The sequence below is a fragment of the Cnephaeus nilssonii genome, assembly GCF_951640355.1.
Source record: "Cnephaeus nilssonii genome assembly, chromosome: 15".
In the NCBI taxonomy this organism is placed as follows: Eukaryota; Metazoa; Chordata; class Mammalia; order Chiroptera; family Vespertilionidae; genus Cnephaeus; species Cnephaeus nilssonii.
This window is the reverse complement of record NC_137086.1, coordinates 36,870,316-37,097,341: the sequence shown is the minus strand read 5'-3', so window position 1 is coordinate 37,097,341 and position 227,026 is coordinate 36,870,316. Positions and strand designations below refer to the sequence as shown.

Here is a 227,026-nt window from a genome sequence, read left to right as displayed (position 1 = left end):
TCCCACTCCACTCTTCCCTCAGGATAGTTCAAGAACCATGTGTGATGCATGGCCTTCTAAAACATAGAATGAGTAAGGGCACCATGGAAATTCATCTTTAAATTTATAAGATAAATAAAATTCTGACACTTTGGCCCCCTCATCTCAATGGATCAGGATCATCTTGTGCTACCCTACTATAGAGACCACTGGCTAAAAGATCTGTGACCCACTCTTGTGTTTATGTTCTAAGTATTAATCACCAAAATAATAGGCTATAATTGAACAGTATTATTTTATCTCCCACTCCCACTTTTGGAATTACTCTTATATAAGTATACTTTAAGGCCATATGCCTTCAAATTTTATCCACACATTCTTACAACAGTTATTTGAATATTCACTATGCACCAAGCCCTATTCTAAACATTGATTGATGTAGCAGGTGGGGGGAAATTCCCTCTCTTCATAGGATTTGTATTCTAGTGGGGAAAATAGAAATGAATAAGAAAAATAAAAGGTAAAGCATGATAGCAGTTTTGAAGGGACAAATAAAGCAGAAAGGGAGATACAAAGTGTGTGGGTTTGTGTGTGTGTGTGTGTGTGTAGAGTGTTTGCAGTATTAAATAGGGGAAGGAAAAGCCCCACTGGAAAGGTGGTACTTGAATAGAGATCTGAAGGAGCTGAAGGATGTGGCTACTTAGGAGCAAAACATTTAGCCAGAAGGAACAATAGAAGCATGCTTGGAATCCTCCTGTATAATAAAAGGGTAATATGCAAATGGACCAAACGCTCAATGCAGGAGCTGCCCCCTGGTGGTCAGTGCGCTCCCACAGGGGCAGCACCGCTCAGCCACAAGCCAGACTGATGGTTGGGGAGCGCAGAGGCCTGCCCTCGTGGAAGTGCTAAGGATGTTGGACTGCGGGCCTAAGCTGTTAGGCAGACATTCCCCAAGGGCTCCTGGACTGTGAAAGGGCCCAGGCCAGGCTGAGGGACACCCTCTCCCGCCCCCCCCCCCGCCCCCGCCCAAGTGCACGAATGTCATGCACCGGGCCTCTAGTATTTCTATAATAGCAAAGAGGCCAGTGTGGTGCTGTCGTATGAAAAGAAGAATAGTAGGTAGAGCTCCAGAGGGTAAGTGGGGCATGGCGATGAAACTAAATCTTGGAGGATCTTCTGAGACTTTTGGCTTTTATTTTGAGTGAGATGGGGCCATAGGATTTTGAACAGGGAAGAGATGTGATCTGACATATTTTTAAAAGATTTAAATAGACTGAAGTGGGAGCAGGGAGACGAGTTTGGAGACCAATGCAATAAATCCTAAAGAGAGATGACGGGACGTGGATCGAAGTGGAGTTAGTTTGCCGAAACCGGTTTGGCTCAGTGGATAGAGCATCGGCCTGCGGACTCAAGGGTCCTGGGTTCGATTCCGATCAAGGGCATGTACCTTGGTTTCGGGCACATCCCCAGTAGGGGGTGTGCAGGAGGCAGCTGATCGATGTCTCTCTCTCATCGATGTTTCTAACTCTCTATCCCTCTCTCTTCCTCTCTGAATAAAATATATTTTTAAAAAAAGTGGAGTTAGTTTGAAGAGTGGTCAGAACCCGGGTATGTTCTGAAGGTGATATGAGCTGACAATATTTGCTGGCAGATCAGATATGGGAGTGAAAGGAGAGTCAAGGGTTTTCTCAGCTCCGCCTAAGCAACTAAAAGGATAAAATTGTCATTTATTGCAGTGGAGAAGATTATGAGCGGAATGGTTTGAGGGGAGGGTACACTGCTTGTGGAATTGTGGAATTGTTAACTTAGCTTGGACGTTAGATTGAGACTGCTTTTAGACAAGATGTTTGCCAAAAGTAAACCTCTGCTTTTTTTTTTTTCTTTTTACTTATTATGACCAATATTCTCCATATATTCTATGCTTGCTTAGAAACAAACAAAAAAATATTCCTCCTGATTAGTGGTATACTTCCTTTCATTGAAATAGAGTTGGGACACCTCTCCAGTTTCTCTCTTTGTTTTGGCAGCCCTCTCAGGAAATGAAGTTCTGTTTTCAACTGCAGTAGTAACTTCCTTTAGCCAACATGTTCTGATACAGTTTTCCTCCCTTCTCACTCACGTACACCTACCTTTTTCTTTAGCTCTTGCATTTATGTTCTTAAAAGTCCTCATTTTTAGTGAATCTTAATATTTTGCTACTTCAAATCTTTATTGGCAGTGGCTGAGTACATGTTGTGTTTTATATTTTTATTTTTTATTTTATTATTTAAATATTTATGGAGTTCTTAAGCCTATTATATAAGCCCAGATTTTAATATTCAGTTTCTCTTAAGGAAATATTCCTGTGTTTGATGTTGTCAGCAGAAAAGGGAGTAAATAAGATAGAAATGAATTTTCCTAAAGTAAAGTATCATGTCCAAACATTCTGTTAGATGATATGATAGGAATGCTGATTCGACTGTAAACCCAGCTATGTATGCTAAAGGATAAACTACAGCATAAGCCCTAACTGGTTTGGCTCAGTGGATAGAGCGTTGGCCTGCAGACTGAAGGGTCCCAGGTTCAAATCTGGTCAAGGGCACATGCCCGGGTTGCAGGCTTGATCCCCAGTGGGGGGCATGCAGGAGGCAGCCGATCAATGATTCTCTCATCATTGATGTTTCTATCTCTCCCTCTCCCTTCCTCTCTGAAATCAATAAAAATACATTTTTTAAAAAAACTACAGCATAAAATAATTCCTCACGGCTAATGTTTGAGTGTTTGCTATGTGTCAGGCACTGTTCTAAAAGCACCATTCTAAGTACAAGGTGGAGCAAAAGTAGGTTTACAGATGTGAGTGTGGGAACATTTATTCTTTTATTATTATTTATTTATCATCGTATTATTTTCCATACAAACAACTGTAAACCTACTTTTGTTCCACCCTGTATATTACGGGTATTATTTAAAACTCAACACTATGAGCTAGGAACTGTTCTCTCCCTTTTACAATAGAAACCAGACACAGCAACGTCTAGTAACTTGCCCAAGGTTCACGTGATTTGTAACTAGAGGAGTCAGTTTGAACCTTTGAAGTCTTGCTCCATATCTGTGTAGGCAGCCACCACATTTTGCTGCTCCTCCCAACCCCCACCCCTCCTTTATTTTTTATTTGATTGAAATTTGAACTCTATCTCTTTATCCCAACTTTTCAAAAATGATTTAAGGTGGCTTATAAACAAAAATTATAATTAAGATGAAACATCAACAGCAAAAATCTTTGAAAGGAAAATAGTTTGGTATTCTAACAAAATAAGATAGGAACAGAGTGGCATGAGTACATAAATAGATTTAATGAGAGCCTGTAAAGTTGCTATAGGTAAGTCACAAATCTAGCATAGAGGTGTTTAGTAGATGATTCAATAAGGGAACATAATCAATTACAAGATCAGTGTAACTGCCTGAGAAAGTAGCAATGGATACACTGCTGCAGCAACTCATAATCAATTCTGGTCCTGCAACCAGAGACATTCACATCCGGGAAGTAGTGCCATTATTTATAAGTGGATTCATGCAGTACTTGTCTTCCTGTAACTGGCTTATTTTTGCTTAGCAAATATCCTCAAGTTTCATCCATATTGTCACATGTTGCAGAATTTCCTTCTTTGAGGTTAAATAGTATTCCAATATATGCATATACTAGAGGCCTGGTGCACGAATTCATGCATGAATTTGTGCACGAATTCGTGCACAGGTGGGGTCCCTCAGGGTGGCCTGCGGGGATTGGGCCCCAGCTCGTGCCCCCAGCCTCACAACCCTGCAGCCCTGCCTGGCACCCCGCCATGGCCTGGTGCTGCCCCCTCACCTGCTCCACCATCCCACCTGCAGGGCAATCGATCGGGGCCAGGCCCCCCGCTGCGGCCACTGGTCGCCGTCTGCGGGGCGATCGGCAGGGTGATCGGGGCCCCCCCTCACACCCACCTTGGCCTGGCACTGCCTGCTCACCTGCTCCACCATCCCGCCATGGTCCTGCTCTCGTCAGGGCCCATCGGGGCGAGCAGCGCTTCCACTGCCGCCCGCTGCCAGCGCAGCGTCACAGACGCCCGCTGTGTCTGCGCCGCCCCCTAGTGGTCAGCGCATGTCATAGAGAGCAATCAAATTCCCAGTCGAACTCCCAGTTGAACAATTTGCATATTAGGCTTTTATTATATAGGATTCTATTTTCTTTTTGCATTCATCTCTTGGACATTTAGGTTGTTTACACATCTTCGCTCTTGTGAATAGTGCTGCAATGAAGATGGGAGTCCAAATATCTCTTTAAGATTCTGTTTTCAATTATGTTGGATAAATAACCAGAAATGGGATTGCTTGGTCATATGGCACTTCTATTTTTAATTTCTTGAGGAGCCTCCATATTGTTTTCTATAGTGGCTACCCCATTTTGCATTCCCACCAACAGTGTGCAAGGGTTCCAATTTCTCTACTTCCTCACTAATACTTCGTTGTCTTTTTATAATAGTCAACTTGACAGGTGTGGAGTGATATCTCATTGTGGTTTCGATTTGCATTTCCCTGATGATTAGTGACTCTGAGTATTTTTTTCCACATATTTATTGGCCATCCGTATGTCTTCTTTAGAGAAATGCCTGTTCAAATCTTTAGCCAATTTTTTCATCAGGTCATTAGGGTTTTTTTTTAAACTGTTGAGTTATAAAGTTTCTTGTGTATTTTGAAAGTTAATCCCTTATCAGATATATGGCTGGCAAATATTTTCTCCCATCACATAAGTTGCCTTTGCAGTGTTTGTTTCCTTTGCTGTACAGAAGTCTTTTAATGTGATGTAGTCGCACTTGTTCATTTTTGTTTTTGTTGCTTGTGCTTTTGGTGTCATATTTGCTGCTTCTCCAGTTTAATGATGGAACACATTGAAGGAATTGCTTCCCAAGTTGATAAAGGACTATCATGGTGCCTGGCACATGGTAGGTACTCAAGAGCTATTAGATAATTATAGAAAACTGTTAGAACTCTGAACCATTTAGATACCAAAACCTTCTCTGAGTAGTAGCATTAACCAAAATAGTCAAAAGAATGGAGGTTACTAAAGCTATTTATGTGATCAGAAAATGTGTTTTCATTGGCTGAAAAGACAAAAATGGGAAAAGGTGGAGGCACTGAAAAAAGTGACAATAACTAGAAGGCTGACCGGGCTATAGGAGAAAACCCATGGGTGGTGCCAGAAAAGAACAAAAGGATTATCCTAAAGAAAGAGAAAAAATATCAATTATAGCCCAAAACATGTCATCCACACAGTCAAGTTTTTTGTTTGTTTGTTTGTGTTTGTTAATCCTCACCCAAGGATATTTTCCTCACCCGAGTGGAAGAGAGAGCGAAATACAGAGAGAAACATCAATGTGAGAGAAACACATCGATTGGTTGCCTCCTGCACACTCCCTGACCAGGGCCAGGGCCAGGGCCAGGGAGGAGCCTGCAACCAAGGTACGTGCCCTTGACCTGAATTGAACTCCGGACCCTTTGGTCCACAGGCTCTATCCACTGAGCCAAACCGGCTTGGGCCATACAGTCAAGTTTTTGAGCTTGTTAATGGTTAGGAAAGGCACAGAAGGCAGCCATGTTTGAAAGGAAAAACTAAGGTCCACCCACCTTATAATTTCCTAAAGTTGTACCATATCATTACCGTATAACTATTAATAAAAATATAGGATAAAAGCTAGAAGGGATCTTAACATAAGTTACAGATGAGAAACCAGGGCTTAAGATGAAGTGGCTACTAACTGATAAATCTGGTACTAGAAGCCCGGTCTCCTGTGTCTATCCTAATACTCTTGATTATCATGAACGTGAGTCACCAAGATTCCATTCAATTCCCATGTTTCGTTTGTTGAAACAGAAGTAAGTACATTGCACTTCAATAGGTTTTGTTTTTAAATTAGAAGTGTCATCAGCTCTTGTCATGTAAACAATGGCTCCCAAATGTAGGGGATGGTTTGCTTCAGAAGTCTTTTCACTAAGCGGCTGCCTAGTTTGGGAAATGAAAGGCAAGAGTAGGAAGAGAGAATCAAGAGTTGTCCAGCAGCCCTGGCCCGTGTGGCTCACTTGGTTGGACATTGTCCCATGCACCGAGAGGTAGCTGGTTTGATTCCCAGTTGGAGCACATGCCTTGGTTTCAGGCTCGATGCCCACAAACAAACAATAAAACCATAAGTTAAAAAAAAAAGAGTTGTCCAGCAGTTTCGCTTAGAGCTCTTCGGTACTCTACGTGAGTCATTCAGCCAAGATGAGTGCTCACTCACTGACAAAGCTCTTATTTCACTTTTCTGTTTACTGTGAAGTTAGCACAGCTGTTTTTGCATACCACTCTCTGCGGGAATGCAACACATTCAGATACTCTACCTTCAGTTGGTTTCCTTGTCAAATGACCTTCAGAAAATGAGTTATTTGAAATACGGTGATTGTAATGCTTCGCTAAAATTATGTTGTCAAGCAACTCAGAATCTTTATTAATCCACAATATGATTGAATAATAATAGTAACCTGAACCCCAAGTGCCCACAAAGTTGTCTAAATCTTGAATTATGATGGGCAGATCCCTAGGTGGAGAGACAGGAGTTGAATTGGGCTAGGCATACAGGGGCAAGAAGAGGAATTTTCTACAGAATGGGTCCAAGAGCTCCCAAGGCAGGGATGGGCCAGGTGGCATTTGAGGAGTAAGGGTAGGAATTCCTCACTGAGGGTCTTAGTAACATGATAGGTGCCCTGAAGTAATTACTTCCGAAGTTGAGGTGGCACAGGGATTGGAGTTGGAGTGCAGGGTTAGAGAACTTATTGTGGCCCCATAGTAATTATCCAAATGTCCAGGTGTGGAAATTATAGGAAGGAATCATATCAAGAGACAAGACAGTTTCTTGGAGATCTCTCTCTCTCTCTCTCTCTCTCTCTCTCTCTCACACACACACACACACACACACACACACCAAACAGCTGCTCCTAATTTTGGAATAAGTATAGCTTTTCAAGATGACTTTTTAAAAAGAAACAGTGTTCATTTGAGTATGTAAATTCTAACAAGTTTGTTAGTGTAATTTCTATATCAGTTACACTGCATGAATGCAAATGTTAATTATATTTTTGATTAGTTTTATTCCAATAACTCAACCATGGCAAGAATCCTTGAATTGGGTGCACCATGCAAAGTTGGTATCTAGTTGCAGAGGTAACACAGCTGTGACGTGATACTTGTGATGTGATGAAATGAAAGCCAGAGGCATTACTCTTGGGATGTGGCCTTTTGCAGAGAAGCAGTAAAAGAACGTTTACAGCTTTGGCATAGGCTATAGGATTCTGAAAGTCTGAGAGTTAACAATCAGGAGTTTGTCTGAAGGTGCTTTATGGTTTCATTATTGCTACTGACTTCAAATATGGCCATATTTATTTACCAAAGTGTTTTAATTCCTCTTTAAATACAAAAGGACCATTGAAAATGTCTGGGTGGAATTTTACAAACAGAAGGAATTCTTCAGACAAGGCTCAAGTCCAAGCCTTAATCCAGTCTGGCCTCTGATACCAGTCCTTAGATGTTCCTTTATCAAAGTAGGTAACAATAAGCACTTATTCACTGTAAATAAACTAGAGGCTAAGTGAGTGAGGGAAGTTAGAAAATAGCAAGATAAGCAATCCTCCTTCAGAAAGGATCCAGTTATACTGAGGCCAGCATCTCCTGTAATTTTGTAGCATACTTTTCTGCCTTGGCTTTATCTGTGGTCATGAATCTCATTACCTGCTATCCTATGGGACCAAGATAATCCAACTCTTTGGCATCAATGAATTAATACTTGTTCTACCTCGTTTTAGTTTCTGAGGACTTTGGTGCTGGTCCTATCTAAAAGCAGATGGTCTCCGACTAATAAAGTTATGGCCTCTTCAGTTGGGGAGCTCAGTAGCCTCTTTGCAATACAGCAAGGCCGGAGAATCTTAATTATAAAATTATCTAAAAACGTCTAAGGACATTTTTAATCATTCAATGACTAATGGAAAAGATATTCCATAGTATTTATAGCTGAAAAGACAGAGTTTGGGAGACAAAGCGTTGAGAGCAGTGACCCAACATGTCAAATTCCCTAACAACAAATTCAGAGGAGCAGTTCCTGTTTACCTGTATTGGAATTTAATTATGTGTTGACATGTGGCACTGGTTTGAACATCTTTTTGATCTGCAAAAATGTTTGATTTAATGGGAATTCAGACAGAAAGTTGATCTTAACCTTTTCATGCATTTCTTCATTATGCTGAATTAAGCCCGCTTACCGATGAAATACACTACAAGATGGGAGAGACATGAATGAAAGGTTTGATGTAACATGTAGTCGGTTAAATTTTTACTCTGAGAATATTACATTAATTTTATGTTGGTCATTATCATTGCTCGTTATAGTTGACACTTTGAGCTACCAATTAACCTGGATTCCCAAATACCCTTGGTCTGATTTGTAAGTACGCCTGTAACCACAGGGCCCAGCATTTGCTAGAGAAGATTTACACACAAGCATGAGGCTCACATCTCATTAAGTATGAACATTTTCAGAAAAAGAAATGGTTTGTGACTTTGTTTCTTTAAAGTTTCTTTTTATGTAGGAAGGTGATAGAAGTCTTTATTTGGGGAAACTAGCTATAATTAAACAAAATGGAATCTTCTGCGGTGACACCACCACCTTCCTGGCTAGTAAGAACACATTGACTTTTCTCTTGCTTCTGTTTGCAGGGTTCATTTCCAGCTAACACAGCGTCTTTGAAATGCCAGCATTTGCTTTTTGTTTTCTGGTGTTTTGTCTAAGCAAACTAAACTTATATGGGTGCCAACAAGGTAATGCTATGTTTTTGTGGAATTTCAGGATATCAATTCTCTAAGTGAAATTGGAGATAGTGGAGTAAGTTTGTTAATCTAAAATTTGATCCCCTTTCTGGACCAATTATTTTCTCATGGAGGAAAACTATTCTATGAGCAGCAAACATGTACTAGGGACTAATATATATTAGAATGAATGGATATGAGAGTATAGTGCAATAGTGCAATGCATCATGATCAATACGACTAGAAAAACAGCTACGAGCAAAATTATTTTGGGGGGTCTTAAGTCAGTAATGTGGTTTGAACCTGTATGATTGGGACTGAAACTACTTATCTGATTTCATTCTGCTTCTTAAAGACCAGGGAGTCTTTGGCAATAGAATAAGGAACCCTCCTTAAAGCGGGAAGGTCTATGTGAGAAAATAAAGTAATTGCAGAGCCCTAGCTGGTTTGGCTCAGTTGCTAGAGCGTCGGACTGTGGACTGAAGGGTCACGGGTTCTATTACAGTCAAGGGCACATGCCTGGGTTACTGGCTCTATCCCCAGTAGGGGGCGTGCAGGAGGCAGCTAATCAATGATTCTCATAATTGATGTTCCTATTTCTCTCTCCCCTCTCCCTTCCTCTCTGAAATCAATAAAAATATATTTAAAATAAAATAAAATACTTGCAGATTCTTTATAAGACCTGAGAAGATAGTAAAAAATAAGAGGATGTCTTGCATATAGTCAGCCTTCAGTTAAATATTCATTGAATATTTGAGCAAAATTGGATTCTTCATCCTTCATGAAGGATGAAGAGCTATTTTAATTTTCTAGCAACCTTGAGATCACAAGATAGGAGAGAGGAACTCTTGAGTGGAGTAGGAAAGTAATGAGTGTCTTTGCTGACAGTTATGATACACCTTTTTCACTCTCTTTGTCCTGTGGGAATCCTGGGGAAACCTCAAAGAAGAAAGCCTGTTGACGACTTAAATTGGACAGTGAGAGCTGATTTTAATTTGATCTTTTCCCCTACATGAGCACCACAGTTTTATAGTACTCTGGTAAACTTAGTGATTTTTAAAAAATTAAATAAAGAGGTCTGGAGAACAGAATTCTTTTTTTCATTCACCATGACAGTGGTTGTTCCACTGACTTATCTCTTTATTATTATTATAATTATTATTATTACCTTAATTTTTTATATGTTTTTATTTTTTTCAGAGAGGAAGGGAGAGGGAAAGAGAGATAGAAACCTCAATGATGAGAGAGAATCACCAATTGTCTGCCTTCTGCATGGGAGCGGGAGAGGGAGGTGGTGAGCCTGCAACCCAGGCATGTGCCCTGATGGGGAATCAAACCGTGACCTCTTAGTTCATAGGTTGACACTCAACCACAAGCCACGCCAGCCTGGCAAAGACAGAGAATCTTTTTTTTTTTTTTTTTTTTTAATCTTCACCCGAGGATATTTTTCCATTGATTTTTAGGAAGAAAAGAGAGAAACATGATGTCAGAGAAACACATTAATTGGTTGCCTCCTGCACACACCCTGGCCAGGGCCTGGGCCAGCCTCCCTGGCCTTGGGGCCTACATTGATTGATTCCAGCTACTGACAGCCACAGTCCCTGCCGCCACGCTCAGTGGTCAAGCACTTGTACTTGATGCAAGGCCAGGCCTCTTCCAGCCCGTGCATCCTGTCAGCCTTCATCATTTTCCCACTGGACCTTCTACAGACCATGCACAGACCTCCAGGGACTGGAGGCACTGTCCCAAGGCCTCTGGTTGCCTAACCATAGCATTTCCCCTTCTCTGTGTTTGCCCCGGTTCCAATGGAAAGCCATACACACTTCTGCTTTAGGACGCACCGTCCCCCACCCCACCACTACCACCACCACTCCAAAGGGGCAACCCTGTGCTTGTACCCTTTGAATCACCCCACTTCCTGCCTGCTGCTTAAACTTTTATCTTCCTTTGCAGTCATGGGAAAACGGTTCTGCCATCATATCCTGTGTTCTTCCTGGCACTAAGATCTGCTCAGGGGCAGTCCTCCAACCTCTGTCTCATTGGTGTATACCACTGGTCGGCAAACTGCGGCTTGCGAGCCTCCGTGGTTTGCCGCTCTGTTGACTAATGAGTTTGCCGACCACTGCTGTAAGGCATTACCCTTACCCAGAAGTTTTGACTTCAGGTTAAAGACATAAATACATTATTAAAATGTTTTTTAAGTGTTTTTCCCTAAGGCAGTGGTCAGCAAACTCATTAGTCAACAGAGCGGCAAACCGCGGCTCTTGAGCGGCATGTGGCTCGCGAGCCGCAGTTTGCCGACCACTGGTGTATACAAATACATTTTTTTCCCTTTGTTTTAACAAAGTCTGGCTTTTTCTAATCAAAAGCACTTGATTTCAAACTCTTGCTATGAATTTTTTAAATCGCATTTTGAAATTCAAAGCCAAATGATGACTAATGTGTTCTTGGCTGTTTTTTTTTTTTCTCTCCCCATGACTCAATGCAGGCCATTGACTCAATGGGTGGGGAGCCAAGGACAAGGGTTTACTGAGAAGGTAAATTGTAGGTTGAATGTCTCACAACTGTTGTTTCCATTACATCAGCATAAGGTTCCCAGGGCAGGCTGAAGGGAAGCCAGTATCAGCATGGTAAGTGTTACTAAGTTTTTATGTGGTGACACAGGTACACCCACTTCATGTGAACATTTCATGGTTCAAAGTGAACATGGTGAAGACTGAACTATGGATTCCACCATTATCCACGCAATTATTCAGATGCAAACTTGAGTCATCCTGGATTCCTCTCTTTTCTTCACACCCCACATTTAACCCAGCTGCTCCTGGGGACCACTAAAGGGAAGGGGAGACAGCTTCTAATTTTTACAAAAGCTTTGCATGGGCCAGCAGCGGCCTCATTGCTAAACCCCTAGGCCAAGCCTCCAGTGTCTGTCACTGGACTTCTGCCCTTCCCTTCTTTCTGGTCTCCCCATTTCTAAGTTTGATCTCCTACAATCTATTCACCACAAAGGAGCCAGACTTGACCTTTTTTGTTTGTTTTTTTTTTTGTTAATCCTCACTGGAGGATACTTTTCCCATTGATTTTTGGAGAGAGTGGAAGGGAGGGAGGAAAGGAGGGAGAAGAAGAGGGAGAGGGAGGAACATCGATGTGAGAAAGGCACATCGATTGGTTGCCTTCTACACGGACCCTGACTAGGGTCAGGGATCGAATCTGCAACCCAGGTATGTGCCCTCCATCTGGAATCGAACCCGTGATTCTTTGGTATGTGGGCCGACACTCTAACCACCTAGCCACATTGGCCAGGGCTGGACCTGTCTTTTTAAAAATATAAAGTAGATCATATACTTCCCAGCTTTCCTGCTTTAAACTCTTCAGTAGCTCCCCATTATTCTTTGACGTGGTTCTGCCTCCTTCTTCAGCCTCTTCTCATCTTCCTTCTAGGCCTTCCCTCTTACTCTGTTCCAGCCACACTGCCCATTTTTTGCCAGGCTCATTTCTACCCCAGGTCCTTTGCACTTACTGTTTCTTTGCTAGTAGAGTCCTTCCCTAGATTGTCATACCGCTGCCTCTTAGCCTTCAGGTCTCAATTCTCATGTCACCAAGGAGCCACATCACACCCCCAAGTATCATCTACCAATTACCTTATTTTATCTTCTTCGTATCACTTTGTTCCTGAAATTGTATTATTTATTTGTTTACATATTTATTACCAATCTCCCCTCACTTGGAATGGAATCGCTTTGGACAGGGACTCAGTTTGCCTTCTTCAACACTTCATTTTTTGCATTAAACAGTGCCTGGCACATAGTAAACACTCAGGAAATATTTGTTGGACTGAAACCAGCTAATTTCCATCAGAGGGGAAAAGGAAGACTTTTTTTTTTTAACTCCACAAGCTCTAGTGGGTGCCTTTTTATTAATTTGCCGTTTAAAATGAACCATTCAATTCTACCAGCTTTTTTGGAAGAGAATTATAAGTTTAATGCGACTTTCTAGTGAGACACTAGAAAGATGTAGGATAGAACTATCATCTACATTTAGGCCACAGAAAAGCAGCTTTTCCGGATAATCAAGTCCGATCAAAGAATAAATTGTTAGTCTTATTTGCCAGGTACAAAATTTGGATGATTGCATGTGTGTTGGTGTGTGCTTACCCTGCTGCAGATCATCTGCTATTTTAGGGTCCCTGATTGCTAAAAGTTGTTTACTTGATTTCTTTCATTTTAAGTGTGGCTGAAGAGGCAGAGCTGATCAGAGGCAAGATGTAAAAAGGGAGGCAATGTTAATGATTTTTCAGGCACACTGTGAAACAATTACCAGCAAGCTTTAGGTGTGTCCTGTACTTTCAAAACTGAAAACTAAGCTCTCCTTGATAGGTGCTAAAAATTTGAATAACTGATTCACTGGAGAGTCCTGAAGAGCTGCACAAACGCTGAAGCAGGGACTTCAAAACTCTGCTGTAGGTGACACGTTTTAGAGCAAAGATGCAGGGAAATGAGGCCTCGTCTTGGTCAGAATAGCTGAGGTCAAGCATTCTTTTCCATTCCTGCTGTCACAGAGTCTGAAATTTCTACCATTAGCGCTGCATTTTTTTTTATCCTGGAGTTCTCTTTTTAAATGCATGCGTTCCTGGACATATATTAGATGAACTCATGAAGATATTGAAAGTAATTAGATCCATGCTCCTTCCAGTGGGAGAGATTACCAGTAAGAGAGCCCTGAAAGAGAGATGCATCGGGGAAGACCAGAAACACCAACTGTAGTTTTTCTGAACCTAGAATGGACCAGTACAGTACCGTAGTTGTTGAATGACTTTGGACAATAATATTGTGGAGCAAATTATTTAAGAGTAAGTTTTGTAATGTGAGTTACTTAATTTGAGAAAATAGATTTTTTTTAACTTCAAGTGTTGCTATGCAATATGAATTTTAATGGATTTTTTTTTTCTACCCGTAGTTAGGGTCCTAACAGGAAACAGATGGCATACTTAAATTAGATTAATTTAAGGAGGGTTTTTTCAAAGAGATTATTTACAAGGGAGTTGGTGGGGTGTAATGGAAACCAAAGGGGTAGTCTAGGAACTAGGGGTTAGAAGCAGCAGCATGGGCTCTGGGGGAGTGATTATGAGGACCTGGAAAGGGGGTATTATTTGGAGCAGACCGCCGTGAGAGGAGCAATGACTGACACAGCCAACCAGAGGCAAGCTCCCTGGGAAAAAGCCAAGGATATGAATGCCTTGACCTCTTCTCTCTTTCTCTGGTCTTCGGCAAGGACTCCCCATTGGCCAAACCCAACTGGAATCGAAAGGGAAAAGGAGTAAATCCATGAAGTTCAGCCCCCTGGCAGAGAGGAATGTGGAAAAGGGTGAAGAGGGGATCTCAGGAGCAAATAGAAGATGTCCAGAAGTGCTGAGGAAGAACTATCCAACATGCCTTCCCCCTCCCACCTCAACTTCTCAGAGAAAAGCCATTTGGGGCTGGAAGAGTAAAAGGATGTGACCTAAAATCAGATTTGAGGTTTTGATTAATATATTGGACTTACCTAATTCCAGCATCAAGACTGTGCTTATAACTGAAATCGATGTCAGAGTGGCTGGAAAATTTAAGGTCCTGTCAGAATTTTCATCCCAGAGTAGAGAAAGATGAACTTGCTCCTCCTCCCCCCCCCCCCCCCCAACACACACACACCCTACTTTATATATATGCAAAGGAACAGTGGGGACAAAAATAAATGAATAATGTTGCATTTGGTTTTTTTAAATGTTTTTAAAATATTTTTTATTGATTTCAGAGAGGAAGAGAGAAGGAGAGAGAAATAGAAACATCAATGATGAGAGAGAATCATTGATCGGCTGCCTCCTGCATGCTCCCCACAGGAGATCCAGCCTGCAACCCAGGCATGTGCCCTGACCAGGAATCAAACCATGACCTCCTGGATAATAGGTCAACACTCAAACACTGAGCCACCTTGGCCAGGCAGTAAGGTGGCGTTTTGATTAGATCAGAGAATTGTACTTCTTCAACATACCACTTACATACTCTTTACCAACTTTCTCCCTTTACAAGTAACAAAACTGAATTCCAGAGAACTTGATTCACATGCCCCATTTCAGCAAGCCATTTCACATCCAAATCCAAACTAGAGGTATGAATTGAGAAATCTGTAGGCTATGCAGCTATGGGCTTACACAAGCAGTTTGCACTGGGGCAAATTTCAAACAAGGTGACAGACATTGATTAGCAGCCACTATCCTTAAGAGGCACAGTAAACAGTGAATGGAGAAGTCTCACTGGCCAAGCCAGGCTTCCTCGGTAGAGTGACTTGCACCCATGCTCTGAGGTGTAGACCTGAGCTTTGTGATTCAAAAACTCAATGTCATTTATCCAGCCAAGAATAACCAGGTCCTGCTGAGTTCATGTATTTGTCAACCTCACAACAGATTTACTTATAAATAAAACTGTCTGTTGAATTACCCTAGAAAATGAACAAACACCATTGTTGTCAAAGAGACAAGCCTGGTGTAAACATTCTATAACTGAATTGTTTGGAGAGAGAATATCGATAAAGAGACAAAATAAAGTAAATGATCATGTGAGGCAGGTGATTAACTCAAGTTTTTGCACTTAAAGTTCAAAATGAAAGAAAAAAAGAAAGATCTAGATTTTATCTTTCTTGAAGTTTTTCAATCCATAAATGAGATGCAATGCCTGCTTCTTAAGATCATGTAAACAGCTGTGTGAGTAGCTCATCCATGTAGCCAGTCCTTCCAGGTCTCTGGGGATATGAGCAAAACATACACCCATGAAAAAACAGAGGGTGGAAATAAAAGAGTGGAGGATACACCTGTAAACAAAACTCTAAAAACCAAGGCCTCAATACAGCTCTCTGTATAAAACTAGAAGTGCAGTGTGAGACCAAGAATGAACATGCTGAGGTATCAGATCAGGGACCCTGGCTTGGTTATTTCCATCAAGCAAAAAGGAGAGTTATTTGAAATATTATCTAATTGTGAAAAGCAGAATAGAGACAAGTAGTTCCAAGACATCTGCAAAAATAATTTAGTTGGCAAAAGTGGATTATTTGGCATCATCAGGCAATAAAATGCATTCACGTGTGTGTGTGTACATATGTACATTTTTTAAAAAGTGAATTGATCTCAGGATTCTGTTTGCTTCAAAATGCCTTCAATCAGAGGAAAGCAAAGCCTGGTTTGATTCCAGGACTCTTCCCTTTTAAGGCTGCCAGGTCTGTCCTCTTGCAGAGGCTGAGCGCAAACAAGGCTGAATATTTCTCTGTGTTTCTGAGAAGGGATTGTCTCACCCGTCCTTGCAGCTGCAAAAACCACCTGTGGAATGAATCTGGTGCCTTTTTTCAGTTCATTTTTCTTATCTCCAACTGCCTGCCTAGACAGATGATTGCTGGGAATTCGCCTGTCTTGTTTTTCATGAGCTTTAAAACTGTAGCCACCTAATTTAAATTACTTTCCAAAGTTAGCGGAAACTGCTTTTAAATGGAAGCCTGAGAGCAGGGACATGAGGGAGTGAGGACTGAATTCTTCATTCTTTGGTGTTACATTATCACTTGATCCTTCTGAGTTGTTATCTTTTGTAATTAAAAATCCCTTTATATGACCATTAAAGTGAATGATTCTATAACCTGTATTCAATCAGGACATTAAGATATTTGGAAACATTTTGGGCTACCATTTTACTTGGCTATTACCATATTTTCCGGCGTATAAGACGACTTTTTAACCCAGGAAAATCTTCTGTACGCCCTGTCATCTTATACGCCGGAAAATACGGTATTTCATAATGGACTCATCTAGAGGTTTAACTAAAAAAAAAACCTAAGTCCTGGCTGGTGTGCTCAGCATCATCCAGTACACCAAAAAGGGGTGGGTTCAATCCCTGGCCAGTAGGAGGCAACTGATCAATGTTTTTCTCTCTCTCTCTTTCTCTCCCTCCCGCCCTCCCTCCCTCCTTCCCTTTCCCTTCCTCTTGCTAGAATAAAAAATAAAAAAATAAACATTTATCAAGATATCCTTTAGTAGCACACCGAATATTATTTATTTTTAATTAAATAAAATTAACTTTAAAATGTACATACACTGAAAAGAATATAACTTTCTAAAAGTATATAAAGACATACTGCTAAAGTAAAACTATCACAAAGTCTTAGAATTTTATAGGGGAAAAGAACCTTACTTAGTACTCTCACTGACCAGCTCTCAACCTTTTTACTTTTTCCTACCTCCATTCCACCACGCACAGTAACATCACTCCTACATAACGAGTCTCACCTGGGAAAGACAAATAGTATAGTTTGAAAAGATACTCCTTTCCTTTCCCAAACCAAGTTTACTGGTTTTTAGAGACCATTTTGTGCTTATTGATGATAAAAGTAATACATGCTTACCTCATTTTATTGCACTTCTCTTTATTATGCTTCACTGATGTTGCATTTTTTTTCACAAATGGAAGGCAAGACCCTCCACCAGCAAAAAGATTATGACCGGTTTTATCTCGATACTCTATTACGGTGGTTTGGAAGTAAACCCACAATATCTCCGATTTTGCCTGTAGAGTTTCTGTTTTATCCACCAGACTGTGCCTCGCTTTGAACTGGGTAACTTAAGAGAGCCGTCTACAGTGCCGTGGACACAAAACAACTGAGGCTCCATCTGCAGAGAACTGGTGAGTACCTGGACATTGTTTAGTGCCCTTTTAACCTTATCATTAAATTCCACATTTTCTCTGCTATTGACTTGAAGTAATTAACATTCAATTTAAAAGGTTTTCTATTGTCTATTAGTATTATAGTATTTGCTATATTACCAAAAGCCTAAAATATGGTAAATAGTTAACAATTTTTACAATGAAGTATCTGGCTTTGCTTTTTAAAATTTTATTACACATGTTCCTGTAGAAAAGTTACAAAACACAGCTGAACAGAAATAGAAAAACAATTTTGTTTTGTAATCTTACCACCAAAGGAAAACAGCATTTTTCCACATGTACTTCTAGTCTTCATTTTCATCTCAAACAATAATATTTTACTTCAAGATTTTCACCCACGTAAACTTGTTTCTAGAAAGGTGAGCTTCTGAGAAACCAACGTCCTTTGTGTAGACAGCAGATTTTGCTTTGCGGGGAAGGAAGTGGCTCACATCCTGGCTAACAGGGGCTCATTGTTACTCTATCAGAATTGGCATAAAGCCTTCTTCAGCGAGAAAGACCATTATGTGACAGAGAACCCAAGATGTGGGCCTGTCTTAGGAGAAAATGGCTTTCAAGCAAGTTTTGCTCACACAGAGTAAATTTTACTCCTAGTGTGCTAGTCATTTTCCATGTCTTCTCTCTAATAATTACAACCCAGAAGAACATGTGTTTGAGTCCCAGCTGAACCTTACAAGCCAGGTAACCATGGATGAATTGCCACAGCTTCCTCGTATGTTAAATTGTGACAATAATAGAACCAGCCTCGCTGGGTCCTTGCAAAGAGTTATTACAACGGTCCTTCGTGCCCAGCCTGCAGGGAGGTTTCAACAAATGCTGGAAGCAGTGTTGTTAAAGGCATAAACTGCCGTGAGGATTATATGGAATACGCCTTTTGAAACTGCTGCCACGCTTAGAATTATTACTACAATACTTGGTATTGCAGGAAGGGTTTGTTCTCACCCACCCACCTTTCCACTTGGCAGGGCTCCCCGGTTTTTTCCTCCAGTTCAAAGCTATTCAGTAGAACTTTCGGTGATCATAGAAATGGGCAATAATCTGTACTCTTCAATATGGTAAACGTTAGCCATATGGAGCCTAAACTGAGGCATTTAACTCTTAGTTTTAGTTTTGTTTCATTTAAGTTAACTTAAATAGTCACAGGCAATCCCTTGATTTCTGTCTGTTCTGGCCACCGTCTCATCACCCCAATTGTCTTTAGGTGCAAAGCAAATCCATCTGTAGGGGCTTCAGTAAATGTCTCCTCGTTCACATTAAGTTTTGAATAACATCGTTTCCCACATAGTGCCTTCTTGATAAATGATAAGATAGAATTCTACCATTAAGAAAGTAGAAACAGCCCTAACCGGTTTGGCTCAGTGGATAGAGCGTCGGCCTGCGGACTCAAGGGTCCTAGGTTTGATTCCGGTCAAGGGCATGTACCTTGGTTGTGGGCACATCCCTCCAGTGGGGGGTGTGCAGGAGGCAGCTGATCGATGTTTCTCTCTCATCGATGTTTCTAACTCTATCCCTCTCCCTTCTTCCTCTCTGTAAAAAATCAATAAAATATATTTAAAGAAAGAAAGTAGAAACAAACTGGGTATATTTCCAGTGTCAAGCTTCTCTGCCAAGATTGGCTTTCCACTAAGCACTTGGCAAACTTGAATGAGAAGAACTTATAACCTTTCAAAACACATTTGGCAGATTAGTGTAAAAGGCTGCTTTACAGATCTGCAATGAAGAGGGGGCACGTCTGCTATCAAACACCCTCCCTCACAATACACAGCAGGGTAATTCTTGCTCTGTTCTGATTCTGTGTTTTGGGGTAAATTCTGCCCCTCCCTGCAGACTCTTGCTCAGAGCCCCTTCTGAGCCTCAAATGGATGCACCTTCACCCACCACACTTGGTGTTGGGTCTGAGCATGCCAGGCTCCCTAAGGGCAGCTCCTGAGGAACTCAGAGCCGGTGGCGATGGGGTTGGGTCCAGGAAGTGAGCCCAGACCCCCTTTTCCAAGGCTCCAGGTCCCTGCTCCTCTTCCCTCTGTTAGTAAGCCACGTCAAAGAAGAGCTATAAAGCCAAAACCAGTTTTGCATTAGGTAAGACTAGTTCTTTCTTCTCTCCTGAGGAAAGGCTGCCACCTGCTGTAATACATTAGCATCGGGCTTTTCCAAGGTCACCGAACAACCACTTCCTCTACACAAAATTAATATATGCACAACCCCACTTACCTTCACCTGTGTGTCAGGAGTGTAAAAAAGGAGGGAAAACCAGGAGGCATTCCCTTTAATTCCTTAATGTAGGGCAAAGAAACAGACTCGTCCATATAAATGGTGCTCAGGAGAAACTGGCATCACTCTAACTCTGAATATAAGAGCATCCTTTCTTCACCACTCAGGAGCACTGTTCATAAAAATCTCTGCTAAGAGGCTTATTATGTCCTCGATCCTTCTAATTCTGTAAATCTTTATCTATTCTTCACAGCCCTGGCAACTCTTTGGTAGGTAAAAGGATGAGAGAAGAATAAAAATTGATATTTTCAGGGCAGCATTTCTGCACCTTGCACTCTGATTTTCTGCAAAAATCCCAAAACTCTCTTCCCTTTTCTTCACTCTCCACCCACACCCTGCTGCCATTTATCACCCACCAGCTGCTGTGGTCTACTCGCACTCACACACACACACACACACACACACACACACACATCTTTTAGTGGGTTTTGATCACTATTATTTTCCTGGCAAAATGTGCTCACCACTCCTATTCCCTTTCCCTAAATTATGCCTTTTTTGTCTGTGAATGTACCAAATTTAAAGAATTGCTTAGGGATTCCAATGTTGAGTAAACTCCAATATAAACAAGCTCACATTTACAACTAAAAATCCAATATCCAAAACATTGGCAATGTGAGGAAAATAGAGAGGGGAACTTATAACTTTTAAGCAAAAATAACTGAAAGAATACCTAGTTTTAGCTTTGTAGAGTTCATGGCTTTGACACGACTAATGCAGATATAAAATGTCTGTATAACAGTTGACAACCTCTTCAGGAAACTGTTATTTTCCTCACTGTAAATCACTGGCAAGCTTTAGATTATACCCCTCCCTCCCCCCCCCCCCCCCCCACACACACACACACACATATCTCCTGCCTGCATTTACTGGCAGGAGGAAAGAAGCAGGCTTTGGAGCCAGGAAAGGACAGAAATGTTTTTGTTCGTGTAAGAGAAGGCCTAAAAAAAGTTGCATCAATAGCCAAAGAATGAATCCTTATAGTATCTGATATTTCTACATATTTGTGTGGGTGTGTGTGTTTTTTTTTAAATAAGTTTTTTAAGACAACATTTTACTTATTGTAATACTAGAGGCCCAGAGCACAACATTCGTGCACTGGAGGCAGGGTCCCTCAGCCTGGCCTGCACCCTCTTGCAGTCCTGGACCCTTCAGGGGATGTCCACCTGCCGGCTTAGGCCTGCTCCCCACTCCCCTAAGCCGGCAGTCGGACATCCCCTGAGGGGTTCTTAGCCCTACCTTGGAGGCAGGAGAGGCTCCTGCCACTGCCGCTGCGCTCGCCAGCCATGAGCCCAGCTTCTGGATGAGCAGTGCTCCCCCTGAGCACACTGACCACCAATGGGTAGCTCCTGCATTGAGCGTCTGCTCCCTGGTGGTCAGTGCACATCATAGCGACCGGTCATTCTGCTGATCGGTCAATTTGCATATTAGCCTTTTATCATATAGGATTATAACAATACTAAATGTTTAAAATTCCACCTCCCTAGCTTTATTTTATTTTATTTTTGCTTCTACAGGTTTTTAAACTGCATTCCTTTTACATACCATTTTGTAATTTATATAGAATTTGTAATGTCTTGAACTATTTCTTTGAATTGCTATATCAAAATTTACATAATTATTCCCCATTATTAAAGATTTAGTTTCCAAATTTTTCATTTTAGTTAATTCTGAAATATTTTTGTAGAAATGTTTTTTCCTTCTTTTAAGTTAATTCACCACTCATTACAGTGAGGGGGCATGTAGTACATGCTCAGCAAATGTTTGTTGTATAACTAAATTATTGATAATAAATTACCAAGAATGAGAACATAAGGGTCAAACATTAAAACAATTCTGGTGTGTACAAACTTCATGTTTCTTTCTTTTCTTTTTCTTTCTTTTTTTTTTTTTTGCAAAGTAGTTTTATGTACTTGAAACACAAATTTAATATCTCTTGATATAGATTGCTACACAGCTTTCAAAAAATTTACTTATTTACAAAGTCATCAATCATCAGATAAGTGTTCAGCATATCATTTCTATCAATACATCTTTGTTTTTTTAATTGATTTCAGAGAGGAAGGGAGAGGGAGAGAGAGAGATAGAAACATCAATGATGAGAGAGAATCATTGATTGGCTGCCTCCTGCACACCCCCCATCCCCCTTGGGAAGCAAGCCTGCAACCAGGCATGTGCACTGATGGAGATCAAACTGTGACCTCCTGGTTCATAGGTCGATGCTCAACCACTGAGCCACGGTGGCTGGGCTATCAATACATCTTTTTAAATATTGTTAATTAATAAGAGGTCAAGGTGTGAGTAATACTGCTGAAATCAAAGGACATAAAGAGTCTGAATCAATAGGGAGAGTGTGGGCCACATTTTTAATTGTTGTTTTTTGTTAATCCTCACCGCAGGATATTTTTCCCATTGATTTTTAGAGAGAGTGGGGGGGAGTGGTGGAAGAGAGAGAGAGAGAGAGAGAGAGAGAGAGAGAGAGAGAAACATTGATGTAACAGAGACACATGGAATGGTTGCCTCCCACACATGCCCCAACTGGGGCTGGGGATCGAATCTGCAACCCAGGTTATGTGCTCTTGACTGGGAATCCAACCCACAACCCTTAGGTCTGCAGGCAGATGCTGTAACCACTGACCCAAACTGGCCAGGGCTTAATTGTTTTTTTAAAGTCTATATTTGAGTATAGTTTAATGTTTCATTTCTTGAAGTCCCCATTCTAACTTGCAAGGCAGAACATGTAATGGGATCAGTTAACCCCTGAGATATGAAGCTCTTAGGCAGGTTGGAGTTATTGACTTTAACACAAAACACTAAAGTGTGATGGAATTTGTTATAGGGCGAAGTATGGGCAAGAAGGACAAGAGGCCCTAGAACTTGGCTACTCAGACTGGAGGCCCCAGACCAGCTGCACCGGGTAGTTAGAAATGCAGATGCTAGAAATGCAGAAGCCCAGATCTACTGAATCCAAATCTGCATTTTACACAAGAGCTCCAGGTGATTCTTATGTACATTAAGTTGGAGAGGCAGTGCTCTTGACAATGAAAATTGCTGCTGCCAGTTGTCCTTGGGCTTTCACAGAGCAGAGACCCACCATGAATATTAAGAGCATACATCTAAAGACAGCAAAGAGCCCTTTGTAATTTTAATTTGGGTGGTTCTTTTGAAAACACCCTTGATAGTGTAACCTGGCTTTTGAAGAAATCAAATATTTTATGGAGAGCTTTAAATATAAGCTTCTTTAGTGTCTCATAGCACTTCAGACTTTTTCAAGTACAGATTTATTTAAATCATCCTAATGGATAATGGATTATCTGATTTCTAAAATCCTCTAGAGGTAATATTTCAACACTCTTTGCTAAAATTCCTGCTGCCACCAATTAAAATAACTTGCTTCTCTATGAGATTTAAGTTCCATGAAAGCAATGAACTTGTTGAACTTGTATCAGAGATTGTCGTACTTAGCTCTTTGATACACTTGCATCAGAATAATCTATCCTGGGTGGCTGTTTGAAAAAGTGCAAAGATTTGGATATTAATTCAGTCCTCTAAATTAGAATATCTGGGTTTGAGGCTTTAAAATCTGCATTTTTAAATAGGCTGACCAGTTGATTCTAACATACAACAGTTTGAGGATCATCGTCTTTCAGGTTTTAGCAGAAAGTAGAACACCTGAGCAATGGTTCTTAACCCTTTGCACTTGCTTGCTTTTTTCTTGATTCCTTTATTCTACTCGGGATTTAATTTTTTAAATACCCCAGATTTTACAAAGCGCAGCAGTAGAATAAAAAACTGGAGTTTCTTTTCATACAAACTTATTTATTTGGATTTTTTTATATTTCAAATTATTGATACATTCAAAGAGTATAAAAAGAGCTGCTACAGATGCTAACCGTGTCGAGTCACACTCGACATCTGAGTGCAAAATGTTAAACTTGGGTGGACAATGGAATTACCTGGAATACTTTAAAGAAATACTGATGGCTGGGTCCCACTCCCAAAGATTTTTATTTAATTGGCCTGGGGTAAATAACCTGGGCATTGAGAACCACTGACCAGGTGCTTTAATAACTATTTTATCTAATTGTACTTGTCCACTTTGTGTGGGAAGAGAGGTGGCCAGAGGTTAGAATATGCGTAGTGTCATAAGCAGTGGCAAAGGGCTGGGCCAACTGGTCAGGGCTTGGAAGAAGAATGAGTGGAAGATCAGGTATGAGGACATCTGGGATGGGACGGTCACATGGCAGTGGGTTATAAAGTAGGTATGAAGATTGCTTGTTCGCATCCACTAGAAAGCATCTACCACAGAAGAGACCTTACAATCAACAGAAAAAATGGTTGTTTTTAGTCATCCTCCACCATCAGATTTGGAGCTAATATAATGGACATTAAATAGAGCAGCCATGGTGGCCGGGTGGAGGCCATGCAATGGCCCAGCGGCATGGGCTCTCTGTGGGGTCAGCTGAAGCAGCTGAAACTACACCACGTTCCACTTCTCCCTTTGTCCAGTCCTGCCCACTCTCTTTCCCTTCTGCACGTATTGATCCCAAGAGCACCTCCTGTGTTGATCCCAAGAGCATCTCCTAATAAAACTCCTGCATGACAATCTTCTCAGAGTCTACTTCCCAAGGAACTCAACTTGCAACAACTGCGGATGCCACGTGTTGATGATGTGGAACAATTGTAATTCTCTTACATTGCTGTGGGAGTGTAACTTGGTACAGACATTTTAGAAAACTGAGAGAATCTACTAAAACTGAACATAATCATACCCTCCCACCCAGTGATGCTACTCTTAGGTATACACACTAGAGAAATATAGACATATGTGCAGCAAAAGACTCGTACAAGAATGATCATAGCAGCACGATTTGCAATGGCTAAACTTTGGAAACACCTCAAATATCCATCAATAGAATGGTTAAAAACCTAAGGAATTTTCATACAATGGACTTCTCTATAGTGATGAGACCAAACTACTGCTTTATATAACACGGATAAATCTCACAAGCATAACGTTAAGTGAAGTAAGCCAACAACAAATAATTTGCTGCCATTTATATATGTAAAATTTGTCATGTAATTCTATGTATATAAAGTTCAAAAGCAGGCAAAACTGATGGAAGTGGATAGTGGTTAACTTTGGGGGTAGGGAAGTGAAGGGGTTTAGCACACAGGGACACTTGGGCACCTTGGCATAGTGACTATTTTAAGCTGAAGGTGTTTGAGGAAACACAGAGCCGGAAGGTCCCTCTGACTTCCCCCTCTCCCACCCACCTTCCTCCTCTGAAACAGTCATTAACACTCCGGTGAGAGGTGCCCTCCCTATACCCAGGGGAAAGGGCCATTCTTATCTAGGAAGATAAAGGGATTCCAAGAAGAATCCTAACACACAGGCCTGGCTAAGTTACTACAGTTACCTCAGGCTCCCCATCCTCTGCTATTCCTCCAGGACTGGCCACTCTTCATCACACGGAGCGTAAAAAATACTCAGGTTTGTTTGGGTCATCACTTCCTTATGAAGGCCGCTATGTCACCTAAAACTTATGTCAAACAGATTTGTATTCTTTTTGCCTTATAATCTGTCTTTGTCAGTTTAACTTTCAGACCCAGCCATGGATCCAAGAGGGCTGAGGAAAATATTTTCCTCCCCTACAGTAGTCCTGAAGAGGACAAAAAGGGGGGGCTTTGGGAGTGTTGGTAATGTTCAATTTCTTGATATGAGCTGTAGTTATAGGAGTGTTTTCCTTTTGTGCAAATTAATTGAGCTGTTAATTTTAATATGTTATGCATCAATAAATAGTCCTGCCCTAGCTGGTTTGGCTCAGCAGATAGAGCATCAGCCTGTGGACCAACGGGTCCACATGGCCGGGTTGTGGGCTTGATCCCTAGTAGGGGGCATGCAGGAGGCAGCCAGTCATTCTCTCTCATCATTGATGTTTCTATCCCTCCCCCTCTCCTTTCCTCTCTGAAATCAATAAAAATATATTTAAAATTTCTTTAAAAAGGAATAATACATTAGCTACATGTGTAAGCAATATAAATCAAAATATCAATGAGATGTCATCTATTTTTCATCTAATAGATTGACAAAGATCAAAAAGTTGGTTAATACCAAGCGTTACTGGCTGTTTGAGGACCCAGTTGTTCCCCTACACTATTGGTGGAAATATAAATTCATATAAAAATTTTGGAAGGGTAATTTGGAAATATCTATCAAAATTCTCCTGAAAGCAAAAACATTTGAGTGGTAAGAGCAGGGATAGAAAGGAGGAAAAGGTATAAAAGACTAGAGTCAAATATAGTCATGCCCATCAAAAGTATAGGGATAAGTTCTGAGAAATGTGTCATCTTTAGACTAACATCACAAAGTGCACTTACACAAACCTAGAAGGTTTGCCTCCTATGCACTTAGCTATATGATGTAGCCTGTTGCTCCCAAGCTACAAACCTGTACAGCACATTACTGTATAAAAACAACATGAGATTAAATCAAGCACAAGAGAAAATGATGCAATTAAGAGACAGTAAACATAAGATATATGAGGCTGCTGATGGTGTAACAAGGCATACTGCTTTATAGTCAAATTTTTTTCTCATAAGTAGAAAGAGCACATTCTAAAAAACAATAAAAAATATAGTATAGTAAATACATAATCCAGTAACGGTTGTTTATTATCATTATCAAGTATTCTGTACTGTCCATAATAGTATGTGCTATACTTTTATATGATTGGCAGTGCAGGTTTGTTTATACCGGCGTCACCACAAAACACATGAGCAATGTGTTGTGCCATGACATTACGACAGCTCTTATGTCACTGGGTGACAGGAATTTTTCAGCTCTATTATAATCCTACTAGAGGCCCGATGCACAAAATTTGTGCAAGGGGCTCACCCTCACAGCCCCGGCTTGCCTCGGCCCTCGCAGCCCAGGCTTCGTCCAGAAGGTTTTCCTGAATGTCATCCGGAAGGTCGTTCAGCCGTCTGGTCTAATTAGCATATTATGCTTTTATTATTATAGATGGGACCACTGAGCACATGCAGCTCCTTGTAGATCGGAATGTTATGTAGTGCATGACTGTAATTACATGGCTGACTAAATGTGGAGAAAAGGAACCAAAATTATTAGAGAACCGAAATGTTGTTATGTAGCATGTGACTGTAATTACATGACTGAAAAAATATTGAGGAAAAAGGTCAAAATTATTAAGACATTAATAGAAATAGGAAGTGAGTGTTTTGTGTGTGTGTGTGTGTGTGTTTGCAAATAATGGGGAGGTAGCTGTGAACAAACCAGCTATCATCATCATCAGAACAGATTTGACATATTGACCACTTTGCTCACCATGCGAATTTGCTTCCACCCTTACTTATTATAATAACTATTATTGTGTTCTTCCAGCAGACTCTTCAGTATATGCTCATGAGTTCTTGGGTTCTAATCACCTGAAATTTGATTTTGTTGAGTTTGTCATTAAATGCTAATGTATATGATTACTCGGTTTAAATATATCTTATTTTAGCCTTTTTCTTCATGTCCTCCTTTGCCATTGTGAACAGTACCCCTTTAAAAATGCTGTGTGAGCCCTGGCTGTTGTGGCTCAGTGGGTAGAGTGTCAGCCTGCGGACTGAAGGGTCCCGGGTTCAATTCCAGTCAGGGGCACATGCCCGGGTTTCGGGCTCCATCCCCAGTGGGGGGCATGCAGGAGGCAGCCAATCCATGATTCTCTCTCATCATGGATGTTTCTCTCTCTCCCTCTCCCTTCCTCTCTGAAATCAATAAAAATATGTTAAATAAATAAATATAAAAATTCTGTGTGAAATCATACTTACTTCTCTGGTATTACCATTAATATTAAACTTTATTTTAAATTCTCTTGTTTCGGTATTGTTTAACCAGATTACAAGGAGGAACAGATCAATTTTCATGTGCCCTCTGTAATTGCAGTTTTCAGTACCTCAATCATGTTCCTCTATAGTCTTTTCTCTTTTGCAGGCTCAATAATCACTTTGAGTCAGTGGCTGCAGTGAAACTTGAGACCTGATCATTGGAGAACCCTGCAATTTAACAGACTACACAGGGCACACACCAGAATCTGCTCCAGCTGCACATTGAGGATTCTGGCCTTTTTTTTTTTTTTAATGCTGTACAGTTCTAGTTAGTTTAGTTGTCTAATTCTTTCCTTGAACAAGTGTGCAAAGTTGGTTTTTAAGGACTATTACAGTTACCGCCAACTCCTAGGCAGCTCACCATAGCACAGTTTGTGGGAAATGACATGTGCTGATTAAATGAAATTTCTGGTTAAGCCATTTTATCTTTCAATCTCTTTGCATGATTCAAATTTTGAGTTGCTTCATTTCTGGAAATGATGTTGTTATTGAGAGGAGAACACATGTGCTAGTTGCTGTTTTGAACACACCCTGATAATATTTTGTTGTTGTCATTTGTTTCTTTCTACTAAAAGCAAATCCTCTCGCTCTCCTTTACAAGAGGGTGTAATTGTGGGGGTGCCAATTAATATCAGTTAACTGGGTTCCGGTTAATTTGAGGTTTTACTGTTAGCAGATCAAATTACCTTAGCTCTGGAAACACCCAGAATAAATTTCTTGTGCTCTTTTTTTTCTTGTCCTTTTAAACTAAAACCTATCATTCACAAAACCATATTCTCAAACTATTTGTGAAACCACCTTGTTAAAAGCTATCAAAAGCCTCCTCCTATCCTTCAGTTTGCCAACTTGATGGCTGGTGGTTCTGAATATTCCTTTTGAGTATCAAGAGAGAACATAGACGATGGGATCTGAGGAGGATAGGGGATGTGAGGTAGACTTAATAATGATTTGCACAGCCCTAAGCCCTAGACAGTGAGGGAAATGAGTGGCATACCCAAAAGGCACCACTACCATCATTAATTCATCCAGCAATTTTTTTTAAGTCTACCATGTGCAAGTCACTGTACTAGGAGCCATGGAGAGGACACGCCATGATGAAGTAGTCTAATATAGAAACAAAAAGTACACTGATATCTTGAACAGGAGCTAGTATGTAAAAAATGTCATGTCCATGTTTCAGGAAATAAATGATATGAAAATTTAGAGGCTGTGGAAGCTGTCACTTCTGGCTACACGAAAAGGGGAAATTTTGTAAAAGAGATAACGTCTGAGCTTATCCTTGAAGAAGTAGGCAGAGTTGGCAGAACCTCGCATAAACCTGAGGCAGGAAAACCCAAGTCTGTTCAGGGACTGTGAGGAAAGGTGCCCGAACTTGAATAATGACAGAAAGGCTTAGTAAAGCAGGTAGGATCCATTTAGGGAAAACTTTTGCAAGCTAGAGTTTGAACCATATTCCAAATAAATAAACATTTTTGACGAATGCAGTGGCCAAGAGCTCAGACTTTGGCGTCAGATAGATTCAAGGTCAAATCCTGATTCCACTTAGTATGTGTGATCCTGAGCAGGTCACTTACTTCTAATCAGCAGATTCATCATCTTTACCTCACAGGGCTGTTACCAGGATTACATGCAATTGAGATATGAAGCACTCAGTCATTCAGAAAACATTTGTTGATCCTCCACCAGGTATGTCCCAGACAATGAGCTTTGTACTGGCGATACAGAGCTTTGTACTGGCGATACAAAGGCTGAAGGAAGGCATGGAGCAATGGGAAAGATAAGTAAACAGAAAATCACAGTACAGTGTGAGCCCAGAGTCAGAGGCGCTGAGGAGCTCAGATCAGGAAGCGGGTGGTAAGGAAAGCTTGCTAGAGGAGGCAGCCCCTGAGCCACCTAAGAGGGGCCTCTACAGGTGGGTAGAAATAGAACTGATTTTCCAAGGTTTGCTTATCTTTATTACTCTTCTTGTTACGTTGTAGTTTTCAAATCCAGAGAAACAGAGATGGTGTGGGGGAGAGTGCCTTGTTTCCCAGCTGATCCCACTTGCAATCACATTAGCAGTGGAAGAAGTAAGCAAGTCAAATCACTAAAACACATGTGGTAAAATGAAAGCCATTAAAGGGAAGTTGACCTAATATGAAGTAGCAAATCTGGGTTTTCATTTGCAGGAGACCGGTTGTGGACATGTCAGCCCACATTTATTTCCTTTTCTGAAATGGAGCCCCACTTTTTTTTTTCTTTTCTTTTTCCTGAGAACCACATCTTTCTTGGCTCTTATTTTTGTGTTCTGGTGACGTTGACTCCTTTGCATTCTGGTTTCAGGGTTGGTTGTGATTTAGTCCTGGTTAATTAGACCCTCACACTGGCCTCAGTGACTGGGATGGGTGCCTCGCCCTACCGGAACCAGAGAGATTCAACCTGGGACGTCTGCTGAGCCTGTAAGTATGCTTTGGTTACTGGTTTGAACACGGGAAGTTGTAGACTAAGAGCTGCTGGGACTAGAAGCCTAAGACCGAAGGCAGCCAGCAAGGAGGAGAGCAGGGATCCTCACAGTAGAATATGAAGTCCATGAGGGCAAGAAGTTTGGCTTTATTTTTTTTATTTTTTATTTTTTTAAAAAATATATTTTATTGATTTTTTACAGAGAGGAAGAGAGAGGGATAGAGAGTTAGAAACATCGATGAGAGAGAAACATTGATCAGCTGCCTCTTGCACACCACCCACTGGGGATGTGCCCGCAACCAAGGTACATGCCCTTGACCGGAATCGAACCTGGGACCCCCGAGTCCAAAGGCCGATGCTCTATCCACTGAACCAAACCGGTCTCGGCTGGCTTTATTTTTTTTAAATCTTTTTTATTGATATATCACTCACATACATAAAAAATGCGCAAAACATATGTTTGAGTAAAAAATTTTTACAAAGTTAATGCACGTACTTAACGGCCATAATTTTGAGTTTTTGAATTTTCTATAAATGGATATATATAGTATACATTTTTGCGTGCCTGGCTTCTGTCCCTCGAATTTATTGTAAAGGTATTTGATGAACATACACATGCATTTCTAATGGATATATTCCTAAAGAGTAGAATTGCTAGGTCATAGAGTGTAAACATGTTCAACTTTAGAAGATATTACCAAATTATGTTCCAAAGTGATCGTACCAATTACTCTTCCACCCTGGATGTATCTGTTGCTCCACATTCTAAGCAACATTTAGTATTTTCTGTTGTACATGAGGCTGAATACCTTTTCATATGGCCATTTGGAGATCCTTTTCTGAGAAGTGCCTATTCAAGTGTCTGGCCCATTTTCCTATTGAATCACCTGTTTTTTCTGTTTTGATTTAATTTAATTTTTTTTATCTCTGGCTACTACACTAATACCATACTATATTACATTTGTAGTTTTATAATGAACTTCGGTAACTGATAGACTACATCCTCCTATCTTTCCTTCTTTCTATGAGTGTTTTGGCTATTCTTGGCCCTTTGCATTTCCATATACAGTTGACCCTTGAACAATGTGGGGGTTAAAGGAGTTGACCCCTGTGCAGTAAAAAAACCCCCACAATCTATAATCTTTGACTCCTCCAAAACTTAACTATCCCCAGTTGTCCCTCAGTATCTGTATGGGATTGATTCCAGGACCGCCCCAAGATACCCAAATCTGAGGATGCTCAAGTTCCCTATAGAAAATGATGTAGGTTGATGCATATAGTCAGTTCTCTGCATCCATGGACTCCCAATCATGGATCAAAAACTGATATTTAGTGAAAAAAAATTGCATGTAAGTGGACCCACACACAGTTCAAACCCGTGGTGTCCAAGGGTCAACTGTACATTTTAGAGTCCAGTTGCTATTTTCCACATATAAATCTGTTGGGATTTTCATTGGGATTGCACTGAACCTATAATTAAATTGAAGAGATTGACATTGAAACTGCTAATCCATATGGAATAATCCTAGTGGAATAATGCACATATTTCCATTAGGTTATCTTTAATTTCTTTCAATAAAATACTATAGTTTTCTGTATAGAGCAGTATTGCATTTTTTATTAGATTTATTCCTCTGCATTTGATATTTTTGTGCAATTGTAAATAGTAACAATTAAAAAATTTTGTTGCTGATATGTAGAAAAGCAATTTAATTTTTATATATTGACCTTATATATTAGTTTGTTATTGCTGTATAACACATTTTCATAAACTTAAAAACCAAAATTATTATCTCAGAGTCCCATGAGTCAGTAGTCTGGATACAAGTTAGCTGGGTCATCTGCTCAGAGTCTCAGGAGGCTGAAATCAAGGTGTCAATCAGGCCTATGATCTCATCTCAGGCAGTGGGTCTTTTTCCAAGCTCACTGATTATTGGTACAATTCAGTTCCTTGCAATTATAGGGCGGAGGTTTCCTTTTCATTCTGGCTGTCATCCAACAGCCACTCTTAGCTACTAAAGGCCACTGCAATTTCCTGTCATGGAGCCCTTTCTGAAACATGGCATTTTGTTTCTTTAAGACCAGCAGGAAGCCTTCCTTTTGCTTCAAATATTCTGAGATCTAATATCTCTGACCTCTAAACTCTCTTTTAAAAGGGCTTACCTAGGCCCGGTGGGAGTGACTCAGTGGTTGCACGTTGACCTATGAACCAGGAGGTCACAGTTCAATTCCCAGTCAGAGCACATGCCTGGGCTTGATCCCCAGTGTGGGGCGTGCAGGAGGCAGCCGATCAGTGACTCTCTCACATCATTGATGTTTCTATCTCTCTCTCCCTCTTCCTTCCTCTCTGAAATTAATAAAAATATTTTAAAAATAAAATAAAAAAATAAAAAGGGCTCACCTGATTAGGTAGGGCCATTAGGATGATCTTCCTTTTGATTAACTCAGGTAGATCATCCTAGTGGCCCTGTTTACATCGGCAAATTTCCTTCACCTTCGCCATACACCATAACCTAATCATGTGAGTGAAATCTCATATTCACAAGTCCCTTAAGGGGAGAGAGGACTACATAGGGCATGTGCACCAGGGGACTGGAATTTTGGGAGGCAACTTAAAATTCAGAATTCTACCCACCACACCTTGTATCCAGCAACCTTACTGGTTGATTTCAGTCCACTAACTCATTCTCCACAGAATAGTTTTAAAAACGTCTTATGTTATCTACTTGCCCAAAGCCCTATCATAGCTTGTAATAAAGTTCAAACTCCAACGTGACCTATAACTCCCTGACTTTGGCCTATTCTGTTTCATTTCATGCCTGTCACATTGGCCTTTCCTCTCCTTCCTCTGCTCAGCTACAACCTTCAGGCCTCATTACTTCTTTCTGCTGGCTGTTTCCACTACCTGGGACTCTTCACTGCCACTATTTCCCTTCTGTGGCTAGCTCCTATTCATTTTTTTGTGTGTAAATGCTGCTTTCCTGGGGAAGAATTCTTTGTTCACCCTCATTAAATTACACTCATATTTTTTTTCTTCTTTTTTCTCAATTCCTCCACAAACCACCCCCCGCCCCACACACACAGCTGTCAGCCTGCTCTCTGTCTATGGGTCTGCCTCTAAACCTGTATAATTTTGTTAACCAGAGTCACCCCAATAAATTCAATAAAAAAGGAAAAAATAAAATTAAATTACACTCATTTTAACAAGTTCTCATAGCTTTTTTTTAACCTTTCCATGACATGTATCCAATACGTTGTTGAACAGTTCCTATAATTTGTTTAATATCTCTCTCTTCTGTATTCCTCCACTCCACCCCAGATTGTGAGTGCTATGAGAGCATGAACTAAATCAGCATCCTGGACCCAGAAACATCTTTGATAAATATTCATTGATGTCTGGATGTCTATTTGAGAATAAGTGCAGGGAGTTAGGGGCTATTGGTGTAGGAACATTTTTTCCTACCTCTTCATTATAATAAGAGATTTAGAATCAGAATATATATTCCACCATTGAGAGGAATCATGAGTTTGACAAAAATTAACCTCATTTGAGGGCAAATAGTAAGTAACTGAGGGAGCCGCTAAAATACTAGAGCAAAATGCAAGCAGCTAGGCCAGGCAGTAAAGAATCAGAGAGAAGAGCAATTTCCCTCTAGCTACCATTAACCAGAGAGATATGCTGACCACCTGCAATCGGAGCAGAGCATGCATCAGTGAGCCAGTTTAATCATTGTTATGCCCAGAGTTCAGGGTCCCCAATAATCAACCACCAGGGAGCCTTTTCTCCGATGCAAAAGCAAAGAGTCTTTATTCAAACCCGGGTTTGGCTCCCAGCCTCCTCCTGACGCAGCAGTGGGGCAAGAGAGAGATTCCCGGAGGAGGGGTAGTTTATAAAGGGTTGGTCATTTGGGTGGGCTTAGGGAAGTGACGTGGGTTACAGAGATTGCTTAATTTGGACTGAGTCTACTTCTCTACACTCCTATTGGCAGGTTTATGCAACTGTTACATTCTCGCGGTTTTCTAAGAAAAAGGAGTCATATACATAGTTACACAGGATGGAGGGTACAGTACATTTTGTGCTGGCCTGCTCTGCCCTTTCATTCCCCCCTTGTCTTGGGACACCCGGCTCAATCATGAGACGGTTTGCATTTTTATTTTGTCTCTTATTTCTAGCTAAGGTCTCTAGTACTACAGTCCGCAAAAGTACTGTCCACAGTGAATTCCAGTTCCTCTCCTGCAGGTATCGAGTCTCCTCCTGGCCTGCATGGAGCCCAGGCTAGGGATCTCACGGGTGGTTGCCAGGATCCAGGCCGTTTCCTGGTGCAGGAGCTGGGAGTGGTGTAGCCAGGTCTGGACGCCATCTATTTTAATGGCCGTGGGTGTGCTTAGGATAACAGTGTAGTGTCCCTTTCAGGTTGGGGTGAGTCCTTGGGCAGTGAACTTCTTTACCCACACCGAGTCCCTGGGCTGGAAGGGATGTACAGGGTCCGCGGTGGGCACTGGCAGAGCATCTCGAACAAGCTTATGGGTGGCTCTCTGGGTATACTGCAGAGCCTGTAAGGACTTGAGTAAGGGAATGGTTATGAATTCCAGCTTTCAGTTTCTCCCTGACCCTGGGAAGGATGGGGGAAGGTCTACTATACATGATTACAAACGAAGGGGGAACCCCTTCTGGTAGGGGGTACACCTGGCCCATAAGAGGGTGAAGGGCAGAAGGTTGGTCCAGTTTTCACCGGTTTCTAGGATAAATTTAGTTAAATTCTTTTTCTGAGTCTTGCTCATGCCTGTCCTAAGGCTTGAGCTATATTTTGAGATATCTTGGCTACAAAGGCGGGGCTGTTATCTGATCCTATGACTATTGGCAGCCTGAATCTAGGTATAATCTCCTAACAATTATAGAGGTAGTTTCTGTCCTAGTGGGGTATGCTTCAATCCAACCCGAGAAGGTGTCTATGAGAACTAGCAGGTACTTGTACTCTGATGCTGGTGGCTTAAATTCTGTGAAATCTACCTCCCAATGCTCTCCTGGGGAATTTTTCGTGGGTCCCGAAATCTCAGGGGGACCCTCTTACCTTGCTTAGCATTTACCTGTGCACAGACATTACTTCTAGTGATTATGCCTTTAATTACCTTATCTAAGCTTGGTAGTACCTGCCTCGCAGAAGTTCAGAAGTCTTGGTGATGCCAAGTGGGTAGCCTGGTGTAACTGGGTAACTAACGTCCGACCTAGAGCCTCTGGGACCAACAGTCTGTCATCTGGTAGGATCCACCAACCATCTGGTCCTTTGATGGCTTGCTTCTGTTCTGCCAATTCCTCCTCTTGTTTGGTGTAAGAGGGGGTCTGCGTAGGTCCAGGTACGGCAGGGTTACTAAAACTTGTAAAGGCCCCATTGGTTTTTGGGCGGCTTCCTTGGCAGTTTGGTTTGCGGCTCTATTTCCTCTGGCTTCAATTGTCTCTCCTTTCTGATGTCCTTTGCAGTGCACTATTGCAACTGCCCTTGGGAGCCAGATAACCTCTAATAAGGCTAAAATTTCTTTTTTATTTTTAATGTTCTTTCCCGCTGCAGTTGGTAACTCTCTTTCTCTGTGGATGGCACTGTGTCCCCATCGGAGGGCCTGGATTAAGACCAAAAGCTCGACTTTTTGTGCTATGGTTCCCCTGTTTAAGGACTGCACCCAAATGGTGCGGTCCAGGGTGACTACCGCTGCTCTGCATATCGGATGCCATCCTGAACATAACTGCTCCCAACCGTGAACAGTACCTTGTCTGGTGATGATAGCGGAACATCTGTCAGGTCTGGGCGAGCTGTTCGTACTGCGTCTGTTACTCCTGTGTAGTCATGAATGGATTCTTTTGGATTATTATCTGGAAGCAGGCTGGCAGGGTTGATGGCCAGTGTCTTATGGAACCGGACACAGGGCTGGTCTAGGAGAAGAGCTTGGCACTGGGTGATCCCGGTGTTTGACATCTATCTCTTTGGAGCACCTCGAAGGAGGGCCTCTACACCATGGGGTGTTGTCAGGGCTAGTTCCTGGCCCAGAGTCTATTTATCTGCCTCCTTCACCAGCAATGCTGTGGTGGCCACTGCCCGGAGGCACGCTGGCCACCCTGCTACCACGGGGTCTAGCCTCTTAGACAGATAAGCAACAGGTCTCTTCCAGGGACCTAGAGTCTGAATGAGAACCCCTTTGGCAATGCCTCTTACCTCACTCACGTGGAGGTGGAAGGGCTTCGTGACGTCTGGTAAGGCTAGGGCAGGTGCTGAGATGAGAGCCTTCTTTAGCTCCTCAAAGGTCCATTGTTCTACTTCGGTCTAGTTCAGCAGCTGTATTCCCCCAGTACTTGAGTCTAGAGGTTTAGCAATCTCTATGAGCCCCGGTATCCACAGGTTGTAGTATCCAACTGCCTCTAAGAATTCCCGCTCCGTCCCCCTCAAAGGATATGGTGGCAGTCCAAATAGTTTCTGTAGGAGGTCACATCTACACAGGGGGTACGGGCATTCTGGCATGACCAGAAATGAATGCGTTACCGTGTCCTTCCGAGGTCTACAGTCCTTTTTGATGTCTAAGGAAAACAGGCAATTTGTCCGGTGGCTCCCTGGACTGATGTCTTCTTAGAGGTCACGGGTCCCATCGGCTCTGTCAAGACTGAATAGGTTGCCCCAGTGTCCACCAGGAAACTAACAGGTTTGCTTCCCACTTGTAAGGTTACCCTGGGCTCCTGGGGGCTCAATGGAAAGGAGCCCCGGTCCTGTCAGTTCTCTTCCTCTAAGTTAAAGACTCTTGGAGTCTGAGTCTCCCCTTTTGCTTCTCTAGCTAACCTGCCAGGACATTTTTTCTTGCAGTGCCCCCGCTTCCTACAGTAGGCATACTAATTCCTTTCTATTTGCTGCTGGCTTTTTTTTCCTTCTAATATTTCTCTGTTCCCCTTCTTACTATATATATAAACCTTTATAAATTTTATAATTTTAAATTAGCCTTTAAACCTTCTTTTATGTCCTTCAAAAATGTATAACTATGTCTTAAATTTTTTATTATTTTAAAATATTTAGAGAAAGGCAGAGGGAGGAGGGAGCAGGCCCATCACCCTGTTCTCAGGCCTCCAGCCGCTTGAAATCTAAAAATGCTATATTTTTCTTACAGATAAGGATCTCAGATTCTGATAAGCCTGAAAAGGGGAATTACTAGCTGTGCCTTCTTTAAGCCCCCTAACAGAACATGCCTTTAAGTCCCCTAACAGAACACGGTGAAAAGTGTCCAAGGAGTCGTCAGGGGTTCTTGGGTCTCATTGGGGTGCAGGGGGTCACAAGGGAATTTCCCTTTTTCATCGCTGCCTCCAGCAGCTACTCAAAACAACCCCTGGAGGGGATGGACACCGGGTGGGCAGAGGCAGGGAGCGCGGCGAGGGTCCCAGGTGGTGAAGGAAGGCTCCCACCGGGGCGTTTTCATCTGGCAGTCCACTCTCTGTTCCCACTGGGAAAAGCGCTTGTCTCCTGTCAATGAAGGTGGCATGGGGGGGGGGGGGGTGGGGGGCAGTGACCCTTACACTGCAATCAGACTCCCTGACCTTTCTGAAAAGCCCCTCTGTTTGAGTGTGTTTCTATTAAAATTACTGATTTTAAAACTATAACTTAAGAGTTGATATAAACACACAAGGACCACTTGGCCTACAAAATATTTTCCTTTTCTTCCTAAAGATTTTACAATGTGCTGTAATCATTAATCACATTAAAGTTAAATGGCCAATTGAGACAAATACTTCTGAGACCGTTTCTCTACCACTGATTAAGACTGGGTGGCAGCAGGTATCAGAAATAAGATTCATTTAGTTTTTGAGCTTGCTGGGCAGACTTGGTGACTTTGCCAGTTCAAGCTTTCTTCTTATAAATAGTTAACTTTAAAATTTGGTTTTTGCTTTTAATTTCTTGGACTACAATTGTTATAATGTTATATCTTTAAATTAATAAATATAGATAGAAATTTTGTTAGGCGGGCTGATTCCCCCTCTGACAGAGAGCAAACACCCCTGGGAAAAAAGAAATCCCAGTGGCCACTCGGGGGGGGTTGCTACCCATCAGAGCACTCAGCCTTAAACAAATTAAATGTTGTTTTTTTTTTTCACAGATTTCTATATATGAACAAATAATTATAACTAGGCAGACAACAAAATATCAAATAAATATCTGTCTTTATATCATTTCAGTAAATAAGTATTCTTACATTCTTGGGATCTAAGCAGATAACAGGAATACTGCCTCTAAGTCCCCTGATGGTGGCCTCCCTTTCCTACCGTCGCTTTTCTGGCTTCTGCCATAGGCCAGTGGGCGGGACCAGTGTGTTGAAGGAAAAGTCATCCTGCAGTCCGGCTCGGGGAGGGACAGGTTACACATAGAGCGTTATTTCAGGAGAGGCAAAACCTTGATAAAAGCTCAGTAATCCAATCACACAGTTAAAGGTTAAACAGGAAGGGAAGAACCACTCAATGTCCTCTGAGAGGATTTTAACAAACTGACAAAACCTTGACAAATCAAAACTCAATAAATAATATATACATATAGGGCCCAATTATGACAGAAAATATAAGACAAAAAGACAAAACAAACAATCCTGATACTAATATGACAAAACACAAAACAAACACCTGTTGAGAGGGAGAGCCTCCAGCCCCTTCTGGGGGGTCCCTCTCTCCTCTTGCAGGAGGAGATTTTTTGTGAGCTGAAAGCCTGGATGGCCTCCTGAAAGAAAATATTTTTAATCCAGTTACAGATGCTATTAGAATCAGAATGAGGGAGGAAGGGAAAGATCAGGTTGTGTCCTCTATGAGGATCCTAATAACTGAAAACAGTAAGTTAAACAAACGGTTAACGGGGTCTATAAAGAGTTAATAGTAACTTTAGCCTTAGTTTTACGTTGGACTATGATGTCACAGGCAGGGACAGGACCTTGAAAATCTCTTCGCCCTGTGGAGCTGTTAGCTGGGAGTCTCCCAGCACCAAAAGAGATAAGGAAGCTGTAAATAAAAGTTCTTTTGTTCTTTGAAATGTTATAAATGGATACTTTTAAATCAACCTTAGGACTTTAAAATTCAATTTAATACAGTAAATTCACAAATCAGAGCAAACTGAAACCTTCATTTATACAAACAGAGGAATTTTTGTCATCTAAGTGGGCTGATTCCCTCTCTGACGGAGAACAAAGGACTTTGAGAAAAAGATGTCTCAGCAGCTGCTAAAGACCTTTGTATTCCGCCATAGCAGGTCCGCCCTATTTTTAAATAAATTAAACAGCAGAAAGAGATAACAAATATTTTCACATTTATATTTATATACCAAATAGTCTGAGTTTTTGACTCCTATTAGATATTTACCAGAGTTTAAACAGTCACCTTATTAATTTGCCTGAGGAAGCTCTATGGCCTCCGGGTGGGGGGGAATTAAGCTCCCCTTTTCACTCACTTGGAGTGGACTGAGTCTATCCCATAACGTCCGTCCAGTAATTCCACAGAAGTCCACAGAAAGACACAGAAAACAAACAGACAAAGACACCCGGGAACAGATGGACGATGGCCCTGCGCCAACCAGCGGGAGCGACCCGCTTCGTCCCAGAGTTTTGAGGGGAAGCCACTCCCCTCCAGACGGGGGTTTTTACACCCCTCCAGATGGAGAACCAGAGCGTCCTCTGACCCTCCGACCCAGGTCCACCTGTGCGTCCACTTAGACCGTTTTGGGCACTTCAGACTTGGCTTCAGAAGCGAGCTCGCACAGAACAGACAATACAGACACTTACCGCGGTCAGTCAGCAGTCAGACTCTTCGGATCGGGTCCCTCGTGGGTATTGGGGAACCCCGGGCGAGCCCCCAAATGTTATGCCCAGAGTTCAGGGTCCCCAATAATCAACCACCAGGGAGCCTTTTCTCCGATGCAAAAGCAAAGAGTCTTTATTCAAACCCGGGTTTGGCTCCCAGCCTCCTCCTGACGCAGCAGTGGGGCAAGAGAGAGATTCCCGGAGGAGGGGTAGTTTATAAAGGGTTGGTCATTTGGGTGGGCTTAGGGAAGTGACGTGGGTTACAGAGATTGCTTAATTTGGACTGAGTCTACTTCTCTACACTCCTATTGGCAGGTTTATGCAACTGTTACATTCTCGCGGTTTTCTAAGAAAAAGGAGTCATATACATAGTTACACAGGATGGAGGGTACAGTACATTTTGTGCTGGCCTGCTCTGCCCTTTCAATCATCAAGACAAAGCCATTTATACAAGCTTTTTGTTTGCACACTTATTTGATATACGCTTGTTGTAGCCATCTGTGTGTGGGGGGGGGCAACTCTCAGGAGTTTGACTTTCAATTTGTAATAGACAAAAAAATATTTATATTTTGTAAATGTGTCATGTATGCTCACTTTTCCATTTCTTTTGCTGTGCATACTGAACTGCAAAGTAAAGATAAACTTAGAAGAATGGAAATAGGCTTTTGTGTATTTATGAAGGAGGAATACATTAAAATAAACCATACATTTTCTTTTGAAGAGTAGCATTGTTTTATATTTTTTACAAATTCCTTTAATAACTCCTTCCTTCCCTTCCCTCCCTCCTTCCCTCCCTCACTCCCTCCCTTCCTTTCTCCTCACCCAAGGATATTTTTCAATTGATTGTTACAGAGAGTGGAAGACAGAGGGAAAGACAGAGAAATATCGATGTGGGAGAAACACATTGATTGGTTGCCTCATGCACACCCCCAACCAGGGCTTGGCCCGGCCCGGGCCCTGGAGGAGCCTGCAACTGAGGTACATGCCCTTGATCTGGGACCCTTTAGTCTGCAGGTGGACACTCAATCCACTGAACCAAACTGGCTAGGGCTAAAGCATACATTTTTCTAAAAGACTGCCTTGCAGCCAAATATGGGAACTGTCTCTTGAGTTTGTAAACTACTAAAGAGTCCTTAAAATAATAAATTAATCTACATAGATTATTTCCAAAATTATTAAATACTTATTACCAAGCAAAATCTTCCCTACAATATTATTTTCTTATAAGTAATGAGAACCTTCATATTCCATACTTTAGAGAAAGCCTTACCTTTTCTTTGGAGGAGAGGGGGAATCTGATATATTTTTAAATTCAAATAACAAGTAATTCCACTTAACATAATTCTTTACTTTTTTGTTGCTGTAGCATTCCCACAGGCTAGTGTGGGGACAAAGAGCATGGGACTGGAAGAACTTAAACATGGTCTCTGATTGGAAATAGGTTGTCACCACTAAAAGGTTGTCTGTCTCAGCCTTTTGATCTCCATTTCCTTGAGGCCTGTTCCGTTTTAAAAGTCTTTGATTTCTACAGTGTTTTTGTTCTTTTGAGTTTATTATTTTTATTTGATGTAGATCCTTAAAAGGTAGTAAATAAAATGATGGAAGGGAAAAAATGCTGTCCTAAATTTAAAGTTAGATTTTTGGAAATAGGACTACTAGATTGAAATCAGATTCTGATTGAGAACTTGTTTTCATTGATGCTCAGGAATTTGTAGATGTAAAGAAAATAAGGGGAGAAAACACATAAATTTCACTTCCTGGTGAAATGGGAACCAAAATGACCAGACAGTGGCATGTGAATTAAATGGCCTTTCAAATGCATTTTGGTATTCAAGGAAAGTCCATTCTATAATTGCAATCCATTGTTATATTAATCCTTTACTTTGGATTATGTTTTGAAATTGTCCTGGTTTCATGATACTTAGTGTTTTGTTTTCTTTTGGCCTCTGTTTATTTTGCTTGTAAAATATTTCCTCACTGTTTGATTTTTTTTCTATTTAAACATATTACATAGTGGTAGAAGAATTTGTTTTCCTGCTGCTTAGGGGGTTCTTTCTGAGTGATGGCTGATTTTGAGTCATGTACCCAGTTGGTGTTGAAGTGGCTCTGAGGAAATCCCTTGAGAGGCCAGCTACGATTTCTGTTTCTCTGGAAATGTATGGTTTCTAAATTGCCCATAATTTTAAATAAGATTTCTCCTTTTCCTAGAAAAATTTTAAATGAAAAATTTCCTTAATAAATGTGTAATATTTTGTCCTTATAGTTCTACTTCATTATAGAATTGTATGTTTTAAAAATAATTTCATATAGTTATTACTTAAAATACTTCAATTGTAAAATAAGCCAAGAATATCATCTTTATCACAAATCTAATAAATTAGTAGTAGCTTACAAAAATCTTGAGCCCTATAACATATCAATGACAAGTTCTTTTCAAGACATTAGACTACCTGGATACTCATGGTGCTTAGTGTTTAGAAGAAAGTGCTTTGTGTTTATAAGCAGTAGTTTGTCTTTATCTTTCAGTCAATATTTTAACAAGTATTTATTGAGCTCTCAACATGCACCAGGCATTGTTCCAGGGATTGGGGAGGGGGTAAAGTGGTAAACAAAAGATACAATTTTCTGCTCTCATGGACTTGCATTCTTGTGGGAGAAAGATAGATAATAACTAAGTAAAACATATGGGGGTTAGATGATAATAAAGGCTAAGGAGAAAAGAAAAGTGGAAAGCAGATAGGGCATGTTACCATGAGAAACATGGATGTCATGGAATGTCTCACTGAGAAGGTCAAATCTGAATATGACCTGAAGGAGGTGAGGGAGTTAGTCATTTGGATATCTGGGGGGGAAGGCATTCCAGGCAGAAGGAAGAGTAAGTACAAATGCTGTGATGCAGGGGCGTGACTGGCATGTCCCAGGAACAGTGAGGAGCCCAATATAATTAAAGCTGAGTGAGAAATGGGGGAATAGGAGAATATAAAGTTAGAGAGGTAAGACTGGAATGAGATCACATAGGGCCTCGCAAGGACTTTATCTTTCACTATGAATGAGGCAAAGCCACTGGAGAGTGAGTTTTAAGTAGAGAAATTACATGATTTGACTTAAATTTTAGCAGGTTCAAGCTGACTATTGTGTTGAGAGTAGACTGGTGGGAACAAAGGCTAGGAGACTTTAGCAATAATTCAGGCAAGTACTACACAACTCCAAGAGTCATCAATCACCCTGCAGTTTCTGTGAATGGTGCTTTCCGTAATGAGCAGTGGATAGCCCAATAGATGTAGTTAGGGGCCCTTCCTGAAAAGAAGGGTTGGACCAGGGTAGATACAATGTGAATGGTGAGAAGTGTTTAGTCTAGACATATCTGAAGGTAGAACTACTAGGATTTGCTGACACAATAGTTTTGGGATATGAAAGAGTCATTATGATATCAAGGTCATCTATTAAGTTTATGAATTATTAATATTCATTGTCCCAGCTACCATTTACTAAGGGGAATAATTCATATTTATTTTTTAATCCAACAAGCATTTATTCAAAACCTACTATGTAGTATATTGTTCTATATTATGTAGGGATATTTTAAAAAGTACAATAGCAGCAACAACAGAAAACCCTTTCCTGGAAATACTTACAACTTAGTTTGTTAGACAAAGCCTCCATAGATAAGAATGAAACAGTAAAAGAACCAAATGCTGTGTAAAGCAATATAAGAAAAAATATGATAATTGAACTAATAAAATAGCAGGGAAATGGACCAATGAAATTAATTTCACATTAGTCAGGATATGCTCATATATCTGACTGTTGTACTCCTCTAATCTATTCAACAACTTATTCACTATTTTCTAATACTAACATGCCTCATATATTTCCTATTTAAAATGCTGGACTAGATATGCTCTATGGTTGACTTCTGCTCCAGGAGGAACTATATAAAGGCTTCATGTCTGAGGTAGAAATTACCTGTTTCATGTGCTCTTCCTTGCTGATGTCTTAGGTGCATTCCTCACAGTTTGGTTGAAAATACACAATATTACCTTGTCCCCTAGTTCCTATTTGTTCATTTTCTGACTTGTGACTTTTCATACCTTCTGACCACTTATAATACTGCGGCCCTTTGGCTTATGAAGACTTTTGAGATCTTGTGGCTTCTCATGCCTCATTTCATCCACCTCATTCATAGTCATGTCTTGCCACTTCCTGTTCTGTGGTTTTCATTAGCACTGCCTTCTTAATAATAATGAGATAGTGAAGATTATAATAATGAGTTTGATATCTAACACTTTTTTGAGTACTAACTATGAGCTAGGCACTAAGCTATGCTATTTAAGTACACTTTAAATGTTATCTTCACAACACCTCTATGAAGTGGGTACTATCTTTATCCCCACAGAGAACTGAACTGTAGAGATCTTAACATGAGATTACCCAGCTAAAAAGTGGCAGACCTAGAATGCAAACCCCGAACCCATGAATAGTATGTCCTTTTGTATCATATGCATAAGCATGATTGGGGGTGGGGGGACTCAATCCAACAAAGTTCTCTAAACTCTGAAAGCCTCTATGTGCAATAATTATGTTTCTAATGTTATGGATTTGTTATTTGTTAATTTTGCCTAGTTTGAATTGGAGATATCATTTGCAGTACAGTCCTATTTTTAAAGGTATTGATACTAGAGTTGGTTTTGCATGGCCCTAGACACAGGTATACACACACAATATTCTCTCTCTCTCTCTCTCTCTCTCTCTCTCTCTCTCTCTCTCTCTCTCTCTCTCTCTCTCTCTCTCTCTCCAGACTAGAGAAGTAGCAGTTGAAGGTAGAAATGCCAATGGGGACTTCTATCAGACCAAGATCAAAATTAAAAAGAGAGGAGAGAGAAGGAAGAAAACTAACAAGTGTTTATTGAGCTTTTCTTGTTATCAGTTACTGTATTCATTTAATCCCAACAACTCTATTATTACCCTCATTTTACATGTGAGAAAAATAAAGTGGGAAGAGATTATTACTTTTTTTATAAAAATATTTTTTATTGATTTCAGAGAGGAAGGGAGAGAGATAGAGAGATAGAAACATCAATGATGAGAGAGAATCATTGATTGGCTGCCTCCTGCATGCCCCCTACTGGGGGGGATCAAGCTTACAACACACAACACGGGCATGTGCCCTTGGCCAGAATTGAACCTAGGACCCTTTAGTCCACAGGCCGATGCTCTATCCACTGAGTCAAACTGGCTAGGGTGAGATTATTACTCTTATTTGGCAGATGAAGAAACAAAGGATTAGAAAATGAGATCAAAATCACATTGCTAAAGTGTCATAGCTGAATTAAAATAAAACCAGGGTTGCCCTGACCAGTGTGGCTCAGTTGGTTGAGCGTCCACCTGTACACTGAAGGGTCCCTGGTTTGATTCCCTAGTTCTATGTTTCTCTCTCTCTCTCTTTCTCTCTCTCAAATCAATTTAAAAAATATATTAAAAAGACAACAACCTAGGGTTAGTTAAATTCCAAAGCCTGTGGAATCAATTACTGTAGGTGATAGAGAGACTCTAGAGTAGCCCCCAAGATTCTCATCTTCTGGTGTCCACAACTTTGTGCAATTCCCCTCTCCTTGAGTGTGAGCAAACCCTGTGACTTGCTTCTAAACCAGAGAACATGGCAAGAATGATAGAATATCACTCTAATTTGCTAGCTGACTCACTGTAGAGAGTTTAGAAACACTCCTTATTAGTTTGATGAAGTAAGCAGCCATTTTGAGAAAACCTACATAGTAAGCAACTACAGGTGTCTCCTAGGAGCTGGGAGCACCCTCCAGCCAACAAGAAGCCAGGTGTCAGTCCTACAACCAGAAGGAAAGGATTTCTGCCAGCAACCTGAGTAGTCCTGGAGACAGATTCTTCCTTAGTGTCCAGAGAGAACACAGCTTGATGGATGCTTTGCTTGCAGACCCTGAGCAGAACGACCAAGCTAAGCTGTGCCTGGACTCCTGACTCACAGAAACTGTAACACAATACAAATGTGCTATTTTAAACTGCTAAGTTTGTGGTGATTTGTACATAGCAATAGAAAACTAATGCACTATACTACCTTGGTTTTCCCTATGTTTAGAGCACAGTAAATTCTTAGCAAATGGTTGTTATTATTATGATAAATCAAAATGGAAATTTAGAGTAACAGAGTCAAAGAGAAATGGACAGAAAAATTTAAGAGTTAAATTGTTTCCAAAGTAATCAAGCAACTAATTTAGAAGACACAATCAGATGATGATATATGAAAAACTTGTATATTACCTACTCCCAACAACTATTGAGTATATTATTATCACATGAAATATTATGCTAAATATATGTTAATAATATGGTAACTAAATATTTTCTTCTTTTTAGGGTAATGGTTTCTATCAGTTTTTCTTAATTTTCTGTTATCTGTGCTTTCTGGAAATGAATACTAATAATATATCTACACATATTTGTGATTTGACTTTTCTTTCTAATACTGAAATGATTCAAGGGATAATAAATGAACATATTAATTAATTTGAAATCGATCTGTTTAAATTAAATTACTTGTCCGTTAACAGTTTTTTGTTTTGTTTTTGATACACCTGATCATCAGCATTTACTTCGCTGTTTAGATTCATGATAATGATTTGTTCTTTGGAAAAGTAAAAATTAATATCATGCTGGATTCCTGAGAGAACTAAGCACAATACCGAATGTGCATTTTCTTCCTATGGTATGTTATCTACAGCTGGATAATGAGTAAAGCAAACCAGTCTGTCTTGCTCTAGTGTTTATGAGATACCTCACGGCTATTATTTAAAGCACATGCCCACTAGAGCAACCTGGATTCTTTTTTGGAACAAGGTGGGGTATAAATGCAAATAGTTTTTGAAGGAGACTTGACTTGGGGTGGTGAATACACAATATAATACACAAATGATGTAATATAGAATTGTACACCTGAAACCTATATAATTTTTAAAATACATATGTTTTTTATTGATTTCAGAGAGCAAGGGAGAGGGAGAGAGAGAGAGACAGAGAAACATCAATGATGAGAATCATTGATCAGCTACTTCCTGCCCTCCCTCTACTGGGCATCATATGTCCTGCCTGGGAATCAAACCATGATCTCCTGGTTCATGGGTCAAACTACCAGGTTTTAAGGCAGCATTTGAATGGTTGTTGATTTTGTGATGCAGATTCAAAATATAGGAACTTGCTAAATCCATTTCTTAGTATAATCTATGAACTAATTCTAGACTTAAGGTGAAATTATTTTCCTCTTTGGCCTTAGATGTAATTTGATGAATCTTTCCTTAATATTTTCATAATATAAACTCATCTGTTTTTTTTAAATGAGATCAGAGACTTAGATAGATTTATTATTTTATAGTTAAATTTATTTCATATTGGGAATTGATATCCTCACTCTCCTTGTTACAAAATTGTGGAGAGGCCCTGGCCAGGTAGCTTAGTTGATTTGAGCGATCTCCCGATAGCCAATGTTTCGGGTTTGATACTGGTTAGGGCACATATAAGAACCAACCAATGAGTGCATAGATAAGTGGAACAACCAATGGATGTTTCTTTCTCTCCTTCTTCCTCTCCCTCCCTCCCTTCCTCTCTCTCTAAAATCAACACATAAAAATTGTGAATTGAATTTAGAAAAAAAAATAATGTAAGGATTACCTTTCAACGAATTTTGTTTCTTCCTTCTCTTATGTCCTTCCCTTCCCCCCAACTTTAGCTCTTTTGTGGGTAACATATTTCACAGTTATGTTTGCAGTTTTCAAAGTGACTTCTTAGAAGTGAAATTTGTATGAACTTTTTTTTTTCAATTACCAACTGTAAGAGTTACATTTTCACTTTTGATTTGTAAAAACATACTGTCTTATAAAGGCATGAAACTTTAATATTTTTAGACAAAGAAATAGTTTCAAAATGGAGAGAAATCTTCCTAAAATTAAGTACTCAAATGAATGAGGGCCTTTTTTTTTTCTCTTTTTAAAAATATTCGAAGACATTCCCTTTCTTGCCGATTGGCTTTTATTAGATTGTGTCTAGCTGGTGTGGCTCAGTGGTTGAGTGTGGACCTTTGAATCAGGAGATCATGGTTCAATTCCAGGGAACACGCTTGGGGTTGCAGGCTCCATCCTCAGTGTGTGCATGTGTGTGTGTGTGTGGGGTGGGGGGGGAGGAGTGGGTGTGCAGGAGGCAGCCAATCAGTGATTTTCTCACATCCTTGATGTTTCTCTCTCCCCCCCGCACCCCCTCCCATCCTTTCTGAAATCAATAAAAATATATATTTTTTAAAAAATTGAGCCCTGGCTGGTTTTGCTCAGTGGATAGAGCATTGGCCTTCGGACTGAAGGGTCCTGGTTGGACTCTGGTCAAGGGGACGTGCCCAGGTTGTGGGCTGATTCCCAGTGTGGGGCAAGCAGGAGGCAGCCCATCAATGATTCTCTCTCATCATTGTTGTTTCTCTCTCTCTATCCCTCTCCCTTCCGCTCTGAAATCAATACAAATATATATTTTTAAAAAGACTGAAAGCCCTCTGAAACCAAGCTGAATTGGATTACTGTTAAAAATCACCATGAGGAGGTATGAGTGTCTCCGCCAAATAGCGGGAATAACTGATTTCAGTGCCAGAGAAGTGTGACAGGCGACTGGGAGGGAGGCCTGAACTAGAGGGAAAGGAAGACTCCGTGGGGGAGCCCCCCTCACCCCCCACCCCAGGCAGTTTTCAGGGTCCAGTGGGTGGTTGGGGAGGGCGTGACCTTTAACCTTTCCAAGGATATTTATTAGGGAAACTCTGAACAGCGTTCACGTTGAGGGGGTGAGAGGTGGAATATTGTGGAAATATCTATACTTTACTGGGTCCCGGGTGATCTCGGGACTTTTGGAGTCGGTGGGTGTGGGGAGCGGGCGAGGGCTCAGCCCCAGGGAGGCCGGCGGCCCCCGGGTGCTCCTGAGAACAGCTCCGGGTGGGGAGGGTGGTGGGGAAACGAAGAGTTCAGCGCGGGTTTCTGTCCTCGCGTGCAGGACTATGCGAGGAGGCGCAGGGGAGCCGCGCGGGGGACTTCCCGTCCCGGGGGACTTCCCGCCCCGGGGGCCCCGGGGGCCCCGGGCCGCGTCAGCGCCGGCGCCTCTCGGGAGGCGGCGAGCGCTCCCCCCGGCCGGGCCGCGGCCCTCCCGCCCCGGCGGCGCCGCGCGGTGGATTGTGGGCTGGGGGCTGCGGCGGCCTCCGGCGCGGTCTCCCCCGACCTAGCCGGGCCGAGCGGGTCGGCGGGGAGCGGGGCAGCCGAGAGCCGGGAGCAGACGCGCTGAGGGTGGTGGTCGCGGCGAGGCGCGGCGGCGGCTCCTGTGGCGGCCGGGGATGTGGGAGAGGCGGTGGCAGCAGCGGCGGAGGCGGCGCTGCGGACCCGGGGGAAACTGCTGGCTGACAGGACACCCGGGAGAGACGTGAGGGAGCCGCCGCGGCCGCCTCTCACCCCCGAGCGGAGTAGGGCTCAGGAGGGCGGCCCTGTGCTCCCCTGGCTGACGGGCCAGCCGGCGCGGGGCAGCGGCGGGAAGCCGGGCTCGGGCCCGGCGGGGCTCCGGGCGGCGGCGGCGGCGGCGGCCGCGGAGCAGCAGTCTCGGCGCGACGAGGGCTGGAGGCGGCGGCGATGCACTAGGCCGCGCTCGGGGCGGCTGCCCGGGACCGCAGGTAGGTGTCGGCCGGCCCCGCTCGGCCCCTGCGCTCGCGGCCCACCCTCCACCCGACCTCCTCCGTGGCGAGGGGGACCCTGACCCCACCCCCTCTGTCTCCTCCCCGGCTCCCAGCCGACCGAGTTTCGGTCTGGACTTGACCGGCGCCGAAGCTCCCTTCTCCGTCCGGGATCCGGCCGGCAGCCGGGCTCACCTCCAACCCCAGCGGCGGCCTCCGGCGCCGTCCTCGCCCCTCGGGGATCCGGGCTCTGGAACTTCCACCACCTCCTGAGAAGCTGCCCCCAAACTTTCTTTGCACAGCCGGGCCCATGGCCCCCTCTTGATGCTACTGAAATAATTTAAATTAAAAAAAAAAATCGTTTTTCTTCCCGGAGAAGGCTAACCCGAAGGATAACTCAGTGTGTTGCAGTCTGACAATTTTAGCTCGCAGTATTTTGTTCAATAATTAATGTTCTTCAGTTCTGCTGCTTTCCCTTCGCTGCTTTGATGCAAGGCAGGCCTTCCCCGCCGCTGACGAGGGAACATTTGCCCATGATAACTGACCATTTGGCCTGTCCATGTGCCGAGTTCAGGATGGTATATTTAGAGTTTTGGCCCAGTTTTTAAAAACTCCCCTTTAACCAGCTTTATTTATTATTATTATTATTATTATTATTTAATTGAGGCTTTCCTTACTTTCGAAGAGTTAAAATGTTTGGAGTGTTTTTTGTTTGTTTTTTTAATTGGCTCTATTTCTGATTTGTCAAACCCCAGGGCAATCTTCATAGTAAATGTTGACTACAAGGCAAGTGATGATATGATGGTAGACTGAGAAGTGTGTTACTGTGAAAACTGAAGATTTTGATGGACATTCAGGTTGACTTTATGGAGAGTTCTAATTGGAAAAGTACTTGAGAGCCTTGATCATTTATTTCTAAGCATTTATGATAGAACAGAAAGAATAATGGGATTTGTGTGTTTGACTGTATTCATATTGTAGTTCGAGTCCCGATTTTGTACCGGTAGGTATTACTTGATGGTTCATTGTGATCATCATTGTTCATAATAGGTTTGGGTAAAAAAATATCAATATGTGCAAATTTGGGGTAGTTGATAGTTGTGGTTTTGGAGATTAGATGTTTGCAATTTAATGTGATGTGGCTATTTTTAAATTATGCTCTGGAAACTTCAGAATTATTACCTTACCAGGACAGACTTTATAGTCTGAGGATCACTTTTAAAAGAAATGAAATATATTTGAATGGTTTTCTTTATAGAATGTATCACAACAAAACTATAAAGACTGTTCATGTTCCCTTGTTGTTGACCATGTTAATATATTTTGTATTGTTACTTTAGCATTTAGCTTTCTGAAATGTTTTTTATTGCTTTCAAATCATCCAAAGTTTACTAGGAAAAGATGATTAATTTGCATATATTGATTTTCTAGAAAAGTTAAAATTTATTTCTGAATAGGTATTACATTTTTAATTTCAGAATTAAAATAAAATCTTATAACTCATCAAACAGCCAATTTTGCAGAATTTGTCCTTAATCACATTTTTTCTATCAATAAAAATTGACAAACTAATTTTTCCTGCTTTTAGCTTTTTACAAAGTTGTACAACTATCACCGTAATCAATTCTAGAACATTTTATCACCCCAAAAAAGAAAACTCATCATTAGCAGTTACTCCCCATTCTCCTCACCCCACCCCAGACCTAAGCAACTACTGATCTACTTTTCATCTCAATATTTGCCTCTGTGGTTCATTCATACTAGTATAAATGGTATCAGTCCATAGCTTGAGAAGTTTTTGTTTTAAAATTCACATGTTTAAAATATTTGAGTCAGAATAAGCAACTGGTCACTGGTATTAAGCGATGCTTTAAACAACTGACATACTTTTTGGTTATATTCAGCATAGATTAATATACGTATGGAGGTAGTCTGTCAGCTGGGAGTCAATAAGTAAAAGCTGAGAGAATATTTTTGTCAATAAGTAAAACCTGAGAGTATTAGGATATTAAGGTAGGAAAAATACCTTAAAGGTCATCAGTTTATTTCCTGCTTGCTTCACAAACAGATGGCAAGAAATCTGAAGAGTGGAAGCTTGAATCTCTCGGATGCATGGTTCAAGAACCACAATGTGGTCATGAAGGGCAAGAAATAGGGATTTGTAAGTTAGAATTGTTTAGGTTCTCTTGTATATGTATGCATTCATGCATGCATGTATGTACTGTATTTGACATTTTACTACCAGAGGAGGGAGAGAACTGGACATTTTACTAGCAGAGGGAGGACTAATGTATACACATAGATGAAATCCATGTAACACAATTCTCTAAAAATGCTTTACTCTAAAGAGGCAGGCATATATATTATTTAAGTATCTTCTTGAACTATTATCATCTTATTTTTAAAAATCCAAATTTAAAAACAAAATTATAATTAACAGGGCCGGTTGGAGACCTCCTTTTTCAAAGACCCTAGGGCCCTAACATCTAAATCTGGTTCTCGAGCAGGAGTGATTTTGCCTCCAAGGGACATTTGGCAGTATCTGGAAACATTTTTTATTATCACAACTGAAGGTGGGGTGCTGTTGGCATCCAGCCAAGAAATGTTGATTAGCATCCTACATTGAACAGGACATATCTTACCTTACCCACACAACAAAGAATTATCTGACCCAAAATGTCAGTAGTATTGTTCTAAACTATGGTTTGCATGATTCTGGTAAGGGCCTGAGCTGGCGGTAAAATACTCTGTGGACACTGGTGGATCAGATTAACCTTTCAGGTTCTCTAGCAACTTTCTTTGTAGGGGGAGGCAGTTGAGAGAAAAGTAAAAGGAAATCTATGACTCCACACAGATATTCTTTTTTAAAAAAATTAAATCTTTATTATTGAAAGTATTACATATGTCCCCCATTTTCCTCCATTGACCCCTTCTAGCCCACCCCATCTCCTGCCCCGTATTGTCTGTTATGCATATATGCATACAAGTTCTTTGGTTGATCTCTTCCCACCCACCTCCCCCACCCACCTGATCTCACCCACCCACCTCCACCTTCCCTCTGAGATTCCACAGTCTATTCCATGCTTCTACTATTATGTCTCTGGATCTATTTTGCTTATTAGATTCCACATATAAGTGAGATCATGTGATATTTGTCTTTCAATGAAGGTATTCTTTAGTCTGTTTTGTTGTCTTCAAACCTGAAGAAAAATTTTTTTTATTTATTTATTGAATTTATTGGGGTGACATTGGTTAATAAAATTATATAGGTTTCTGGTGTACAATTCTATAATACATCACCTATATATTATACTGTGTATTCACCACCCCAAGTCAAGTCTCCTTCCATCACCATTTATCCCCGCTATACCCTCTTCTACCTCCTCTGTGAAGAAAAAAAAAATTTCCCCAGAAATGGCAGCCTTATTTTACTGTAAATTTGAACTATTATGTTTTGAATTGTTGGTTACTGGAGCATAAGTTTTTTTGAAATTGGAAATAAACATAGTATAGTAGTAGTTTGTTTATCTAGAAGTGATTTTTTTTCATGGTAGCATCAACTGCCAAAGAAAAGAGAAGTAGGCTGTTTTAAAATTAATGTCCAAAATGTTTCAAAGCTTATACATAAATCCCATCTTTTTTTCTTATAGGCCTCAGTTTTGGCTCTTTAATATGTTTTTAACAGCTCAATTTGGCGGTGAAAGAAGAAAAGATTGACAGTTGGGATCACTTTTGCTATGTATCTGCTTTATGATCTTAGGTGAATTATTCAATCTTTCTGAGCCTCCATTTTCTCATCTATAAAATAGGAATAATGATAATTCCTGCATTATAAGGTTATTGTGAGAATTGAATGAGGTAATGAGTGTTAAAGTGCTATGTCAACCATAAAACACCTGTGTGTAAGAGTTAGCTACTATCCCTGAAACTATTGTTATATCAATTATACCTCAATTTAAAAAAGTTAGTTACTTGTTTCAGAAGAATCAAAATAGAAAGGGATAGAGAAGGTGCCAAAGGCAGGAATAATATAGATGGTAAGGCAGAGAACAGTGACTGCTAACAGCCTTTCTAGGGAGAAGAGAGAATTTCTAAAAATATATTGATAACAAACTAGCAAAAGAACTAGTATTATTACCATAATTAGAAGCTCTTGCCCTAACCCAGTGGTTGGCAAACTCATTAGTCAACACAGCCAAATATCAACAGTACAACGATTGAAATTTCTTTTGAGAGCCAAATTTTTTAAACTTAAACTTCTTCTAACGTCACTTCAAAATAGACTCGCCCAGGCTGTGGTATTTTGTGGAAGAGCCACACTCAAGGGGCCAAAAAGCTGCATGTGGCTCTCGAGCCACAGTTTGCTGACCATGGCCCTAACCGGTTTGGCTCAGTGGATAGAGTGTTGGCCTGAGGATTGAAGGGTCCCAGGTTTGATTCCAGTCAAGGGCATGTACCTTGGTTGCCGGCACATCCCCAGTAGTGGGTGTGCAGGAGGCAGCTGTTCCATGTCTCTCTCTCATCGATGTTTCTAACTCTCTATCCCTCTCCTTTCCTCTCTGTATAAAAATCAATAAAATATGTATTAAAAAAAAAAGAAGCTCTTTAATATAGGGACAAACTGATTTCCTTTAGTAGTACCTGAGAGTATTACTGTTATAAAACAGTATAAAACTGATTATTATAATGGTGAAATTAAGTTATCAAGAAAAGGTTACCTTGTTTTCAAAATATGCTATTTGAAAATATATAATTTCAGAATTAAATTTTGCAGAAGTTACTTATTTGTACAAAAATATTTTAGCATTTTTTTGAGAGTAAGCTACAGTTATCTGGATTAATTCCCTTGTTGGGAATAATTATTTCTGTCTTCATTTGCTATTCATGCCTTCCTTTAGATCTGAAGGGTTTTTTTATTTTCTACCACTGATAAGTGCTCTTCAAATGTGAAGATTTGCCTGAACAAACAAGGGTTTTAAACCTACCCACTATTTGTAAAATCTATCTTTCTAGATTTGTTTCCTTTTCTGTTATTTTTCAACATCATTTTACACAAAAAGAAATGCTTTTATTTTTAGACATGTCCAGTGGTCCATAGTTTGTTCTGTAGCATTTAAAATTGAATTAACTAAAATACATGAAATGAATGGGGGGAAATCTAATCTCCTACAGTTGTGTTACCTGGTCAACTCTACTTCACAGTCAAAAGTAAGACTGCAGGTAAGCAGAGCTGGAACTTTTCAGTGAGATTTTTCTGGGGTAGCGTGAGGGTAGAATAGTTTGAGACAGTATTCAGAATAAATCAAGTGGTGAACTTAAAATATGGTGTACTTGCCCTGGCCAATGTGGCTCAGTTAGTTGGAGTGTCTTCTGTCCTTTGTACTGGAAGGTCTTGGGTTTGATTCCTGGTCAGCTCACATACCTGGGTTGCCCGTTTGATCCCCGTTGGGGCACCTGCTGCAGACAATCAAACCATGGTGTGTGTTTTTTCTCTATCTCTCTGTTTCTTCCCCCCTTCCTCCCTCTTCCTCTCCCCCTCTTTCCTCTTCTCTTCCTCCCTCTCTAAAATAAATAAAAATAAATTTTTAAAAATATGGCGGACTTAAAAAATTGGATTATAGAAAGTAGGGGGAATTTCTCAGGGGGAAAAATGCCACTAATTTGGAGAATTTTATGTTCAAATAGTTGGCTTTTTGACTGAAAGGAAGTTCAGCGAGTGGGTGTTTGTGTATGAATATTGTAGTGATGCATCATATTTTATGAGTTTTTTCCTGTGGAGTATATAAAGTAAAATTTAGAAATCAAAATAATTATGTCAAGAAAGTTCATGCCCTGGTGTGTGTGTGTATGTGTGTGTTTTCAAGTTGGCTAACCTGAAGGGTAGATTGGGCTCAGTTTGTGAAGATTTTAGACTTGATATATACCACTATCAAAAGAATACTTAAAGAGAGTGATCTAATCAGATCTGAATTTTAGAAAGATGATTCTAAAGTTGAGATTAGGAACAAAGAAAGACTTTTGGTAGGAGACTCTCACAATAGTCTAATCCACAAATAAAATTGTGAACTAGAGCAGTGGCAGTTGGAATGGAGAGCAAGTCATGAATTTGTAATGAATTTTGGAAGTAGAATCCAAGGACAGTCCAAGTTGGTACAGAAATTGAAGAATGTAAAGTGGTTAGAGTCAAGAAGCTCTACAGTTTCCAGCTTGGTAAAGTACATAATTGGTGTTGCCATTAACTAGCTAGAGAAGGAATAAATTATTGGCAGGTGGAGGAGAGGAGTAACGATGATAGACGAGTTTAAATTTTGGATGTATTGAATTTTAGGTATCTATGGGACTTGTAAGGGCAGATGCCCAGTAGCAGTTATAAATTTGGGTGTGAGATACTGAAAAGAGGTTAGAACTGCAGAAAGATCTGGAATCTATCTAGTTTTCTCCATCTTTTCTACCATTATCTGAGATTAGGCTACACTCATCTCTCAACTAGATTATTGCATGTTTACTATCTGGTCTCTTCTAGTCTTAGACTTCTCTAATACTAGTACATACATTCTCTGTGCTATAATCAGTGATCTTTCTAAAGGGCAACTAAATTATTTCTGTGACTTTTATTCTCAAGATGAAATCCATATTCCTTATTATTTTAAACAAATTTATAAATTCATTTATTTTCTCAACTTATCTCTCCAGTTTAAAGACTCTCCGTAACTCCCTCCTTCCCCCAAATATATAACTTTCTCAGAAATATTGACTTACTTGTAGTTTCTGGCAATAGGCTCTCTCTTCCCTCTAAGCCTTTGCACATAGTTTCCTATTCCTGGAATGTTTTCCTTGTCACGCTCTTCCTCCCTTCCATTTGTCTGTCACATTTCTACTTATCTTCAGTTCTTAGTAAACTTTCATTGGTTTATTATTAAAAAAATTTTAAACCCACAGAAAGGTCAAAAGGATAGTAGAGTGAAGACCTCCACACACACATTTTCCTTTTGTCAAATCTGAAAACAGGATGTAGATATCATGATGCTTCACCCCTAAATACGTAAGTATGCATCTTCCTATTACTGGGACATTGTCTTACACAACCACAATACCATATGACATCTGAAAATAACAACAGTTGCTCAACAACATTATTCAACATAGAGTCCATACTTAAAATTTTCTCATTTGTCTCAAAATTCTTTATAGCTTCTCCCCCACTCCCCCAATACATGATTCACACATTTGGTTTTTATGTCTCTTTAGTCTCCCTCAATCTGGACTAGTCCTACTGCCTCCCTCTTTTCCTTGTGTTCTCTTTTGAAAATAAAGGCATTTGTCCTCAAGTATATTCCATATTCTGAATTAGTCTTTTTCTTCATGATTAGATATTTCTGGCAAGAATACCACAAAGCCCTGGCTGGTGTGGCTCAGTGGTTGAGCGTCAACCTGTGAACTAGGAGGTCATGAGTTTGATTCCCGGTCAGGGCACATGCCTGGGTTATGGGCTCGATCCCCAGTGTGCGGCATGCAGGAGGCAGCCGATCAATGATTCTCTCTCATCATTGATGCTTCCATCTCTCTCTCCCTCTCCCTTCCTCTCTGAAATCAATTAAAAAACCATTTTTTTTTTTAAAAAAAAGAATACCACAAAGATCATATGTATACCTACCATTTTATCACTTCCAAGAAGCACATAACATAAGGCTATCCCCTGTTGGTGATTCCAGCTTGATCAATGGGTAAAGGTGGGAACTGAGATCTCTTGACTGTTTAATTAAATAATTCATAGGATGATACTTGGTGGACATGTAAATATCCTGTTCCTAACAACCCTTTAAACCAGTGGATTTAGCATCCATTAATGATCCTTGTTTGAATCATTCATTGTATTGGATGATTAAAAATGTAACTTTCTAATTCTTTAATTCCATCTACATTTATTATTTTCATTGACTTTTGAAGGCAGTGAGATCAGGTTAAATGAAGACTGAATATAAGCAATTGAATTTAAAAATCAGGCCATTCTTTACCTTTTCCAGAGCCAAGTGAGTGCTGGAAATGGAAGACATTGCTAAGAAGGTAGACTAAAGAGACTAGAAGTTTATCAATGAAGAGGAGGTAAGAAGTAGTTTCAGGAGATAGAGTTGAGAGAAAGAACTTTAATTTAGTTCTTGAACTTTTTTGATGGGCCAATGAGATTAAATTAGTGTGAGGGAATAAGTAATAGAATAAATTCTCATGTGAATTGGGAAGAAGTGAGATTAAGAACAGCTGGTTGGGGGATTAACACTGGAAAAGAGTAGACATCTGTACTATACCTCAGAAAGTTAGGAGTTGTGTATAGGTGAGAATTAGATATGTTTGGATATGAATGGAAGAAGTTGGATTTAAGGACTTTTTTAGGGGAGGGTATGAAGTAAAAAGTTTACTTTTTAAGCATGGGATTGATGAAGGAAAGCTAGGGGACATGAGAGTGCTGAAAGTTTATTATAAACTAGAGGCCCGGTGCATGAAAATTCATGCATTGGAAGGGGGTCCCTCAGCCCGGCCTGCCCCCTCTCACAGTCTGGAGCCCTCAGGGGTGAGAGGCGACCTGGTGATCAGGGGAAGGCGACACCCCCATCACACCTCTGCTGCTGCCACTGCCAGCAGCACAGCCTCAGCCAGCCCTGGTTACCTGAGCCTCCGGCAGCCCTGGGTGGCTGGGCAGCCGCCATCCGAGGCTTGCCTGCGCCTTGGGCTGGCCCTGGGCGGCTGGGGGGCTGAGGGGACTGGGGGACTCCGGAGGCAGACGCGTGGCAAGGCCAGGCCCGCCCCCAGGCAGGGCTGAGGAGCCTGGGCGCCACCATCTTGTGGCTGTGGGCGCCGCCATCTTTGAGGGTGTGGCGGTCAGCATATTCCCTCCTTATTGGCTGTGGGTGCTGCCATCTTTGTGAGGGCGTGACGGTCAATTAGCATGTTCCCTCTTGATTAGATAGGATACTCTGGGAACAAGAAGGGTTTCACAATAAATAAGTGAAAGGATTGCTGAGCAGGGCTTCATCTGAGATTGGAACTAACAAAATTATAATTTTCATGTTTTACATAGTTTTTCTCTGGCAGTGTTCTACAGCCAGGAACAAAGCAAAGAGATTATATTGAAGATGGATGAGGGGAGGAGATAATTGAAGATACAAGGGAGACTATCTCTATATATAAAAGGCTAATATGCTAAGTGTCTGACTGTCCAACCAGTTGCTATGATGTGCACTGACCACTAGAAGGCAGATGCTCAATGCAGGAGCTGCCGTGACACGCACTGGCCATTTACAGAGAAATGGCACCACGGACCTGGTGCCCACAAAGCAACACTCGGCTTCCCCCAAGTGAGACACAGGCCCCGCCACCACCCTGGAGTGATACCTCACCAAATCACAGCTAACGCTGCTAAGACCCCATGGCACAAAATACGGCCCACAGCCCAGCCCAGCCCAGCCCAGAAACAGTGGCTGTGGGCGCCGGGTAATGATGTCACGTAGCAAAACCTGGCTTCCTCTCCCTAGTGACTAGCCTCCTTGGAGTTTCTCCAGCCCAGAAACACGACTTGCTTTATAGCCAGGTGGAAACATTTTACACATTAACCAAATGTCTGTGAAGTGTTTTCCCATGCCTCATCTCATTTGATCTTCATAGAATTCCTGGAGTAGATAGGAGACTTGGTGAAATCCTATTTTCTTTTCATTAGCCGGAAAATGGAGATTTAGAAACTTGACCTGACTGAAAAGAAGTAAGAAATGGTGAACCTTGAAAATGACTTCAGGTTTTCTCACTGCACAGAATATAGTCACACACTGCTGTAGTTAAATATTTTACCCTTTGTTCTCCCTGTGTGATCTACAAAAATAATCTGCTTCATGTTGATATTTACTGCTGTGTTGCTGACAGTTACCTGAAAGAGAAGTTGGGGTACTTCACTGGGCTGGAAAAAGTTTAGCTAAATCAGAAAGCAGGTCTATTAAGCAAGTTTATTCTATATATATATAAAAAACTAAGTTGACTTGCACATGCACGATACATATAAAGCTCTCGCTGGTGCCAATCACACGCATGTGTTTCGATTTGTCATTGTCGATTGTGAATTTGGTTGACACTTGTATTATAGAGAAAGGGCGAATAGCGATATTAAAATACTTCTTCTAATTAATTTCCTTTCAATGTGCACGAATTCGTGCACCAGGCCACTAGTTGGGATATAATTGACCATGGGATCTAAGCTAAGTAGGGAAGCTAGTAAGGCTGAACTGGGCTAAGAGATCCAAATAATGTGGAGGAGTGTAGAGGTAATGTCAAGCAGTGATTACTCAAAATACTAATTTATTGTTGATTTGGGGTTATAGTAGTAATGAACTTTATAGTTACTTAACTTTAAATGTTAAGCTAACATTTAATATTTTCGTTTCCAAACCACTTGCTGACCCACTGAAGATGAGTTTCTAGCTTTTTGCTTTATTTTTTTCTAAAAGGAAATTCCTTGGCCCAACTGGCATGGCTCAGTGGTTGAGCATCGACCTTTGATCCAGGAGATCACAGTTCAATTTACAGGGCACATACCCAGGTTGCAGGCTCGATCCCCAGAAGAGGGCGTGCAGGAGGCAGCCATCAATGATTCCCTCTCATCATTGATGTTTCTATCTCTCTCTCCCTCTCCCTTCCTCTCTGAAATGAATAAAAATATATTTTGAAAAATCCCTTGAAAGCATTTGTTACTTAACATTCATAGAGCACTTGTTTAGAATATTTGAAGATCCTGCCCTTTAGGGACTTAGATATAAAATATAAGATAGACTGTTAACACTAGATTATTTCTACTCTGGAAAGAAGCAGGGCAGGGATAACCCAAAACAATAGATAATCCACCTCTCATTTTTGTTCCTTTGAATATATTAATATGTATATAATTTCTTGTAGTAACCTATTTCATGGTAGGATAGGTTATAGATATTGAAAAAAAATTTTTTCTTTTATTGATTTCAGAGAGGAAGGGACATGGAGAGAAAGAAACATCAGTGATGAGAGAGAATCATTGATGGTCTGCCTCCTGCACGCCCCATACTGGGGATCGAGCCTGTATCCCAGGCATGTGTCCTGACCAGAAATTGAACCATGATCTCCTGGTTCATGGGTTGATGCTCAACCACTGAACAACATTGGCCAGGAAGATTATACAGATTTTATTTTAAATTTACTCTTTTTGTAGGCATTTTAATATGTCTAATGGTTTACATATTTAAGACATATGTATTTTCCAATAACTTAGAATGAGTGATTTTAGGATTTATTTGCTAATCTTTGATGGAGACACCAAAAACAGAATACCAGTGTTCTAATCTGATTCACTTTGACAAAAATGTCATGAGTAATATAGTCATCAATGACACAAAGGAGTAAAATAAAGCATCCAAGTTTATATTTGGTTTTCATTGAATTTTTTTCATGCTAGTGACAGATTTTTATCACAGTACAGTTTTATCAATCCTAGGCCTGTGGACTCTTAATTTCAGTGGCTGCTGTATTTTGTTATTTTAGTATATTAAGTTTGATAAGTGCCTGGGGAAAAAAGACATTGCTTTTATTTTAATAGTATCTATTTTGTATTTCAAATGTATACATATTTATTGTTTTTGAGGATATTTTTGAAAATTTATTCCTGATAAGGATGTCACACATGAAATGTCACTTATTTATAGCCATTTAAAATGTTTAAATGTAATATTACAAAGTTATACTTTTTATCCTTCTAGCCAAGATTACCTCTTATTATTTTAATCTTGTCACTAAATTAAACGTAAACATGGAACTTCAGGAAATATGTAGTCAGAATTAACTGCAAAGCACAGGTTATCATAAGTGTCAAGTGAGAGTATAAAGAAAAAGTAGATTAGTACAACTTTGTTCTTATTTTCTGGGTTTCTTTAGTTTCTTCCATACTTTTAATTACTAAGATGAGTAGACAGCTACTTATTTATAACAGCTTTAATTTGCTAGTATTTTTGAAAGCCCAGATATTTATGTTTAAATTTTAGCTTCATTATTTGAGATTGTCAACAATAATGTATATGATACATAATTTTAAAAAATGTAAATACTTTTAAAAATAGTGATTAAACTAGATTTTGTCAGGTGACAAATCTTATAACTAACAGTATATGAGTTTATTGTTGTGGTATGCTGTGAAAGAAGCTTAATTATACTACTTTTCAGAAATTGACTCTTAAAATTTCAAAAGTATTGTGGGAATGACTTTTTAAAATATGAGACATTTGAGATATTTTAAATTTCTGTGATTAAAAAAACAACCTCTACTGATTTCTGTTAAGTCAGTCTTTGGTAGGACATTACAGTATGGTTCTTTTTTTTCTTCTTGAATATATCAATACTTCTAAATTTGGGGAAATCAAGTTTGCCATTTTTTGTTTGCTTTTAAGAAAAGTAGCATTGAGTATTGAATTTTTCTTTTTTACTAAATTTAAATTCATTGTATAAAAAATGCTACCTCCATCCAGCTCCAGTGTAAAAATATTTCCCACTTTATCCATATTTTCTCAAATTACAAATAGATGTTATAAAAGTTTATTAGTAAGTTACTTATTTATAATTTGGAACACATTTCCTGTTGAAAGGGTTAAAATGATGGCCCCTAGTAGCATATTTATTCCACATTGCAACTCAAGATTTATCCCTTTGCTAAGAAAATATATTAAATTATACTGATAAAAATGTATAGCGTTTCTTGAAGAATGTTTTCCTAGCAGTCCCAGTTTTATAAAATTCTTTGTAACGAAAAAAATAAAGTCTTAAAAAATTGGTATCACAATCAGATGTTAATTATCGCTACCTTTATTTTTAACATAAGATGGACATAAATGATAATTATTACTGTAAATAATTATTATTGGATCAATAATTGATCTGATAAGCAGAAAAAGAAGAAAGAACTGAAATGTATGGGAGGCAGTAGTGAAATAACTGTTTTTTGTTTTGTTTTGTTTTGAGAGGCAGTGTAATGTAGAGACAGAGGCATGAAATTAAAATTAGAATATCCGGTCCTTGACGGTTTGGCTTAGTGGATGGAGCGACTGAAGGGTCTCAGGTTTGATTCTGGTCAAGGGCACGTACTTCGGTTGCAGGTAGGTTCCCTGGCCCTGGTCTGGGTGTGTGCAGAAGGCAACCAATCTATGTGTCTCTCTCACATTGATGTTTTTCTCTGTCTCCCCCTCTCCCTCCACTCTCTAAAAATCAATGGAAAAATATCCTCAGGTGAGGATTAACCAAAATATTAAAAAAAAAAATCAGGAGATCTGAATGCAAATACCATCTTCACAGTTAACTAGTTAAATGATCTTTTTAAAAATATATTTTTATGATTTCAGAGAAGAAGGGAGAGGGAGAGAGAGAAACATCAATGATGAGAGGGAATCATTGATCAGTTGCCTCCTACATACCGCCTCCTGGGGATCGAGCCTGAAACCTAGGTATGTGCCCTGACAGGGAATTGAATTGTGATCTCCCAATTCATAGGTTGATGCTCAACCACTGGGCTACACTAGCTGGGCTTAAAGGTTCTTGAAACCGATTACTCTTGAACCTGTATATTTATCCACACAATGAGGATCATGGATTCATTCATTCACTATTCATTTAGAAATGTGTTTCTTGCTATGTTGTTAGGAAGACCAACAAAATAATTTGAATGAAATCAAGCCGTTATGAACTGTATAGTATTTAGTCAAATTAGTGATGATATATAGGTAATTCTTCTTACTGTCTTAACATTGGTTACTTCTCTCCTGCCGCCTTCTTTAATTTATAATATATTTTCAATGCACTCTTTGATCTTAGGACAGCACAGAAACTTTAGAACTAGTAGTGGGAGTGAGGCAGTCCAGGTTTGTTCAAATTCCAGCTGATTCCCCCCACTCCCTTAAGGGCAATTAGGCAGGGGAGTAAGGTTGGAAGGCAACTTTTCTGGATTAGCTTGTTCATTTTCTCTCTGTTGCCTTGACAAAGTCCTGTCTTTCTTGAGGTGGGGCATAGTCTAAAGTGCCTCATAGTTGCTGGGTGTGATTAGTCTCTTTCTCTCTGCCTCCATCCCTCCCCCCAGTCCTACCCCATTCCCATGTGTATCTAACTTTTCCTCTTCCTCATCTTTCTCCACCTCTTTTCTTTGTTCCTTTTTAATCTCATACTTTGGTTGGTTTCTTGCTGTTTGCCTACAAATATGCTCAGGTTTCCCATGGCCTAAAATATTCTTGCTCAACTGTTAGTCTCTTTTCTTTCACCATCAAAGAGATGTTGATCTTGTTGCCTTTATTACTTCATCTCTTACTTAACCTCTTGTGGTATGGCTTCTGTCCCAACCACTGTCCTAAATTTGTTCTAATCCACTATCCTTTTTGAAGTTAGTAATTTCCTTGATCTTGCTCTCTCTGCAGCATGTTGACACTACTGTTCACCCTTTTCTCCAGACACTTTTTCTTTGGCTCTTGTAAGGATTTCTGATAGCTTTCTTCCTTTCCTCTTATGTGTATTTTTGCCCACCCCCTGCTCTCAGCTCTCATTAGCCAAACTTTCTGCCTTTGTAATATTACTTTCCTGTGACTAGAATTATTTACTCTATGTCATTTAATAGAAGCAGGGTTCTGTTCACGACAAGAAATATTTTTTTCCCTAAAGCAATATAGTTGTTTTATAGCAATAATATGCTTTTGAAATAGTCGATTCTCCATTATTGAAGGCTTCAGGTGGAGGCAGAGAGACCCCTTGTAAAAAGGATTCATATATTAGGTAGAAAGTTGAGTCATCCAACTCAGAGATTGTAATTTTTATCTCATCCACTCCACTCCCAAGGATTCAACTTTGGCCTTTATTTAAATGTCTTCCAAAGCATTACTTCCAGCCTTTCTGCCTCCTCATCCCTCTTTTCTCCCATAAGCACAGTTTGTGTTATCAAAACAGCTTCTGTTCTAGGCCACCATGCTTTCTAGTTTTATCATCATTTTCCAGGACTTTTTTTCTTTCCTTTAACTAGCATGGATTTGAGGACCACTAGTCTATGCTTGGTTACTTTTCTGATATTAAATTATATCTGCCCATATTCATTTGCTCTCTCTTTTCCCTTTTTACCCCCAAACTAGGGTCACTCAAGCAAAGGACACCAAAGGGAAGGCTCAGGATCCTAAAGTTGAAATTGTTTTAAAACTTCAAAAAAAGTCTTTATTGTTGAGAGTATTACAGATGTCCCCCTCCCCCCCCCACCCTCATTGTCCCCCTCCACCTGGTTCCTGCCCCTGTGCCAGGGCTTCACCACCCTGTTGTCTGTGTCCATAGGTGATGCATATCCTATATAATAAAGAGCTAATATGCTAATGGTCGTGACACTCTCATGCCGTAATGACCGTTCAGCAGGAGGCTGCATGCGCGATAGGGCAGAGCCGCTGCGTTGCTCCTGAGACAGGGCAGAAGTGGGGAGGCGCCCGGAGGAGGTGGGACCATCCTGTGGCAGGGAAGGTGGGGTGAGAGCCCATAGCGCCCCTCTCACCAGTCCTTCGCCACCCACCACTCACACTCAGCGCGCCCGCTGCCCACCTGCCAGGGGAAAGAGTGCAGTGTGCGTGCCACCAGGAAGCGGCGCTCAAAACTCTGCAGCAGGTGGGAGGTTTCCATGCTCTCCTCCAGCACCATGATGGGGCGGAGCTACCACATTGCTCCAGAGATGGGGCAGAAGCGGGAGGTGCCTGGAGGAAGCGGGACCAGCCCGAGGTGACCCGCGGGACCGAGGGCAGGGCTTGAAGCGGCCAGAGAAGGCTGCAGGGGTCAGGGCAGGGCCAGGCGCACTTGAGCTCTGGGTGGAGAGATTAGGGTGTCAAGGCAGGGCAGCGGGTGGGTGGGCAGGGCGTGTGTGGGTGGGCGGAGCCGCACAATTTCGTGTGCCGGGTCACTAGTATGTATATAAGATCTTAGGTTAACCTCTTCCCACCCCTACCTCCCCCTTTCCCTCTGAGATTTGCCAGACCGTTCCATGTTTCCATGCCTCTGATTCTGTTTTATTTACCAGTTTACTACTATTTTGTTCATTTTCTTGTTCATTTATTTTGATTTTTAGATTCAATTGTTGCTAGATATATATTTATTGCCATTTTATTGTTCATATTTTTTGTCCTTTTTTTCTTCCTCTTCCTCTTCTTAAAGAATACCCTTTGATATTTTATATAATTCTGGTTTAATGGTGATGAACTCCTTTAGCTTTTTCTTGTTTGTAAAGCTCTTTATCTGACCTTCAATTCTAAATGATAGCTTTGCTGGGTAATCTTGGTGTAGGTCCTCGCTGTTCATCACTTTAAATATTTCTTGCCACTCCCTTCTGGCCTGCAAAGTTTCTGTTGAGAAATTAGCTGACAAGTCATTTGGGTGCTTTCTTTTAGGTAACTAACTGCTTTTCTCTTGCTTTTAAGGTTCTCTCTTTGTCTTTAACTTTTGGCATTTCTTTTTTTATTGTTTAAAGTTTTACATATGTCTCCTTTTTCCCCGATTGACACCCCTCCCCCAACCTTTGGCATTTTAATTATGATGTGTCTTGGTGTAGACCTCTTTGGGTTCCTCTTGTTTAGGACTCTGCACTTTTTGGACTTGTAAGTCTATTTCTTTCACCAGGTAGGGGAAGTTTTCTGCCATTATTTCTTCAAATACGTTTTTAGTATCTTGTTCTCTGTTCTCCTTCTGGCACCCTCATAATGTGAATGTTGGTACACTTGAAGTTGTCTTACATTATCTTCATATTTTTGGATTCTTTTTTCTTTTTGTTCTCTTCTGATTGGGTGTTTTTTGTTTCCTCATATTTCAAATCATTGATTTGATTCTTGGAATCCTCTACTGTTGAATCCTTGTATATTATTCTTCATTTCAGTTAGTGTATGCTTAATTTCTGACTGGTTCTTTTTCATGTCTTTGACATTCTCACTAAGATCTTTGAAAGTCTCACTAAGTCCCTTGAAGCTCTTATGAAGACCTTCAGTAACCTTATAACTGTGGTTTTGAACTTTGTATCCAATAGTTTACTTGCCTCTATTTCTTTCATTTGTGACATGTTTCTTTTTCTCCACATGTGACTGCTTCCCTGTGTTTGTTTCTGTGTATTAGGTAGAGCTGCTATGTCTCCTGGAATTAGTAGAGTGGCCTTGTGTAGTAGGTGTCCTCCAGGGCCCAGTGGCTCAGCCTCCCTAGTCATCTGAGCTGGGCACTCTTTGTGGGCTGTGTGCACAGTCTTATAGTTGAGCCTTGATTGCTGTTGGCTCACTGGGATGAATTGACCTCTAGGCCAATTGGCTCTGAGGACCAGCTGTGACTACAGTGGGAGAGCTGCTATGCAGGAGACACCCCTATGGAGCAGGACTTGCTTCAGTAGGGCTTTGGTGTTTACCGAGTCTGCCCTTGAGTATGTTGCTTGTGGATGTGAAGAGTTGTAATCTGGTATGGTCTGAAGCTGTCCACTGGGTGCACTGGCTCTAGGGCCTCCAGAGAGGTGCAAAGCCAGCCACTGCCTGGAGCCACCCAGCAGGAGCTACAGAGAGATCTGCAGATGGCTGCTATTTGTATTGGGTGTGGAAGTGCCCAGGCAAGGGCTCTGAAGCAAGGCAGGCTGGTACTAGTGCCAGGTCTTGAACCGTTTATTGATAGGTTTGGGGCACACTAACACCAGCTTCAGCTTGTGTGAGAGATTTTAGCAAAGTCTGAAGCCTGAGCAAGGACAGGCCATTAATATGGAAAAGCTGCTGCAAAGAGCTTGGGTGGGACTACAAATTGGATGGGATGGGGTCTCAGGAAATCACCAGGGTGGAGCAAACCGTGTGAGCCAGGCTGATGGAGACTCAGATATGGCTGCCAGTTAGGTCTGCAACAGGGGAGGTCCCAGCACCGAAACAATGACCCCTGTGAGCACCCCCGTCTTGGACAAAGCTGCCCCCGAGTTCGTGCCCTGATGCCAGACAATCCAGTTTCTCCTTGTATGTGTCTGGGTCCCCCAAAGCTGCCTGGCACTGGAGCTCAGAGGGATCAAGGCCGAGTAATTTCATGTGCTATCTATTAAGGGGAACTACTAGGTCTACAGCAGCCTGCATGTCACTCAGCCACAATTCCTGCTGGTTTTCACAGCCTGAAGTTATGGGGACTTCTCTTCTCCATAACTGGGGGTCTGGTGTGGGGCTGGACCCCCTGCTTCTTATAGGAGGCCTTGGAGATATCTCTCTTGATTAAAAAAATGCCACATGTGGGTGTCGGACCAACCCACTCTGAGCCACCTCCCTCCTACCAGTTTCAGTGTGCTTTCTTATTCTCTAGTTGTAAGACTTCCATTCAGCCAGCTTTCAGGTGGTTCTGAATGATAGTTGTTCTGTATTTTAGTTGTAATTTTGATGTGGTTGTGGGAGGCAGCAAATACCGGTGTTTACCTATACCACCATCTTTGTTCTCCTTTTTAAAAATTTTGTATGGCATAGTCCTAATGTTAATGCTTAAGATGTTTAATAAGATGTTTAATTATAAGAAACTATAGGCCTGGTGCATGAAATTCGTGCACGAGGGTGTGTGTCCCTCAGTCCAGCCTGCACCCTCTCCAATCTGGGACCCCTCGAGGGATGTCGAGGGATGTCCTGGGATCGGGCCTAAACGGGCAGTTGGACATCCCTCTCACAATCCAGGACTGTTGGCTCCCAATCGCTCACCTGCCTGCCTGCCTGATTGCCCCTAACTGCTTCTGCCTGCCAGCCTGATCACCTCCTAAGCACTCCCCTGCCAGCCTGATCAATGCCTAACTGCTCCCCTGCCGGCCCGATCACCCCTAACTGCCCTCCCCTGCTGGCCTGGTCACCCCTAACTGCCCTCCCCGGCTGGCCTGGTCACCCCTAACTGCCCTCCCCGGCTGGCCTGGCCACCCCTAACTGCCCTCTCTTACAGGCCTGGTTGCCCCCAACTACCTTCCCCTGCTGGCCCGGTCACCCCTAACTTCCCTCCCTTGCCAGCCTGGTCGCCCCTAACTGCCTTCCCTTGCTGGCCTGGTCGCCCCCAACTGCCCTCCCCTGCAGGCCTGGTCGCCCCCAACTACCCTCCCTGCTGGCCCAGTCACCCCTAACTTCCCTCCCTTGCCAGCCTGGTCGCCCCTAAATGCCCTCCCCTGCTGGCCTGGTCGCCCCTAACTGCTCTCCCTGCTGGCCTGGTTCTTCCCAACTGCCCTCCCCTGCAGGCCTGGTCCCCCCCAACTGCCCTCCCCTGCAGGCCTGGGTCCCCCGCAACTGTCCTCCCCTGCAGGCCTGGTTCCCCCCCACCCCCAACTGCCCTCTGTGCAGGCCTGGCCCCCCCAACTGCCCTCCTCTGCCAGCCTGGTCACCCCTAACTGCCCTCCCCTGCCGGCCATCTTGTGGCAGCCATATTCTGTCCACATGGGGGTGGCCATCTTGTGTGTTGGAGTAATGGTCAATTTGCATATTGCTCTTTTATTAGATAGGATTATAGTAATTGCAATGATTTATTGAATGTCTACTGTGTGCCAAGTATTGTGTCATGAACTTACATAGGTTATGTAAGTTATATTTGATTTAAATCTTAAAACATTCTTATGAGGAAGATACTATTGCTGTCTCATTTTACAAATGAGGAAAATGAGATTTAGGAGGATAAGAAAGTTGTCAAAGGTCACACAACTAGGTCACAGAGATCTAACTCATTTTATGGCCAGTTTACTTAAGTGGTATATTATACTGGATTACATGAAAGGTCTAAAATAAGATTTTAGGAAGGCAGGTAATATTATACAAACAAGATGATGTTGTTTTTTAAATCTTCCTAGGTCTGTGGTCGACAAACTTCGGCTCGCAAGCCACATGCGGCTCTTTGGCCCCTTGAGTGTGGCTCTTCCACAAAATAGCATGGCCTGGGCGAGTCTATTTTGAAGAAGTGGAGTTAGAAGAAGTTTAAGTTTAAAAAATTTGGCTCTCAAAAGAAATTTCAGTTGCTGTACTGTTGATACTTGGCTCTGTTGACTAATGAGTTTGCCGACCACTGTCCTAGGTGATTCTGTCTGCAGCCACAATTGAGAAGGTTAAGCTACTGTCTTTAGAAGGTTAAGGTCATCTTTATCTTTCTCTGATTTTTTTTTAATCTATTTCTTTATTGATTTAAGAGAAGAAGGGAGAAGGAGAGAGAGATAGAAACATCAATGATGAGAGAGAATCATTGATCGGCTGCCTCCTGCACGCCCCCCACTGGGGATCGAGCCCACAACCCAGGCATGTGCCCTTGGCTGGAATCGAACCTGGGACCCTTCAGTCAGCAGGCTGACGATGCTCTATCCACTGAGCCAAGTCGGCTAGAGTCTTCTCTGATTTTTATTAAATGTGTCTTCTTTTTATTGATTTTAGAGAGAGGGAAGGAGAGGATGAGAGAGTTAGAAACATTGATGAGAGAGAAACATTGATTGGCTATCCCTTGCACACTCCCCACTGGGAACGTACCCTGCAACCCGAGCATGTACCTCAACCTGAATCAAACCAGCGACCTTCCAGTGCACAGGTTGACGCCTAACTGCCACCAAGCTACACTGGCCTGGCAAGATAATGTATTTTTGACTTGAGTTTTTAGACTGTTTTGAATGTACATGAACCTATATGAGACATTGTTAGTGGCTTGTGTGTTTTTACCTCTTTTTCCACAATAGTTATTCATTTGTTCATTTATTCATTGAACATTCATGCATTTTATTGATTGTGAATTCCGTGCTGGGTGTGGTATATAGGAAGGTGAATTAAACAAATGTAAGTTTACTTTATGGTGGGGAGATAGGAAATAAGTAGATAAATAGTTACAATTTGATAAAGTACTATAAAGATCACAAACTATAATGCTAATGGGAAAGAATAACAGGGAATATGTATTGCATGAGGGAAAGAAAAAGAGGACATCTGCTTAAATATGGTGGTCAGGAAAGGCCAGTAAGCAAATGTAAACACTGTTAAAATTCTGTTGTGTACCTTTTCATACATTATATGTAACTATATAAAGTTTTTATATTAAAATGAGATTGTACTATATATTTTGTTTTATATCTCATAATTGAATCTCTTGAAATTGTAGGTTTTTTGTTTCTTTTTAATTCTCATCTGAGGATATTTTTGCCATTGATTTTTAGAGAGAGTAGAAGGGAGGGGCAAGGAGAGAGAGAGAGAAAGAGAGAGAGTAACATCGATTGGTTGATTCCGCATGCACCCTGACTGGGGCAGGGGATTGAACCTGCAACCTGGATACTTGCCCTTGACTGGGAATCGAACCTGCAGCCCTTTGGTGCAAGTGCCGATGCTGCAACCACTGAGCCATGCTGGCCAAGGCAATAGGTATTTTTTTTTATTTCATCATCTTTTGTTTCACTCCAGCTTCTGCAGTCTGGCTTTCACCTCCACTATTGGATATGACATTGCTTTATGATGTAACTGGTCATTTCTTAATTGCCAAGTCTAAAGGAGGTTTTTTTTCTTATTATTTTATTTGCAAACTCTGAGCTGGTATTTCTCTCCTGGTTTTTCTCCCACTTTCTAGGATGTTCCTTCTTGTCTTTATCAGTCTTTCATTATATCTTTCTTTTCTATTTTCAGAAATGGAATTGTCTTAGGTTCTGTACTTGGCCTCCTTACTAATATTCTTCTAGAGCAGTGATGGCGAACCTCTGACACGCGTGTCAGCACTAAATATTTAGTTTTTGGTTTATTAAATACAATTATATTTAACAATTATATATTTATGTTATTTAAACTATAAATATAGTGAAATAATGTTTTTTCCTCAAAGTGACACACTACCCGAGTTATGCTCAGTTTTTTGGCGAAGTTTGACACACCAAGCGCAAAAGGTTGCCCATCACTGTTCTAGAGTGATGCATTTAACACCAATGTTTTAAAGTTCTCTAATGACTCACCACAGTCTTGTGGATTGAGTCCAAACTCCTTTGTAAGGTTCCACCGAGCCTAAGAAATATTCTTTTTTGTTTTTATCTACAGAAAAAAGAAATGGACGTTTACTGATATTTATTATAAGGATTGATACCAGCACCTTCAGTCAGTCCATATGCTATTTATCAGATGATCACATTTATATATCTATCTGTCTATATAAAAGCCCAAGCGACCGTCTAACCATCTGACCGGTAGCTATGACGCACAATGATCACCAGGGGGCAGACGCTCAATGCAGGAGCTGCTGAGCTGCAGTGACTTGCCAGCTGTGGTCTCGGGTGACACACCTGGAACTCGAGAGGAGGGAGCCTGATTTTGGGGTGTGTCACCCGAGAGCCGCCTTCTCTCAATTTGGGAACCCTCGGGGGATGGTGGAGAGCTGGTTTTAGCCTGATCCCCGCAGGCCAGGTTGAGGGACCCCACTGGTGCACAAACCTGTGCACCAGGCCTCTATTTTAAATAGGTGATCAAGTACAAGGGAATAATAGTGGTATCTTTCAGTTAGGTCATCCTTGTGATGTAATATAGTTTTCATGAGTGGTTAATTGGGTTTACACATTATGTTATCTAGTTTTAACTAAACCAACTTTCTCAAAATGTCCAATTAACTTAAAATGACTCTTGTAGGGAAATCACATTTTTGATGAAAGGTAATACTAATAATGGATCCACAAGTTAACAATAAAGTACAGAGCTGGGTTCTCCTCTTACCTAGTGCAAGCTCTTCCATAGCCATGCATAAAAGTATTCAAAAGAGTTTTCAAATTTAAGAATTTTTGTGGATTTTTTAACACCCCCCCAAAAAAAAGCATTCCAAATTTACTAATCTTTTCAGAGATGACATGTGACTGACAATAATATTTAACTAAACATTTAGTTGCACATACACACACACTCACACTCTTAATCTGTTCCTGAAAGGTGTCTTTCTTTTTAAATAATGAGTGAGAAAATAGGTTATTTTCTAGAAACACTCAAGCTATGATAAATGTATTTTGAAAATGGATGTTTGAAACCTTTCATCAATATGTGATTTTGTTAAATGGTGAACTCTTTAAAAACCAAGAATGGACTTTTCTAACTTGTTTTAAAAATCTCGAAATAGAGAGTTCAGAGAGTATAATTATTGCTGGTGGGTGAAACTCTCCTGCCATTTGGGGGAGTGAGATTCTTGGGGTGCTGCTGAAAGAAGCATTTTCAGAATCCCCCATAGGCGGATGGAATGTGGAAGAAGGCTTTACTTGCATGGAGTTACATTTCTGGGATTCCGAAGTTCCCTGCCCCTTAAGCCAGTCCTGGAAAAGGGGCACCTGGGAGTTTAGTAGAGTCAGAAAGAAGGCCAGTATCCAGAGCTTCCGTTCCATGTTGTAGTCGGGTGTGGTTTGGCGTTCAGTCAGATTAAAGTCCATTAGTCCATGTGTGGAGCCCAGTATGGCCGTGTGCCATTTGGGTAGAGGGAAGAGGAGTGCCCTGCAGCAGGAGTCCCTAGAGGGTTGGCAGGTGAGAGCTAAGAGAGAGTCACATAGCTATCAATTAAAAACAGTAAAAAGTTAATTTTGCCATTAATTATTTTTAAAAGTCTTTCCTCTTTATCTCACCTTCTAAAAATTTATATATATTTTTATTGATTTCAGAGAGAGGAAGGGATAGGGGGAGAGAGAGAGAGAGAGAGAAACATCAATGATAAGAGAGAATCTTTGATTGGCTGCCTCCACTGGGGACCGAGCCCAAAACCCATGTGCCCTGACTAGGAATCCAGCCATGACTTCCTGGTTCATAGGTCATCGCTCAACCACTGAGCCACGCTAGTCAGGCGAGAGAGGGGCTTTTTTGTCTGGAAGTTTATATGTTTAGATTTCTCATGCTTGCCGTGGCCATGCCCATCCTGGCCAATTACCTGTTTCTAGGTGTGATTGATGGGCAAGTATTTTTCCACGTCACTCAGACCTTATTGGGCATGTTTCTGAATTACCTTTCTCCAATCCTTTCCTTTATCAATGAGCGGGAAACAGATTTGGACAGTGTTAAATGTAGTTCTGTGGCAAAACTATAAATGGCACGTCTAAATTTAGTCTTCCCTTTCATTCCATTTTTGTTAAATAATAACCAGGTTATTACAGTGTTATCATAATCAGTGATGCAGTAATGTTATTTCTTCCATTTGGTGCCACATACATTTATGAGATATTGTGTGTGCTTTTTCTATAATAGGCTTTAAAGTCAGGTATAAAAATAAATTTAGAGACAAGCCTTTGAAACACCATTTTATAAGGTGTTAAATCAAGATTTTTAAGATTTTTAATAATAATGAGGCATAGTCACATAGCTATCAATTAAAAACAGTAAAAAGTTAATTTTGCCATTAATTATTTTTAAAAGTCTTTCCTCTTTATCTCACCTTATAAAAATTTATTTTGCATAGTTTTATATTACACTTATTAATACAGTATAATAATACAGTATAATACAGTATACAGTGGTACCCTATGTAATTTGTAAATAATACTTGCTTAAAATTTTTTAACTGATGGGATACAGGATCAAAAAAGTTTGTAGCCTAGCCCATATGGCTTAAGAATATGTGTTAAACATTTTTATGTCATTAAATATTCTGCAGTCCTGTTAAAAATTTTAAAAATTGTGCTAAAATGCTTATAACACAAAATTGACTGTCTTAATCATTTTAAGTGTTCAGTTCAGTAGTATTAATTTTATTCACATTGTTGTGCATCCAATATCCAGAAGTTTTTCATCTTGCAAAACTGAAACACTATACCCATTAAACAACTTATTTTTTCCTTCCCCTAGTCCCTGACTATTACCATTCTACTTTCTGTGTCTATGAATTTGACTATAAGCATACCTCATTTTATTACCCTTTAACTTTATTGTGCTTCACAGATGTTGTGTTTTTTTATAAATCGAAGGCAAGACCTTCCACCAGCAAAAGGATTTTGACTTACTTTATTGTGATATTCGCTTTACTGCAGTGGTCCGGAACTGAACCCATAATATCTCAGAGGTATGCCTGTATTTAATAAAATACCTCATGTAAGTACAATCATACTGTATTTACCTTTTTGTGATTGGCTTTTTCACTTATGATAATGTCCTCAACATTCTTCCATATTGTAGCATATATCAGAGTTTCATTCCTTCCTAAGGATGAATAATAATATTCCATTGGGTATGTAGGTATCACATTTGTTTATATATTCAACTGTTAATGGATAATTAAAGTTGTTTCCTCCTCTTGGATGTTATGAATAATGTTGCTATGACATAGGGTAAAAATATCTCCTCAAGACCTTGCTTTCAGTTCTTCTTTGTGTATACCCAGAAGTGGAATTGCTGTATCATATGGCAATTCTATTTTTACTTTTTTGAGGAACCACCTCAAAATGGTTCCATAATGGTTGTATCATTTTACATTCCCACTAACAGTGCATAAGGGTTCTAGTTTCTCTACATCCTTGCCAAGCCTTGTTATTTTCTGATTTTAAAAAAATATATTTTATTGATTTTTTACAGAGAGGAAGGGAGAGGGATAGAGAGTTAGAAACATAGATGAGAGAGAAACATCGAACAGCTGCCTCCTGCACACTCCCTACTGGGTATGTGCCTGCAACCAAGGTACATGCCCTTGACTAGAATCGAACATGGGACCCTTGAGTCCGCAGGCCTATGCTCTATCCACTGAGCCAAACCAGTTAGGGCTGATTTTTTTTTTTTTTTTAATAGAAGCCATACTGATGGGTGTGAGGTCTGCAGTTCTATTTTTAATGGCAGCACAATCTTTTGTTTGGTTGTACTTTAGCTTATTTAACTAATTCCTTATTTAAGGCTGTGGTTCTTTTAACTTCTTTACTCTTAAAAATAATGCTGGGATTATAATTTATTTAAAAAAATATTTTTATTGATTTCAGAGAGGAAGGGAGAGGGAGAGAGAGATAGAAACATCAATGATGAGAGATAATCATTGATTAGCTGCCTCCTGCAAGTCCCCTACTGGGGATCAAGCAATCCAGGCATGTACTCCAACCAACCACTGAGCTACACTGGCTGGGCTGGGATTATTTTATTAATGTTTTGGAGTGTGTGTATATTCGTTTTCTTAGAAGATATAATCTAGAAATGAAATTTAAAGTGATTTTTGAAGGGATTAGAGAGGTAGAAAGATGGTGTGAATATTCCAGGAAAGTCACACCTTAAAAAAAGACAAGGAGGCCTCAATAGCATGATGGATTAGAGGGACAATTAGACCACTCTGTCTAGAATTAACATACTTAACTTGTGGGTAATAGGAAATAATGCTAGAAAGGATGACAAGCATCAGATTGTGGAAAGCCTTGAGTACCAGTCTGGAAGGTAATGGATAATATTAAAAATTTTTGAGCGGAAGTACAACAGAATGAAAACTTTCTAGATTAAATCCTAGAGCAGTGATGGCGAACCTATGACACACGTGTCAGCATTGACACACGTAGCCATTTCTGATGACACGCGACCGCCTGCGGAGGATGAAACATTTGCGACTAGAGTCTAGAGTCTTGGAGTTAGACTCTAACTCCAAGACTCTAGTCGCAAATGTTTCATCCTCCCCTATTAGACACTCTGTGCTGGAGGTCTGTAGGCCAAAACAACAGAAGTCCGGCACAGAGCGTCTAGTTCTGGGACTTCCGGTTAAGCCTAATCTTTGTCCTCACTTCCGCCGCCAGAGCAGGGAGCAGCGGAACGCAGCGGGGGACGCATCTCTGGGGGCCCTGCCATTACCAGTAACCAAATAACAGTTAACCGCAGCAACCATTATCTACTGTTCTGGGGTGTCATGGATTTCTAATCCATCATTACTGAGATAAGTGAAGGGGAGGCTGGGAGAGGCGAGGGTTTGTGGCGTGCTATGGGTGCCGTTTCCCACCATTAGAAATAGCGGCATAAGGAACACCATCTTGCTCCATAGTGCAGACTCCATTTCACCACTATTACTGTTGTGCATCCTTATTAACCCCTATTTCTGCTTATTAACCCTGCCCTTTCCTAAAAGACAGTTATATGCACCATTTTGTGGTTAGTTAGGCTAGTTAACCCCTAATTGCCTGCAGACCTAACAAGCTATCTATAATTCTGTCTTCTGTTACTGCCCCCCTGATGGAGAACCCAAAAAATAAAAAACTAAGGTTAAGTAAAGGAAGTGGTAGTAGCAGTGGCCGACCCTTTCAAGAGACATGGACCAAGATGTATGGCTTTATAGAAAAAAATGGCAGATCATTTTGCGTTCTATGTACTGAAACAGTAGTAAGCAGAACGTGGAATATAAATAGACATTTTGAAACTAATCATTCCCAGCTCTTGGAAAAAAGTGAGGATGAAAGGAAGGAATACATTTCCAGGCAGCTACACCTTTACAAGAGCCAATCTAATTCCATCCTTAAATTTATGAAAGGCTCTACAAATTTAACATCTGCAAATTTGAGCATTGCTCACTCTATAGCTCAGCATGGAAAAGCGCTCAGTGAGGGAGAATTGATTAAAGAAACTCTCCTAAGATGTGCACCAGTTCTATTTCACGATATGCAGAATAAAGATGCAATTATTAAGAGAATATCTGAGTTACCACTCAGTAGAAATATCATAAAAGACCGAATAATGAGACTGAACACAAACGTACAACATCAATTAAAGAAAGACATAAGGAAGTGTAAATATTTTTCGATCTCTCTTGATGAAACTACTGATGTCACATCACATGCTCAGTTGGCCATTATTGGTCGATATTCTGATGGTCTCACAATGAGAGAAGAGTTGATAAAGTTATTATCAGTGTCAACAAGTAAATCAGGAAGCGAAATATGTAAGGTTGTTATACAAACATTTCGTGACCTAAGCATTGATATCTCTAAAGTTGTGTCAGTGACTACAGATGGGGTACCAAATATGGTGGGGGAAAAAGTCGGATTTGTCAAATTGTTTAGAGAAGCTATTGGACATCCGATTGTGCCTTTTCATTGTATTATCCATCAGGAGGCTTTATGTGCCAAGGCAGGATTCACCGACTTAAATGACTTAATGTCAGTTGTTACCTCTGGCACCCAGAACCCGGGCTTCCCTCTGGCACCCAAAACTTGGGCTACCCTCGAAGCCCTGGCTTCATCTGGAAGGTTGTCCGGGAGGAAGTCTGGTCTAATTAGCATATTATGCTTTTGTTATTATAGATTGCTTTACTTGGAGGGAGATTTATCCACCAAAATGAGCTCTAGAAGGAATATTTTTCAAGGTGTGGTCCTACATTTTAACAGGCAACCCAGATGAGTGTTATGCATTGTATTATTTGAGAGGATCTCTTTTGAAGTGTGACACTTCAGTAAAGAGACATTGGCTCATTAAAATTATGCCTCTGGCATGACCACATTCAGTATTTCTTTTTTATTATTAAAAATTGAGCACCCAATATCTCTTTATCAATCTATATAGGCTCATAATGTTTCCACATCTTGAAAGTCTCCATACTCACAGAGCATTGAATGACTTTGATAAGTAAATTTAAAGGATCATGCTGGAAAGCTAATTTAGTGATAGGAATGTGTAGTAGATAGATAATATCCTAGATTAGGACAAAAGATGGCACATTAGCCTTACATGGTGGTGGCTGAAGGCACAAAAACAAACATTGCAGCCAAGAAAGAGTGCTAAGTTTGTCTTCTGTCCTAATTGTTTGGCTATTGCTGAACTAAGCAAGCTCCCTTACACTGTTCCTTTTCCTTGATACCTTCTCCCAATTATTAGAATCACCCATTCAACCAAGTTGCCCAAACTGGGAAACACGGGCTAATACCATTTGCTTTGTTTGTTTTCATCCCTGTGTAATCAGCAAAATAGTTCCATCAGGTTTCCTCATAAATATGCCTCTGATCCACTGCCTCTGTCTAATCCTAGTTCCCAACATCAGTCTCTCTTTTTCTTAGGCCCCAAAACACTGCAGCTGTCTAAATTAATCCTTCTCACAGCCACCAGAATGGTTCACTTAAAATGAAAGCAAGACCAGGATGCTCCCATGCTTGACATTCTTCACTTTTCCTCCTTCTGTGGAATAAAATCTAAGCCCCCTGCTATGGTATATAAGACCCTCAGTGGTCTGTCCTCTGCCTACTTCTCAGGCCGCCGTGGACAGACCCAGGCCTGACTTCCACAGCACTGGCCACTGCGGACGCAGGCCTGACTGTCGCCACGGACGGCTGAGACCCGGACCTGACTTCCGCAGTGCCGGCCAGGACCCTAGCCTCGTGTTTGGTCAAGCCTTTGGTCGTTTTGGACGTGACGGACCCTGGCTCTTTATTTATATATATATATATATATACACACACACACACACACACACACACACACACATACATATACATACATATATATACATATATATATATATATATATAATATAGATTACAATGTAAAAAGACAGTTTGATAGCTATATTTCAGTATAATTGTCCATTGTAATTTTATATATTAATTATAAATATTATTCTGGGGAGGGGTCTGTAGACTTCACCAGATTGCCATAGGAATCCCCAGGACCAAAAAGCATAACACCTGGTCTAGAGGCTTAATTAGATTAGGTTAAATATTTTGGTGCAAATGTCTCATAGATGATGTTTATTTTATATTGTCTTTTCATAAGTCACATAATATCGAATTGTCTTTCTATTTTTAGTAATACTAAGTTTGATGACTTAGTTAAGGTGGAGATCTTTCCATTTTAAAGATACATTTTCCCCTTTGCATTGCTAAGTAATCTATAGGGTGATACTTTGACATCAGGTGAATTTTGTTTCTGAAAAACCTTTCACCTAATGGCTTTAGCATACATTGATGATTTTTGCCTGAATTGGATTTTACATTGGGGGTTACAAAACAATGGCTTTCTAATTCAGTCATTCTTTTACATTTATTACTAGCTTTCTGTGCAAAAGAGTTTTTCTTTTCCCACCTCAACCGATCCCTTCCCACCCCCTTTCCTTATCTCTTCCCTCTACTCAGGTATCCCTCTGTATTCATTAATTTTTATTTATTCAATGTTATATTCAATTGGCCCTTCCTTTCTTCCTTCATAAGACTCACTTATGTAGGCAACGCCCTAATTTTACATAATCCCTTTAAAGCTAGAGATTGTCCTTCTTTTCATAAGAATTAGGAGAGGTGTAAGAAAAAAAATAGAAAATCTGCAAATGTTTCCTAATTCAGAATCTTTAATGAGTAAATAAAGTGATTCCCCTCCTCCTCCCACATACAGAAATAACTTATAGGAGTCTAGAAATGTTTTTCTACAAGTTCCTATCTCCCCAAGTATTTCTAGCTTTCTAATATGGCACTTAGGATTTCTTTTTTGCTGTAAAAACAACATGAAGGTAAGAAAAATAAATTGAAATTGTCATGTACTATTGTTGGAATCAATATTTAATTTATCTGACATCAAGCAATGGGTGTTCAGTTTAAACACATTTTCTATATATTTGCAGCTTACCACTTAAAGTGTCAAAATGTGTTTATTTTAGCCATTTTATTTGATGAAATTAATAAAAAGTTGTCTTTACCAAATGCTTAATATACAGTATTTTATTTCATACAATGTTTCCTATCCTTTAGATATTTCTTTTCTCCTAAATATGCAAATGCTTTTATACAGAAATAACCATACACTTAATGTGTATGGATATAACTGCAGCAAGCCAATGATGCCTTTCAAACCAAGGCCCTAATTAATTTTCCCAGATATTTTCATGACAGTATTCTTTTGTCCCATGGAACTCACCAGACTGCCCAAGAAGTCCACAGGACAAAAAAGCTTATTGCTCCTTATTGCTTAGAGAACCAACTATATAGGCTGTGGGTGGGGGGCGGGGTGTGTGTGTGTAAATATGCTTTATTTGCCGTTACTTCCCAATGTAAACATTTCACTCTAGCCAAGTCAGTTTCCACACAATCTTATGATTATACCATGTCCCTTAACCTTTATTCATGCTGTTATTTGCTTTCTGTTCAGGGACCATGAGGAAGTTACTTATCTTTCTGTATCTTCTTACTATCTTATTTCTGATGGTCTCAGTGAATGGTGTAATTGGAAATGTCTCCTTTGCATTAGAAGGAGTGAGACAGATATGCAAGGAAGTCTGGGAAATGTAATTGTTAGTTTTCCACCAAACTGGAGGGGAATTAGAATGGATGAACTTTTTGTCACTGATCCTGGCCTATGTCTCTGCTCTTTTTTCTTCTTCTTATTTTTCTATTCACCAGATTTCCTAAATTGGATTTTTTTAAAACTTGTTAAAACACAGATATCTTTGTAAACAATTAGTCTTATCTCCAATGTGAGGGAACTTCGACTAGGTGATCTTTGAGTCTTGTGTTTATATCCACTTATTTATTCCTTCATTAAAAATATTTATTGAATGCCTGCTGTTTGATAGGTATGTTCAGCAATATAAAATTATCCATTCTCTAATAATAGAATATCACATGTTTATCCAAGTTATGTACTACTTCATTTGTAATGTCTTACCTGACACTGTAGCCTATATTATGTTGCCCACAAATTCTTTCAGCACTTACTAAAAAATGTAGACACAGGTTAACTGGTGTTTTGCTTACTTTATTTATTTTTCCTTTTCTTTTTTTTTTTAAATAAATCTTTATTGTTCAGATTATTACAATTGTTTCTCTTTTTTCTCCCCATAGCTCCCTTCCACCTGGTTCCCACCCCCCCCTTGCCCTTACCTCCCCCGCCCCCACTGTCCTCATCCATAGGTGTACGATTTTTGTCCAGTCTCTTCCCACACCCCTTTCCCACAAGGAATGTCAGTCCACTCCCTTTCTATGCCCCTGATTCTATAATACTCACCAGTTTATTCTGTTTATCAGACTTTTTTATTCACTTGATTTTTAGATTCACTTGTTGATAGATATGTATTTGTTGTTCATAATTTTTATCTTTACCTTTTTCTTCTTCTTCCTCTTCTTAAAGAATACCTTTCAGCATTTCATATAATACTGGTTTGGCGGTGATGAACTCCTTTAGCTTTTTCTTATCTGTGAAGCTCTTTACCTGCCCTTCAATTCTGAATGATAGCTTTGCTGGGTAGAGTAATCTTGGTTGTAGGTTCTTGCTATTCATCACTTTGAATATTTCTTGCCACTCGTGTCTGGCCTGCATAGTTTCTGTTGAGAAATCAGCTGACAATCATATGGGTGCTCCCTTGTAGGTAACTAACTGTTTTTCTCTTGCTGCTTTTAATATTCTCTCTTTGTCTTTTGCTCGTGGCATTTTAATTATGATGTGTCTTGGTGTGGTCCTCTTTGGATTCCTTTTGTTTGGGGTTCTGTGCGCTTCCTGGACTCGTAAGTCTATTTCTTTCACCAGGTGGGAGAAGTTTTTGGTCATTATTTCTTCAAATAGGTTTTCAGTATCTTGCTCTCTCTCTTCTTCTGGCATCCCCATAATTCTGATGTTGGTACGCTTGAAGTTGTCCCAGAGGCTCCTTACACTATCTTCATATTTTTGGATTCTTTTTTCTTTTCTGGTTGTGTGTGTTTTGCTTCTTTGTATTTCAAATCTTTGACTTGATTCTTGCGATCCTCTAGTCTGCTGTTGGATCTCTGTATATTATTTTTTATTTCAGTCAGTGTATGCTTAATTTCTAGTTGGTCCTTTTTCATATCCTCGAGGGTCTTGCTAAATTTATCGGCCTTTTCTAGAAAATTCTTGAAAAACCTTATAACCGTGGTTTTGAACTCTATATCCAGTCGTTTGCTTTCCTCCATTTCTTTCATTTGCGACCTGTTTCTTTGTCTCTGCATTTTGGCTGCTTCCCTGAGTTGATAGAGTGGTTTTGTGTGCTACGTGTCCTATATGGCCCAGTGGCTCAGCCTCCCCAGTTACCTGAGGTGGACACTCTTGGTGCACCCCTTTGTGGGCTTTGTGCACAGTCTTTTTGTAGTTAAGCCTTGATTGTTGTTGGTATCACTGGGAGGAATTGACCTCCAGGCCAATTGGCTGTGAGGATCAGCTGTGTCTACACTGGGAGAACTTCTGTGCTGGAGACAACCTTATGAGACAAGACTTGCAAAAGCCTCTGTGCTCAGCTTGGATGGGGCGGAGTCTCAGGGCGGAGCAGACAGCAATGGCTTCCCGTCAGCCCTGCCCTAAGAGGCCCTTGGGTCTCATTGTCCCGCGGTAATCGCTGCAAGCACCTCTGAGAGAAAGCAGCCCTCAAGTTTCGCCCACTGCCAGACAGTCCAATTTCTCCCTGGATGAGTCTGGGTCCCCAGAGTCTCACCCGGAACTGGAGTTCAGAGCAGTCGGGAGCTTTTGTCTCCCTCCCGATTGAGAAAGCCAGCTGCGTACTCAGTTGCCAGCCCTCTCCGCGCGCACACCTCCATACCTCTGCCTTCCGCAGTTCCTCTGAGTCTCAGTGTGCTTTTCTCTTTCCTGACAGTCCAGTTTCTCCCCGTATGAGTCTGGGTCCCCAGAGTCTCACCCGGAACTGGAGTTCAGAGCAGTCGGGAGCTTTTGTCTTCCTCCCGATTGAGAAAGTCAGCCGCATACTCAGTTGCCAGACCTCTCCGCGCGTGTGCCTCTGTACCTCTGCCTTCCGCAGCTCCTCTGAGTCTAAGTGCGCTTTTCTCTTTCCTTCTAGTTGTAGACTTTCCACTCAACCAGCCTTCCTGTGGTTCTGGATGATGTCCGTTTTGTTTTTTAGTTGTAGTTTTGAAATTGTTGTGCGAGGCAACAGTTTAGGTACTTACCTATGCCGCCATCTTGGTTTCTCTGCTTAATTTAATTGCAATCACCTTGAAGAGTGATACTTTTATAGTCATTTAATATAGTGACAGCCACATAGTAATAGTAAATATAATGATACTAACATTTATGAACACAAAGTTTGAGACATGATTTTAAATGGTTTATTTTACATGTATCCATTTCTTTGTTACAAAGTGTTTATGAGATGGGACCTCTTTTCATCCCCATTTTTACAGTTAAGGTAAAGCTCACAAAGGTTAAGTAAATTTCCTCAAGGTTATACTACCGGTACATGAAGCAGTAAGTTCAGAAACCCATGCACTTATCCGTTTTGCTATAATGTATAATTACTATATACTTGTTGAATGAATGGAATGTTTTTTAATTTATACTGGTTGCAGGTTTGATATTTATTTGCACTTTGGATTAAAGTCTAAGGATAGGTCATTTTGGGGAAGAATACTTTTTAAACAAAGACAAATAACTTTCTTTGCAAACTAAATAAATATTGAGTGACTCACAATAAAGAGTATTCAAATTGTGTACTTATACTTGGGGATTTTGAATATTGTATCTGTTTTTGAAAGAAAGTTTGTGACATGTATAATACTTATACAGGGTGAAGCAAAAGTAGGTTTACAGTTTTTAGTATGAAAAAAGACATGCAGGTTATGATTATTACAGTCACTTTATTAACTGTATTTTGTGTACTCAGAACTATAAACCTACTTTTGCCCCACCCTGTAGATGTGCCGCAGTCTTTCCCACAACTAGGGTTCAAGAATCTGGAGAAGGGGCTGCGATGTAAATGAATAAAGAGACTAGACAAGGAATGTAAATTTGGGAGGCATGGGGGAGCCAGGGGAGGCTCCACTTTCTAGTGAAGTGGGCTTTCCGAATCTCCGGACCCACGGCTTTTTATTAACACACTAGAAGCCCGGTGCACGAAATTCGTGAATGGCGGGGGGTTGTCCCTCAGCCCAGCCTGTACCCTCTCCAATCTGGGACATCCCTCTCAAAATCCAGGACTGCTGGCTCCCAACTGCTTGCCTGCCTGCCTTCCTGATTGCCCCTAACCGCTTCTGCCTGCCAGCCTGATCACCCCCTAACCACTCCGCTGCCAGCCTGGTTGATGCTTAACTGCTCCCCTGTTTGTCCCCAACTTCCCTCCTCTGCCAGCCTGTTTGCCCCCAACTTCCCTCCTCTGCCAGCCTGGTCACCCCTAACTGCCCTCTCCTGCAGGGTTGATCACCTCCAACTGCCCTCCCTTGCAAGCCTGGTCCCTCTCAACTGCCCTCCCTTGCAGGCCAGGTGCCTCCCAACTGTCCTCCCCTGCTGGCCATCTTGTAGTGGCCATCTTGTGTCCACATGGGGGCAGGATCTTTGACCACATGGGGGCAGCTATATTGTGTGTTGCAGTGATGATCAATCTGTATATTACTCTTTTATTAGATAGGATAGAGGCCTGGTACAGGGGTGGGGGCTAGCTGGTTTGCCCTGAAGGGTATCCCGGATCAGGGTGGGGTTCCCTTAGGGCGTGGAGCGGCCTGAGTGAGGGGCCTGTGGTGGTTTGCAGGCCGGCCACGCCCCATGGCAACCCAAGGGGAGGCCCTGGTATCTGGAATTTATTTTCCTTCTACAATTGAAACTTTGTAGCCTGGAGCGGAGCCAAGCCTACTGCTCCCTCCTGGGCGGCAGCCATCTCTGTGGCAGTTAATTCACCTTCTACAATTGAAACTTTGTAGCCTTAAGCAGGTGAGCCTGGCCAGGGTGTGCAGAAAGCTTTGCTTCCCCTGTTGCCGCCAGCAACCCTGGCCTACTCTCTCAAGCTCCATTCTGCCGCCATTTGTTTGAATTTGTTTACCTTCTATAATTGAAACTTTGTAGCTTGAGTGGAGGCTTAGGCCTGCAACGGCTATGGAAAGCTTGGCTTGCTCTGTTACCTGGGAAACCTTGCTCACTGTGGCTGTAGCCATCTTGGATTGGGGTTAATTTGCATACTCACCCTGATTGGCTGGTGGGTGTGGCTTGGCTGGTGGGCGTGGCTTATGTAGTGGAGTGATGGTTAATTTGCATATTACCATTTTATTAGAGAGGATTTTTCCCTTTAGCAAAGCAGATATACTCATCAAAGGTAAGGTTTGGTAAACAGGAAAAGATGATCAGATTAGGGCAGTGGTCAGCAAAACTGTGGCTTGCGAGCCACATGCGGCTCTTTGGCCCCTTGAGTGTGGCTCTTCCACAAAATACCACATGCGGGCGCACACGTACAGTGCAATCGAAACTTCGTGGCCCATGCGCAGAAGTCGGTTTTCGGCTCTCAAAAGAAATTTCAGTCTTTGTACTGTTGATATTTGGCTCTGTTGACTAATGAGTTTGCCCACCACTGGGTTAGGGGAAATGCCTACAGCTATTCAGCAGCACATAATAATATGCAGATTATCAGCCCTGCTGAAGCCCCAAGGTCCATCGCTGTCTGATGAACTTCTTGCATAATTATGACCTGCTGGAATTTGCTTCCAGCAAGATGAATTTTGATTTGTGTTAAGTGTCTTGATTATTGTTTCTTATTCATTTTCAGCTGAGTGGTGATTTTATGCAATGGCTTCAAGCCACAGTTCTTCACCAGTGCCTCAAGGAAGCAGCAGTGATGTTTTCATTAAAAAAGAGGTAGATCCGACAAAACACATTCGACCTGTGCAGTCACTGCCAGATGTGTGTCCCAAGGAACCCACAGGTAATGCTTTTTTTTTTGAGGATTTATATTAACTGTAAAGGAGTAGACATTTCGTATAGTTATCTAAAAGAGTAAATTTTATGATGTTAAAACTAAAGAGATATAAATAATTTGGATGTAAGTAGATTAGGAGATTAGAATATAGTTCTTTTCATGCATTTCCATAAAAGAAGTACTTACATAAACTATTAAAAATATTTTGAAATGTATAGTTCGAAAAGTTCTTTAGTTAAACATAATACAGTCAATCCTCATTATTTGTGGTTTCCATATTTGCAAATTTGCCTACACCTTAACCTTTTGCACTCAGATGTCGAGTGTGACTCGACACGGTTAGCATCGGTAGCAAAGGGTTAGCGAGTGCAAAGGGTTAAAAATTATTTGTAACCCCAAAATCTATATTTGTGGCACTTTTGTGGTCATTTGCAAACATGCAGAGAGGAGTGAAAAATTTAAATTATCCAATGTATATATTCCACCTGAGGTTGAACAGGCAACACTCTGCCTTATTGTTTCAGCTATCATGGTGTAAACAAGTGTTCTTTTTGTGGTCTATTTAGTGCTACTTTTTTTTGCATTTTTGTGTATCTTGTTGGTGATTTTGCTTTTTAAAATATTCTCAAACATAGTGCTGAGGTGTTTTCTAGTATTCCTAAGTATAAGAAAGCTGTAATGTGCCTTATGAGGAAAATATGCATGTCATATAAGCTTCATTCAGGTATGAGTTATAGTTCAGTGTTAATTACGGACAATATTTGTTATATATTAAATATATAGTAAGTATATATAACTGTATATTAAATATATAGTACATAATGTGCTTTTAAATAGACACATGCATGTGATTCTGTATTGATCAGTTGATGAAAATGTTGTGACCATAAAGACTTGCAGGAATCTAACTTGTATTTTCACTAGGGTCAGTGTTTCAGTATTTGCTAATTAAGTGTTCAGTGACTTTCTAGAACAGAACTACTGTGAATAACAAAAATCAACTATATATTTTTTTCCTCTATGGTTAATGCCACAGCAGTATTTATGTTATCTAATTATAAGCAAAAATAAAAAATAAAAAAAATGGAACTAGTACTGTCTGCCATAGTACAATAGAAAAAAGCTCTACTTATGGAAAAAAATTGGAATATTAAAGGATAGAAGATATTCAATTGAAGGTAGAAAAGTTTCTATGTTGAAAAAAGATAAATTGTACAGCAAGGAAAGGAATTAATGAAAGACTTTCTTTACCATTTACCCTACCCTGTGACTACAGCTCTCAAATTTTGCATCTTTGATCTTATACAGGTTTTTTTCTTCCTTCAGCAATTGATGCTGAAAGCTCAAGTTTATTTCATCTGATTGATTTTTATTAAAACACTAGAGGCCTGGTGCACGAAATTCATGCAATCGCGGTCCCTCAGCCCGGACTGTGCCCTCTCGCAGTCTGGGAGCCCTCGGGAGATGTCCGACTGCTGCTCCCCATGGGCCTAAGCTGTCAGTTGGACATTCTTAGTGTTGCCAGGGAGGTGGGAGAAGCTCCTGCCCCTGCCGCTGCGCTTGTCAGCCGTGAGCCCAGCCCAGGGCTTCTGGCTGAGTGGCGCTCCCCCTATGGGAGCGCACTGACCACCAGGGGGCAGCTCCTGTGTTGAGTGTCTGTCCCCTGGTGGTCAGTGCGCATCATAGCGATTGTTCGTTCTGTTGTTTGGTCTTTTTGCATATTAGCCTTTTATTATATAGGATTTGCCATAGAAGAGAGAGTGTAGTTGCTTTGTATAATGTAGAATCTAAACATTTTTATTTTTTTAGGGTATACCTTCAAACATAGAACTTTACAGAGTTTTCTTGTTTATTTTTTGCAGGTGATTCACACAGTTTATGTGTTGCCCCATCTCTAGTTACAGATCAACACAAATGGACTGTATATCATTCCAAAGTAAATCTCCCAGCAGCATTAAATGATCCTAGATTAGCAAAAAGAGAATCTGACTTCTTCACAAAAACATGGGGATTGGACTTTGTGGACACTGAAGTCATACCTTCATTCTACCTCCCACAGATCAGCAAGGAACATTTTACAGTATATCAACAGGAAATCTCTCAGGTAACATCTAATCTTGAAGTTAGTTATAGTCAGGTCAAAAGTAATTTATAATGGATTTTTACCAGTAGTCTTTGAGGAATCTATGTTATTTTTTGTTCATATACATTCTGTACTGGGTTGTATTTAATTCTTTGCATAGATTTATGTAAATATATTTTTCTTACTCTAGTGATTTTTCAGAATGACATAATCCTGTTAATGCTAAGATTCAATATGAAACCTGCCCTACCTACCAAGGAAAAAATGGTTTTTATTAGACCTGTAAAGCCCAGACTATTTGTGAGGTTTAAGAAATGGACTAATAGGGATTCTCATTCATTGTGGGTAGGGATGCAAAATGCACAGCCTCTTTGGAAGACAGTTCAGAACTACTATCAGAATTCTGAACACTCTTGGCCCAGTGTTTTTTTCTTACCACACTCCACTTTCCCATGTGTCCTATTTATGGTACCTCTGAAAAGATAACAGTGTTGTTAGTGGTTATCTAATCTGAAATTAGAATGGAATTATTTTTCTTTACTCAGAGAGAAGGTGTCAGTAATTGTCTATCTTAGGTATATCAGTTTTCAAATTTTCTTCCTTGCTTTTAAAAATTATTTTCTTAATTGATTTCTGTCATATAAGTAAGGATTTTTCATTTGCTTTCCCACTTCATTCCAAATTTGTGGAGATTTTCCTAATTATGTGAAATGGGATGAGTATAAGTAAATAGGTATTCATACATCTCAGTGATATTTAGTTTATTAAGCATACTTACTATTTGTATTTAAGTTCAAATGCTAGTGATTTAAAAATCATAGAACTAATTTTATATCTTCTGTTGTGAAACATTTTAATGCTTTGAATATTTGTATTGCCACACAGCATCGATTACATTATTTAATTGTCCTTTTATTAGAGAGAGAAGATTCACGAAAGATGCAAGAACATTTGTCCTCCTAAAGATACCTTTGACAGGACTCTCTTACATAGTCATGGTATGAATATATGCTATTTGTAGATAATACGTAGATGAATATGTGAAATTTGTATAAGAGAATAATATTAATGAACAAAATCTTAACTTGGGGACCTTTTTGACTGTCATAATTTTTCTTTCTAGTAAAATTTTTATAGCTTACTGTTAAAATCTTGTCTAAAAGCTTTAAGAGAAAATTCTTGGGTCTGGTGATAGTGTTGTCTTCAATTCAACAAATACTTATGTAATATCTGTGTGCTTGATACTTTGCTTGTTGCTTAAAAAAATAGATGAATTAGAAATGGTCCCTGTCCTCAAGAAGCTGATGGTCTCCTGAGTAAGGTTAAATAAATAAACCAAAAAATTGCAGCACTGTATATCAAGTAATAAGTTCAGCATGACAAGATTGTATACAGCTCCTAACTTAGCTTAGAAGATTTCCTAGAGTTGATGATGATTGCCTGTGTTTTAAACTAGCTATTGAGAAATATTTATCTGTGAAAGGCATTCCAGGAAGAAGGAATAGTTTGTATAAAGCCATAGAGTCAAGAAATAAATTAGCATGTCCAAGGGCCTGCAAGAGTTCAGTATGTTGGCTCTACTGGGAGCAAGAAAAGAAGCTGAAGAAATAGGTGGGAGTCAGTCAGATCTAGAGCCTTGTGTTCCATGCTAAGGAATATTTCTTAAAGCAGTATAGAGCTACAAAATCTTTTAACCAGATGAAATCAGATTTATGGTTATACATTTCACTGTGTGGATAATAAGTTTTTGGATGATATAACTGGAGTCAAGGAGACAGTTGGAAGCTATTGCAATAATACAAGTGAGAAATCATGTGGCCCCAATTCACAGTTATAATGAAGATGGAGAGGATATTAGGCCTTTGAGCGATTGAGGCATAGGTTTCGGTGGTCAGTTAGTTGTTGATAATGGGACAAGTTGATTCAAGGATGACTCCCCAGTTTCTTGCTTGGGCAGCTGGCTAGGTGAGGTGCAATTCAGTGAGATAGCCAATATAAGAGGAGAAATTCTGGAGGAGATAGAGGCTGGTTTAATTGCAGTTTTGCAAACATGTTTGGTATGTAACTGGGAGCTCAGGAAAGAGATCTGGGCTGGAGATGTAGGTATAGTAGACATTATCATAGACAGTATGCTAGGCATTATCATGGTAGTTGAATCCAAGGGCATGGATGGGATAACCCAGGAAGGATGTGAATAGTGGGAAGAAAATAACTGATAATAGGACACTAGGAAGCTGTCATATTTAAGGGGCAGATAGAAAATTAGGCACTTGTGAAGGAGACTATAAAGAAGTAGAGAGATGAGAGAGTCAACCAAGAGAGAGGTCCACCTTTGATAATTTCAAAGAAGTGAGAATAATTAGTCTACATTGTCACAGCACTTCAGTTTGCATACTGAGAAGTCTTCATGGATTAAGCAATTTAGGAGATCTTAGGGAGAGCATTTAAACTGGAGCTGTGGTTACAGAAACCTCAACACTATATATTAAAGTGTGAGTACAAGAGAAAGAAATAGAGAGTGTGTGTGTAACTTGAAGATTTGAGATACAGGATATTGAATACAGAGGGAATAGAGTGGAAAAATATTTTTGCATGGCCAGGACTAGATGAGGCAAGAGAGGCATTTGCATAACCCTGAAAGTGAGTGCTTTTTAAAATTTTGCACCCAAGGTTCCCTTGCCTCAATCTAGTCTGGGCCCTATGTTTTGTCTTTTTCTTTCTCTCCTCTCCCTTCCTCTCCCCCTCTTCCTCCTTTCCCTTCCCTTCTCCTCCCCTCTCTCTCTTTCTTTTTTTTAATGAAACACGTTTATATGCAGAGAGGAAAATGCTCTTAGAAGGAGAAAGAGGTTGAAGATATGGAGAGAGGCAGTTGTAATTGAAGTAAGCTCACAGAAGAGGCGGGAGGGAATGGGTTACTTTCGGAAAGGAGGGTATCTTGCCTGAGGTCTTACTGGTGAGATGAAGGTAAAGTAGGTTCAATTACAGATAATTTTTATTTCATTTTATCAATTTTAGAGAGAGCAGAAAGGAGAGAGATAGAAACATCCATGAGAGAGACACATCAATTGGCTGCCTCCTACATGCCCTCCACTGGGGATCAAGCCTGCCACCTGCAACCTGGGAATGTGCTCTGACTGGAATCCAACCAGGGACCTCTTGGTTCATGGGTCAACGCTCAACTACTGAGCCACACCAGATGGGCACAGATAAATTTGTAGATGATACAAACTAAAATGTATAAGAAGAAAATTAATATATTTAAAAATATCTGATCAGAAGAAATTCTGGAAGGGATGGTGGATATTTTGAAGAATTAAAAAACAATATTCCTATTTTAGAATTTAATTTTTTCTTAAAACTACATAGCATGCCAAACTTAATCTCACCAAAACTTGGTAAGATTAACTTTCTGTGTAGCTAATCATTACAGACTAATTCATTGTAGACTAATCATTCTTACTTAAAATTTATTAAGTTGTTTTATTGCTAGTATACAATTGATTAAAATTATTTGCATATATGCCGTATTCAGTGCCTTGTATACTATTAGGGATGCAGGAGGTGCTTAATAGATATTTGTTGAACAAAGAAACTTAAGTGGTTATTTGGCTGTGACCTAGTATAGTATTGAATCTTGTCAAAGTATATTTTATGGAAATAAAATGAAAACAAGTTTAAAAAATCAAGTTCTCCTTTCCCCCTCCCCCTTTTTTTAATAGATAAATCCAGGACAGATCTGGAGCAAGTACCTAAGGTAACAAAGTTTAAAAATGAGAAGACTGCTTTTTAATATTTGATCTTTAATTTTGCCTTTAAGAAGCTTTCATTTAGCTGTTTTCTGACACTTAGATCACTTTGCCTCTTCTGTAACTTTGTTACATTACTTTCTTCTCTCTTTTTCATCATCAATCTCTTCATCATCAAAACTTACAAATATGTTTAAGTCTCTCCATTCTCAAAGAAGAATTTTGTTGATCTTACTCTCCCTTCAAATTATTAAAAGACCTTTCCTTTAGCAGAAAACATTTGTAGAAATGTGTAATAAATGAGTTTTGTTGTTTTTTTTCTGGGAAAAGAATCCATTGCATTCATCAGATTCTCAAAGGAGTCTGTGGTAATTGCTCTTTAGGGTGAGAAGAGATAGACAGACAAAAACAAAAAGGAGAGGGCAGTCATTTTTAAAATTTTTTGATTCCTATAAAATAAATTTCAAACCCTGTAATTTAAGGTCTTTAATTATTCATTTCCATTCGTAGTTACACTCTTAACTTTTGCCTCCTAATCTTTACACATCTTTTACTTCAGTCAGACTCTTTTGTTGACTCCATTCTTAAACTGCTCCTGAACTCAGACAGAAACTTTCCATCATCTCCCTATATCTAATCCTTTACATTCTTTTGCTTAACTGGCAACTTTATATGAATACATTTCTCCCCAACTGAAGATAATTTGCCCCTTTGCTGAATTTGCATAGCATTTTATCTAGATCCCAGCCTTCCCTTTCAAGGCATTTGTCATTCTTCCTCTTATAAGATACTTATGTATATATTTTATCATATGCCTTGGACTAAAGATCGTTGAGATTAGTACCTCTGTAATAATTTATTTTTGTTTTCTCTTAGTGCCTAGTATAAGAGTTAAACAACCAGTAAATACTTATTGAATGAATCAATGCTTTCAATAATACTAAAGCAGTGACTAGAAAATATACTCCATGTCCCTAGATTTTCCCTATCACATTCATAACAATTTTTGCATAAAGATAAAATGAATCAGTAAATAGAATAAAATATAGAAATTAATGAAGTAATTAACTGATTAAAGCATGTTTTTTGCCTTATGGGGATACAAAGAATAATAATTATAAATCCAATCTTAGAGGAACATATTGCAGGAGGGGATATAAAAATTATTTACTATATATATACATATGTGTGTGTGTGTATATATATATATATATATATATATATATATATATATATAGTAAATAATTTTTGGTGAAGTAGAGATAAATAAGTGTACATGGTATATTTGTGTTCAGAGATGGGGTGATTAATCTCTGTGTCATACACAGGAACATGTTTGCCCCTTTGATTGGATTGAATTCTCTAGGAAGATAGGCAAGAGCATTCTAGGCCAAAAATACATGTATACTTAAGCATAAGAGGATATGGAAGATAGTTGAATACTGCTCAAATTTAACTTGTAAATAGTGGCAAGGTAAAAAGAGGTAAGTGGGTCCAAAAGCTGAAGGACTCAATGCCATTCTAAAAAGCTTGGGTCTGTGGGTCATGGGACTCTATTAAGAGATTTAAACAGAGAAGTTAATTCAGTTATACTTACATTTTAAAGGGATATCTAACAGCAATATAGTGGATAGATCATGGAAGGACATCATTAAGTGTCCATTTACTGTAATCCAGAGATAATGAAGAGCTGCATTGATGAAATGCTGTGGAGATAGAGGAATGAAGGGATTCAAGCAATATTTAGGAAATATAATGAATACTACTTAGTACTCAGATGGATGTGATATGTAAGAGAAAAGGAGTTGGCTTTTCATAAAATTGAATTTGTTATGATTTTAAATTTTAGTGTATGTCTAATCTGAAAAACAATTTTGAAAGAAATTTTAGGAGAAAGAAATATAAGCATAGAGAAATTGATATCTGGCATTTAAAACACACACACACTACCTCCCTTTGGTATGTGCCCAGTGGGAGTACATTAGTGCATTTGATGAAGTTGTAATGGAATGATCATCTCCATTTGCCGGGGCTGACCAGCAGCCCCTGAACGACGGTTGAACAGATTACTCAGACACAGTTTGACAGTGAAAGAGAGGGCTAAGGGGCCCCTGGCTTTAGTGGCCAGGGCAGCCTCTATTGCCTGCCTCGTTAGGCCTTTATTGGAATTTTTATCTTTAGATGCAATTAGTAGGATGAATAATCTTGTGAGGACACACGTTTACATTGTACTCTAGGCAAGGGCATCCAGGGATTAAGCATAAGGATTCCAGTAAACACCCCAGGGGTCTGCATATGCACAGACTTGCTTGGAAAGGTCAAGGAATAATTAGGGGCGCCATCTTCGACACTCCCCTAAGTCTCCCCTAAGTCGAATTCTGATAAACAGGGCAGGCGGCCTAACACACATCCATTGGTTAAGGCAAAAAAACATTTTCTATCTTTCATGAGCATGTTTACCTAGATAAGACTTTACTTATACATTTTTCTATAGATTTTATGTAAATAACATGTTATCACTTGCTTTTGCTGTTTATGCTTGAGATCCAAATTAATTATTGTTTAATGCTCTATGATTTTAGAAGAGATAACGAATGTAAAGAAAATGTTTTTCTAATCGAGAGAAATGAATTTTTTTGATAGATTTTTATGAAACCAGATTTTGCCTTGGACGATTCTTTAACTTTTAATTCAGTTTTACCATGGTCTCATTTTAATACTGCTGGTGGAAAAGGAAATCGTGATGCAGCTTCCTCAAAGTTGCTACAAGAAAAGGTATTTTCTTTTTTACTTTTTCCACGTAGAAAATTTTATTCTAATTAAGTGGTGCTACTTGGCATGGGTTCAGATTTAGTTACTTAGTAAGCATTATTTCTTTTAATTTCATTTTGTTGTTATTGATAATTATAAGCCTTCGGATATTTACTGAAAAAGTAATAGTATTTTGATTCAATTGAATATATGTTGTGCTGGTGAAAAAAAAGCTTATTGTTTGAGTGCTTATTATTTGAAACAGCAGTTGATAGAATTTCAGTCGAAAGGATATATAGATAACACACGTAATTATAATTGCTTTACACTTATCCCAAGCAATATATTGCCAATTTTTGTATTCTGTATGATTTAAAACACAAAAAATAAGCTTTTCCTGAGGCACTATTTGTCCTCATTTACACAGTATGGGTTATTATTATTATTTTAAATATGTTTTTATTGATTTTAGAGAGAGGGGAAGGGAGACATAGAGAGATAGAAACATCGATGAGAGAGAAATATCAATCGGCTGCCAACTTTACACCCCCTACTGGGGATGGAGCCCGAAACCCAGGCATGTTCTCAGACCAGAAATCAAACCCGTGACCTCTTGGTTCATGTTCTGCACTCATCCGCTGAGCCACCCTGCTGGGGAGTAAGGATTATTATTTTAAAGCAAAACCATCATATCAATATTCATAAATGTTTTTAGCTTTACAAAGCCTAGTCTTTTGCATATTATTACTCAGCAGTTTTTAATTTTTTTACAGTGTTCTATATTTCAGAAGCCAACATCTTGAACATCATTTTAAATGTAGAACTTAAAAAACATCTTAACTCACATATCAAAAATGTAAAGACCTTTGATATCTGTGTTGTTTGTTTGTCTTTGCACTCAGTTTAGAGCTTTCCTAAAACTGACTGTGGTTCTTAAACTGAAAAGAAAGCATTTTGTTATAGTCTAGTGACATCTCTTGGCAGTATGAAAGCTTCTCCAGGAAGATGTTTCAATAAATGAGGTTCAGTCCTCAGTAACTGAAGAAAGGTCTAACTTGGGGAGGATAAGAGAAGAAATGTAGGAAAAGAATCATGACTATTCCTTTCCTTACAGTTTTATTGGGATGATCACTTAGTAAATTACATAATGACTAATCACTGGGGTATACACCTGCAACTAATAAAATGTATGCCAACTGTAATTGAAAAATAAAAATAATTTAAAAATGAAAAAATATTTAACTTTTTGCTTTGGCAATATTTTCACTTACAAAGATTTTCCTTTCACTTACAAAGATTTTCCTTGAATAAGAACAGATTCATAAATCTGATGGGTTTGTGGGCATAGGCTCACTCCAGACCACTTTTTTACATTCCAAGTATGTATCCTGATAAAATAAAACCTTAAAAGAAAATAACAACAAAAGCTAATAAAAACCTCGTTGATTATATAAATATTTTTAGGAATACTTTAAAAATTGTTCTCTTTAAAGAATTTTAATAAGAAATGAATTATGAAACTATGCCTTTTGAAAAGAGTAGGTCAATGGAATATTGATAAGTTGTTGAAATCTTTGAAATTCAAATGAAACAATTTTCTCATGCTAAATGCTTAAAGTGACTAAAGTAATGGATTTTTTTTTTTTTGCTAAGTTGCAAAATCAGGTTTGTTACATTTATATTCTGACTCCTTTTTATTCTGCTCTGTTCTTAGAAAATTAATGGAAGACAGAATTCTAAGAGAGCAGTTGCAAACTCACTTTATGATTGACATCAGCTGTTTTATCTTGCTAGCTTTAAAGAGAGGGTATGCTACAACCAGGGTCAGAGAAGTTTGCTGGCTTGCAATGAGATAAGGCGTTTGCAGTAGAATGTAAATTATTGCACTGCTTCCTACATTAAGCAAGCTTTTTTTTTCTTTTTTTTTTTTTTTTAAATAATGCAATGGGCTTAGTGATATAGTTGATTTACTTTCTAGTGAAGTTCATTGTTTTGTCACGGACTTGCTAAACAGTTCACAGACTGGCAGCAGCATACAAACTGCCTTTTGCATAACACTGTCCTAAAGGAGTTGCCCATGCTCCATTTACTGTTCTGAAAATTGAGTCCATTTTAGCTTGCAATGTACCTTTGTCTCCAATATTGGTTTTTAGGTAAATAAGTGAACCAGCTGTATTGAAGATGAAAAGAATAATAACTGAAGGGCATAAATGCAAGAAACTTCAACTGTGGGATAATTTCTTGTTTGTAACCTATTTTATCTATACCAGGTGTACTGGTTAATAATGTGGATTTTTTCAATAAATGGAGTTACACATATGTTGATATATATATATATATGCGATTTGATATGTATGCTGTTTTGTTGTATTGACAGCAGGCTTCAAAACTTCATATGTCAAATTTGCTGTAGGTGTTAACATCATAGATATTTTTACACTTAAAAATGTCAAATTTCGTGCCAAAAAAGACATTTGTGCGAAGTTATAATTCATTACTTTATTTTGAAGAAAAGTGCTGCTGAATACTTTGGGAAGCTTATGGTGAACATGCTCCATCTCAAGATACTTGTGAATGCTGGTTTAAATGCTTTAAAAGTGATGATTTCGATGTGAAAGGCAAAGAATGTCCAGGTCAACCAAAAAAGTTTGAAGACCAACAATTACAAGCATTATTGGATGAAGATGCGTGTCAAACTCAAAAACAACTTGCAGAAAGATTAAATGTTTCTCAGCAAACTATTTCCGATCATTTACAAGCAATGGGAAAGATTTTAAAGGAAAGAAAATGGGTGCCACATCAACTGAATGCAAGACAAATGGAAAGCCGAAAAGTCATCAGTAAAATGTTGCTTCAGCGGCATGAAAGAGAGCCTTTTTGCATCGAATTGTGACTGGCGATGAAAAGTGGATTTATTTTGAGAATCCCAAATGCACAAAATAATGGGTTGATCCAGGTCAATCATCAACATCAACTGCAAGGCCAAATTGCTTTGGAAAGAAGACAATGCTCTGCGTTTGGTGGGATCAGGAAGGTGTGGTATTATGAGCTTCTAAAACCAGGTGAAACCGTGATTACTGATCGCTACCTACAACTAATAATCAATTTGAACCACACTTTGATCGTGAAATGACCAGAATGGGCCAGAAGACATGGCAAAGTAATTTTGCTTCATGATAATGCACCACCACACACTTCAAAACCAGTTAAAGACATGTTAAAAGATCTTGCCTGGGAAGTATTAAGCCACCTGCCGTATTCACCAGACCTTGCTCCTTCAGATTACCAGTTGTTCCTATCGATGGCACAAACACTTTCTGAGCAGCACTTCAAAACATATGAAGAAGTGGAAAATTAGGTCTCTGAATGATTTGCCTCAAAACAAGAAAAGTTCTATTGGAATGGTATCCACAAATTACCTGAAAGATGGGGGAAATGTGTAGCTAGCGATGAACATTACTTTAATAAAGCACTTTTGATGTTTCTTTTGAAATTATTGTGTTTTCTTTGATTACAAAATCCGAATTATTAACCGGTACACCTAATAATAAAATCGGAATATGCTAATTAGACCGGACATCCTTCCAGATGCCCTTCCAGACGAAGCCAGGGCTGCAAGGAAGCCCGGTCCCGGGTGCCAGAGGGAAGCTGGTGCCGGCAGCCGGGGGAAGGAAGGCCTACTCTTGCATGAATTTTGTGCATCGGGCCTCTAGTATTATAATAAATTACTGAAGGAGCCTTACTGAAGATACTGTGATCCTGCATGATATTAAAGATACAGGCTAGGTGACCAAATATCTCCTCCAGTCTAAGAGTCCTAAGTGTTGAAAGTTCATTAACCCTTTAACGCTATGAATTCTCCTGAGATGATCAGAAATAATGCTTAAATTTTTGCTATAGGTTGAAGAACCTACAAGTAAGAAAGTGGGAGAGAAATGGAAAGGCATATGCAGTTAGAAAGGAAGAAAAGACAACTCAAGTTTTAGGAGTCCATATTTGAAATTAGAAAACATTTTTAATTTTTCTAATTTTTTTAGAGTAACATTAATTTCTATATTAATCTAGGAATTCATCTTGGTAGTATTATAAAAATACATATGAATTATTTAAGGTATTTGTTAACCTTTTAAGAAGAAAAGACATTGGAAATAAACTGAGTATTACAAATTGCTAATAATTTTTGAGATGTGAAATAAGCAGCCTTGGAAAAAAAATCCAAATAATTTTAGTACTTTTTATAATTTGTGACTGGACCACCAATCGGTCTTTTATGAGTTCTTTAGTATTTCAAGGCAGCATGGTATATAGTATAAACAACTTTAGCTTTTGAGTCAGACAGACTTGGGTTCAAATTTTAGTTTTGCCACTGACTAACCACATGACTATTCAAGCACTGTAATGCCTCTGAGCCTGTTTCCTCATCTGTAAAATGAAAATAATAATACCTTTATTACAAGACTGTTAAAATTAGAAAACTATGTATATAATATATCAGTGCCTGGTACATAGAAGGAGGAGGTCAATAAATATTAACTATAATCATCTTTTAGTCAGGTAAGTGATTTGTATGTTAATGATGAAAATGATGTCTGGGGTTTAAGGAGCTCATTCTCTCTCAGATCTTAGAACTTGTGAAACTAGATTATAATTTGAGATGACTGTGATGTACTTTTACTTTTTAGAAAGAGGTTAGTGTTTCAAGGGCAGTAAATCACCTTCTTCTACTCTGTTGTCTTACATTTTATTAATCTTTGGGCTATATCTTTACCTCTCTTCCATTTTGTTATGTCTAATACCAAGGATCCCATAAGCAAACAGTTCACCCAAGGGGATTAAAATACATGTAGAAATCTTGTATCATTTTCAGGAAGTATTTGGATAGTCAAGGAAGGTATACTTATAATACTCCATGATTTTTTTCTCCTTCCCTCTCAAGCTGAGCCATTACCTGGATATTGTGGAAGTAAACATTGCTCACCAGATCTCTCTACGTTCGGAAGCATTTTTTCATGCAATGACCTCTCAACACGAATTGCAGGACTACCTCAAGAAAACTTCCCAGGCTGTAAAAATGCTTCGAGATAAAATTGCACAGATTGATAAAGTAATGTGTGAAGGATCACTACACATTTTAAGACTGGCTCTTAGCAGAAATAATTGTGTTAAAGTGTACAATAAACTGAAGTTAATGGCCACTGTACACCAGACTCAACCTACAGTACAGGTGTTGTTATCCGCTTCTGAATTTGTTGGAGCATTGGACTTAATATCAACAACGCAAGAGGTTCTACAGCAGGAACTTCAGGGCATTCACAGCTTCCGGTATGTCAATTAAGTAAACCATTAGAAATAATGTTAGAAAATTTTAAAGTATAAATTTTAGTGTGTAAGGTTAGCTGAAGAAATGTATGTTTAAAGTTACATGGTTATTTTTTCTTCCAGATTGATCTGTTTAGTAATGTTATCATTCTGATATTTTATTCTTAGCTTAAACAAACAAAACTCATAAGGATCAATATTTATAGGGACATTTGGATGAAGAAGCGAAATTACGTTTTCTAGTAGATGAAATAAATGAAAGGCCAATTACAACTTTGAAAATAACGTTTTGGAAATACTGAAATAATTTTTTGTCAATAGTATCAAGGTAGCAGAAGAAATACCAATATATCTAAAATTAAGTTCCTTTTTAAAGCTTTTGACTAGATTTTTAATTTAATAATTAAATTTTATTTCTGATTTTCATTGTTTATCACATTACAAAAAATTCCACATGGTATTGGAAAAGACCCAGTTTTTTCTGTTTTTATTTTGAAACTACCTTTAAGTTTAGGGTTTTAGTTATTTTACGTGAGAACATGGCAAAATGTTTAATTTATAGATAGACCCATTGCAAGCCACAAAATTTTTAATTCAGTTAAGCAGGCTTGCAGTGTCCTTGTGGAAGTTTCTATTTGCTGGGAAACCCATCCAAACCTTACACTTCTGTGTAACCACAAAGAAGTTTTATGGAAGATACTAGAGGCCCGGTGCATGAAAATTCATGCACTGGAGCGGGGGTCCCTCAGCCCGGTCTGCCCTCTCTCACAGTCCAGGAGCCCTCACGGGTGGGAGGTGACCCGGCGATCAGGGGAAGGTGACGCCTCATCACATCTCTTCTATTGCCACTTCCGGCAGCGCAAGCCTCGGCTGGCCCTAGTTACCTGAGCCTCAGGCAGCCCTGGGAGGCTGGGCAGCCAACAGTCGAGGCTTGCCTGCACGTCGGGCCAGCCCTGGGCAGCTGGGCAGCTGCCATCTGAGGCTTGCCTGCGCCTTGGGCCAGCCCTGGGGAGCTGGGGAGCTGAGAGGACTGGAGGACTCCGGAGGAGGCGCGCGGCCCCGGCGTTGCTGAGGGGACTGGGTGCTGCCATCTTGTGGCTGTGGGCGCTGCCATCTTTGAGGGCGTGGCAGTCAATTAGCATATTCCCTCCTTATTGGCTGTTGGTGCTGCCATATTTGAGGGGGGGCAGTCAATTAGCATATTGCCTCCTTATTGGCTGTGGGCTCCACCATCTTTGCGATGGCCTGAGGGTCAATTAGCATATTCCCTCTTTATTAGATAGGATGTGCTCTATAACTTATAAGATACTTAATATATTCTGGAAAACGTAGCTTCAAAGTAAGTTTATTATTGAATTATAAATTCTCCCCCCCCCCATTTTACTTTTCTTTATTGATTAAGGTATTACATATGTGTTCTTATCCCCCATTGTGCGCCCCGCCCCTCCCTCCTGCCCTCACCTCCCCTAATGTCTGTGTCCATTGGTTATGCTTATATGCATGCATACAAGTACTTTGGCTGATCTCTCCCCTTTCCCCCCAGCCTCCCCCCTTCTCTCTGAGGTTTGATGGTCTGATTGATGCTTCTCTGTCTCTGGACCTGTTTCTGTTCATCAGTTTATGTTGTTCATTATATTCCACAAATGAGTGAGATCATGTGATATTTATCTTTCTCTGACTGACTTATTTCGCTTAGCATAATGCTCTCCAGATCCGTCCGTGCTGTTGCAAATGGTAAGAATTCCTTCCTTTTTACAGCAGCGTAGTATTCTATTGTGTAAATGTACCACAGTTTTATAATCCACTCATCTGCTGATGGGCACTTAGGCTATTTCCAAATCTTAGCTATTGTAAATTGTGCTGATATGAACATAGGGGTGCATATATCCTTTCTGATTGGTGTTTCTAGTTTCTTGGTATATATTCCTAGAAATGGGATCACTGGGTAAAATGGGAGTTCCATTTTTAATTTTTTGAGGAAACTCCATGCTGTTCTCCACAGTGGTGCACTGCTGGTGGGAATGCACCAGTCTGCATTCCCACCAGCAGTGCACCAGGGTTCCTTTTTCTCTGCATCCTCGCCAGCACTTGCCATTTGTTGATAGTCATTCTGACAGGTGTGAGATGATACCTCATTGTCGTTTTGATTTGCATTTCTCAGATGATTAGTGACTTTGAGCATGTTTTCATATATCTCTTTGCCTTCTGTATGTCCTCTTTCAAAAAGTATTTATTTAGGTATGTTGCCCATTTTTTGGATTGGATTGTTTACCTTCCTTTTGTTAAGTTGTATGAGTTCCCTGTAAATGTTGCCAATTAAACTCTCATCGGAGATAACATTGGCAAGTATGTCCTCCCATGCAGTGGGCTTTCTTGTTGTTTTGTTGATGGTTTCTTTTGCTGTGCAGAAGCTTTTTATTTTGATGTAGTCCCATTTGTTTATTTTCTCCTTAGTTTCCATTGCCCTAGGACAGTGGTCGGCAAACTCATTAGTCAACAGAGCCAAATATCAACAGTACAACGATTGAAATTTCTTTTGAGAGCCAAATTTTTTTAACTTAAACTTCTTCTAACGCCACTTCTTCAAAATAGACTCACCCAGGCCATGGTATTTTGTGGAAGAGCCACACTCAAGGGGCCAAAGAGCCGCATGTAGCTCACGAGCTGCAGTTTGCCGACCACAGCCCTAGGAGCTGTATCAGTGAAGAAATTCCTTCGGCATATGTCTAAGATTTTGTTGCCTGTGGATTCCTCTAAGATTTTTATGGTATCCCGTCTTACATTTAAGTCCTTTATCCATTTTTAGTTTCTTTTTGTGAATGGTATAAGTTGGTGGTCTAGTTTCATTTTTTTGCGTGTATCTGTACAATTTTCCCAACACCATTTATTGAAGAAACTGTCTTGACTCCATTATATGCTCTTGCCTCTTTTGTCAAATATTAATTGAGCATAGTGGTTTGAGTTGATTTCTAGGTTCTCTATCCTATTCTATTGGTCTATATGTCTGTTCTTGTGCAAAAACATAGGCAGTTTTGAGAACAGTGGCTTTGTAATGTAGCTTGATATCAGGTATTGAGATCCCTCCTATTTTTTTTCTTCTTCCTCAGGATTGCTGTGGCTATTCGGCATCTTTTTTTATTCCAGATGAATTTTTGGAGAGTTTGTTCTAGGTCTGTGAAATATGCCGTTGGTATTTTAACAGGGAGTCCAAAGCAATCTATAGATTGCTTTGGGTAATATGGACATTTTAATGATGTTGATTCTACCAATCCATGAACACGGTATGTTCTTCCATCTGTTTATATCTCACTCTATTTCTTTTTTCAGTGTCCTGTAGTTTTCTGAGTACAAGTCTTTTACGTCCTTAGTTAAGTTTATTCCTAGGTATCTTAATTTTTTTTGGTGCAATGGTAAATGGGATTGTTTTTTAATCTCTCTTTCTGTAACTTCACTATTGGTGTATAAAAATGCCATAGATTTCTGGGCATTAATTTTGTATCCTGCTACATTGCCGAATTCATTTATTAAGTCTAATAATTTTTTGATGGAGTCTTTAGGGTTTTCTGTGTACAGTATCATATCATCTGCGAATAATGACAGTTTTACTTCTTCTTTTCCAATTTGAATACCTTTTATTTCTTCTTCTTGTCTAACCACTATGGCTAGCACTGTGTCAAACAGGAATGATGAAAGTGGGCATCCCTGTCTTGTTCCTGTTCTTAGGTAAAATGGTTTTAGTTTTTGCCCATTGAGTATGATGTTGGCTGTAGGTTTGTCATATAAGGCTTTTATTATGTTGAGGTATGATCCCTCTATTCCCACTTTGCTGAGGTTTTTTATCAAGAAAGGGTGTTGGATTTTGCCAAATGCTTTTTCTGCATCAATTGATTTGACTATGTGAATTTTATCTTTCAATTTGTTTATGTGATGTATTATGTTTATTGATTTGCATATATTGTACCATCCTTGCATTCCTGGGATAAATCCTACTTGGTCATGGTGTATGATCTTTCTGATGTAATGCTGGATCCAATTTGCTAGAATTTTGTTGAGGATTTTGGCATCTATGTTCATGAGGGATATTGGCCTGTAATCCTCTTTTTTTGTGTTGTCTTTATCTGGTTTTGGGATTAGGGTAATGCTAGCTTCATAGAAGGAGCTTGGAAGTGTTCCTTCCTCTTGAATTTTCTGGAAGAGTCTGAAGAGGATAGGTTTTAGTTCTTCTTTGAATGTTTGGTAAAACTCCCCTGTGAAGCAGTTGTGCCCCGGGCTTTTGTTTGCTGGAAAATTTTTGATTACTGCTTCAGTTTCATTGGTAGCTATCGGCCTATTCAGGTTTTCTTCTTTTTATTCTTCCTGATTGAGTTTGGAAGCTTGTATTTTTCTAGGAATATATCCATTTCCTTTAGGTTGTCTAGTTTGTTAGAATAGAGTTGTTCATAGTATTTTTTAAATAATTTTTTGTATTTCTATGGGGTCTGTTGTTATTTTGCCTCTTTCATTTCTGATTTTATTTATTTGGGTCCTGTCTCTTTGCTTCTTGGTGAGCCTGGCTAGAGGTTCATCAATCTTGTTTATCCTTTCAAAGAACCAGCTCTTTGTTTCATTGACCTTTTGCATTTTTTGGGGGTCTCTATGTCATTTATTACTTGTGCTCTTATCTTTATTATCTTCTTCCTTCTGTTCACTCCATGTTTTTCTTGTTGCTCTCTTTCTAATTCTTTAAGTTGTAGAGTTAGATAATTTATTACCATTTTTTCTTGTTTTTTTGAGGTAGGCCTGTAGAGCTATAAACTTCCCTCTCAGGACTGCTTTCACTGTGTCCCATAGATTTTGGATTGTTGTGTTTTCATTGTCATTTGTTTCCAGGATGTTTTTTATTTCTTCTTTGATCTCTCTGGTAACCCAATCATTGTTTAATAGCATGCTATTCAGCTTCCAAGTGTTTGATTTTTTTGGATTGTTTTTATTGTAATTTATTTCTAATATTATGCCATTGTGGTCTGAGAAGATGCTTGAGATGATTTCAATCTTCTTGAATTTAGATAGTGACCCAATATGCCTGTGACCCAATATGGGTCTGTCTTTGAAAATGTCCCATGTGCACTTGAGAAAAACATATATTCCGTGGCTTTGGGGTGAAATGTTCTAAAGATGTCAATTAAGTCCATCTGATCTAGTGAATCATTTAGGATTGCTGTTTCTTTGCTGACTTTTTGTCTAGAGGATTTATCCAGTGATGTCAGTGGGGTATTAAAGTCCCCTACTATAATTGTATTGTTGTCGATCTTTCCCTTGATATCTTCCAGGACTTTTTTTTATGTATTTGGGTGCTCCTGCATTGGGTGCATATATGTTTACCAGGATTATATCCTCTTGTTGTATTGATCCCTTTAGTATTATGAAGTGGCCTTCCTTATCTCTTGTTATGGCCTTCACTTTGAGGTCTATTTTGTCAAATATAAGTATTGCTACCCCAGCTTTTTTTTCATTTCTCTTTGCCTAAAAGATATTTTTTCCATCCCTTCACTTTCAGTCTGTGTGAGTCCCTTGCTCTGAGGTGGGTCTCTTGTAGACAGCATATATATGGGTCATGTTTTTTTTTATCCATTCAGCCACTCGATGTCTTTTGATTGGAGCATTTAGTTCATTTACGTTTAAAGTTATTGATAGGTACTTGTTTGTAGCCATTTTTATTTTTTGTGCCTGTGTTCCTTCTTCCCTTTTTATTTCTTCTTTTTACAGCAGTCCCTTTAGCATTTTTTGCATTGCTGCCTTTTTTGTCTGTGAAGCTCCTTATTTCCCCTTCAATTTTGAATGATAGCCTTGCTGGATAGAGTATTCTTGGATTCAGTCCCTTGCTTTGCATAACTTTTTAAATTTCTTTTCATTCCTTTCTGGCCTGATGTGTTTCTGTTGAGAAATCATTTGATAATCTAATGGGAGATCCCTTGTACGTAATTTTCTGTCTCTCTCTTGTAGCCTTTAAGATTCTCTCTTTGTCCTGAACATTTGCCATCATAATTACGGTTTGGTCTTGGTTTGGGTCTTTTTGGGTTCATATTGTTTGGGACTCTCTGTGCTTGTGTGACTTTTTTCTTCCCCAGATCAGGGAAGTTTTCTGACATTATTTCTTCAAATTGGTTTTCTAACCCTTGTTCCTCTTCTTGTCGTTCTGGCACCTCTATTATTCATATGTTGCTTTGTTTCATGTTGTCCCAAAGCTCCCTTAGGCTCTCCTCCTGTCTTTTAATTTTTTTTCTCCAATTGCAGTTCAAATTTGGGTGTCTTTTGCTGCCCTGTCTTCTAATTTGCTAATTCGATCCTCCGCTTCTTCTAGTCGACTGTTGAAACTTTCCATAGTGTTTTTTATTGTAGCTATATTACTCTTTATTTCTGCTTGATTCTTACATAAGTTGTTGATTTTTTTCATCCATCCTGGTTTATGAACTGTATGACCCTTATTCCGAAATCTTTTTCTGACACATTGCATGCCTTTGTTTCACTTAGCTTTTCTGGTGATCCTTCCTTTTCTTTTTCTTTTTTTTTTTTTGTCTCCCCATTTAGCTCTCACTGAAGGATCTAGGTGTCGAGTTGTGCAGGGGCTGCTCCTCCAGCAGCAGTGGCTACTCGGGCAGTGTCTGCTCCTCAGGCGGTTGTGGCAGCAGCTGCTCCTCAGTTGGCGGTGGCTCCTCGGATGGGCACTGCTCATACGGCTGCTCGCAGCAGTGGTGGCTCCTCCAGCTGGTGGGGGCTACTTGCACGGTTGCTGCTCCTTGGGCAGGCGGCTGCAAGCTGCTCACACAGCTGCTGCTCCTTGGAAGGGGGTGGGCTGCTCATGGTGCTGCTGCCCCTGCAAGGCTGCTGCTCCTTGGATGGGGTCGGGCTGCTCTTGGGGCTGCTGCTCCTTGGACAGGGGCAGGCTGCTTGCCGCAGCGGCTGTTACTTGCGCGGTCACGGTCCCCTGGGCTAAAGCATCGGGCTGGCCGGAGGGGAGGGCACTTCGATACTCACAGGAGCCTATGGTTGGGATAGCTGGAGGCTTGGTGTCTGTGGGACCGCAGCCAAAGCACCAGGTTCCTGGCAGGGGTGGCTCTAAGAGTCCCGGGTGGTGTCTGAGGGCTCTCTCAGGGGAGGTGAGGCTGGGCTCCCAGTCACAGCAGCTCTCCCCTTCAAGATGGCACGGCCTCTGTGGTAGATCCAGCTGCCCCGGGACTGTTTGCAATGGTAGCAGAGGCTGCCTGGCTAGGCAAGCCCAGTCTGCCAGCTCCTGAAGGTCCTGTGGGATCTAACTGTCCCTCGTTCACGTACACACGCACACACCACATGTCCACACAGTCCCCTTTCGCTCCTTCACTCACACTCTCTCCCTTACTGCCGTCCTCCTGGCTGCCATCTTCCTGCCTCTGTAGTTGGGTCTGGAGTGTTATTGACCCGTTCGTGGGTGGCGTCTCCTTTCCGGGTGTCTGGTTATGTGGCTCGCTCTGTTACATTGACCAAACAGGACAAAATGCAACTCAATAAGACCTGACACAAAGCGAACAAAACACAAATGTACTCAAGACACCGATAACCCCAATATAAGTGACCACCAGAGAAAAGATAATTAGGGGAGAGAAAAGAGAGCACAAATGATATTGAGGAGAGAAAAAACGGTAAGAGAGAAAAGAAAAAGAAGAAAAAGGAAAAAAAATATATATATATATGGGGAGAAAACACCACAGAACAAATAGATAAAGCAATAAATGCAAACAACAAACATCCAGAAAAGAGGGTAGGGGCAGAATCTGTAGAAGCTGAGCTTATATACAGAAAGTAAGGTTAAGGAATTGGATGAATATGGAGAGGACCTCGGTTCAGGATAGAGGAGATAGAGGATGAGTGGATAAGAATAAAAAGAAAGAGAAAGAAAAAAATAATAAAAAATTTAAAAAATGGGGTAAAATAATAAAAAGTAAAAATAGAATGATGAAAAAATAATGCAAAAAGAAACAAATGAAAACAAAAGAAAGAAAAAAGTAAAAAAGAGCTAAAATAATAATAAAATAAAAAAAGTGAAGTGTTGTTCTTTTCGGCCTAGTTTTAATGCCCCATGGGGCTGGTTTAAGATCCCACTCTTCTGTACTGTCTGCCACTTCTCAGTTTTCTGTTAGGTAGTCAGCACCGTGTTGAAGTTCCAAGTGGACCACCACTCCTCTGTTTGTGTCTGTCTCCACCACCTTAACTGCCAGCAGGTGGGACCAATCTGCCCACTTAGCCTGTCTGCCTGCTGTCAGTCTTAGTCTCTCAAGCAGCTGTTTCTGACAGGGCTATAGTTAGGGAGGTTGCCATATTGCTTTCTGGGACTGAAAGGCCTCTCCTCAGCCCAGTCCCTGAGAGCTCTCAGGGACTATTCAGATTTTTTTTTTGTATCCTTTGTACCACTCAGGGTGTAGTCTGGGTATGGCTGTATTGGTTGTCTTGGAGACTGCAGGGAGGGGCTATCTCTTCAGGAGAAAATGGCTGCTTAGGTCCAGAGTATTCGGTATGTCCCAATGCCAGACTCCCGGCCACCTCTCCGTGACCTGCTCTTCTCCCCAGACACCACAAGTCGGCGCCTCCACCTGTACCTCAGCCACGGGTGAGTGTTTGTATTTGAAAGGTCCTATGAACTGGGTTTAGCAAAGAAAAGACCAAAAAGAGGGGAAAGAGCTGTGCCGCTGCGAGTTTCTCTCCCCCCAGCACCGCGAGGCTTGGGCAGTTGTTTAGGCTGCCCCCTCCGGGCTCAGCCTCTAGTGGCTGTGGCATTAGGTCTAGAATCCCCTGCTGCCAGCAGCTTGTGGACTTCCTTTCCACAGTCAGATGTTACGACTGTTCCCAAAGGACGCGGCAGCCATGCAGCTTCCTTCTGACCCTCTGGGCTTGGAGGTCACACAACTCTTTCCAGCCCAGATCTCTGATTTTACCGTTCTTCAGGCATCCTCTGCCCTTCCTGGCTGCAAATTATCTCACCAGCTGTGCCCACTTTGCCAATTCCGGGTCGATGGTATTCGATTTAGTTGCTCCTTCTATCTGCTCCAGGGTAAGGCTCGGGACATGTCTGCCTATTCAGCCATTTTGTCTCTCTTCTGAATTATAAATTCTTATTGACTAAAGATATGTAATTAAAACATTTATTTAGGAAGCATTTTTAAAAATTTGGCACATACTGGATTATGTAATGATTGATTGATTTATTCATTAAAGAAATGGTTTTTCATCACCTATTACATGCCAGACACAAGACAGAATACTGGAAATATAGCCATGAACAAAGCTTTCTAGGAGTCTCTAAAATGCACTAGAACTGAGAAGCTTGGTTTTAAATTACCATTGGGTCCTCTGCTTTTACAGGATTTGGCGTTAAAGTGGTAATATCTTCTTACATAATTTTATTCTTTTTAAAATAAAATTTCCAACTAAAACATCCTTCTGTCTGTATTCAAAGAGGGCACTACTAATGTATCTGTTATCAGTGTAGAAATCCAGTTTGATTCCCTCTTCTAAATGTGGACAGTAATTTATACAGTGGGAAATTTTGGCTCATTGAATAATTCATAATTACTAAATGGATCTTTGGTCCATGCCAGTGTTGCTCAGTGGTTGAGAATACACCCTGGAACTGAACATTCTCGGATTTAATTCCCAGTCAAGACCACGTACTTGGGTTGCAGGTTTGATCCCCAGCCTGGATGGGGCACATGCAAGAGACTATCAATTGATGTGTCTCTTCCTTCCACTCTCTCTAAAAATGGAAATTATGTCCTTAAGTGAGGATTAACAAAAAAATAAATAAATAAACTGGATCTTTTGTACATTTGTTGATTTTTGTAATTAAAAAATGTAAATTATTTTAATGGCTAAATTGTTGAAAAATTGGGCAATTTCAGTTATTTGTGTGTGTGTATGTATATATGTGTGTATATATATATTTAATTCTCACTCAAGGATACTTTAGAGAATGGAAGGGTGGGAGGGACGAGAAAAGAGACATCAATGTGAGAGAGACACATCGATTCCAGCAGGTGCCCCTACTGGGGCCAGGGGTGACCCTGCACTCAAGTACATGCCCTTAACCAGGAATTGAACCCATAACCCTTTGATGCCTCGGCTGGCACTCTAACCACTGGGAATCACCGGCCAGGGCAGGACATAAATATTTTTAACCATTACTCATGGAATGAAATTCTGCTATTAGCAGTATTTGGAGTTAAAGTGGTAATATCACTTTAACTATGTAATAATCAGTGTTACAAAATATATCATTTGTGATCTTCATTTTTTTTGGTTTTTCTTTTTTTTTATTTTCATTTGTGATCTTTAGTAATTTTTCTAAAAGTGTTGCTGTAGTTAATGACATTCAGATGCTCGTTAAGCAGATGTAATACAGAAATATCATTATAGGCCTAAGAATATATTTGAACCTTCATATCTTGTAGGTTTTGATATAGAAAAATTTCAGTTACTTTGAAATTTGAGGATGCTGTGTTGTTATTTGCTCTCTTATGTAAAGATTTACTAGGTGTACCAGTTAATGTGGATTTTTTTCAATAGATGGACTTACACATATGTTGATATATATGTGATTTGATTTGTATGATCTTTTGTTGTATTGACAGCAGGCTTCAGGCTTCAAAACTTCATGTTAAATTTGCTGAAGGTGTTAACATCATAGGTATTTTTATGCTTAAAAATGTCAAATTTCATGCCAAAAAAAGAGCATTTGCTGGAAGTTTTAATTCTTTACTTTATTTTGAAGAAAAGTGCTGCTGAATACTTTGGGAAGCTTATGGTGAACATGCTCCATCTCAAGATACTTGTGAATTCTGGTTTAAACGCTTTAAAAGTGATGATTTCGATGTGAAAGGCAAAGAATGTCCAGGTCAACCAAAAAAGTTTGAAGACCAACAATTACAAGCATTATTGGATGAAGATGCGTGTCAGACTCAAAACAACTTGCAGAAAGATTAAATGTTTCTCAGCAAACTATTTCCGATCATTTACAAGCAATGGGAAAGATTTTAAAGGAAAGAAAATGGGTGCCACATCAACTGAATGCAAGACAAATGGAAAGCCGAAAAGTCATCAGTAAAATGTTGCTTCAGCGGCATGAAAGAGAGTCTTTTTTGCATCGAATTGTGACTGGCAATGAAAAGTGGATTTATTTTGAGAATCCCAAATGCACAAAATCATGGTTGATCCAGGTCAATCATCAACATCAACTGCAAGGCCAAATTGCTTTGGAAAGAAGACAATGCTCTGCGTTTGGTGGGATCAGGAAGGTGTGGTATTATGAGCTTCTAAAACCAGGTGAAACCGTGATTACTGATCGCTACCGACAACTAATAATCAATTTGAACCACACTTTGATCGTGAAATGACCAGAATGGGCCAGAAGACATGGCAAAGTAATTTTGCTTTATGATAATGCACCATCACACACTTCAAAACCAGTTAAAGACATGTTAAAAGATCTTGCCTGGGAAGTATTAACCCACCTGCCGTATTCACCAGACCTTGCTCCTTCAGATTACCACTTGTTCCTGTCGATGGCACAAACACTTTCTGAGCAGCACTTCAAAACGTATGAAGAAGTGGAAAATTGGGTCTCTGAATTGTCTGCCTCAAAGCAAGAAAAGTTCTATTGGACGGTATCCACAAATTACCTGAAAGATGGGGTAAATGTGTAGCTAGCAATGGACATTACTTTGAATAAAGCACTTAGGATGTTTCTCTTGAAATTATCGTGTTTTCTTTGATTACAAAATCCGCATTCTTAACTGGTACACCTAGTATGTAGAAATTCTTTTCACCATTGTTTACATTTTTTCTTGCTACTTATTACCACCATTACTCTATTACCACCATAACTATAAAACCTGAAAACACTAAAAAAATTCTTTAGTACTCTGTACCAGATTCGGTGCTAAGTATATATCGCATATATTATTTAATCCCTCCTTCCTCCAAAAAACAACACCTCTATGATATCAGTTATCTTTTCCCAGTTTATTAGATAAAGAAACTGAGGCATAGAAAGTCTTAAAGAACTTGCTCCAAGTCATACAGCAAATTGTAAAATAGTAGAGTTGAGATTCAGCCCAGGTCTCATCAGACCCAAGAGCTATGTATGCTTTTTAATGTATTTGATTGAGAATTTATAGAAACTCAGATCACTCGGCACATCAGTGCTAATTTTATAGTGTGATAGATGTAAAACTGTGGGCAATTGAGTTATAAGTTTGCCAAGCCAGGACCTACCAGGGTAAGTGACTTTAGGATAAAAATTAATGAAACTAGCTTGTTTCCTTGTCATAAGTCTTTTTTTTTTTTTTTTAAGAAATGGTAGGAAACATTCAGTTAATTATATATTCCTGTTTATTGTGCTTTCATTCATCTGAGGCCACCTAGGGAATCCATTTAAGTGATTTTTATTATTGGAAGTATCAAAAGTATGTAACAAAGTCTTTGATCCTAATATAATCTATAATTTAAATCTTCAAAATATTATAGTAAGAAAGCACCCACATTGTATGCTCTGGGGTGAAGCCAAACACCAGACTTTCTGCTATTTGATGAAACTAGTATAACTGTACAGTTTATTGACATATAAGTTTCTCTGATAAAAGCAGCACAGAGGTCCATTGTAGGTCCATACAATTTCTCTAGAAGATTTGAATTAATGTACAAGTTGAGATGTGCCAAAGTAGGAAATATTGGAGTTGTTCCAATTTATTTATGTAAGACCACTAGAAGCCTGATGCACGAAATTCGTGCATGGGTCGGGTCCCTTGGCCTGGCCGGAGATCAGGGCGAATATGTGGGGCTATTGGCAGGGCGATTAGGGGGCCCCCACTGGCACCCGCCTTGGCTGGCCTAGGGCCACTTGCTCACCAGCCCCGCCCCCCGCCACTACCACTGGTTGCCTCCCTCTGCAGGGCGATCGGTGGGATGATTGGGGGGCCCCCACTGGCACCTGCCTTGGCTGGCCTGGGGCCTGCAGGCTGGGGGCAGCTCCTGCGTTGAGCATCTGCCCCCTGATGGTCAGTGCACGTCACAGTCTCAGGTCGTTCTACCAGTCATTGTGCTATTCGGTTGATTGTGTATTAGTCTTTTATTATATAGGACTAGGGGCCCAGTGCATGAATTTGTGGACCTTGAAAGGAACTGTGGGCTGCGAAGCTTCATTTGGCACAGAGGTTGATCTCGGCCCATCCTCCACACCCCCACCCAGCCCCTCCCACCGTGGCCCCCAGTCCCCTGTTTGCTGGTAGCCCCACTCCCACCACCGCCACTCTCACTCGCTGATGGCGCTGGCTCCACTCGCACCCACTGACGGCGTGGAGTGATTGGGGCCAGCACTAGCAGCAGGTGCCAGCGGGGCTGGCGCTGTCAGTGGGTGCGAGCAGCGGCTGCTGCCCTAATTGCCCCTCAGGAGCAGGAGGAGGTGGAGAAGCCCACAGGGGCAATTAGGAACGGCAGCTGCCACTCATACCCACTGATGGCGCCAAGTGATTGGGACCGGTACCGGGCGTAGGTATGAGCGCCGGGCGGGACCACAGCGCGCGGGAGCAAAGAATTTTTAGTAACCACCAGAGGCTCACCCTGCTCACCTGCTTCACCATCCCGCCGTGGCCAACGCCCTCCATGTTCCACACATGCCCCCTGGTGGTCAACACATATAATAGCAATCGGTTCCGGTTGTTCTGCCGTTTGGTCTATTTGCATATTAGCCTTTTATTATATAGGATAAGTACTTTTTCAGAAAGTGATATTTTGGTTATTTATTGTTTCAGTAGATTTATTTCACCACTCTGGATTACTGTATGTGATTATTATGATACACTAGAAGCCCAGTGCATGATTTAATCATGCACCTGGTGCACCAGCGGGCTGGCTGTCCGCCGGTGCACCAGGCCTTCCGAAAGCCGCCTGCGCGGCGGAGGCTTTCGAAAGGCCTTGTGCCAGAGCAGACAGCCAGCCAGCTCCCCCACTTTGGCTTTTGATCGCGGGGGAGCTGGCCGGCTGTCCGCCGGTGCACCAGGCCTTCCGAAAGCCTCCGGCGCGGCGGAGGCTTTCAAAAGGCCTTGTGCCGGAGCAGACAGCCAGCCAGCTCCCCCGCTTTGGCTTTTGATCGCGGGGGAGCTGGCCGGCTGTCCGCCGGTGCACCAGGCCTTCCGAAAGCCTCCGGCGCAGCCATGGCACAGACGCTGAGCTCAGTGGCGCCGCGAGCTCAGCGTCCTGCTGGCCCAATCAGCTACCCCGGCCACCCTGAGTCCCGCCCCTGCGCCTCCTGCTGGCCCAATTGTGGGCGTAGCGGAGTGATGGTAATTTACATATTACCATTTTATTATGTAGGATACTTTCTTAAAAAATGTTTTTATTGATTTTAGAGAGGAAGGGAAAGGGCTAGAGAGATAGAAATATTGATAAGAGAGAGACCTCAGTCAGCTGCCTCCTGTAACCCAGGCATGTTCCCTGACCAGGAATCGAACCAGGGACCTATTGGTTCATGGGTTGATGCTCAACCACTGAGCCACACTGTCTAGGCAAGGATACATGCTATTAAAATGAATTGTTAACAGATTTATTTTAAATATTTTTATAAGGTTAATAATGCAGAGGCCATTATTATGATATCTATTCTCAAAGCAGTCAAGAATATAAAAAACAATTAGAGCAAGGATGAATAGGTGAATCTTGTAGAACATCTTAATCCTGAAAGTTTTGTATAAGGCAGTGATGGCGAACCTATGACACGCGTGTCAGCACTGACACGCGTAGCCATTTCTGATGACACGCGGCCGCTGAGGCGGCCGCATGCTGAGGATGAAACATTTGCGAAATAATGTTTTTTCCTCAAAGTGACACACTACCCGAGTTGCTCAGTTTTGTGGCGAAGTTTGACACACCAAGCTCAAAAGGTTGCCCATCACTGGTATAAGGATTTGTTTAGACAAATCTTTGTGTATATATCATGTACCTGTGATTATGTAGTATTGATGTTAGTATTAAAATTCATATCTGCCTTTTTAAAATTATAGTTATCAGACTTTGAAAGTAGTTAAAGAATGCATAAAAATGAAGCTACTTAGTTAAGACAATATGTGGGGTCAAATAGAACCTCACATATAGGTTATTATGCTGAAATTAGAGTTTTATTTTGATGCCCAAACATCATATTGACTTCTCACCTTAATTCTTTGTTGGAATTTGTTGAAGACTACTTGTTCATACCTGAATGTAACACATACCTGAGTGTAACCTCTAAAGTGTGCCTTAAAAAGAAATCTGATTATCATAAAAAATAACCAAGCAATAGTAAAATTATGGGTAGATTTATATCCTTCTCTGTTAGTACTTTTTAAAACTTACTGAAAACTTAGACATATTAAAAAATAGAAGAAATTATATGACGAGAGTTGTGTGAAGGTAAATTGTGTATCACACATGAGTTACAAACTCATAGCCAACTTTTTTTCTCTATGTCCCTTCCCCTACTCCTGTATTGGAAACAAATTCAAAATACCATTTCCTTTCTTCCATAAATATTTCATGATATATCTTTGAAAGAGAAAGATTTTAAAAAACATAACTCTAATATCATTTATACTTTCAAATATCTAGTGAGTGTTCAGATTTTCCTGTTTGTCTCAAAATTCATTTTTATAGTTTTTCTTGAAAAAAGGATCCACATATTATCTATGCATTGCAGTTGGTTGATATATTTCAAGTGTCTTGATTTATAGTTCTCCATTCTTCTTGTATTCTTACTTTCAAAATATTTATTGAAGAAATTGATTTGTCTTTTAGAGCCTTCTCAGAGTCTGGGTTTTGCCGACTACATCCTCATTTTTAGCATGTTTTTCTTTTGCCTATAATTTTTATAAACTGGTAATTAAATTTAAAGTCTTGACCAGATTTAAGTTTTACTTTTCGTCAAGAGCACCTAATAGGTAGTGGTGTATATGTCAGTCCGGATGCATATATCTGGTTGTCTCTCTTTTTGTGATATTAGCAGCAATTTGATGTTCATTGCCTAGACTTATCTATTATGGGTTCCAAATCATGATATTCTAATTCTATACTTCCTTATTCATTTGCTAACTGGAATATTTCCTTAAATGAGTGTTTCAACCTAACAATTATTTGATAACTCTGAAGGACATTTCTTGTAAGTGTAGGCAGAATAAATTCTAGATTCTTTCCCCTTATTTAGAACTTTTAAAAAATAGTGATTTGAAAATCCAGCATCTTCCAAAGGTGACTGATGAGTTTTTAAAAATATTTTTATAAACACATGAATTTATATATATTTGAAGTGTTTAAGTTCTTTGCTGTTTTTATTTTTATCGATGTTCAAATTGTCCTATCTTTTGTAGGAACCTCCTCCAATTCATTATTGAGACATGATTCCATGAGTAGTCATTGATTGTTTTCTTACTTTGTGTTATGACAAGATACTCCTACATATTTTCTGCCCCAGACTTGTAAGCTGCCATTTTTCTAAAGAGCTCTAGTTTCTCTTAGTAGGAAATGGTATTTTAAAATTATGGTCTAAGTACCAGAGGTAATTTGTAGTGGAAAGAGCTAGAGAATAATTTTCCCTTTATAAAAAAATATGAGTTTATATTGGTAGTTTTAATTAAATTCAGGACTGTAGAGTTTTTACTTCTTCAGTCTTACTCATACATCCTTTTGAACAGGCTGAAAACTGTAGTTCCTAATGATGTCAACATAATTTCTCATTTGTTTTATCCTACAATATAAATAGAATGCTCTCAGAACTAACAATATGATTACTTTTGTAATGTAGGATTTCTTTTTCTTAAGATATATCCTTTGTGGCTGAATGGATAAATTACTATGTTTTTAAGTCAGTTGAAATAATTCTCTTTGGACCTGAGGGATATTGCACAGTAACTCAAACTGATGATGACAGATTGAATTGAGTCAGTCTGTCCTGATAGTCCTTGAGGTATTTATATGTACCCAGAGCAGGAACTGGCACATAGTAGGTGCTTGTATTTGTTGAATAAATGAGTGGCTTGGGAGCTACTGGCATTGATATTCAATCAGGGGTGGATAATGTCCAGCCCATGGGCCATATAAGACCCGCAAAATCATTTGGTATAGCCCTGCAAGGCATTAGAAGTGAGTTAATTAAATGTTTGACCAAATATAGCAGGCCAATTTTTAAGTTGATACTTTGTATGGCCCAAGAACGATATAAATATCCAAATGGCCCTTGGCAGAAAAAAGGTTCCCACCCTGCAGTAAATGGTTAGTAAAGAAAGGACTCAGAATATCTGAATATTTTATCTGTAAAAGTAGACAAAAAAACAGTCATGGAATTTCTAGAACCAGGTTTCCTATAACACATTTAACTGGAAGTTAAAGAGAAAAATAGAATTTGGGAGGTGATGTGGAACTGTTGCAGTTATTTTTATTAAGTTAAAGGACTCCATTTTACTAAAGCATTGCATTATTGCACAAGTACTGTCAGAAAAGTTTTGCCTGCTAGTTCCCTTAATCGTGGAGTGAATTTGGATTTTTAATATGTAACATTTTCTTCTTCCTTTGTAGGCATTTGGGATCACAGCTTTGTGAATTAGAAAAACTGATAGATAAAATGATGATTGCAGAATTTTCTACTTATTGTCACAGTGACTTAAATAGACCACTGGAAGATGACTGTCAAATTTTAGAAGAGGTATGGTTTTTGAGCACTGGAATGAAATTGATGTTATTGCTTGGAGCTAATTCCTAAAATCCTTAGTTTAGAATACATTCTTCTCAGATTATAATGAACAGAATTACATTAAATTTCAGAATTACATTAAATTTATTAGAACTATGAAGTACTTCACTATGTGACTTTAGCAAGTACCATAATTGTTGATTATCCTCTGAAATTAGAGAATAAAATAATTTTATAGCTCTACTAGAAATTGGAGTTAAAATGAGGTCTCTATATAGATTACAAACCAAATTCAAAATGTAGATATGGACAAATTAACGTATATCCATGTATATGCATGTACTGGAGTATGTCTCTTTAAAAATGGATTATTTTTATATGGTAACTCATCAGTCATTCACATTCACTGAGCACTTATTATGAACATGTTTTATGTACATGCATATACAAATATATCATACCCAGGCTTTACTTATCTGGTAACTTCTCAATGCTGATTACTGCCAAGAACTAGTAAAGTTCCAAAAAGCCCTGATAGCAGTCTAAGTAGTTAAGAGATATTTTTACCTGTTAGCAGTTAATTCCCCACAGATAGTCCAGGTCATCATTCCAGTCTTCTAGACCACTAATTAAAAAGCACATGGATCACGGAGTATTATTAGTCATCAGGGTTTAAGAAGGATATTTTCTAGCTACTTGAAACTAGGCTAAAATATATTTTTGTATTGTCTTGCCCTTAAACCAGCTTCATTTGATCCACTCTTATGAAACAGGATTTATCTGTTTTAGAACACTGACTCCAAAAATCTGATGACCAGATTGCAGTAGAAGGGTTTTTTTTTTTTTTTTTTTTCAGGCTTCTAAAAAATACCATATGTAGTATAGATTTCTGAGCATCAAAAAATAAAACCCTTGGTGTTTAATATTTCTATCTCTAAGATTATTTGGTATTTAAAGTGTGAAGTTACACATTCTTCTTTTATTTTGATAGGAAAGACTAGTATCTCTTGTATTTGGACTTCTAAAACAAAGAAAACTTAATTTTTTAGAAATCTATAGTGAAGAAATGATTATTACGGCAAAGAATATCATTAAACAGGTAATTATACATTTTTTATTTGATATATTTTGCTCTAGAATCTTTTGTGAAGTTTGTTTTTACATGATCCTAGAAGTAATAAATATAGTATAATAGTAATATTTTTTCATTTATTTGAAAGTTGAAAATGTAGAAAAGTAGAAGAACATAGCCCTGTCAGCTAAAAGATTATAATTTAAGAATATTTGCAAGTATAAATTGTTACTGATATTTTTAATTATTATTACCATCCTGTATATATTATTTTAATTTGTTCATATATTTCAGTTAGATTTTTAGCAGTTGTATAAAATTTCATCTATATTATGTTAAACTTAACACTTTCTTTATGCTGCATATTTAGGTTGTTTTCAGTTTGGTACTGTTAAGAACATTGTGACAAGTGTCTGTGGTATAAAGTTTTGTTTGTTTGGTTTTACATAAGACTATTTCCTTGTAACTGATTTCTGAAAGTGGGATTATTGGTCAGAAAATGACCAATTTTTAAATTTTTAAAAATTAACAATATATACTGTCACCAGCAGTAGATAAATGTTCATTTCATCTTACACTTGATCTCTAAGAAATCATAATTGTAAACTGAAATCCATGTGTTTTTTAGTCTTTTCTGATCTCTGTTTTGACTTTTTTTACTCAGATAAATCTTATTTACTGAACTTCAGTTTTTCTGAATATGAAGAAAAAAAAACAATTTAAAATGTACTTACTAGGCTTAATTGACCATCATGAAGTTGAATGTACAATACCGAGTTTTTAATGTTTAAATAAAATCAAATAAAAAATTACAGTCACCCCATCTTTTACCTCTTTCAAACACTGGCTGAAACACTATTTTAAAATAGTTAAAACCACTTTAAAAAATTGTTGGCACTATCTGCTAGTGCTAAATATACACTTATGACTCAGCAGTTCTACTCCAAAGTACTTACCTGACAAAAATGCATACATAAGCTCACCGAAGACAGCACAAGAATTTCATTGTAGCACTATTTATATTTAAAAAATGGAAAAAAATTCTGTCATCAGTATATTTATATAATTGAATACTATACACCAATGAGAATGAATAAATTACATAGAACAATGTGGATGAATATCACATATACAATGTGGAGCCAAATAAACTAGACTCCAAGGAATATACACTGTATAATTCCACTTACTTGATTCAAACATCTGTTGTTTTAGGAATCAGGATAGGAGTAACTTTGGGGAGGAAATAGTTACTCGGATGAGAGCAGGAGAATGGCTTACTGATAGTGTTCGTTTCATGATCTGAGTTCTGGTTACACAGGAGTATTCCATTGTGAAAAAATATTGAGCAATAAACATAATTTGTACAATTTTCTGTAAGAATACTATGCTTTTAAATAAGTTTTTAAAACTGCTGTTTTAATTCCCAGACTTCTCTGGAAGTCTAAGCATTTTTTTTTTTTTCAACTTTAAACTGTTGCATGTATTGCAAGAATATGTAACTTCTGCTCTAGCTGGTTTGGCTCAGTGGATAGAGCATTGGCCTGGGGACTGAAGGGTCTCAAGTTCCATTCCAGTCAAGGGCTCATGCCCGGATTGTGGGCTAGATCCCCAGTGGGGGGTGTGCAGGAGGCAGTCAATCAATGATTCTTTCTCATCATTGATGTTTCTATATATATCTCTCTCTCTCTGCCTCCCTTCCTCTCTGAAATCAATAAAAATATATATTTTTTTAAAAAGAAAATGTAACTTCCAAATAAATTTCTTTTGGAATTACATTTTTTAAAACTTAAGTCTAGTTGGTAAACAATATTATATTGGTTCTATTAGTTTCAACATTTTTATATCTTATAATGTGATCACCCCACTAATTATAGTAATCATCTTCCCTGTGCAAACTTATCATAATATTACAGACTGTATTCCTTTTCCCCTTTTTACCCATCTACTCACTTCTGGTAATCATCCCTTTAGTTTCTGTTTCTATAAGTCTGTTTTTGTTTTGTTTGTTCATTTGTTGTTGTTTTTTAGATTCCACACGTAAGTGAAACTATACCGTATTTGTTATTTCTCTAATCACAATACCCTCTAGATCCATCCATGTTCTTGCAAATGGCAATATTTCATTCTTTTTTATTGCCGCATAATATTGCAGTGTGTGTGTGTATATACATAAAATACAATAATACGTGGATGTGTGTGTGTGTGTCACACATCTTTAGCCATTCATCTATTGACATTCTTGATGAACAAAATTGTCAACAGAATACTAGCAAACTGAATTCAACAGTACATTAAAGGATTATACTATATGATCAAATAGGATTTATACCAGGGATACAAGTGTGGTTCAACATCCAAAAAACAATGTGATTCATCACATCAACAAAACCAAGGATAAAAATCCTATGATTATCTCAATAGATGCAGAAAAAGCATTTGACAAAATTCCATATCCATTATGGTAAGTCTCAACAAAGTGGATATAGAAAGATCTTACCTCAACTTGGTAAAGGCTGTATATGACAAGCGCACAGCTAACATCATACCCGATGGTGAAAAGCTAAAAGCTTTTCCTCTAAGATCAGAAACAAGACAAAGATGCCCACGCTCACAACTATTACAACATAGTACTGGAAGCCTTTGCCACAGTAGTCAGACAAGAAAAATAAATAAAAGGCATCCAAATTGGAAAGGAAGAAGTAAAACTGTCACTATTGGCAGATGACATGATACTATATGTAGAAAACCCTAAAGAATTCACCGAAAGATAATAGAATTAATAAAGAAATTCACTAAAATAATGGGATACAAAATCAACATACAGAAATTTGTCATATTTTATTTGTGATTTTAATATGAGGCTTATATCTTGTTCTTAAGTATTATAGTTCTGTGTTCTTTTATGTTTTGAATAGTTTTAAATAGTAGGAGATTTTAATTAATACAGTTTAAGCTACCCTGGAATAATTATTTAATAGGGTAATGGTAATGCTCAAGTTTTTTAAACACCTTGAGGTATGTATAAAAGACACAAGAGGAGTCTGGTAAGATAATTATCAGATTCATTGAGGCCCTTTTACTTTCATTTAATTTTAAGATGTATTTTCAAAGTAACACTTTTTAATTTTTTTTCATTTCTACTCATTGAAGCCCTTTTAAATATACAGTACTTAGAATTCACATTAATCACATTTTTTTCTTAAATTTTGCAGTGTGTGATTAATAAAGTTTCACAAATAGAAGAACTAGACACAGATGCTGTTACGAAGTAAGTATAAATATCAGTCACAGAATTCCTTCTGAATTCTATTAAGGGAAGAGAGCAGTTAATAGAATTCAGAAGGAGAAAGATATGTAGTGGTAGAAAAAATAAAGACATTCAGTAGTTGAAATTATCTTCACTGGAGGGAGGCAGTCATCTGGAGGTAATTCCTCAAGGAGAGGAGATGGAGCTATAGGCACCTTTTCTCCTTCCAATCTTTTTTTTTTTATTATTATTGATTGTTTTGGGGTTTTTTTTAAGAGAGAGAAAGTAAGGGAGAGGGAGAGGGAAAGTGGGGGGGGGGGGAGAGAGAGAGAGAGAGAGAGAGAGAGAAAGAAACATCCATGTGAGAGCAAAACATTGATCAGCTACCTCCTGCACACCCACTACAGGGGATTGAGCCCACAGCCTGGGCTTATGCCCTGACCAGGAATCAAACCTGCAATCTTTTAGTGCTCAGTACTACACCCAGTCAACTGAGTTACACGGGCCAGGCCACTTCCTTCCAATCTTTTGTAAAGGTTCCTCATTGACCAAGCACAGCAGATCATCCTCCCAGGGCAGACAGAGGGTAGAGAGGATACAATGTAGACATGGAAGGGGGGAAATTGCAGATAATCCATTTCAGAGGATATCTGTGTGAAATTTAAATTAGTTGGCCATATAATTAAAACCCAGCTTCTAATTGGCTTTGAAAAGTTGAGTACATGATTTTGAATTGCCCATGTCTATAACTTTATTTTCACCAGTGTAATCCCTATTCTTTTATTTTAAGAATAGTGATAAATATTTTATGACTATGAATTTCTCATTCAAATAGATATGTAAACTGTATTAACTGGCCTAAAAATATGAATAACAATATGGACAAATGTGAAACTCCTCTAGGTCAGACTCACAGAATGAGGATGTGGAGTTTTAATTTACATACTATTACCTAGTGAAAACTCAGTTTCAGAGTTAGTTGAAGCAGCCCTAATACTGCAGGAATCACTAGTGCAGTAGTTAGAAAAATTAAGTTAATGGGACTCTTTTAAAAACCCTATAGACATAGAGAGTCAGTTATTTTTCATTGTTTTCTTCCCTGGGATATTTCCTCATATAGAGAACTTCCTGTATCTCAAGTATAGGAGTATCTTTGGAAAATAAAATCTTAGCTGCAGCAGCATTCATTAAAAATTTACAGTAATGTCATTGTAATACTATAAAATATTTTTATGGAACTATTTTGCATTAACTTTTTATCTTAAAGTTATTGATTGTTGTCAGCTGTACTATTATATATTATACTAATCCTACATAATAAAATGGTAATATGTAAATTACCATCACTCCGCTACGCCCACGATTGGGCCAGCAGGAGGCGCAGGGGGCGGGACTCAGGGTGGCCGGGGTAGCTGATTGGGCCAGAAGGACGCTGAGCTCGCGGCGCCTCTGGCGCAGCGAGCTCAGCGTCTGTACCATGGCTGCCGGAGGCTTTCGGAAGGCCTGGGGCGCCTGCGGACAGCCAGCCGGACAGGTCCCCCGCGATCAAAGGCCAAAGCGGGGGACCTGGCCGCCTGTCTGCTCCGGCGCAAGGCCTTTCGAAAGCCTCCGCAGCGCCGGAGGCTTTCGGAAGGCCTGGGGCGCCTGCGGACAGCCAGCCGGACAGGTCCCCCGCGATCAAAGGCCAAAGCGGGGGACCTGGCCGCCTGTCTGCTCCGCGCAAGGCCTTTCGAAAGCCTCCGCAGCGCCGGAGGCTTTCGGAAGGCCTGGGGCGCCTGCGGACAGCCAGCCGGACAGGTCTCCCGCGATCAAAGGCCAAAGCGGGGGACCTGGCCGCCTGTCTGCTCCGGCGCAAGGCCTTTCGAAAGCCTCCGCAGCGCCGGAGGCTTTCGGAAGGCCTGGGGCGCCTGCGGACAGCCAGCCGGACAGGTCCCCCGCGATCAAAGGCCAAAGCGGGGGACCTGGCCGCCTGTCTGCTCCGGCGCAAGGCCTTTCGAAAGCCTCCGCAGCGCCGGAGGCTTTCGGAAGGCCTGGGGCGCCGGCGGACAGCCAGCCGGACAGGTCCCCCGCGATCAAAGGCCAAAGCGGGGGACCTGGCCGCCTGTCTGCTCCGGCGCAAGGCCTTTCGAAAGCCTCCGCAGCGCCGGAGGCTTTCGGAAGGCCTGGGGCGCCGGCGGACAGCCAGCCGGACAGGTCCCCCGCGATCAAAGGCCAAAGCGGGGGACCTGGCCGCCTGTCTGCTCCGGCGCAAGGCCTTTCGAAAGCCTCCGCAGCGCCGGAGGCTTTCGGAAGGCCTGGGGCGCCTGCGGACAGCCAGCCGGACAGGTCCCCCGCGATCAAAGGCCAAAGCGGGGGACCTGGCCGCCTGTCTGCTCCGGCGCAAGGCCTTTCGAAAGCCTCCGCAGCGCCGGAGGCTTTCGGAAGGCCTGGGGCACCGGCGGACAGCCCGCTGGTGCACCAGGTGCATGATTAAATCATGCACTGGGCCTCTAGTATGATATATAATGATTCATATATATGTATACTGATACCATACTGGCTAATACATAGAACTTTTTATGCACCATGAATTATTCTATGTACTTCTCAGTTAATATTCATAGCAATCATACAAGGTAAGTTCTGTTACTTTCACCCATGTTAAGGTGAGAAAATTAGAGCATGCAGGGGTTAAGTCACTTGTCCAGAGTCATACAGCTAGTAAATGGCAGGGCTGGAACTTGATCCAAGGCATTGTGGGCCCAGAGCTCATGCTCTTAGCCACCATGCCATATATGGAAAAGTACTTTTTAGCTTGTAATTAGAAAAGTAGGTTATTAAGTTATTAAGGGAGATGTTACGTTCCTATTTTTACTTATTTCAGAATATTTCTTCTCCACCTTAAACCAAAATTGGGTTATCTCTCTCTGGCTTTTTACCCAATGGTCACGAATTATGCTCACATGGAATTATTTTGTAAGATTCATAAGTCAGTATACTTAACTAGATTAGTCTTAGAGATATTTAGCCAAGAAGGAGTTGTTTGGTAATTGACTTCAACTCAATTTTTTGATATAAGGTATCTAGATGAAATTACATAATTCTTATGTTACTAGATAGTATTTAGTATACTAGTATAAAAACTATACGAGTATTTAGTATAGTTTCCTTTAATTTGTAGGTTTATTTCATAGAGCATTTGGCCCAAAGACAATCATTATTTTTGTCTTTGTTTTTTAGGCTTGCAGATCAGATGAGAATGTTGAATTTTCCTCAGTGGTTTGATCTACTAAAGGATATTTTCTTTAAGTTTACAGTTTTCCTACAGAGAGTTAAGGTAAGCTTATATGATTATCAGTTTGTCCAAAATATCCCTAAAATTAAGTCAACTTTCTAGATTTATAAATATATAGAGAATCAAACGAGAACAAAACACAATTTGTTTTAGTAATTTTTCTAAGGCCTGTTTTTAAATAAGATTTGAAGTGTTGCAGAATATTTTGGTACCTTTTATAATTTGGATTATTTATTTGATATTAAAAAGAAATAAGCTTGCTTGGCATTAAATTTATACAATAATATTTTCTGATTTCGTGAGGCTTGAATCTCTCTAGATTATCTAGAGGTCCAGTGTTGTATAACATTCAAAAATCTGTCCTAAACCACTTAATTTTTCTAAAAATTTAGTGTTGATGGCATTTTAAAACATATTTCATATTTAAATTGCTTTATTAATGTCCTTCGTTGCAAGTTTTTATTTCATTTTTCAATCTGGGATCCAATTAAGGGTCATGTATTATATTTAATTACTTTGTCTCTTTAGTCAAACCACTTACTTTAGGCCATTAAATATAAGGAAAAGAACACATACCACACAGCGTTTTTGAGAAGAAAAGATGTCACATGCTCTAATACATTTTGTTTGGGATTGTGTTTTAATAAGAGAAAGTTATTAGGAATTACTGAGTATAGTAGGCTATTTATGAAATGAGATATTCTTTTAATTATCATATGTCAGTATTATGTTATATGTACTAGTTAACATTCCTGGCATCTCCTGAGTATCATGTTAAAATGGTCTTGGGGACCTAGGGACTTATCTGTGACATGACTTCCCATTGCTGACATTTGAGTAATGCTAAGTCACATGCATAAGCTCTCCAATCAGAGTGCGAAAAGTTTAATAAAACGTTATTCACTATACCTAATTTAGACTCCTACCAAAATGTTGATCCCACCTATTGACAGAGATAGGAAACCTGTATCTGTGGATTGATCAATAACTAGGTCATGTTTCCACTTTTCCTTATATTCCCACCATGACATGATCACCTCTATTATTGCATGTCTGGATATAGAGAACTTTCACATTGCATAGAATTGGCATTCTCACTAAGATCCTTGAAAATCTCACCAAATCCCTTGATGGTCTCATGAAGATTCTTTTTTGTTTGTTTGTTTGTTTTTAAGTATATTTTATTGATTTTTTACAGAGAGGAAGGGAGATAGAGAGTTAGAAACATCGATGAGAGAGAAACATCGATCAGCTGCCTCCTGCACACCCCCTACTGGGGATGTGCCCGCAACCAAGGTACATGCCCCTGACCGGAATCGAACCTGGGACCCTTGAGCCGTCAGGCCGATGCTCTATCCACTGAGCCAAACCGGTTTCGGCTCATGAAGATTCTTGAGTAACCTTATAACCATGGTTTTGAACTCTATATCCAGTTGTTTGTTTTCTTCCATTTCTTTCATTTGTGACTTGTTTCTTTGTCTCCACATTTTGGCTGGTTCACTGTATTTGTATTGGTAGAGCTGCTATGTCTCCTTGAGTTGGTAGAGTGGCTTTGTGTAGTAGGTGTCCTGCAGGGCCTAGTGGCTTAGCCTCCCCAGTCACCTGAGCTGGGCACTCTATGTCCCCCCCTTTGTGGGCTGTGTGCACAGTCTTGTTGTAGTTGAGGCTTGATTGCTGTTGGTGTCACTGGGAGGAATTGACTTCTAGGCCAATTGGCTGTGAAGACCAGCTGCAACTACAGTGGGAGAACTGCTGTGCTGGAGACACTCCTATAAAGCAGGACTTGTTTCAGTGGGACTTTGGTGCTCACTGAGTCTGCCCCTTGAGTGTGTCCCTTATAGTGTGTAGAGCTGTAATCTGATATGGTCTGATGAGGACCACTGGGTGCACTGACTTTTGATCCAAGGAGGTGCAAAGTCAGCCACTGCCTGGGGCCTCCCAGCAGGAGCTACAGAGAGATCTGCAGATTCCTCCTATTTGTATTGGGCTTGGAAGTGCCCAGGCAAGGCCTAGCTGTAAAGCAAGGCAGGCTGGTACTAGTGCTGGGTCTGATAGATTTGGGGCTCCCTGATCCAGCTACAGCTTGTTTGAGAGATTTTAGCAAAGTCTGAAGCCTGAGCAAGGACAGGCCATTCATATGCAAAAGCTGCTGCAAAGAGCATGGGTGGGGCTGCAGATTGGATGGGGTGGGGTCTCAGGGAATCACCAGGGCGGAGCAAACAGAAATGCCTTCCAATCAGCCCTACAAAAGGGGAGGTCCCAGCATAGGAATAATAACCTCTGTGAACACCTCCATCTAGGAGAAAGCCACTCCCGAGTTCCTGCCTTGATGCCAGATAATCCAGTTCCTACTCATATGTGTCTGGTGCCCCAGGGCCTTGCTTTGGCAGTAGAGCTCAGAGGAAGCGAAACCTTGTAAGTTCAGTTTATGTGCTGGCCCTTTAAGAGGAACACCTGGGTCTCCAGCAGCCTCCATGTCACTCAACCACAATCCCTGCTGGTTTTTGCAGCCCTTAGTTATGGGGACTTCATTTCCCAGCTTTGGGAGCTTGGGTTGGGGGTCGGATGTGGGGATGGGACCCCTTGCTCCTCACGGGGAGCCTCCACAGAGAGCATTTCCCTCCCGATTAAAAAAAACTGCACACATGGGTGTCAGTCTAGCCTGGTCAGTGCCTCTGCCCCTCCTACCAGTCTTAACGTGCTTTCTTCTTCACTTCTCTAGTTGTAGGACTTCTATTCAGCCAGCTTTCAGGTGGTTCTGGATGATGGTTGTTCTGTATTTTAGTTGTAATTTTGATGTGGTTGTTGGAGGCAGCGAGTAAGGTGTTTACCTACACTGCTATCTTGGTTCCCCCTTAAGCATTTTTAATTGTACAGTTTAGTGGCATTCACATTGTTTTGCTACTATCACCACCATCAATCTACAGAACTTTTCATCTAAAAAAACTGAAACTCTGTAGCTATTAAAACAACAACTTGCCTGGTCATTGTGGGTCAGTGGTTGAGTGTCGATCTATGAACCAGGAGGTTATGGTTCTATTCCAGGTTAGGGCACATGCCCAGGATGTGGGCTCCATTCCTGTAGCAGGCATGCAGAAGGCAGCCAATCAATGATTCTCTCTCATCATTGATGTTTCTGTTTCTCTCTGAAATCAATAAAAACATATCCTATATAATAAAAGCATAATATGCTAAGTGTCCGACGGATTGGTCAACTGTTTGGTCAACCGCTTGACCAGTTGCTATGATACGCACTGACCACCAGGGGGCAGATGCTCCAAACAGTAGGTTAACTTACGCCTGGGGTCCCACCGATTGGGACTGGGCGAGAGGGCTGGACATGCCCTGAAGCCCTCCCACAGTCCCTCCCAGGCTGGCCGGCCCCAATCGGGACTGGGTGAGATGGCCCCGATCAGCCCCAATCGCTGACCAAGCCAAGGTACCCCACCCATGCACGAATTCATGCACCGGGCCTCTAGTTAAAAAATAAAATAAAATAAAATAATAAAATAAACAATTACTTCCCTTTTCCTCCTTCCATCTCCTGGCAACCACCACTTACTTTCTGCCTCTCTGAGTTTGACTGCTATCGGTACCTCATATAAGTGTAATTATATATATATTTTTTTGTTGTTAATCCTCACATTAGGATATGTTCCATTGCTTTTTAGAGAGAGCAGAGGGAGGGAGAGAGACAGACATCGATATGAGAGAGACACATCAACTGGTTGCTTCTCATATGTCCCCAACCGGGGGTGGAGAGTGAACCCGCAACCTAGGTATGTGCCCTTGACTGGGAATTGAACCTTCAACCCTTTGGTGCGGGAGCCGACGCTCCAGCCACTGAGCCACATCAGCCAGGGCTAAATATACAGTATTTGTCCTTTTGAAATTGGTTTGTTTCATTTAGCTTAATGTTCTCAAGGTTCATTCATTGTGGCATGTGTCAAAATTTCATTCATTTCTAAGGTTAAATAACATCCCGTTATACTAGTATATATATATTCCACATTTTGTTCATTCCTTCTTCTGTCAGTGGACACTTGAGTTGCTTCCACCTTTTGCTGTTGTGAATAATGCTTCACAATATGAACAAATATCTCATAGCTGCTTTCAGTTCTTTTGGTATATGTTCAGAAGTGGAATTGTTGGATCATATGACAATTCTGTTTCTGATTTTTCGAGGAACTTCATGCTGTTTTTCATAATAGCTGCAGTTTTATATTCCCACCAGTAGTGCATAACAATGTTAATTTCTCCACATTTTTGCCAACATTTGTTGTTTTCTTTTTTTGATAGTAAACATCATAATGGGTATAAGATTGTACTTCATTTTGGTTTGATTTTCATTTTTCTAATGATTAAGTGATATTGACCTTTTTATGTGCTTATTGCCATTTTTAATATCTTTGGAGAAATATCTTCTTTGCTCCTGCTGCTTCTCCTCCTCCACCTCCTCCTCCTCCTACTACTACTCCTTCTTCATCCTCTTCTCCTTCCTCTTCTTCTTCTTCTTCCTCTCTTCCTCCTCCTTATTCTTCTCCTCCTCCTTCCTCTTCTTCTTCTCCTCCTTCTCCTCCTCTTCCTCTTCCTCCTCCTCCTCTTTCCTCCTCCTTCCTCCTTCGTTCTCCTTCTTTTTCCTTCTTCTTCCTTCTTCTTCTTCACCTTTTAACATTTCATGTAATACTGGTTTGGTGGTGATGAACTCCTTTAGGTTTTCCTTGTCTGGGAAGCTCTATATCTGACCTTCAGTTCTAAATGATAGCTTTGCTAAATAGAGTAATCTCTGTTGTAGGTCCTTATTTTTCATCACTTTGAATATTTCTTGCCACTCCCTCTGGCCTACAGAGTTTCTGGTGATTTGATGTGGTCTGAAGCTGTTCATCAGGTGTGGGTCTGACCATTTTTTAATCAGATGTTTCTTTGTTTTCTTTAATTGTAGGAGTTCTTTATATATTCTGGCTATTAACCCTTTATCAGATATATGATTTGCAAATATTTTCTCCCATTGTATGGGTTGCTTTTTCACTGTTTTTTGTGCTCTTTGGTGCACAGAAGTTTTTAATTTTGATACTAGGGGCCCAGTGCATGAAATTTGTGCACTGGGCAGGGGTCCCTCAGCCCAGCCTGCCCCCTCTCACATAGTGGGAGCCCTCAGGGGATGTCCTACTAATGGCTTAGGCCCGCTTCCCATTGGGAGCAGACCTAAGCCGCAGTCTGGCCTCCCTTTTCGGGAGGCGACCGGGCTTATCAGGGGAAAGTGCCAGCCCCATCACCCCACTGCTGCAGCCACTGCCAGTCACCGCAGCCGCCAAGGTATTTTCATCAACATGGACTCCAGTCCCTTCACCATGAAAAAATGACAACTTTCTTTAGGCATTTTCAAGATGTGTCTTTCATAGGATATGACATTTCCTTCTTTATTTTTCTTTTTATCCTCACCTGAGGATGTTTCCATTGATTTTTTCTCCATTTCTCCAATCCCAGGCTCGGCCCTTGCCCAAGCCTAAAGCGCCTGCCCCAGGCTTTAGTCTTGGGAAGTGGGCCCCGCCCCCCAGCCCCTCCGATCGCAGGCTGGGCCACTTCCCAAGCCTAAAGCGTCCGCCCCAAGCTTAAGGCTTGGGAAGGGGGCCCCCCTGCCCCTCCAATGGCCGGCTGGGAGTGACCTGGGTGCCGAGGAGGTTCCTAGGATCCAGGTATGAATGCAAATTAACCGCCATCTTTGTTGGGTTAATTTGCATACTCACTCTGATTGACTGTGGGTGTAGCGGAGGTGCAGTCAGTTTACATGTTTCTCTATTATTAGGTAAGGTATTTCACTTTTTCTTTTGTTGCTTGTGCTTTTGGTGTCATATCCAAGAAATCATCACCAAATTCAATGTTGTGAAGCTTTCCTTCTATGTTTTCTTCTAAAAGTTATTTGTTTTAGGTTATATTTTAGATCTTTTAACTATTTTGAGTTAACTTTTGTATATAGTGTAAGAAAAAGGTCCTACTTTGTTTTTTGGCCGGCGGGTATCCAGTTTTGTAAACACCATCTATTGAAGACTGTCTTCCCCATTGAATGGTCTTGGTAACCTTGTCAAAAATCATTTGATCATATATGGGAGGGTTTATTTCTGGGTTCTTTATGCTATCCCATTGGTCTATATGTTTATATTTATGCCAGTATTACACTTTTTGATAATGGTATCGCTTAATAAATCTTGAAATCATACCTCCAACTTTGTTCTTCTTTACTGTTAATTATATTTTGAATTTTTATTAAAATTCTTGTTTGTTGTCTATACCCCAAAGATTAAGCTGATTTGTATAGCTGGGAAGAGAAAGACTATGTCCACCATCATAGTCTTTTTACTAAAAGAAAAAATTAAGACAGGAAATATGCAAGATGGAAAGATATGAAGAAAAGTAAAATGAGGTTGGGGATATAATCACATCAAAGATTAAGACTATAGTGGTGATTAAAATCATCAGTGGTGGAGTGTGGCAAGGAGCATGCTTGTGATAATAGAGAAGTTACTGATCAACAGAGAAAGAAAAAAAATGTAGTACGCATAAACACTTTGGTAGTGTAGCCCTTAAAGGTACAGAATTTCTGCAGTATACTGTATGGGCTATTGTGTCTTAAGAGTGCTTTTAGTTCCAAATAACAGGAAAATACAAGCCAGAGTGTCTTCAGCCATTAAGGGGACTTACTAGCATACATAACTAAAAAATATCCAGATGTAGGTCAGCCTTTAGGTGTTTGATAGAAAAGTTGATGATGTTATCTAGCCTTGGTTTTGTTTCTCTGCATTTTTCTCAGTTTGATGTCTATGCATCTTTCGCTTTAAGCTCAGGCCATGGTGGTTCCATGTGCTGATTGCATGAGCTTAGACCCTTAATCCTATCTTTGAAGACCTGCAGTTGGAGTCTCTTTCTCTAGAACCATGTAGATCTTGAAAAAGAAATCAGTAGTTTTTAGAAAGGGAGCAACAAATTATGAGAATGCCACCATGAATATTAAAGTAGGCAAGTAGTCCCTTATTTCCTAATAGTTCATAAAGACTTAATTTATATATAATTACTCTTAATTCATCTAGCTTTCAATATTTAGTAAGTACCTCCTATGTGCCCAGCACTATTCTAGGCATTAGAATGAAAATATCTCAGAGTTAACATTCTAGTGAAGACCTAGAATTAAAAAGTTAAATATATAATGATAACTGTTGTATTTTTAAAACTGGGTAATGGGATGGAGTTGCTGGAAGGAGAGTCAGAGAAGGCCTCTTTGAGGAACTAACTTTGTGCAAGAACCTGAGTGATGAGAGGAAACACTTACGCAGAGGTTAAGGTGAAGAGCATTCCAAGCAGAGGAAACAACAAAGGGCCTTGAGATGGGAACAATAGGATTTAGAAGAGTAGAAAGAGAACCAGAATGTCGCAGAGTGGTGAGTGAATGAACACAAGCATGAGATGAGGAGAGAGAAATGGATCTAAGGTTAGGCATGGTAAGGAATATGGCTTTTTTTCTTTTAAGCAAGCACATCAACGAATATGATTCCTTACAGGCAAGTTATGTTTAGTGTAACCTAGCTAAGAGGTTAGAGAAATCTGCAATATATTTAGGGATATTTTAATTTACAAAATCAACTAAACTACAGAAGTTTATTTAAGCTTTAGGGTACCCATTTCTCTTGAGCAGTTCTTTTTCACAAGTCACCTTTACAGTGTTACATACATGACGTTGACTCATTTATAAAATGTTCAAAAGTACATACACAGAATTTACTTTTAGGAACTTTAGGTGCAAGATATTTTAAATCCTTTAAAAATGTATCCTGTTTTCTTATAGGCAACGTTAAATATCATTCACAATGTTGTTCTCTCAGTTCTTGACAAAAACCAAAGAACTAGAGAATTGGAGGAGATTTCACAACAAAAGAATGCTGCAAAGGATAATTCCCTGGACACAGAGGTGGCTTATTTAATCCAGGAAGGCATATTTGTAAGTGATGCATTCAGTGAGAATGAATTAACACCTATAACAATTGACACTACCTCTCAAAGAAATGCATCTCCAAATAGTGAGCCCTGCAGCAGTGATTCGGTATCTGAACCAGAATGCACTACTGATTCTTCATCCAGTAAAGAGCAGACATCCTCATCAGCTACTCCAGGAGGTGTGGACATTATGTGAGTATGGTGACTGCTGCCAACTAAACAAGATTTTGAATCATCTTATTAATGGTTTCAGTAGGTTGATTATTCAGTTTATTGAAAAACCATGTAAACTTTGGTCTTGGAATTTATTTTAACAAAAATCAACTTTATGAAACGTATCATTTTGGAAATGTATGGAAGGTAGTTAGGAGGTGAGCTTTGGAAGTAATCGAGAATTGCAGAATTTTAAGGCTAGAAAGGAATTATTTAAGTAAATGCCTTCATTTCAAAGAGTTTAGATGACTTAAAGTCAGTAGTGACAGAACTTGTCCTGAAACTCAGATCAGTATTACCTATTGTTCTTTTCTATTATGTCACTTTGTATTTTGTATGTAGTGAAAATCTGTTTGATTTACAGTTTTTGATTTTTCAAAGACATGAATTTCCAAGTGGATCATATTGTCTTTTTAAACATTACTTTTTAAAACTTATTATTTTGAAATAATTTCATATTTACAGAAAAGTTGCCAAAATAGTACTAAAAACTCTCATATATCCTTCACTTTGATTTCCCAATTGTTAACAGGTTACCATATTGCCCTGTTTCTCCCACCCTCCCTTTTTCTCTCTCCTCTCTCCCCCTTACCTTCTTTGTCTCTCATGTTAATATTTTTTCTGAATCATTTGACAATAGGTTGCAGACTTGATGTCCCATTATCCCCAAATACTTCAGTGTATATTTCCTAAATACAATAATACTCCCTTAAATAACCACAGTGTACCAATTAAAATCAAGGAAACATTGATACATTATTACCATCTAATCTATAAACTGAAGTAAGAATTTACCAATTGTCCCAATAATCTAGAATATAGAAAGAATGAAAACAAACAAAGCCAATAAAGTCTTTCTGGTCCAAGAATATAGTTTGGATTTAATTATTGTTAAGAATAAGAAGAACTCAGAACTTCTGTTCATTTTCACATAAGTCAGCTTATGGCTCAGGAGCTTATCAAGGTTGCATTTAACAGCATAAAGTCAGCTATATCACCGCCATTCCCCACCAAAAAGAAAACCAAAAAAAACCTCTGAACTACATATTAATAAAAACATTTTTTTTTCTGTTCAGTCTAATAGTTTCACATTTACTGGTTAGGGTACAGTCTAAAACTGCTATTAAAAGAGATGTAAAAACCTCTATAGCTTAAGCCAGTGGTCGGCAAACTGTAGCTCGCAAGCCACATGAGGCTCTTTGGCCCCTTGAGTGTGGCTCTTCCACAAAATACCACGTGCGGGTGCGCACGTACAGTGCGATTGAAACTTTGAGGCCCATGCGCAGAAGTCGGTTTTCGGCTCTCAAAAGAAATTTCAATCGTTATACTGTTGATATTTGGCTCTGTTGACTAATGAGTTTGCCGACCACTGGCTTAAGCAATATAGCATTATGGTCCTCTCATGTAACAGTTCAGAGGTAGGTGGTCCAGAGCTGAATAGGCAGCTCTCCCATCCTAATTGTGTAGCTTCTATCTTTGTCTAAGGAGGTTTTTGTTTTTTTATTCTTTATTGTTTAAAGTATTACATGTCTCCTTTTTCCCCCATTGACCTCTCTCTGGTCATTCCCACCCATCCCCCAGCACACACCCTCACCCCACTACTGTCTATGTCCATGGGTTATGCTTATATGCATGCATACAAGTCCTTTGGTTGATCTCTCACCCCCCAGACTCCCCCACACCCCCGCCTTCCCTCTGAGGTTTGATGGTCTGTTCGATGCTTCTGTGTCTCTGAATCTATTTTAGTTCATCAGTTTATGTTCTTCATTATATTCCACAAATGAGTGAGATCATGTGATATTTATCTTTCTCCGACTGGCTTATTTCACTTAGCATAATGCTCTCCAGGTCCATCCATGCTGCTGCAAATTGGTAAGAATTCCTTCTTTTTACTCTAGTGTAGTATTCCATTGTGTAGATGTACCACAGTTTTTTAATTCACTCAATTGCTAATGGGCACTTAGGCTGTTTCCAAATCTTAGCTATTGTAAATTGTGCTGCTGTGAACATAGGGGTGCATATATCCTTTCTAATTGGTGTTTCTGTTTTCTTGGAATATATTCCTAGAAGTGGAATTACTTGGTCAAATGGGAGTTCCATTTTTAATTTTTTGAGGAAACTCCATACTGTTTTCCACAGTGGCTGCACTAGTCTGCATTCCCACCAGCAGTGCACCAGGGTTCCTTTTTCTCCTCATCCTCTCCAGCACTTGTTTGTTGATTTGTTGATGATAGCCATTCTGACAGGTGTGAGATGGTACCTCATTGTCGTTTTGATTTGCATCTCTCAGATGATTAGTGACTTTGAGCATGTTTTCATATGTCCTCTTTTGAAAAGTGTCTATTCAGGTCTTTTGCCCATTTTTTGGTTGGATTGTTTATCTTCCTTTTGTTAAGTTGTATGAGTTCCCTGTAAATTTTGGAGATTAAACCCTTATCGGTTATAACATTGGCAAATATGTTCTCCCATGCAGTGGGCTTTCTTGTTGTTTTGTTGATGGTTTCTTTTGCTGTGCAGAAGCTTTTTATTTTGATGTAGTCCCATTTGTTTATTTTCTCCTTAGTTTCCATTGTCCTCGGAGCTGTATCGGTAAAGATACTGCTGTGACATGTCTGATATTTTGCTGCCTATGGATTCTTCTAAGATTTTTATGGTTTCCCATCTTACATTCCCATCTTACATATAAAGATATTGCTATGACATGTCATATTTTTCTGCCTATGGATTCTTCTAAGATTTTATGGTTTCCCATCTTACATTTTGAGTTTATTTTTGTGAATGGTATAAGTTGGTGGTCTAGTTTCATTTTTTTGCATGTATCTATCCAATTTTCCCAACACCATTTATTGAAGAGACTGTCTTGACTCCATTGTATGCTCTTGCCTCCTTTGTCAAATATTAATTGAGCATACTGGCTTGGGTTGATTTCTGGGTTCTCTGTTTGGTTCCATTGGTCTATATGTCTGTTTTTGTCCAGTATCGGGCAGTTTGAGAACAATGGCTTTGTAATATACTAGTAGCGTGATATCTGGTATTGTGATCCCTCCAACTTTGTTCTTCTTTCTCATGATTGCTGTGGCTATTCGGGGTCCTTTTTTATTGCAGGTGAATTTTTGGAGAGTTTGTTCTATGTCTATGAAATATGCCGTTGGTATTTTAATGGGGATTGCATTGAATCTATAGATTGCTTTGGGTAGTATGGACATTTTAATGATGTTGATTCTACCAATCCATGGGCACAGTATATTCTTCCATTTGTTTATGTCTTCCTCTATCTCTTTTTTCAACATCCTGTAGTTTTCAGAGTACCGGTCTTTTACGTCCTTAGTTAAGTTTATTCCTAGGTATCTTAATTTTTTTGGTGCAATGGTAAATGGGATTGTTTGTTTTTTTTAATCTCTCTTTCTGTAACTTCACTATTGGTGTATAAAAAAAGCCATAGATTTCTGGGCGTTAATTTTATATCCTGCTACATTGCCAGATTCATGTATTAAATCTAGTATTTTTTTTTGATGGAGTCTTTAGGGTTTTCTACGTATAATATCATGTCACCTGTGAATAATGACAGTTTTACTTCTTCTTTTCCAATTTGGATTCCTTCTATTTCTTCTTCTTGTCTGATCGCTATGGCTAGCACTTCCAGTACTACCAGTATTTGTCCTTTTGTGTCTGGCTTATTTCACATAGCATAATGTCTTCAAGGTTCAACCATGTTGTAGCATGTGTCAGAATTTACTTTTTTCAATGCTGAATACTGTTCTATTGTATGCATAGGCAATGAATGTTTATCCATTCATCTATCAGTGGATTACTGGGTTGCTCCCATCTCTTGGCTATTGTTGTTAGTGCTGTTACTTGAACATGGGTGTGCAAAAACTCATTGAGATACTGCTTTCACTTCTTTTGTATATATACCCAGAAACACTTGTGAAGTTTTCCCCATATTAACATAAAAAAGGATCCAGTTAGTCTTAAAATTAAAGATAATTTGAAAAAGCAAAATTACTAATCCTATCTAATAAAAGAGTAATATGCAGATTGACCATCACTGCAACATACAATATAGCTGCCCCCATGTGGTCAAAGATCCTGCCCCCATGTGGACACAAGATGGCCACCACAAGATGGCCAGCAGGGGAGGGCAGTTGGGAGGCACCAGGCCTGCAAGGGAGGGCAGTTGAGAGGGACCAGGCCTGTAAGGGAGGGCAGTTGGAGGCGATCAACCCTGCAGGGGAGGGCAGTCAGGGATGACCAGGCCAGCAGAGGAGGGAAGTTGGGGGCAAACAGGCTGGCTGGGGAGCAGTTAGGCATCAGTCAGGCTGGTAGCGGAGTGGTTAGGGGGTGATCAGGCTGGCAGGCAGAAGTGGTTAGGGGCAATCAGGAAGGCAGGCAGGTGATCAGTTGGGAGCCAGCAGTCCTGGATTGTGAGAGGGCAGTCGGACATCCCTCAAGGGGTCCCAGATTGGAGAGGGTGCAGGCTGGGCTGAGGCACACGTCCCCCCTCTGTGTACAAATTTCGTGCACCGGGCCTCTAGTAATTAAATAAATGACTTAAAAAACACACAAACATTCGGCTTTGTGAATTGTCATCCTATTTTTTAAAGACTTGAGTTGTTTTTTATTTGCTCTCTTCTTATATCTTTGTGAATTGGTAGCATATTGTCAACAGTTCCAAATTCTTTATCATTCTTTGGTTAGTGACTAATTTTAGAAATCCATCAGAAAATAAAATTTTATTTTAATAATAAATTTGAACTTTGAAATTTAAGCAGTTTGTAGGAGCTGGTATTGAAATAGTACTGGACCATCTATGTAGAAGTAAGTGTTGGAATAGAGGCAGTTCAGCACATTAGAAATAAAATTACACTAATTCTGGATTCTGGTCTCATCCTCTTCATCTTTGTAATTTTGGGTAGGTCACTTTAAACCTTTAGAGATTCAGTGTCCTCATCTATAAAGAAGATATTTACATACCTGCCTCAGAATGTGAGAACCAAACAAATTACTATTTGTGAGAGTACTTTAAGAATATTAACCCCTCTATTATTTTAGAACATTAGTAAATAAATTTAGTGATATTATAATTTTGAAGGATAGCAGTAAATAACTTTCATTAATACCTTACTTAACCCAGTGAGAGTAGTGGTTTTCCTTAAAAATTAATATACATCAAAGCCTCTTTATAATATCTTTGAAAATTATTTTAATTCAACTGAAAGGGAGAAAAAGATGCTAAGGCACTAACTTGGTTTATGTAAACTGAATTGTTGCCATGGAATCAGTGAACTTTACATATACCAGGGGAGAATGTATAAAAATTGAAAGTGATACATTTCCTTCTCAAAACTGGGAAAAAATGCGTAACGTCTTATAAATACTTCTGTTCAATTTTAAGTTCGCTGAGGGCAGTGATCTATTATTTCCCCTCCAGTGCCAAGCATTTAAACACAGTAATTGCTCAGGAGATGTTAGTTCAATTAAACTGAATGTTAACATTCATAATTGTAAGTAAAAAGAGAGCTTGTTTGTCATTAAATAACATTCCTTCCTCTTTTCCTCCTTCCACCGTGTCATCTTAAACACCCATGCACAACCTATTACAGCAACCACTTTATACCTAAGTAGAATTTTTTTTTTTGCTATAATTTTCACAAAATTTCCAACCAGAGTCTGAACTTAACTACTAAAAATATTAGTAGAAAGAGAAAATTATTCTTATAAAAGATTCGGGTAAAATATATTTGTATTGTCTTGACTTGTTTAAGTGATAGATCCTTCACCACACCAAAAAAAAAGTATTTGGCACATCACAGAATTTTTCCTTAAATGATAATTTTATAGTATTTTGTTTTTTATTGATATGTCATCTACGTAGAACAATGTGTTCACAACTTTCCCTGACTTAATCTATTTTTTATCATTTTCAGGGTGAATGAAGACATGAAATTAACTGACTTAGAACTAGGAAAGCTGGCAAATAATATCCAAGAGTTATTGTATAGTGCCTCAGACATATGCCATGATCGAGCTGTCAAATTTCTCATGTCAAGAGCAAAGGTTAGTTGTTTTGATAAAGCTTTAGATATTTTATATATAGTGTAATTATTTTGAAAATCTGGAATCATATCCCTGTTCATGTCCCTATGTTCCCCATAATGCATATGATATTTTTAACACTTAGTAAGATTAATTATTAGGAAGATGTTAAAATAATCCAAATAAGAGAAATAGTAAAACGTATTCAAGTATTCTTTTCAAATAAATGATTTAATAAAAGACTTTGAAATATACCTTAATAATTAATTTGAAATTAATAATGCTGTTTTGTACATGTGAGTGTAATTAGTCAAACAATTTATTATTAAAATTACTTGAACTCCAATATTGTGAAATCCTATATAATAAAAGGCTAATATGCAAATTGCCCCACAACTGGGAGTTCGACCAGGGGCAGGGCCAGCTGGCCAACTACCTGCAGCCCCTCCCCCCAGCCGGCTCCACCCCCAATCGGGGGTGGAATTGGCAAGCCAACCGCCTGCATCCCCTCCCCACGGCCGGCCCAGCCCAATCAGCCTCGATCAGGGAGGGCTGGCCAGACCCTAACCATGCACAAATTTGTGCACCGGGCCTCTAGTTTTTATATAATACTAGAGGCCCAGTGCACGAAATTCGTGCACGGGGGTGTGTGTCCCTCAGCCTAGCCTGCACCCTCTCCAATCTGGGACCCCTCGAGGGATGTCGGACAGCCCGTTTAGGCCCGATCCTCCCGGGATCGGGCCTAAACGGGCAGTCGGACATCCCTCTCACAATCCAGGACTGCTGGCTCCCAACTGCTTGCCTGCCTGCCTTCCTGATTGCCCTAACCGCTTCTGCCTGCAGCCTGATCACCTCCTAACCTCTCCCTTGCCAGCCTGATTGATGCCTAACTGCTCCGCTGCCAGCCTGTTTGCCCCTAACTGCCCTCTCCTGCAGGCCTGGTCACCCCTAACTGCCCTCCCCTGCAGGCCTGTTCCCCCCCCAACTGCTCTCTTCTGCAGGCCTGGGTCCCCCCTAACTGCCCTCCCCTGCAGGCTTGATCGCCCCCAGCTGCCCTCCCTTGCAGGCCTGGTCCCTCCCAACTGCCCTCCCCTGCTGGTCTGATCGCCCACAACTGCCCTCCCTTGCAGGCCTGGTCACTCCCAACTGCCCTCCACTGCTGGCCATTTTGTGGTGGCCATCTTGTGTCCACATGGGGGCAGCCATCTTGTGTGTTGGAGTGACGGTCAATTTGCATATTACTCATTTATTAGGATAGAGGCCTGGTGCACGGGTGGGGGCCGGCTGGTTTGCCCTGAAGGGTGTCCCGGATCCGGGTGGGGGTGGCCTGGGCGAGGGGCCTATGGTGGTTTGCAGGCCAACCACACCCCCTGGCCACCCAAGCGGAGGCCCTGGTATCTGGGATTTATTTATCTTCTATAATTGAAACTTTGTAGCCTTCAGCGGAGGCCAGGGCAGGCGGGAAGCTTGGCTACCTCCATTGCCAGGGGCAACCCAAGCCTCCTGCTCTCTCCAGCTCTGTGGCTGCTGCCATTTTTGTTGGGATTTATTTATCTTCTATAACTGAAACTTTGTAGCCTTGAGCGGAGGACAGGGCCAGCCAGAGCGGGAGGGAAACTTGGCTTCCTCCATTGCCGGGGAAACCCAAGCCTCCTGCTCACTTCGTGGTCGCAGCCATCTTGGTTTGGTTAATTTGCATACTCACTCCTGATTGGCTTGTGGGCGTGGCTTGTGGGCGTAGTGGAGGTATGGTCACTTTGCAATGTTTCTCTTTTATTAGTGTAAATTGTGAATTTATTTGAGCTGCTATATTAAATGGGTTGGGATAAAATTGAGACATCTTAAGCTTTTTACATTCATTTTTGAGACTGAAGTATTAAGAATCATTAAAATAATGATTTCAAAATAATTTTTTTGAATTAATATTTTAAATATAATAAAATAATAACATTTGTCAAACTGAGTGGTTTTGTATCATATCCATATTTGGTGATATACTAACTGTCACGATTTTTGTGTTATCTTTAAAATTTAGGATGGTTTTCTTGAGAAGCTAAATTCCACGGAATTCATAACACTTTCTAGGTTAATGGAAACATTCATTTTAGACACTGAACAGATCTGTGGAAGAAAAAGCATGTCATTACTTGGAGCACTTCAGAGCCAAGCTAATAAATTTGTAAACAGGTTTCATGAAGAGAGAAAAACTAAGCTCAGGTATCATTACTATGTCTATTCTGTCCTTAACTTTTTTCCTTTTCTTTACAAAAACACAATTATATTTAAAAGAAGAAACTTAACTGATTGGCCAACCAAAACTCCTAAGTTTTTCCTTTTTAATTAAAGGCAGATTTGGAATCAAAATCACATTTTTTGGCTTTTCAAAATGAAGTTAGAATGTTTATTCCCATTAAAATATTTATCAGGAAGATACTTAATAGATTGCCTTTTTCCCCCACTGAAAGTGAAGATAATTATGTTTCATCACTCTTCTTGGTTAGTCTAAGACTGTGGTCGGCAAACTGCGCCTCGCGAGCCACATGTGGCTCTTTGCCCCCTTGAGTGTGGCTCTTCCACAAAATACCACGGCCTAGGCGAGTCTATTTTGAAGAAGTGGCGTTAGAAGAAGTTTAAGTTTAAAAAATTTGGCTCTCAAAAGAAATTTCAATCGTTGTACTGTTGATATTTGGCTCTGTTGACTAATGAGTTTGCTGACCACTGGGCTAAGACATATAAAAAGAGAAATATTTTCTGAAAATATTCATACTATTTATGAATGATTTCAGTTTACTAATGTGTTCAGCACTTTTAAGTCTTATGTACTAACAATATAGCTAATAGATATTGCTATTTAAAAACTCGGTGTCTTGTATTGCATGAGCTCTACTTGAATTTAACTTACTTGTAGTTTTTATTATTAAAAGATATAACAAAAGTTTTATGTATTTTCTCAGCTCTTTTCAACCAAGAAAAATGGCATTAAAATGTTAAGGTTTATCTTTCTTTTTACTTTTAAATAGCCTCCTCTTAGACAATGAGCGCTGGAAACAAGCTGATGTTCCTGCAGAATTTCAGGATCTTGTTGATTCTCTATCAGATGGAAAGATTGCTTTACCTGAAAAAAAGTCAGGGGGTATGTGTGTTTTTTCACACACTCTCTTCCAATTTTATATTGTTTGTTCTTTTTGTAGGAATGCTTAATATTTCATTAATTGACAATACATCCTTAAAAGCCTAGAACTAATACTCCCAGCTTAGTTAGTAGTTGACTAGAAAAGTATAAGTGGTAATTTATAATTTAGATATTTATTGATGGGTAATCATATGCCAGACACTGTACCAGGTGCTTTTTCAAACTCCAGTTTTAAAACTCAATCTGTTATGAAGATTCTAGAAGCCCGGTGCATGAAATTCGTGCAGCGGGTGTGTGTGTGGGGGGGTGTCCCTCAGCCCGACCTGAACCCTCTCCAATCTGGGACCCCTTGGGGCAGTCGGACATCCCTCTCACAATCTGGGACTGCTGGCTCCTAACCACTTTGCTGCTTGCCTGCCTGATTGCCCCCTAACCTAAGGTGACCAGATTTTAACATTGGTAAAGCGGGACACCATTGACCGGGGGGCGGGGAGGGGTTCTTGATTAAAAATTTGGTCTATATGGAGCAACAAAAATTTTCATAGAACGCAAAAATAGTATTGTAATATATTTTTTAAAATTTCAACATAAGTACAATTTACAAATATAATAAATAAAAAATTATGTATAGTATTATTTTATTCTTTGGCATATTTCTCATTTGAGTGAATTTTTTTTAGTAGATTGCTGTCGTTGTTTAAAAGGTCATGAATTTGCCGTAATGTAAGTTGTAAGTGTCACTTTCAAGGCCGGCGCTAGACTTTTTGCTGCCACTATAAAATATAAATAATACGAGTACTGTCTGCTAAATTCAAGAAAATTTATGTATTTATGAAATAAATAAATAAATTACTTACCTAAATTATCTGAATAGCTGATTTGTAATGACATCACTTGTTTAACTAGCTTACTAGCACGCAGTACGATGTGTATCGTCTGAGAGACAGTTACAAAATGTTTTCGTCATTGCCAATCCCAAAAAATGCCATTGTTCATTAAGTCCAAACAATGGTGGTCGAATTCTAACAACTGATCAACAATGCGAACTTTGATAAGCAGTTCTTGATAATCAGTTCTCAACAATTATTTGTTATTATTAAAGTTTAACATTATAAAATTAACAAAAATAATATAAAACTCATATCTTGGCTAAATAGCCACATGGCCACCGAAAACCGTATATTCCCTTCCCATTCTCCCGCCGTTCCCTAGCTTGTTGTGCATTCTTTCCAAAAATCGGGACTTTTTAAAAACGCCGCGGGACGCGGGACAAATTGTTAAAAATCGGGACTGTCCCGCCAAAAGCGGGATGTCTGGTCACCTTATCCTAACCACTCCCCTGCCAGCCTGATTGATGCCTAACTGCTCCCCTGCCAGCCTGATTGCCCCCAACTGCCCTCCCCTGCCAGCCCAAATATCTCCAACTGCCCTCCCCTGCCAGCCTGATCTCCCACAACTGCCCTCCCCTGCTGGCTATCTTGTGGTGGCCATCTTTTGACGATGTGAGGGCAGCTATCATATGGTGGCGTCGCATGAGAGCGTGATGTCACCTAGGCTTTTATTATATAGGACTATTGTTACATTGTTTAACAGTGAGGAAATGAGGATGCATGAAGCTTTGAAGGGATAAGAAATTTTGTATAAATGTGATGAGCTGGAATTTGAAACCAGCATCGTATAATTTCATAGTTATGTTCTTTAAAAAAAAATCTTTATTCAGATTATTCCAGTTGGTCCTCCTTTTTTCCCCCCATAGCTCCCCTCCACCAGGTTCCCAGCCCCCCATCCCAACCCGTCCCATGTCCTTACCCCCCCCCCACTGTCCTCATCCATAGGTGTATGATTTTTGTCCAGTCTCTTCCCACACCCCCCATACCCCTTTCCCCCTGAGGATTGTCAGTCCACTCCCTTTCTATGCCCCTGATTCTATTATTTTCATCAGACTATTCTGTTCATCAGATTTTTTATTCACTTGATTTTTAGATTCACTCGTTGATAGCTATGTATTTGTTGTTCATAATTTTTATCTTTACCTTTTTCTTCTTCTTCCTCTTCTTAAAGAATACCTTTCAGCATTTCATATAATACTGGTTTGGCGGTGATGAACTCCTTTAGCTTTTTCTTATCTGTGAAGCTCTTTATCTGCCCTTCAATTCTGAATGATAGCTTTGCTGGGCAGAGTAATCTTGGTTGTAGGTTCTTGCTATTCATCATTTTGAATATTTTTTGCCACTCGTGTCTGGCCTGCATAGTTTCTGTTGAGAAATCAGCTGACAATCGTATGGGTGCTCCCTTGTAGGTAACTAACTGTTTTTCTCCTGCTGCTTTTAATATTCTCTCTTTGTCTTTTGCTCTTGGCATTTTAATTATGATGTATCTTGGTGTGGTCCTCTTTGGATTCCTTTTGTTTGGGGTTCTGTGTGCTTCCTGGACTTGTAAGTCTATTTCTTTCACCAGGTGGGGGAAGTTTTTGGTCATTATTTCTTCAAATAGGTTTTCAGTATCTTGCTCTCTCTCTTCTTCTGGCACCCCCATAATTCTGATGTTGGTACGCTTGAAGTTGTCCCAGAGGCTCCTTACACTATCTTCATATTTTTGGATTCCTTTTTCTTTTCTGGTTGTGTGTGTTTTGCTTCTTTGTATTTCAAATCTTTGACTTGATTCTTGCGATCCTCTAGTCTGCTGTTGGATCTCTGTATATAATTTTTTTATTTCAGTCAGTGTATGCTTAATTTCTAGTTGGTCCTTTTTCATATCCTCGAGGGTCTCGCTAAATTTATCGGCCTTTTCTAGAAAATTCTTGAAAAACCTTATAACCATGGTTTGGAACTCTATATCCAGTCGTTTGCTTTCCTCCATTTCTTTCATTTGTGACCTGTTTCTTTGTCTCTGCATTTTGGCTGCTTCCCTGAGTTGATAGAGTGGCTTTGTGTGCTAGGTGTCCTGTAGGGCCAAGTGGCTCAGCCTCCCCAGTTACCTGAGATGGACACTCTTGGTGCACCCCTTTGTGGGCTTTGTGCACAGTCTTTTTGTAGTTAAGCCTTGATTGTTGTTGGTATCACTGGGAGGAATTGACCTCCAGGCCAATTGGCTGTGAGGATCAGCTGTGTCTGTGCTGGGAGAACTTCTGTGCTGGAGACACCCTTATGAGGCAAGACTTGCTTCAGTGGGGCTTTGGTGCTCACTGAGTCTTCCCCCTGAGTGTGTCCCTTAAGGATCTGAGGAGTTGTAATCTGGATGGTCCTACTCTGACCCCTGGGTACACTGGCTCTTGGATCTCCAAGGAGGTGCTAATTTAGCCTCTGCCTGAGGCCACCCAGCAGGAGCTACAGAGAGATCTGCAGATTCCTCTTATTTGTTTGGGTTTTGGAGGTGCCCAGATAAGGCCAGCTGTGAAGCAGTGCAAGCTGCTGTGGGGCCTTGGGCCTTCTTTTGGATGTTTTGGGTCTCTCTGACTCAGCTCCAGTTTGATAGGTAAGTTTAGATTTCAAAGGACCAGGCCATTCATATGCAAAAGACTCTGCGCACAGCTTGGATGGGGTGGAGTCTCAGGGCAGAGCAAACAGCAATGACTTCCCGTCAGCCCTGCCCTAAGAGGCCCTTGCGTCTCAGGTCCCTTGGTAATCGCTGCAAGCACCTCTGAGAGAAAGCTGCCCTTGAGTTCCACCCGCTGCCAGACAGTCCAATTTCTCTCCGTATGAGTCTGGGTCCTCAGAGTCCCGCCCGAAACTGGAGTTCAGAGCTGTCATGAGCTTGTGTCTCCCTGCGGATTGAAAAAGCCAGCCGTGTACTCAGTTGCCAGCCCTCTTCGCACGCACGCGCGACTCCATACCTCTGCCTTCCGCACCTCCTCTGAGTCTCAGTGTGCTTTTCTCTTTCCTTCTAGTTGTAGAATTTCCACTCAGCCAGTCTTTCTGTGGTTCTGGATGATGTCCATTTTGTCTTTTAGTTGTAGTTTTGAAGTTGTTGTGCAAGGTGGCAAGTTCAGGTGTTTACCTATGCCGCCATCTTGGTTTCTCCCTCATAGTTATGTTCTTAACCACTGTACCATATTATTCAATACAAATATTTATACAGCAGAAGTAAGCTTCTGTGTGTCATATTGAGACAGGGATAGCAGTTATAGTTTTACTTTAAAAGGGTTATGTCTAATGAAAAAATACAGATTAGCAGTCACATTAGACACAGTATATTAATTAGTAAGTAATGTAGTATGATGCGGTAAAATAAAAATGTAAATAATCATAGAAAAAGATAATTATGAAGGAAACTAAGAAGGAAGAGTCAGAGAGGTAGGAAGAAACCCAGAAGAACATAGAATTAAAAAATTAGAGTTTCAAGAAGAGAATTGTCATTGGTATCAAATACTGGTTGGGTTATATATGAAGTGGGTTTTATGTCATGCTAGAGGCCCGGTGCACGAAATTATTAGGAGGGGGCATGTCCCCCAGCCCAGCCTGCACCCTTTCCAATCTGGGACCCCTCGAGGGATGTCCGACTGCCCTCTCACAATCCAGGACTGCTGGCTCCCAACTGCTTGCCTGCCTTCCTTCCTGATTGCCCATAACCGCTTCTGCTTGCCAGCCTGATCACCCCCTAACCACTCCCCTGCCAGCCTGATTGATGCCTAACTGCTCCCCTGCCAGCGTGTTTGCCCCTAACTGCCCTCCCCTTTAGGCCTGGTCACCCCTAACTGCCCTCCCCGGCAGGCCTGGTCATCCCTAACTGCTCTCCCCTGCAGGCCTGATCGCCCACAACTGCCCTCCCTTGCAGGCCTGGTTCCTCCCAACTGCCTTGTCCTGCTGGCCATCTTGTGTCCACATGGGGGCAGGATCTTTGACCACATGGGGGCAGCCATCTTGTGTGTTGGAGTGATGATCAATCTGCATATTACTCTTCTATTAGATAGGATAGATGCCTGGTGCATGGATGGGGGCCAGCTGGTTTGCCCTGAACGGTGTCCCGGATCAGGGTGGGGGTTCCCTTGGCGTGTGGGGTGGCCTGAGTGAAGGACCTGTGTTGGTTTGCAGTCCGGCCACACCCCCTGGCAACCCAAGTGGAGGCCCTGGTATCTGGGATTTATGTATCTTCTACAATTGAAACTTCGTAGCCTGGAGCAGAGCCAAGCCTCCTGCTTGCTCCGTGGTGGCAGCCATTTCTGTTGCGATTTATGTATGTTCTATAATTGAATCTTTGTAGCCTTGAGCGGAGGCCTAGGCCAGCCAGCACTGCAGAAGCTTGGCTTCCTCCATCGCCGGGGGCAACCCTAGCCTTCTGCTCTTCCAGGTCCGTGGCTGCCGCCATTTCTGTTGGAATTTATTTACCTTCTATAATTGAAACCTTGTAGCTTTGACTGGAGGTCTAAGCTGGCAAGGACAGGTGGGAAGCTTGGCTTCCTCCATTGCCAGGGAAACCCAAGCCTCCCTCCTGCTCTCTGTGGCCGCAGCCATCTTGGTTGGGTTTATTTGCATATTTGCTTCTGATTGGCTTGTGGGCGTGGCTTTGGGTGTAGCGGAGGTACGGTCAATTTGCATATTACTCTTTTATTATATAGGATTATCATATGATAATAGTGTAAAGTTATTTACAACTTGTCCTGTAATACCAGATTCAAAAGTATGAAGTCCTTGCATAGTTTTAATGGAGGAGGTAGTTGCATTTTTACATTTTATGCATTTAATGAAAATTTAGTATTTTTACATAGAAATATTTTTAAATTGTATACTTTACATTTGTACAAAATACAATTGCACATAATAGAAAGATGGAGTAAAATATAGTGACCACTAGTTTGACATGTAGGATCATTTGCAGTCTTATTTAGTAGAATGATAGAGTCAGATTGTCATTCAGTGCTAAGTAAGTCAAAAGGTGAGGAAGGGTAGACAAGTGTAGCCTACTTTTTCAACAAGTTTCGCTGTTTACATGATGAAGCAACAGCTAGAGATATAAGATAAATTAGAGATTTTTACCTTAATCCACTCAGGGAGTTGAGAGGAGTTTTAACATAGGAGAAGCATAGTTATATTTTTATGCTTAACAGAGGAAGAAGATCCTACCTAATAATAGACAAATATGCAAACTGACCACACCTTTGCTATGCCCAAGCCACGCCCACCAGCCAAGCCATGCCCACCAGCCAATCAGGATGAGTATGCAAATTACCCCAACAAAGATGGCAGCTAATTTGCATATCAAGACAGCATAGAAAGAAGCCAAGAGCTGCAGAAGGGAGCAAAGCTGCGGAGAAGCAAGCAAGCCGGGGGGAGGAGAAGGGAGGAGCAGAGGCGGGGCCCAGGGAGAAGGGAGAAAAGCAGGTGGGCTGGCAGAGAAGGAGGGCCAGGGGACAAGGGAGGAGCGGAGGCGGGGCCGGGGGAGAAGGGAAAAGCAGGCGGGCTGGCGGAGAAGGCGGGCTGGGGGACAAGGGAGGAGCAGAGGCGGGGCCGGGGGACAAGGGAAATGCAGGCAGGCTGGCAGAGAAGGCGGGCCGGGGGACAAGGGAGGAGTGGAGGCGGGGCTGGGGGAGGAAGGAAAAGCAGGCAGGCTGGCGGAGAAGGCGGGCCGGGGGACAAGGGAGGAGAGCAGGCAGGGTGGGGTAGAGTGCAGCAGGAAACCCTATTGCAGGATTTTTCCTGCAACGGGAACGCTAGTTAATTTATGATAAGAATGACATAGTGATTATGGAGCAATTACCCTGGAATTGAATTGAGAGTTCAGGAGAAAGGCTGTCTCTTCTTCTACCACTGTGGCAAGAGAGGAGGGTTAAAGACAGGTGTAAAATAGATTAATTCATTTAGAGGGAGGACTGAAAAGAAATTGTGATTAGAAATTATATCACACTGAATTTCTTTACTTTGAAGGAATGAGGAAGTAGACATTTAATGTATCAACATAATAATGTCCAAACCTGTACAGAATTATAAGCGCTTATTTGAGCCAAACTGATGGCGTTTGAAAAGCAAGATCTCAAATCCTTCAGTAAATGACAGTTTTGCACTTCTTTTTATACATTTGGAATGAAGGAGGGAATGTAAGGAAGATTACATGAAGGTGGGAGAGAGCAAAGTATAGGATAGTTAAGATTGTGTTCTCTTTGGAGGGTGGTTACACTTCCAAGGAGTCTGAAAAAGGCATTTCAAAGGTGTGTTAACCTAGAACCACAAGAACAATGGACAGATTTTGCTTAAGGCATAGATAACCTTTACTAGGAAAGTTATAGGCCTGAAGCGTGACTACCCACCATGAACTGCCCAGTTTGGATTTTGTTATCAGATCACTCTACGGAGTTACATTCTGTCACTGAACTTGTACATAGCCCCTTTATTATTCACAAATGTCTTAGAGCTTAAAGGGGACTTGAAGCTTAGGCAAGCACGATAATTTGGCTGATTCAGCTAATAATCCAGTCCACCTTTCTTTTCACCTCAACATGATGAATTTTGTTTTATAACAAACTAGAGGCCCGTTGCACAATATTCATGCAAGAACAGGCCTTCTTTCCCTTGGCTTCACTCCCAGCCACCTGGGAGCCGGCAAGTCCCCGCTCCCGGCCCACCTGGGAGCCAGCGAGTCCCTGCTCCCGGCCCACCTGGGAGCCAGCAAGTCCTCGCTTCTGTCCGAAGCACTGCTCCTGTAGCTTCCTCCGCCACTCCCACTCCCCCTCATAGCAGGCGTCCCAACCACTCCGCACCTGCATATGCAAATTAACCTGCCATCTTTGTTGGGTTAATCTGCATACTCACTCTGATTGGCTGTGGTCGTAGCAGAAGTACGGTCAATTCACATGTTTGTGTATTATTAGGTAAGATACTGTATGCTGAAAATAACTTCTGGATTAAAATCTTGAAATTAAATATATATTATTTCCATGGAATATAGGAATTAACTTGCATTTTGTAATAAAGACAACCAGTTGAAATGTTCTGCTTTTCAAACTAACAACATTTATTTTTTGCTTTACTACTTACTGATCATTTATCATGTGCCAGACCTAGAGTATAGACAGTTTGTAATCATTATCTCTATCATTAACAACAGCCCTGAAAGATAATATTGTTATCCATGTTTAATTGATATAGATATTGAAACTCAAATATGTTAATTAATTGACCCAAGGTCATGAGTCCAGTAATTGGCGGTACTGGAACTCAAATCCAAATCTCTTTGATTTCAAACTCAGTATATTATTTACTCTGTGCCAAATTGTTTCCTGAGGAGTAGATATTTATTTTCAGAAATGAGACAGTTTCAGGCCTTATATAGCAACTATCTTATTCCATTTTTTTTCTAGTTTAATTTTTCCTACAATATTTTGTTTTATCTTGTACCTGTGTCTTTCTTGTTTATTTGCTTTACCTCCCTAGTTACAGAAGAAAGAAAACCAGCTGAAGTTCTCATTGTCGAGGGACAACAGTATGCTGTTGTTGGGTGAGTGACACATTTTTCTTTATTAGTTGAGTAAATTATTTTAAACATAGGTCTTCTAGTTCCCACTTGGTGTGAGTTGGAAATTATAAATTAACAATTTAAAACCCTCCAGGGTTTTAAGAGCCCTGGCCAGGTAGCTCAGTTGGTTAATACACCAAGGTTTCGGGTTCAATCCACAGTCCTAGTATATAAAAGAAGCAACCAATGAATGCATAAATAAGTGGAACAACAAATCGTTGTTTCTCTCTCTCTCTCCCACCCTCCCTCTCTTCCTCCTTTCTCTTTCCCTCAAATCAATGAAAGAAAAAACTTCCAAATAATTTAAAGTTCTCTTTTCAACTTCTGATATATCCTGCTAATGAGCTATTGACTTTCTCATCTTTGAAGAATCTTTTGTGACTGTCAATGTAAGAAGTGTCCAGTCCTGTAGAGAATTTTTATGAGTTTATTTGAGCCAAACTGATGACATATGCCAGGAAGCAAAATCTCAAATGCTCTAGAGAATAACAGTTTTGTATCTTCTTTTATGTATTTGAAATTAAGGAGGGAGGGGAAGAAAGATCACATGGAGGTGGGAGAAAGCAAGGTGGGGATGGGATTACAGGACAATTAACAAGATTATGTGCTCTCTTTAGTGTGGTTGGACTTATTTCAAAGGTGTATTAACCTAGATGCACAGAAACAATGGATGGGGCTTGCTCAATGCAAAGATAAATCTTTATTAAAAATTTATAGGACTGGAGCGCGACCACCCACCGTAACCTGTCAGGTTGGGAATTTATGATTAGATCACCCTGTGAGATTACTTTCCAAAGCAGTGGTCAACAACCAATGGTCCGTGAGGTCTGAAAGATTGGCGACCACTGTTCCAAAGAACCCCCGTTTGTTTTGTTTTTAATATATTTTTATTTTTATTTTTTAAATATATTTTATTGATTTTTTTACAGAGAGGAAGGGAGAGGGATAGAAAGCTAGAAACATCGATGAGAGAGAAACATCGACCAGCTGCCTCCTGCACACCCCCTACCGGGGATGTGCCCGCAACCAACGTACATGCCCTTGACCGGAATCGAACCTGGGACCCCTCAGTCCGCAGGCTGACGCTCTATCCACTGAGCCAAACCGGTCTTGGCTTTAATATATTTTTATTGATTTCAGAGAGGAAGGGAGAGGGAGGCAGAGAGATAGAAACATCATGATGAGAATCATTGATCGGCTGCCTCCTGCACACCATCTACTGGGGATTAAGCCTACAACTTGGGCATGTGCCCTTGATTGGAATCGAACCCAGTACCCTTCAGTCTGCAGGCCGATGCTTTATGCACTGAGCCAAACCAGCTATGCCCCTTTTGTTTTTTATCCACATGACTTACCAATAAACATCTTGGGAGTTAAGTTGCTCTTAGAAGCCACAGTTTCTCTTTGATCTCATTAAGAAAATCTGGACTAGGTTCCCGTCATTAATTCAACAGTTATGACTGAGGATCTACTACATAATCAGAAACACTGGGTAATCTTTTTGTCAGTGTTTCTGAATTGGCCAAAAAATGGGATACCTGCATTATAGAATAGAATTAGGATGTCATACAGAGTCTTGTGCCCACAGCACAAAATGTAAGGAGGTATTTATTCTCAATGTCATGCAAGTACTGACCCTGCAATTGCATGGCCATGAAATTGAGTGCCTCCTTAATTTTGCATCCTAGGAATCTCTCTCCACAGCCCAATGAGTTCTTACTATGCTGTGCTTGTAGGTTAAACACTTAATTTAGCAGTTACCAAGATCATTGTTGATTTTTATGTTTTGACTGCCTACTGAATCATCTTTATTTTCTTATAGAACTGTATTATTGTTGATAAGAATTATCCTTGAATATTGCCAGTGTGTGGATAATATCCCATCTGTTACTACTGACATGCTTACTCGTCTGTCAGATTTATTGAAGGTGGGTAAGATTTTACTCTGTTATGGAAACATAGTTGGTAGAAGTAATTCTTTAGGGTGTGACCTATCTTCCAACTCTAAGACATTTCAAGTTTAAGTTATCTTTAACACATTAATTTTATGACATTTTATTGTGAGTAAATCACATGTAACTGGAAGAAGGCCACCTGCTTCTTTCTCACTCTACACTTAGTGATTCCTCATTACACCCATAGAGTTGTTAATGACATTGGAGACAGGAGATGATTTGTTCGTTAGGTGCTGAACATGACTGAGGCCACTTAGGTCAAAAAACCTGGACTGGTTTCAAATGTGCATGGAAGGAATTCACTGAACTTTACAAAATTCATCTCACTAAGGTTAGCGATTTTTCTTAAATCATTCTTTCAGAACCATTGATGTAAAATAAAAATGTAGTGATAATTTTATTCAGCTGTTTCATATTAACAGATATTTTTAACTGCTAACATGAAGAAAAGGTTTCATTTTTTTCAAATGTCTAATCTATCAATTAATTTGGTCCCAAAATAGAGTTATCATATTGTAGTCCAGAAAGATTTTGTTACCCTTTTGAAAATAGGACTATCCAGTAAGAATAACTGAGGAAAATGACTGAATTAGTTCTGTGAATGCAAATTAAAGGATAATTTCTGAACAATTGATTTTTAGAATTTCTTAACTTTTTTTTTTTTTTACCAGACAGTAAATATTATCATTTAGGAACACCCTTACTCCCCCTTTTTTTGTCATTACATAAATAGATCCTACTTGCTCCTACTAGAAAATTCATTTGGTCAATGAATGAGAGGAAAGAGAAATGTATATTTTTAGAACATTGCCAACATATGAAGAATAATTTTTAATAAATTGTTGGACTTTTCTCTCTCCTTCCTTTGTTAGTACTTCAATTCAAGAAGTTGTCAGTTAGTTCTTGGAGCTGGTGCACTGCAAGTTGTTGGACTAAAAACAATAACTACAAAAAATTTGGGTATGTATTCTTGAATTTAATTCACGACTGAGGTGTTATAATTATGCTACTGAACTCATCGTGTTTTTAGTAGATGTTCTTGTGGCTCTGACCAAAGGCTTTAAAAGTAGCAAGGGCTACTTCCCTTTTTCATGTATTACCATAATTGAAAAATTAATTTCTGAGGAATTTTCACTTTAGCAAGTATGTTATTTGGAAGTTGCACCACTGTGGGAAGTGTTAAGATGCTTTATGTATAAAGTACTTTAGGGTGAAAAATATCTGAGTATCAGGAGCGAATCAGTTGTGCCACCAGCTTCCTCATGCCAGTAATACAACTTGAGTCCATTTGGAAAATCAGCATGTTCATTACACTATTCAGTACCAAATATGTTGCTTTCTGCTACAATATTCTTCATTTATGAAATAAATTGGGGTCTGTGTAAAATTCATTGATGTTTTTTACTTAATTTGATATGTACTTAAAGTAAACTAATATCCTTTTTTGTTTCTCCATGATATGTCTACCACTTGGATCTGCAGCTCTTTCTTCACGCTGTTTGCAGTTAATTGTGCACTACATTCCTGTGATCCGGGCTCATTTTGAAGCTCGGCTGCAGCCTAAGCAATACAGCATGCTTAGGCATTTTGATCATATCACTAAGGTACTTTTTCATATATTTTCTATTGGAGTTTCATAAATTTAATTCGTGATTGTTAAGTATTTCTCTAGATGTATCCCAAGGGCTTTGAAATGTACTGTTATTTCTCTTTACAGGATTACCATGACCACATAGCTGAAATATCAGCTAAGCTTGTAGCGATAATGGATAGCTTATTTGACAAGCTGTTATCTAAGGTAATGATTTATATAAATTATTTGGCTTTGCTTAAAGGCATTGTGACTTTTTCATAGTTGTCTTAACAAATCAAATTCTTCAGGATTTAGAAAAAAAACCTCAATAAAATCTTCAGATTTCCCAAATAATTGATATTCATCTTCTAAGGAGTCCAAGAGGAGGGAGGGATGATTTCAAAGATGAAAGAAACCCTGTACAGAGGTAATTTTGTATTAGTTGCATTGACAAATATGTACCTTCTTCAAAAACAGGTTTTAGTCTGAAAGCCTTCCAGGACAAAATTTAGAGAACAAAGATCAAAATAGAGAAGAAAGTAATTTGTGATAAAATGTGTTACTTTAAAAATGTGTAGTCTGAGGCGCTCTATTATTTTCCTCATAGGTAATCAGTTTCAATGTTTGTTTCTTGTTTGCTTCCCATTCCCTATGGGATATTAAAAGAAGCAATATTTTCCAAAGAATTCTCAATTATACTGGGAGGGTATATTCAGAAAAATGTCACTTAATCAGCCCCAGTCACTTTTGCCCTATCTGTCACTCTTTCCTTTCCGAACTAAGTTTTCAAACATGTATCTTGGGAGAAAGCAGAAATTTTGTAACTTGAAAATTTGAAGGTTTACTTATACTTTGGCCCAAGAGCATTGTTTAGAGTAAGCTTATACAGCAAGGCACTTTGATATGCTTTTTCTTCTAAAAACTAAGGACACTTTCTTATATAACCACTTTACTATATCACACCTGACAAAATTAACAATAATTTCTTAATATCCTCTAATACTTATTTCTATTTGAATCTTATCAATTGTACAAAATTTTTTTCACAATAACTTGTTTGAGCAAAGACTTCTACATGTCTACATATTGCATGTAGTTACTATGTCTCTTAAGTCTTTTATAAACTTCCAATGCCCATTTCCCATATTTTATGTCTTTTTTTAATGTCAAAAATGTGCCCAGACTATTCTGATTTAGTGTTTGCTCTACTACCTTCCCCATTGATGACTTCTGTTACCCTGACATGTTGTGTTCTCCCGTTATTAACAAGTGTCTTTTTGCCCCTCCCTGTCATATATACTTTTTATTCCAGGAGTCACCCAGTAGTTTGGCCCTATTTTTAATTTATACCAAAATAACGTTTAGTGGTTAGTTTCGGTTAGCCTCTCACTTTTTAGCTTTTCATTTTCTTATTTGAAAATTTAATTTTGGGCAAAAAGGATAACCAAATGTGGACAAAAGGGGCCACATGCTGACCTGACAAGCTCAGGGAAGGCCTGCATGGCAGTCTTGCAAACTCAGAGACCTAAAGTCACCACAAAGGATGGTCTGAAATTACACTTTAACTAAAAGCAGTTATGGTGGGTAGTTACCTCCTAGGCCGGTATCTTTACTGACAAGGTCAACCTTTACCTTAACTGAGCCTATCTGTCTTTTTGCATCTATGATAACATCCTTGAAATGTCTGGGTAACTTGTAAATTCCTTTTTTCTGGACCCCTTGGGGCACAACCTAATGTGCTGGGCGCCAGGACAGATACCATAAATCCCTTCATTGTTATTGTTATTGTGTTAATTGTTGACTGCTAACTATCCTGCACCCACCTAAGTATGTGTATCATTTTACTTTTTATCCAATCCCAACCCTATCACCAATGGATTTCATGTAACCCACCTACTTGATTGCAATGCATAAAAATAGATGAGAAACCGACATTCTCTGGAGCATTATCACAGTCCGTTGAAATATTGCTTCGTGGCAAATAAACTCACAAAAATTTTTTATGGGTTTGAATGTTTTTACGTTAACCAAAATAATATAATATAAGCTGATTCAAAGAAGCTAAGTAAGTAAGGGCCCATTGCTTGGCTAGAATGAAACATTGACACCTAATTATGCTACTGGCTAGACTAATGTCCTAGCCTTGATTCTTTCATTCATTCATTTATTCAGTTAAATGGTGTTAGGTAACAGGAATACACAAGGGTGAAGAAGCCTTCTATCTTATACTCAAATAATAAATATTTATAATTTTAGATATTAGGTATTTACCTAGTGGGAAAAGTACATCAACAACTATAACAGCAGATAGAAGATGTAAAGTGTCATACATAAAGAATCAATTTAGTGCTATTGGAGCTTTTAATGCTTTGGAGGAAATATATTGCCAGCTAGGGAAGGAAGCCTGGGAAAGCTTTATGGATGAGGCATGCATATAAGGTTTGCTTTTAAAGGTAGATATAATTATGGCAAATGAAGTGAGGTGTGGAGATACTCTGAAGTAACATCATGAAAACACATGTTGGTAAGAAATCATAAGAAGAAAGTTTAATGTCAGGGTTTTAGAGTCAGATAGACCTAAGTTCAAGTTACATGTTTATCACATATTAGCCTTTGAAGAACCTTGGGCAAATTATTAATCTTCTTAAGCCTCAGTTTCTGTCTCTAAATGGGGATTAGGGATAATAGGGTTTCATAAAGTTGTAGTGAGGATTAATGAGATAGTATATGTGAAGCACTTTTATTATGTGTCTGACTATAGCAAGTTTCAGTAAATGTTGACTGCTAATGCTTTAGTTGTTAATAAAGATAAGCAATGCCATTTAGCTAATGTATTAAGGGGGGTGAACAGAGGAATGGGAGATGTATTGGAAAGATAGTAGAGAACTTAATTAATGAAAAGTTAAGCAATTTAAGTCATGCTTATAGAGGTATAGTTTACATTCAGTAAAATTCACTCTAAGTATACATTGAGTGGCCAGATTATTATGATCTCTGAATGCATAATAATCTGGCCACTCAGTGTATTTGTATCTCAAATGGGTACCAAAAGTATTCTAGACTTTTGCTGGAGGTCAACCACCTATTTGCCCTGAGCTTTCTATCAGCCAGTGCAAAGGGGAAAACTGATCAGGTGCACGATTTATAGTATCTTTGATATCAAATAAATGAGGTACTCAAGAGAAGTACACTGAGTGGCCAGATTATTATGCATTCAGAGATCATAATAATCTGGCCACTCAGTGTATAGTTTGATAATTTTAACAAAATGTATACAGTAGTGGAACTGCCACTGTCGAGATATAAAGCAGTTCCATTACTGTTAAACATTCCCTTGGGCACTTTTGTAGTCAGTCCTCTCCCCACATCCCAAAACCTTGACAACCACTTATCTGATTTCCATCTGTATAGTTTTACCTTTTCCAGAATGTCCTATAAATGGAATTACAGAAAATATAGCTTATTGTCCCAGGCTCCTTTCATTTAACATAATGCTTTTGAAATGCATGGATGTTACAGCACATGTTAATAGAGGTTTGTTCCTTTTTATGGTAAAGTAGCATCCATTGTATGGATGTTCCACTATTTGTTTATCCACTCATCAGTTGATAGACCTTTGGCATGTCTCTAGTTTTTGGCCGTTGTGAATAATGCTGCTATAAACATTCATGTGCAAATCTTTGTGTGGGCATGTGTTTTCATTTCTTTTGTATAAATACTTTGCAATAGATTGATGGTTGTATAGAAATGTAAAATGTTATAACTGTAAAAACCTGCCAAATTATTTTCCAAAGTGGCTAATTATACCATTCTGTCTTCCTTCTTGTGATGTATAAGAGTTCCAGGTGCTCTTCATCTTCACCAGCACTTTTTATTGTTTGTCAATTTTTTTAATGTTAGTCCTCTGGTTGGTGTGTGTGGAGCACTATCTCATTGTGGTGTTAATTTACATTCTGACTAATATGTTGAACATCTTTTCATATGTCAGTTTGCCATCCATATCTTTTCTTTTGGTAAAGTGTTCAAATTGTTTGCTTATTTTAAAAAATTGGGACAGGCCCCCTCTGTAGCATGCCCACGCCTTTCTTTCTCAGGCATGCTTTTCTTATTAAGTTCTAAGAGCCCCACGAGACTTGCAAACAGGGGAGTAATGGGCAGCAGCAGCAGTTCCTCCTGAGCTGAACCTGTCTCCAAGGTCCCCTTTCCTCTGACTTGGCAGTGAGCCAATAGCAGCCACACCTGGACTCACTTCTGTCACTGTGACTTTCATTTTTCAGTGAGCCATGGTGGCCCCACTGAGGCTCTCTCATGTTGCTTCTTTTATCCTAAGCCCTTTCTTGTTTCACTGTCCCCAGCTTTAATAAATGTACTCAATAAATAAATAAATAAATAAATAAATAAATAAATAGGTTTTTAAATCTTGTTGAGTTATATGCCCTGGATACAAATCCTTTATTAAATATGTGTTTGTAAGTATTTTCTCCCAGTCCATGACTTAGCTTTTCATTTTCTTAAGTGTCTTACAAAGCAGTTTTTACTTTTGATGAACTTCAGTTTATCATTTTTTCTTTTATTGTTCATGTTTCTTGTGTCCTAAGAAATTTTGTATAACCTAAGTTACTAAGATATTTTCTAGTGTTTTCTTCTAGAAGTTTTATTGTTTTAGGTTTTACATATGTATGTGGTCCATTTCTAGTTGATATTTGTATAAATGGTTGGCCCTTGAACAATGTGGGGATTAGGGACACACACCCGCTGCAGTTAGAAATTCGCAGGTAACTTTAGACTCTGCAAAATCTTAACTACAGTTGGCTCTCTGCATCTGCAGATTTCCAACCCTGTATCAAAAGGCTGACCCTTGAACAAACCAGGATTTTAAAAATCTGTGAATAAGTACACCTTCTCAGTTAACACCTGTGTTGTTTAAGGCAGCGGTCGCCAACCTTTCAGACCTCACGGACCACCAGTGGTCTACAACCGCTGGTTTAAGGGACAACTGTAGTGCCAAGTATAAGTCAAAGTTTTGTTTTTTTTCACATCTAACACCTTTTCTTGAAAAGATTATCTTTTTTATTGAAACCTTTGTTAAAAATCAGTAGACTTACCTTTGTGTCAATTTCCAACATTTTGGACTCTCTTCTGTTCCATTGATCTATATGTCTGTCTGAACATTGATCTATATGTCTGTACGGTAACTTTATTCTGAGTCTTGAAACCAGGTCATGTGAGTCCTTAGAGGTGAAGCCTTCTCTGCTCCAACCCCTCCTCCAGGGGTAGCCAACCTCTGCATTGATTGGTGTAGGATCCTGGGCTTAAGGTGTTTTCCTTCCTTCCCTCTGGAACAGGCATGTTTTGTTTCTAATCCTCACACAGAGACTCCAGGGATGACAGTTTGGTGCCTTTTCTCAGAGACTTGAGTTTTTTGCTTTGTATAAGAAGAGGGTTCAGGGAAGTAGGTGGCATTTGTTACTTTTCCCTAGTGGTACCTCTTCCTGCTTGCATGTATCTCTCTCTGGTCGCCTGTCCTAACCCCAGTGTTGCTGGTAAGCACCTACTGAAGACCCTTGTGCATGAGTGCAGACTCTCCTGTGGTAGGGTCCTCATGTACTCTATGCTAGTCCACATTTGGCCTTTGAGAATTTGTTAAAATGTTTGTTGTTTTCTTATCTGCTTCTATGTTGATTACCTCTTATTCCTATGCTCTGCCCAAAGTGAGACAGTCCCATCTACTTAGAGGGCCTTGTCACTCTTTGGAATTAGTTCCTTGGTTTCCGTGACCTCTGTTCTCTGATGAGTTTAAGAAGTTATTTATAAATTATTCCAGTTTTTTTCTTGTGGTTAGGGTAGTAGCAGCATGCTCTTGCAGCTTTCTAAATTTTAAACAGAAGCAAAACTCCAAAGTTTATAAACTAATGAATCACACAATTGCATTTTAGAAGTATTAATCAGATTGCAGAATGGCTTTGAGGTATGTACTCTATTTGAAATACTTGCACTTAATTTTTTTAAGAAGTTTAAATTTTACTTTTCAATTACAGTTTACATTCAACATTATTTTGTATTAGTTTCAGGTTTACAGTGTAGTGGTTAGACAATCATATACTTGACAAAGTTCTTCCCCCAATATTTCCAGTACCCTCCTGGCATCATTCATAGTTATTACAATATTATTGACTATATTCCTTATGCTGTACTTTATATCCCCGTGACTATTTTGTAACTACCAATTTACTTCTTAATCCCTTCATCTCTTTCACTCTGTCTCCCAGCCTCCCTCCCATCTGGCAACCATCAGCCTGCTCTCTGTTTCACTTTTACTTAATTTTTTTTTCCCTTTGAAGACTCAGCAGTCCTGGTGTGCTACTTAGGAAGCCATCTCTGCGACCATCAAAATGTCCTTTACCCATGTTCCTGTATCATGCAATGTCTGCTTTCTGGAACACCAACTAACTTTTAGACAGTCAGCTCCCCAAAGAGACTTTTCTCTAATTCATCTTTGTATACTCCAGTTAGCAGAGTATCTGACCCTTTCATTCAAGCATACACATACACACACATATGCACACACATACCATACATACACATAAGTGTACTTACACATAAACATGTCTTTCCTTAACCTTAGGGTAAATATCCTATATAATAAAAGCCTAATATGCTAAGTGTCCGGTTGCCTGGTCGGTCGTTCAACCAATCAAAACATAATATGCTAAGGCCACTCAACTACTCGCTATGATGTGCACTGACCACCAGGGGGCCGACGCTCCGACCTGTAGGTTACCTTGCTGCTGGGGTCTGCTGATCAGGACTGAGCGAGACAGGCTGGACATGCCCTGGAGCCCTCCTGAGGTCTCTCCCTGGCTGGCCAACCTTCTCTGTCCCTCCCTGGCCCCAGTCATGCACTGGTGGGGTCCCTTGGCCTGGCCTGCGCCCTCTTGCAATCCGGGACCCCTTGGGGGATGTTGGAGAGCCGGTTTTGGCCTAATCCCACAGGCCAGGCCAAGGGACCCCATTGGTGCACGGATTTGTGCACTGGGCCTGTAGTGATTATTATATTGACCTACCTACGAAAGAAATAGAACATTTTAATTCTACCAGAGTTATATTAATTTCAGATATGATCATGTGGACATATTCTTAAAATCATGTTTTAAAAATAATCTGTTCATTTGAAGGGCCCACTTTAGTGCTTCATCATTATATATTGAGACAGATTAGTAGCTAACATTTTTTGAGTATTACTTTGTATCAAAGCACTGTTTTGTCTTCTTATGGACCATCTTCTAAAATCCTCACAGCAAGCCCTTTGAGATGTAGAGAAATGAGGGAACTTGCCCAATGTCACATAGCTAACAACGGGAAGAACTGGGATTTGGAACCCAAGCAGGCCATCTTAAGGACGGTAGCCTGTGTTTTTAGCCACAAGGTTATGTGTCTTTCTCAAAGTAGATTAGGATATTTAATGAAGAGTTCTTGAGATTTGCAGGAGTAGATCAGGTCACAGTTGAAGTGTGAGCTTAAGCACTATATTAGTTAGATGTGTAGGGGCAGAAAACCTTTGTCTGTGGAGAAATTATTAACATAATTTTCTTTATTTTTCCCTGACAGTATGAGGTGAAAGCTCCTGTCCCTTCTGCCTGTTTCAGGAATATTTGTAAGCAAATGACAAAAATGCATGAAGCTATAATTGACCTCCTTCCAGAAGAGCAAACACAAGTGAGTAGTAATTCCTAAAACTACTTTTTATATAGAATATCCTATATAATAAAAGCCTAATATGCTAAGTGTCTGGTCATCCAGTCATCTGTTCAATCAATCAAAGCGTAATATGCTAATGATATGCTAAGACCCCTCAACTGCTCGCTATGACATGCACTGACCACCAGGGGGCAGACAGTCAACTGGTCGACCAGTCACAATGACATGCACTGACCACCAGGGGGGCAGATGCTCTGACCGGTAAGTTAGCTTGCTGCTGGGGTCTGGCCGATTGGGACTGAGCGAGACAGGCAGGACATGCCCTAGAGCCCTCCCATGGTCCCTCCCTGACCCTGATTGTGCACTGGTGTGGTCCCTCGGCCTGGCCTGTGCCCTCTCGAAATCCAGGACCCCTCAGGGGATGTCGGAGAGCCGGTTTTGGCCCAACTCCACAGGCCAGGCCGAGGGACCCTACTGGTGCACGAATTTGTGCACTGGGCCTCTAGTATAATATAGTATAATATGCATGTAGAATTAGAGTGTTCTACATTCTTTTGGCACAATTAAGCTTAGTTCATATTCTAATATTTTTTTAAGTTGTTATATTGACTTATGGAATATGGATAAAAATTTCTGATTTCAAAGTGCCCCTTACTCTAAGTCAAAGCAGTAATAGCTTTGCTATATGGTTAGCAATTCTAAAAAACACATTTTCTATTTGTCCATTGAGTATTAGAGATCCCAGATTCTGTTTACACCACTCATTTCGTTATTTTCTTAAAAATCAGAATTGTCATTTATCAACAAATATGAATTATATTACTAACCCAAATTGGATAGGGGAGGAATTAGTGATAGAGTTAATAATCAGATGGCACATAAAGTAAATTAGTATGTCTTATTAATATTTATTAAATCAGCATAAATGATCTATAATAGGCACAAACCAGGAAAAAGCAAAATGTGTAGTTTTTAGCACCTTTCACCTATGAAGAATCCACCTACTGTCCCTACTGTCTTCGTCTACAGAAATATCACAGAGTTCTCTCATTTTATTTTTTTAAATAAGAGAAAGTTTATTTAGAAAGTCACAGAGGTAGAAAAAGTGAGGCGTAGAAGAAATTGGCTCAGGAAACAAGTTACAGAGGCAAAAGAAGGGCCCTTGGCGCTTCGGAGAAAGAGAGGCAAGAGAAATGCACCTGTGGGAAGGGGACAGGGAAAGGCACTGCTTGAGAGACAGAGAGAGCGCCACTCTCTTCACTCTTCAGTGACATTCCGACTTCCCATTTCCCTTGGTTCCCTCTCAATACTTCAAAGGTTCCAGTCTTCTTTTTTTTTCTTTCAGTCTTTTTACCCATCTTAGCTTAGCTTATTCCCTCTATACCAGATAGTTGTAGGATGATAGTATTATAATACAATCCTAGTTGTTGTATGACTGGGATATAAACTTAACTTTCACTGGGATTTTTGCTATTTAGACAAGTTTGTTATTTCAATTTGTCTCTAATTGGTTCAATGCATGGAAATGGTATTTGGGAGCAAAGATAGCTTTCTTAGTTACTCTTGCCTACTCTTGCTCCTGCAGTCTCCTTTCCCATGCCACTTCAGGCTTCCATCTTACATTCTGTCACCATTCATGCTTCCCTAACTTTTCATTAATCATACTGACCTCATGATTTGGGGCTGAGGATTGAAGAGGATCCATAAGATATGGAACAACCACTAGGGTCTCTTTTTCTTTCTCATTTCTCCTTAGCCAAGCCATCCTTTCCATTCCACATGTAAGATCCCCTACCTCTGACTTTCTGACCAACTTGATTTGTCATCTGAGTTCTAATTTTAGTGCAAGGCTTAACCAGGTCAGGGAGCTGGGCATACAGGTATCTCATTTGTTTTTATCTACATCATAATTTAAAGGGAACTCTTGTCAAAGCTGAGCAAAAATGATAGATTTTATGTTAGTATTATCACTTGAATATCAGTAATTCCACAAAACATTTTCCATAGATTAATTGTATGTAATTTCAGGTCAGGTATTTCCCAAAGAATTATTGGGCCATTGCATTAAAAAGTGTGCCTGCAGGAGCAATAAAATACTTTCAGGTAATTTTACAAGGTTGGAAGGATAAAGGTGTCCTTGCCTCTACTGTTAAGGCTTTTTTATTTTCTCTGTCGAGTTCATAGTTAATATTTTACAGAATTCTCTATTTCTTTTTATTCTTTTTACCTGTCAGTGATATATGCTATTTAGATATCTCAGAGGACTTCTTCTAAGGGGCTTCTAAAGGCATTATTAATAAGTCATATTACGAAAAGAAATAGTACTGAAAAGGGGAAAAAGAGCTTTTATCCAGCTAAGGGCAAAAACTTATACTGAACTAGCAATAAAATATTTTCAAGGGAGCATTTTAAAGATATATGCCAAAATAAAGGCTAAATTTTTTTTTCTGATTTGATATTGATAACTCCTGATACTTTTGTCTTCTATTTCAGTAGAGCTTTAAGAAACTTAAGTTTTATTTCTTTTCCAGATGTTATTTTTAAGAATTAATGCAAGTTACAAACTCCACTTGAAAAAGCAGTTGTCTCATTTAAATGTGATAAATGATGGAGGACCTCAAAATGGGTATGTTTTAAAAATATTTTTACTATTCCCCTATCAAATTGTTAGGTTGGTTTTATTCATTATGTTGTCCTTTTCTACTATAATCATGCTGGAGCCGAAAAATTATAAAATCAGCAACCTTTTGCTTTTTTCCTCTCTGTGGAGATGATATATATCTATATCTATCTATCTCCGTTAAGTGTTTTTATAAATGGTCAATTACTTAACTTATCTTGTATGTCTGTTTTGAAGCAGTGTGGGTTTGTAGCACCTGTTTAGATTACCCAATAGTCTTCCCCTATCCAGACAGGACTCAAAGCCCTACTTTGTAGCCATGTCACCATGAGAAAGTTAATTAACCCTTGTGCCTTATTTATAAAATGAGGATAAAGTCTGCCTAATTCCTTCATAGAGTTACAAAAAAGTGTGAATACGTAAATACTTTTCTTTAGGGTACATACTTACAAGTGGATCAGAGCAAATGTACATTTCCACTCTACTAGGTATTGCCAGAAATGTTCTGCCAAATGGTTGTACCAAGCTTACACTCCCACCATTTCTCTCTCTATCCTGCCAACATTTGCTGTTAGGATTTTTTGTTGCCAGTATGATGGAAGACAATGGTATTTTATTTGATTTGCATTTTCTAATGCTTGTTATATTTTCATATATTTATTAGTCATTCAGAGGTCCTCATCTTGTGATTTTTCCTGTTCACATTCTTTGCCCATTTTTCTTGATTTTAGATTTTTCCATATACCCTCAACCTAATCCTTTGTTGGTTATGTATGTTGCAAATGTCTGGTTTTATGTTCTTTATCAGTTTTTTAGTTTATATGTAAAACATTTTCAATACACTTTCTCATATAGACTAAAAATAGTGTTTATTAAACATAACAGTATTTTAAAATGTAGATTTATATTAATTTTGTTTAATTTTAATGTAGCGATATTGTCTTAGAAAAGCTGTTCTTTTTTTTAACTTGCTGTCAATTTCCATTGTACTTACCATATTATCACAAGTATAATTTGAATTTTTTATAGATATTAAAGCACCCTAAATTAGATTAATTTCAAACAAAAAATATGGTCCTTAGTAAATTCTGACATATGATAAAAGGTGAAACATTAAGTGCATAAGGTATTTATAAATTAGAATATAGTGCAAATATTAAGGGTACTTGAATACCTTTGCCCCAAGGTAGTAGTTCAGCAATCCAGAACTTAAGTGTTCATTAAAATATTAAAGCCGGACTCCCTCCTGTCTTTTACAAACTGCTAAATCAAAGTCTCCAATTTGTTTTTCTATGGGCCACATCTTTCAAAATATAATCAGACCTGCCCTATTTTTTATGTATGGAGCTTTGATATTTGTGTTTAACTGTTCTTGCCAGGAGTATTTTTTTTTCAGGGATAGGCATTGTGAGTTCAGTGTAATTCTCTTTTCATCAAGTGTTGTTGTATTGATTATCAGTACTGTGATTTTATTAGTCATATACATGTATACCCTAGTGCAGTGGTCGGCAAACCGGCTCGCGAGCCACATGCGGCTCTTTGGCCCCTTGAGTGTGGCTCGGCGTTAGAACCACTTCTTCAAGATACTCGCCCAGGCAGAAAACCGACTTCTGCGCATGGACCATGAAGTTTCAATCGCACTGTACGTGCGCACCCGCACGTGGTATTTTGTGGAACAGCCACACTCAAGGGGCCAAAGAGCCGCATGTGGCTCATGAGCCACGGTTTGCCGACCACTGAACTAGTGGCAACTGATCAAAAAACAGTTTAACCAGTTTTCTCTATTTCATTTCATTGTTTTAAGACAAATCTATTGGGCAGAATTATGAAACGAAGTCCAACCTACATTGGTTTATTCTTTTTAAAGACATTTATTGTTGAAATAGAACATATGATAGCAGGAATCCTGCTAAGATATATTGACATTTGGCCCCTAGGAAATCTGAATTTTAAGTAACAGTTGAGCAGCTAGGATAGGACTTTTGACTCTGTGAGCATTGCTACTTTATTTGAATAGGAAGTGTGAGATTAAAAATAATTTTCTCTCCAATGTTTAGGTTGGTCACAGCAGATGTAGCTTTTTACACTGGAAATCTTCAAGCCTTAAAAGGCCTTAAAGATTTGGACCTAAATATGGCTGAGATCTGGGAACAGAAGAGGTGATGACATACTGGAAAACTGGGTAGCCTGACCATGGGATGTATGTGTTTAAGAAAATATGGATGCCTGTGATTCAAGAACTGAACCTGGAACCCAAGTGAACTGGGGTAGGGAAAGGGGAAAAGTATCAGTGTTGGGAAACTGGGATTCAGTGGGATCTACAAGGAATGCCAATTTTACGCTTCCTTCAGTGAAGAATAACTGATCAGGTGTCTATATTTTTCATTCTCTCTGGAAACAGACTCAGGTTTCTTTGGACCAAATCCAAAAGAACACATAGCTGTAACACAGCTGTAGTTGACTAGAATGCTCTGTATACTTTATATTAAAAAATGCTTTGCATTTCTTCCAGTGCAATGAAATTCATATGGTGTCCCACCTTTATTTAATGATGGTACAATTTAAAATATTAAAATCTTAGTCAATCTCTGTAGAAAGTTTTCTCTATGAAAGTAAAACTGTTTGAAAATTATTTTTTTACAGATCTTTCTATAAAAAAATAAACATCTTTTGATTGCTTGGATTTAGGAATTCAATTTTTTTTTCAGTGACCAAGTTTTAGGCTTTGTGTGCCGCATATTTAGTCTTTCTACCACCACTGGGTGAAGCCTTCGAGAATAGTCTAAATACTTGAAAGGATGATCACAAGTAATAATAAGGTGTTAGCATTTATTTATGCAGCTAATTTAAATACTTTTGAGAAGTGGTATATGAAAGCCTGAAGTTTAATAGTTGTATTTTTATAAAAAATACGAAGGGTTTGTTGTTGTTTTTTCCTTTTTATTTCTAGCAGAGGTAAGAATACATTTTTATATATTCTGCCTACTTATTTTCATTTTAACATTTAATATGTGGAGTGTGGCTCCCTGGGATTCTTGTTTTTAAGTTACTTTCGATGTGTATATGAACAAAGACCAGGGAGAAATAGAAAATATAAGCTGCTGTGTTGGAGCCAGAAATACAAGGTGATGAGTAAGTTATTTAAAGACTTTTTTTTTTTTTTAATCCTCACCTGAGGATGTTCATTGATTTTAAAGAGAGAAAGGGAAAGAGTATGTGTGTTTGTGGGAGGGGGGAAGGAGACATAAATTGGTTGCTTCTCATTCACGCCCCAACTGGGTACTGAACCTGCAATCTAGATATGTGCCCTGTCTGGGAATTGGACCCGCAACCTTTCAGTGTACGCGATGATGCTCCAACCAACTGAGCCACACCAGCCAGGGTAAGACCTTATAGTTACCTTCAAAATAGAATCAGCAGCACGCTACAAATGAAAGTGCCTGTGTCTCACCTCACACCAGGAATCTTGCCTAAACCTAGAGTGCCTAACTTGTAGTGATTATGTACAATGAAATAGTTTTATTTTGTGCTCTTTGATCTCCTAAAAGGAAAGCCTGTTTTCTTTCCTTTATCATTACAGAGGTATGTCATTGGTTCTTAACTGTCTGTCTAAAATAAAGCTGTAAACAATTACCAGACTTTAAAAGACTTTTTTAATAGTATACAGTAAACTTTAAACAAGCAGCCTACTGAAAAAATAAGTATGGGAGAACTGGAAAATGTAATTGATTCTTAGAATAAAGCAACAAATTATACTACTAGTAGACCTGATTTGAAAGGTTATTCAAGAACATTTTTCAGTGACAAGCAAGCTTCAAGGAAAGGGAACTTTTAAAAAAGTTATACCCCCACCCATTATACTAGAGAACAAGGACGTGAAAGAAATGCCCTACCTCTACCCACCCCAGCTCTTTCAGCTGGGAAAAGAAACACCACTTTGTTTCAATAAATGGAGAGTCTGTGGAAAGCATGGCAGGCACCCCAGTTTTAGAACTAAATGAAAGGTACTAATAAATACCTTCAAATTTAATTCCTATGGAAATAATGATGTGGTTAAGATTCTTAGAAATGCAAAAACTTGATTTTTTAGGTAACTGGCCAGTGAGTATAAATATTCCAAGAATAAAGCTTCCAACTGATTAAGTAACTATTTAGCCAGATTATACCATTTTTCTTCACCATTTCATGAAGTTAACATTGAAAAGTGTAAGTGTACACATGTATTGCTTCACAGCTTTATTTTTGAAATCACAAGCAATTCAAAGTGACCATCACTGAGGCCTCTGTTAAAAGATTTTCCAGCAGAGCTGCCCCAGTTTTAAGATTAAACAATATTGCACTTTAAGATGAACTTCCAGGATCCTCTTCCAAGAAGAAAAGTATTGCTTCCATCTGTGCTTTTCTTAGACTAAAATAAAAGCATACTGCAGAAAACTCTACTTTAAAAATTAACACTGCAGGTACAGTAAACACAATAAAAGTACCTGCCTATTATAGAATGCTAGAGAACATTTTCTTGTAAGAAACTAGCCCATGATTAGTATAAAGTGTATACAGTATTTTTTCATTTCAGTGGTCCAAGATACGAAGGTTCCCAGATACAATCTTGTTCTCTAATACTGCTCCAGGTGGGATGTCAATTCGGTCACCATGATTTGCAATGATGATAACTGTTCCCTAAGTGACAGGGAAAACAAAAAGCAAGAGTGTACTTGCAACTGAAGCTGAAATGCAATTGATTTTTCTTACAATTATCAAGTTTATGTAAACTCTACTGATAATGGAGTAACTATATAAGCAATATTAAACTTGAAAAATAACATGTTAAGGAAAACTGTAATGTGTCCTCCGTATCAATCCTGGCAGTAGTTCTAGATTCCTCAAATCATCAGAGGTGGTACCAGGAGTGAGAAGTGGACCCAGTGCCACAACATGACTGGCCCTTAAAAAGAACTACTTGCAAAAAGCCACCAGCATTAAAGAAACTAAAGGGTGCTTAGTTTATATTTACATAACAGTTTGGAGTTTTTATTAAGAATAGTTTACAGATAAAGTTTTCATATCTTAAGTGAAACTGTTTCATGAGGCAATATCAACAATAAAGTTCTCTATATACATGTGGTTGTATATATGTAGATATATCTCATACACATATATATTTGTTTTTTAAATCTTTAAGTAACTGAAATCTAGTTATGGGATTAAAAAAATACTTGATTAGAAAAAGCTATTGTATCTTTGGTTCTGAGTTTTAATACTTATACCCATAGTCCTTCTTACGCTAGTCTGGAATGATGGTTATAAAAGTACCCAAGTACTAAGTAATGTGAATGACTATTGTTTATAATAGTTGATGACAATAGATTAGTTTAATTGGAATACATTATACTCAGTATAAATGAAGTTCTCACTTTTCTACTTTCATTTAGATTCAAATAGTCATCTTCAGTGAATTAATGCTAATTTAATAGTGATTCTATTTTAAAGGTTGTCCTATTTCAATAAAATAGTGCCAGCCCAATTATTTATTAGTTTGCTTTCCATTTGAATGCTGTATTCCACAAAATTCCTCTATACAACTATTATGATTGTATTTTAATTATGCTGCATATCAATGGAAGACACTGTTAATACTAAATACTGCAGTAAGCTATTTCATTTTTAAAATGTATATATTATAAATATCTGGTACAGACGAGGAAGTATTCCTTAAAATAAAGGTAAATTTAGGACTAGTAAATGAAACCTGTTTGTAAAGCTGTAAGATCTATAATTTTCATAACAACACACCTTTAATGAAACATTCTTGCCAAATGTTACATCTCCTGAAACTGTGAGGTGATCCAATTCAAGCATATCTGGTATACTTTCGAATCTCCTTAGATAATCCTGAACCTGAAAGAAAAATAGGAATATATAAATTGTTTCAAAAATGAGTTAAGGGTTAAAATTATGCAAATTGTTCCCTTGGGCGGTCATTCTACTGGGAGTTCAACCGCTTGCTATGATGTGCACTGACCACCAGGGGGCAGCGCAGAACATGGCGGGCGACGAAAGCAGGACTGCAGCAGGATGGTGGAGCAGATGAGCAGGCAGAGCCAGGCCAAGGTGGGTTCGAGCGGGCGCCCAATCACACCGCAGACGGTGACCAGCGGAGGCAGCGGGGGGGGGGGGGGGGGGGGGGGGGGGGCGGTGCCACTGCCTGGCTCCCAGGTACTGAGGGAGCCGGGCAGGGCCTGGCGCTGACTGATCACCCCGCAGGCAGGATGGTGGAGCAGGTGAGGGGGCAGTGCCAGGCCATGGCGGGGTGCCAGGCAGGGCTGTGGGGCTGTGAACACAAGCTGGGGCTTCAAGGCTGAGAGTGCAAGCTGAGGCCCAATCTCTACAGGCCACCCTGAGGGACCCCACCCATGCACAAATTCGTGCAATGGGCCTCTAGTTAGAAAAATAAAAAGATAACCAACTAACATGCTAAGGGCCAGATAAGTAGTTCAGATAATCTGAAGTTGGAAAAAGAGATCATGGCCTAAAGCAAACTAGACTGGAGCTGGGCTTTAGGGGTGGGTAGGATTCAGAAGAAATGGAAGAGCAACTGCACAAATTATCCTTATAAATCATCACTGTCTTTGCTTCCTATTTTCTTATAGGCACTAGAAATTGTCCTATAGGGCTGTATTTTCTATTTTGCTGAGAAAAACAGAAGCAATCAGGAAATTTACACTTCTACCACCACTGCTACCACCGCCACCATCACCCTTTTTTTTGCCCCCTCACCCATTACTCTGTCCCTCCTAATATTGAGGTTGGACTGTTTCTACTCCAACTTAAGACCAGCCCTTCTTATGGCCTGTTCAAGAATACTGTCCAGCAATTCTCCTTTCCCCTTCTTCAGTGGTTTTTCCCTCTTGATTGCATGAATTCACATCAATGTATAGACACGTTATAAAGTCTCCCATCTTTATAAATCAAAACAACCTCTCTTCATATCTCCAATTTCCCTTCTTCTATTTCTTTTAAATCCATTCCAGTCAGCCTCCAAAACCTCTATACTGACCAATCTAATGGTAAATTCTCATTCATCTTACTTGATTCAGAAGTAGCACTTGACAAAGATGATCACTCTTTTCTTCATTGGGCTTTCAGGACATATACATTCATTGTTTTCTACCCAGTTCCTAACCTGTATCTCTTCAGTTACCTTTGCTGCTGCTTCCATCCCCATCCTCTAAGCCTTGGAGTACCTCAGAGCTCAGTTCTTGGACCACCCCCACTCCCCCAATTCACTCTCTAGGTGATCCTTATCTTATGGCTTTAAGTACCTAAGCTGACACCTCTCAAATTTACCTGTCTCTTTGAGATCTCTCTTCTGAGCTCTAGACTTATACATTCAATTTCTCCATTTGAAGGTCTAATAAGTATGGTGTCTCCAAAATTTACTGCTTATCCTGTTCCGCCTAAACCTACTCTACCCAAGCCTTCCCCATCTCAGTAAATGGCAATTCCATGTTTCCAGTTGCACAGGCTAAAAATCTTGGAGTCATCCTTCCTCTATTCTTTTGTACCCTCTCACCTATTCCAACAGCAAATCTTAGAGGTACAACTTTTAAAATATCTCAAAATGTCAACATTTTTCATTATTTCCACTGCTACCACCTTAGTCCAAGCCACTGTTTCCTTTTGCCAGGATTCCTGCAACAACCTGTTCCCCAGTCTTCCTGATTCTACCACTGTTCCCTGATTCACTCCTCAGCTCACAACTCACCAATGGCTTCTCATCCACAAGAGAAAAAAGAAAGCCACACTCCCAATACTTAATTACAAGGTTCTACATAATCCACCCACCCCCAGTCCCTTACTTGCTTACTCTGCTCCAGCCGTATTATACTCTCAAATGTTCTTAAAACATGTTCTTCCTCAGAGCAACTAGCTATTGCCCACTCAGCCCCTGTTGGCAAGTCGAGGCAGCAAACGTTCTTATCTCCTGCAGGGTATGGAAGACGCTAGGGAGAGTGGGAGGGAATTGAAGGGAGCATGAGGCTAGGTGAAATATGGATGGCAATCCCATCTCAGGATGTGAGAAGATGGTGGGTCCTTGTATCACCAGGATTTTCCCAGCCCAACCAGGCTGATAAAATAGGTACCTATTAATTGGGAGACTTCTAAGATGCCAGACGCTATCCTGGAAATTCCAGCCCAGCCTCAGGACCTAGAATCCTCCCCCATCAAAATAGAAGGCAGTACACACATCCACACCAGGTGGCACTAAACCACAACCAAGACTAGCATAGACTTGGATGACACAGCAGGACTCCACAGCCCAGCCACACAGGCTCACCCTGCCACTGCATTAACCTCTCAACATTTTATGTGACTAGTTTTTTTGGATTCCACTTATCATGATAGGGTAGGATTAACTGTACTTACTGTTCCTCCTGCCTAGAATACTATTCAACCCAGACACCTGAATGACACTCAATTTCTCGTAAGGCTGTCTGACCACCCATGTAAAATGACACCAACACTACCCCATCCACACATTCCTATTTATTTTTCTCCATAGCATTTTCTACCACTTGGCATAATGTACATTCAGTTTATTTGCTTATCATCATCCTTACCTTACTAGACCAGAGGGGGGGAATGTCTGGCCCACGGGTTGTATACAGCCCACAAAATCATTTGGTCTGGCCCTGCCAAAGCAACTGAAGGCTAGACTCTAAATTCAATAAATCTAGGAGCTTTTTTCATAGCAACATAAATTTACATTAAGTGAATTATATTAATCGAATAAAATTACAAATATCCAAACAGCCCTTGGCAAAAAAAACCCCAACAAAACAACAATTCGCCACCCCTGCACTAGTCCATCCATGAAAGGCAAGGATTTTAGTCTTTATTTATTTAAAATATATTTTTTATTGATTTCAGAGAGGAAGGGAGAGAGAGATAGAAGCATCAATGATGAGAGGGAATCATTGATCAGCTGCCTCCTGTATGCCCCACATTGGGGATCAAGCCTGTGCCCTGACCTGGAATCGAACCATGATCTCCTGGTTCAGAGGTCAATGCTCAACCACTGATCCACACAGGCCGAGCCACACTATGCCTTTTTTTTTATTTCAAGAAAAACGATTTTAAATATAATGTTACATGCAATAAACCTTAATATTTCAAGAGAAATTAACTATAATGATGTTACATGCAATAAACATCTCAAGAAAACGATTTTAAATGTTACATGCAATAAACACCAATTACTCAAGAAAAATGATCTTATATATATTACATGCAATAAACATTAATATTTCAAGAATAAAAGGGTTTTAAGCATAATATTACCAAAACTGTATTAACAGTATATCACAAAAGCTGCAGGAAATATTAAAAATCTGCAAATAACAATTACTTGCACTATATTATAGAATATTTTTTCTCCTCTGGCTCTATTTTTGTTCATCAGTTTATATTGTTCATTATATTCCACAAATGAGTGAGATCATATGATATTTACCTTTCTCCAACTGGCTTATTTCACTTAGCATGATGCTTTCAAAGGCTATTTTGTCGGAAAGGAGTATTGCTACACCAGCTTTTTTTTCTTTTCCATTTGCTTGGAAAATTTTTTTCTATACCTTCACTTTCATCTTTTGTTTTGAAGTGGGTCTCTTGTAGACAGCATAGAGTTGAGTCACGTTTTTGTATCCATTCAACTACCCTACATCTTTTGATTGGAGCATTTAATCCATTTACATTTAGGGTTATTATTGAGAGGTACTTATTTATAGCCATTTTAATTCTGTATGGCTAGGTTTCTCTGTTTCTTCTTCTCAGCAATCCCTTTAGCATTTCTTGTAATGCTGGCTTAGTGGTGATGAACTCCTTTAGCCTTTTTTTGGTCTGGGAAGCTCTTTAATTGACCGTGTATTTTGAATGATAGCCTTCCTGGATATAGTAATCCTTCCTTGCTTTCCATTACCTTGAGTACTTCATGCCATTCCCTTCTGGCCTGTAGAGTTTCTGATGAGAAATCAGGTGTCAGCCTTATGGGAACTCCTTTGTAGGTAACAGTTTCCTTTTCTCTTGTTGCCTGTAAGATTCTGTCTGTCTTTAATTTCTTCCATTTGGGGGTTGTTTCTATTTCCTCATTTTGGTTGTCTGTTTGGGTTTGTGACTATGTATTAGGTAGATTCTCTACACCTCTCAATCTCTAATGCAAGACAGTGTTAAAGGCTGTTTCTGACTAACTGGATCAGGCAAAGACTCTAAGCCTCCAGAGACCGCCTCACTCTATAGACTAATAGGATTCCCGACTTGAATTGCCCCCAGGCAATCATCCTCAGGTGTGGTGAGAGTTTTTTCAACAGGGTGGAGCGGTTGCTTCTCCCTGGAGGCTAAAACTTTTAATCTCTTAAGTGGCCTCAAGGCAAGGTGTTTTCTAATAGGGTGTGTTGACTGTCTTCCCCCCAGGTAAGGCAGCTGTCTATGTGGGAAAGATGTCCTCTGCTGTGTGAGGGTATGACTCAACCCAGGAAACTTGGGGTGTCTGCCTTCTGAGCTCTATCTCCTGAGTCCCCACTCCTGAGTTCTGCTATCACAGCTCCAATTCACTTCACCCTCCTTCTGCCAGAGTACAAGGTGGGTGGCTCCATAGGAAATTTTTGTGCATTGGCCCTTTAAGAGGGTGCCCGAACTTTCAGCTGGCACTCCCTGGCAGACAGCACTCCACTGCTTTTCGCAGCTAGGTGTTATGAGGGTACCCTCCTCAGTTTGGTGCTCTCTGCAGGGGAGCCCAGCTTCAGGATTAGATCCCAGAGTTCTCAGTGGCACCCCGCACAGCTGAGATCTCTCTCCAGGACTTCAGTTGCCGTCTGTGGGTGCCCGGCCAACCCTTTCACACCTCCACCCCTCCTACCAGTTTCTATGCCGTCTCTAGCTTCAGTCCCTGGGCATCAGGGTTCTCTCCTGTGAGTTTTCCCTTGATTATTCAGGAAGCCTTTTCATATTTCAGTTGCAATTCCAGCTTGTTCCTGGGAGCATGTCTGTGCAGCTTCCTCCTACTCTGCCACACTACGCCTTTTTAACAAACACCTTAGGTGATTCTGATGGAAATGGTCTTAGGAACAATGCACATCATCTCAGCAAGTGGTTGTTGTTCCCACAGTCCTCCGTGCTGGGTATGGGCCTGTGACTGGCACTCTGAAATGTTTGCTAAACAGCTGCACCATCAATGTGCCTGGACACTCCCCTGCCTTGAGCCAGCTCCACGGCTGCAAGCCCCTTTTATTTATTTACTGTTAAATACCTAGGACCTAGAACACTGCCAAGTACATGTAGGGGCTATATTTGTTAAGCCAGAATTAACATTCTCCTTCTGATGAAAGCAGTAATAGTCTTAGAAAAGACATAAGATAAAATGTTCCAAAATTTAAACATTCCTTTCTCCTCTATAGAAATCAAGTTCAAAAGTGAGTTACAGCTTTATTTTCTAAGGTCGATTCCCTTTAAATGGCACAAAAGATGTAGAAATATGATCGGTCAGCAGCAGAGACTGTGATTAGATTCCAATTCACATGTGTATCATATCTTTATAATTACGTACCTTTGTAAAAGAACTGCCGAGTTTAACCAAGGGCACTGTAGGAAATTCCCGCTTTTCACTCATTGTCAAAGATCCTGCATTAAGGCTATAGAGGTTTGACATCACAAGCAAGAGATCTGATGTGGTTTTCACAGGTAGAAAACGGCTTCTAGGAACATTGATACCTAGAGAGTTCTCAAAACTTTTAATGGCAGCCCCTACTGCAGTTTCTAACTGAATGACATTCAGGCCTCCATCCAAAGTCTGTAAGAAAGGGAGAGGAGAGGGAGAGAAATACAAGTTTTAACAACGTAGTTCCATGTTAGTTAATATTTGGGGAGTGGCTTCAGAGAACCACTGAAGGAAACATAATTTTGAGATGTGACATTTATCAAGCACCTACCTACCATATAAGTCAGGTACTTATACATATGTTATCTCTTCTCAGCGTCACAGATCTGCCATTCAATAATATTTCCATTTTGTGATAAAGAACTGAAGGTTTAGAAAAGTTATGCAAGGTGCCTGTGGCCAAAAGGCTTATAAGTATCAGAGCCACAAGAAAGCTGAGGTAGGCCCTCTGCTTTTGAGCCCTGTGTTCCTGCCACTACCATAGCGCAGGGCCAAGTAAGGGCACCATGGCTCAGCACACTAAAGAGCTGGGTGTAGACTGGAAGACAGGGCCAGGAACTGGAGAGATTAGCTAGGCAGAGGAGTGACCAATACACTGGACAGGCCAGAGGGGGTGTGTGGGGGGGTCTGTGTGTAGCCTAAAGTGATCTCAGGACCAGTGAGCTGGCCCTTGGCTTACCTTTGGATTAACAATGATTTCCATGTCAATAGCATTCTTCTCCTGCAGTCTTTTAACTGCTGCAAGAGAGATCCAGAGGTTGTTTGTGTTAAATATTTTGAATTTTGATACAGACTTGAACTCATCAACATGTGCTTTTGGCACTTGAGCGATTTCCACCAGTCTCAATTTGCCTTCATACTGAGTGAGTGTCCCACCCTAGAAAAGGCAGAGAAGAGTGAGTGAGTGCCCCACATCCCTCCCAACTACATCCACACCACACTGTTTATAGCCTATGAATGTTACAGAAAAGATATTGATAGTAAAATCCCCCAGAAATAAAAAGCATTGGTAGTGATTCTACCTGTGATACAAAGCAATATACTTATGAAGACAGAACCAAAGAAAATAATGTAGGCTGTCTGTCATTTTATATAGTATATCCGCCCTCTTGACCATGATAAAGGCCCTGGGAGTATATCACATCAAAGTTCTCACTTTCTGAAGGCTGGCTACAGGAACAGCATTCCTCTTCTTCCCAAACCACCGTCTATCACCAAATAACCAGTCCTACCACAACCCTGCTCTGACTGGCTCTAGGATAAGGGGAGAAAAGGGAAGACAGGCACAAGTGGATGAGAAGTGACCCCCTGCTTGGCCTCAGCCTAGAGATGTTTTTACAGTCAGAGGCCACAGCAGTGTGGGAGAGGGGAGTATTCACTCTTGTGGGATGTGGACATTTATAAGAGGCACAGAACCCAGCCCAGGGACTGACCATTTTAGTATTCACTGCCCACTTTTTTTACTCCCTGTGGGGTAATTATTAAAACCTTGTATACCATTTCATCAAAGGCCAAGTGTCATCACCACTAAACATGCAAAGTTTAAAAATCAAAATTTTAAATGGTGCTAGAAGGAGACTTGACTTGGGGTGGTAAACACACAGTACAATATATAGATGATGTATTATAGAACTGTACACCTAAAGCCTATATAATTTAATTAACCAATGTCACCCCAATAAATTCAATAAAAATTTAAAAATTTTTTAAAATCAAATTTAAAGACACGTAAGCATCAAACTAGAAGAATAGCAAAGGTGTGAACAAACCTACTGAAAGTGCTTTCACATGTTTCAGATTTGTTACAAATATATGTGGAAATGTTTTTAGTTCAAATTGCCCATATAGATTATTCCCCACAAAAGATGGTTTTAATAGTATTAAATCTGGATTTATATACACAATGTTACATCAATCAGAATTTAGGGTGCTCTACACAACACTATTTCATTCTCTTACAATGGTATCAAGTGGGTAAATGTGTTCTGCTTTACATAGAGACTTTCCAATAAAAAAAAAAAAGTTTGAACTATATAGCCTACAAAATGTGAAAATGTGAATCCCCAGAATGCTTCCTCTCGATATTACCTTTACATCTGCACGTGTTTTATTTGTGACTTCCATGACAAATTCACAGGGTTTTCCATTGGGTGGGTTCATTAGATGATTAAGAATATAAAGATCCACTGTGGCACCCAGATTATCTATGTTAGACACAAAAATATACTCTTTGCCTTCTCCAATGAAGATGTCGAGCAAACCAGAGTTGTAGAAACTGGCGTAAATATCACCATGACCTGGAGGGTACCAAGCTTCTGTATTTTCCCCTGAGTACGATACATCCTTTGCTACAGGCAGTAAAGATTCTTTATTAATCCTAGGGTACCTTAAAAAACAAAAGTTCTTTTTCAATATCAACTCTGTGGAGCATTCCAGACCTTCAAGAAAAACAATGCATTTAAATTAAACTTCCCTCGTTTTCAGACTATCAGTAATTTAATCAGATGTGAATCCATTTAAGAAAATCTCATTATCTGTGTCCAAAAATCAGTTTCCTTGATAGTAATATTTGCTGCAAAACAAAAAATTTTCCGTGGTCATACAGATGGAAGGGCACCTCATATTTTTAAGATATTGATATGTTTTATGACTCTCCAAGAGGGGAGATATGTTAAGTAAGTTTTCTCAAACTTATTTGGTCATGGGATAGTTCTTTTCCCTGAAAACCTATTTTGGAAAAGCTGTCCATTCTTATAAACAGATATATTCAGAGGTGGTACTCTTTCTTTCACAGAAAATCAATAGCAGGTTAGTGCTCAGGGAAGTCTGCTCCCTACTCCTAGTGAGAACGCGTGTAGAGAGGCTGGCAGTTAGGGGAAGAGGAGCTAGCCCTGAAACAGACTAAAGACCAACTAGAATATGGAGACAGAACACCTGTGCTCTTTCTGAGTCCTTGGAAAAATAGATTTAAAAAACACCAAAAAAGTAAAGGTACAGAGAAATATACCTTCGTACAAATTCACATAGACCCGTGTCTGTCATTAATTGGAAGCCGCAGTTGCCTGGGCTTTATCACAATTCATCTGAATTCCTTTTTCACTTACTCTCCTTTCCCCAAAGTAGATGATTTTCTCTAGAATCTATTAAATTTCCCCCAAGCCTGTATTAGGATGTTAAAAAAATTCCTTCCCATAGGAAAGAAGTTATCAATATTGTGGAATATAGAAAAATTTTCATTGCCCCACCTGGAGCCCAATATGCCCCCAGAAAACAAAGACCTAAGCTATCCTAAGAAACTCTGGACATGAACAGGATCTCAAGCAGATTGTCTTTTAAGAATTGGAAGTTACAGACCTATACAGTGATTGTAGCAATATCACAAATGTTCAGCCTCTAAAGGCATCAATCACTTGCAAACATGAATCTTTGGCAAATGTACATCTTGAGGCTGCTCTGTTTAAACAAGACAAAGAAGTCCTTTCCCAGGAGTAACACCCCGCAGAGTTAATGTTTTTACTCCTTGTACCTGCTTTGATTAAAAGTGTAGATTTTCACACGACAGTGACTGTACTTCTGTAGTATTTTTTTTGTATCTTCATCTGTGTTAAAAGAGTTCATTAGAACAAGAGGAACATCTGTATTGTAGGTTTTGTTCAAATGCTAGGAAGGAAAATGACAATCAGATTATCCAGACTTTTCTTTTGCGTAAAGGTATAACATTAACTCTTATTAATCACAAAACGTTCAAAACATTGTAGCCGAGTATATTAGTCTTGAAAAAAATAACTTCTTAGTATAAGCCATTTTGATAAGCAATTCACCATTACTTGCTCATTAAATTGCAACTCTTTGAGACAAACTATTGTCTACATTTTGCAGATGGTAAACTGAGGCCCAGAGATGTGGCAGGTCAGCAGTAGAACAGGGACACCTTCTTCCCCACCAGTCTGCCTTGAGCTGTGTGCCCAGCCAGAGGGCCCTATGACCTCAGCAAGTACTGACTAAGCATTTAGCGTGTGTCCGGAGCACTGTGGGGGTAAAAGTACAATGGTACAAAGACATGGCTCCCTATTCTCAGGATTATGTCAGGAGTTGTGAATCATACCCCGACTGAAATCTTTTTAATCTCTGGAAAGAGCTAAGAGGCAACACAGAGTGGAAAGATAACAAGGTCTTAGAATTCAGACTGTCCATTCTGCACCTACTAGCTAGCTGGGGAACCCTGGGCAAGTAAATCAACTTCTCTGTGCCTTGGTTTCCTCATCTATAAAATGGGGATGATGACAATACTTACCTTACAGAGTTGTTGAGAGGAACAAATAAGTCAATTCATGTAAAGAGCTCAGAATAATACTTGGTGTACAGTACATGCTGGATAAATGTTAGCCACTGCTACTGCTAGTATTACTGTGGTTGTCAGCACCATATTAGAAAATAGGGATAAAAAGATGAAAAAAGGCCATTGCCCCTGAAAAGCTTATGGTCTGTGATTAATGACTTTATAGTAAGAGAGAAACCAAGAATAGCTCTTAGCCCATGGCATCTAACTAGATATGTGAAATTTTCCCAAGCCTCCCCAAAGGGGGTTAATAAAGCTCTATCATCCCAGCTGTGACGAAGGCTGCCACTAGAAATCGGGGAGAGGGGAGGGGACATCAAAGGGAATCCAAATAGTAGGTCCAGAGATTCCAGCAATCACAAATGCTATTTAAAGATCAAATGTTTTTACATCACCCTAGGGATGTGACCTAAGGAACACCAAACCTTTTTATATATAAAAACAGAGACTAAAGATTGCAAGCTCCCTGACTAGCTCAAATCCACATCTGTTATTTTATAAAGTAATGCTTATAATACTTAAGAACTAAAAACAACTTTAGTAGCTCGTGAGAAAGGCCAAATGTTACTCACTTCAATTTGCTGAACCGTCAGATCCAAAAACGTATTCTCATTCCTCACACCAATCAGACTTTTTGGACCTTTGCAGCCCATGCTGGTTCCCAAACCGCCATTGAGTTTTACCACCACCAGCTTGTTCAGCACAGAAGATACATTATCAGGTAAGCCCCTGGCCTTTATCTTTTCATAGGGTTGAATCTAAAATAAAATTTAAAAAAAGAATTATAGAAGTAATTCAATCAGCTTTCTGAAAGGTTAAACCAGACCAATCCCAGGGTTACTTTCAGACTTCCTTCAAGAGTTTTGCTGTCTTTGTGGAAAGTTTCCGTTGTATTTCCCATACAGGCCCTTCTGATTCAAAAGCAAGTACTGGCAACTTCCCTGGCACACAGAAGTAGTTCAGTGGTTCATTTACAACGGAGTACCAGAAGGGGGAAAGTTACAGTCCACAAATATCTGGCTGGCTGGTGAGAACATGCAGTCCTTTCAGACTACCTTCAGAAACTCAAAATTCCCAATCTGCATCAACATAACAAATGGGATACACAAAACCCATCAAGCCTATAAATATTTCTGGCGCACAACAGATCTACATCAATTCCAGAGTTTATATATGATCACACATTGTTCCTTCTTCCAAAGGAGACAAACACCAAAACCAAAATATTCCTTGCCATTCTCCTCCATTCAGTCCTGAGTCTGTCCTTCAGCAGATCAATGGATAAAACAAATGTGATATATACATAAAATGGAATATTATTCAGCATTAAAAAGGAAGGAAATTCTGGCACATGCTGTAACATGGACAAACCTTATTAAGTGAAATAAGTGGTCATAAAAAGACAAATGCTTGTTCAACTCTATTTATATGAGGCACCTAGAGTAGTCAGATTCATACAGACAGAAAGTAGAAGGGTGGTTACCAAGGAATGCCAGTAGGGAGAAATGGGAAGTTTTTGTTTAATGGGTATAGATTTTTAATTTTGCAAGATCAAAGAGTTCTAGAGATTGGTTGTGCAACAATGTGAATGTATTTCACATTTGCTTAAGAATGTATGCTTAAGACACTTTAAAGGTGATTTTAAAAGATTGTTCCTATACATAAAGATTGGATAATAAAATTGATTAAAATGTGTCTTTTATAATACCATCAAAAGTAGCAAATAGCAAATATTTAGGAATATAACAAAAGATATGCAAGAGTTCTATATGGAACACTATAAAACACTTTTGAGAAAACTTAAAAGACAAAATCAGATGTATTTATCATGTTTATAAATTAGAAGACTTACCAATATAAAGGTGTCAGTTATCCTCAAACTGATCAATGCAATTTGAATCAGAATCTCAAGAATTTCTTTGTGTGAAAACTGATAAGTCAATTTAAAGTATGTATGATTATGCAAAGGGCCAGGAATAGTCAACATACTCTCAAAGTTGGGAGAACCAGATTTACAACATTCTTTTTTTAAAATTGTAAATATACTTAGCATAAAAGTTGCCATCTTAACCATTTTAAGTATATAGTTCAATAGTATTAAGTATATTCACATTATTGTGCAATGTCCAGAACTCTTTTTCCCATCTTGCAAAATTGGAACTATATTCATTAAGAAACAAGGTGCATTCCCTCCCTCCTCTACCTATCTCCTGGCAATCACACTTGTACTTTCTCCCTCTGTGAGTTTGACTACTCTGCATACCTCCTACAGGTGGAATCACACAGCATTTGTCTTTTTGTGACTTACTTATTTCACTTAGCCTAATGTCCTCAAGATTCATTTTGCATTCTTTTTTTTAAGTGGCTTATATATTTGAGGATGTCCCCAAATAATGCAGGTTTTTCCAGAAAAAGGTCCATATTTAATAACGTTTACTTGTGTATATGAAGGACTGGTATGAAGGCCCTGAATACAGATATAGGTTGACATTCTATGGCAAATTGAGCCTTACAAAACTTTTTTATTCCATTTGCAGATATTAAATAGAATACAAGTTCTGAAGTCTTAGCTTAGTAATCAGAAAACTGATTCCCTTTATTTGAATTTAATAAACATAACAACACACCCTTAGTTTAAATTAAAAGAATTAAAATATTAAAAGAATGAAAAGAATACTACAAGCATAAACACAGTTCTAAAAGTATAAATCTAAGCAAATGCTGCTCTTCGAAACATGTGAAAACAATGCAGAATGGAAGGATTTGGGTTTCAGACACTGTTCAACACCTGGGTTCTGATTTACTAGTTTCTCTGAAGGATGGGCAACTTGTTACTTCAAGATGAAAACTTTACAAAAATGTAAACAATGTAAAAAGAGATTTCTTCACAATTAAGTATGTAGTCAAAAGATCAACAGAATGGCACTTTTTTTCACTGTCACTCTAGGCATAAGGCTGTCCAACAGAACTTTCTGCAATTATGGAAACGTCTTATAATTTGTGGTGGCCACCTGTGGCTATTGAGCACTTAAATGTGGCTATTGGAACTGAAGTTTTAAATTTATTTAAAATTAATGTAAATCAACACGTAGCTAGTGGCATCTGTGGTTCTAAATGGTTAACTAAAAAAAAATAAAATCAACCAATGTATCAGAATTATGTTTCAATTTATTTTAAAATATTTTAAATTTTTATTTATTGATTTTTGAGAGAGAGAGATAAATCAATTTGTTGTTCCACTTATTTATACATTCATTGATTGTTTCTTGTATGTGCCCTGACCTGGGATGAAACCTGCAACCTTGGTACATTGGGTTGATGCTCCAACCATACCTGGCCAGGGCTTGTTTCTGTTCATTTTAATAAAACTCTGCCAGAACCTTTTTTTGTTCAATATAATCTTTTTCACTTTAATAACACTGACATCCCATCACAAAACAGTCAACCAAACACATAAAAAGATGAGCATTTCTGATTCTTCCTTATTCTCATTAGTCAACATTCCAATTATACAACAGTGCATAGTAGTGCATCCTATCTAATAAAAGAGTAATATGCAAATTAACCATAACTCCACTACACCCACAAGCCACGCCCACCAGCCAATCAGGAGCAAGTATGCAAATTAACCCAACCAAATAGGCTGCGGCCACGGAGCGAGCAGAAGGCTTGGGTTTCTCTGGCAATGGAGGAAGCCAAGCTTTCCGTACACCCTGGCCGGCCCAGGCCTCCACTCAAGGCTACAAAGTTTCAATTATAGAAGATAAATAAATCCCAACAAAAATGGCTGCAGCCACAGAGCAAGCAGGATGCTTGGCTCCACTCAAGGCTACAAAGTTTCAATTGTAGAAGATACATAAATCCCAGATACCAGGGCCTCTGCTTGGGTCGCCGAGGGGCGTGGCTGGCCTGCAAACCACCACAGGTCCCTCGCCCAGGCCCCCGCCCACGCTCCAAGGGAACCCCCACCCTGATCCAGGACACCCTTCAGAGCAAACCAGCTGGCCCCCACCCATCCACCGGGCCTCTAACCTATCTAATAAAAGAGTAATATGCAAATTGACCATCACTCCAACACACAAGATGGCTGCCTCCATGTGGACACAAGATGGCCACCACAAGATGGCCAGCAGGGGAGGGCAGTTGGGAGGGATCAGGTCTGCAGGGGAGGGCAGTTGTGGGCGATCAGGTCAGCAGGGGAGGGCAGTTGGAGGGGACCCAGGCCTGCAGGGGAGAGCAGTTGGGGGGAACCATGCCTGCAGGGGAGGGCAGTTAGGGGTGACCAGGCCTGCAGGGGAGGGCAGTTAGGGATGACCCAGGCCTGCAGGGGAGGGCAGTTAGGGGCAAACAGGCTGGCAGAGGAGGGCAGTTAGGGGTGACCAGGCCTCCAGGGGAGGGCAGTTAGGGATGACCAGGCCTGCAGGGGAGGGCAGTTAGGGGCAAACAAGCTGGCAGAGGAGGGCAGTTAGGGGTGACCAGGCCTGCAGGGGAGGGCAGTTAGGGGCAAACAGGCTGGCAGGGGAGCAGTTAGGCATCAATCAGGCTGGCAGGGGAGTGGTTAGGGGGTGATCAGGCTGGCAGGCAGAAAGGGTTAGGGGCAATCAGGAAGGCAGGCAGGTGAGCAGTTGGGAGCCAGCAGTCCTGGATTGTGAGAGGGATCCCAGATTGGAGAGGGTGCAGGCTGGGCTGAGGGACACACACCCCCGTGCACGAATTTCGTGCACCGGGCCTCTAGTCCTATATAATAAAGGCTAATATGCAAATCAACTAAACGGCAGAACGACTGGTTGCTATGATGCGCACTGACCACCAGGGGGCAGATGCTCAACAGAGGAGCTGCCCCCTGGTAGTCATTGTGCTCCCACACAAGTTCGGCTCATGACTGGTGAGCCCAGCAGCAGTGGCAGGAGCCTCTCGCACCTCCAAGGCAGTGCTAAGGAGCAGTGAGCCGGGCTGCAAGGGGTCCCGGACTGCAAGAGCCCTGGATTGCAAGAGGGATGTCTGAGCTGGCAGGCGGACATCCCCGAAGGGGTCCCGGACTGCAAGAGGGCGCAGGCCGGGCTGAGGGATACCCCATTACTCCCCCTGGCCCCCCAGTGTACGAATCTCATGCACCAGGCCTCTAGTAGTAATATAATGCATAGTAATGCATAGTTTTTACTAAGGATACACCGATGGTTAACTTCAGTCTCAGAATTTCACCAAATAATCTGTATTCAGCTTTAGCTTACACCTCAGGAAAACTAAATGCCAACTCCTACACTTAAAACACCATTTCTGAGGAGAACTATGGAGGGAAAGGGAAGAAGAGTCATAAGGTATGTAGTAACAAGGTACGATGAGGGAAGAGATGTCCAGACTGTCAGGTTAGTGTTGCTGTTAGAAGCCTTCACTGGAGGTCTTTCACGTTTGGGGACTTATTAACACACACACACACACACACACACACACACACACACACAAAGAAAGGCACCAATAGTTTGATTACAGCAAGCCAGGATGCTTTGTCTAAAGTTTATTATGGGTTAAATTTAGTGGTTAAACACAACTTTCCATCACATAAATTACCCCATATGCCGATAGAAGTTCTTTCTGTTGGTCATGCTGTCCACACCCTCACCAGGAACCTCAAAAAGCAATCCCTCAGACCTCAGTTTAGTTCCATAAGCCACAGGTATCTGTGTCAGAAAGTTGCATGGCAACAGCACTGGACACACCTAGTAACAGACATTTTTTGACCTGCTCTTCACTTTCCCCTTCTCGGCTCTCTCAGGAGAATGCACAAAGACATCTATTCAGACAAAGACTGATGGTGTTTGGAGACAACAGGGAGTACCATGCACAGCCTGGTATGTGCTCAACGTTACTCTGAATCCGTTAGTCAATTACTAGTTCGATCTTTGTGCTTTCAATCCTAATCACCCTGTTTCTCTTTATTCCAGACATGAATAGAATTCACTGTTCAAAGAGTTCTAGTACAACTAACCATACAGTAGGGCACCTTTATAGGTGAGGTGGGGAGACCCCATGAGGCTCCCTGCAAAATGTGCAAGACTAGGCCACCCTTGTTCTCTTCTCACTGGGATAAAAGAATTGGTCAAATACCCAACTTCCTCAAGGGAATGAACAAAAGTAAGTAGTTGGCAATCTATTTAAGAACAAGATTTAAACACCATTCTGCCCTCTAGGACGTCAATCAAGTTTTTCTGCAGAAGCTGATTTTTTAAAAGATCTTTTAAAAACTGTCTACCATGATCTGTTTCTTGCCAAGTCTGTTCACAACTTAGTTTCCAGTTAGAAGAAAAGCTGAATTCATCACACAGTCATGGACACACTGTTCCCATTAGCAAGAGTATAACCCAGTTCTTGGTAGCATATTTGTGCTATTCCTGGAGACGATGCCAAACAGCCCAAACAAGCTAACAGTACCTGCCCTGTTACGATTCACAAGGGTATGATTATTGCAAGGTGAAAGATTTTTTTTTTCAACAAAAGCATGCTTGCTGGAAAAAATGATCTGTGTAAACAGAAAAACAGGTTTAGAATGACACTCCATATGTACAGGAAGTGTCCCAAGAACATGGGCTTATTCACTCAACCCTTTCTGCAGTGTCTTGAGGACCAATTTTTGTGCTAGGCATATTGTCTCATTTCACATTCCTAAAGGCGACAACCAAAATCTGGGTCGTTTGAAAGCTTCTAGAGATTAATTTAATGACAGCAAAGTCATACCTAGACCAGGGATCTTTTTCCCCATTAAGGGAAAGCTGACAAATCATGTACATTGTCACATTGTCCACCAACAAATGCTTCAACATCCTCTCAGCCACTAAGCTGAGCTAAACTCGTATTTCACAAAGCAAATAAAAGCCATCATATACAAAATGCCCTCCAATGGTAAGATATGTACACATATAATACCTTAATAAAAAAATTGGGAAAAAAAATGCCCTCAACTTTCAGGCACCAGGTCCTCAAGACCTTCCTGTATCTCCATCTTCGCTTCTTCCCTTCCTTCTGGTTATAAGAAGAGCTGTCTCCCACCCTAGGGCAATCTCTCCACCAGTGCCCACCTCAAAAACCTCATTTCTTCAATCATCCAGTCTCATCTTCAGTCTTTCCCTCTCCATTCCTTTCCATCTGCATGAATATATTCAAATATTTGCCATTGAAAAATCAAAGAAAACACCGACATATACTCACTCATTCCTTCCAACACTCACATCCTTTTTTTCCCTCCATATTCTTAGAGGCAAAACTTCTTGACAAAAGTTACTACATTCACCTCTACTTCTTCACCTCCCTTTTACACTCCTTCACTCAGTACAATCTAGTTTTTTCCATCATTCAATAAATTGCTCTTAACAAGGTCGTCAACATCCTTGGAACTGCTAAACCATATCCATAACATTAATACTTCTCTTGCACTCTCAGCTGCATTTAACATAATTGAATACTCCCTAAATTTTAAAATGCTCTATTTCCCTTGACTTCTGAAACACCACACTTTATTTTCCTCCTCTTCTGCCTGATCCTTTTTAAGCCATCCTAAGTAGACCTCCTTGTTCCTGGCAATCTGCTCCAATCCCATGGCTCCAATCACTCCTGTCTCTTGGGCACCAAGACACACTCAACTGCTAAGCCAGGAGCCTACTCACACCTGATCGGTGATCAAGTCCTGTCAGTCTTGCCATCAGTCAGCACCCTACTTACCTCTTACCTGTGTTAATGCATCAGTCTCTTTACCCGCTAGCTTGCAGGTGGGCAATCTTTTTAAAAAGAGAACTTGAACATGTTTATCTGCTTATTACACCATTCACACACCAAAAAAAGACACTGACATGGCACAGTTATTAGCTGCCTATCCCAACGTCATTTTTCCCTTCCATTTTAGAACCCTAATTTTCAGCTGGGCACATCACCATTCCAAATAAAAGACTACATTACCCAGCCTCCCAGTAGCTATTTGTGCCAAAGTTCTGACCAGTGTGATTAACTGGGAGGGAGTTGAAAGAATTCCAGGAAGTTTCTGTGAAACTGTAGGGGACATACCCTCCTTCCTTCTTCCTGCTGTTTGGAATGGAGACCTGATGACTAACGTTCACTTAGGTGGCCATTTAGGAGGTCATGAGGAGATACACTAAGGAAGAAAGAGTGGCAAGATAGAGAAGCCCAAGCTCCTGATGACCACCACACTGTCATACTAGCTCTGGGTTGTCTCTGTCCGAATTTATTTTGTTATTTTGAGTTTCACTATTAATTATAACTGAATCTAATCCTAAATGGAAGACACAGCTTTCAAGGTCCTTAATGATTTAGCCCTTTTGCCTTTCACTCCTTTCTCTCCTATCCCCAACACACTGTGCTCCAGGAACACAGGTAAGCTCTCTAAGATGCCACACCTCATTTGTAGTCCTCTGCACTTTTCCCCCTCATGCAACCTCACTTCACTAATGACCATTTCTTCATCCTCCACATCTCAGGTCAGACCAGAGACTCTCAGGCTTTATGAGCTATCAGGCATTTATAAAAATCAGAAGTTAATAGATCCTCTTTCAGAAAACACGCCCCCAAAAAACATTTTGCATGCAATTTACTTCACTACAATAGAAATTTCATTCACAGAATATAAAAATAATCTTTCTAAGAGATGACATTTTCCAGTGAAAGTTAATATGCAAATAAAGCAAAAAGTAAACTTAAACTCTCTTCAAACTGAATTTCAATGAGAAAGCTTCTGTTTGGTTTAAGTTGACACTGTGATTTAATTTGAGATGATTACATGCTGCCATTCCATTTTGACTTTTCTTTTTAATGTTTGCAAGTACTGAAAACCTCAACTCTCTCCAAGGCAAGCTCTGTCAGTGAATGCAGGCTTGTGCTAGGAACACCAGAACTCTCCAAGACTCTGAGAGCGCGAAGGTTCACATTGCCTGTGTCTTCAAAAGTCAGTGAGGTCATCCTTGGTGAAGTCTGCATCACTCATGCAGGACTGCACCATCTCCAATGCAAGGCTCACAGATGCTGAGGGGATGAACTACACTGGTAGGTGGCTCTCACTCTCCTCTGCAGCAGGAGGATCAGAAGTGCTGGCTGGCATCACAGATATTACCTGTGCACTGAGAACCAAGACTTCTCTTCCAGCACAAATGTTGCTTGGCTTAGAAACTTTATCAGTTTAAAAACATTTTCAGAAGAGGTTCATTAGTAATTCTTTGAGGAAATCAGCAGACACATAAACCAGCAGGATGCAAACCAGTAGTTGGCTGCCCTGAGAAGTGTTTGAAATTGCACAGACATGCCAAGGGGATTGATGTAGCTGCTGTTTCCTCCGTGACCTGATTCAGATCACTGTAATAAACAATATCAATTCCAGTGTGAATGGTATCCTCTGATGGAAAAGACTGCTCCAAAAACGAACGAGGCAACACAGTACAGGAGCTGAGCACAGGCTTTAATGCTAGGCTGCCTGGGTTTGAATCTTGGGCTCTACTGCTTATTACGGCAAATTATTAACTGCTCCAAGCCTTTTTCATTTACTTCATGAATTTCTTATGATAAGTGAGATAATGCATATAAAGTGCTAAACAATGTGTGTGTCCCACAGTAAGACTTCAAATGTTTGCTGGTGATACCACTACATCACTGATTCAGACACACTCTCTTACCCACCCTTGCCCGCCACATTTTAGCATTGCTGAAACCAGGATGCATCACACAATGGGATCCTAAAATTAACTGGTTGCACTTTTTTTCTTTCTTAGTGGTACATAAAAGGTGCAACTTATAATCAACGGCATAAATTTGATAAAATATGGTACTGAATTTTTCTTTCTGCTCCAAGTCACAAAGCAGCTTAATGATCTATCAGGTATTGGTTTCACCCAGTCTCTCTATAGTCATAATTAGCTTGAGAATAATTTAAACAGATATCAACACACTATAGTCCGTGAAACAATCATGCCTGCCACCTGTTTTCATAAAGTGTCACTGGAACACACACTCTCATTAGTTTACATGTTGTCTAAGGATGCCTTCATGCCACCATGGCTGAGTTGAATAATCATGACAGAAACTGCATAGCCTCAAAGCCTAAAATATTTACTAACTGGACCTTCACAGAAAAGGTCTGTAAATCCTGGTTTAAGATGGTATTCTGAGATGAGAAAAATGCAAGTTTTAATAATATTTCTGCCTTTTCAAACTATGCTTCTAAAATGGCTCTATACTGTCTGATGACCTCACAGGATGGCCTCAGAGAGCAGAATCTCCTTTAGGCTATGCTGGCTTCATGCTTCCATTGGCAAGAACACTGTCAAATAACAATCTCCCGGGCTTTTGTACCTTCTTATATTTGTCCAGGAAAGTAAAACTACAGAAGTGTAATTAGTAGCAGAACTCAGGGAATTCTCAGAACAACAGAAAGAAAACCTAAGATTAAAAAGAAAAGTCTTTTATCCACTTTTATGAGGTATGTAGAGTAGTCAAATTCATTGAGACAAGAAAGCAGAATGGCGGCTGTCAGGATGGGAGTAGGAGGAAATGGGAATTGTTTCAAGGATATATAGTTTGGATTTTGCAAGATTAAAAAGTTCTGGAAATTGGTTGCACAACAGTGTGAATATATTTAACATCTTTGTTTTTGAGTTTGAAAGGAAAATTCTATCAGCATTTTCATTAATTATTTTATGCTTCTTTGGACACAGCAGGAAGTTTAAAAAATGGGATATAGGTAACATCATCTTGGATAGCTATATAAGGTTTCTGGTTTAAAATGGTGTATCTGCAACTTTTCTATAAATAAAACTATTCTAAAATTAAGTTTGTTTTAAAACTCATGTAATAAATTGCTTTTCACTTATTCCATTGTTACAGCATTTTATTTCTTATTCTTGAAGTTCCATTCTTACTGCCCTGCCATTAAAAACTGTAGCAACTTCCCAAATGCTGAGATATAAAATTATAATATTACAATGGTGTACTTTAAACCTGGTAAACTAGAGAAGAGATGACAATAAAAGAATTGGCAGAAAACCCAAATGACAAAAACATGAAACAAACAAAAGCAGGGTGGTTACAGATGGCAAATGATCCTACAAAGTAAAAGGTAACTATGAAGAGAAGGTGCTAACTGCTCCTTAAACACTACAAAAGGTAAATATTCATCACCATTTTATAGAAGTCAGCTTAACTAATAAAATTAGTCAACCATGTGAGGCATTTGAACCATATCCTTATCAGCCAAGGTAGTAGTCTTCAAAGAACATTTCAGTTCAGCATGGATTAGAAAGGACAAAGGTAAATGACCCAGGGAATTGGAAAAGAGTTCAAACAGAAGAGATGGGAGGGTCCAAAAGCCAACCTACTTGTGACTAGGACTAGCTCTTTACTAAAATCACATCTTGAGTCTCTCCTACAAGCCAACCCTCCTCCGTTTGTCTAACTGTGAACAAAAGAGGCTTCAAAATAACGGATACTCCCAAATTCCTTAAAAATAAAACTGAAGCTTCTAACATCATCCTGTTTATGCTGTAAACTAGCTTTAAACTCTGTGGTACTAAATAGCCAATGACTAAAGTAATATAAAGTACATTGTTAGCTTAATTATGTCATTTACATTATTGAGGCAGCTTTGGAAAAAAATGGAAGTGGGGGAGGGAGGGAAAGACCAGAGGCTACACAAAAAGTTCTATGGGAGGTTAAAGGGCAGGGGTGTGTGTGTGTGTGTGTGTAGATAAAGGCTAAGAGGAAGGCCAGGTGACATAAAACTAGGGGTGGAGGCTGAGCTCTTTCCTTTTAAGATGTCTGAATGAAGGAAAAGCAGTATTTCAGAAAGATATATATTTGCTTAGCTTGTGTGTTTAAGAGAAGATGGAAATGGGAACCAGAACCTTGTAAGGGTTTAAGAAGAAGCATAATTTAAAGCTGCACAGGGAAGAATTGGGATGAAAGAAAAGGTCTATATCTTGATTGTGATAGTAGTTAAATGACTGTATGCATTTGCTGGAACTCATAAAAGTATACACTGAAAAGGATAAATTTTATTATACTTAAATTATATCTCAGTAAATCTGACATTAAAAAAAAGCTATTAACAGCTAAAATGCTGATTAACCTTACAAGGTTTGTTTATCACAATGTTAAAAAAACAAACACAAAAAACAAGAATAAGTATTTTTAAACTATTTGGGTTGATGTTTTACAATACTGAAAATCTAACCAAACTATCTGTGGTATATAATGAAGCATGCTTTTTAAATTCTGTTCCAATCTTTCACCATTAGTGTCTCTCTTAAATAGAAAGTGTAGTTTCTGACATCTCTCCAGTGTAGCTTCTGTGAACAGAAGCTGCAATGGCAGGAAAAGTGACTCAGCATCTGGCGCTACACTTGAGAAGCAGGCACATCCACCATATGCTCCACAACTGGAAAACAAGCTACATGCCATAAGCCTATTATTTCTAGACTCCTACTATTCTTGAAGCCTTTTTTCTCTTTTATTTTCCTCCCGACCTCAGAGAAGTCTTGCCTTCAGGTTAACCCCAGGAGTCTACCTTAATACCAGAAAGTCTTACCTCTACCTCATGCCAGTTAGATGCTTCCACAGCACCCCATGGGCTGCTTGTCATGCTGTTCTATAGATAGCTGTTTCTGAATCCATTTTCTCTACAAACTGGAAGTCAAAATGCTGAAGAGGGACCAAGACTGATTTTTGTAACCCAGCACCAAGCTAGTGCCTTGTAGAGAAAAGGCAGCCTGTAACTGTCTCTTCAATGAGACGCGAAGACAGTAGTTCTTAACCTTCACAGGCTATGACCCCCTTTGAGAATCTGATGGCAGTCAGGGAATCTGCTCTGAAAAACATGTACATTTATAAGTTTTACTTATAATTTCAAGAAATCTACGAAGGACCTAAAATCCCTGCAGAGACTTCACAGGCTGAGATGCCTGGTGTAAACATTCCAGTTTCATTCTATACAATGGGAGAAACAGAGTCAGCTGTCCAAATGTGACCTAAAATAAGGAAAAGGATTTAGTAAAATATCCCCAAGGAATTACAGGGCAGAAAGGATCAGAATTAGAGGTAGGCAGAGGCCATCCATCTTATATAAAATTTTCTCAGTGTCAACCTTACAAGTTCACGGCTATCTTATATTAAATAAAGATAAGGGAAATTCCCTAACAGTTGTACCACAGATGAAGACGTGGGACAGGAGAACCTCACAAACACGTTTTTCTCATCCAATTATAAGACACAAGATACCTACATAGAAGATACATGTGGAGAGTGTAATACTAAAATAACCTGTATTACAACACATGAGCCACGGTCCAAAAAGACTCTGTAGGACAGGGGTTGTGGAGGAGGGAATGGTAATATGTTCAAAGAGTGGTGGTACCACAAATACCCACACTACAATTTTCCCAAGGAGCTCAACTCTGTGGCACTGGACTGTCCCCTACAGTGGACACTCGGGCAGAGGTTAGAGACCTTGGTCCAACATTACCTGGGTCTCTCGAAGTCGGTCATGAAGCTGACATTAAAGAAGCCATGTATTTACTATTTGTAAAGTGAAATAATAAATAAGTAACCAGAATGGAATTAAGAATCACAGACTGTGGTCAGTCTCCTTTGGCATGTCCTCTTCCTGAAATAAAGGTCCTATATATGTAAGGGCACGTGTGAAGAAAGGTAGTCCTGGGGAAAACCAAAGACTGTTCAATTCACTGGAGAATCTAAAGGTAGGAAATTAGATTTTGTAATATTTGCTAAATTAATATTAGTTTATTTGCTTAGATTAGTAAATCTATATATTATCATTTTAAAACTTATCATATTAAGACTCTTGTATCCAGCAATGTTCTTAGGGCTATTTCCTTAAATGCCACTATTTCCTTTTTGTAGAAAACGTTTACATTTGGGATCTCATTTTATCTTCACACAGAAAACAGTCTCTAATGGCTTTAGCATTAGCTGACTGCAGCTGGAAGTCTTCACCATGCTCTGAGCAAACCATCCTGTGTCACATCATGTCAGATCCTTACCCAAGTGAGTCTTTCAAAGAGGTGTGCAAAACATTAGCTGAACAATATACTATGATTCATCTTAAAAAAAAAAGAAGAAAGAAAACCTGTGTATTTTTACTCTGCACATGTACACTGTAGCTTTCTCAGAATGCTTTGTCATTTAAACATACACATTTCAATGTTTTTGTACTTATAGACTAAGAATACAAAAAGCTCTCAGTTATCTTATGAATAGAAGCTAAACACCATAGTGGTATGATATTTTGTATGCCAATTCTCTGCCTCACTTAAAAGAGTTAATATAACTCCTTCACCCTTTTTCAAAGTAAACAAGAACAATGACAATCGTAAGTCAACTAGGAACAACTTAACTTGTGTTCCTAATTAAATGAAAAGGCCTTTTTTAGAGAACATTTTTCATATAAATGAGAATATACTTTATTATCACCAGAGGTCACTGCCAGCCAGGTGATAACAGGTTTTAAGTTAGGGCTAAAAGAAACTGTTATCCTCAGTACCTTCTTGAGCAGCCTCTGCAACCCTTCACCTCTTTATCTATTTCCCATCCTTCCCCATCCCCAACGGGTAAGCTCAAACACTGCACATGACCAGGAGCAAGAAATTCTCACAGCCTCTCTAGAAAACAATGAAGTTGTCATATGAAGGTGTATATGCTGACTTGGCCTTCCATACTCTAGTCCAGTGATGGCGAACCTATGACAGGCGTGTCAGCACTGACACACGTAGCCATTTCTGATGACACGCGGCCGCTGAGGCGGCCGCATGCTGAGGATGAAACATTTGCTGCTCCTGAGGATGAAACATTTGCGAAATAATGTTTTTTCCTCAAAGTGACACACTACCCAAGTTATGCTCAGTTTTTTGGCGAAGTCTGACACACCAAGCTCAAAAGGTTGTGCATCACTGCCTAAAACACTGATCTTATTTTTGTCTGAAAAGTAATCATCCAAATTGAAAAAAGTAAATTTTCTGGGGGAACAAAGAAGTAAACTACTAACAATCTTTTGAAAAGAAATATACCTAAAATGGGGTCAGAAAACATCTATCCATATAAAATCCTAATATGCAAATCAACCTAACGGCAGAAAGACCGGTGGGACGACTGGTAGCTATAACGCGCACTGACCACGAGGGTGCAGATGCTCAACACAAGAGCTGCCCCCAGCCGGCAGACCCCGACCAGGGGCTGGTGAGCAGGCGGAGCCAGGCCAGCCAAGGTGGGTGTGAGCAGGGGGTCCCGATCACCCCGCCAGTTGCCCCACAAATCGCCGGCCAGACTTAGGGATCCTACCTGTGCACGAATTTTGTGCACCTGGCCTCTAGTCTTTCATAAAGGGCCAGAAAGAAAATAGTTTAGATTTTGCAGGCCATATGGTCTCCATCACAAATATTTGACTCTGCCATTGTAGCATTATAACAGCTACAGACAATATATAAATAAATGAGTGTGGTTGTGTTCCAATAAAACTTTATTTACAAAACAAGGTGGAGAACTCCTATACAAAAATATAGGTCCTCTGTTATGACAATTTTTACATGCACACCTCTGATGCAAGGTTGATGTGAGAAATGTCACTCTAAATGGCGCGCGCTCTCTCTCTTTCTCTCTCTCTCTCTTCCTTGTCTGTTGTGCAGAAGCTGTTCAATTGGCGCTCAGTTGTCTCTCAGATGTGTTCTTGGGAGGGAGTGAGGTCAGTGTCCTCCTATGCCACCATCTTGGTCCCCCCTCTAGACAATCACTTCATTTAAATCATCCATTCAACAAATGTTAGATCATGACACATAGTCCCCTGGCCTTAAAGAGTAGTATGAAGACAACACAGGCATACAAACAACTAATACTTAGTATCTGTACATGACCCTACAGACAGTAAGAAATCAGATGGTTTGGGAGAGAGAAGAAGGAAAATAACTTAAATGAAGCCTTACTGTGTGTTTGGTAATTTCAAAAGAATTGCCTCATAGTCAGGAATATTAAGTTATGAGGTGGTATTAAAGGGAGATTAGACTCCTATAAGTCTTTTGCAGAACTGGAAAGTTGGATCTATCTGAAGGCATATGGTAGAAGGCTATCTGTGTAGTTTCAGCATGAGGGAACAGTAAATGAAAAGCAATATTCCTGTGTCTGAATATTCCTGATGGTTTTTACAGATCCCCTAGGTTACTCTATCCCCAAAGTTAAACCAATGTCCTAAATTACCTTAAATTTTCCTACATATTACTAAAACTTACCGAATCTTCTGGAGGTCTCTGGATTTTTCCCCAATCCACAGAAGGTCCCTTTTCTTGCAAAAATCTATGAAATAGCTTACGAAATCCATCAAGGTCTTTTTTAGTGTGCTATAAAAAGAGAAATCATTGTTACAACTAGCAGAATGCTTAATATTTAATAAAAACATATATATTATACACTTAAAATGCTTCAATGAAATTTTTAAACTATTAGAACATGGAATCTTTTTTATCTCCAATTTAAAACTAAAGAGGGAGGGAAAGCTAATAGGAACCACACTTAAAGGAATATAAGCAAATAATCCTCCCCATCTCCCACCAGTGTCATGTACTCTGAACATCATTTGGTCCATGGGAAATCCAAATGGTTCCTTGTATTTATTCACCAATATCTTTCTCTGCTTCTTTTCAGTGAAAATAAAAATCTTCACTAAGAGAACAAAACACAACTATAAAAAATTAAGTACAAATTAAATATGAAAATAAAAAGGATAATCTATTGATTTGTAAGTAGAAAAGTTAATCTGCCTATGGTGGGATCTCTATCACAGCTGACAAGTAGCATAGTTCTACTAGAAGTGGTTCTTTTTAAAAAGGCAATCAAGATATATGGTTCATAAACTAAATTCTCACAATTCTAACTGAACATTGGTATCCATTTCTCTACCCAATGATATCAAAACACAGAAGAAATAAAGTGTAATTTTGTTCTGTTTAGACTTTAGAAACTTCCTAGAATTAAACAAGAAAAAGACAATGGTTTTATAATAGCTAAATGTTGAAAATTCTTAATTGTTAAGCAATCCTAATTTTTTATGTTCTCGTTACATCTTGTGCTTATTTTAAACTGGATGATCAGCAACAGCAACTCAGCATATAGATGAATGAAAGCAAGAAACATTGTAGAGTCTTTACCTCAAACTCATGTGATGGTGCTGTGACGAGTATTTTTTCTAGTTCTTTCTTCACAGATAATTCTAGCTCTTGTCGAATGACCTCTTGGAATTGAGAAGCGCCATCTTGAGACATTGCTTTGCTAAGATCTTAAAACAAAAATATAAAACAATCAACTGAAAAATAAGAAACCCATTTAAACAGCTGGCAAGTTAAAACTGATTTATTTCTGGTGTTCCAGCTAATAAAAAAGGCTCAATGCTATAGTTCCATCATCCTCTCACAGAATTTCAGTAGTGTCAACTAGTTAGGACTATATAATCACACTAGAGGCCCGGTGCACGAATTCATGCACCAGCAGGGTACCTCGACCTGGCCTGCGGGATCGGGCCGAAACCAGCTCTCCGACATCCCCCAAGGGGTCCCAGATTGCAAGAGGGCACGGGCCAGGCCAAGGGACCCCACTGGTGCACGATAGGGGCGGGGGAGGCGCGGGGGAGGTTGGCCAGCCAGGGAGGGACCATGGAAGGGCTCCAGGGTGTGTCTGGCCTGGCTCACTAAGTTCAGATTGGCCAGACCCCAGCAGCAAGCTAACCTACCAGTCAGAGTGTCTGCCCCCTGGTGGTCAGTGCACATCATAGTAAGCAGTTGATTGGCTTTAGCATATCATTAGCATATTACTCTTTAATTAGTTGAACAATGACTGGACACTTAGCATATTAGGCTTTTATTATATAGGATGTGCTTAAATTTGACTATTTCGTATATCTATATCCTTTAAGAGTATATCTGAAATACTAAACACTTTTGGGAAGATGGGGCAGGTGAAATTCCATCTCTATTCATGTTGCCCTCCTAGCCATTAAAACTAGAGTAAAATCAGAATAACTGGGATAATGGTAATAACAGGCGTCCTCAAACTACGGTCCGCGGCCACATGCGGGTGTTTTGCCGTTTTGTTTTTTTACTTCAAAATAAGATATGTGCAGTGTGCATAGGAATTTGTTCATAGTTTTTTTTAAACTATAGTCCGGCCCTCCAATGGTCTGAGGGACAGTGAACTGGCCCTCTGTTTAAAAAGTTTGAGGATCCCTGGTAATAAGGATATGTGTTATGGAACATGCCCTTATGGAACTCCTGCTGCATCATAAAATAATAAAGGGGTCTAGAAATTTTGCAGAAGCAAAAGACTCCTTCCTTCGGGCCACATGAAAAATTTAAGGAATCCCTTCTATTTTAGAAGGAGAGCCACTACAGTTCCATATTCCTTTCTAGAAGAATCCCTTGAGAAATAGATAATGGCAATTCCAAGTTGCTTCTACTTCCTTTGGCATCAAAATTTTAATTTTAAAAAGAGGAGGGCACATGACTACTTCACCACTCTGGTACTCAATTTCAGTCAAGACTTTCAGTACTCATCTGTGTCAGACAAGACTACCAGGGCTTCTGGCATAGCTGAGCATCTCTGTGATAGACGGATCTTGCTAAAGGTGACAGAAATGCCTTTTAGATGAAAACAAAAGTAGAAAAATACAGAAAAAGAAAACATTGTAGGCCCAAGTACCTTGAGAGAAAAATGCCAACATAGATGTTTTACACTTAAGTATTTAGATTATCCTATTTCTTATAAGGGACAATCTGATTATTGTTCACCTCCCCCTTTATCCTCAATACCTAACTCAATCTTATTTTATAAATGTATTTATGAAGTTTATGTTCAAACATTTCTTTAATAATTAGTTCTACAAATGTTGGTTAATTTAGCAGAATCATATTTCACATTCCATAAATTCTTTTACTTATCTGGGCAGCAGGAAACATTTATATAGACAGAATTAAAGCCAACATAATAAATATTTTAAGATACACACTTTCCATCATATTAAAATTCAAGAGAAAAAAAAAAAGAAACTTTGGGGAGAACACAAAATCGAATCCTAAAATAGCCATTCTCTAACTGTGCTCTTTATACAGGCATAAATCACAATACAACTAAGTTTATGGACTCCAGTAAAACTACCAAGTGACCCCAATTGTGGTTCATAACAAGGTCTTTGTGAGCTAAAAAAACACCATAAGAAACACGTGTGTGTCCCATAAACAACCAAAGGTATGTTTCAACTAGTAAGTAGAAATTTGATTAGCCTATATAATAAAGAGGGAATATGCTAATTGACCATCACTCCATCACAAAGACGGCTGCACCCACAGCTGAGGCCAAGTTCCCATAAGGAGCCTTAACCTTTTGCACTCGGATGTTGAGTGTGACTTGACATGGTTAGCATTAGAATAAAGGAGAAAAAAGCAAGCAAGTGCAAAGGGTTAATGAGCAATCAGCAGGGACCTGAGGCTATGCCCTCCCCCCCCGCCCCCCGTAGGGCTTGACAGGGGACCTCAGGCCGCATCCCTCACCCGGCAGGCTTGACAGGGGACCTGGGCCATGCTCCCCACCTGGCGGGCCTTGACGGGGGACCTCAAGGCATGCCCCCGCCTTAGCACCAGGCCGGGGGACCTCAGGCCTCGCCCCTGCCCCAGCACCAGGCCAGAGGACCTCAGGCCACGACCCCCGCCCCAGCGCCAGGCCAGGAGACCTGAGGCCATGCCCCCTCGCCCAGCGGGGCTTGATGGGGGACCTCAAGGTGCGCTTCCTGTCCTGGTGCTGGGCTAGGGGACCTCAGGCTGCTGCCCCCGCCCCAGTGCCAGGCCGGGGGACCTCAGGCCTCGCCCCCCACCAGGTGGGGCTTGACAGGAGACTTCAGGCCACGCCCCCCACCCCGGCACCAGGTCAGGGGACCTCAGGCCGCACCCCGGGCCCCAGCACTGGGCCAGGGAACCTGAGGCTGCACCCCCCTGCCTGGCGGGGCTTGACAGGGGACCTCAGGCCGTGCTCCCCACCCAGTGGGGCTTGACGGGGACCTCAAGGTGCACCCTCAGTGCTGGGTCGGGGGAACTCAGGCCGCGCCCCCCGCCCAGTGGGGCTTGATGGGGGACCTGAGGCTGCACCCCCCTGCTGGTGGGGCTTGACAGGGGACCTGAGGCTGTGCCCCCCTCCCAGTGCTGGGTCGGGGGACTTGAGGCTGCACCCTCCCCCCCCCCCTGCCTGGCGGGGCTTAACGGGGGACCTCAAGGCATGCCCCTGCCCCGATCTGAGCTGGGGGACCTCAGGCCATGCCCCCTGTCCTGGCGCTGGGCCAGGGGACCTGAAGCTACGTCCCCTGCCCAGCCGGGCTTGACAAGGGTGGGACTGGCCAGGTCTGGATCTAGGCCAATGGGGGCGGAGGCCAGCCGGGTCTGGGTCTCACGCGATTTTGAGGGGCATTTGGGTGGGCGGGGACTTGACTCTGGGTCCCGTGGTGCACCCCAGACTCTGACAGGAGGAAGGTTTTCATATACATTTTACTAATTTTCTTTCATCTCTGACACTTCTATTATAGAGAAAGGGCAAATAGCAATATTAAATTATTTCCTCTAATTAATCCCCTTTTAATGTGCATGAATTTCGTGCACCGGGCCACGAGTAGTCTATAAAAACCCATGACAATGGATGAGAACATTTGCATAACTATGATAGGTAGTAAAAAACAAAACAAAACAAAAAAAAACTCCTCCAGAACATTTTAAACTAAAGTCAATGTGACATCAAACACACATGTTCATTCCTTGGCTAACTTAGCTGTAATTTAAAATCTGTCACAGGTTAAGTCCTCTAACCTGCCACCCCACGTATTGGGGATGTCTCTTCCCCAATCTTTAAGCCAACTCCCAGATTAATGTTTAGAAAACAGTTTTGGGAAGAATATCTACTAAATATAAAACCTTTAAATTACACATGAATTATTTCTGTGTCACAGATTGATTAAAACAGATCAAGAAATTAATATGTAATGATTTTTTAAAAATAAGTGGAGTAAAAAAAATAAAATAAAATAAGTGGAGTGTGTGTGTTTTTTGATAGACTCAAGACACCTACAGACTTGCTGCTTTGTTGTTGAAGTTAGATGTGGAAGGCCAACAACATTCAGTCACATTCCTAAAAAATAGAGTGATGGAAACATTTAACTTACTTATATCTGGGCAAAAGCCAAAATGAGATAAAACTAAGTGTAACTGCTAAGTTTAAAAATAACTCTCTAGTAGCTGTCTGAGATTTGTCTACGTGAGAACAGAAAAAAAAAAAAAAAAAAACATACCAAACTTTAGAGACTCTCTGCAGAACAATAGTCTATCAACTTTACATGACTTAAGACCAAAATGCACAGAATCCGAGCCACTATCCTCCCCATCAAGCCAAGCTAAGAAGACTGACTGAAAGGCTCACATTTAATATTACATGTGATCTTTGCCAGCTGCAGCAGGTCCAACCCTCAAACACTAATTCAAAAAGCCAGACACAGATTCAAATGCCAGTTGTGACAAATAGGCCGTACCTTTATTCCTTCCATTTGTATGACAGAGCACCAAATTCAAACGAAGAACAGTTTGTATTCCTTCTACCCTCTCTACAAATATGAACAGCTTACACAACAAAAGAACATTATAACACGCCTATCACTTCTTGCACCCCAATCCACAGCTGTTTCCCTCTCCTTTCCTTGAGGAAAGTGCAACTGTGAAGTTCTTTTTTAAGTGACTAGATAATAAGGAAGGGCTTTTAAGGCATAAAGCATATTCAAGAATAAACAATAAGTGTGCTTAATCAAGACCAGGAGGCACAGGGCTAGAAGCCATTTCCCTTTCTAGTAACCTTATACATCCCGAATACAAGAAAGGTCTGGAATTTCTGGTAGAAAAAGAAGTACAAACATTAGATGCTTTTTGGACTTAACCTTCTGAGGTTACACTTCTGGCAATGACAGCTGAGTTTCTAATGTAAGGTCAATTAAAGAATCCCCTGAATAATGCAAGATTTCTAACCTCCTAAAATGTTTTGTCCCTCATTTCCTAGCAATAGAGAAATTGATTCTCCTTGACTGTAGACAGAGAGTAGATTAGGAATAAAACATTTCATTACCTCAGTCATAAATCAAAACATTTTTAGCAATGAGAAGGAGCATTTAATCTACTCTCAACATTTTAGATATGAAAACAAAGTTGAAATAGTTAAATGACTAATCCAAGGTTTGTTTTTTGTTTGTTTGTTTGTTTTATATATTTTATTGATTTTTTACAGAGAGGAAGAGAGAGGGATAGAGAGTTAGAAACATCGATGAGAGAGAAACATCGATCAGCTGCCTCTTGCACACCCCCTACTGGAGATGTGCCCGCAACCAAGGTACATGCCCTTGACCGGAATCAAACCTGGGACCCTTGAGTCCGAAGGCCAACGCTCTGACTAATCCAAGGTTTAATGGAACCCCCAAACAAAGCCAGTTTATGCTGAGCCCCAGCCCAATACAATGAGGTGAAAATATTGTGCTCATTTTTCCTTCCTAGTCTAGCTCCTTAATCATGACACCAAATCTTTAAATGACACTCTCCTCCAAAAGTATTTCTATTAGGAAGTTACGTTATACTCAATGAGATAAAAAGGAAACTCCCTACCTACCACATAAAAATGAACTTACTAGAATTGTCTTGGTTGACTTAATTACAATTTGGCATAGAACAGGCAGTAACTTTATTTTACAAGTTTTTCCCACACCTCAATTTCCTAATTCTTCCTTGTTCATAAGAACTAAAATTTCCACATCATAGTCTCCTCTATCGAACTGGAGCAACCAACACCAACACCAAAAAGGAGGAGGAGAAAAAGCAATAAATCAAGAGGTAGGAGACATACAATCTAACAAATGATTGCTTTCATTTCTTAATTCAGGTATTTCATTTCATCCATTTTAGCAGCTAAGAAGTGTACATAATACCCTTCCTTCCCTGATATCATGATACTGGCACAAATAAAACAACTTCACACTCTAAAACAGAAAGCTAGCTTCACAAAGCAAAGATCATGAAAAGGCTGACAAAAAACAACAAAAAAACACCACCAAGAGCAACAAAGTGAGGAGCCCTCTCCAGACTACCGCCCATTATCTCTGAACAGTCCCAACCTTCATTGGAAACCCACATTGAGATGTACTCAAAGTCATAGAACTGGAGAGCTCATTTCATCTTAAACTAAGAAATGACTTGTGATCTAAGTAAATGTAAAACTCCAAGAATGTAGTAGCAACTAGAAATAACCACGAATAAAATTAAAGACCAGATTTATAGCCAGTTAAAACTAACCATCCTTTTCTGGGGTCACACTAGTCCTTTAAACTCAGTTATTTGTGAGTATTCCTCCTAGAAAAGCTTTTCTTCTTTGGATTCCATTACCCAATATTATCCTACATTATCTACATCTCTGTCCAGGCCTCAATTTCCATATCATACTCCTCTTTCGTTTTCTACTCTCTGGATTTCCTAAGATTCTGCCCCAAGACCATTTTCCCCTCAATTATTCCCTTACCAAACTCCCAAATATGTGCCTCTCATCCTCATCTTTTTTTTTTTTCCATGAGTTACAGGTCCACATCCTCTATAATATTCTAAATCTTTTGCAGCCAGATACTCAAATGGGTACATCAAATTCAACAAGTCAAAATCGTCTAAATCCACCTCCCTCCATGGCATTAACATTCTCCTAGTCACTCCTAGGTGACCTAGAAACTCAGTTGCAATTGGCTCTTCCTTCCTTTCCCCTGAATATTACATCCAATTCAATACTATACTTCTTTTCTTTTTTTATTTTATTGATTTTTTACAGAGAGGAAGGAAGAGAGTTAGAAACATCAATGAGAGAGAAACATCAATCAGCTGCCTCCTGCACACCCCCCACTGGGGATGTGCCCACAACCAAGGTACATGCCCCTGACCGGAATCGAACCTGGGACCCCTCAGCCCATAGGCTGACGCTCTATCCACTGAGCCAAACCGGTTAGGGCTATACTTCTTAATTGAATCACAAAACAATCCCACTCACTTCTTTCCCTTTCCACTGCTGCTACCTTAATTTCCCTCTCATTTTCACTCTCATGATCATAATGAAAACAGCTTTCTACCTGTTCTGCCCATCTGTCACTCTAATCTGGTGGTACCAAGCAAGATGGATTGGTTCTCCCTAAGCTGCAACCCCAATCATATCACTTCTCTTCCTCATTTGATGGGAAATATATATATATATTCCTTAGCCAGGCATGTCTTAAAAACCAAACTGAAGTATCCTTTCGAGTAGCCAAAGCTTATCAAAGTGCTAAAGCAGAAGACCTAAAGGCTGCAATTTCCTACTCTATTTGTGACATCTCAATAGTGCTTCTAAAACTTTAATGTGCACACAAGTCACCTGGAGGGCTTGTTAAAACACAGATCCCTGGGCAAGCTCCCAAAGATTCTGACTCAGTGGGTCTGGAATGGGGAGAATATGCATTACTAATAAGTAAATGCTGTCAGTATTGCTTTGAGTAGCTCTGATATAGATTATACTCCATCTTAATATGTTTGTAGCAGTTATGCACATTGTTCTTCTCCCTATACCAATGCTTTTCTGTCACCTATTCTCTGCCCTAAGGCCCCATGTGCTTAAGAAATGGCATCAGGCCCAGATTTTAAAACCTTCCCGGTGATTGGTTTAAGCATGAAACATAATACGGATGATTCTAGTCAGTGAGCCAATGAGTAAAGTTTGCCGAAAGACTTTGGAAAAAAGCATTCCTCACAGAGAAAAATAAACACATGAGAAGAAATAGTGTCTTTTCCATCCCTGGACATAATAAGTATGTGTCCATCTCTCACCTTCAGTTTCTTCTGCCATTTAGTGATCTTTAAGGAAGCTGACTCAAGAATGAGATAGCTATGCATAAGAGAGCAGAAGGAAGGAAAGACATGCAATCTTTGTACTGAATTAATCAATCCTGGAATATCCTACTTTAAGCTGCATGTGATATAAGCCCCTCATTTTTTAAGCCAACTGAGTTGGTATTTTTCTGCTCCATGAAATTAAAAGCATCCTAACTATTATAAGTTTGTTCCAAACACACATCTCAAGTGTCATTCAACACTTAGAGAAGGGTAGGCAGAAACAAGGAGAAAAATTACAAATTCATAGCCTAGTGTTAATTCTAAAATCATGAGAATCACCCCAACCTCCAGGAGACCTTATCCCTTAGCCCCAGAGGCTCAAACTCTGACTTCAGCCTCTGCTATTTTGAGAGTGGCATTCCTGATGTTCTAGGTGGTAGCTTCTGAACATTCAAAGAGGCCTTCCTTTCTACCACAACTCTTATGTGAAGGTTTTATTGCTCCTCCATCTGCACTATATCAAACACCCCCAAAACTTTCTTTGCTTACGTGTCTGTCTGCAATACTTTAAGGGAACAAGCCATATTATGTTATTCAAACTTTTCCCCCCAACACCTACCTTAGCAACTGGCACACAATACAAGCACCTGATAATGTTTAAATAAATTGGGAGTTCAAGTCTTAAATTCTTATATTAGTGGCTTGAGTAGCCACTAATATATCATTTGCCAGAGTTCACTTTAAATGTAATCTCCTAGAAAATTCCTAAACTTAACAAAGTTGGCCATTACAAGCTCACATAGTAAGTCCTTGTACTACTCCTTTATAACATCACTAGAGGTGCGGTGCACAAAATTTGTGCATGGGGCGGGGGGGGGGGGGGTGGGAGGGGAGTGTCCCTCAGCCTGGCCTGTGCCCTCTTGCAGTCGGGAGCCCTCGGGGATATCCAACTGCCGCGGAGGCAGGAGAGGCTCCCACCACCACCGCTGCATTTGCCAGCCTTGAGCCCAGCTTCTGGCTGAGCAGCGCTCCCCTTATGGGAGCACATTGACCACCAGGAGGCAGCTCCTGCGTTGAGCATCTGCCCCCTGGTGGTCAGTACATGTCATAGCGACCAGTCGTTCCGCTGTTGGTCGATTTGCATATTAGCCTTTTATTATAAGGATACTTTATAAAACAGAGCTTGAGACATAACAAATACTCAAGTAATGCTTATTAAATAATTGAGGAAGAGCCTATTATGATGGCTATGTACTGGGTACAGACAGAAGATAGAGCCCAGTCTCATGAAGGTAGTGCCTGATAAGGCCAAACAGTCATTTCTGATCATGGGAAAGGAGGGCTAAGAAAATCATGGGCTATATCCTGAGTACTTGAAGTCCCTAAGGCTTCTCAAGCAGAGGCTGATTAGTCAAGTATCAAGAACCTGGTCAAAGAAATTCCTAAATGGTAAGCAATCTAGATGAAGTGACCTCTAATATTTTTTTCCCAATTTTTATTATCCTATATAAATGCTAGATAACTCTAGAGATTAAACAAAATTGGGAAATTACATTTAGGTTTAGCCTGAATTAGGAAAAATGCTTAATAAATGCTTTTTTATAACAAAAAGAGGTACCAGGCTTTTGAGAACTGTTCCAATACTCCAGCACTGAATATGAAGAGCCACTTGTTAATTGAGATTTTTACTAATCATGCATTGCTTACTTTAAAAAAAATTTAACTGTGAAAATTTATCGCTAAACTGGATTTCTCATTAATAATTAAGAATAACCTTACTCTCATAAAATAAAGTAGCTCTTAAAATCTAAAAAACAAAAACAGAAAATATCACTTCTGAAAAACAACATTCTGAAGAGATGTTGTCAACTAGTTAACACTTTGCATTAAATTTAATGGAGGTTAAGAAAGAAGGCATGCCAAGAAGCCTATCACACTCATTTGCTGAGGGTTGGGAAAAGGGAAACAACATAAAATCACCATCAAGGACCAAAAACTTATTTGGCAGGCCTGCCCTGTAATTTTATATATGTGCACTTAAACTTTTAAGCTCCAAAGGCTTTAAGGTCAGTGAGTGAGTCTAATTCCCTTATCTTGAAGATGGAATGGGTTGGGGGATAAAGGGATGAGGTGGGCTGCGGGGGTGGGGGTGGGCAGGGAGGTGCTGACTTGCCTAAGGACACAGTGGCAGTGCTCCACTGGAATCCAAACCCTGCTGCCTGGTGTCCTACTCTCCAACCTGGAGGAACATCTCCCCTTTCTTGGTTACAGTGCATTTACATGGTTTACCAACTCCAGGTGTAATGAAAATTGACAAAACCCAACTATGTCTACCATGTGAGTTACTACGTGAAGTTAAAACTACCTATCAGAATAAGCATTCCTTTATGCTCTCCAACTTCTTCTTCTATATAGTTTATTTTCTGGGCAATGAAAAATCAAAGCTTTTATTTATTCTATAAATATTTTATTACCAAGGCCAAGCATTTTACCAATGACATAAATGGACCCAATACAGTGCATAGAATTATGTTATTCTGTTTTCCCACACTTTGAAAGTTTTAAAATTCTAGGCAGGGTTGTAACATAAAGGAAACATCACAGTAGCCTTTGCCAGGACAGCAACCAGAGAAAAGCACAAACGCCAATCACCTTGTCTACAGGTCTCCATAGTCAAGGAACAAGTGGTGCTATTGTTGAAGGAAGGCTCTCCTACAATACTATTTCTTACAATTCAGTAACTAATAATTAAAAAGTGGATTAAACATAATGAGTATTGCATGTACATGAATACAATGAATAGTATTTTTAAGCTACACATGAACTCACAGAGAAACTGGGAACTCTCTTGATTTATATTCAAAAAATTAACAAATATCTAGAAGTGTTTTGGAAAATCAAACACTTCACTGTTTATGTAAGTTAACACAGCCAGTTTCTCCCTGGTTCTCAAAAACAATCCTTAATTATCAAAATGGTTTGGGGGCACAATCAATTTCATTTGGCAATGACTGAGAAAAACAAACAATGGGTCTGTTGGCAAAGGCAGAATTTGAGCCCTAGACAATTACTGTGCAACAAACTAAAGGAGATGCCTGCATCACCAACCAAAAGAACTGGGAAACAGCTTTCAAATGAAGTATTATCCCCTTTCTCACACATAAGCCCAATAAAAAACACAAGGTTTAATTTTCTTTCAGTAGCTTAGCAAGCCAACTTTCAAAGAATTTAATAAGTTAACAAAAAGATGCATGGCTGGTAGTAGAATTTTAGAGGTCTAAGACATACGGTTTCAACTAATAGTCATTGTACCTTAACAACCCATTAAATTACCCAAGATGTCCACAATTCAAAGACTATTATACCAAGTTTAAATATATTTTAGAAAAAAACCAACTGTGGGCTATGTCAAAAGGACACCAGTCTTTAAGAACCTGGCCAAGGTCTGACCTCCACAACCTGGCCCAGAATGTTTCTCATCCCTGTATTCATTTGAGACCCCTCTAGTTATAATTAGCTCAGCTGATTCTTCCTGGCGAGCTGCCATCTACCAAACAAGCATCACCAAAATAGCCATAAAGAGAAAATTCCAACAAATGGGAAAGTTGACAGGCCTCAAATATTTTTAACAGAGATATTCAAATGGCTTCCCCTGAAATATAAGAAAGTACCTCAATTTAAGAACATTAAGAGACATGTTTACTAGTATATAATTTAGATAATGGTCTGTTAAAAACAGTTTTGTTTAAAAAAGTTCCTCTAATATTACAGTATAAGCACATAACATGGCCTTAGCTGGCTAGATGACAAAAGTCCCTGCACCATTTATAAGAATCAAATCATATAGGGAGATAACCCCACAGCAATCAGAACTTTTTAAAAAGCAAAATTCCAAATGGCATAGGGTGACAAGCCTGGCATAAAGTCACAGCTGCTGATTACCCCTAGTACCTCCAACAGTGATAAGAAGAAGCCACTTCTCACTCAGCTAGTACTTACTTTTTCTTTTTAGAATAATTGGGGGCCCTGAAACAACCCCTTAAGAGGAGAAAACTACCAAATTGAGAATAATATCACAGTTAGGCAGAAGGTGACCTGAGGGTAGAATACACCAAATTAGGGTATTATGCCCTAGAATCAGTAGAGTCTTCCTATGAAAATAAATCTTAAGTGCTTGAGGAACGCAGGCTTGGGAGATGCCCAAAGAAAGTTGAACCTTCCTTTGGTCAAGGCATATATGCTGAGAAATCTCCTATTGACATTAAGTAGTTTTATTAAATGAACATTTTTACCTTGTAACTTATGGTTAAAACATTGAGAATGGAGATGCCCAAGCTTTCCTATAAAAGCACATTTCCTATAAAAGCACATTGATTTTGGGGGGAAGAGATTCAAGCCAAGTACAGCAGCCCCAATTTCCAGGAAATTCAAAAACATGTGTACACAACACATCATCTGAATTTCAAGTTCCCTCCATAAGGAATACACAAGAAATCCCAATACAGTACACTATACTTTGTAAGCACTCAAAATTTTTGTTGTTGACTGGACTGAAAGAAAAACTGTCACCAAGTATGTATTTACATTTCTGTTAAGTTCTCACCTATCCCCCACACTTCATTTTTTTGTTGTTACAGATATCAACTCCCATGTGCTAGGGGCCTGAACACCAAACCTGGAAAAGGAAAATAAAGACTTGTCATACCTGCCTTGTTTCTATTTATTTCTGTTAAGGACATGCGATTATCCTTATGGTGACAATGCTATCTGAAAGGCCACTGTCACTTTAAGAAAGAAAAGTAAAAATTACTAGCCATCTAGTATGGGACTAGTAAATTCACATACCGTACTTTCCAGCATATAAGACGACTGGGCGTATAAGATTTTCCTGGGTTAAAAAGTCGTTTTATACGCCGGAAAATACGGTATATTGGACTATATTGATGGGATTAGATATAATGGATTAGATATATTGGACTACCGTATTTTCCGGCGTATAAGACAACTTTTTAACCCAGGGAAATCTTATACGCCCAGTTGTCTTATATGCCGGAAAATACGGGTAACTGATCTCATTTCAGCTTCTCAATAATCCTGTGGAATAGGTAGTAATACCCAATGTTTATATATGTAGAAACTGAGGTTCAGAAAAGTTGTGTCTAAGGTCACCTCTTAGCAACAGAGTTCAAACCTAAGTCCATACCCTTTTTTCCTTCTCAACATTTATGTAATTTTGAGAGGTGTTATTAAAACAAAAAAACAAAAACCCCTACAACCAAAAATGTAGGCTAACCTATGAAAAAGTACATGGAAAGTGCTGAGTTTCTCCTTTATTATCCATCACAAATTCTTTTAGAGCATCAACCACTTCAGGATACTGTATTTCCCCCAGGGATATGATACTATCTTTGCCCAAAGGGAACTGACAGTCTAGTTTGGAGGAACAAGCCATTAGATAAGTTTTTTTAATGAAAGAGGCAAAAGGTATTGGAAAGGACAAGAGTTTTTAGATTCATCTACCCAGATATGAATTGCAGTGCTTACTATCTGTGAATTGACAAGATGCTTCTACCTCCTTAACTGTAGAAGCCATGATAAAAACCTGCTACTTCTAAGGACTTGCAAAGCTTAAATGAGACAACATATGCAAATAATTAGGGGCCTAATAGTTGTTCAATCTTTTCCCTATGAGTGGTGTGCCCTAAGTATCAATGAGTGGAAATATCAATAAGTGCTAAAGATTTAAAAAATTTCAAACACAAAAATCCCACTCCTTACACTTGAAAACTGAACTATGGAGTCAGCCAAGTCATTAGCTAATTAGGTTTATCATTTGTAAGAGCATCAGAGTTAATTAAACATAAAGGGTTTACACTTGAAGTACAAAATTTAAACAACGGTAAACAGGAGCACAATCATGTTAATTTTTGGAAATTAAAAGGAAAACTACCACTTAAAACAAAAGTGTATCACAACTAAACGCAATGGAACAGTAGTCTGAATAAGTAGTAGTAATATACCCATGATAATTTCTTAGTTTTGACAAATGTGCCACTTTCCTACAAACTTAAAAATATTCCAACATAAAAAATAGATGACAAGGGAAAGAAATGACAACATTCACAGAAACTCTTAAGTATTGTATTGCCACTTGATTTAGAATTTCCTGAAGACAGCCATTAACAGTAAAGGCTGTGCAATCAGTCAAGGCACACCACCTTTGCAAGCTATTCTAAAGCACAACTACAAGAAGCAGCTGGAGTTTAACTAATATTCCTAGTTTTTTAAAGAGAAGCGACTTTTGCCTAGCATATTATTGCAAAATACGGGTTCTCTGGTAATTAAATTTTGTTATTGCTGTTACAAAACAAGCAAATTTCTAACAGTTACTTCTGCCTTGCTATTTTTGACTCAGACATTTATTCAATAAACACATACGAAGCATCTCTCACCACATATAAAGGTATAACAAGACTTTGAAAGTCTAATGATAAGTGACATTTCTGAGCTTAGTGCTAAAGGCAGGCATGTTTCCCGTTTCCATCAGGCAGGCCATTTAACTCTTACTTTTTTATACAAAACTCAAAGAAGAGTTAATAAAGTGTTGTAAAAGTTATTAGGGCATTTTTATTCCCTGGGTCAAATGAGGGTCATTACTGACAATTTTTTAAAGTACATCTACATTTATTAAGAGTCACATTAAGTGATTGTGAACTTTACTAGCTGTGTGCTCAAGATGGCTGAAGCTTTCATACTTTGGGGTCTACAAAAAAAAAGGTTTACTTGCATACCAGAAGGCGAATTCCATGCTATAAACTGGTGACAAAGGTTTAAGACAGCACCAATTTCAAAGTGTACAAAGTACACACATATACACGCAGTGTTACTGCTTAAATCAATTGAGTAATTCTCTAACCCCTTTTTCATACACACGTAGAATTCAGAGGGCAATTTTCAAATTTCAAAGAAACCTTCATAATCTTTGCAGACTTTAAAGACGGTAAAAAAATAAACACAGCAATGCAGCAAAGTCATTTCTCCTGCTGAAATGACCTCCAGCTTCTATGAGCTCCTCCAGGTTTCGCAATAAATGAATCTGAGACTCAAACCAAGTACACAAACGCAATCGGAGCTGAGTCCAACTTCCCCCAACAGTCCTGGCAAAACCCACCTGCCTTTCCTCAGCCCTCCAAGTTCCCCATTTTGTCCGCGCGCGCGCGCGCACACACACACACACACACACACACACACACACACACACACAGTTACCTTAACTTCGACCAAGAAAAGAAAACAGATGAAGCCAGCAGCCCAAATCCTATTTTATCATCATCTACAGCCACTATCTCGAGGAATCAGAGTGCCACGAACCTGATTTCAGGCAGTCAGGACTAAACCCAGCAGAGCAGAGGGGCATAAATGAGACGTATCGGAAACGCCAGCCCAAGCTCGAACGTCAAAATTAACGAAAAGGTTTTCGCAAACAGTATCTCAATCGAAGGAGCATTTCCACTCCCAGACTGCCCACCAACCCTCACGAGTGCCAGTCCCCACAGCCAGCTGAAGCAACCCGGGAGGCAGCGTGTCTTACCTTGCACATATCTCGACATGGCAGGGATTTCTGAAAATACTCTGGCTTATGTACTGGAATATATGTTAATTTCTAGAGGAGTCCCTCTACCAGGGTAGTGATTTCCTCCCCTGCTCTAATAACCGACGTGTTCTTTCTCTTCTTCCTATGTTTAGCCACTTAAGGGAATATTTATTCAAAGCGATTAAAACTGTCTCAAAAAAAAAAGAAAAGAAAAGAAAAGAAAGAAAAAGGAAAATCTCCTCCACTTCCAAAGGCAGAAACTTGGTGCGACCGAGTCGGCTGGTAACTCTGCGCTCCTGACACCAACGAGGGCCAACCGGAGACTCCCAGGAAAGGTAACATCACACGAACTTAAATTTCATCAATGAAAGAGGCGGATCCACCGCGGCTCTCTCACCGCCCCCGGGTCCCCACGCCCTCCGGGGCCGGGCGACGACCGGCGCTGGCTGGCCGCACCCCCCGCCCCCCCTCCCTCCCCTCCAGGCCGTCCAGCCTGCAGCCAGCTCTCCGCCAACCCGGGCAACAGCGGCCCCCGCCCTGGCGGGGTTCGGGGGCGCGGCAGAGGCGAGGGAGGCGGGCGGCGGTGGAAGCCACCATTTTTACCAGCCCCCCAAACACTATCCCGGGACGAGGAGGGGCTAAGAATTCCCCAGCTCCCCGCCTTCCCGGGGCGAGCGGCGAAAACCCTGCCGCTGCACTTTCCCGGGAGGAGGGGCCGGAGGCGGCATCGCCCCTCCCCCGCGCACACGAAGGGGCCGCCCGCGAGGGGAGAGCCCGCGCGCCGCCCCGAGTCCGACGGACGGGAGTCGGCAAGGCCCCGAGCCTCCTCGCACACATCCAGTCCCTCCAGCCCAGCGCTCTTCCAAACCCCCAAATTCGGCCTCGGGGGGGCCACACAGCTGGTCGAGGCGAGAGAATCTCCCCATCTCGGAGAGGGAAACACACCCTCCTTTGGGGTGGTGGGAAGTCCGTCCCCGCCCCTCCCACACCGCCACCGAGACCCACCTTCCTCCTCTTCCTTCAGCAGCGGGGAAGTTGGGGGGTCGTTTCTGGCGCCCCGGGAAGAAGGCTCGCAGGCTGAGAGGATGTCACCTCCGAGGCACCCTCCTCCTCCTCTCTCTCCCCTCACACGCGCACACCTTGAATGCCTCGCCAGCGGTGGCAGCCCAACGGCTGGTGCCCTCCGCCCACCCAGCTGCCGGCTCCGGATACCGGAAAGCCCCCACGTTCGCCTAAATGATTCCCCTCCCCCTCCATCTGGAGCAGCCCCCTCAATGCGGAAACGTTCCTGCCGCACGGACGGACAGCAGCAGCCGCCAGTCAGGAACAGAGGCGGTGCAGGGCCTGGCCAATGAGATGTGCGGAGGTGGCAGGGGGGCGGGGCGTCTGCGGCTCTAGGAAGCCCCGCCCGTGTGGGCGCGGAGCCAGAGGAGGGAATTCCGCGCGTGGGTTCCGCGCTTGAGGCGGCGCGGCAGGGATGTTTCCCCAGTAAAACACCCAGCTTTCTACAGATAACTTCAGCAAGGGAGTGGTTAGTTTGCAGTCCGTAAATATGTCGCCGCTTACCAGAGGTTGACGTTACACACCTATCCGGCGAATAGAGGCTGAGCACTCCACAGCAACTGCCCCTAAGAGCCCAGGCCCTTCTCACAAACTCGACTCACAATACGTGGTCTGGGAAGGGTGAAGATGCCTTAAGGAGTAAGCAGAGGGATGTATGGGGCCCACTAACAGGAGGAGGGATTTAAAACGTGGAAGAAAGGGCCACATGAAGGCTCTCTCGCCAGAACCCCCACGTCCGGTTCCTATTCCTGTAGAGATTTCTGCTGTGATAGGCGCTTGCTTTTCTGACCAAAGTGGAAATGGCTTGAGTCACCCTTCAGGAGATGCTTACCTTGCAATATGTTCTCCAAGTCCTCAAAGAGAGAGGATGTTAAAAGACAGAACGTTGGCAGTGGCCGGGGTCTGCAAGAGGGCCGCCCGGCACTCGCCATCCCACCTTACGTGTAAGACTCCGTGCACCAGTCAATGGGTGTATCTTAGATTTTGTGCTTCATGACTCAGTCGACCCTCATCGGGACAGGTGAATTGTCAGCACTCTCTTAGGTGCCTTCAGCAAACCAGGTGATTCTTAGAAGAGTTTGGACAACACTAATCAACAAAGGTAAAGTGAGAATTTCTAAATGACAATTCTCTAAACAAACTTTAGTATTTTGAGTGCCACCATATTTATATAGAAATATTAGACAACACAGAAAAGGCCAGTGACTCATTTGTCATACTAGAGAATGACAACTCTTGTTACTGTATTTCTTATGTGAAATCCAAAAACATTACACCCAAAGACCTGTCGGCTATAAAATAATTTCCCCAAATAAAACCAAAGAAGTATCTACAATCCAGATGCCTACATTTTAAGAATGGCATTGGAGACTGAAGATCTTAACCAGAGTCTCCACATCTTTTGTGTACAGTAGAGAAATTGCTTCAGCTCTAAGTAAGGAGTATTTAACAATCAGCTTAACACCAAAATAAAATACCACTAAAAATGTGGGCCCCATAGGGTTGCTTAGCTTGCACTAGATGAAGTTAAAGGACAATGAAGAATCTTTAATTATACAAGGTTTATTGTAAAAAGGAAGATCAGTTATTTTCTATCTTTGCAGAAGATGAAGGGAGAGGAAGTGAGTTTTAATTGAGAAAGAGCATTTGGTAATACTTAAGAATGACATCTTGATTTATGAGTAATTATATATTGAGATTTGGTACCAAAGGATGTTGTACATGTGCTGCATCAAGAAATTTCCAAAAAAATAAGTACTTGTCTTGAATGATTAAGTCTATAACCACCCAGATGCTGCCTGTTAAGAGAATACTACAAGCTATATTCCTAAATATTATTTTTAAATAGTGCCCTGTAAATGGAATTTCCTCATACAGTGGCTTACTTTTAATCTTGAACCCCAAAAGATTTTGTAAAAGAGCCTCCCACTCCCTCAGAGCCACTGGAAACAACCTCACGTGGCAGATCATGTGGGGTTAAGGAAGAAAGACCATGGCCATGGCCCAATTTCAAATCGGTTCAGAAGGCAGTTGCCTACTTCTCTATATATCTATACATTTAATACCTGAAAAATTGCGCGCTGTGTGTGTGTGTGTGTGTGTGTGTGTGTGTGTGTAATCCTTTTTTTTTTCATAATACACTACTATGGAGTTACCTGTCAAGGTGTATGATGCTGATATCTATATCATTAGAAATCTGTAAAATGCATAGATAGATTTGCAGATAAATTTGGGAGAAACTTGGGGGTATCTAAAGGAGGATGAAGATGGGGGGCTGGGAAGGAGTGTGTGTGCAGGGATGAATTATAATGGATTGTAAACTAAAAAGAAGCCTGACAGCCAATTTTTCACTGGTACCATATGCTACCATCTAAGGATGATATAAATTCTGCCTATAACTTTCTCTTTCCTTCTTTCTACTTCCCCTTGGAAACTTGAGAAAATTCAATTTCATTTAACTAGTCCCATGTCCTGGCATGTATAACAACCTTGCCATATCATTTTCTATTTTGTTATATAGGTACTTCCTATCGACAACAAGGAGACAATGACTATTGCCCTATTTCTAACCATCATTTTTTTGTGCCCTTTAGATTTAGTGTTTGGCAGAGTGTCTGGTACATAGCAAACACTTAGTAAGTATATACTGAACGACCAATTTATTGCCATTAAATCTTTTTAACTCCAGTGTTGTATCCTTTACTCTTTGAGAGCTGTAAACAAGATTTTTAAAATTTATATTTAGAGGTATTTGTTTCAGTTATTTCCACCTGGAATATCAACTTGGGCCAAAGTATAAAAATGGTAGCAGCAAATGCAACATTCTGATGACCTGACAGTAAGCTTTGCTAACTACCCACCATAGTCATTATCCAATAATGGGGTGGTTTAGAAATTGCTAAAGCATGAAATAAGTATACAGATCAGTAATGTGTATGGGTTTGGGTTTTTTGTCTATCCTACCCCAATTCCCTACACACAAGAAAATAGAGCAATGCAGTTTTGGAAAACATGTTATACACATAAATTTTCAGTCATACCTGAAGTGTTTCGCCAAGAGGCCAGGTAACAGTTATACACCAGACTGGTGCCCACACTCAATACATAGCATTGGCTCCCACCTGTATCCATCATAAATCCTAGGCCACTCACGTGAAAGAGGGAAGAGGGGGCTACTATTGGTCAGAAATTGCCAGTTACTGATTAGGTCTAACAAAAGGGCATTTCACTTGAATCAAAAGATAACCAAACAGGGTTAACTGGAAAGAGATATCAAATAATATCTGTGAGATGGACTACTAATGAATGAGTAGTCTAAAAATGAATGGCGTTTCCAAATACTTGAGGAAGAGAAAGACTTCATTCTTTCCTGTTGCCAGCACCGTGTTGTTAATGAATCAGGAAGTTTGCTGAAACAAGTTATGAATTTAAATTATGACATATCCTTCCATTTGTTCATAGTATGAAATTAAATTCCATTGGAAGGTTATATAACTTGTATATCACAACAGTAGCAATTATTTCAAATAACTAAGCTGTTTTAAAAACAGGGTTGTCTCACATTACAGATAATTATCTAAAGAGTTGAAAACCCAATCTTCTAAGTAGTTTTAAAAATCATCGGGCTCTCAAGAATGCAGTTTAACCACAACATGCATTATCTTGTTCACATCAAGAATTCTACTCTACATTCTCCTCTGAAAGTTGCTTAGAAGACATGTCCTTACTATGTTGTCTCCTGTTCCTCATGTTCTGTATGTTGCCCAGAGGAGAGTGTTGAGGAGGATTGGTGATGCCCATGAAATTGTATCTCACTCATGTGCCAAACTGCATCTCCAGACCCCCCTTAATTGTAGAGACAGAAGAGTTATTTCCTTTAGTAAGTAGGCACAGGAATAACCATTTAAAAAATCCTGTATTCACTTGGGGTTTTTAACAAACAAAGATCATTATGTAATTATAATTTGGAAATACAAAAAAAAACACACTAAGAAATAAACACATCTCTTACTAAACTACTAAGATAGAATAGACATTATACTTTTCTGTAGTGATGTATGTATAGATAATGAGGTTACTTATTCTTAGTGACTTTGAAACCCTCATAGAAAAGAGCTGTAAAATAGGAAAGCATTCAGTTTAACTCTATTTTTTCCTCTTTCAACCATATTAAAGATGCCCTATTGTGCATTCCATCAAATGTCTTTTGATGGTTTTCCAAACATCTCTGCCTCTGGTCAGCTTACTAAATTTCCTGCCAGTGCCACCACTGGGAAGGGAAGGATAAAGAACTTCTGTTTCTTAGTCTCAGAGAATTTATTTTAAACATTTCACACTCACCATTCTAACTAAATATTAAAGAGAAGATTCTCAGGATTATTCTTTGAATGAGGCCTAAATAATTACGTAATTATATATCGTTAAATGTGTAATATAAATTAGGGAATAAAAAAGTAACACTATTCTTCCCTTTCTAGAATGAAAAGGAGAATGACATATTTAGAGAAAACACCACAGGAAAAACTGTGGTATAATAATGTTAAGTTCTGGTACCATTTTTAACTGACTTTTTAAAAATGTTTAATAGGGCATTTCACTTGAGTCTAAACATAACCAAACAGTGTTAACTGGAAAAAGATATCAAATAATATCTGTGGGACGGACTGCTAATGAATGAGTAGCATTTAAAATAAAAACCACGGTAGTTCTTTTAAAAAATATTCTTTGATAGTCCTTTAAAAAAATAATAAGGTAGTCTAAAAAGAAAAGTAGTTCTTTAAAAAAAATCTCACTAGTACCAAAATGCTGATAATAAATAACTGTACTCTTTTGCCTTACCTCTCTTCATCCAGCCCTGCACCATTTTTCTTCTGAAAATTACCTCAGTTGTATATACCAGGTAGTTATTTATAAATGCTTATATTGCTATTTCTTTGGTTTCTGGATTTTAGGCATTATATGTTTCAACTTCTTATTATAATAGATAAGGACTCTGCTCACTTATTTCCCAAACTTTTCCTCATCGTGACACAGAGAGAAATGATAATATTTGTATGGCAATTAGGGTAACCTGGAGGGAATTTGTGGATATCTGTATTGGACATGCTGAAAAATCAATTGCTTAAGAAATACATGAAATTACAAAAATAAAAGTGAATGCAAAATAATAGGGGAAATATTAAATATAATTTGTATAAAACTTTTAGGGTAAAATCTTTTCAAATTTTTTAATGACAAATTTGAACTTCCTACATGAACATAAACTTTTTGAGTCGGGTTTTATGTTTAAAATAGCTACACATAGTTTCTAATCAAGACTTTCAAATGATAATCTCTTCAAATTCTTGATAATCACTGTGGTTGACTGAAAAATGGCCCTCAAAGATATCCAGTTCTTAAACCCTGAAACCTGTGAATGTTACCTCAGATGATAACAGGGATTTCAAAACTGTGATTAAATTAAGGATTTTAAGATGGAGAAATTATCCTGGATAGATCCTAAATGTAATCACAAGTGCCCTTATACTATATAATAAAAGGCTAATGTGCAAATTGTCCCCTCAGGAGTTTGACCGACCGGGAGTTTGACTGCTTGCTATGATGTGCGCTGACCCCCAGGGGCAGCGTGGAATGAAGAAAGGCCCTGGGTGGCAGCTGGGGAAAGGAAGGCCCCGGCTGGCAGCCAGAAGGCCCCAATTGGCCCTGATCACCGGCCAGGCCTAGGGACCCTACCGATGCATGAATTTTGTGCACTGGACCTCTAGTAAAATATAAACAGAGAAATTTGAAGACAAGGAAGAAAAGGGCAATGTGATGATGGAAGCAAGAAGAGAAAAGGCAATGTGATTTGAGGCCATGAACTAAGGAATGAAGAAAACGTTCAGAAACTGGAATAGGCAAGGACATGATTTTCCCCTAGAGCCTCCAGAGATGGTGTGGCCCTGGTAGCACCTTGATTTCAGTCCATGGAAACTCATTTCAGACTTTGGGCTTTCATAACTGTAAAAGAATAAATATATGTTGTTATAAAGCACCCAGTTTGTGGTAATTTGTTTCATCAGCCAAAGGAAACAAATACAGTCATCATTCATGAAAAACTTTGCACAACTGGTGATAAAATTTTTTTTAACCATTTCTTTTGCAATCATTCAAAAATATATAATGGGTGAAATTATAATCAGAGAATCTAACAGCTCTTTTTTATTGACAACCACAGGATGAAATCTGATTTGATAATTGGCACAGAGTCTAACTGATAATTATTTCCTGTGTTGTCTTGCCATAACATTAATCTCAGGTTGTTATTACTTGATTATTATTACCTATTAAATATCTATTTTCCCCTCCATAGACTGTACTTCTAGGTGAGTAAGCTGATGCTACCGTCCCTAACATTTAAATTCAATTGAACTTTTTTCTATCAAGTACTTTAAAATAATGATGAAACTTTAATTCATAAAACACACATGCATTATTGGATTAGTTAGATCAAAACTATTTTGGATCCCATTAAAAGGCCACATCAGCTGCAAACAATCAGAAGTATCTGATGCCTGTGAAGTCAGAGTTTGAAAGCCATCAGAGTTGCACCATCCGGGAGCTCCATGCTGGATGCAATGTGCTAAGCACAGCCAAGGAGTTATTCTACCATCTGGACATCTACTTTAGCAGCCAGCTACCAAGCATTGCATGCTGTTACTCACCTTGGGAAAGAAGCTATGGAACTACTGGATGTTTTTCATCATCCACTCCACCTGTAGATTTGCTGTACCTCTTGGGCCACCCTCTGATAAAGGCTGCTAGCAGCTTGAGGCAACCAACTCAGGGTATCCCAATATCAAGCTTCACAGCTATAAGCCATCTGAAGCATAGAATTAGAAATTTCTGGTCTATATTACCCCTCCCATCAATGCTGATCAGACACCAAAAAGAGAGAGAGAGAGGAGAGAGAGAGAGAGAGAGAGAGAGAGAGAGAGAGAGAGAGAGAGAATTTGAAGCAGTACTGGAAGGAAGGAAGGAAGGAAGGAAGGAAGGAAGGAAAGAAGGAAGGAAGGAAGGAAGGAAGGCCGGCCATTTTCAATTATCAGTGACTTTGAACCAAATTTTTAAAAATATATATTTTATTGATTTTTTACAAAGAGGAAAGGAGAGGGATAGAGAGAAACATTGATGAGAAAGAAACATCGATCAGCTGCCTTCTGTATACCCCCTACTGGGGATGTACCTGCAACCAAGGTACATGCCCTTAACCAGAATCAAACCTGGGATCCTTCAGTCCGCAGGCCGATGCTCTATCCACTGAGCCAAACCGGTTAGGGCAGTGGTCGGCAAACTGCAGCTCGCGAGCCATATGCAGCTCTTTGGCCCCTTGAGTGTGGCTCTTCCACAAAATACCAAGTACCCTAATTAAGTTAATAACAATGTGCCTACCTATATAATTTAAGTTTAAAAAATTTGGCTCTCAAAAGAAATTTCAATCATACTGTTGATATTTGGCTCTGTTGACTAATGAGTTTGCCGACCACTGGGTTAGGGCATTAACCAAATTTTTAAAGAGAAAAATGTTAGAGATCGGCAAGCCTATTGACATTCTGGCTTTGCATGGATCAGTACGATAACAAATTGAAAACTGAGATTAATTGAATAATAGAAATACGCTTATTGAAGACTACTGTCTGGATTTGGAGCATTACAGACAGAATAAGAGACTTTAGGCCATTTGATATGTGAGCCTTTCTAACACACACCAACATGCAATGAAGCCCATATGAAGCTAAAAATTGAGTAACAGGGAAATGAAAGAAAAAAGGGATTCATATAGATCAAAACTTCCCTTAAGCCTTGTTAGCTTGAGACTTTTACTAGTTTCCTAGTGAAAAGGAATAAAACAATTCTAAAGTCACATTGATAATTATTTGAAATTTTTGTGTGCATGTACATATAGATAGATAGATAGATAGGTAGGTAGGTAGGTAGATAGATATACATTACATATTTCCACATATTTATTTATACTTTATATCCTTTCTTATTCCAAAAAGAATTTGAGGCCAAAACATGTATATTCTTGATTAAGCTCATTGCTTAGTAAACAGGATATAGCATATTTCATTCTACAGTAGAAATTCCGTTTAGTCATTCTCATCTAATTCTTTTGTTGGCTTTAGATAGTCATGTTAAAGAGCCCCTTCAGTTATTTTTTTAAATGGCTTTTTCTGAACCCAGTGAACCCAAATGATAACAGTCTAGATTCTAGGTAGAGAGATTTAAAAAGTAAGGAGAATTCCTTGTTGTATAGATCGGTGTGCTAAATTAGGCATGTTATATATTACATGATCAATCTCTAAATCTTTAAATACTGAGAATTCTTCAGAATAATCCTTACAAAATATGTACCTTCACATAAGTTTTTTTTAATTATGGTGTTTTTTATGTTTCAGGCACTCATAATAATATTGGTTTCTAGGGTGGCAGAAGAGTATGTTGGAAAAAAACAGTTGGAAAATAGCCTGTTTTTTGTTTTGTTTTTTTACTTCTGCCAATTAGAACCTGAAAATGTTGGATAAATTACTTGGTTAACTCTATGAGCCTTACTTACTAGTAGGTTCCTCACTTAAAGATAAGAATAACAACTAATTACCTGCCTTGCCTCTTTCAGGATTATCATAAATATCATCTCACTCAATGTTAGCACAGAGTCTGACTGATAATTATTTCCTGTGTTGACTTCCCATAACATTAATCTCATGTTATTATTACTTGGTTGTTATTCCCTATTAAATATATATTTTTTCCTTCCATAGACTGTAAGTTTTTTGAGGGAAAGGATCATATATAACTTGTACCCCAGAGTATATTAATGTGCTTGGCACATAATCAACACACAAAAGAAATTTGTTGAATGAATTATCAAATGAGATATTTGTGATGAACTTTAAAAGCTGTAGAGTGCTATGTAGGTATATATTAGAGTGCTCCCATTATTTCTTTAGGAAACATGTTTTAGATGGCAAATATACAATATATAAATTTACTTTTAAGAACACTAAATAAAGGAGGCATTTTAAAATGAGTTCTGTGTGATAAAGTGTTTGCAAAGATGGCTCTAATTCTTCCTATCCTGTGCCGTGCCCCTATGACCTTGTCACTTCTCCCATTAAGAGGTAGATTCTTTCCCTGATTGGCCCGATGACTTTCTTCAACCAATAGAATGAGGCAGAAGTATGTTGTGTGATGTTCAAGCCTCAGGAAGGTTTTCAGCTTTCAGTCTCCCTCAGATATAAAGAGCACAAAAGAGACCAGACAAAAAAATTGCAGTGGAAAAGGAGTGAAAAGAAAGGATAGCTGAAGCTGAAACTGAGAACTTATCTGGAGCTAGACATGTGGAAAGTGGAAAACTTGCTCAAATATTGGCAGCTAGATAGTTGGAAATTGAACAGATTCCATCTGATGGCCATTGTGTATAGAGCCATTGAAGAACAACTGAAAGGACAGGAATGCCCTCTTACTGTAGCTGCCCTAAGAAGTCAAACTGCTGCCCTAACTGGTTTGGCTCAGTGGATAGAGCATCAACCTGTGGACTGAAGGGTCCCAGGTTTGATTCCGGTCAAGGGCATGTACCTTGGCTGCGGGCACATACCCAGTAGGGAGTGTGCAGGAGGCGATGTTTCTCTCTCATTGATGTTTCTAACTCTCCCTCTCCCTTCTTCTTTGTAAAAAATCAATAAAATATATTAAAAAAACAACAAGTCAAACTGTTAAATATATGCAAAGCCATGTGGAAGACTTCCTGCCACTTTTAACAAACGCTAATACAGGAAATATGTAGTCTCCAAAGAGTTTGGAAAGTACTGTGATTACATTATAAATGCAGCTGCATGGGGAGGTCAGCTTGAGCTAAGAACCCTGTCTCATATTTTACATACACCAATAGAGATCATACAGGCAGATTCTCCTTCTGTTGTAATTGGTGAAGAATATAAAAACAACAACATAATACTTGTATATATAAGACATGCATACAGTTTAGGAGAACATACAATTCTGTTACATGGTTGGTGAACAGAGCTATTGAAATTGCAGCTAGTTTACAAAATGTTGCACAATTATGTTTTAGTATAGTGTGCTGATTTGAGTATTCATACTAAGTGCTGGATTGTTCTAAATGTTACTGAAAAACACAACTACCTTAAATCAGTTTTATGGCAAAGCTGCTAACAGGCTTTTAAAAATGTGTCAGAGATAAACTTTAACCAGTATTCCCTTAATGGTATTTTTAAAATACTTATAAGTCCACTGGGGAGAACATCATTTATAGGCCAAGATGCAACGCTATTTGCTTATATTTTTATTAATATAGGATCCTGAATATTCTATTGAAATAAATCATAAATGTTTTACTAAAAGCTTTCAGTAAATGTAATTATTCTTGAAGAAATGAAATGACTCAGTCTCTTTGTCTGAGTGGGGATGGTGACAGCAAATTTAATTAATGCTTATAAATAAATTTGATTGCAGTAACCTTGGTATTAGTGAGATTAATGCTGTGAAGCTTTTATATAACCACATCAAAGTGTAGCTAAGAAGCTTGCTTTAATGGTTAAGAATTTTAAAATATTTTTTCAGATGGGAATCAGTTGTTTTAAGAAATGAGACCAATTCAAAGGTAAATAGGTGTTCCCTATCAGATTTAAACCCCTAACGAATTAGAAAGTAGCCTTTTATTTGTGTAATTTAAAAAGACACAACAGATTAATATGTCTAAGTCATTTGCTAGTACTTGCTGTTTCTTTCTTCTTTTTTTTCTTAATCCTCAACCAAGGCTACTTTTCTCCATTGATTAAAAAAAAAAAAATGGAAGGGAGGGGAGAGAGAGAGAGAGAGAGAGAGAGACGGGGGAGAGGGAGAGAGAGAAACATTAATGTGAAAGAGACACATTGATTGGTTGCCTCCCACACACTCCACGACCAGGGGCAGGGATGGGACCTGCATCCCAAGTACGTGCCCGTGCCCTTGATCGAGAATCGAACCATTGACCCTTCTGTGAGCGGGCCAAAGCTCCAACCGAGCCATGCCAGCCAGGGTTACTTGATGTTTCTTAAACTTCAGAATTGGATTAGTAGCATGATTTCTTGATTATTTTCATAAATATAGATTTTTATATTCTTCGTTGTGTTTTCTTCACCACTCAGCTGCTTTGCTTTCCTTGCAGTTTTTCCCACTAAGAAACAGTTTGTGACCTCTTATTCCTTAATTTGTACAAGTTGAAGGAGTAGCATGTAACATGGTCTAAGGCCAAGTTTACTTCAGATTCTTCCTCTTTTCCAATTTGTCTCACAAGATCTTCTTTTTGCTTCATTTTTTTAGGATTAAAAGAAAGCCTTTTTACTTGCTATTTTGCCTCAACAGAGAATTTGCTAAACTGATACCTCTCAACTTTCAACTGGCTTTTAATGGAGCATGATGCATGTGTTTTGTGGCTATGTGCTCATTTGTATAATTTTATGCAATAAACATGCTGACATGTCTTAATTTAAAAAAAAAAAAAGAAAAAAATTTCAGGAACGTAACTTTCAATGTAATCCACATTTACAAGAAGTTTAAGTGAGCACACAAACATGTTGTTGAGGGAATCACAGGAATTGTTCACAAATATTCCAGTTCTCTTCCTGGATGTTGGTAGGATTGCTCTTCCCTTCTCACTTTGGAGTTAGTTGTGACTATGGCCAGTGAAATGTGAACAGCTATAGCATCTATCATTTCTGAGCAGATCTTTTAAGAGCAAGTGCCATTGCACAGTTCTCCATGTTGCCTTCCCACTGTCACAGTGACTGAAGAAGCACACTATTGAGATGGAGTCTCCATCAGCCGAGATTCCTGAGTGATGTTGAAGTGAACCCCCTGCCAACGGCATTTGACATGGTGTAAAATCAGAAACTATGGATAAGCCAGAGAAACAAGTTAGCAGGAAAAAGAGAATGGGAAAGACTTGCAGAGAGAATCTGAGATGCCATGAGAGAAAGATAAGGGAGAGTAACTGATTCCCTAGAACAGTGGTCGGCAAACCGCGGCTCTCCAGCCACATGCGGCTCTTTGGCCCCTTGAGTGTGGCTCTTCCACAAAATACCACGTGTGGGTGTGCACGTGCAGTGCGATTGAAACTTCGTGGCCCATGCGCAGAAGTCGGTTTTCGGCCTGGGCGAGTCTATTTTGAAGAAGTGGCGTTGGAACACTCAAGGGGCCCAAGAGCCGCATGTGGTTCGCGAGCCGCGGTTTG

The 227,026-nt window shown here is 39.8% G+C and overlaps 2 protein-coding genes and 1 pseudogene across 8 annotated transcripts; 2 read left to right on the top strand and 1 right to left on the bottom strand.

Moving 5' to 3' along the window:
* Positions 1–49,132: 49,132 nt before the first annotated feature.
* On the top strand, positions 49,133–171,279 carry VPS54 (VPS54 subunit of GARP complex). Of its 6 annotated transcripts, none has more exons than XM_079792308.1 (24): positions 49,136–49,681; positions 74,599–74,719; positions 86,072–86,227; positions 88,084–88,325; positions 89,224–89,302; positions 92,024–92,058; positions 94,694–94,825; positions 99,738–100,123; positions 117,725–117,851; positions 118,831–118,938; positions 122,127–122,182; positions 125,381–125,477; positions 133,273–133,613; positions 139,562–139,691; positions 141,706–141,887; positions 142,691–142,803; positions 151,167–151,230; positions 153,071–153,176; positions 154,076–154,163; positions 154,686–154,807; positions 154,921–155,001; positions 162,385–162,492; positions 165,006–165,100; positions 167,152–167,777. In XM_079792308.1, the coding sequence occupies exons 3-24, from the start codon at positions 86,092–86,094 to the stop codon at positions 167,255–167,257; spliced, it is 2,934 nt and encodes a 977-aa protein (XP_079648434.1). In that variant the 5' UTR covers positions 49,136–49,681; positions 74,599–74,719; positions 86,072–86,091; the 3' UTR covers positions 167,258–167,777. The 6 variants fall into 6 exon arrangements, 4 of the variants coding, with proteins under 4 accessions (XP_079648436.1, XP_079648434.1, XP_079648435.1 ...); XR_013814653.1 differs by lacking the exon at positions 74,599–74,719 and adding an exon at positions 171,120–171,279 and having other exon boundaries at positions 49,137–49,681; positions 167,152–167,361; XM_079792310.1 differs by lacking the exon at positions 74,599–74,719 and having other exon boundaries at positions 49,133–49,681; positions 88,120–88,325.
* UGP2 (UDP-glucose pyrophosphorylase 2) lies at positions 167,896–214,071 on the bottom strand. The gene is made up of 10 exons (XM_079792311.1): positions 213,685–214,071; positions 198,339–198,466; positions 197,424–197,531; positions 181,716–181,901; positions 180,331–180,464; positions 178,893–179,190; positions 177,484–177,681; positions 176,694–176,936; positions 170,885–170,989; positions 167,896–169,771 (listed from the first exon to the last, which is right to left on the bottom strand). Exons 1-10 carry the CDS (start codon positions 213,701–213,703, stop codon positions 169,664–169,666), a joined length of 1,527 nt encoding a protein of 508 aa, XP_079648437.1. The 5' UTR covers positions 213,704–214,071; the 3' UTR covers positions 167,896–169,663.
* A 1,384-nt stretch (positions 214,072–215,455) lies between these two features.
* On the top strand, positions 215,456–224,879 carry LOC307111638 (deubiquitinase OTUD6B-like; annotated as a pseudogene). The gene is made up of 4 exons: positions 215,456–215,693; positions 221,102–221,114; positions 224,036–224,306; positions 224,524–224,879. The product of its transcript is annotated as a deubiquitinase OTUD6B-like (transcript).
* Positions 224,880–227,026: the final 2,147 nt, after the last annotated feature.

What these genes read in the sequence shown, in the direction of transcription:
- VPS54 (XM_079792308.1), top strand. Translation starts at nt 86,092, where the DNA reads ATGGCTTCAAGCCACAGTTCTTCACCAGTGCCTCAAGGAAGCAGCAGT. An exon ending in ATCAACAGGAAATCTCTCAG is followed by an intron (nt 88,326 to 89,223) that starts GTAACATCTAAT and finishes TCCTTTTATTAG; the next exon opens with AGAGAGAAGATTCACGAAAG. An exon ending in TTTTCCTACAGAGAGTTAAG is followed by an intron (nt 125,478 to 133,272) that starts GTAAGCTTATAT and finishes GTTTTCTTATAG; the next exon opens with GCAACGTTAAATATCATTCA.
- UGP2 (XM_079792311.1), bottom strand. An exon ending in AGAGACCTCCAGAAGATTCG is followed by an intron (nt 181,902 to 197,423) that starts GTAAGTTTTAGT and finishes ATTTTATTTTAG; the next exon opens with ATTCAACCCTATGAAAAGAT. An exon ending in TACACTTTTAATCAAAGCAG is followed by an intron (nt 179,191 to 180,330) that starts GTACAAGGAGTA and finishes TTGTTTTTTAAG; the next exon opens with GTACCCTAGGATTAATAAAG.